Genomic DNA, 273,684 nt, shown 5'->3' on the forward strand with positions numbered 1-273,684 from the left:
TAATTTGTATGTTCAAATGCACATTCACATTAACAGATCTTTTAAAAACCACTCATGCAGAAGTACTCTCAAAGCCTTTTCAACACAGTGAAGCCACATCTGCACCATATATTTAAGGCACTATTATACTACCTTAACTGTCATGGCTTCATAGTTTGTTCAGGGTGTTGTTCGGAGACCCCTATTTCCCTCACAATCCTTCTTCACGGGGACGTGGGAATTGTAGCTCTGTGAGGGAAATAGGGGTTTCCGAATGATTCACAGCACCCTTAACAGACAACAGTCCCCAGGATTCCTTATGAGAAGCCATGGCTGTTAAAATAGTGATTTAAATGCATGGTGCAGGGGTGGCCTAAGTGTATTTTTATCGCCCACAGTTCATGTATCTTCCTTGGAGGTTGTGCTTCATTTGCAACAACAGTATTTTCCCCCTAGCTGTCAAAACACTTTGGGTGGTATTCAGCATAGTTTTACTGAGAGTAGACCTGCTGAAATTAATGTGTGGGGTCCATTCATCTCAGTGAATGCTTGCTAAGTGAAGCTTAGTTGAATACCACCTAATAATGTACCTGAGGGAAATGTGATGCACCCCTCAAATAGCACCTCCCTTGTTGTTATGCTTGCCGTGTGGGAATGTCATTGGTAATACAATGTTTCTTGCGAAATTAGTGCTCAGCAATGCAGCTTCTCCTTCCCATGCCCTGCGTACCCTATTCTGTTAACTTACTCCTTTATCATGTTTAATTATTTTCTTTAATGGAAGCTATCTGATTTCAGGCTGTGTAATTTCTCCTCTGCAATGCTTTCCCAGTAATACTGATTAAAATAGAAAAGCACAGCAAGGCTTGTCTCCCCTTTCCCATCTCACATATTAGGTGAGCCTTTTTTTATTATTTAAAGTATTTGGTACAGGCTGGATCCTGGCCTGGTTCCTGAGTCATTTCTCCATCTCTCCCCTCCATCTGCAGTTCCCCACCCTATTACCAAGGGTCTCTCACCCCTGAAGCAGATTTTCAGTATATACAAGGGGCTGAAGTGAAAGGGGGGGGGGGGGCAAACTTCATTTCATTCATGAAAAGAAAATCGGGTCTCAGACCACTTGCAGCTTTTTTCTCATATGCAAGTGTGCATTTCTAGGAAGGCTGTGGAAGGGATTGGGCAAAACAGTCGCACAACTATTGTCCTTGCATCAAAACCTCCTCGCTTGGCATCACATGTGGATGCAATATTATCGCCGGAATAAGGGACCTCCGAAATGCAGAGGGCCTTTTGTTCCCTGGTAAATGAGATACTGCATCGCAAAACATTCTCCCTCTTCTATCTGTGGCCTCCAACATTAGGGGCAGGGATGCCTGAAGAGTGATGCCTGGAATAGACTCCCCAAGTGCTGCAGATTTGTACCTCTCACATTTGCCTTTTCTATTTTAAAGCTTCTCTTGTTTTCTATTTTAAAGCTGCTTCTCTCCTGAGTGTCACAAATGCTGCGAGTACTTACACAAAGCATCAGTCTCTTAAAACTGAGAGAGAACCAGAGCCAAACATGGGATGTCCCTCTAATAAGGAACAGTTGAGGTGGATGCGAAAGTATCACCTCTCGACCCTGTGCTTGACAGGAAAGCGAATGAAGCGTGGCCAGGGATTTTTTTTAGCTTTGGCCTTTCTCAGCTCATATTTCCAGAAAGATGTTAAAAATTCAGATGTGCTCAAAAACGTTAAAAGTGAAGGTATGCGCCTGTTTCAAGTCGCCACCATATTTTATAGCCAGGCAGCGTCCATCTAATCCCTTTGTTTCTTCATTTATGTAACATTTTTTGCTCCGTTTGGGGGTGGTTACGAGTCTTAACTGATTCATAGCTCAGCTTTTGCAGAGCTTATCTTAATTAACTAGCCGAGTAGCTGAGCTCTTGAAAACAGCTGTGGTTGCACAGAGCAACTTTGCTCAGGCAGAATGCATCTCTCATTTCTAACTAGCCAATGATATTGCCTGAGAATCCCTCGGTGCACAAATGCAGCAGCACTTTAGAGAAAACATTCCAGAAGAAAATAGGGTGGGAGAAGCAGCAAGCTAAAAAGCACTGGAGTAGGCAGATCTCCTCCTTCCTTAAGAAATAGTGTCTGTGAGTGAGCCTATTGTCGGGCAATGAAACAATCAAGAGCCCACCCAACTCCCATAGAGCTTTCTGCAACCTCCCAGCCATTTTCCTGCTCCCAGGAGGCCTGAGGTGCCTAGACCTTGAGGTAAAAGCAGAGGAAACGGGAGGGCAAACACCAAATTCTTTCTCACTGCCTAAAGAGAAGATGGTGGCCTTCCTCTGCAGTGCAATTAATCCCCCTCCCACTTCCCCCTGCCTAGACCCAGAATTAATTACTTGATTATAAACCCCAAGTGGTAGTTAATAATAATCCCCTCAAAATTGGTCTTTGCTGTCATTTCCCCCCTCCCACAAACTCCTTTGCCTGCTCCTAACCAGTTAACATTTCCTCCTGCTCTGTCCTTCCCCTGTTTTCATTAAAGGTTTGAAACTAGGCAGATTTTTTTTCTCCTGAGGGGGATTAGGTGCACTGAGAGAATTAAGGGCAAACGTCTGTGGATTTTCTCTCTCTCTCTCTGTGAGCGTGCCCTTGGTGCAGCGTCTGGAGGTGCCCAGTACCGATCCTGTACTAGCAGCTTTTGGCTGGAGTCCAGCTTCTCCAAGCCAAGCTGTTGAGCAGATGATTCAAACTGAGTAGCCATTTTGGGATTGGTCAGTTAGGTCCAGCTTTCCGCCCTTCTCTCTTTTACAGGAACTCAGTATTTGAGGGCAGAGTATGTTTTCCCCATCTGATAATGGTTTTTAATGCACACACAACAACACACAAATTCAAATGCTCTTCCCCAAAAGCCTGGACAGAAAGATCTTTGCATGCCAACAAATCAGCATCAGTTCTACTGTCATTTGCATAGAGTAAGGCTTGCTACCACATAGAAGAGAGAGGGAGCATTTGGGAGGGTTGGTTCTAAAATGCTTTGCCTTCCTCTAGGTCTATGTATGCTTGGGTCTGTATAAATACTCCGCTATGGCCTCTGAACTAGTTTGGGTGGGCAGTGTTTCTGTCTGTCCTTCATTCGTTCCCCAACCGTAGAAATATAGTAAATATTTATCAGACCTGGGAGAAGTTATCTAATTAGGGAAAATGTGTTCTGCATGAAAATAAATCCAAATTCCTACCCTAAATAATCTAAACTGCACGCTGAAATTGGGCTGCAACAATTGGAGTAATCCTATTCCCATTGGGGAGCAGCAAGGTGTGCTTCTCCAACAAAGAGTAAACTATGCAGTGTCCTAACTGCCTCCTCAGCCATTGATATGGGAGGTGCTCTGTTGGTTAATCATTAGATTAACCATTAGATGAACTTTTTAAAAAAGAGCTTCCCCAACTGATTAGGCAGGTAGATTAAAAAAAACCCACCTAATTAATTTAAAGATTAGTACCCAAAAAAGTCATATGTAATGTGTGCCATCTTAGGAGAGGCATTTCCCCATCTTTCTCCCTGTGCACATATTAAGTGTTGCCTAAAAAGCAAGAAACGTGTTCTTCTTTTGCAACTGTTGTTGTTTTCACTTATGGAATTTATGCAAAGTGGATTGATTTAAAACGCATACAATTAAGGAGTTAACTTCTTCAGTCAGATGATGGCTATTAAAAATAAAATAAGAATCCTGTGCTCTGAAGAAATCAAGCAGATCTTATCACCCACCATCATGTTTTATAAAGCACCCCAAATTCTCCTGTGTGCTGTTCAATGAAAATCTTAAGAGGATGATGCGCTGCCTTTAGGTTCACACTCTGAATTTGGCCAGTACAATGTGATGGCTAAAAGGGTGGGTAGATGGACAGAAGGGGAGGGAACGAAACAAAATATATAGATGTTTGTTTATTTTTGGGGGGGGGGAAAATGATTCTTGATTGGTTCAGAGTCGTCTGAAAGCACATGATACAGCTCCACCACTGAAAGCGCATGGAAGGCCTGGCTCAGAGCTCTCTTGGGAAGTAGGTGTAAGATGCTGCGACTTATGTGGAGGTGGAGTGGGCTGCAAGTTTAATAAATAGATAGTCCTTTCCTTCTGTTTTATGGGAGACAGAGTCTCCTACCTGCCTTATATATATTCAAATGCCCACATGTTTCCAGGATTCCAAGTTCTGTGTGTTCAGTGATCACAACACATGGAACAAATCCAGCCTTGCTTTTACTATACATGCTGCCTGTAGAACAGCTGTTAGGTGTGGTTGTTTTTTTCTCATCAATGGATAGGAGCTGACCCATACAGCCATGTTAATCAACATTATCTCCTTGTATGACAGTCAACGTGGCACATAGGATAAAGTGTTGGATCTCTTTAATCTTGCCCTGCTTTCTCTTTGTCTTTGGAATTGGGAAGAGATTTTTCACAAGGCAGGCTGAGTTGTACGGCGTGGCTTGCTTATTTAAGCCATGTGGGATCTGTGCCACAAATCTTATTTATTCCCTGTGATGTGCCTTGATCTTTCATTGTTGCCTAGTTAACCTAGTGAGTCATCATACTATGATTATGGGAGCCGCTGTGATGTAATGGGTAGAATGTTTGGCTTGAACTGGAGACCTAGATTCAGATCCCTGCTCTGACAAGAATCTCCTTGAGTGGCCTTGGGCACGTTGCTGTCTTTTAAGTCTGGCCTGCCCCAGAGGGCAGTTGCAAGGATAAAATGTCCTTGGCTTTTTGGAAGAAGGGCAGGTGCAAATTAAACAAACATGTAAACTGCAATTATCCACATGATAATTGATCAGCAATAGCCACAGCAATTGGATAGAGCTTAATCATCATGTGAAATAATTGTTGATCGGTACCATAGCTGGACAATGTTATCTGGGACAAAGGTGTGCATTTGACTGTTAAGATTATACACCAAACACATTTGTTGATGCAGAAGATAAAGACTCTGCAGGACTGGTTTATCTGGATCATTTATTATCACAAAAAGCTCATTTGCCAGAAATGAGATCAACTTCCCCTGCTGCATGAAGTCAACCAGGAAGCTTTCTCATCCGAAAAGGTGTTTGCCTAAAGCCCTTTCATCTCTCTTACGTCTTCCAAACCAGTGAAGATCCATTATAAATAATGTCCTTCCCCCACTCATCAGAAAGGACTGAAAATGGCAATGTCTGGATTAATTTCTGCCCCGTGCATTCATTGTGCCATTGTCAAAAGTGCCATTTTATTTCTCCCACCCTGGTCATTTCTCCAGATATGATATCTGGGCTGGATGAGGGCCCGGAAAAGCCAGCCTGGTGAAGGCAGTTAACTAAAAATTGGGCACAATATGGAAGTTGATACCTTCAGTTGATATTACACTAGAGCAGGCTTGCACAACTTGTGACCTACCAAACATGTATACTGATTCATGTTTGTGTCTGTAGAAGAGATGTTGAGTACCTGGTAGGCTAAATGGGTCACAAGTTGTAGAGGTCTGCACTGCGGGATATAAGCATTCCAATATTATTGGTCTCTCTGGTTGCTGTACTATATATTCCTTCCACCACTTAATCTTCCATGTTTCTTCATAGTGTGCTCCTTCCTTCCTTCCTTCCTTCCTTCCTTCCTTTTTGTCAGATCAATCTAAAATGTATTACTTGGCATTTCCTAAATCGTGCTGTTGATAACCAGAGTCAAACTCTTCTGTTATTTACAATGTCTATCTTCTTAGGTGTGTCAGTAGTACATTTTTTAAAAAGTACTTTAAAAATGGCAAGCAGCTATATGGTTTATTGATACAAGAATCATGACAATAATAAAAAATCTCAAAAATTAAATATGAAGTAAAACTGAGGGAAAAGTTACATAAGCCTCAAACAGGACGGAGTCAAGCAAAGTGAAAGCCGAACTCTTGTATATGTTACAGTGTTGCCTATTGTGTTAATAATAACCTTGAAATAATTAACTGTGAGAGCATGAGACTGTTTTTTTTAAAAAATGTTTTAGATATGTGTTTGTTTTGTTTTTAAGTGTATTGGCTTCTGTTCAATGTAGTGCTAAGGTTATGGTTTCCTCAGCGCAAGGATTTTCCTTATACCACAATAATTTATTTCCATCTCCTCCACCAATGTGCTCCACAATCTGTTTTAGGGGTTCTTCCAACCTTCCAGAGCAGACTCAGAGGACTGTGGGGGGCACATGCAGTGGGAGTAGGGAAGGATATTTCCATTGGATTAGTGGGAATTCTTGTAAGGGCTTCTGCCACTGCAACTATTTAGTTGATTAAGGCCCATTATTTTGCTAATTTGTTGCTATTTGCTGCCCTTGACTCCTGGGGGGGAGGGGTCAGATAGAAATTAAATAATTAAAATATTTCTAAATATGTTAAGAAAAGCATGAGTGAGATACCTCTCAGGTTTTCTCACACTGAGATTCATACTTTTCAATTTTTGATTGACAAAACCATGACATTATCACACAACAATTAACACATTTCCAGCATGGAATAGAATTGCCAGTCTACAAGCATGCTTGGGAAAGGTGAGGTTGGTGGGTAGAAACTTTTGCTGTTACTCTCTGAATATGATAAACTAAGCTTGTTCATGGCTTTGGGGATGGAGTTAAAAACACATTTATTCAGGGATTGATCAGACCTTGTTAAGGATGCAATCGATAATCGCAGAGGTGTCCCAGGAGCTATAGGATATTGTGAATCTCCCTCCACAGGCAAAGGGGGAACTGCATTGCTAGAGGTCCTTTCTGGATGACTTCAGAAATTTCTGAGATTGTAGCTGTGATGGAAGCAGGGCTGAAAGGGTAGAGCTTGTGTGGATGTCTGCTCAACAGGATCCTTGTCTCCCTCATAGCACCAAACAGAACCAGAAACCACTGGCATGGAAACATACCCAGTTAATTCCCTTGCTTAAGAGGCAATTGAAGGGAACAAAAAAAGGACAGAAGCAGGGGCTTAGGAGATGGAGGGTACCTCTGTTGTTGATCTCCCACAACTTCCACCAGAAGGGTTGCTCTGCCTGTGGTCTTGAGCCAGTTACCCTGGCTTCAAGGGATCAGAGATGCCTTTTTAAGGGAACGGGCTAATGGTTAGAAGATTCCTTCAGTCTGATCCAGCATGGTATCCAATACCAAAAGGGAGATCTTCCAAGTGAGGAGTGCAGGCCCTCCATCTTCTCCAAACTGGCTACATTATTGTTTTCCCTAGGTTATTTTTGTGGCTAACAAGAAAATTGTTGCTAACAAGAAAATAAGTTTTTGAGGGGCTTGAGGGGATGGGAACTTCAGGATCAAGAAGTCTTGGAGTTCTCCTCATGACATTTTAGCTCTCTGGGTATGTTTTTGAAAGCTCATGTAGGGAACTAGCCAGGAAAAGATGGACGCTGCATATTTATCACACAGGATGGTCCTGAAAAGGCAGTTCGTGTGTCTTCTAGAAACTTTATTCTTTTTTTGGAGCTTGGGAGGGAGACTGCTTTCCTTGTTCTTGTAATGTCACAGTGGCTGTGTGTGGGCATCGCGATGCACCATAGTTTATGCTTTAGCGTGGACATGCAGGTGTCAGGAGCCAGAGTCAGATGTAGGTCAGTGATAAAAGAACACAATGTTGGCGATGTTAACTCTTTAACGAAGAAACCAAAACAGCACAGGCTTAGTGATCCCAGCAACTCTTCCCAGTAGGTCTTGACACCCAATGAGGCGGTTGCAAGGACTGAAGGTTCGCACCTTCCCACAGCTGCCTAAGTGCCCACCTCCCCAGGGTTTTTTCCAAGCAATTGGGGACAGTGTCTGCACGCAACAATCCTCTTCTCTTTTCATTTCTGTGTGTGTTGTGAGAGACTGGGGGGGGGGGGGCTAGCTGCAGCAGGAAGGGGAGACTCCCTGGATTCTTCAGCAGCCGGCCTCATCTCTGTCTCCTGGCCCTCCTCCTCTCCAGCCTCTGAATCAGGGCTGCTCTCTGCCTCAGGCTCTTCCTGCTCACTAAACCCTGTTGCCTTTGGACACCTCCTTCCTTCCTTCTGCTCCCTTTCCCCCCTCTGACCACTCATGGTCATCCTACCATCAGTCTCCTGGCTCTGAGCCTTCTTCCCCTGGGGGTTCCCTTGGGGGTTTCCCAGCTGGTGCCTCCCGCTACTCAGCCTCCAGCCAATCCGTGACAGCGAATGACTCTCTTTTCACTGTTTCACCCAGCAGGAGAAACAAACAACAAAGCCAGACTTCACACTCTGTTCAAAGTGGTTTATTTTGCTACAAGCGAGTCATGATGTGAAGCCAAGCTTTTGCTCTTTGCTCCCCTTTCATAGTTTGTTTGAGGGTTTCCTGGCATGGACATGAACACTAAACCTGGGCAACATTGTTTGTTGCTCCCACTTGCGCAAAGAGAGGAACAAAGCAGTAGTGCTAGTCAATGGGTTTCTGTGAAGAGTGAGAGCTAAGAGTTCTAGAAGACATTTTGACTTATGGCTCTCACTGTAGGTGTGAGATGCAAACTCCATTTGATACATTACATCAAAAGCGGTAATGCATAAGTCATTTTAAAATTATCCTGCTTCCAGGTAACTTGTAAGCCAGTTCTGGAACACACTTTTTCTGTCTCTTGATTGTCTTTCCTCTGTTTGTCCCTTTTCTTGCAGAAGATGCTAGTGAAGCAGCAGGACCGCCTGGAGGAACGCGAACAAGACATTGAGGAGCAGCTCTACAAGTTGGAGTCTGACAAGCGGCTGGTTGAAGTAACTTGGATTTCTCTCTTCTTCCCTCCCCTCCCCAGTGTTAGACGCAAGAAGGATGCTGGGCTGCAGTTACCCACCAGTCAAGGAAATACCTTGATAGAAGAACTGGGAAGGGAGAAAGTTTCAGCCAGCATAGCAATCATGGAACCCTAGGTTTTAAGACCTTATTCTGCCAGAATGACCTTATAAAGGGCATGTATGCTGTAGCTCCTAAGCAAACCCAGTAGCCAAAGTTTAAAGGACACAAGGGTGTGAAGTCTTTGGCAGAGAGAGCAAAAATGACCGACTCTGCAAGCATCTCTCCATACAGCTGTAAATCCAAGAACTTGCTTTGTTCAGGAGGGACGGACCTCTCAAGGTTTGATTCCCATCATCCTATCCCTCCTGGTGCCTTACTTAAGTAACCCTACTTTCTTCTTCTGTGATGAGGAACAAAGACCAAGAGTCCTCACTCACAGCCTCCTTCAAGTTATTATATACCCCATTCTCTTCCTGGTTGCCTGGTGTTCCCTGTGCAATGGTTTAGTTTCCCCCAAACTGGATAGCCACTCTATCCTGTTCCTATCCTGAACAACTCTGTATTCTTGTGGCTCCCTCCTAGTCTGATCAAAGCAAAGTCAGTAACCTATGCTCTTTTGTTCTTCAGAAAAAATTGAGAGCCTGGATAGGTGCCCTAGGCATAGCTACTGCATAAAGGAACACCAGTCATTTAGTTTCAGAGTGCATCCTCCCCACCCAGATAAAGCAAGTAGGTATGAAGGGAGGCTAACAAGAGGCATTTTTCTTCCCCCTTCTATACCACCAGGAGAAGGTGAACCAGCTGAAGGACGAGGTGCGCCTGCAGTATGAGAAGATGCACCAGATCCTTGAGGAGGATCTGCGCAAGACGATGGAGATCCTAGACAAGGCCCAGGCAAAATTCTGCAACGAGAATGCTGCCCAGGTGCTGCACCTCAGCGAGCGGATGCAGGAGGCCAAGAAGCTGCTCAGCTCCGTTCAGGTCATGTATGACAAGACCGAGGACATCAACTTCATGAAGGTGAAGTGGGGGGTGTTTGGGGAAGGGGAGGGTCTGGTGGAGCACTTGGCAGCAGGAATAAGGGAAGGACTTGGAACTTATGTGACAACCCCGACCCCAAAATGGCCGCTTTAAGCTGCGAATATGCCTCAGCTTGACACAGCTTCACTTTCATCCACAGAAATGGAAGCTTCTGCTTTTCCCTCCTACCTCCCATGAATTAATTAACTGTTTGGCACAACTTGGGAGTCCCACTCATTCCTTACACTGGGCTACTTACCTGCCTAAAGAGCATCATGAATGTTGTCTCTTGTGCGGCTAAATTGAGCCCGTAAGGATGACCAAGCTTCAGAGGGAAGAGCTCAACCCAGGGTAGTTTCATCTTCCGAAAGATCTCAGAGATGCGGAGTAATGTTTATTTGTCCGGGTTACTTCTTGTTTTCTACTTGTGTGTAGATACTCAAGAACATCATGCAAAATGTGTGTGCCTTGTGACATTTTAAATTGTCCTACTGAAATTGTGGAAGAACTGATTGGAAAAGGATTGGGTACCCCTTTCTTTATGTGTTCCTAAGAGCAGAGGGGTGTTGGACATATAGCAGGGAGACTCAGGTTCAATTCCCCCCCCTTGGCCTTGAGCCGTTCACCATCTCTGAGTCTAACCCACTTCACAGAGTTGTTCTGAAGAGAAAACAGGAAAACTCAGTGTCGGCTACCCTGAGCTCTTTGGAGGAAGTGGTGGCAAGTAGCACATTATCAGAAATGTGGAGCTGGCGGAGCTCTCAGGGCATAGCCCTGAATGCACATTATGCAGCATTCAGGCTGAAGCTAAGGCAGCCTGGCCAGGCAGTGCCTGGAGCCCTAAGCCTAATCTACCTCACAGGAATGTTATTTAGAATAAGGAGCATCTGGCAACCCAAAGTTAAGGATTAATCTAGGAAGGTGTGCTAGCTGCCATAAGAAACACCAAGCATTTAAGGCTGGGGGAGGGGGGTGATATATATATGGGTGGTTACTACTTTGGAGTAAAGTTCCACCAGGGAAAAGCTCAACATTTCTTAGGTTCAGGAAGATGGGATTTGCAATTTTAGGTGCTGCTTTGTATAACATGTCATACTAGGAGATTTATGTTGCACCTGGTGGGGCACCGACATGTCCCCAACAGGTTTCCCTTTCTGGATTCCTAAACTGAATCTTGTCATGTCATGCAGCAGGCTAATGAATACAAGGGGCATCTCAACTTGTGCTCTGGTGTAAGATATTGCTGAGCAACCCCCTCTCGGGTTAATCTCCCCATCACATAGACCAGATGGCCCACTCCTCATTTTAGAAAGACGATATGCCCTTGACCCCTTGAACAGTGCTGTCTGTCAAAAAGAGGCTTTCCAAGTAAATCTCAGCAGCTGATTGGCAGGGTATTTACACCCTACTGGAGTATATCCCTTTAGCTGAGCTGATCCACCAATGTTGGCCTAATTGTGCTTCAATAAATATCCAGAACCTGGAGTGGTAGCCTCTAGCAAATGGATTTTTTTCATTTATTTTTTTGCTAGGGTGCAATATAGCTATATAAAATGGCCTTTGAGCTGGAAGATAGAATTTTTTGTTGGCATTGTTCTGACAGTAGGGAGATGACATGAGGCTAGAGTGGTGGAGGGAAATGAAAGCAATAACCTCTGTAATCTTGTGCCTCAGAGTTAGTGGTTTGTTCTGGACTGTAGCTAAAGTGACAAGTTAAAGTCTAAAATCAAGATGCTGATTTAACTATGTTGTTTGTGTGGGGAGCTGAAGTTCCCATAATCATCATCATCATCATCATCATCATCTGAATTAAAGATTTACAAGGCAGTTTCTGCCTGGCACACCTGGTTGCTTCAGAGAGCATACTCACAAGACGAATGAAAACGGCCCTTCTAGTTCCACCTTTGTTATCCTGGAGGAATGGAGCCAAGCCATAAATTACTCAGAAGAATTCTTCAAAGTGGCAGCATTTATTTTGCTTTTGTTAAGGTGCTGTGCACTGCTAAGGACTGAGCTTGAAATCTGGTGGCAGATGCTTCCATTCAACAGAGGGATGCAAAGGTGTTGTTTGAGTCTCAAATAATAGACTTTTGGTATAGTAACAGCAGCTTAGCATTATGTAGTACTTCAAAGTGGATTACATATATTATCATTACAACGTTTTTACAACAGCCCTGTAAAACAGCCCAGCTTTATCTACCTTTAGTTCATTATAAGGAGCTGCATAATTCTGAGGCTAGTGACCTACAAGGCTCAGTACTGCAGCCCTGACTGACATTGGACTTCAGGGCCTTGGCTTTGTCAGCCTTAGCCTTGTTGCCTAAGATCCTTCTGCTGCAGATGCAGGGACTAAATCTGGGATCTCTACCTATGTGCTTTGCTCTGAGTTGTGGCCTCTCTCAGATAGTGCTGCTGTATCTGGGAAGTACAGTGTGTGGCTGTTTGTGAGGATGGGTGGTTGAGTAAGAGCAATGTCCTTCATATGAAATCAATGAGGGTGCGAGGGAGACAAAAGAGAAATATACAGAAATGGGAAAAGGTGCTGCTGCTGTGCCACAAGAGGTCTGCATGACTTACAGCTTCTGATTCCATTTTCTTTATTGCCTCCTAGAATACCAAGTCGGTGAAAATCTTGATGGATAGGTAAGAAATCAATTTCCTGGCAGTCTGGGTTTGGGTGAAGGAGGGTCTATGATACATGTCTATGATACAGCTAATCTAGAGGATCTTCTTTGGGGAGAGCAATAGGTAGCAAAAGGAGTGTTTTGTAGACATCTTAAGCTACTGTTCCTCCCACGGCATTGGGGAAACCTTGCGATAGAGTTCCATCAGACTGTGGTCTACTTCATTCATGTGGTCCCTGGCATGTCTAAAAAAACAGCAGGTAAAGGCTGTGGTACGTAGGTGGTCTGTGGACAAATGCCAGCTCCCTCGGCCTGAAGTGAGATGAGCACCACACCCTATAGTTGCCTTTGACTGGACTTTACCATCCTTAAAATTCATACAGCGTCTAGCATTACAATTGCTGCAACAGACAGAAAAGTCATCAAGTGGGGGAGGAGTTTGGGAACTGCTGCTTTATCGGGGAGTTACAGTCTTGCTAGAAGTAGGGATGAGGTGCTACTGCTGAATTCTAGTGTTTATATCTTGAGCTCAGCACAGTGCTAAGAAGAGAAGAAGCCTTATTTACTGTGAAAGAATTAGGATGCATGATCTGTTCAGCTTTCCTGAAAGAAAGCTGAGAGAAAAATGGATTATAATGCCTATCCACTTCCACAGGTAGAAAATACTTGGTACTAAAGGTGTTTTTTCATGAATTGGAGGGAGATGAGATGAGAACTGATTGACGAGCTGTGCAAAATCCAGTTAAAAATCAGCACAGCGTTTTCAGGGGCAATTCTAACCTGCAAGACAGGTTGTTCACACTTTGTAAGAATCTTGTTGACCAAATCCCACCTCTCAAAGAGTGTATCTTCTTGAACTGCACTCAAGTCATGCCTCTGTCTTATCTGTGGGTCCTGTGTTACTTAGCTGTAGGCAATGTGTGTGTGTGTGCAGTAGTGGCGTGCAGGGGGGGGCGCTCTTACAGCATTGGGTTCTGCTCTGTAGCTCCACTCACAATGCAAAATAAAAATAAAATAAAACTGTGTTAGTGAAACTAGGTAATTTTGATCAGTATTAATGACAGGAAAATGTTGAAAGAGAATATGGTAGTGGTGAATGGAATTAAAGCGAGTAATGTGGCGCGACACAAAGTCAAGGAAAGAACCAGCTGGCCCAACTCAGAAGGGAATTACAATCTGCTTTCCAGCAGATAGTAGAAGGAAGAAAGTCAGTACAGTACTTCAGTCTGTAATGTCGTATAATGCCCCCCCCCTTTTTTTTAAAGGACCCAGAACTGCACAGGAGGCAGCCTGCCCCCTCCCAAGATTGGCCACCTCAATTCCAAGCTCTTCCTGAATGAGATTGCCAAGAAGGAAAAACAGTTGCGGAAGCTTCTGGAAGGTGAGTGATGTCTCTCTTGACCCTTCCATCTCCTAGGCACACCTGAACCCAGGAGGGAATGCTCTAATCTGTCTTTGTATACGATACACAGCCTTGGTGTTGCTGATCAGAGTGGTGCTTTGAACTAGAAATCCAAATATCATTGAAAGGGTGAGGGTGGGAAAGGGGCGGATGTTCCATGCCAGGGTTTTCTCAGGGGCCAAGTTTATTTTTGCTGTATGTTATTGTTTGAGATCAGTCTCTTGGATTTGACCATTACTTGTCACCAGCTAGCTACCCTGAGATTAGGGCAAATGATTAAAAAACCCAGAAAATTCTGCGGTCACATGTAATTTCTTCTATATATATAAAAGTGAAGTAGGAAGTAGCAGTGCTGGAATACATGAGACTGTCTTGAGCCTCCCCGGCCCCAAGGCGAATGGCTTTCAAAGCAGAGGAGAGTGATCCTAAAAGGGTATGGGCAGTTTGTTAAGGGTAGTTCTTCTTATTCCTGCAGTGCGGTTGATCCCAGAGTAATCTTGGGGCAATTTATGATCTCTGATTAGGAAGGAAGGTTTTTCTTTGTCTTTGTCTTGTTTTTGGTACCTGTCTTTCAAATCAGGAACAGTTGGATGTTACACTTGGAAATACTTGGATGATGTGTTTTCATGACTTAGAGAAACACACGATGTCCAGGTTTGCAAGCTTTAACTCTGATATTTCAGGCTAGTTGCCTCTTCTCTTCCTCCTCCCCCAATAGACAGTGTTGCCTCTGACTTCTATTGTCCTTTGCAGCCCGCTCCACTTGGAAGTACTGTCCACTAAATCTTTGGGAACGACATACTTCCAATTAACAAATTGTATAGGGTCTGCAACCTTTTAGTCTGATTCCTAAGCATATTTGCTTGCGGCATTTTCAGGGGCTCACTCGTATGTAACATGGCATAAGTTCTCAGCCATAGCCTTCCTCTTTTGGTCTCTGTATTTCTTTCTGTGTGTCCAAATACAATCCCAGTGCCTGTCAGGAAAGCTCTTATTACACTCTGTAAGAAACCTTAAATGTACATGCTGTTTTCAGTGTGACTATGACTCAGCAAAGATAGTACTCCTGTCAACCCCCTCTTTAAAACACTTTCACTTTTGGGTTGCAGTAACAAAAACATCACAGGCAACGCATGGGAGGGGAAAACATTGCTCTATAAGTTGGCTGTAGTTTGGCTTCAGCTGGAGTGCTTTTCCATTTTTGAAAGGGATTTGGAGTGTGTGTGTGAGACCGTGGGTTAAGCACGCAAAGAAAAGATAGCGCAGCTGAGCTTGACACAAAGAAGGCTTGGGATATGGTATTAGATTTGACACCCAAAATAGTGGCTGTTGTGAAGAAGAAGGCAGCGAATGGGCTGTATGCCAGCATCGTAATGCTCAGGGGTGGGAAACCTCAGGCTCTGGGGGCTAGATGTGGCCCTCCAGACCTTTCTAATGGCACTTGGGATTCTGCCCCCACCCCCATAGCCCTCACTGCCTCCACATTTTCTTTTAGTGTTTCTGCTTAGGTAGAGTATATACTTGAAGTGCAAAAATGCCTCTTGCTGGTCTGGCGGGAGAGAGGTGTGGCTGGGCATATAAAGTGTTTTATTTGTAGAGAAAGCTCTGGCTTTTGTGTGGCTGTAATGTAGACAGTCACACCCATTTCTCTGCCCACTTTTGCCTTTGGTTCCGCCTACCCCTGGCATGCCGTGCCCCTCCCCACTGAAAGAATGCCCAAGGAGGAATGCAGCAGCAGCCCTCTGGCTATACACAGTTCCATGGAGGTAAGTCCTACTGAGTTCAAAGGGACTTACTTCTGAGTAGGTGTGTATAGGATTGCAGTGTGAGGCTAGGATAAGAAGCAGGGGGTTCAAATTGCAGCCTTCCCAATCTAGGATAAATATTGAAAGGGTTGGGGGAGAGCCCTCCTGAATTCTAAAATCAGTTTGGCAGTAAATCTATTTCCCTTCAGCAGAGATAGAGCTTCCTTCCCTGGGAATTTTGAAGAATAAGCTGAATGGAAATCTGTCAAAGGTGGTTTAAATCTAGGGATATCAGGGAATTGGAGTCGGCTCCCTGATTCTCTGAGTCTGCAAAGAGAATAGGCTATGCTGAAAATGTCTTATATTCCAAGCTGATGATCAAGAAGCCTTTGAGAAGCTACTAAATATGAGCATTGACCTGCAACTAGTTTTGCCAAAGGGTGAAAAAGTGCAGAGCAAGCACAAGGCTGGATAGCAGAACAACCAAGAATAGGGTGGAAAGATTGCTAATTGCAGGAGGTTCAAAAAAAGAGAAAAAAGAATGACTGTTGTGGAACAAGAAGTCACAATGGTTTAACGAAGCTTTCCCCAACCCAAAACACTCTAGATGTTTGGGAGTGCAGTGCCATTAGCCCTAGACAGCATAGCAGCTGTAATAAAAAATACCTTGAGGACACAAGGTTGAGGAGAGATCGCTTGATGGGTCAAAAAGGGAATGATCTTCCAGGCAGAGGGAGCAAGCAACATCTCAGAAGGTTTGAATATGAGCTTGGGAAAACAAATGGCAGGGCTCATAGAATTCTAGTTGGCTCTAGTGGTATCTTGGTGTTTGCTTGCCTGACATCACCACCAGAATACCTTAAAATCCTGGTCTGGATTTTCAGCCATATGTGGACTTGAAAAATTCAAGTCCATCCAGCTCAGCTTTGTCTTCTCCAGGTGTTGTAGTTCTCTCCACCCCCTTATCCCTTGGTTTCTTAGCCCCTGGACTTTGCTAAATTACTCCACTAATAATACAGAGCATCCCAAGTCTGGACTTGCCTAGCAAGCAGGGTGTGAGGTAATTCTTGGCTGGCAGAAGTCACTTAATGCAACCAGACGTTCACCTTGTACCTCCTGTGGCTGGAATAGGCCAGGGGGTGGGAAATTAGGGACATGGTTAAAGGGTTGTGGCTATAAAGCTTCACCTTTGAGCTCCTGGGATAGGTTCCCCCAAAGCCAGGTTCTGCATCAAAAACACCTCCAACTCAATTATGCAAATACAATAAGCAATGCATATTAGCACCATCTTCAGATTTTTGGCACTAGACCGTGGGTATGCCATTTTGTGAAACTTGTATTTTCTGTTCATTTGTTTAGTGTAAGAACTGAAGGCTGGCAGGCAGTTCTGAGTTCTAAAACAGGAAGGGCCTGGGATGTTGCCTTTTTCTGTAGTGTTTGGCACTATGCAGGTCTTCTCTGCCAGATTATAGAGGACATTATGTGGTCACAGATTTTCTGGTTCCACATGCCTCTGAAGGATCATTCTCTGACATTTAGTACTTGGTGAGTTTATCCTAAAACAAAACCCCTTAACTTACTTCCATGCCGGGTTTGTTTACATAGTGGAAGAACTAAGAGAACAGTGAGCAAAATGCCAGGAAAATCTGTAAATGATTGGTGACTCTTTCCCCCAGCTTGTGTTCTTGTGCTTTTTAGTATGTGGTTGTGAGGTCAGACCTTATACTTTGACATTCTCTGCCGAGGCCTATATTGCTGCATGGAAAACTGGGCAATTGGATCTCTGCCGGAGGAGGGGAGGGGTTTGCTTCTAGTTGGCTCATGGAACTTGGAAAAGAGGGCTGTCTTCTTGCTCAAGGTGACAGCACGTTGTCTTCTCTGTTTCCTTCAGGTCCCTTCAGCACCTCGGTGCCGTTCCTGCAGAGCATCCCTATGTACCCTTGCAGCGTCAGTAATTCAGGAGCCGAGAAGCGCAAGCACTCCACAGCTTTCCCGGAAGCCAGCTTCTTGGAGCCCTCTTCGGGACCTGTGGCCAGCCAGTATGTGAGCCAGGGGGCTTCGGCTGCTGAAGGCCAGTCTGCACAACCCATGGTGCCTTGTAGCTCCACCCAGCACATAGTAGGACTTCCCAGTGGCCCCCAACCAGTTCACTCTGGCTCGATGTTCAACCCTTCTCACTACCCCAACAGCACATCATCTCAGCAGTCTGTGCTGTCTCAGTATGGTGGGCGCAAAATCCTGGTCTGCTCGGTGGACAACTGTTACTGTTCCTCAGTATCCAATCACAGCGGGCATCAACCGTACCCACGGTCAGGCCACTTTCCATGGACAGTGTCGTCGCAGGAATATTCCCACCCCCTCCCACCTGCTCCCTCCGTACCTCAGTCGCTTCCGGGATTGGCAGTGAGAGAATGGATTGATGCATCTCAGCAACATGGACGCCAGGATTTCTATAGAGTTTATGGTCAGCCTTCCACCAAACACTATGTCACCAGTTAACCATCTGGTTTGGATAGAATCTTTACTGATTTTTGAAAGTTTTTTTGTTTTTTTTAATCTAGCTTTTGTTGTCGTCGTCATTTTTAAATCAAACCCATTTCCATTATTCCCTACCACTTGCCAGAATCTGAGAGGGGCATTGCTGTCATCTCTGTCTTTAATTTAATTTAATTTTTTTTAATCTTCCTTTGTATCAGGATGGGCGGGAGGGTGGGGGAAGCTGTGGAAAGAAAATTAACAAGGATATCAATCAAGCATCTATTTCTGGATCATGTGACATTGCTACTTTCCGGTTTGGAAAACTTTTAAAGGGACAGATGATCCTTTTCTATTTCAAAGTCTCTGGGCTCTTTTGGTTTTGCTTTTTAAAATTCTTTTTCGCCTCCCATTTTTTTAAGAGGAGAAAATTTCTATCATTGATTCATTAAGAAATGACATTTGTAGATTTTTTTTTTAAAGGCTGATTTTTTTTGTGTTAAAAGACCACGTATCGTGCATATTGGCATTTTTTTTCCTTCTTCTTTCAGAGATTTGTAAATACACAATGGCAGGAAATGAAATGCACAAAAAAAGGGAAAAGAAACTTTTAAAAAAAGAAATAAAAAAAATCTGTTTTAGTTTCCAGGAGGGAAGTGTGTGTGTCAAGATGCACACAATCCTTCCTGTGTTTCGTTGATGCAACTTCCTCTAACAAGCACTTTGTATTAAAAAAAAGTGGACTTCCTGTTATAAGGTGCAGGTATTTATTCTGTAACCAATTTTAGAACACACACAAAAAATATTCAAATAAATGTGATCACTTAGTGCACATGCTTTGTTCTGCTTTGCCTCCGCGGGCACTATTTCAACCAACGCCTCATCTGGGAACAGGAAAACGTTACTCAAACAGAAAACTGACAGCATTTAAAAATAGTTTGCACTTTGGAATAATCTCAATCAGAAATGCAAGTGCCAGGTAACTGTTGAAGAAGGCTGGTCAAATATGCTGCACAATATCCTGCACCTTCTGGAGTAAATCAGGAATATAGTTCGGATATAATCATTGAATTGAACATGAATTGGTGTAGTACTGCAGAATAAAAGGTATATGTAACTTACGGGTATTTAGAAATAAGATGCACAGCATGTGACAGATGGGTTCTTATACTCCTCACCTGCTAGGCCCTGGTTAAAAATGTGAGACTCGGTTAAATTAAGAAAGATGTAGCTCTTCATATAGGATATTTTGGCCAGTGCATTGCAGTGCAGACTACGTCACACTCTTTGGTTTCCCAAACATTTCTTCTTTCATTTAAAACACCATTTTCTAATTCATTTGGTAGCATTGTTTGCAAAAGTTAATGGCTATACTAGAGATGCAGTTTTTAAACCATTAATGAACATTAATGTATAGCTCTGTTGTACGATATGTAGGATACAGTCCCATGTACCCTGTCATCAAACACAGTGAGTCTTACCTCTGGGTGTATTTGCACTGGATTGCACTATTGGTCAATCTTTGTTTTTTTTACCTGGAGTTTAAATTCACCATCCCTTTGAACTCCAAGTACAAAACAACTCCTTTTAACCCCTGCTTTTGCTTCTGCAACATTTGTATTTTTGTCAAAGAGAAATGATTGGGGCTGAGAGAGAAGTGATTTACCCAAGGTCATAAATAGTAAGCATGGGTAAGTAAATAAGTATTGGTGGGGACTGGACCCTAAACATCAAGTGCTATAATCATCCACATCACCCTCACAAACCCAATTCCCCTTCCAAAACTGCACCCTCACTTTCGTTTCCCCCCTCTGCTTTCTCTACACGAAGGAAAGAAAATCACCCCTTTTTTCTCTCTCATGCAGGTCCATTTCCCCATCAACAGCCAGATCCTATGCATTAACGCCTGGGCCTCTGTTATCTTCCTTCCATCTGCAGTGTAAAAGAGTAGGAAAATAAAGACAATAGAAATTCAAAATATGTGCAGCCAATGAATTTGCAGTCACACCAGTGCCAGAATCAACCAGCCTGTCTGCCTGACTCAACAATGGGAGCACCATGTGGCACTCATGGTCTGTAGAAATAGGCAGAGAGAGTGAACCAATTTTATGCGCTGAGTTTCAAGCATCCTGTTTTTATTTAGGTTTTGCGCATGCACATTGACTTTTAATGGTTTGATTCACCCTAAAGAACAGGGCCAAATTACAGCATCATTTTTTGTTTGTTTTTTTGCCCTCAAGATGGCACTTAAGTATGCCACTTTTGAATCAAATTGCCTCATCATACAGTGATACATTATTATTATTATTATTATTATTATTATTATTATTATTATTACACTTATGCTGTTTGACAGTGTTAAAATCTAAGCGGGTTATAAGAAATATTAAAAGGCTATAAATAAAAACAGTTAAACAAAAATTTTAAGATAATTAAAATGAACAGTAAGACATATTAAAACGTGGCTAGATCTGCCTAAACTAATTTTTTCTATTCAGGGGATGGAAAGATGACAGTGAAGGTGCCTGACTGGTGTCACTAGGCAGGGATTTGTAGTTGTTTCTATATTCTCATCCATCTGGTATGTCTGGAAAAGTTTGAAGAGGCAATGATTAGTCTATCAATTTCCAGCTTTCTGTGGTTTAGCTTTCTTTGGTCATGATTCCTAATCCCCTGAAGTTCATCCCATTAATATCTTAAGAGACTTGTGGATAGTGGCTTTTCATCAGTAATGGAATATCCCGCTCCTGCCCCTCTCCACAGCCATTTATGTGCACATGGCTGGACTAACCATCTCAAGATCTGTTCTAGACAAGCGGTTCTATCTGATTCATTACTTTTTGTCAACTTTGATCAAATTTGGCTTTCCAAATTGCTAGGGCGGTGATGGTGCTGAGTAGTGGCTTGCAGTTACAGAGCTTCCATCCTTCACTTGATGCAGTGCAATTAGTCGGAATAAGGAATGTGACCAGTCAGGTATATAGGATGAGTTTGGGCTGTGGCCTCTTCCGTAAGTTTCTCTCTTTCTTGATCCAGCAGGAAAAAAGGCAGCCACGATTACTCCCAAGTGGCACAGCTAGAGTCCTGCTTTCTTTGGCATATGTGGGAGAGAAGGGGGATGACAGGACCAGATAATTAACACCTTCCTTATCACCTGATCCACTGGGAAATTTAAAGGTACATGGGACAAGTGAAAATCAGAGGGGCAAAACTAGATAAAACAGCAGGTTGTCTCTCTTGTTTCAAATGCAAGTCTGCACCACATACACAAAGTTTCCCTCCTCCAACACCATTTTTCCCTCAGCTGGACCTGGCTGGAGAAAAGGCCTCTGAGAGAACAGTGTTGGGAATAATTGGCAGGCAAAAGGACTTTTTGTGTAGATTTATTTCATTTTTTTAATCTAAATGCATGTACAGCAGAAATATTGCAAGATCAACACATAAGAAGTACACACATTCATTCTCTCTCTTTTTCTCTCTCTCAAATTGCAATAGGCATGGCTGGGATCTACCTTTGGGAAGGCAAAACTTGTCTCAGCTGTGGTAAACCTTTGTACCTCCAGATGTTGCTGAACTTCGCCCATCATCCCTGCTTGCTAGAAATGTAGTTCAGCAACATCTGGAGGGCCAAAAGTTCACCACACCTAGCCCCTCCAAATAAAAACATTTTCAGTGACACAATCAGAAGAGCCTGTCTATCCTGATGACAGCGGTGATTGACCCAGGGTATGGGGAATGAGGCAATCTTTCAAGTATCCTAATCCCAAGTTATTAATCATTTTAAATGCTAGCACCAAAATCCTAAATGTGGCCTTGTAGCATATTGCCAGCCTGTGCAGGTGTGTCAACAAAAGTGTTGCCTTGCTGACCTTCGGCCATGCCAATTTGCTGCAGCTTCTGGATCAGCCTTAAGGGCAGTCCCACATAGAGCTCATCACAGTAACTTGAGTCTTAAGGTTGCCATTTTAGAAGGAAGTCTGCTGCTGTTGCAGCTCCTGCTTTCAAAGTGCAATTGTATACATGGAGTTCAATGGAGCTCATTTCCAAGGAAGCGTATAGGATTGCTTCTGCTTCTGAGATGATGATGTCAGGGCCTTCACATGTTACATCACATAATGTAGTCTAGAGTAAGGTTATCAGATTTTTTTCAATGAATCCAGGGATACTTTTCAAGTTCAGTCGGAATGATAGTGGAAATGGTAGGGGACTGATTTGTAAATCCAGGGACTGTCCCCGGGAAATGGGGACATCTGGTAACCTTAGTCTACAGAGAGGTATATAAGATCCTGCTGCTGTATTGTAATGGGATAGTTGGGAGCAGATTTGTGCATCACAAGCATAGAAATTGAACACAAGGTTCTGCTTTGAGCACGTTACTGTGTATAATAATGGCAATGTATGTGTCCAAAGCACAACAATAAAAACAGCCATTTGTTTTTTAATACTGACCTTTCTAAGGAAGAAAAGTAGTGTAAGCCACTTCTAAACACTGAACAGAGGGAACAGCTTAGTCACGATGGCTATGTTCTAATTCCCTCGTCAGAGGAAATATGCCACTGAAGTGATGGGACAAGCAGGAGATTCTGTAAGCATGTATTTAAGCATGTAATGCCATTTCAAAGGGAACAGGAGTTATTCCCTTTTCCAAAACTTAATGGAAAAGGCCCAACCTCCAGTTCTCTATTAATCCAAGGGCTGGTTTGAATCTGACCCAAGCGCTAGTTTCTTTCCAGATTATGTGCTTTATTGCTGCCTCTGCTGTGGTGCAGTGGTTGGAAAACCACATAACAGTACTCTGAATTTTCCAAGCTCTTTCCCTGATCAAGAAATCAGGGAATGAATGGATCTTGGTATGATTCCAAAATCATAGGCCCCATATAGTGTTGCCAACTCCCCTTTGTCTTGGACAACTGCCAGGTTGTGACAAATTCCAAAGCAGCTTCCTTCCCTCTTCACCGCTACCTCCCTTTGAGAAAAAATGAGACTTCTCACTAAGGTGTCTGTTAAAGGCAGGCAAGAGTCTCTTGAGTGGCTATCGTAGAAGCTAGACATGACAAACCACAGGACTGTGTGTCTCTGTGTAGTTTCAGTTGTTAACAGGTAGGGCTGCCAGCTGCAGACCTAGAGCATTCTGGCACCTTTTAAGGCGTATATAATTCTGTATGGTGCCACATTTCTTCATTCACAATTCACCTTTGCACTTAAGTCTTTGCACAACTTTCTAGTGCCCATTCCGTGCTTGTAACTCATCCCGTAACTAAGGCTGTGTACACAAAATATGTTTAAAGTGGATCTGAAGTGCATTATTTCCCTCAATTCTGGCCACTGTGCCACAATTCCCTTAAACCCTTCACAAACTACAGTGTGCAGAATTCTTTGAGGGAAGTAATGTGCTTCAAATCCACTTTAAATGTATTTTGTGTACACAGCCTAAGCCCCTGTAACTCAAAACAGTTGCATTTTCTTCCCCTTCCTATTTACATCTTCGGTTGTCAAATTTTAGATATTAAGCTCTTTGGAGCAGGGACCTCTGCTCTTGTAAGGCAGCTTGTGCACTGATAGTGCTATAAACATTTGTAAACAAATAATAAACACAGAAAACAGAATTTTCCCAGGTGCAACTCTGTTAACCAGACCTGTGAATATGAAAGAAGCTGCACCTGGTACAGTTTAGCCTGCTATGCACCTGTTAAAGGTACAGGAACCTTCTCAAGGTCTAGACCCAGAAACTCAAGTTAAAAACAGTTCTGAGGAAGTTTATTCAATTGCTGGAACTGGGAAGAGTGTCTGAATCTGTTAATTGATTGCAATGTCAAATAGGAGAGGCTTTACAGAGACCCCAGCTGAAAAAGGTCTGTTTTTTAGGGATGGACTAAGTAGCCAGGAAGAGAAAAAGTGAATATGATCTTAACAGAAACATTAAAGGGTTAAGGGAGTGTGAGAGAGGAAGTAGGAAGCCCTTTCTACAGCCAGTAGCTAATGACCTCCCTAAAACTAGGATACTTTCCAGCAAGATCCTGAGGCTCCTGATTGGTGAGTGATACTGTTTTATTTCTAAGTCAGCATTCAAAACTCCCATTGTTCTAGGCGCATTTTGCAACAGGGAATTTCATTAGTGTGAGCAGTTTCTGAGTTGTGGGTGCAGTACTAAGATTTCAGATTAAAACTGCAGAGTGGAAGGAAAGGAGGACCTTTTCCTGCCTCCCCACTTCCAACTACTCTGAAGACTGGAGAAGAGACCCTCTTAAAAATATTAGGGGGGGGGGGTTGGCAGGGGAAGGACTAGACCATGTGAAAAATGAACATAATATTTTAACTGCAGTTCATTCATTTTCAGCTTTGTATTCTTGTTATTAAAAAAGCGTGCCTGGATGTTCCATTGTTGCACCCATAACCTCGGCTTAAGGTGCATTTAGCTCCTAGCTTTCATATCTCAGTTTCTAACACGGTTCTAAGCTGATAGTTTTTTACATGGCACAACGGGGGGGGGGGGTGCAGGGGCAAAGTGTTGGACATCTTTTAAGTATTCTTCTCTGTTTGACTTTCAGAAGCAGTTTGATAGCTTGTTTTAGATTTAGAGGCAGTGCAGTGCTACAACCATCTACACCAGGGTGCAAATGGTCTTATAGCTCTAATTTAGCAGTACAGTACATTACAAAAAAGGCTGAGCTAGCTGAACCTAGAGCTCTTCATGCATGAGTTGTTGTTCTCAACCAAAGCTGATACTCTTCTCTCCCAAATCCACAGCAGAGGTACTGGGCAAGTGTTACCGACGTGCTTATTTATTTAAAAGTTTTCTATCCTGCTCTTTTGCTAATGGTGTAAGCAATTACAAAACCAACAAATTAAAAACTTATACTATATTAATGCAGGGTTTCCCAAACCAGGGTCTCCAGTTGTTGTTGGACCACAACTCTCATCATCCCTAGCTGATGGGAACAGCTTGAGACCCAAGTTTGGGAGATCCTGCTCCAATGCAACAATCAATAGGAAATTCTTATAGAAACAGCAACAAAATTGTGCACTGAAAACTTGAATAATAATAACAATAATTTATTATTTCTACCCCGCTCATCTGGCTGGGTTTCCCCAGCCACTTTGGCGGCTTTCAACAGAACATTAAAAACAGAATAAAACTTTTAAAAACTTAAACAGGGCTACCCTCAGATGTCTTCTAAAAGTCAGATAGTTTATTTCCTTGACATCTGATGAGAGGGCGTTCCATAGGGCGGGCGCCACCGAGAAGGCCCTCTGCCTGATTCCCTGTAACCTCATTTTTCGCAGTGAGGGAACCGCCAGAAGGCCCTCGGCGCTGGACCTCAGTGTCTGGGCTGAACAAAATGAAAGAATGCTCTTCTGTTGGTCATCCATACAGGCCCTCATCGCAAGAGTAAGGATTCTTCATCCATTTCTTCTGTATCTGAAGTAAAGCATGTGAAGTGTGTAGGGAGTGGGGAAAAGTACAGGATTATCTGAATAAAGAAATAGGATGGGGTTTGGCTACTAGAAGGCATTTGTTTACTGTGCCTCAAGCAACTGGCTCTTCCTGGATTTGTGGTTTAGAGCACCCAGTGATTTCTTTCTCACATAAATATGTCTGAAGAATTGAAGTTGTGTAGAGTTTCCAGAGATGGTCCTGGCTGAACAAATGTCTTTTTTCAGTGAACTTGCCATGTTTGTAATTTTATGTAACCTGTTGTAATTTACCCAAAGCTTAACATACACACAGGCAAGAAACAAACGAACAACCTTAGAGGCAGCTGGTATCTCTTGCCCCTACTGAAATGGAAAAGAGGGCCTGTTGATGGGAAAGTTGATGGTGTTTGTAACTGATAGGAGCTCTTCTCATTCAGCCTTAACAGTTTTAAAGATTACGTTCCAGGGACTTGAAATTGGACCAGTCGTAGGAAATCCATATCCCAAACTTTCAGCAACAATTTCTTACTTTCGGCTAGATGAGTTTCTTTACCAGGTCCAGCTGGTATAGAGATGGAAGCAAAAGCTTTGGGGAAAGAGATTAAGTTTTGTCTTTGCTAGAGTCTACCTTTTTAAAGAGTACAACATGTGAACCGTTCTTTTCTTTCTGTCGTCATGTGAACTTAAAGAAAAAATGTCAAATTTAAAACATCCTGTTTTGAGCTGAGGAAGAAGTGAACCTGGAATCTCCTGGGGATATTGATCCATCAAGAGAGGCCTACTCTGCCTGATTTAGAAGCACTAACTTTGGCAATATATTGGCAGTGCCTAGTTTGACCAACAAGGCTCAGGCAAGATGGCGGAAGAAGGTGCCAAGGGTGGTTCTCTTCCAAGCAATGGGAAAAGGACACCCAGTGAGTGAAATGGCCAACTAGCATACCCACATTAGGAAATGAGGTTGTGTGATGCTGAAATAAAAAGTCAACATAAACTAGAAATAAAATTAAGGTATGTAAGTTGAGAACTCAGGGGAAGTGGCAGTTGAAGAGTCTGTCTTTTAACTAGTTTCAAGGCTTCAGATCAGGGGATTGGAATCTGCATTATTTAAGCCACTATAGATCTGACGAAAAGCGATGAACACAGCTCTTGTGTACACCTGACAGAAAGAAGCAACCCTATATTCAAAAAGTAATGGAAAACCCTGGCTCATGATTCCACTGTGTTATTCATCACTGTCAGAACATTCAGAAAGTATAAGGAGGGAGGAGAGTAGCCCTGTGATGACCATGGAACTATTGAGCATTAAAGCTGTGATGAATATTTGCAAGCGTTTTTGGCATGGAAAGAAGAGTTGAGGATGTTTTTTACACACACAAGCGCGCACACACACACATTCACCTTGTTTGTGTGTCTTCAATTTGACTGCAGGCCTAATAGGCAGTTTCCTTGCTCCCATTTTTTAAAATGAATGGAACAGTGATGTCATCACTGATGGTGCCACCAAACCTTAATTGACTGCTTAGAATTGCTGGATATTAAGCAACATATAAATATATGAAATAAATAAATCTGAATGAGTTGGTTCTGCTTGCTTTCAGGCTCACTGCGTGACCTTTGCTTGCTTTCAGTACTGTCATAAATAGCTAAATCTGATTGGGTAGTTGTTGGCATCAAAGACCAATTGGGGATTTAAATTATAAGGTAGGAAATGTGGGTGTGGGTGTATGTATTGATGGGGGGAAAGCATGGTGCTGAAGCAGCTGCTGACAGGGCTCAGAAGAGCTCACAGTGGAGTACCTTGGCCTGCACGTCAACAGTACAGATAAGGGGAGCCCTTGAGGGGGGATGGGGTTGCATGTGACCCCCACAGATGCACTGTGTACTCTCCCCTGAACATTGCAGCCTTAGGGAATAAAAATGCCTGCAAAATTTGAAACCCATTTCATTTCAGCTGGGACAGCTCATCTGGTAAAACATGAGATTCTTAATCTCTGGGTCATGGGTTCGACGACCACCTTGGGCAAAAGATTCCTTCCAACTCTATGATTCTGTGAGTCTATGAGCCCTATTTTCTCCTGACTATAGTGGGGAGGCAGGGGGAATGTGACTTGAGGGAGAGGGGTGTTACAATTTATTTTAAAGGGCTTTGAGAGGGTGCCATACTTGGTGGACAGTTCCCTCATAAGGCCCTTCTGAATGACTTTAGGACACCTTGCAATCTGCCTAATTCACCCTCATGACTACTCTATGGTTTGATTATTGATTTAACTATACAGTCAGGAACTCAAAATTGCAGTACTGCCTGCAGAAATTCACCCTCTTGCAGAAATTTGACTGTTTGACATGATACACACCCATTTGTTTACGTGATGTGTGCACATGCGCAAGTAATCAAAAGAATTGGTGCATACATGCTCACACGTGTACGGAAGAATTTAAATAACTTAATGAGCATGACTGCACTTTTGTTTCGTTTGTTTGAAATATTCTGCCCTACCTTTTGGTGTTGCTGATCCCAGGATGAGTTACAAAACATAACCTGATAATCTGATCATAATGCCATGAAACAGCAACATATAAGAACATATCAGGTAAGACAGCAATTATAAGATTCATACTCCATCGTACACAAAGCAGATCGTTCCGATAAAACTTATATCACATCAATGCCTGGGAAAACAGGTGCATTTTAAGTTGGCACTGAAAAGCAAAGGCAGCAGGTGCCAAGCATATCTCAGAGGAGAAGGCATTCCATAAGCCAGGCACCAATCTCGAGGAGGCCCAATTTTCTGTTGTTTCTAAGCACTGCACACCCATTGTGCATGTGTACAGTTATGTAAACTGTTAATGATTTGGCAACTTCATCTATGCAATTGTTCTCTAAACTACTGAGCTAGCAATGTAGAATGATGCAATTTGTCTACTACCTTATATATGTTGTTGAATTTGTGTTTTGTAGTATTTCCTCCATAGCTATTTCTTGCCTCATCCCTACGGTGATACTGTCAGGATCTTGCTTACAGTCTTCTTTCTTCTTTGGCAATCACTCATAGCCGAGTAAGATTGTCTTCCATAAACACAATTTTAACATTGAGTCCGTAAGTGACTGTGGAGGCCAATTCTGGATCCACATGTCCTTCCACAGTGGGGACAATGGTTTCTGGGTGGGAGTTGATCACGGTGTGGATTTGTCAAGCGTGCCTTCCTCTTAGCACGTTTTCCCTTTGCGTCCTGAATTCGAGTGTCTTCAAAGCCCATGACAGCTTTGGTAAAGGTTGTTCTCCAATTGGAGCGCTCGCAGGCAATTGTTTCTCAGTTGTTGGTGTTTATACTGCATTTTTAAAAATTTGCCTTGAGATAGTCTTTAAACCTCTTTTGTAGACCACCATTTTTAAGTTTGGAATAGAGTAGTTGCTTTGGAAGACGTTAATCAGGCATCTGCACAACATGAGTAGTCCAACAAAGCTGATGTTGAAGAATCATTGCTTCAACACTGGTGATCTTTGCTTCTTCCAGTACACTGGTATTAGTTCGCCTATCTTCCCAAATAATGTGTAAAATTTTTCAGTGACACCATTGATCTTTCGAGGAGTTGGAGATGGCGTTTGTAAGTGGTCCATGTTTCAGAAGCATACAGTAAGGTTGGTAGTACAATAGCTTTGTAAACAAGCATTTTGATTTCCCTACGAATGTCCCGGTCCTCAAATACTCTGCACTTCAATTATTAGAAAGCTGTACTGTATACAAATGTACACATTGTACGTGCATGGTTAAGTACACTGTCTGAACATGGCTAATATTTTAATGCTGAAGTCCTGTGCCTACTGCCTTGTGCTGTGAGTAAGACCCATGGAACACAGTGGGGCAAACTTCCCAGCAAACATAAGAGGATTGTGCTCCAAGTCATTAGCAAAGGCTGAGCTGGCCCTTAAGGCCACTGGCGTCTGAAAACCTGGAGCAAGCACAGAGGTCAGAGAGGAAAACAAATATGAAGTGAGAGTTCCAGGCGTACATTCCTGTGTTGAGGAGGTAAAATGACAAAAGGGGGGACTGCAGGGGGATGTTTGACAGCACCTTTATTAGTCTGTCTTAAAATATTAGTTTTCAATTGATGGGCTAGAGACTGCGCTAGATAAATTGATTCTCTTTCGCCCCTCCGGCAATCAATTCTTCCTTTTGAGTAGGGAATTGGACATGGTTTTTATTGTTGTAAGCAAGCAGCTCCTCCCTCATATGAAGAACAAGCAGGAATTGGTTTTCCCTGATCTAGCACTAGGTCCATGAGTATCAGCCATGTAGCGAAGGGAAAAGAGGGCCGTTCCTTCCTTGGGTTGGGTGTCCATGGGAAGAGGTTGCTGGAACAGATCCTGGTTTCAAGAGTATTGTAATTGAATGACATGCCCCTGGAGTAACAAAAAGGATGGAAATTGCTATATTATGTGGGAGAAAAGTCTCTGTTCTCAGTGGGAACATTTTAAGTATGTCAGGCCAGGTAGTGAGCGGCCCAGGGAATGCAGCGCCCTAGAAGGACTCCATGCAAGAAACAGTTAAGGCCCCGAAGTAGCTTGAAGCCGAGTGTGCCTCCCTAGAGAAGGGTGCGTGGGATGCTGCTTGTTTTTCTCAGGAGGTGCAGATGTGCCAAAACATACAGCTGTGCACATTGAGGATGCAGAGCTGAGAATGAGAGGCTTTGTGTTTCATCAGTATTTTCTTGCTGTCTTTGTGAGGCAGCATGCTTCCAGCTTCTTCCTTCTCCTCCCCCAGCACCAGTCCCAGCCAAAATAACACACTATCAGCGGCCAAAGACTCTCTGCAGCATGCAGTATTTCCTGCTGTTTTAGAAATGGGGGCCACAGGAGGGGCAGAATCGAAACCGATGTGTTCTCCATGCTGTTTCAGAAAAATTAAGAGAGAGTGTGTGTGTGCGCGTGCATGCGCGCAGATACAGTTACCTTAAAAAAAAACCTAGCTTAAAATCATGGGTGCTAAAACGTTGCATTTTAAATCTTCATTTGCATTTCAGAACCTACACACCTTTTTTAATTTTTGCATTCAGACACTATCCTACCATTGTGGGCTAATAATGACCTATTCTGATATGTGTAGGGTTGTTTTTTTAGAAACAATTAGGCCATAGCGCATTGTTACTGAGAAGATAAATAGTGCTGTGGCAATTTGCAAAATAAATTGTTTTATTAATCCCTCAACTTTCTGGTGAGGTAAACTTTTGTTTATAAAATAACCTTTCTAAGGCACAGTTACACTACAAATTTAGATAAATGTGAAAGGGAGGGCAAAGATAATTTTGTGAAATAAAGGTCCTGTTTTATCCTAGAATGAAAATTCCCAGGGGGTCCTTGGGAAAAGGCCAGTAACATTATAAACTGATTTCAAACTCCATTACAGTTAGAGCACAGGCCACTGCCATGGTGTTTTTCTGTCCCTTGCTTTAGGTTCATCTTTTAGAATTTGGCTCAGTTTGTTATGTTAATCTGTCTCTGTCCCCATCAACTCCCTTCCAGCTGTGATCAGCTCAGTCAAGATGGCAGGTGGGGGCTAAAGTGGATCCTGTGAATCAAGTGGATTAACATTTATCTAAGAACTAAACTGAACAGGGTAAGGCCACCTCCATACCACAGATGCTTGAGTGTGCCAAGTGAAGCCAGGAGGCAAAGTACCATCTGCCAGAGGGACCCATGAAATCATAGAATTGTAGAGTTGGAAGGGACCCAAACAGCTCTTACTGTTAGAAAGTTCTTCCTGATGTTTATTTGGAATCTTCTTTATTGTAACTTGAAGCCATTGGTTCAATTATTACTCCCCAGAGCAGGAGAAAACAGGCTTGTTCCCTCTTCCATGAGACAGCCCTTGAGATATTGGAATATAGCTATAATATCTCCTCTCAGTCTCCTTTTTTCCAAGCTAAACATACCCAGCTCCTTAAATTGCTCCTCATAAGGCTTGGTTTCCAAACCTTTGATCAACTTGGGTACCCTCCTCTGTATATGTTCCAGCTTGTCAACATGCTTCTTCAATGTGGTGCCCAGAATTGGACACAGTATTCCAGGTGTGATCTGACCAAGGCAAAATAGAGTGGTACTATTACTTCCTTTGATCTGAACACTATACTTCTGTTGATGGGACGCGGGTGGCGCTGTGGGTAAAAGCCTCAGCGCCTAGGGCTTGCCGATCGAAAGGTCAGCGGTTCGAATCCCCGCAGCGGGGTGTGCTCCCGTTGTTCGGTCCCAGCGCCTGCCAACCTAGCAGTTCGAAAGCACTCCCGGGTGCAAGCAGATAAATAGGGACCGCTTACTAGCGGGAAGGTAAATGGCGTTTCCGTGTGCGGCTCTGGCTCGCCAGAGCTGCGATGTCACGCTGGCCATGTGACCCGGAAGTGTCTCCGGACAGCGCTGGCCCCCGGCCTCTTGAGTGAGATGGGCGTACAACCCTAGAGTCTGTCAAGACTGGCCCGTACGGGCAGGGGTACCTTTACCTTTACTTATTACTTCCTTTGATCTGAACACTATACTTCTGTTGATGCAGCCTGGAATAACATTAGCTTTCGATTGTAGAAACAACAGAACAGAAGCCACCAGTACTGCTCCTACAGTTCACCTGGATGTTGGCTTTAGTCACGAGATACTTCTGATCATAATCGGATGCACTTTTTCACCAGCCATGTGTTCACACCTACATTAATCATCAGAAACTCTGCAAACTATTCTCCAGGCCATCTTGGTGAAGACTGAATTATTGTCACTTGAAAAGGAAAGCTCTCTGTCACTTACCCATATCTAGCTCATGATCCTCTTACCTCAACAGTAGCCTATTACAGCCATAGAGGTGGGGAGTAAAGCTAAAGGACTCCTGGATGGTTAAGTCCAGTCAAAAGTGACTATGGAGTTGCGGCGCTCATCTTGCTTTCAGGCCAAGGGAGCCGGCATTTGTCCACAGACAGCTTTCCAGGTCATGTGGTCAGCATGACTAATCTGCTTCTGGCACTATGGAACACTTTGACGGAAACCAGAGCGCACAGAGATGCCGTTTACCTTCCGGTACCTATTTATCTACTTGCACTGGTGTGCTTTTGAACTGCTAGCAAGGCAGGAGCTGGGACAGAGCAACAGGAACTCAGCCTGTTGTGCGGATTTGAAGCTCCAACCTTCTGATCGGCAAGCCCAAGAGGCTCAGTGGTTTAGAGCACAGCGCCACCCGCATCCAAGGTGGGGAGTGTGTTTGAGCTTCTACGTGCAGAATATATCAACTGATGCTGCAGAAGATGTTAATCAAAGGACAGAAGAGCTGGTTTTGATTTTGCTCCATGTGTGCCAGCCACCTAGACATTAAGCCCCATCCCAGTAACAGCTGCCGAACATCTGCAAGGCTCATAACAGCCCCATAAAATGTGCCCGTAAAACACCTCCCAACATGCCTGATCCTAGCTCAGATATACACAAGTGCTTATAACAGGAGCTCTTAGTTCCTCAGGGGACAATATACTTCAGCCATCTCCTACTTGACTCTAGCAGTATAACTGCCACCCAGGAAACAGAGCAGGAGAGAGGATCCCCCAATTAAATCTGATCCTATATCTGACAAAAAAAGAGAGAGAAGGACATGCTATGGCGTCCAAGAACAGGTTGGTTGTGTTGAAGAGGGATGCAAGCAGCAAAGGACTGGCAAAGGATATAGGCCAGCTTGTGTGGGGAAACTGAAGTGCCAAGCTGATGATAAAAGACAGAGTAGCCATTTCAGATTTCACTGAGGATGTGAGTCACATTCAACAAGCATCGAGGCCCACTTAACTTTTTTAGGTACCAATAGCTACTCAGCATGTAGAACCAAGTGTTCCAAAGGAATCATATTGGGAGAGCTTTGCTCAATAAGGCACCATATTAATTTTTTAAGAGAAACTGAATATATCCTGAAATACTGATGTTGGGGAGGCAGTGCAGTCACTGCAGTTAAAGCGGGTAACAACGGCAAGCAAAAGACTCTCCTTTGAAAGAGACCAGTTTGGGAGAGAAGAGAGGCACACAATGTTCATTTGATTCCTTGAAATGTGGTAAAAAGAACTGTCAATGAAGAGGAGGGAAAGCAGGCTGAGCTAAGAGGCAAATGAAGTGACCAGTTTGGGAGCAGCAGCAGCAATATCAGGAGGGACCATGTGAAAGGGCTTTGGTATTTGTGAGAGAGAGCAAAGGATACTTTGCCAGAGAGGGATTTTTGGTTAAGAACACTGGTGCTAGTAGTTGCGACGGGAACCACATCTGCACATAGGATTTTAAGCCAGATAAGCACCTTCATTTCTGACTATAATGAGGTATATAAGTGCCTGCAACAAACACTCTGAAAATGCTTTTGTTGTTGTTGTTTCAAATCAAACCTCAATGCAGTGGTACCTCAGGTTACATACGCTTTAGTTTACAGACTCCACTAACCCAGAAATAGTGCCTCGGGTTAAGAACTTTGCTTCAGGATGAGAACAGAAATTGTGCTCCGGCAGCACGGCGGCAGCAGGAGGCCCCATTAGCTAAAGTGGAGCTTCAGGTTAAGAACAGTTTCAGGTTAAGAACGGACCTCCGGAACGAATTAAGTACTTAACCTGAGGTACCACTGTATAGGTGAAATTAGGTTTTAAATCGTTCTGTGAAACTAGAGGAATCTCTTTGACTTCTGCAAATGTGACCCAAAATGCCTCCTCCTTTGGCTTTGTCCACTCTGAACAGGACTGTGATTTATCATTGTGGCCTGTGAGCAGAGATGGCATAAGAACAGGGTGTGGTCTGTCTGTTGGCCATGCTGGCAGGGGCTGCTGGGAGTTGGAATCCAACAAAGTCTGGAAGGCCACAAGTTCCCCACCCCTGCACTGAAACCCTCATCTAACCCCAACCTCTCTCCTGTCATCATCACCTCACTGGCCTCCTCCCCTCTGTTCCAATCCTCCTGCCTGCCTTTTGAATTCCCAGGTGAAAAGTATGTCAATTAGATAATCTCTGTAACTTGCTCATACGCACATCTACTTGTGAACAAATGCTGATTCTCTGCCAGCTTTTCCTTTCTCTCTGTTACTAAGGGAAGGGGCAGGGAAGCCTTATGCATTCCTCCGGGGAGTTTGTTTAGGCCAAGCCTTGGGATGTCTAAGCCTCTCCCTTGAAGAATTCCTTGTGGGCAAAAGCAGGGACCTAATGTCTTCTCCATTAGATGATAGCTCTCAAAGATTTTGACATATGCCGTAACGATTGACGTACTATGTCAGGATTAGGGAAGGCTTAAGTATTTGGAACTCTGTAACGAATAAGAAATGTTTGTACAATATTCTTGGGGAAAAGGCATTAGGCTAGAACATACATGACTGAACAAGGAGTTACTAGGTGGCAAGGTGAATATTTTCTCTCCCTCCCTTCCTCTCTCCTTCTCTCCCTCTCCTTTTTAAAAACAAGAATATGCCACACCTTTCAATAAAGTTTGTGACATAACAGCACTGAAAACAAGAATAAAGTATGCTGGGTAGGAGAGGGCAGCTCTTTGCTTGGTCAGTTGCTCCATCAGACTGTTGGCGTTTTCCAGGCTGGCCTTGGTCTGAGCACATGCAGATACAGAGGCTTCACTCCAGTGTTGACCTTCAAAACATAGCAGCTGTGTTTAATAGGATGGGCAGGAATAGCCCTTCCTCTTTAGCAAGCCTAAGGTTCACCTACACTAACCAGCAAGTTTAGGACTGATTTATCCAGGACCAAGTGTATATTGTGAGGAACATGTTTGTGTCGCCCACAACTACTAGCTTGTCCCACCTGAAGCAGCACTGTGCTTCTGTTCCAAATCTGTTACATCTATATCTCAAAACGGTACTAAGTATACAATGATGGTCTCCGAACTTCTTGATTTGGTGAAGCGTTTTTGCAAACTCCTTTATTCTGGCCTTTGTCGTGCCCATGCTCTTGTGCCATTTCTGGTCTCCTCCCCCTTATAAATCTGATACATTTATATAACATATATTCATATACACAACATCAAAGAACAGTAGGTTGCAATACCTTATGGGCTCTAATTATTAGGCAGCACAATGTAATCTGTCATCCTCCCATGCTGTTGGGTAGCGAACAGTCTCTGGCCTACAGGGCTTTCTTATGGTTGCCTCATGCAGTTATGAGTGGATGGAAAGGCACTTGCATGTGTTAAGCATGTCTGGGAAGGGTAAAGCACCAATACAAATTGGGAAGAAGTCACAGTCCACAGATTCACTTCAAGGGACTCACCTCCATGTGTTTTGTTTAGGAATGACTGTGGGAAGGAACCTCCAGACAAAGTATATTAGCAATATATTATCTGGCAGCACTCCTGCCTAAAAAATATACCAATGATAGTTGCACTGCGCAAGAGCTTCCCCAATTACTTTGCCTATAATATTGGGCCCTCTGTGCCCCAGGGTGACTTTTGAGTAAGTCTTTGTTTCTTTCCCTTCTTTTTTTTTTTTTCCTTTTTAAATATTTGTATATCGCCCTTCATCTGAAGACCCCAGGGTGGCTCACAGTAGAAAAAGTCACGGTGACATTTCTCTTGTGGAAACATCTCAGCTAAGGAAAGTGATATTCCCAGCACCTTGGAAGGATCAAGCTCCTTGCAGTTTCTCAGGTTTGGCATCTAAAAGAAGAGGTGCATAAATTAGAGAACACTGAAGTCATGCCTGAACTTTCCATTCATTGCCACTGACACAGAAAGAGACTCAGGATGCTCTTGCCTCTAAAATCAGAACAGTGCAATGCTAGATGTCCAGTACTAATGCCACTTGGGGCTGAACACAGATGCCAGCACCATGTTCACAACAGTGGATGCCATGAAATCCCTTGGCTTGGGTGTGTGCTGACTTGTAACCAATCTATAATCAACCCATGGCATAGCAGACTATAGGAAAATCAGGTTTTGCATCAGTATGCAGTCAGTGTTAGGCAGGCCCATGGGTTTGTGCACCTGTTTGACTCTGCTTCTCCCTCACTGTGTCCTTGCCATGTGCAAGAAAGAGTATATTTTATTTTTGCTAAACATTTTCTTGCTCTTCCTTCTCTGCTGATTAGGGTGTCCTAAACATAGAACAGTACACTGGTACCTTGGTTCTCAAATTTAATCCATTCCGGAAGTCCGTTCCCAAACCAAAGTGTTCCAAAACCAAGGCATGCTTTCCCATAGAAAGTAATACAAAATGGATTAATCCGTTCCAGACTTTTAAAAACAACCCTTAAAACATCAATTTAACACAAATTTTACTATCTAATGAGACCATTGATCCATTAAATGAAAGCAATAAACAATGTGCTGCAGCCACACAATCAATCAATCAGTAGCTGAACTGGGTTCCACACAGTCACAAAAACAAAACAAAAAGAGCCGCAAAAACAAAAACGCAAAATAAATAGCAAAAAAGGACAGACCTCAGTGTAACACTCAAAACGGAAGTGTGGCACTCAAAATGGAGCATGTTGAGCTTCCAAAAAATGTTCACACTTACTTCCAGGTTTGCAGTGTTTCAGTTCCAATTTGTTTGAGTAACAAGGCATTTGAGAACCAAGGTACCACTGTGCCCAATTTGAAGGGCTGTCAGACAGCAGTCCTCTATTTGAAGAGCAGATTCTGTTGAAAGGTGAAGAAGAGAAGCCTTGAAACTGCGCATCAAGAGTTAGCACCTGGTCAGGTTACCTGGTCCGTCTTCCTCGTGATGATGCAATGGATTGTAGTTCTAGTTACATTCTAGCAAGCATTTCCAAATCTGCACCAACACAGATAAGTGCAAATGTAAAGCAAATCTGAGCCTTCTTTGGTCTTTTTTTTCTTGAGTGAGGCATTACTTATTGTTTTAGGAAGTCCAAAAGTGGCCACCCTAAATTGACCAGAGCTAAGATGAAACTCCAACTGGAATTTATGGTAGTGAATCTGTGCAATTTTATTTCCATGCTGAGCACTTTGAGGCACTTTTGATGTCACTCCTTGTTCCGCAATAGCTAACTGGGGCATGTCTAGCAGCCAATGCAGAAAGACAGCAGAGAGCCTTGCTTGATTTATGTGGCCCAAAGGAGCCAACTCCTAGGCCCTCTCAAGAAAATATTCAAGGGGGCTGCCCCACCCGCAAAGTTGATGGGCATTGCCATTCAAATGGTGTGTTTACACCATGTCTTGTGATCAATTATGTGGGGTGGTGTTTCCCTGCCCCCCCCCAATATTTTATTCAAGATGACACACCTGATCTGGCCCTTCTCAGGATAGCCACCCTGACTATCATCATAATCGCCTCCTCCACCACCACATTTGTACAGTGCTCACTGGGCAAAATGTTGAATGCACTTCATCTCAGTACAGTAGAACCTCGGTTGTCAAATGTAATCCATTCCAGAAGACCATTTGACTTCTGAAACGTTTGACAACCGAGGCACATTGGGCGGTTGGCAATTTCAATGGAGAAAATGGAGAAACATGCCTCGGAAGCCATTCGACTTCCTAGGTGCGTTCAAAAACGGGAGCATTCACTTCTGGGTTTTCGGCGTTTGGGTTCCAAATCATTCAGCTTTCAAGACGCTTGAAAACCGAGGTTCCACTGTAACTTCTACAATGGCCTTGTAATATGAATCAGCATTATTGCTTCTGCATTTGCAGAAGGCTTCCCACACACAGAAAACTCCTGATTTATGAGGCGATTACGTTCAAAGGCACTGTGCCTTTAAGTGAAATTGTGTATACTTGAAAGGCCATTCCTGGCTCAGAGTGCATACTCTTAGTCCTTGCACTGCACACAGCATCTTTAATGGACCTTTTCTCTCCTCCCCACCCCCCAAATCTAGCTGCAAACATGCCAAATTGCAAAGCACTTGAACTGCATTTGCACTGAAACATTGCTGTCTAAAAGCTTGTGGTTGACTTTAAAATCACAAGATTTAAAAATACTGCAGTGACAACTTTTCATTTGCCTTCTGGTTCATTGTGAGCGGGCAGAACTGCACAATTCAGTACATCACATGAACAGATGTGACACTTTCCCCTGGGAACAGAATCGGCTTCATAGCAGGAAAAGGCAGCTGTCCTGTGGCAGCACTGGAGGCAGCGGACCATCAGCCCTGTCAAGGATGAGAGGCGGGTTAGTCAAGCCAACTTGCTTCCTTCACTAAGGCCAAGTCCTGAGGTGATACGCTTAGGTCACAAGACAGGAATCGGCTCTCCAACATTTCAACACTGACATCTAAACATGGTGCTTTTTTGACACCACACAATTTGCAAGTTTTCAACCCAGGTAAGTAACTATAGCAGAAGCCAAAGGAGGAGTACTTAGATCTTGGATACAGTTAATATTCTTTGCTTGATCTATTGGCGCTTTCCAACCTTATTGACATTTATGGACCACAAGCCAGTGACAAAAAGAAATATTAGTTTTAGGTCAGAATAATGGTCAGGGGTCCCTTTACCTTTACATACTGAAACATGGGTAGCACTGTGGGTTAAACCACAGAGCCTAGGATTTGCCAATCAGAAGGTCAGCGGTTCGAATCCCCGCAACAGGGTGAGCTCTTGTTGCTCGGTCCCTGCTCCTGCGAACCTAGCAGTTCCAAAGCACCTCAAAGTGCAAGTAGATAAATAGGTACCGCTCTGGTGGGAAGGTAAACGGCATTTCCGTGAACTGCTCTGGTTTGCCAGAAGCGGCTTAGTCATGCTGGCCACATGACCTGGAAGCTGTACGCCGGCTCCCTTGGCCAATAAAGCGAGATGAGCGTCGCAACCCCAGAGTCAATCACGACTGGACCTAATGGTCTCAGGGGTCCCTTTACCTATATACTGAAACCCCAAAGCAAAACTCAGTAATTTTCTCAGAGGAAAGCTTCTGGTTTTTGGTAAATCAAGTAAGCTCTGACATATAAGAAAATATACACAAAAGTGCATGCTGATTAACATTGCCCTACTCCCAATGGCAACAAGCTACAGAACAGGGCAAAAGCCTTGCAGTTGTATTACCAGAGCATTTACTGCCTGTGATGTAGATCCCTCTATCTCTGAGAGAAGCAAAGCAAATATGTTAGCAAATACGTTAGCATGGACGCATGCTGAATTTCCCACACAGGATGGAACCAGAGTAAATTGGTTGCACTTAGTTCCCATTGAAAACAGTGGGACTTCATGCCTAACTTGTTTTCATTCCCAGAAAGTGAAATCTGCTTTGATAAATAATTCTGAAATAGGGCCTGGAGGGCTGGAACAGAAATGGATAGAAGCCTGTCCTGTCTAAAAATAAAGCCATGCTGTTGTATTATTATTATTATTATTATTATTATTATTATTATTATTATATTTATATTTATATTTATTAACTGCATGGTTACATATAGTGAATAACAAATTAAATAGTGGGAAGGCACTCATATCTTACTATTTGCTTCACAACCTGTGGCCAGTACTTTGCTTTGAAAAGATGTCATTCTTATGGCATGATAGTTAATCATTGTTACTAAGTGCATTTTTTCATAAGAAGTTAATTATCTTTCAAAGCCCAGCCTTGCCTTACATTGGACTCTGGTCTTGCACAGATGATAAGTGTAAATTCATATTTCTGGCACACTTGAGTGGCCTGTGGATCGGTAGGGTCATTCTGCACTGTAATTTTGTAGGCCCAAACTGCATTCTAGCACTTATGTACTGCACCTGCAAGTCCCTTTCAACAGCAGGATCCACCCCCCACATAACTGAGGGGAGAAGAGACTTGCTGGGAATGGGGTATGAGATAAGTGCATTGCTGCCTTTTGAACCTTTTTTAAATAATATAAAATCTGGTAACATGGGCCTTCCAGCCCCACAGTGGGAGAAGAGCACGGCTTCAAATTAGTTGAAACTGAATGTTAACGAAGGATGCTGAGGATAAATTTGTTGGTGTTACCCCCTTTTAAAGAGGAAGGGTAAGAGCTGCTGTGCTAAAAGAACTCCATGGCTTCTAAAGGATGGTTTTAAAATGAAAACAAAACAAAAGCAGTGACCATAGAAGGATAAATATGTCTCCAGCTGAGTGGAGACTAACTTGCGGCTCTTCAGATGCTGTTCAGTTACAGCTCTCATCATCCCTCCCCATTGGTCATACTGGTCTGGGGCTGAAAGGAGTTGGAGTTCAACAACACCTAGAGGGCCACAGTTTCCTTCTGCCATTCTACCAACTCCAGTGCAAATGTTGGAGGCACAGGCTGATGGAAGCATTACACTGAGCACAAAATAGGTTTCCTATGTAACCATGACACAGGCCAGCATAGCTTAAAAGGAGTCAAATCTCTCAAGGCGCTGCACTATTTCTGCCTGGACTTGATACATTTGTTCTGCTCCTCCCCAACCCCATGAGGGAACCTAGCCACTTTTGTCCTCACAATGCAATAGATAGGTGTAATGTTGATTTAGCCATTAGCCCCCTCCCCAGCTGTTTTTAGGCAGGCTGTCATTTTGCTGTTTGTTTGTTTTTCTTAAAGTGCCACTTTACAGTTAAAGTTCATAGTTGAAAGCTCGTTCCAGAGATGGACATGAATTTGCGATTCAGAGGCCATAGCCAGATGTTAAAAGGATGCACATGAGAATAAAAAGAGGAGGTAGCATGTTCACTGGCCACGGCCCCCAATGTCCGCATCTGGACCAGCTTTACCCCCTCCCCCTCCTCATGTTGACATAAAAAGTCTGAACCTGAGTTCTTAGTGCATTTGGGTGAAAGTGCTTAGAATCTTTGCAATCAGGGCTCCTGGAAGTTGGGAGTGGGCCTCCTCCTCACTTCATTCCCAAAACATTCTTTGAATTCTTCAACAGGGCTACTGTCACCAGCCAATCAGAACTATGCACCGTTGACATCGGTTGCTAGCTAGCAGAACTCAGTTCAGCCTTGGGGGTGAATTAATTGTTTGTTTAAACAGACCCTGGTCAGTGCACTTCCAGAGTGAAGATCTGCAGCATGTTGCATAATCGGTAAATCGCTAGAAAGGATTCACAGGATACCAAAATTACAACAATGTCTCAAAGAAAAACACGCAAGGTTTGAGCTACTCAAAACTTACTTTTGGCAAGAATGGAAAGATCACTAAATCAAGATCAGAGCTTAAAAATCCAAGTTACTACAGGTAGATGATTGCCTATGGTAAAATTTTGCACATCAAACAAGATGTATTATCATCGCCTTTATCATATTCCAGCATCACACCAAGAAATAGAACCCAGGGCAGGAATATGCATGCAAGAGGGCTGAGACAGCAGCTGGTTCAGTTTTAAAAGGCTTCCTATTGAGATCCATGGGACAAAGTAAATAGGTTACATTCAGGCAGGAAGCCTTTTGCAGCCCCACCTAGATATGCTGAGGATTGAGCTTGAGAGCCACTGCCACTGAGCTACAGCCTTTCCTGTATGTCTGCCCTCCAGAAGCACCACTATTGCTACCCCCACCCCCCCACCCCCGCGCACCATTATCCCACTCACTCTGTGATGGTCTAACAAAGATGGCACATCATTCTGTGCTAACACAGCCAGTTGCAATTACCAAATACCCAGATGTATGTTAAATTTATTGTTTTTCACTGAGCTCACTTTTCCTTTTTTAGATTATTTTAAATAATCTTATACCCTTTCCTCCCATGTTTTAGAACCATGTATTTTTGTAACCTGAAAGGGGCAGGGAAGACTTAAGAGGCTGTTTCTATAACTCCAGGTCAGCTACAGGAAAAGACACAGGGTGAAAGAGCAGACCCACTGAAATTCCTGGACTTAAAAGTCCATTGATTTCAGTGGGCCTACTCGGGATGTGATTGATGTTGGCTATCCCTCAGTGTATTTATACGATGACAGCCAAACAAGCATTGCATCCTATACTTAGTAAGGTGAGGGATAGGATGGGATCTTAGGAATGGCATGAGAAGTATCTGTGCCCTTTTACCAGAACAGGGACCATAATCCTATGTGAAACTTGGGGGAAGTTATGTATGAAAACTTGTCTGTAAAACACTTAGTAACATAGAATAGTAGCAGTGGTGTAGCGTGGGTTGTCAGTACCCGGGGCAAGGCAAGTAATTTGCACCCCCTAACCCGTGGATTTGTGCCCCCTAACCCTAACCCCCAGATGTTGCGCCCGGTGCGGCCGGCCCCCCCTGCACCCCCCACGCTACGCCACTGAATAGTAGAGCTGGGATTTCTTTTGTTTGTGTTCCATAAAGGACAGATTGTGGTAAAGAAAAGAAAACTCAGCTCTTTAAAAAAATTAAAAACAGTAGCCCCTAAAATATGACTTAAATCGAATAAGCTTAGTGCCTACATCATTCTGCTTGATGAGGTCTAGTTGTGGCCCAAATAATCTCATCTTCCTGAGCAACAGTTCTACCAATTACCCCACTCCCCATCCAGACAGTTCCTTCTATGGTATCTGTAGCTGTTTTTCATGCCTCGAAGTTGGCATGAGACCAGACACCAAACCAAACGCCTTTGGTTTCCTGATTCTTCCTCTGGGGCCTCTTTTATAGCTAAATCTTTAAAAGAAACTGCAAGAGAGACAGATTTGTCCCCAGGAGGCTGCATTTTTATGACAGCAATATTGCCACTTGGAAAGCCCACAAAAGGGATATCTTCTTTCTCATGTCACAAATGATAAAAGCAGGTTAATCAGGCAGAGACCATGCCTCACAAAAAGTGTTTCCCCTAGCCAGGGTGGTCTTGCCTTGGGCTCACCTGCCAGTCAAAAGCGTGGCGTGGGGTGCTTCGCACATTTCCGCAGCATCTGATGCAGACCACCACTAGAGGCAGGAGACTGGGTGGAAGAGGCTGTTGCATAGATCCCAAAATGGAGCTGTAATGTAAACCAGCAGAAAGTTTTTTAAAAAGGAAGAAGTCTCGATAATCGCCAAAGTGAATGAAAGGATTTTGACCCTTTGGCAGTTTCTGATCTCTCTTGCCTGTCTTAAGTTTGGTTAACTATTTATAGAGTGAAAGAATGTCTCCAACTCATAAACAGCGGTTTCCATAACTACTTCCCACATCCAGCACAAGCTGCAGCAGAGCAGATTCATACAAACATCCTGCTTCATCTGGAATTGGGGTGGGTGGGGGGTCATGGTGGGTTGTTTATTAGTATTTCAGTTTTCACAATCAGCAGTTTCAGGGAGGGTGATGAAAGGCAGCTGAAAGTCTAACATGAGAATGCTGACGAAGCTGATGGGAAGGAATGATGGGTGTAAGTATGTGAGAGGCAGAAGAGATTAATGAACAAAATCTAAAAGGGCAGCTAGCCAAACTGGAGGTGACTCAAAACTGGACATGAAAGCAATTAATGTAAATGTCTTCTATTATGTAAACAGCAGCCCTGGGAATCCTGACCAGCCCTGGGACCACAGGCAGCAGGTCTGGATAAAAATACCCACCGCCAGCATTGGCATTAACAGAAGATTCTCTCTCACTGCAAAGAGCAGCTTGCTCAGGAGCAATTTTCATGGGGACCACAGTAGCACAGAATGGGTGGGATTCTAACCTAAAGTATCATCTTCTCTTGTGCATACCCAGCCAATCCCTGCATTCTGCCGGAGAGAGCATCCTACAGATAGCATCTTATCAGAAGGTCCTTCAGCATAATGCCAGAACTGGGTTTTTAGGCTAGTGAGATGTACGCTTTTGGAACAGCTTGCCATAGTATAATGGACAGGTGCTGTCTCTATTCTATTCTATTCTATTCTATTCTATTCTATCCATCTTTTAAAGGTGCTGTCTCTATTCTATTGTTCCTGTTAAAGACTTTCTTCTTTCCATAAGCCACTTAAGTGGAGATATATGTTTTGGATTTGAAATTGACTTTTATATATGTATTTTTTAATTGTATTTTATTATATGCAATTGTTTTAACAGTTTTTATAGATATGAATATATATACATATAGTTCAGCTCTAAGTGAGCCAGAATGTTGGTGTGCATCTTGCTGAAGGAGATGCATAATGTATGGGCAACATTTTCACTCTAACTGAAATCTGAAAGTGCCTCTGCTCTCCATCTGGGTTCCTGATCTAGAGAAGACCCGCATGTGCAAGCCCTGCTTCCAGAGGCAGATCATTTTATTTGGGCTGGTGCGCAGGATTCAGTTTCAGGAAAGAGAGAAACAATCAAGAGCCAAGACTCTTGTCTAGAGGAACTGTGATGGATGAGGAGAAAAACGAAGGCAGCGTCATTTGCCTTTCCACACAATTCTGCTTTCGTGCAGTACATGTGGTTATTATATTTGTGGTGTGGTATTCAGATGCCTCTTTCCAAAGGAGTGCTTCTATTGCAGATGACTTGGTTTCACCCTGTGCTCAGTTCCTGCTTTCACAACACTGCTCACCTGTTTGGAAGGGAGAGGTGGCTCAAATCCAGCCCTCCTTTTCTCCCTCCAATCTCCACCTTCCCCCCATTGTAACAAGCCGTGTTTTTTTTTCTGGGGGTACATGGGGGTAAGCAGACCCCTAAACATTTTGTGAATCTAAGTTTGGCCTCATTGAGGGGAAGTATTTCAATATGAATAGGAAAATGAGACTACCCCTAAACATTTCTTTTTTAGGAAAAAAAGCACTGGTAACAAGTACATTTGCAGCACTGAGGGATTGTTTCTGAGATTAATCACCTGGAACTATGTGCTCAGCAGCCCCACCCTTGAACTTGTATATCTGTGTTTAAGGGAGGGGGGGTCTAACAGGGACTGGATTTATGATACCTGAGGATTGCTTCATAAGCAGATAACTTGATTTCTATCTACTTGATTGCACTTGACGATTGGCTGCTTAATGCATAATGCTTAATGCATAAAGTGGCACAGCTGAAAAACATTTTGCTTGAGGTATTGTGTGATGCAATATTAAAGGTACCCCTATAGCAGTGGATTGGTAATGTTTCCTTCACAGATAGAAGTTGTCACTTCATCTCATATGTGTGTGTAGCAGCCCAAGTTTTCCACACTATATAGTTTCCCTGTACAGCTTGTTCTAACAGGTCTCTGGGAAAGCTAGTACACTGGGTGGATCATTTACTGTACTACATCACCAGATAGTACATTGTATATAATGCATATATCATATTGTTGGTGTCTGCCAATCTCGAGAGACAGTGGAGTGCACCTTCAGGGGTGAAGACAAATGGCTGTATTAGCAGCACCGATGTGACCTCCCTGGGGCACAAACCTGGGCAGTGAGTATGGAGGTCCTGGGCTGCCCAGATGACAAGACCCCCACCCCCCCGGCCTCACTGGTGTGGTCCAAAAATATGCAGAGCGATATGTTTGGCTTTAGCTTGGCTGCAGGTGTTGCTGGAAGGAGGTACAAAGCACCATCTAACCCTCTTAAGGACTCCACTTCGAATTGGTGTAGGGTTTATTCTTTAGCCTTTTCCTTTCCTGAAGATGTCCCACAAGGCAGCGGAGGTTGAGGATTAGAGTTTTCCTTCTCCTAGAATCCTAGATGGACTACCTTCCCAGGTTGACAAGCCCCATCTGCCCCTCACTTCCCTCTACAGCATGTGCAGCATGTGCCTTCTTGACCGTTGGACCTACGATTGATCTTGTCTCCTCAATCCACTGTTGCCTGTCCTCACATGCAGGGGAAGTCCTTAATTCACTGTGGGTTTAAAACCCATCAGTTGCCCTCACTTAGTTTAGCTGGCCAGTTGAAGCCGTTCCCTGGGGTGTGGCCTCTGTCACTTGCTGACAGCTTCTAGGAGCCACAGATGAAAGCTGAATGCAGGATGAGGACCAAAGGTGGACAAACTATCCCAGAAAGACCATGACGTGTCTCCCATGAGAGGTACTACCCCTCCCCTAACACCTCATACACTCCATATATCATATGCACACACACTAGTCAACAGAAAGTTGTCATCAAGGACAGGTAAGACCCGAGTGTCAACACTACAAGAAAATGTACAATTGAGCAATCTCTCAAGTAGCTAGCAGTGATGCTATTAGTACTGCAATGTAAGAGAAAGGGTAGGAAACCTCAGGCCTCTGGGCCGAATCACCCCACCTTTCTTTGGCCCTTGAGACTCTCACCAGGCCACGCTCCTTGAGTGTTTTTGGCTGGTGGGAATGTGTCTTTGAACTCGGATAATAACTCTGGCTTGTCTGGGGGGAGGTTAGAGAGCAGTGCCCAGGTGCGCTGAAACGAGCCTACTGTACAAATGTGGCCCCCAGAAGGTTCCAGAAGGAAATGTGGCCCTCAGGCTGGAAAAAAAATCCCCAACTCTCCTGTAGAGAATGGAAACACCGGTACAACTTTATTTACCTCCAAATATCTGGTCACCATGAAGAAGAAGAGAGAGGTTTAGAATCACATAGCATGTAATTGCAGGACTTGGCACATGAATGTAGACTAAATAGTTCCAGAATAATGGGTGGGCGGTGGCTACAAAAGGTCTCAGGAATAACAGTGCTGAGATAGTTCTACAACATCCTCAGAGCAGGCCTTGTTCACTGCCATTTTGTACTGTGTCTCCTTCAGACTGTTCCTTCTGGTGCTACTTACTACTGCAAGTTTAGGACAAGGGAATGTTGTGTTCCCATTAAGTGCAGGCATGTTGCCTTCCAGTTCGAAGGTCATCTTGCAGTGAATTTAAGAATGAGATTCAGCAGGCCCCATTTCTCATTTTCTTTAACTATCTAATCCCCAGTGCATGCATTGAAATTAATCGACGTGTGAAGTGTGGCTGATGGTGTCAACAACATCTGGAGGGCTACAGGTTTCACATCCCGCTGAACTGTTCATTCATTTAACACAATATTTAAGGATCACAAGCAAATTGATCAGTTTTCTTGTGGAATTTATATATTCTGGATCCTTGCTGTATTCCAGTTTCCACCTCCCTATCACTGTTCCTAATGATGGGAAAGTTTTACCATCTGAGATCTGCCGAGTTATTAAATCTGCTGTATTTAAGCACTTGTTGAGATGAGCACACAACCCTAGAGTCTGGCAAGACTGGCCCGAACGGGCAGGGGTACCTTTACCTTTACCTTTTAGACACCCCTTGCCTGCCATGCTCTGAAATCTACTCTTTTTTACTTAACTTTCTTTTATTTTTTACTATTATTATTATTATTATTATTATTATTATTATTATTATTATTAACAGCACACATAATTATAGCACAAAATAAATGAGAACATAAGAATATAACCTAATAACATAAAAAGAGCCTGCTGGATCAGGCCAATGGCCCATTCAGTCCAGCATCCTGTTCTCACAGTGGCCAACCAGATGCCCATGGGAAACCGGCAAGCAGGCCCTGAGCCCAAGAGCCCTCTCCCCTTCTGTGGCTTCCTGCACCTGGTATTCAGAAGCATAACTGCCTCCAACTGTGGAGGCCGAGCATAAGCATCACAGCTAGTAGCTGGTAATAGCTGTATCGTCCATGAATTTGTCCAATCCTCTTTCAAAGCCATTCAAGACTGGTGTTAATCATAACTGAATCATAGCTGCCAACGTTTCCCTTTTTTAAAAGGGAAATTCCCTTATTCCATATAGGATTCCTCACAAGAAAAGGGAAAAGTTGACAGCTATGAACTGAATAAACTACAAAACCATGATCTCCCCAAAAAGTCAGTATCCACCCACACGGATACACAAAATAGTTAGGTGGCTTAACCAGGGGGTTTTTTCAGCTGGAACTCACCGGAACTCAGTTCCAGCACCTCTCAGGTGGGTGTCACTAGAAGAGAACAAGGGAGGCCTTCATGATGAGTTTTGGCACCTTTTTTTCTAGAAAAATAGCACTGGGCTTAACCATTCTTGCCTCATAGTAGAATTCCTGCAGTTTTTGACAAGTACTAGCTAGATTGCTGAACCTTCTTTTGGCTTCCGCCACAGTTCACATGGAATGAGCAAAAAAATCTGTAAGCATATTCGCGCTTAATTGAAAATTTATGTATGAAGTAGACATATAATCACACAAATCCTTCCCAAAGCAATGGCTCCTACTATTCCTAATATCCCTGTTTGTTATGACTTTGGTCCATCCCACTTGCCTATGTGTAAGGAACTCTGGGACTGCTAGTTCTTGACAGAGCATGTCCTATGCGGAAGCAGAAATCTCTGTGCTGCTCAAACCACACATCCTAGTAGCACAAGCACACTCTTTCTCTTCTAGAAAAGGGCTTGGACCAGCAACCTGCTGTTCAGAATGGCCTGCTAATTCTGTTGCTGAATGGCTCCAGCAAATCTCACAAGATCTTGGCAGCAAAATAAGTTGCCATAACCTACAATTCTGCTTCAGTTTCTCCCCTCATGGTAATGGTCTTTCCTTGATCTCAGTAAAGTGTACCCCTCCCCACCCACTTGGGTCTGCACCCAATTCCACCTTTTCAGTGGTGAGGGTCTTATTAAAACCAAACAAACCTGGCAACCCAGTTACTCACAATTGCCCTTTGCCCATGTGTTCCTCAACTACTGTATAATGATTTCTCAACATGTTGGCAGAGGGGAAGGAGGACTTGGAGGGTATGATGGAAGGCTGACATTTCATGTTTTATTGATGGCGTACTTTTTCCTGATGGGTGAGGGCTAGTGGGGTTGGGGGTGGGGCCGGGGGAAGGAGAAGGCTTGGAGGAAAGCATTAATATACAGCTCAAGTAAATGGCAGGAGATGGATTAGGAGCTGGTTGAAAATGTGTCAGAATGCAAGAAGAAAAATGAACAGCTGCCTGAAGAAAAATGGGCATCTGATGAAGGACATAAGGCCTGGTGGAAGAGAGATACACAAAGCTGGTGACACTGTTTGGGAAAGCCTGATAAAGAACAGCTGGGTCTGGGCAGAGAGTAGCACTGGAAAGGGGGAATGAGGTGGGAGGAAGGATGTGAGGGGCTCAGAGACTGGTTCCTTCTTTATTTTTATTTGTCTCTGGCCCTCTCACAAATTAAAACTGCAAAATGTAATTCAATCTCTTTCTCTAATGTTCTTCTTACCTCTGAGGGTTGCCGCCTTTCTAAATTCTGGTGGGTATTACATACCAATGGCAGGAGTGAGTTTCCCAGCTATCAGGAAAATATCCTGATATCCTAATATAATTAAGCATTGATGTTCAGCTCCCTGGCTGCACACTCTGGTTGGGTGGGGAAGAAAAAACACTTATCAGTTGGCTACCATGGGTGAACACTTTCTGTGTTCATTTATTATTTTAACTGATTAATTTGTGTGTGTGTGTCTTTTTTATTTTAAGCTTTTAAGTCACACTGTGACTCTTTTGCTGTAAAAAGCAGTGAATAAATGAGCAAAAATAATGAAATAACAACAATAATTTAATACAAATAAATCTTAAGGGTTGCCTCAATCACCTCTGTGAACTTCTTAAAAGTGTAATTGGTGCTTGGCATCTGTGGTAATCATTCTTAGAGGCACTAAGTATTAGAACAGTTAATAATAATAATAATAATAATAATAATAATAATAATCAGTTTAAAATAATAAAAGGTTTAATAATAATCAGGCTATTATCCCAGATCCAAGCCCTTTCTTTGAATCATGTAAAATCCCTTTCAGTCCTCATATTACACATCATATACTTACACATGTTTCTTTCCTTAATCCCTTTGTCCCCATTCAGCAATACACATGTGTAGAAGTGGGCTGCCTTTGAATGCTATTGTTCAGTTCCAGGGCCGGCCCTACCAGTAAGCAGAATGAGGCAGCCGCCTCTCCTGTTCCTGAGAATGAGATGTGGCAGTGGCACAGTGATGGCCACATTGTGCCATGTGGTGTGTCCTACACTCTTAAAGCCAGGCTGCTGGCCTCAGGTGTGGTCAATGCAGGCTGGTCCAATAGGGCAGATGGGGCAATGTGGCACCATCCTCAATCTTCATTCCTCCAAGCCCTCCTGCCTCCTTAACCAAAGGGGTGGCCCTTGCGGATTGCTTTCTCCTCCTTAGTCTCAGTTTTGCCCATGTATTAGGGAGGCAGACAGGGACAAAATCAGAATTACTTGTTTGTGTCTGTCCTTGGCTCTGGCTACTCCTACTGTTGGCCTTCTTGCTTTTTGCCTCACCGATCCCAGCATGCACCAAACACCATTGGGTGGGTGGAGGAGTCTATCTGGTTGCCAGGGTCAATGTAAGATTCAACTGCCAGTCCAGTCAGGTTCTATACATGGGACAGTTATGGCAGAATGCAGGGTGCCATCTTGTCCTTCATTTCAGACAACAAAATGTATTGGGCCGTCCCTATTGTTTGCTGTAACAGAACCGATCAGCTATCTGAAGGTGAAAGAAGGCTGAATTCTCCCCACCCATTTAATAGGGTGGGAATAAAGAATGTATCCCAGATTTAGTTTTCCTCCCTAAACAGGAGCTTGATGCAGTCAAAGCAGATACTGCCCCCAGCCACATGTTTGCCACTGCATGTACAGTGCCCAACCCAATACCAAAAACTTCTCGTCCTTCATTCCCACTACTGTATGCTGAGATTCAGTGCTGGGAACTGCGAATCTTTTTCCACTGGCCACCTTCTGTATCTGCATTACCTTCATTGGATCAGAGCGTTTCTCTGTCTTCTTCCTTCTGCTCATTCTAAGCACACATCATGCTTTCCCAACAGCTGCAGCCTGGGCAATGCTTGTCCTCCTAAAATGTGAAACGAGTTGAGTTCCACAAAAGTTCCCAGATTCCAGCAGGCTGTATTGGTTCATCTCTCCTTAAAGCTCTCGGGATATGTATATATTACAGGGAAATGTTCATGGTTTGTTGGGAAATTAAGCACAGAGCTTTAATTACAAGAAGTATATTTAGATGCCATCAACTCAGATACTTGCAAGCTTATAAATATGGAACACCGTTTCAGGGAGCTTTTCAAGATACCTCATCAGCTCTTGGAAAAAATACACAGGAATATTAATTAGCACCTATCTGGCAATGAATGTTCTTTGCTTCATTTGCTTTTCTTAGAACACAGTTTCTGATGGTGTTATCCTAGGATACGCTAGACTGAGACTGCAAGACTTCTATGCCTCTGTTGGAAACTAGGAAGGCAGCACAAACGCATGACACTGAACATGCTTTCAGAAACACGTCCTGTTGATTTCGATCGAACTTACTCCCTGGTAAGTGTGCATGGAACAGCACAAACCTATGCATGGAAGTTTCACTGTGTTTAATTACGCTTCCAATGTAAGTGTGCATATGATTACAGTCTCAGAGTCAAACAAGATTTGACATTAAATGCATGAACATAATTAACATGGGGTTTTGGGGGGGCCTTTTGTTGCAGGGGTGGGGGTCCCAGTGCTGCAAATGAGACCATCCCTTGAAATTTTAGTCACAAATTGGGAGGGGTCATTTTGTCATAGGAAACTGCCTTACACTGAGTTGGCCCATTGACCCATGTATTGTCTACACTGACTGGCTGCAGTTCTGCAGGGTTTCAGGTAGGGAACATTCCTAGCCCTAACTGGTGATACTGGGAATTGAACCTCAAAGCACATGGTCTCCACTGAGCTATGGCCTTTCCCTGTAAGGACTGTGGCAGGCAGAGAAAGAGTTAAACTTCCCCTCTACACCCGCCCACAGGGTCTGGAGTCTTCCCAGGCCTCCCTGCAGCTGCTATGTATATCAAAGCGCACCTTAATGACATTCATGCAATTAACATCATGGCTAGTTTGACTCTTCTTGTTGTCAACTAGGAGATTATCTAGTCTAAGCAGGGCTTCCAGACACTGAACTGGAATTTAGAAACAATAGTAAATTCAACAAACCAGTTTGCCTCACCTATTGCTTAAAAGCATAAAGACACGTTAAACAGAATCAGTCAGAATAATAGAATCATAGCATTGTAGAGTTGGAAGGGATCACAAGGGTCGTCTGATCCAAGCCCAGTGTGGGACTCGAACCCGCAACCCTGAGATTAAGAGACTCATGTTCTACAGATTGAGCTATACAGAAGTGGATTCCAGAGGAGTATTTATCCTGATTTGTTTGCATAAAGTTTGTGGGGTGGTTATAGGCTATCAGCTGCTTACAGAACATTCGTTTTGATTTGTTTGCAGTGAGGTTATACGCAGTAGCAGACAACAGGGTGGGGCTGTGCCACTCACCTGACCTCCCTCTGGCTGAATTGCTGCACATACTGGCACAGGGAGGGGCGAGGCTGTGGCCAACTCAGCATGGTGCAAGCACACTGGTGGAACAAACTTGATGCTCCTGAAAGCATGTTTGCATCTTACCTCACCCCTCCCCTCCCCATCCCAGGATACAATAGCAACCCAGCCGGAAGGAGGTCAGGTGAGTGGTATAGCCCCACCATGCCATTACACTGGGTCAAGCAATTGGTATCCAGTGCAATTTCTTTTGCCAGCCCTTTGATACACAAATGTACCAAATCCACCTTAGCTGTTCAACCTGAATTTGTCTTCGAACTGTGATAATGCCTCTTGCTTGCGTGGAGGATGAAGAGATAAGTGTGTGTTGGTTGAAACCTCTGACTTGTGCATGACTGGAATGTAGCCCACAGCACAACGGTAGGAGTCACAGCTCTTGCCCTCCCCCCACTTTTGCCTCTGGCCCTGCCCAGCTAGCCAAGGGCAGCACTGTAGGTCAGTGATAAAGCATCTGCTTTGTATGCAGAAGGTTTTGTGTTCAATCTCTCGCCTTTCTAGGGCTGAATCTACACAGATATAAAAAACCACACTGTGAAAATGCTTTTTAAAAAGTTGTAATATATATATGGAATTTGCCATTACCTCATCAGCCCCATCTAGTGTCACATTTGTATAATGCACATAAAGCACACTTAAGACATTATATTTGCAGCTGTACATCTGAGTCCTAAGTAGATCCCCCAAGTAGATCCCCCTGTCTGAAATCCTGGAGAATCGCTGCCAGTCTGTGTAGACAAGACCAGTGAAGACTGATCTACTAGGGCAAATGGGGCATTGCCTCACCACCTTGATTATTTCAAGCCTACCAGCCTTCATAATTACAATGAGGATGCCCTTGTTATCTGCTTCCTTCTCCTTAGTCTCAGCGTTGGCCTAGTAGAAATCAGCTGGGGAGAGGAGCAGGGGGAAAGAAGAATTCCACCAGTCATTGGCTTTGCTTCCACCTAGTGTTGGCCTCCCTGCTGTCAATTCCATCAGCCCCAATGGGCACCAGCCAGTACTGGACCAGACTGAGCTAGATTGAGCAATGGACACAGCATAAGGCAGCAAAAGGTTTCCCGCCCTTGTACTTGCCCTCCTATGCTTGAGGAAGAACTACATGCATAGGACCTGGCGGTCCTGCTGGACTACTTAACATGACCATCTGTTGGAGGGACTAGGGAGCCTGGGTTTAAAAATGAAAGAACAGAAAGCAGGAGGCAATCCTACACAGGAGCAGTTGCTTTTCCACTGCTGCTGGTCTTTTAGGTCTCACATGGCACTAGGGGTGGGGAATAACCCACCTCTGCACATTCTGAACTGCTGTGGGAAGACAAAGTGAAATGCTGGGGTGTTAATGAGTCATCACAACAGGTGGTTCCTGTGGCTGCCTTGCTGCTCACTCCAAGTTTGCTGGTGAGCACTTGAGAAGGTATCAAGTGCTCTTTTGGTCTGCACCCCTCAGCCTAGCTTCCCGGACCCCCCAATTGGTTGACATTTATTTATTTCTATACCACCCTTCATCAAAAGATCTCAGGGCAGTTCACAAGCTAGAAATGCAAGACAAAAGCACAAATGAGTAGTTAAAACAGAGACAGCAAAACAATAACCACCCCTCCCACAAACACATTTGAAAGGTTATAGAATATTAATCAGCCCAAGGCCTGGTTGAAAAGGGACATTTTTGCCTAGCACCTAATATATATATAAGGAAGGCGCCAGGCGAGCCTCCTTGGGGAGAGCATTCCACAAGTGAGGAGCCACTGCAGAAAAGGCCCATTCTCATGTTGACACCTTCTGGATGTCATGTGGAGGAGACATGAAGATGGGCCTCAGATGATGAATGCAGAGTCCAGGGCGGTTTATATGGGGAGAGGTGGTCCTTGAGCTATTGCGTTCCTGAGCCACTTAAGGGCCACTCCTGATGTGTACAATTAGAGATCCAGCTTTAAGCTTAGGTCATGGAATAATTCCAGTAATATTTTCCCATCCTATGTAGGGAGTGGCACTCTGATCCTCCCCTGAAGTCCTCCCCCAAGCTCAATCCCTTTTGGCTCATGTCAAGTGGCGGTTTCCTACCAGCACAAAAGTAGCAGTACTATATAACATTTTGCTTTACCAGAGCAATTGGATTTAGTTGTGGCCCTGTCCCAGCCCAGAATGTGCAAGTCAAGTGTAGGATTGCTCTGCTGGTGAATTCGTGGTGTTGGTGAGATTTGAACCAGAGACTGACTGGCTCTGGTATGCTACACCAACTCTTAGACTTAGAACAAAAAAAAAAAGAGTATCTCCAGAGAGTATGCAAGTGTTGATGTGGCTGCCTCTGGAGCAAGCCAGAGCAGTTTCTAACAGTGTTCCATACTCCACAACAATGCTATCTAACATCTGTAAACCACATGTAAGATCATGACACGAACTGGAATGGCCAAGGCCCAGAGAAACCATCTTTGGCTGTAATGTGCTGCTGCTTACCATGTGCAGAGACCAGAATCCTTCAGTGCGCACTGCAGGCAGGTCTGTGTTATGTCTCGCATGCCTGAGAAAGGCTGGACTACCTGAATCCAAAATCTACTGCGTGCTAGAGCACTGGCTTTATTTGAACAGCAGCAACGGCACGGAGAATGTCCCTAACACTCATCATTCAGTTAGAAACTTTGGAAGTGTTTTGGCGAAAGCGAGAAACCAAAGGGAACACAGCTCAAAGATCCTGGGTGTGTGGAGTCAAGGCATTCATATCCAGATTGTTTGTTCTTCCTCCCCATGGTTCCTCCTCCTTATCCTCTACTCTTGGTTATGGACCCGTTCTTAGCTACTGAGAACATTGTGCCTCTCCTACTTTTCTTGATCTCTTGTCAGCCTAAACATTTTCACAGTAATTTATTCAGAATTCAGCAGATGAAAAAAAAAAAGTGTGCCAGTGCCTTGTGTAACTAACTATTCAGCCAGTGAGGCTGATTTTTCCTGGTTCCCATTCACATCGCATCCTGCTCTCCTTTTCCTCGCTGATGCGCATGTGGCTCTAGTTTGGCACAGTGACTGGCTGGCTCTCTGCAATGAACATGTGTGGAACTTCCTTCCTAAGGTCTGGGTGGAGATGATTATTAAAGGGACAGCCTCGCCTTTTGAGATAACTGACAAAGCCAGTGGATCTCTGCCGAACAAAGGCCTGTTTGTTCCATGTCAGGCACGCATGCACACACACATATATCCACAAGGCAAGTTTGGATAAGTCCAATTTGGGTGCAAATGTGAAGCAAAGGCAAGCTGGAGGAAGTTGGTTTGAGAGTCTTCAAGGAATTTAACGAGGTGGGGAGGGAGGGAGATTTTGAGTGTGAAGAGAGATTTCTTAAAACCCATCAGAGTCCTCTTATGACAATTTAACCCACAGCTCCCCCCCCCCCCCAAACAACACTATTCAGCTGGAGGCTGGCTGAACAGTTTCTCTCTCTGCCATTCCCCCTCCCCTGCTCTCCGGCTGCATCCTTTGCTACATCCGGGCCAGGAGGTGAACTTCCTGGTTGCCCTAGAAACAGAGATGAAGGCCAGATTCAGACAAAGCCAACCAAAAAGTGCCTCTTTGTTGGTGGCTGAGCAAGCTCCGCCATCCAAGTAATTCCCTCCCGCCTTTTGGCGGATTAGCTGTGTGTGTGTGTGTGTGTGTGTGTGTGTGTGTGTGAAGAGTCAGATGGAATCTTCATGAAAGAGGCTGACAGTTGGTAGCAAGCAGTTGCAGGGGATGCCTCAGGGAAATGTAGCTAGGTAATCATGCTATTAGCTGTGTTAGGTTATGATGAAGAAGCAACAACACACTATACATTGCTTTTAAAAAAGTTAAAAATGCAAGATTTTAATGTTTTGTTCCCCACCCCCTTTTTATTTTTCCTCTCTTTTTAAAGGATTTCACCGATTTCAATCACAATGTTTGGGATCATTAAGGCATAATCATAGGGGGAAAGTGGGGAAGGAGAAGGGTACTTTTATGAAAGCATTTCATCAGCTGTGAGCTGTTTCTCTGCATCCCTTCCTTGTCTCTATTTTGCTGTGACTTGCGCTCCTGCATGCACCCATGCGCGTTGCCTGGTGCTGGTAAAATGGCAGCAGAAATCAGCAGCACCTGTATTTGCCAGTGATGCGCCATTGTCTCCTATCCGTATGTATTGTCATTGCATGCAAATGTACATGCAATGTACAGAATCTAATAACTTTGTGTGTGCATTGGTTTCTTCTCAGTTCTTTTGCCCAGAAGTTCATGGCCAGGGATAGAAACTCTTAGCAGCTGATCCACCAGCTAATGCTGATGGTGTCCTATGATTTGTTGACGATTCAGTAGGATTGTTTGTTCTCCTCCATTGTGGCCACGGCAAGAGAGCAGGGGAGCTGTCTGTAGCCCTGCATTGTTTTCAATGGGCATAATTCATTTAACCTCCTGTTTGGCATTATTCTGGAACTTGATTTCAAACCGACTGGAACAAGCATAGGATATCAACTAAGCTCTGTTCTTCCCCTGCCATGCCCCAAACACCGTTCTTTTTTTCTGTTCTGACTGGTGGTGTGGTGCCAGCAGAGTGCATATGCTAGTGTAATGAAACAGTGACACAACGGTATTTCAATGCCAGCGAAAACCCACTATGCCAAGGTAGCTTTCTGATCTACTGAGGAAAAAGGATTTTAGTTGAGATGCTCTTCTCATATAGACCTAAGGATAGTGCTTAGTGCTTGTGATTTACAGTGCCCCATATGGGCAGAAGTGACATCACTTTGAATCAAATAATTCCGTTCCTAGGAAAGGAATAGGGATTTCTAACAGCTCTGAGTTGTTTTTTTGCTGTCTTAGCTGATCAAGGTTCCTGAGTGAGATCTTCAAAATAAATACTGCAAGCAGAGTGAGATATTCAAAACAGATGCTCCAAGCAAGGCTTTTTGTAACTTTTACGTCTTTAGACTGTGTCCTACAGCAGTGAAAACCTAAAGTAGTTGACTAGTGGGGTGTAAGATGTGTTAGCAGAGGGGTGGTACCTCTGGTGGGAACATGTTGTGTTCCTTCTGGGGTATTTTGTCCAACTTTGGTTCTCCTTTGGAGACAGACGAATGCCAACAACAAAGCTGATTTGTTAAATTATTGTTTTTTAATGCTTGTCCCCACTCACATATAAATCAAACTTTTATGTAACAATTTCTTTGTTTACCTCTGGGATGGGACGCGGGTGGCGCTGTGGTCTAAACCACTGAGGCTCTTGGGCTTGCCGATCAGAAGGTCAACGGTTGGGTCAAATCCGTGCAACAGGGTGAGCTCCTGTTGCACTGTTCCAGCTCCTGCCAGTCTAGCAGTTCGAAAGCACGCCAGTGCAAGTAGATAAATAGGTACCACTGTGGTGGGGAGGTAAACAGCGTTTCTGTGCACTCTGGCTTCTGTCATGGTGTCCTGTTGTGCCAGAAGCGGTTTAGTCATGCTGGCCAGAAGACCCAGAAAGCTGTCTGTGGACAAACGCTGGCTCCCTTGGCCTGAAAAGCGAGATTAGCGCCGCACCCCATAGTCGCCTTTGACTGGACTTAACCATCCAGGGGTCCTTTACCTCTGGGGTGGTTGTAGCTCAGTGGCAGAGTATCTGCTTTGCATACAGAAGGGTCCTGGCTTTAATCTCTGGCATAGCTTTCTTTCTTTTCTTTCTGTCTCCAAACCTTTATTAGGCATTACAGATATAGACCATCTAAAAACATCCATATACAAAATTTTAAAAATATATACAAAGAAGCAGCCATATAAGATATATAGTAACAGAAATTTTCACTGGAATGTCTTCTGCTAAACCATGCCATTCACCACTCTAAGAGATACTATTGACAGAACCTCAGCCACCCTTACAGTTACCTCTGGGTTAATATCAGACAAGTGGAATCTGATATTTTCATTGTGCCATGATGTTAAACTACCCAAAATGGGGGATAACACGCATTTACGTAGCTGGTTGTACAGTGGACAGTAGAAAGGAATATGTTCTACAGTGTACAGCACATTCAAATAACATCCACAATGTCTATCATTTCTAGGGATGTTTAAATATCTGCCCTTAACAAAAGCTGAGGGGAAAACATTCAGTCGGGCTAACATAAATGTCCTGTGTTGGGCTGGAATTATTAACTTTGAGATATAAGTGATACTGTTATCAGTTGTATTTAAACCATAGAACTTGGGGGAGCAGATTTAATTTATAGTTGACTCAATGTTTTGTTTTTCAATATCCCTTAATCTAATTTGGATATTGCGATAAATATATTGCTCACTAGAATTATACAATAATCCCAAGCCAATACCAATAGATCTAATTTTGCTGTGTATGAGTTGGAGCCATCTGGATTTATAGGAGTCCTTAAGTAAATCGGAAAACAGACTTGAAGGTTGGGAACGAAAATAGCAACGCTGCCAGTGTTTTATAATGCTAGTCCACGCCCAGTTTTCCAACATGTGTATACCTAATTTTGACATAGCTCAGTTGGTAGAGCATGAGACTCCTTAATCTCAGGGTTGGGGGTTCAAGGCCCATGTTGGGCAAAAGATTCCTGCATTGCAGGGGGTGGACTAGATGACCCTTGTGGTCCCTTCTAGGCCTACAATTCCATGATTCTTTGATTCTGGCTGCACGTAGGGAAGACAAACACCCCTGTCAGAAACTAAAGAGCCCCAGCTCCTTCCAGACAACACAGTAGTGTGGGGATAATTAGGGAGACAGGAGAGGATATATTATTTAATCATATCCTTCCTAACTTGCACTAGCAAGTTCCATATTCTAGCAGAGTTCCAAACACCCCCCCCCTTTTTCAATTACGCAGCGATCAGCTTGTTGCTGACTCATCTGAGTCTTACCATTAAAGATTCCTTCCTGGTAAAATCCCTTCTAATCCCTCTTAAAAAGAATAAACACAAGAATCTGATTAATGTTAATATAAAAGTAGTTTACTCACAGATTCATTCAGGTTCACAGACATACCCCTGAAGGCAGGCTTAGGTTACATAACAACTAGAACTATTCCATAAAGTTAGTCCCAAGTGACTGCAACTCTGCAGTTACTTCTCCAAACACACAACAACATACAAAATAGAAAACACACACTTATAAGAACATGGAGGCCCTGTGCTCCTCCATGCTAGTACAACAGACCCTCTTCAAGTCATATGTTGTGGAAGTCTGTCCGAGCTCAGGAGGAAACAGGAAGTCTTCTCCTGAGTGGTACAAAACATCCCCTAACATGTCCACTGTAGGAATGTTGTACTTGACTGCAGTTTTACATCCCACAAGTAGACAATGCTGACTAGATTGACCAATGGTCCAACTAGCTACAAAGCAATTTTTCTATTCAGTAGCTTTTACACCCACTGGGCTTCAAATACTTTTGTGTTGATATGTCAGAAGAGATGAAGAGCTAAAAGCCACTGAAAGGTGAAGCAAGATGTAATTCTGTATAGGCAATTAACATGTTTTTGTATTGTAAAAGTGGGGGGAAGAAGAACCCAAGCAGTTTCTGAGCCATGCAAGTGGGGAGGAGATATTTCACTCCCTCTTTTTCTCCCTGCCAAGATCCCAGTAGAAACCTCTCAGAAGCTGCTATTTGCATTTCAAGGGAAGCACTAATTTTGGGACCTGTGTAGGAGGTGGAAAGTATGTGCAGGGGTGGGGGTGGAGAAACCATGCATCTTTAAAGAGATAGCTGTCTATTTCTTTATTTATTACGTACGTACTTTTTGCCTACAGTCTATAACAGCCTTTCCCCTGCCCAGAGGTACCAGATTTGGGTGAGCTAGTCTAAAAGACCTTGAAAGCAGCTTGCATATTGAAAACACTCCAGACACAGTAAAGAGAATGATTGAACACTAGCAGCATAAAACACAATGAGAAATCAAGGTCTAAAAATCAGGAGATCTAAAATGCCTGATGCCGAAAGGACATGGGTCCCTCTGGAAGTCCTACCGGCAGGATGTATGTTTGATTCCCCTTCTGGCTCTTTCAAAATGGGCCTTAACACCTTCACTTTTCTAATTTGTTTTTAATGGAATATTGCCATGTATAATTATAACTGCTGCTGTTTTATGTTTTAAATTGTGAACCACCTTGAGAGGGCCTTTGGCCCTGAAAGGTAGTATAAATCCTCCCCAAATAATGCAGAACTGGGGTGCCACAACAGAGGAAAAGGAGAAGGATATCTTTATACTCCACCCATCTGGCTGGGTTTCCCCAGCCACTCTGGGTGGCTCCCAATAGAATATTAAAAACACAATAAATACATCAAACATTAGAATCATAGAATCATAGAGTTGGAATAGACCACAAGGGCCATCGAGTCCAACCCCCTGCCAACCAGGAAACACCATCAGAGCACTCCTGACATATGGTTGTCAAGCCTCTGCTTAAAGACCTCCAAAGAAGGAGACTCCACCACACTCCTTGGCAGCAAATTCCACTGTCGAACAGCTCTTACTGTCAGGAAGTTCTTCCTAATGTTTAGGTGGAATCTTCTTTCTTGTAGTTTGGATCCATTGCTCTGTGTCCGCTTCTCTGGAGCAGCAGAAAACAACCTTTCTCCTTCCTCTATGTGACATCCTTTTGTATATTTGAACATGGCTATCATATCACCCCTTAACCTCCTCTTCTCCAGGCTAAACATGCCCAGCTCCCTTAGCCGTTCTTCATAAGGCATCGTTTCCAGGCCTTTGACCATTTTGGTTGCCCTCCTCTGGACACGTTCCAGTTTGTCAGTGTCCTTCTTGAACTGTGGTGCCCAGAACTGGACACAATACTCCAAGGTGAGGTCCGACCAGAGCAGAATACTTCCCTAAACAGGGATGTCTTCAGATGCCTTCTAAAAGTCAGGTAGTTGTTTATTTCCTTGGCATCTGATGGAAGGGCGTTCCACAGGGTGGGCGCTACTACGGAGAAGACCCTCTGCCTGGTTCCCTGTAACTTCACTTCTCACAGTGAGGGAACCTCCAGAAGGCCCTCAGAGCTGGATCTCAGTGTCTGGACTGAATGATGGGCATGGAGATGCTCCTTCAGGTATACTGGACCGAGGCCGTTTAGGGCTTTTAAGGTCAGCACCAACACTTCGAATTGTGCTTGGAAACGTACTGGGAGCCAATGTAGGTCTTTCAGGACTGGTGTTGTATGGTCTCGGTGGCCACTCCCAGTCACCAGTCTAGCTGCAGCATTCTGGATTAGTTGTAGTTTCCGGGTCACCTTCAAAGGTAGCCCCACGTAGAGCACATTGCAGTAGTCCAAGCAGGAGATAACCAGAGGTTTGACTTGGTCATCACGCACCTCACTTCAGAAGTGGTGGGGGACTTGGAGAAAGGCCTGCAAATAATATCTTAATACTTGGGCAGGGGAGAAGGCAGTCCTTCATGGACGCAGATCCTCAGTTGTTTAGGTAAGTGCCAACACTTTGAACTGTTCTCAGAAATGGAGTTGCAGCTGGGGCAATTGTTTCAGAACTAGGAAGATTTGACTAGTCCCAGACAGTAATCTGACTGTTAGATTTTATGCTGTCAGAAATTTCTAAGCATGTTTCAAAGGCAGCTCTAATAAAATGGCATTAGGGTAACCTAAGCAAGATATTTCCAGAACATGGATAACTATGGCTGTGTACTTACAGTATTTGTGTTTCAAATACAAACTGTTGAATGTGTGCTATTTCACTGACAATGTTTACAAATTTCAAAGTATACACTGTGGACCAGGGCAGCGATAGCTGATTTGATAGTTATTTCTTTCAAATATGCATACTGTCCAGATGTGTGGCTCACAAGCACAGTGCCTATTAGTAGCCCATAAAATACAAGGTTTTGTAACCTTCCACCCATTTTGTATGGATGGTGCCCCTTATCACCTTTGAAACTGCACTCTTAGGATAATGGGTGAAATGTGTGTTTACTGATTTTCTGCCATTGGCCTTGGCCAAGTTACTTGTTCTCAGCCTTAGCTCCCCATTTCATAGAATTGTAGAATGGTACCGTTGGAAGCAACCACGAGGTATCGCAATATAACAATACAATAACATTACACATAGATATCAAATATGTCTTTGAGAGGGAATGTGCTGAAAACCTGAGACTGCCGTTTAGATTCTCTGATAGTTCTAAGGCCCAGTCTTCAATGGAAGCTTTGCATACTGTTTGGGAAGGGCTTAGGTTAGTTCTCTCTGTGGACTCACAAGTTTCTGAGACTGTGAATAAGTGCCTGGATGCTATTGACTTTCTGTCATTGTTCTGGATATGTATGAGTACAGTCAGAGAAGCAATTTAATTGATACTATTATATTTATTTGCAATGTGTTTTTTTGAAATAGCTATGGTAGAGGAAACCTGAGGCCAGGGCAGGCAGATGTGTTCAGTTAGGGCTGGAGCAGATGCATGGAGCCCGTGACTGGAGTACCACTAGCACATGAGCCACATGATCTATACTCCAGGCACAGGCAAACCCCGGCCCTCCAGATGTTTAGGACTACAATTCCCTGGCCACTGATCCTGTTAGCTAGGGATGATGGGTATTGCAGTCCCAAACATCTGGAGGGCCACAGTTTGCCTATGCCTGATCTATACCAAGTGATAATGATTATTATATTTCCGCTATGTAACATTAAAACCCCAGCTATGCAGAACCCATCCATTATAAAATAAATATGATTAAAAAAGAAACAGAGTGGGCTATTGTTGTTTTTTTAAATACACTCATGCACCAAGTAAGCTAACTTTAAATGAAACGCGGTTATTTTAATTACAGACAAAATCCATACTATGATAACATCTGGCACCCAGGGCTAAAGAGCCTCCATTAAGTCCATGCCTCCTGAACTAATTTCTATCGGAAGATCAAAGGTACCTCTTGGCTGGGTTTTCTGCAGCAAGATTATTTTGTTTTAAAGTTATGGCAACTGACAGTCCTTAAGCATAATGGGAATCAAGTGCTGTGAGGGGCCCAGATGTGATGCATCTGCTGGGTAGCCTAGAAGACCAGCTCTGTGAATGACTGCGTGTGTGCACACAGCACCTCCAAGGTACAAAGAGGAAGCCCTTCCCATTCTGGCCACATTCACACAATACATGTAAATCACTATGATACCACTTTAAACAATCATGACTTACCCTACAGAATCATGAAAGCCGTAGCTTGTTAAGAGTACTGAGAGTGGTTCGGAGCCCCCTGTTCCCACCACAGACCTACAGTTCTCAAAATTCCTATGAAAAGGGACTGATTGTCTAACCACTCTGGAAACAGTAGCTCTGGGAGGAGAATTGTCTCCCCTGGAAGTATGACTTGCCTCTTTTTTGCTCCCCTATGGATAATGCTAGCAGGTGCCTGCATATGAAATATAGCATCTGAGAAAATAGGGATGGACAAGTCTATTCATTTTGGTTTTTCTCAGTTTTGAATTTTTTTTTGCATGGTTTTTGTTTTTGTTTCCCCACCTCAAGCTTACCCTCTTTCTCTGAAATCTGACTACTGTAGTAGGTCTCCATTTATCCCTGCTACTACAGTGGTACCTCGGGTTACATACGCTTCAGGTTACATACGTTTCAGCTTACAGACTCCGCTAACCCCAAAATAGTACCTCGGTTTAAGAACTTTGCTTCAGGATGAGAACAGAAATCGTGCGGCGGCGCAGCAGCAGCAGCAGCAGAGGCCCCATTAGCTAAAGTGGTGCCTCAGGTTAAGAACAGTTTCAGGTTAAGAATAGACCTCTAGAACAAATTAAGTACTTAACCCGAGGTACCACTGTATTTTGTTTGCTTTAATAACCTCATCCCAAATCTTTGTTGATTCTCCGTTTGTGTGTGTGTGTGTGTGTGTGTGTGTGCTTGGGCAGCATTGTGTGTGAAGCAGTCCTCACAGCTATATAAATGGTGCACGAGTCCACATGCATCCAAACGCAGAGGCTGCTTGCCTTGCAGCCTTGTGCAGTATGGACATGCAAGGCCTGGGCTGAGCTTTCCCAGATGCCTCTTCATTTAGGAATGTAGCCCCTGCAAATGACAGGAGGGGCCTGTTCCAGCTCCCCAAGGGAAAGGGACTTGTTACACAGATACCGAGGATGCCGCATGACTCGTTCAGCAGATACTGACGATGTGGCAATATTGGAGCCATTCTGTCCAGAAAAGATAAAAGACCAGAGTTTTGCCTGATGAGACACCAGCCAGCACATGATTCCCTCTTGATCTAGATTTGTTAAAGGGCAGCGCTCTGCTGACAGGCAGCTTGAAACCCCCTTGAGCCTCTGAATCTTTCCATCTCGTTTGCTCCCGCAAGGCCTTCCTCTCGCTTTTGTTTGACAGCTGGGGAAATTGTTTACCCCCATTTTAAAAAATGAAAGCTGAGATTCCAACTAATTGTGGAAAGAGAGAGCTCTGGCCATCCCCCTGGAATGTGGTTAATCTTCAGCTGCCCCCATGCGCTCCCAAACTGTGTAATTTAGACCTTAATGGTGAATGTACCATTTTTTAAAATTATGGGGGAGTTTGCTTTGCGTGTCTGTGTGGGGTGAAATGCAGGGGCGTGCCAAACATTCATTTCTTTGTCTTTTGGTTCCAACTTGGGTTCCTGCGTTGCATCTGTGAAGCCAGCTCAGTGTTTGTCCCCCTCGGCAGCATCCTGATTCCTGAGTTCCATGACGGCGACTGCAGTCCGCCTGAACAAACATTCCCTTCAGTGAGTTTTCAATGCTCTCTCGAGGTAGACAAATTGGGTGGGACCCCCTTGTTTCCAGGACAGGAGAGAAGATTTAACCCTAGAAATCCACAGCCTGCAGGTTTTGCTATTGAGGTTTATGTGTTAAACACATAATGGCATGGTTGTGTTTCTCCCCTGCTTTCAAACATTTGTTTGGATTTCATGGGAAATGCGTGCTCTCCATGAACCTAAATACAGGCATGCGCCCTGCCCTAAAGGTGCTGGTAGGGAACCAGACTTCCTGCAGAAAAGATTCGAGCCTCTTTGCTTGCCACTGAAAACTCTGCTAATGGAAGCAGATGGATGTCATCTCCTCCTTTGTTTGTTTGCACCTTGTGCTTATGCTTGCAGTATAAAAAAGGTAAAGGTACCCCTGCCCGTACTGGCCAGTCTTGACAGACTCTAGGGTTGTGCGCCCATCTCACTCAAGAGGCCGGGGGCCAGCGCTGTCCGGAGACACTTCCGGGTCACGTGGCCAGTGTGACAAAGCCGCATCTGGCGAGCCAGTGCAGCACACGGAAACGCCGTTTACCTTCCCGCCAGTAAGCGGTCCCTATTTATCTACTTGCACCCGGGTGTGCTTTCGAACTGCTAGGTTGGCAGGCGCTGGGACCGAGCAACGGGAGCGCACCCCGCCACGGGGGTTCGAACCACCGACCTTTCGATCGGCAAGCGCTAGGCGCTGAGGCTTTTACCCACAGCGCCACCCGCGTCCTAATGCCTGCAGTATATTGTGAGCCTTTGGGAAACGACAATATCCTGGGCTGATTCTTACATTACCAGAGAAGTGAGGGGGAGCTCCTCCCCTGTGGCTACAGCCTCTTGCTTTGCACACATTGAAATGTGGGTGGTGGACCATGGGGGAAGTTGCCATGCCAGTTCTAAAATCATAGAGTTGGGTGGGGCCTTTTATGTCACCTGGTCCAGGGATAGGGAACCTGTGGGACTTCAACTCCCATCAGCCCCAGCCTGTGTGGCCAGTGGTCAGGGACAATGGGAGTTGTGGTCCACCAACATCTGGAAGGCAAGTGGTTCCCCACCTCTGGCTCTCCATTCTAAATAATTGTTGCGGTGTCTCCTGAGGGTCCGTGGCCAGTGTGACTGAACCGGTTGCTCTCCTCTAAATCCGCCTCTGCGCTGTCGAATGGCTCTTACCCTCAGAAAGTTCTTCCTAATATTTAGTCGGAATCTCCTTTCTTCTCATCGTTTGACACTATTGGTTTGGGTCCTTGCCTCTGGAGCAACAGAAAACAAGCTTCCATGTGGCAGCCCTTTAGATAGTTGAAGGTGTCTGTCACATCACATACTTCGAATAACTTTTTTGTTACATCACTTGAAAAACTGCTGATACTTGTTCTGGGACCGCTTAATGGTGCACCCTAACTCAAATTGGGAAGGATGCCCCATAATACATTGAAAGCGGGGGTGGGGTGGGGTGCATAATAAGGGCACCCACCTCACACTTCTTTTAAAAAACATTATATTTCACAGCTGCACAATAAATAAGGTTTCTTCGTCTCACAACTCATTTGCCATGTATGGAGCTTATTGGTTGGACTGCTTACTGGAGCTCCATTTTAAAACAAATGCAAGCCTTCTTCCACCCCCACGGTAGAACTGATGGTATCAGATGGGGGCCCTCTGGTGGTTGCTTTGGTACCTGCAAACTCCCTTGGCTAAAGCCACAGACTGGGTTCGCATTTCGGTGGCATTGCTTATCCTCCAATCGCACCATTTGAGCTGATGTATTACTTATGTTTAGAACACTGTAGTGCATTTCTTACTGCCAGGTTTTTCGATACATCCAATCTGTGCTCAGCATTTGGAAAATTGATGCAAAGTAGAAGAAAAAAATCCTGCTCTGGTTGGACAGAACTTATGAAAACTGCATTTATTTATTCTTTCATTCATTCAAAGCACTTTTTAAGCCTGCTTTCCAGCCAAAAAGACTCTTAGAGCAACTTACCCTAAGATCCACAAAGCAAGGTAGTGACTGCCCACAGGCTTACAATCTGAAACACAGCACAAAAGGAAAATGGGATAGAGAAGGAGGAAGGGGGGGGCTAACTCAAACGCTGCTAGTTAAAGTTTTAAGAACAACCAGCCGGCATGGAAACAGACAGGAGAAGCCAAAAGGAGCTGGTCTCTCAGCAGAGCCAATGGAGTGGCTTGCTTCTCTCTCTCCCCCCCCCCCCCGTCCCGTCCCGCCCCGCCCCGCCCCCCAAATCCTAAATATACAATCCAAGCTGATGGTTGGGGCTTTGACTCTACAAAGCTTTCTCTTCAAGTGCTGACCATCAGCTGAAAGCCAGGGCTTCAAATTACCTTGCAATCCTCTTTCTTCAGCCCAAGTGTAGTGCAAATGGGTTTGACTTGGCCAAGATCTGATTCTCCCCACCACCCTGCACCCAGGTTGAAGCTTTGGAGACCTACTTGCCTTTGAGATTTACCATCAAGGGAGATTATAAACACACATCTCCAGGTCTTAAATTTATAGGAAAAGAGATAGCAGAGATTAAAAACCTATATGGAAACACCTCAGTCTGATCTGAAATTTATTTGACCCAATCCCTGGTGTGTGGGGACTTCTGATAGGTACTTAGCACTTAGAAAGAAATGGAGTCTGCACCTACTTTGTATCCCTTTCATCTTTGCTTTCTTAATGTGTTCTTGGGTTAAGCCCTGGCATTAAAAATTGGAGCTGGGGCTGAGCAAACTTTAGCACCCATTAAGCTCTATTGCTGCCTGCTCAATCTCCCTGGTAATAATTAAGATCCATATGAATGCACATAGAGATGTCAGATCTGTTTCAAAATTAATGGGTTGCTTCACATTGCGGTGATGCTCTCAGTGACATGAGAGAAGGGATGTGCTGCAGAGCTGTGATGTTGTTAAACAGGAGACAAGGTGCTTATATAAGGGACAACCTTTTAAAAACAAGGGTGTAGAAGGGCTTACTTTCCGCCAGGGCTTAATCGCAGAAGGTCATGTGAGCTGAGCTCAGGAAATCGCCTTCCTTGTTAGTCATGCCTCAGTCCCTTCAGACATTCATTTAAAATACAAAAAAAAAAGGTTACAAAGATTGCTCTTTGGAAAAGAAAGCAAAAGTTAGTCATCGGGAGAGGCAGTCTGTGTTTTCCATGGGTCTCGCCATCCAGGTGTTTACAGTGCCAAGCCTAAAGGCTCAGGCATGGAGTATATGGAGCAAGAGTAAACACAAGATGGGCACAATGTCCTCCTAGAATATTATATGGCTGGGATGGGAAACCTATGACCTTCCAGATGTTGCTGGACATCTTCCAGCATCCCTATCCATTCACAGTGCAGGCTGAGACTAATGGGACAAATAACATCTGGATTCCTCAACCGTGTTCAGTGGTAGAGCACCTGTTTTGCATTCAGAAAGTCCCAGCTTCAGTCGCTGACATCTCCAGGTAGGGCTAGGAAAGACCCCTGTCTGAAATATTGGAGAGCCACTGCCAGTGACTGTAGAAAATGGATGGTCAACCTGGTCCTTCCAGATGTTCTGGACTCCCATCAAGCTCAGCCACCAAGGGATAGGCATGAGCGGCGTTGCAGCCCAGAGCATCTGGATGGTACCAGGATGGCTCCTACTGGTGTAGAGAGTATGAAGATAGATCAGTGTTTCCCAAACTTGGGTCTCCAGCTGTTTTTGAACTACAACTCCCATCATCCCTAGCTAGCAAGACCAGTGGCCATGGATAATTGTAGTCCAAAAACAAATGGAGACCCAAAGTTTGGGAAATAATGAAGATGGACCAATGGTCTGGCTGACTCAGTATAGGGTGTATACCCAAGAGTACCCATAGTCAGCTCCCCCACACCTAGGATTATGGAGAAAGTTTTGGGGTCAGCATGTGTCGCTTTAGAGCAGTGAACCACTGGTAGGAGATTATTTTGCAAAGCTCTCCATCTACCTTCACTTACCACTTCCTCTACTCATGCACATTCCATCATCTCAGCCCATTTTCTGCCCTGTCAGCAAAGCCACCAAGCTCAAGGAGCTGCCATTGTTCAATCAAGGTGATTCAGCCTAAATCAAAAGCACCAACTGGGTGAACTCATCATTGCACAAACAACTTGCTCCTCCAAACTAGGTCAAGTAACCCTCCAAAGAGAGAGGGGAGCACATGCCTGAGCCACGCTGGCAGCGGAAGAATTGCAGCAGCTGCATTCTCCATATATATATATATATATATATATATATATATATATATATATATGGGTATAATATAGATGCATGCATATGTATAGCCATTTGCAGCTGTCAGGCCTTCTGCTGATTAGGGCCAACTGTTTGGGAGCCAGAGGGAATAGTAGAGATGAACACAGGAGAGTTTGTTGGCATATTCAGAGACAAAAGTGCCACCAGCAACTGCAGCCCTCTCCCCTCCTTCCACCCGCAGCAGCTGTGGTGCTGTTGATTGCTCTTGATTCAGCAGCTTCTGCCTGCCTCCAAGTCATTCCAGCTGACGACCTCATCCTTGGCGTTGTCCTTGTCACTGCCACACACACACCCTCTGCTACAAGATGGTCTTTCTTCTAGTGTTGTCTTTCCCTGTTGAGATGTCATCAAGGCTGTCTTCACAGAAGCTTGTGAGCAACTCAAGCTATTTCTTTAAGGCTAATCTGAGTTGATACACCTTACTTGTATGTTGTTCACAACGTTTCGAGAACAGGGATACCTAAATCTGTGTTTTCATCAAGTGGGGTTGTGATCAATAAAATAATGTTGGGCTTCTTCTTGGTTCTGTTTAGTATAGGGCAACTATCCAATGACATTCTACTCAGAATAGAGCCGTGGATATTGATTGACCGAAGTTAAGCATTTTCATTAATTTTATACTCTGTGTTTGACTAATGCTGGTGTGGACAAAGATGACCTGGGCCCCTACTCATTAAATAAGGCAAAACTGGCAAATTAACTGGAACTGTATAAACTCACTTGGTAAATGAGAGTGCAATCCTAAGAATATTGATTTAGAAAGTCATGTTGTATTTAAAGGGGCTTATTTCCAAGCAATTAGGATTTCAGCCTTAATCAACAAAACCAGCCATTAGTAAGGGCAAATTTTAATGGTTTGGACTAAGTGTCAATGAAGGGCACACATATTTCTTTTAACAGAATAGTGGCTTTTGGTTTTGCGAGTTATCTCACATTTTCTTCAGTACTGCAAAATATAGCTATATTGAACTTGCAGTACAAGAGGATTAAAGTTTAATGAATTGGCTGAAAAGTGATAAATAATTATTTAATCTGTGGACAGTCCAGCTTTTTCCAACCAAATGTTGCAGGAATGAGGGTCTGATTCTTGTGCTCATGCTTGCCCACTTCTGTAGCAATCTATCTGAGCTGCAAATAGTCAAGTTTGTGCTTTGCGGTACCAGAGCTGACTGATCAGCACCTGAGAATCATATCCATGCTGGGGAGAACACCTGGGACTTTGACCTTCATTGTGTGCCTGTTCCCAACAGCCTAGCTGCTTTCATAACGGGGAGTTCTGAGCATCATGCCAGGCCTTGTCCAACAAATGAAATTGCAACTCGGAACGGACGCCAATAAAATGGATGATAAAAAACCGTTAGCCCCCACCATTCCCCTTCACACAGGCATCAAGGGCAATTAGCATCACAAATGAGCCACTTGGCTGACTGTGCCAGGAAAGTTGTGTTCTGCTTGTGGTGGAGACAAGAGACTCGTGGACATACCCTTGGAAATGGCCTGGTGCCATTACAGTGTCCTTCAAAGCCTGCACTAGTTTGTGCAGCTTATGATACAAAACTTGAACATGGTGACCTTGAAGAAAGACTCTGCAGTGTCACTGGTGGCTGTGATGTGATGTGTGAGAAGAGTTGGATGTAAACAAGGGCATAGCTTCTCTGGAGATGTCAGAAATTAGCGGTGATGATGATATGAGGAATGGTTGAGGGAGCTGGATATGTTTAGGTTGGAAAAGAGGAGACTGAGAGGAGATATGATAACCATCTCCAACTATCTGAAGGGTTGTCACATGGAAGATGGAGCAAGCTAGTTTTCACCTGCTCTGGAGGGTAGGACCTGAATCATTGGATTCAATTTGCAATAAAAGAGATTCTGACTAAACATCAGGAAGAATGTTCTGACAGTAAGAGCTGTTTGACAGCAGAACAGGCTCTACCGGAAGGTGGTGGACTCTCCTTCACTGGAGGTTTTTAAGCAGAAGTTGGATTGCTATAGATGGCCATCTGTCATAGATGGTTTAGCTGAGATTCCTGCATTTCAGGGGGCTGGACTAGATGATCCCTGGGATCCCTTCTAACTTTGCAGTTCTATAATTCTATGATATTCAAGTCTGATCTTCCCACCACACTCCTGCGGCAGGACTGATCATGAGAGGATTATTGTCTCTCTCATAAGACATCTAAATTTAGCAGAAACTAATTTTCTCCCAAAAATTCTCCTCTAAAATTCTTCCTTGAAAATTTGAGTTGAATATTCTGTAAATAGTATTTAAGAATCCGCAATTTATATTCTAAAGTAATATTTTAAACATCTTTTCACATCTTAGTTTAAGTCTGCCAAAACCAAAATAATCAAGGAGATGCCTACAAGTCTAAAGCATTAGATTTGTTTTTGTTGTTAAAAATTTCACAGTCAAAATGTGAATATGAATTTTGCTTTGAGATTTCTCCTTCAAAAATGTGTATGGCAAAATTGGAAACATTAGTGATTTCAGTTATTTGTAAATAATTTATTTCAGCTCCATATCCATCTTTGAATTCAAGTTTGTGTTTCTTTCCTGATGACTAGTTTTACTCCTCCCTTCTGAGACCCTGTAGCCGCAGGCAATTTCTGGCTTCTGTTCAGCCAATCTACGTCTCACCACGTGATAAAATTATTTGGGGAAGCCCTCACATGAGAATATCATTGAGTGTGTGCGCGTTTGTTGGTTGCTGAAGAGAATTGTGTTCCAATGGACTATGGCACTTGTCTGGGCATGGTTCAAGGCCTAAACCTGTTTGGTGCATTTGGGAAAACATCACTGTCTGAGGTCCTTCATCATGTGCCCCTCCACAAAATTCCAGGAAGGTGGCAACATGATAATGGGCCTTTTCTGCAGTTACTCCTCATTTGTGGAGTGCTGTCCCCAGTAGAGCCCATTTGGTGCCTTCATTACATATCTTTAGGCACCAGACAAAAATGTTTCTCTATAGCTTGGCTGATTGAACATTCTATTTGCTTATAGGAGCAGGGTTATTGATTTGTTTTCATTCTTGTTTTATTAAGCATTTTGTGTTCTCATTTTGTATTTTTATGTTCCGAACCGCCCTGTGATCTTTGGATGAAGAGTGGTATTCAAATTTAATAAATAATAACAACATAAATCATCATCATCATCATCATCATCATCTCTCATCTGTTTAACATTAATCATAATGTCCTACTTCACCACAATGTTGTGAGGACAAGAAGACTGAGATTGCAAAGCGCTTCAGACGGATGACAACTGGACACTAAATAAGAAATGATGCAGCTACGGGAGGAAACAGTTGACATATGTTTGCCACAGGAGCGAGAAACCTGATTGTTAGAAATTGTATTAAATGAAAGTTATTTGGTTGGATTTGGAAAAGGAGAGAGAGAAATTGCAAAGCACTTTAAGGCTCCATAGGCACATGATAAGCAGGTTGTCATTTCTTTTGCAGCTGTAGGAGTAGATCTACTGAACTCACTCAATTTCTCTAGCATAAGGGTTGGTGTGTCTTTGGCATGAGGAGCAAGTTTTTCCTTGCATTTCCTAGTGCCCAATATGTTTCAGAACAGGAATTCTAAAGGTCCTCACATCTCACCATGCAACTGTCCCGAGTACAGCTTTCAGCTTACAGAGAAAACCCCAGTGCAATCAAGACTGTGGAGAAAGATGTCCCAGGAAGATGTGAACTAGCAACTTACAGGGTCCTGTTGCTAGTTCCTTGTCTGAGATGTGTAATCTGACCACGAATGCGCTTTGCCAAAACTATTCTATCATTTTATTATTGGAGGGGGAAACTACATAGGGAGGGATATGTTCTTTGTGTGTAGGAGGGTGATTCAGGTTTGATCTCTGGTGTCTCCAGGATGAAGTATCAAACAGCAGGTGATGGGAAAGGCTTTTTCGTGCCTTTGATCCCAGAGAGCTGCTGTCGTACTGTGATACACCCACACCATACATCTAAAGCACCATACACTTTTTAAAAAAAGTTTCTATTGAAAGATGTTCATGGATTACAAAGGTACCTATAGCACCTCTGTTTTCAGTTCATAAAGTCCTATCTACAGGTCAGTTACATTTGGCGTGAGACGTTGCTATCATAGGCATTGTGAAGTTGGAGAGGGGAGAAAGATGTGGGGAAAGAGAAGTGGGGGAAAGGGGGGGTAATGATTTTTCCTTCTTCTGCATAGTTATGTTAGTGTCATGTGGATAGGTTCTTCATCTATTTGTTTATTAGTTTTCTTTGGCAGTGAGAGAGATTGGGGAGCCCAGGGTGAGATTGATTGCATTGCCGTGACTACAGTGAGTTTTATTTGTGTGTGTGACATGGCAGGGTGTGTGTGTTGTGGGCTCAAATTAGCCATAGCAAATCATAGGCTGTCGGTGTGTGTGTGTTGTCTTGTTGTCTTGTTGGGCTGTGTATGCAACAAAGGGGAGCCACACCGAGGTGAAGGCATTCTCTTTTGTTTCTTCCCCAAAGTACCATACAGTGGTACCTCGGGTTACATACGCTTCAGGTTACAGACTCCGCTAACCCAGAAATAGTACCTCGCGTTCAGAACTTTGCTTCAGCTAAAGTGGTGCTTCAGGTTAAGAACAGTTTCAGCTTAAGAACGGACCTCTGGAACAAATTAAGTATGTAACCAGAGGTACCACTGTACATTTAAAGGATTCCTTGAAAGAATCCTAGGACCTGTAATTGTTTAAAGATGCTGGGAATTGTAGCTCTGTGAGGGGTAGATTACAGTTCCCAAGATTCTTTGGGGGAAGTCACATGCTTTAAATGTGTATTAAATGTATGGCGTGGGTGTGCCTTTTGTGGTCTCAAAAATGGTTTGGTTAATCAGCCAGTAATTTAATGCCAAGAGAGAAGGCACAGTCCATCCTCCACGAAGAAAGAACAGGAACAAACCTTTTAAATACTTTCCCAAATCTGTGGTAGAAAAAACATTTTTTTGAGGGGAGGGGGTTGTTTCTAAAGTGAGCTGGTTGCATGGTGAGTTTTAATCTGATGCCTAAGTAATGACCACTTGAAGCCAGGAATTTGAGGTGAGGTATTGGGTAGGGCGGACATGTTAAACAGCTAAGAAAATGTTGGCAGAGGCTCAGCCAACAGGTTTTGCTTTTATGCTTAGGAAAGGTTCATATTACTGTATTTGGGATTGGAGAGAAATTCCCCCCAGATCAGATTGGTGGGGGCCTCTTTTCTTCTCCTCCTCCTATGGCATTTGGGACTGCTCCCTTCTTGAGGAATCTTATTTTATTAAACTTGCCCTGCAAGTAATTCCTGCACCTAGCTGGGGCCTGCTCTCCGCCTTCGTATTGTGTGGGCTAATTTATTGAAAATATTGCATGTGGGGGATCCTGGCCTCTTTCAGATTATTCGGCATCCACCCTCATTTGTTTAGACAAGGTTTGCAGGGAGATTATAGAACACCATTTATTAAGCATCATTCAGATTTGATCGGGGAGGGGTTATATGACATCACATTTACCTCACACTTTCCAGTGCATCTTCCCATCACGTTCCTTTCTGCCAAAAGGCCAATTTAATTTTTGAAGGTGGGTTTGTTGCACAAGAGACCAAATCCCATTTTAATTGCGCAGCAACCTGCATTTCCCAGTATGCAATCGAATTGCACACACAAATCTGTGACAGTCCAGAAGTGGCCCCAATTTTCAGTGGCAGGAGGCTCAGCTAGAATATCTTCATGACACTTCTAATTAGAAATTGCTGTCTTCGTCACCATTGTCTTTATTTGAGTAACGCATCAAGGCAAGAAAAAATCAAGATGCACCCCAGCACTTAATTATTTGAAATCCTAAGAGGAGAAGAAACCAGTGCTTGTATTTGGCCTACAGTCTGTCAACTGAAGTTCATGCCTATAACTTTTAATTCGAATTCTGTTCTCTCCCTTGTCCCTTTTCCTCTGTTACTGTGCTGCAAAAGCAAAGTGCTGCTTGCTACAACAGGCTGGAGAGGAGAATGGACAAAGGGACCACTGGAGCAGGTGGGGAAAGAGCCACTGCCTCCTTTCTCATTACTTTCCAGACCTTTTCTTTTTATTTTTTTAAAAAAAGATAGGAATGGCTTCTGGGGTGCACAGCTGACAGCTCAAGCTGGTACTGTTCCATAGCTTTGCTTAAAAAGCATTTAAACTAATATTATCCTGCCTGTAGCAATTTTTGCTTCAAAACAGATCAAAGGAACACCAGCCCTTCCTTCCTTCTGCTCCCCACACCACCACTTATAAAAGTATTCAGTATTTCCCCCTCACTTGCTTTCTGGCTAATCCCCCTCCATCTTGCAGCACTTTAAGTTATCACTCAGCTGTCTTCTGCTTCACAGATGGTGGGTGTGACTTTTTGAAATTTACAGTTGGGAGTATAAAACAAAACAGCTGCTGTGGGGCTAGACAGCTTTAGCCCTGTTTGCCCAGCTGCGGAGATGCTCACTCTGCTGGGCATAACTTAAATTCCCCATAGCCTGCACCTGTTTGGAGGCAGCCATATCAGAGGGCAAGAGGAGGGAGAAACATACCCACGTTCGGTGCTTCCCTGTCCTTCAACACTCCTGCTGCATCTTGAAAGGAGTTGTGAAGAGATGGCAGTTGTTGACCGCTACTGTTATTGAGCTATCTTCCAGCATGCTCAGAGGTTTGGTCCAGTATGCAATTGTCTCCCCATAAAATGCTCATCTGCTGATCCAATCAACACCAGTGCACACACCATGCCATATCCTTGCCAAGGCACTAACATTCACTGGATTCCAATCAATGGTCGATTTTGCTCAATGGTAACCCAGTGGCTTTTTTTGTCCATGAGAACTAAGCTGGTTGCCACCAGAGATAAAGGTTGCCAGCACTGTTCCTGAGCTGCCGTGCCTTTTAACATGTGCACAACACACAAAACAGTCAATTGGCAAAACTTTCTCCAGCTCTGCATCTACTAGAAGAGTTCAGCAGGCAAACTTTTGTGATTCACATAGCTATTAAACTGGCACAATAACTTTGGCAGGGTTTATTATTATTATTATTGGCATTGGAAATGACAACAATTTTGGCTTGGGAAAAAGTGAGCATTTTGAACTAGACAATGCGTCCATTTAGCAACCTCAGGGCTGGAAAGGACAGATGCTAAGGTGATACTGTGATGAGGCTCTGGGTCGTGTTGACTGAGCGTAGCTACATTTTCTCTTGGCCATTATTGTGCAAAATGGTCATTCCATTGTTCAACAGCAAAAAGGGAATGCAGTGAGATGAGGAAGTACGGTATGTATGCAGGTTCAAGAAGTGCAAAGTGGCCTTTGGCTTATTAACATTCGATGGCCTCTTAAGTGTGTTTGTGGGAGGGGGTTATTGGTTTGTTTTTGTTTTATCATGTATTCAGTGTTTCCATTTTGTGTTTTTATGGTTGTGAACCACCCTGTGATCTTTGGATGAAGGGCGATTTACAAATTTAATAACAAACAATCAAACAAACAAAACATGAGCACATCATTTACGGGTCAGACCCCGTGTGTTACTCTTTATACTTTGTAAGCCTAAGATAAAATAATACTGAGAAGCACTTTGCATTTTAAAAATTGTAGAGAGATAATCTCCACCTAGTACAAACATGTACACCAGCGCTCATGGTTGAAAGGGATGCCAGTTTGCAACTTTGAGAACATGTAACTTTAAATTCCTTAATGAACAAGAGAAGCGGCAGCCGTGGCTTCTTGGCCCTCCCCCCCCCCCCCCGTCATATTGTCCATTACCACCAGCTGCTTGCTACACAGTGTACCTGGAGCCCTAGGAGACCATTGCAGCAGGTAGGGCAGTGGAGCACCCAACAGCATACGGTGCGCGGGGGGAGATGCTTTTTCTCCTGTTGCTTCATAGACATTATCTGTGTGTTCTCTGGTTTGCACCTTGGGAACTCTATACTAAACTGTAGCATATATGGTATATCTACAACAATTTGATTTCCTGATAGTGCTGGAAACCACTTAACGGCTTCATATTCTCTCACTCCCCCCTCCCACCCCCAAAGTCCAGTCAATGAGTGATTTTACTACAAGCCAAATCAAGTCTTAGATGCAATTGTTTCCACTCTGGAAGGCAGAGGGTGGAGGAATCATTACTCAGCGGCATTCACTTGGTTGGTTCAATAACTTAGCCGTCAAGGAGGCTTGGCCATTGCAAGAGAATGTCCCTGGCTATGTGGCTTGCAGTAAGCAGCTATGTGGGAAACGAGACTGCAGCAATGACTATCTAGCAGCTAGGAGGTGGATTTGAAAGGATGGAAACTGACAGTAATGCAGTCTTATGTTGTATTGAAGGGCTTAGTCAAGGGTACAAGAATTTTTCAGTCCAAACAATAGAGATGCATCAGCAACCACAGCAATAAAACATGCCTTCGGTTCTTCCTCAATCCTGAGTTTGAACATACAGGGCCAGACCAAATCCTTGTCATTTTAAGAGCACCCAATTTATCATGTAAATGTAAAAGCTTCTGGGTGTAATTCTCCCTACCTGACACACAAACAAGGTCACACAGCAAACCCCTCGTAAATTACACAGCATTCTACGGGAAAAAGCAACAGGAAAAGAAAATGCAGAAACCTGGAAGCAAACAATAAATAACACCGAGACAAGTTAAACTACTCCCAGGGCGTTTGTTTGCCAAAAGGTCATTTTCCATATCCAATCCATTAGGAAAATTAGAAGTGAAAGAATGTGCTAGTTTGACTTAAAAACATTGAAGAAATACCACCCCGCTCCCCCCCAAAATTAAGTAGAGCCATCTAATATTTTCCCCAGTGATTTGACATCATGCCAGATGTTGAATGTGTGAAGGAGATGGTCCTGATATATTTTTATAGCTCGGTTTACTGTTCTTCACTTCTTGCCCTGCATGTTTTCCTGTAAAATAATGCAAATTCTTGTACCTCCCTGATAAAAGCCCATGCTAAATAGGGTTTATAGGAATTTGTGAAACTTGTGTGTGTTTTCCCCTGAGTGGTTATAATAAAAAACATTTTAAACAACCGAGAAAAATAGGAGGAAAGCTTAGTGATAGTTAACATTTATGTTACATTTTGAAGTGCTTCACATACTTTACCTCAGTCAATACTATTGTCCCCCACACTGAGAAAGCAGCACTGAGGCACCTGGTGGAAACCAAGCCATTTATGGCTGAAGTGAGATTTGAAGAAGACATCCTTAGCTGCAGTTTGCCAACTCTGCAACTTGTGATGTACCTGTGCTCCAGTCTAATTACGGAGAGCCTGGATGTACAAGAAAGCTGTCGTGTGTATCACATGCTGGAAAAAGCACTACAAGTGTACATTGAACACACATCCAAATATGCATGTAAGCATGAAGATCATCTGTTCACAGTGCAACGTGTCATATGCGGGGCTGTCTCTGAAGGTGGTTCGGAAGCTCCTGCTGGTGCACAATTCAGAGGCCAGGTTGCTCACTGGGACAAGACAGTTGGAGCATATAACACTGATCCTGGCCTGACAGCACCGGCTGCCAATTAGCTTTCAGGCCCAATTCCAAAGTGCTGGTTTTGATCTATAAAGCCTTAAACGGCTCAGGACTGCAAGACCTCAAGGACTGCCTCTCTCCATATAAACTGTCCTGGACTCTGCAATCATCATCGGAGGCCCATCTTCACGTGCCTCCTCCACTTGAGGTCCAGAGGGTGGCAACAAGAGAACAGGCCTTTTCTGTAGTGGCTCCCCATTTGTGCAATGCTCTCCCTAGGGAGGTTTGCTTGGTGCCTTCATTATATATTTTTAGGCATCAGGCGAAAACGTTCCTCTTCAACCAGGCCTTTGACCAATTAATATTCTACAGCCTTTTAAATGTGCCTGTGGGAAGGGAGCGTTATTGCTTTGTTGCAATTATTTACTTGGGTTTTTATCTTGTATTTTATTCTGTGAACTGCCCTGAGATATTATGATAAAGGGCAGTATATAAATGTAATAAATAATAATGATAAATTCAGTGGGGGGGGGGGAGAATATAGACCTTCAAATGTGCATCACTATCCACATTGTGGCACAAGTAAAGGTAAAGGTACCCCTGCCCATACGGGCCAGTCTTGACAGACTCTAGGGTTGTGCGCCCATCTCACTCAAGAGGCCGGGGGCCAGCGCTGTCCGGAGACACTTCCGGGTCACGTGGCCAGCGTGACATCGCTGCTCTGGCGAGCCAGAGCCGCACACGGAAACGCCATTTACCTTCCCGCCAGTAAGCGGTCCCTATTTATCTACTTGCACCCAGGGGTGCTTTCGAACTGCTAGGTTGGCAGGCGCTGGGACCGAGCAACGGGAGCGCACCCCGCCGCGGGGATTCGAACTGCCGAGCTTTTGATCGGCAAGCCCTAGGCGCTGAGGCTTTTACCCACAGCGCCACCCGCGTCCCTCACAAGTAGTCATTCACAAAACACCATTTTTAAATGGTGGATCATAACAGAAGAGATACAAATTTCCTATAGCATAACGTTGTTGTTTAGTCGTTTAGTCGTGTCATGACCCCATGGACCAGAGCACGCCTGGCACTCCTCTCTTCCACTGCCTCCCGCAGTTTGGTCAAACTCATGTTAGTAGCTTTGAGAACACTGTCGAACCATCTCGTCCTCTGTCGTCCCCTTCTCCTTGTGCCCTCCATCTTTCCCAACATCAGGGTCTTTTCGAGGGAGTCTTCTCTTCTTAGGAGGTGGCCAAAGTATTGGAGCCTCAGCTTCAGGACTGTCCTTCCATATAATAGGATAGCATATATGTCACCAGTGGCCCAATCTGAAACCCAGCCATGGTTTTAAAAATTCATGTCTTCTTGCATGTAGTTCTTGTACAGCAAACCATAGCTCAGTGGTAGAGCACTGGCTTTGTATGCAAAAAGTCCCAGATTCAATCCCTGGTATCACCAGGTAGAACTGGGAATGCATCTTGCCTCAAACCACAGAGTTGCTGCCAGTCAGCATAGACAACACTGAGCTAGGTTTGCCTCTGTATAAGGCCTCTTTCTGTGTTCCCTGGCCTCCCACGTACAACGCTATATCAGATTGTCAAAAGATGAGGTTCTAAGAAATCAACACAGTGACAAGTGAAAGGGGGGCACAATCGCCTCCTGGAGATTGGGCCCCCCAGTAGCACACACTAAACATTTATTCTGAAAAACAAGTATATCTGATTTAGTGGGATTTACTTCTCACCTACACTTTGCATTATATGATACCTGATACCTGAAGAACAGGAGAAACCAATTTGGTACTCTCCATATGTTCTTGGACTACAACTCCCATCAGCCCCAGCTATCATGGCCAATGGTTAGGGATCATGGGAGTTATAGTACAATAAAATCTAGAGAGCACTGCATTGTCTATCCCTGCTACAGGTAAAAATCTTGTGACTCTCAGTACCTAGGGATCCATGGGAAGCAATTTCCAGAGATCACATATATTCAATCGGAGAGCCATTAGGTTATAAAATCATAAGCATACAGAAACAACAAACAGTGTTAAATGTTCAAATGAACTGTACAGAGACAGAACATCACAGCATCCTGGAGGAATTATATGTACAGCAGTTACAAACAGACTATTCAAATGGAGTTCCTTAAAAGAAAATCAAGACTTCATTCTGAAATAAAACAAAATCGTAAAGGCATCATTTCTACTAAATTTTATTCAAGTTTGCGAAACATCTAAACATATACACCAAGGCTTAGCATCACCAACTTATCATCACACACACCCTTTTCATGAACGTCAAAAAGAGAGAATAAAACTAAGAACTAAAAAAAAAATCAAAAAAATCAGATATACCCTATTGAGAGAACAGAAAAGGTGTAATGGATAACATTTGCAGCTATGGCTTTTTATAGCAACTGAACATCATCTGGTATGTAAGAAAGAGAGCAAACCCTGCTATATTTAATCAAAGAAACAAGTAATTAAACCACATCTGAAACATGCCTTCTTCATTCTAGTATGTTACATGAACAATACTACTCTGGTCTCTCAAGGCTATACTTCATCCATTCTGGCTTACCTGTAAATGTAGCACAGTATTCAGATAGGAAACATGTACCATATATATAGCGAAACAACTTGTAAAGAGTCAGTGTGGCTGTTGTACTTAAATGAAAGAAAAACCCTTTCACACACTACATTCAGTGCAGAACTAACAGATATTGTGAAAGCCAATAGCAGAGCTGGAATAAAATTATTTTTAAAAAAGGATTAGATAAAACCATGAAGATTGGTTTTAAGAACTGTGAACTAAACAGTTAGAAGTTGCAAATTTGCCTGCTCAGGGCAGTCTTTTCTATTTGTTAGAAATAACAGAGGGAGATTGTTCTGTAAGTGTCCTATGTTTTGCAACTTATTTGCGAAGCATCCATCTGGCAGAGGTCATTTTCAGAACCAGGATATTGGCCTCTGGGGGTCCCTGGGTCAGCCCTGTCTTCTAGTTCTTAGAAGATCTAGTTAGGTCAAAATGATTCAAACTTGATGCAGGTATGATAGCTGCTTGTTGAAGTCGATGGACCATCGTAGTTCCTTTTGGCTCAGTGAGCTGCACCAGTACCAGTGAGATCCCATTTTCCACAAAAAAATATGCTCAGCAAGAGATGAGAAAGAAACAGAAACAGGACAGCCCTTGGGCAATCTGCATTCACTGTCTGAGATAACAGAAAGCTGTATTTTGTGCTCAAAGATAGAAGCAGAGAAGGCAGCATGGTCAGTTTGCTTCACAGTTTGTCAACTGGGTAGGAAGTATTGGGGGCGCTTTGTTAGCTTGCTGCACACTGAAGGAAATGTACTTCTTCCTGAACTGAACAGGCTGAGTTAGGTTTGTTGAATTTTAAGGGAGACGCTTCCAGACATTATGGCATGAGCAGACAGGCCTCTCTCTAACATTTGGACTGAATAGTTGCAGACATATTTCTTTTAAAATTGGGCTACAAGTGCAAAAAAAATAATAAAAATCTGCTGCCACTTTTGCACACTGGACCTCTAGAGAGTGAAAGCCTTTTCTAAAACGCAAATCTGTATTTGCAACATGTCACCAGCTTCCCCATAGAAAGCAAGGAATAGGAAGTATCTACTCTTAGTGATGTTTTAGCAGTTGGTGCAAATATGTATTTTAGCTGTCACGCTTGGGGGTTCTCAATGGACTGATTTGGATTGTTGTCTGTACCTTATTTTATTCTTGCTCATTGTTGTAATGTTTGCTTATGGATTTATTACCCTTACAAATCCGTTGAAGTAGGTGGGATATAGACTTAATTTATCTAATCTAGAATTTATGTCTGTTGCAACCACAAATTAAGAGCAAGACAGAATCCAAGTTGAGGTGGACTAGAAATTATTGCCATTACGCTCTTCAGATTAATAAGGAATAAGCAAAAAAAAAAAAAAAAAAAGACAATATAGTGACAGTGGATAATATGGTCAAGAAATGTCTGAAAGCAGCTATTGTGCTCTGGCTCTCCACAATGTATACACATTGCCCAAGGTTTAGCAAGCAAGTTTACTCCCTCCCACTAGGAATGAGAAAGGGCATTATAGTTGCCATGGCATTTTCTGCCCTATACTCTGGTTATAATCTGCATGCTGCGTGCTAAATTCATTGCATGCAAGACTGCCCTCGCCAAATTACTTTGAACTTGGACAAATCTAGCAGATGACCCAGAGGCGAGAAGCAGCCTCCTATGTCATTTCCTGGTGTTGTAGCGATATGCTGAGATTTCGCAATCGTACTATATGACTATTCCCTTAAAGGAGAGAGTGCATCCTTCGTGCATTTTCCTAACGAATATTCTGTATTTAAGAAGTTATAGATTCTGGGCTTTTCTTCTAAGGCTGATAGAGGAATGCTTCTCTTGCCAGAGATTTATCTATACCTTTTGCTCTAAACTGCAACTTAAATTGGTTGGGTATTTCCTGAAGTGAGGGACATCTCTTTTTGAACACATCCAGACTGTTACTTCCTGCACAGATAGTTCTGAAATGTAGTTCTAAACTAACAGTGCAGGAAGCAGTGCAGACTCACAAAAAAGCAATCCCAGACTATACACCCACAACAACTCATTTGGATATGACATTGAACCTGTTAATCTCAGTCTATTACTGTCTGGACTACTTGGGAGAAGCACATTTGCTACATGGCTTATAGGAGGCAGGTGCAGCCTACCAAAAGCTCTTCTCAAAACACGCCCCCCTAAATTAACCAGTTCGCTGCAGTTAAGACTTAAAGAGCACTAAACTGACTACCACTATATGCTGTTAAACTCCACCCTCATGGAGGGATTTTTACAGTGCAACGAGACTGAATGTCAAAGAGCTCTTGGTCTGTTTACACCAACCAAAAAGGCAACACTGCACTGCAGTCTGACACTGTTTTATTTGATAATGACAGCATCTCTAGCACTCTGATGCTTCTAACATTCAGACTGTTAAGAACTTGAGTTACAACGCAGGTCTCTGTGAAAGGAAGGGCAGACACCTGGTTATCTCGCTATAATAAAGGCTCTTCATGAGGCCATAGGAGTGTCTTGCCAGCATTCTACAAAGTAATGTATTGTTTTAAAACTGAAGCACAGATGCTAATAATACATCAGCTCATTTGCTGATGAGAAAAGCTTTGAGTGGCACCAGGTGAGCATCCTGAGTGACTTCAGAACTGAAGCAGGCTCCCGTACACATTGCTATGATCATCCTACACTCTGCGGAACCCATTGGAAGTCTTTATGGCAGACGTCAATCTGCTCCTGTTTTCAGTTCTTATTCTTTAGTCAGATGAATGTGGAGACTCTCAATACTATTTATGCCAAAAGGGGTAGGGGTGGGGGGAAGAAATGCATATGTGGAGGGAAATGATACTAGAGAGAAGGTAAAGTTCGAATTTGGGCAGTAGGCTTAGCTGCTGTTCCCATTTCTAACAGCTATAGCTGCACACAGATGGAAAAATATTTGGTCAGATGCTAGCAGCCAGCTAGCGTGTTTGGCTCCTGCAGCCCCTCCAATTCCGTGCAACGCAGTTCATTTACTTCTTCTTTGCAATGACATTTCTGCAGACCCAGTTCATGCCATCCTTCAAAAACAAGACAACAAAGAAATGGAACATTAGATGAGAGGAAAGGGTCAGCTTTTGCCCAGCTCATATTAAACTCTCATTCTGCAAACACACATTCAAGTTTCGCTTTTCCCTATCCTATATAATAGCGTATGTGAAATGCTCTGTCTTGTTAGTGCGACCATGGTTAGGAAACCTGATCTACAAATGGCCCTTCTTACGTCCCTTGTCTTGTTGGTAAAGTTATGGGACTATGAATTACTGCCTTTTTATCAGGCTTTTCTGTCAACATGACCCTCTTTGGCTTTAATTGTAACATGGATCCACCCACTTACAACTGTGTGGTTGTTATTATCCTGCTTTATTTTGAAGAGGATGTACTGTAAATCTAAATTCAAAGGAATATCAAGGTTCCTTTGCTAACTCAGCAGTATACAATCTTAGGATGTAACCACACAGAAACCTTTGTCACGTTCAATTTAACTTTTGCACCATACATGTGTGCTTCCTAGTCCTGGGACTGCAGCTCTGAGATTTTCATCATCTCCTCCCATTTATGAAATGCTAAATTTACTCAGCTGCATGCATACACACCCTGATAAATATTCTGCAGTTGCCAAAAAAGGAAGAAAAGATAGAGAGATACCCGCAGATGAGATCACAAAATAGCTTCCAATAAATAATTTTTAATAGATGAAATTAACAAGGTTGGGGAAACCCAGCCAGATGGGCAGGGTATAAATAATAAAATTATTATTAATTATTATTATTATGGCAGTGTAGGTGGCAAAATGCACAGCTGCAAAAGGTATAAAGTATTAGCAAAAGGAACTGAACTTAGAAATGCACTAATAACAAAGGAGGCAGGGATGTAGAACCACCAAGAGCATATAGCAACTCAGAAAGCTGGCCCATCTATTAGTGGTCCTCCCAAGTCTCAGGCTGAGGTCCTTCTAGCTTTGCTGACATCCTTTTCATTAGAGAGCTTGGAGATTGACCAGTCTAGTCCAATCACAAATCTCTCCAATGACTTACAAGATTTTGAATAAAGGAGAAAGCCTAGGAAATGACATACAAAGAATGCTGGTTTTCATGCACCTTTACCCAAGTCCCCAGCCCTCTCTGATTTTATCTTAATAGCCCACAGTTTTGTGTCAGCAAGAATGAATGGTCAGAGCTGAGCATGTTGCTGTGTATACTGTAATGTCTTCAGCATAACTGGAAGGCCTGCAGATTTCAGCTTCCTTTTAAAAAAATTTATAAAAGCACGTGTGGATTAATTTGTTAAAGGACATGCATGCACAGCAAGTACAGTTGACTCATGTTCATTGTAGAAAATACCCCAGAAAAAAAGGTTTGGGTGGGGTTCCCAAAAGTAATGGTAGAACATTTCAGAACTCAACAAGTTGCCTGCTCCTCCCTACAGCTGCTTGTTTGCCCTTACAGCACCAAGGACACATGCTCCCTTGCTACCCAAGACCTTGTGAAGAAATTCTAAATGCTGAAAGAGCCTTACATACATCAGTCAAAATGCTGGAAGTAAATGTTTTGTAAAACTAAGGGAGTTCTACAACAATTAGGAAACTTACATGCCAACTTCCTTTATTGCACCTTTTAGAAATCTGGTTGCATAGAGCAGTTTTTGTAAAAATAACAGAGCTTTCTGCAACAGTTTTTGCTGCTCCTGTTGCCTCTAAAGCAGTAATCGTGTTTGCACACATCATGGAATTCAAGGCAAGCAGCACTCCTCATTCATTTTGAATGTAGGTTTATATGCTGAAGCAGAAGAGCTGAGACAGCTTAAAGTCATAAATATCTGCTGACACTCCTTTGATATTCAGCACAACAATCCCATAAACGATACATCCCTGCAAAACAACCACCAGGCACCCCATCTCCCGGGTAGAAGCAGACCAGAACCTACCCATACAGAGGGACTCTAACACTGCCCAATGCCACAAAGGAGCTCCGCCAAAGGGAAACTCAGCTACCTGAACACTGCACAGCAGAGACTCATAAAGCTGAGTTTATGATGGGATTTACTGTGGCTGTGAGCCTGACTGTATAACAAGGGCAAAAGAATGACAAGGCACTATGCAGGAGGAAAGGTGAACTCCAAATGGCTTTTCAATTCATATCTGGGTCACTTTACTTTGAAGGCAGGAACTCATCCAAAAATCACTTTCATAGCAAGAGCTGGTTCAAAGAGAATTCTGACTGTCCCTAATTGGTTTGTGGGGAATGAGTGTGTGAAATTAACACAGAGACTACAAGGGGGAAAGGATCAATTTCCCTGGATCAAAGAGGATAAAACACACACATTTTTTTTAATCTGCAGGTAAACCGTTTCCCATACTCCACACAAATAATTGTCAGTATCAAGTTCAATGATGGGAAATAAATGTTCTCATCAGATAGCTAAAATGCAGAGATCAGCTTAATGGGATCAAATTCTGGTAAAGAATTGGTGGCTATTTGCCAGCAGGGAAAGAAACAGGAAGCTAGTAATTAGAGAAGCAGAAATTTGAAAATAAAATCAGTAAAGCTGTTGTTACATCTGCATTACAATTTTATTTTATTTAACAGTAAGACGAGCTTAGCTAGATAAGACTGAAAAACCCTTCTAGAGCAACATCTTATTTCCAACAACGGAGAACCAGATGCGTTCAGAAAGCCCACAAACAGGGCACGAAAGGCAACTACACTTCCCTTGTTGTATGTCCCCAGCACCAGATATTCACAAGTGTACTGCCTCTGCATGTGATGGTTCCATTTAACTCCCTATCCTCCCTGAATTTGTCCAGTCCCTTTTGAAGACATCTAAACCAATGGCTGTCACCACCCCTTATAATGTATTATGTGGAATAGTATTTCCTTTTGTTTCTTCTTTTTTTGCATAATTTTTAATTGCAACTTTTCACCATACAATATAATGAAAAACAAACTAATCTAAGTAAGACTAAAGAAGAAAACAAAGAAGAGAGGCCCTTTCCTTGTCTCACACAGAAGAGGGTGGACCCCTCCCTGAAAGCTTCCCTTTCTTCTCCCACCTTGGGAGTTCTTCCCTTCCCTGCCTCTCACACAGGGTCTTTCACCAGTCATCCATCACCTTCCTGTGTATACCTTCAGAGTAGAGGACATCGACAAACAAAATAAAACATAAGCAAAAGCAAAGTAGATGAAGGAAGAAAAAGAAAAAAGACAGGAAGGAAAAGAAAAGAAAAAGAAAAAGAGAGGGGAGAGGATAGAAATAAAACGACTTCAGATTCTCCGCCTGTCAATTATATCTATAAAGATTATTCAAAATATCCAAAGTGTTCACTCCAGGATGGTATCCAGCTGTATTCTAGGAAAATATCCAGCTGTTTCTCGATCTGCTAGGCAATGTTTTTCCAATCTTCAGCCACACATAACTTAAGTTTATTCCTTTTCCTTTTCACACAAAAAGTCTAAAAGGGGCTCTCCAATTGTTACTATCACTAAATGTTAATAATAATTTTCCTCCAGTATGGTATGACAACTTTATCTCCATAAAATTCCAACTTCCATTATTAGAATAATAATCCATAGTTATTTACTTGTAGTATATTCATTGATTCATTCCCACTTCCATATATTCTAATCTTGTTTCCTGTTGGCTGTGATTTTCCATCCTAATTTAATAAAAGAAAAATAAGGGGGGGGGCGCTCCTTCTATTTCCATTTCTTCCATTCTTTTTACAAGTGCATCGCCAGAAGTTTGGTAGATCTTTCCTTTAAATTCACTCCAAATTGTACACAGAATACTTTCTCTGTCAGCCCTATCTCTGCCATCTCAAGGTTTCTTAATGTCTTGGTCAATGGTTTTGTTCCACTTCTCCAGCATCACACCTCCATCGTTTGTCCATTCTACACCTCCAGGCACTTATGTGGCGGTCCTCTCCATTTCATCATTTACTGCCTCCAACTTTACCATCCCACTCTCATGTCCCCCCCCCCCCCGCCCCAGGGTCTGTCTGATCTTTCTCTGTTCCATTTTCATTCAACATTTTATGCATCTCAGCTCTGAGCTCTTTTAATTCCTCACCCAATAATTGACTCATGACACTAAAAGTCAGTGGCATGTTCAACAGTACTTTTACCTAGTCTCTGCCTTGAAAACTTGTGTCTCTCTCTTTACCAAAGCACATTCCTTTCCCACGGTTAAGGGATTAAGTTTCATTTTTGCAGTCAACACTCCACAAAAGGTACAGAGAGTTAAAGGTAATATAAATGGAAATTTTTAACAACCACAGTTCTCTTATCTCTTTATAATCTTTCTTAGTTGCAAACAGTTAAAATATGCTTTTTGTTTTATTTTCAGCCTGTTAATTAATGCCTCTTCTTATGCCAGCAGTCAGTTCACATTCCACGTGAAAGTTTAATTGGCAGATAGATCACCCCAGTAGTAATTCATCATAGTCTCAGAGGTAATTAAAAGAAGGGAGGTTTAATTGACCTAATGCCCTGAGGCATAGGGCTACTATGTGGTGTCTGGGCATGGGGGTGGTTCCTCACTCCAAGTTCCTCACTGCATCTGAAAACCTCCTGATCTCTGGAGGGAAGAGCAGCTTTCTTCAGAGCATTAGAGGTTAATGCCTTTGATCCCCCTATTTTCAAAGAGAGAATATGATAACCAAGATTTACATCTTGGCTATCATTAATCACCATGTAATTATCTCTGTTGATGGCGTGTTGGTAGTAGACGACTAGTCAGCCATCTTTTCTCCCGGAAGTCTCACAAATGCCCCTTTTGTTTCTTCTCAATCTACCACCAATCAATGTCATTTAGGTAGCCCTAAGTGGTAGTGTTACGAGACAGAGTGTCCACACTTTCCACAACATACATACTTTGTGAACCTGTATTATGTCCTTCCAGCGATACTGTTTTTTAAAAAACCTAAAAAACCCCAAATGTTTTAACCTTCCTAACGGAAGAAGCTCCCACTGCTTGGTCATTTGAGTTGCTTTTTTCATACCCTTTCCTTCTTTACCTTACTCTTTTTGAGATGACTTGGTCATAATTGTATACAGTATACCAAATGTGACCACACTACGTAATATATAGTTATTATGGTAGCAGTTTATTTTTATTCTCTTTTTAAAAAATCAATCTGAAATTTGAGATTGTCATTGCTGATGTACACCAAGTTGATGTTCTCATAGAACTATTCATAAAGATGCCAAGAACAATGCTGGATAATCACAGCCAGTATATGTATGATTAGGGTGTTCGTTTTTTTGTTCTTGTTCTTTCTCTCTCTCTCTCTCTGAGTGTGTGTGTGTGTGTGTTTTGCTCCATTGTAACTATATAAATAGATAATTTCAAATAATGTTTATACCATAGCATTTATATTTTTGTGCCTATACTCTATATACCACAATGCCAGCATAAGTGTATTTTATACATGGCTAAACACAACATCACAAGTGCAGTTACAAACTGACAGAAAAAATGAAACCAGAAGTAAGGGAATAGGATTGGCAATGTTTTAAGGACAGCCCCTATTTCAATCATCTGATTAACCTTATTTAACTTACATAGCAAGAGGCAGTTGTCTCCCAATAATGATAGTGCATAAAGATCAAATGACTCCAGGTGTCAGTGTGTGTGTTTCTCATTGGCTGGAATCTGCCATTACCAACTAGGCTAGATGAGTTAAAAATAGTTAGAAAATCCAGCCATCTCCTTTTGTGCCTCTTTGTATGATCACAGTCCTGTCTTGGACACCTGATGGCATGGACATCTCTACTGGCCTTTCTCTGCCTCTGTTAATATTTAAAACCCACTAATTTCTTAGCTGCTTGCACATTCCTTTGTCTCCTGGAATCAAGCAATCAAGCAATCTCCCATGATCATAGACTCTTCAAGGCCTTTATACAATATTTGCAAATGTGTCAACACAAGTGAACAGACTTCCCAATAACTTCTTAAAAACAACGATGAGTGAATTGCAACGTAGTACGCACAGAGTAGTGGGGAAAGGAAGGACAATGGCTAGGGGATAAAAAGAGGTGAAAAGGTATTTCCCTCCCCCAACTATCATTGGCTGTAATAAAAGGTCACTGCAGTAAGAGTAGTACTAAAAAGGAAATACAGAGTATTCTTTTTTACAGTAAAGCCTCCAAACCAGGATATCTGCACCAGTAATCGGCTGGTGATGTGGAAGACTTCTTTTTAGAAAACGACCTGACGCCGTTCAAGGTTTACAAATTTTGTAAGATTATAATACAAAAATATAAACCTATACATTACGGTGAAGTCATTGCTCCCATTGCGATTTAGTTTGATTTAGTACATGAATGAAAACAACGAAATGAATGTTGAAATGAAAACACATTGGTAGTATAATTAATAAATAATAAAATATATTGTGGCGTCCTTTTCTAAAAAAGAAAAAGGGCAGTCTTTTACAGCAACTCTATTCCCCTCTTATTTCTGTTTAAATAAAACTCCAGAGCCAAATATAGTCAAATTCTATCCTAATTATGAAGGACTTAGATTTAAAAGGTATTGGCATTTATTCAGCTGAGTACTGTCAGCTCCAGTTGCTTGTGGCCCTTATTGCTTGGAGGAAAACTACAGTAGCTTCACTCTGAAGACTGACTTCTGTTCTGGGCTTTCCCATCATGTGCCTGCAAACACATTTCCTAGAGAATGGTGTCTGGTATTTTCACAAGTGCTCACAGTGTGTGGGGGTGTCTGTGTGCTAAATGCACATGTGGATGCGGAGGTGGAGAAGCATAAATGCCATAAGTCTCTTTTGTGGCAATTCACATGTCAGCTTATAAACCTGAGTTGTGTACTGGCAAACAGAAGCGCTGAGCTGACTGATCCCTTATTCTGTAGTATGAGGGATATTTCTAGCCAGCCTGCTCCTGTCTCTCTTTAGCTTGTTAAATGAGAAGAACAAAAGGCCTGGTACAAATCTGGGTATGGTAAAAAATTATCTTCTCTGAACAATGGCAGGAAGCCTGACTGGTGCATTGAAGGAGAGTGAGAGTCAATTATAAACAATGGGGCTGCTCTACATTACTGCTCATGGAAATAAACCGGGGGCACTCTTTACATTCAAAGCCTCTTGATCAGAACCTTTCACTGGTATCAAATAGATACAGGGCAAGCTCGCAGCGGATTCCTTTCTTAATTAACATTTTTATTTAAAGAAACCCATTTCAAATAATAGTTAAATTCTCTAAATGTATATAATTTATTAACCATAATGTAATCTCATTAACCTTGAAATCCCCAGCCTTAACTACTGAGTTCTGCAGACTATAGCTTAATCTACGAAACTAATTAAAATGACCTTCAAACCATTTCTCCTTCGTTTGCTGTCATTATTTATTCTTTTTTTGATACTCTGCCCTGGGGCTGTCACAAACCGTTCCCTATTAACTCATTCTCTGTACGTTTCTGTTCCACAGAAAGTCCTATTTTCTTTTCAAATCCACTGTTGCCAACATGCACTCTTGTTATTCATGTGACAGCCTCCTGGGTACCTTCCCTCCTCCCAGCTGGCATATTTACTTTCTCTTTATAGCCTTCTAAATAAATATCTGATAACACTTCCATGTTCTGTCACCAGCCTCTAGGGTGGTTCTTTAATGATGTGAACTAGGACTGAAACACTACATCTCCTTTTTCCTGAAGAGCTGAAGCAACAATTCTTCTATATTTACCTCAGCTTCAATGCACAAATTAACTATTCTTTAAACTTCACATTTAGAGCACACTGGAATCTCTTGATTGCCAGGTCACTGGGCAAAGATGTGCCAATGATTACTGGCGAAAGCCGTGTCAGAACATTCAACTCACTGCTAATAGTGGCAATACTTGAAAAGTATACGGAGGCATCAAGAAAGCCTTTGGACTAATAGGAAAACTGCACCACTAAAAATCTTATCTGGAGAGATTATCACAGACCGCAGCAAGCAGATGCAGCAATGGGCAGAACGCTACAAAAACTGTACTGGCAAGAAAACATGGTTGCTAGCACAGAAGTTGACAGCATCCAGACTCTGTCTGTCTTGGAAGAGCTGGATGTCCCTCCCCTTGACAAGCTGAAGAACACCATCAACTCTCAGGCATGTGGTAAAGCCCCAGGACAGGACGTGATGCACTTCCATAGCCTTCTCTTGCAGTGTTGGGAAACAGGATCTGCGCCACAAGACATGCACTGCTCCAGCACTATGACCCTCGACAAGAACAAAGTTGACTGCCATGATTGTAACAACTACCAAGGAATCTTCCTGATGAGTACTGGAAGGAAAGCCTTTGCCCAGATCTCAACAGATTAAAGTCACTCACTACAGGGTCTATCCCAAGTCACAATGCAGCTTTAGAGCTCAGAAGACAAGACTCAACATGATTTTTTCATTGCATAAGCTGCTGAGAGCAGAGGTGTCCCTTTTGTGTCACCTTCATAGACCTGTCAAAGGCCTTTGACCACATCAGCCACATCAGTGAATGGAGGAGGAATGACCACTGGAAGGAGCACATAAAGAAGAAATGCCATGGTACACCTGTATCAGTACAACAAGATGCCTCCATCTGACCCAACTGCAACAAAACACGTCTCTCCCGTATCATTCTTTACAGCCACGGCAGGCGCTTTAACTATCCAGTGGTTTGACTTAACATCCGAAGGAGCACTTTTCCATTGTCTCCCTAGACAGATGGATGCCAACCAACAGTTGTAACTCAGCTTCCTTTGTATAAGTTGTTTCCTAAACCAATGAAAGCTCAAAGAGAGGCCCCAGATATCTGAGTGGACAGATGTGTGCCAATCCAGCAAGGGATATTTTGTGTGCAGAAATAAAGTTCCACATGCATGACAGATGCTCACTGGTCTCCCCATCCACACTGTGGTGCTCATCCAGGCCTCAATGATCTGTTGCGATCTGTGTATAGATCTGTATGCAGTTGTGCATCCTCATCCTTACTAAGCCACCAGAGTTTATAGTTAATTGCCTATGAATCAACCTGGATGGGGGCCATAGTGTTTAAGTGTCGTATCTGCAGCATAGGCAATGTTTCATTCTACCATCTGTGGGCAGTTTGTATGACTGGCTCACTGTCGGTGTCCAGTTTTCAAAGGAATGAAAAGCTGTCACATTCAAAAACAGAGACCAATTAAAATAGCTTATAGGATACTGCTCTCCATTGCTACCACCACAAGACACACAAAGCTAGCAAAATCCAATTTACTAATCTAATATGAGATCAGAGTGGCCACTTTCTTATTCTGTATCTAGTGATGTATGTGCATGTGTGTATGTAATTTATATTGAGCAGCTAATGCTCAACTATTTTTGTTTCAATATTTTCTTTACACACTGCATTGAGAGCTTTGCACACTGCAAATTTATCAATTTATATACTGCTTAGATACAATTGTCTCCAAGTGATGTAGATGAACTACAATGCAAAGGAAAGGTAAAATTCAGTTAAAACTCTAAAATCAGACTACAACCAAAATGCCCGTTGGAACAAAAAAAAAGTCTTCAGTGCCAGACGTTCCACAGTGAGGGGGCCTGTCTAACCTCAACTGGAAGAATGTTCCATTGGGCCCATGATACATTTAATATTAATATAATGCAAGGTATTTTGCCAAACAATTTTTTTTTATAGAAGAGTTTCCCAAAATGAACTGTTTGTCTCCTCCCTTAAAGTGTGTGTGAGTGTGTGAGTGTGTGTGTGAGAGAGAGAGGGAGGGAGGGAGGGAGGGAGGGAGGGAGAATGAGAGACAGAATGCTGCCTGGTGGGAAGTCGTCACTGGAAATAGAAAATTCACTGAAAGTCAGCCTGACTATAGGTGGTAGTCAACTACTGTACGTTTTACTCAGAGAAGTCCCATTGAAGTACAGTAAATGAAAATGGCCAAGTTAAGACTATTAATTTTGATGTATTCTGAATAAAACTTAGTTGAATACCACCCTACAGTATATGTATATAGATCAGGCAAGCAATGTTGAAACAGCATCATGAGTCCCTAATGATGTAATGGAGACTCTAAGTTTAAGGAGGAGGGAGAATCTCATGAGAGAGCCTGAGTCTGTGTTAGAAGTCTTTACCTCCCTCCACACACCAAGCTACACATTTTTTGCTTTGTTTTGTTGAGTTTCCAGTTTTGCAAAAAATACATCATACATTATGATCCAGAATAGAGGGGGAGGGGGTTGTGCATTTCTCATTCAGACCAGTGGAAAGGCTATTCTGCCAGAATAAACATTGCCTCCTCACCGACACACCCTCTCCTGTGAGGGCCGAACAAGACTGAATCTGCCAGACTCTGTCACGGATCGTGTGCAAGTTCAGACCCTCTACAATCTCTGCAGCAGGGGCTGCCGTCAGCAAATCTTGTTTGTTCGCAAAGATGAGCACAGGAACACCACTTAGCTTCTCTTCATCTAAGAGTTCCGCTAGCTCCTGTAAGAATCATAAAGATGCAGCCAGTATTTTTAAAAAGCCTTTGGCAATGGGAGGCTGACTGTTGTATCTAAGTAGTTGTACATGTTTTAGTAACATATAGGGCACATAGTAAATGCTAATGTTTCAACAAAGCACAGATGTTATAGTAAAACAAGTAACTGGTACATACAATTTCTGAGACAAAGATTTAAAAGCAAATCCCTCTGTCTATGGAATGGGAGAAGTTTTAGCTCAGTCCAATATTACCAGTTGTTTTCAAGGCACTGTCAATCCCAGCCCTCTAGAGATCAGCACTGATGATGCAGCAAAAATACATGCTGGCACAGTTATAACTTGACTTGCTAGTAGTATGGAGCGGCCCTTGAAAACAGGTGGTTTTATCCTACATATGCTTCAAATTCTGCAGGAATGCTAACAGCAAGCTTTGAACTTTGTTCCAGTTTAATCAACTGTAATTCATGCATGAGACATCACTGATAAAATCTCTATCCAGAAACAAGCTCATCTTCATAAAAGGCAGCTGTTCTGGCTACTAAAAGGGATGCAAAGTGCTCATAGAGACATCATTTGTTGATAATATCAATGAATGCGTTAGGGATTAGATAGTTAAAGAAAATGGGAAATGGAGCCTGCTAAATCTCATTCTAAACTTGTTGTAAGATGGTCTTAGAACTGTAAGGAAACAGGCCTAAAATAATGGGCAGGTGCCCGGGAATGTTAAACCCTTCAGTCCTAAACTTGCAGTGAAAGGTACCAGAAGGAACAATACTGGCAGAGGTAGCACAGAATTCATAGATGGGTGGTTAGCAAGTCCTTTACAGATGTTGTTGAATATTATCAATGCACGATTTTTTCTGATGCACTTTGTAGTCCACCACCACTAGTACATTATTATAGAAGCACATCAATGCTGTGTGTTCTGTAATTGAGCACTATGTCCCTGCATGCTATACAAATCTCTGTAGTCTTAATTATGGTAGCCAGATAGCTGGAAATAGATAGAGCTGTACCAGTCTTAACTATCCCTGCAGAACAATCCTATTTCTTTGGGTTTTACTTGAGGAAAACAGAAAAGAACTTAAAAACTCAGAAGAGTAGCCTAAACGTTCATTAATTCATTTGGCAGCAAACAATAATTTAAACTTAACAAGGCTTAGCTTGCTTTTAAAATGGCAAACTGTACACCAGTCCCTTTTCAAATGTCTGACAGTGTTCTATGTACTTACATACATTATAGAAAAAGGCGTAAAGCGATTTCCTGAAGTTGTGCATTACTTACCTGACCCGTTTCTTCAAATCTCTTTCTATCTGCACTATCAATGACATAAATCTAAAAAAAAAAAAAGGCAAAATAGTTAAGAATGCAACATTAGCCAAGAAATAATCAATGTGAAAAAACAAGTCTTCCCACTAGCCCATTTCCAATCACACTGACTTGGCATTACTTCCTTTTTAAGGAACCTGCAGTCAGGAAAACTTTTATTCACCTATATATCATGTCTGAAAATTCCTATTATTCTGATAGTGGATGGTTGTACCTTGGCAAGATTTGGCACAGATATTTATTTTGGTGTGTGTGAATACAAACATCCATTTACCTAGTGATAAGGCACTAAAATGTGTCTATAATTACACCAGTGGGGTGGGGGTGGGTGGGACTTACTGCACTTCCACACCTCAGCAGAAGGGGAAGCAGGGGGTCTTGAAAAATTGTTCATCACATAGCTCTTTATATCCCATCAGCATCTTCTTACTCCCCATAATGTCTTCTTCCTTTTTGTGGGTTGGATGGAAAATTTTCTTACCCCTGGCTATTGTTAGCCATTTACAACTTACAGCCAGCAAGAAGAGATTCCAGAAAATCAATGCATTCAGCCCAAATTTTAGCTTATATTATCCAACTGAAAATAAGATAGACAGTGGCCACATTTGGATGGTCATATCTTAACAAGCTGAAAGAAGAACAAGCCATTTCGAAACAGGCTGTCATTTACCTTCTCCCTTCATGTGAGTTGCAATTAAAGCAGGAAGTCTGTAATTCAAATAAAAATAAAAAATAGTCCTTCTAGACCAATGAAATTTGTTCTGGTATAAGCTTTCATGTGCATGTACACTTCTTCAGACGAAAGCTTATACCAGAACACACTTAGTTGGTCTATAAGGTGCTACTGGACAATTTTTAATTTTTTAATTTTTATTTCGACTGTGTCAGACCAACACGGCTACCTACCTGAATCTTTAAGTCAAGGGTAGGCGATGTGGTACCCTCCAGACATTGTGGGGCTACAGCTCCCATCTGTCTCAGCCAGCTAAATGTCAGGAATGATGGAAGCTGCAGTCCAACAACATCTGGAAGACACCATCTTGGCTCCCCTTTTCTAATGAATTGTGTCTTCTTATTTTGTCCAGACTGAGAAATTATGGTTACCAGCTTTGTAACAAGCCAGGAATGTAGACCACATATTGAAGTTGGTTTAGAATTCTGGGTTTTTCCAAAGATAGTAACCATAATTTCCAGGTTTGGGGAAAAATGGGAAACTATGGGAAATTGTGTCAAAATGGTAGGGAGGAAAGGGGCCATGACCTTAGGCAAAAGGCTCACTCACATCTCAGTTTTATTAAGCTAAGATATGCTCATCAAAACTGGGTCACTGTAATACTTGGGCATATGGCCTGGCAATCAACAACTTTGATTCTTAGGATAGTTAGTAGTTACAGAACCAGCCATGGGGCAAAATGGTATATTACCCCAAAGAAGACAATGTTTATAGTAATGGGGCACTTTTGTTGTGAGGGTGAAACACTGGTTTAGTGCTCAGACAAGAAGGCTGCACTTACAGAAGCATCCACCAGATCCCTACAGCATCTGGCTGTTCCCCAAGGACCTCTTATCTAAGCGTAACTTGTGAAAAGCATCTCATTCACAACTCGAGACTGCAGACCTTATGGCAATGCCAGTGAACAGCACTGCACCAACCAAGGTAGATACACGTCAAGTGCCTACTTCCCATAACTAGAAGGCTCAATGCCAAATAGCTGCAGGTGTGTGTCTGAATATGCAATCATTCAAATATACACACCTTTATTTGACTGTGCATAGCTTCCAAATAGCACAGGTGTGGGTAGCTGGAGTATCTCCCATTCAAGAACACCTGCATGTTTATGAATGTGCAATCACTTCATGTGTTAAAAATATTCTTGGAGGGGCCTCTCACTTGTGTAATACTCTTCAGTTTAGAGCAGAGACAGGCATCTTAGTTAGCAAGCTGTCTTGTTTCCAAGGCACACAGGGCTAGTTTGGGTTCTGTGTTCCAGCATTTCCTTCAAAACAGTTTTGTAAATGATAGATCAGAAAGGGGGAATGCCCCTGCTCATGGATTTAGGCTTGTTTTTTTTTAAAAAAAGAAAGAATGCCCATAGGCAATCAAAGTGAATCAGATATAAAGGAAATCTGGGCAAATGATGGCATAAATTATAAAATGGATCGAAGTGATAAAATTTATTTTACATTAATTTTGCCTACTCTTGTGTTTGCAAACGTCAAGGTTTTCTTGTTGAGATTCCTAGACTGGAGATGATGGGGGTTCCTAAGTATCCATTTGGTCTTAGTTTAAACATACACTACTTCTTCCTTTCTTCGGCAGTGGGGCTTTATGGGGATTGTTATATGTATTTTTAGAAACTGAAAAATAAAGAAGTTAAAAAAGCACCTTCCATCTTTGTCTCTATACAAGAACTGCATAGATATATGAGTTGAATAGTTGATTAACTGTTTGAAATCTTCATGACTTAGCTAAACCTGCCAAGACACAGGATTGACAGACATTCGGTAGCATATGCTACCTCCCCTCAGTAGAAGAGGAGGCAGGGGGACTGGTAAAATGATCTTAATCACTAAGCAGCTAAGTTCCCCTTCCCACAATCGTTTATCCTAGCTATAACAGATACTCTGCTTTTTGAATGGATGTGCCTGCAGTACTGCACTGGGAACATGTTCAGTTAATTGCTGCTATCAAAGAAAGGTGCAGAGTCCTGAAGCCTGCAGTTAACTTCCATAGAACCTCCCCGGTAATGTCAGTGATACACTTCTTTACCAGACTGGAGTATGTTTTTAAGATCTACTTTGGAAGTTCTCCTCAAGATTCCCTTGCTGGAAGATGTTAAGACAGGTGCCAACAAGAGAGTGCACCTTTTCAGTGATGCTGCCCTGCAGGAGCAGCCAATCCAATGCTCCCACTGCCACACCCTACACTGGCCCAAGCTTCCCACACCTTGCCCCTCCGCTCTCAATAAGCACCAGCGACCTGCTGTGTTGGGAAGCCAAGAGGGCAATGGTACCCCACCCACGTTGCTCCACCACTTGTTTCTAGTGCCCTGCCTGTTAATCCCCTTCCCCAGGCAGGTTTGTGAGGCACCAACACTGGTGTCCTTTGGGTGTCCAAATCTTTTATTTTCTCCAGGGCGTTTAACTGAGCAACCTATATACTTCCTGCTTTTCTTAGATTTATTTCATTTTTTTAAAAAAATATTTTTTATTAACCGACCAATCAAATCAAATCACATAAATTCCAAATTACAAAGCCGAATTTTAAATTTTTGTTGAGGGGACCCATATTTCAAGTTCCGAAGGGGGATTCTGATCATCTTCTTGCTACTGCGTTAATATCCAAATCAGTCCAAATAAAGTTCATCATTCTATCCAGTCTTATCTTGCTGTTTCCACATCTCATCTTGTTCGCATATTTTTTCTTTTTTTATTTATGATCTCTTCTGATAATCTCCTTAAGCAGATAAACACCAATTATATCCTGTGTGGATTTTTCCGTTCGTCCAATCCTCATATCGAGATGGTTTCCATATATCATCACTTTCATAAATAACATCGCTCTTTCCATCATTAATCTCAGGACCTGTCGTTCTTAAGTCCCACTGAGGAGTCTCACCCACAATATAAAAACAGCTCTTTTCCTCCTCCCAGACTCAAGTCCTCCGACAGAGCTTACCAACATGGCGACGGTATTTTTAACTGCGTCATTCCAAAACTCTTAAACTTTCCACGCTCTTCTTAAAACATGCTTTGGTTAGAAAATTCATCTCCACACAGTCGTAAATCCACAGCTTAAGTCATTAAAACAGCATTTCTGACTTGTGGGGGGGGGGGAATTCTTGTTTAATCACATAGAGGAAAGAAAGGAAAGTTTTTTTCCCTTCCCTCATCCATTCCCTTTGCCATACCGCGTCTTGGCATATCTTCTCATGATTGATTCTTGTTTCTCTGACTCGTCTTGTTTATCAGAGAACTCTTCAGTTAGCAGTCTTTACTCCCCCTCCTTCCTTGAAATATGTGCATTCGCTTCTTCCTAATTGTTCCTTTTGAAGTTCTTGCAGCTAGCGGCGCAGATCAGAGACAGCGTCCAGGAGCACCGAGATCCACAGGAGGGCATTCTGCCTAGTGCCCCCATCCCCACAAATTCGGGGGTGGTATAGGGCACAGCAGGCAAGGGCAGCCCCCCCATAACCTTGGGGGGTTAGGGAGGCTATTTACTCCCATCACAGCCTCCTAATTACCTCCTGTGGGTCGGAGAGATGTTATTGTCAGCCATCTTCCGATGCGCCCCTAGTGGCCCCTCCAATTTATTTCATTTTTGCTGTCACAACTGCCCTTCGGCTTTTTATCTGCACATTTTTATTGTTTTAACTGGACATTTTGTTTTTGCAAGATGCTTTTGATATAATTATATAGAAAATAAATATATAAATAAATATATAGGATTTTTTAGGCTCTGCATGTGTGAAAGACTGCTCACACTACAAAGTGCCTTCTGTCCTCTTCTCCCCACTGAAGTAGGCAGCCTCTGATCAACTCTTGATGATTCCCCTCTCCCCACTACTGCCGCCCTCCATACTATATAACAGGCCTTTCCACGGGGTGCTAGGCTTACACAAAGTCTGGATACAGCCCATAGATATTGGTTCGTGGCTGTCTGCAGGAGAAACCCAAGTATTCAGTCTGCCCTTTGCAGTTCTGACTTTTGTCCATCACCAGTCCTTTCTGCATCCAACAGTGCACTACTGCCTCACTGATGAAGCCATGATAGCAATATGGCAAGCTGTCAGCCAAGCAGACCTTGCCAAAGAGCAAAATGTCATCAAGGGACTTGTCTTCCTTGATCCTCTGGTTAGCAGGCCTTCTAAATGCTTCTTCAACTGTGCTTCAAAAAGCCAACTGAATGAGCTGGTATAGGATAGCACCTCAGGGAACAGGCTATGTGTTCTCAGTTCAAATTTCACCCAATGGAAAGGCTGTGATTGCTACTATCCCACATTCCAATTGGGCAGGGGGAATACACCAGCAATAAGCCCCAATGTGAGCAGGATTACTGCCAGTAGAATCTTTATGTTGATAGAACACTGCTACTATGTGGAACAAACCTGGGGCAGGGCGGCACAATGCCACTCATCTGCTTCTGTGGCTGTTTAGACAGGGAACTATACTGCTCCCTTTTCTGCATCTGAATCACCCTAGTAAGACTGTATTCTCTGGAGTGTTTTGATGAGTTCCTGTGCAGAAGCACTGTACTCATAATAAGTTTTACCTATTATGAAGGGAGCATGGGTTCTTCTCCACTGGGGTATGGAGCTGGCATAGTGTTATAACTGACACTCTTTTTTTCTGTGTGTGGCTCTTGAAAAAAATTGCTTGTTTGTAGAACCTTATCAGTAGAGAGTCATTAATGAATTTCCAGGGATACTATGGGCTATCTGTATATGTTGGTGTTCTGCTGTTTGTTTCTCCACCTACTGTTCTAGCATTGCCTCTGCTGCTGAGAGCAGCATTGCAACTATGTCACATTGGTGACAGATCTGGCATAGCAGGATAGTTGGATTGTCCAGTTAGGCAGCAGTAATCTCTTAGCATCAGTTCACCACTTGCAACATGGAAATAATACTGATTTATCTGACATGACTGTTGTCATAAATATTACTAAGATAATGAATGTGAAGACTTTTGAACATTCAGAAAGGAAATGGCATAGAATCATAGAATCATAGAATCATAGAGTTGGAAGAGACCACAAGGGTCATCGAGTCCAACCCCCTGCCAAGCAGGAAACACCATCAGAGCACTCCTGACATATGGTTGTCAAGCCTCTGCTTAAAGACCTCCAAAGAAGGAGACTCCACCACACTCCTTGGCAGCAAATTCCACTGTCGAACAGCTCTTACTGTCAGGAAGTTCTTCCTAATGTTTAGGTGGAATCTTCTTTCTTGTAGTTTGGATCCATTGCTCCGTGTCCGCTTCTCTGGAGCAGCAGAAAACAACCTTTCTCCCTCCTCTATGTGACAACCTTTTATATATTTGAACATGGCTATCATATCACCCCTTAACCTCCTCTTCTCCAGGCTAAACATGCCCAGCTCCCTTAGCCGATCCTCATAAGGCATCGTTTCCAGGCCTTTGACCATTTTGGTTGCCCTCCTCTGTACACGTTCTAGTTTGTCAGTGTCCTTCTTGAACTGTGGTGCCCAGAACTGGACACAGTACTCCAGGTGAGGTCTGACCAGAGCAGAATACAGTGGCACTATAACTTCCCTTGATCTAGATGCTATACTCCTATTGATGCAGCCCAGAATTGCATTGGCTTTTTTAGCTGCCGCGTCACACTGTTGGCTCATGTTAAGTTTGTGGTCAACCAAGACTCCTAGATCCTTTTCACATGTACTGCTCTCAAGCCAGGTGTCACCCATCTTGTATTTGTGCCTCTCATTTTTTTTGCCCAAGTGCAATACTTTACATTTCTCCCTGTTAAAATTCATCTTGTTTGTTTTGGCCCAGTTCTCTAATCTGTCAAGGTCGTTTTGAAGTGTGATCCTGTCTTCTGGGGTGTTAGCCACCCCTCCCAGTTTGGTGTCATCTGCAAATTTGATCAGGATGCCCTTGAGTCCATCATCCAAGTCGTTGATAAAGATGTTGAATAAGACCGGGCCCAAGACAGAACCCTGTGGCACCCCACTAGTCACTCTTCTCCAGGATGAAGAGGAACCATTGATGAGCACCCTTTGGGTCCGGTCAGTCAGCCAGTTACAAATCCACTGAGTGGTAGCATAGTCAAGACCGCATTTTACCAGCTTCTTTACAAGAATATCATGGGGCACCTTGTCAAATGCCTTGCTGAAATCAAGGTAGACTACATCCACTGCGTTCCCTTCATCTACCAGGCTTGTAATTCTGTCAAAAAATGAGATCAGGTTAGTCTGACATGACTTATTTTTCAGAAATCCATGCTGACTATTGGTGATCACAGCATTCCTTTCTAGGTGCTCACAGATTGTTTGCTTAATGATCTGCTCCAGAATCTTCCCTGGTATTGATGTTAGACTGACTGGGCGGTAATTATTTGGGTCCTCTCTTTTCCCCTTTTTGAAAATAGGGACAACATTTGCCCTCCTCCAGTCTGCCGGGACTTCGCCTGTTCTCCAGGAATTCTCAAAGATGACTGCCAGTGGTTCTGAGATCACATCTGCCAGTTCTTTTAATACTCTTGGATGCAGTTCATCTGGCCCTGGAGACTTGAATACATCTAAACTAGCCAAGTATTCTTGTACTATCTCCTTAGTTATTCTGGGCTGTGTTTCCTCTGCTGAATCATTTCCTCCAAATTCTTCAGGTCGGGCATTGTTTTCTTTATCGGAGAAGACTGAGGCAAAGAAGGCATTGAGGAGTTCAGCCCTTTCTGTGTCCCCTGTTTGCATTTCACCATCTTCTCCTCTGAGTGACCCCACTGTTTCTTTGTTCTTCCTTTTGCTACGAACATACCCATAGAAGCCTTTTTTGTTGCTTTTAACCTCTCTAGCAAGCCTGAGTTCATTCTGTGCTTTAGCTTTTCTGACTTTGTGTCTACACGTGCTGGCTATTTGTTTGAATTCCTCTTTGGTGGTTTCCCCCCTTTTCCATTTTTTGTACACATCCTTTTTTAATCTTAACTCAGTTAAAAGTTCTTTAGATAGCCACCCTGGCTTCTTTAGGCACCTTCCATGTTTCCGTCTCATTGGTATTGCCTGAAGTTGTGCTTTTACTATCTCCCTCTTAACAAACTCCCAGCCATCATGAACTCCCTTTCCTTTTAGTATTACTGTCCATGGGATCTCACCCAGCACTTCCCTAAGTTTTATGAAGTCGGCTTTCTTAAAGTCAAGAAATTGAGTCCTAGTATGCTCGGCTGCTCCTTTCCGTTGTATAGTAAACTTCAGAAGAGCATGATCACTTGCGCCTAATGATCCTTCCACTTCTACCCCATTAACCAGGTCATCGACATTGGTTAGGACCAGATCTAAAATGGCTGTTCCTCTTGTTGCTTCTCCCACTTTCTGGACAATGAAGTTGTCTGCAAGGCCAGTGAGGAATCTGTTTGACCTTATGCTCTTGGCTGAGTTTGACATCCAACAAATATCTGGGTAATTGAAGTCCCCCATTACTACTATCTCCCTTCCTTTTGCATGCTTGGCCATCTGTTCCAGGAAGGCATCATCTATGTCCTCCGTTTGGCTTGGGGATCTATAGTAAACTCCCACAATGAGGTCACTATTATTCTTCTCTCCCTTAATTTTGACCCAAATGCTCTCACTTTGGCTTTGAGGTTCTAAATCTTGGATCTCTTCACAGGTATACACATCCCTGACATATAACGCCACTCCTCCTCCTTTCTTGTCTGGTCTGTTTCTCTGAAATAGATTGTATCCCTCCATTTTTACATTCCAATCGTGGGACTTATCCCACCAGGTTTCAGTGATGCCTATTATGTCATATTTAGTTTGCTGTACCAAGAGCTCAAGCTCATCTTGTTTATTTCCCATGCTTTGTGCATTAGTGTACAGACATTGAAGTCCATTAGTCATTCCCCCGTGTCTCTTATTTAAGGATTTTTTCCTCCCACCACTAGGTCTGCTTGCTGTTTGCTCCATTTGGTCTATGACATTTGGATGATCATCTTCATCAATTAATAGACTCCTACCTTCAGGAGCACTGTCTCCCTCCCCCACATTAGTCAGTTTAAAGCCCTCCTGATGAGGTTTCTTAGTTTTTTGGCAAAAACATTCCTCCCAACCGTTGTGAGGTGCAGCCCATCGCTTGCCAGAAGTCCATCCTCAAGAAACTGCAGTCCGTGATCTAAGAATCCAAACCGTTCCTGTTTACACCATTTGCGAAGCCAGCTGTTTACTTCCACTATTTTCCTCTCTCTCCCTGGGCCACGTCGTTCAACTGGGAGGACAGATGAGATGACGATTTGTGCATTTAATTGCTTCAATTTCCTGCCCAGAGCCTCGTAGTCTCTTTTGATCTTCTGGAGGCTATTGCTTGCAGTGTCATTGGTTCCCACATGAACCAAGAGGAAGGGGTATTTGTCAGTGGGTTTTATGATTCCTTGCAGTCGTTCAGTTACATCTTGGATCTTAGCCCCGGGGAGACAGCACACTTCCCGAGACATCTTGTCAGGCCCACAGATCACTGCTTCTGTTCCCCTCAGTAGGGAATCCCCTATCACCACTACACGCCTTCTCTTAGGTTTGGTCTTGGTTCTTCCGTGAGCGGTCCGTTCCAAGGTCGCCTGCACATTCCCTGAGGACTGACTTTGCTGCTCATCTTCATATACGTGATCGACTGTAATGAGGGAGAGATCCTCAAATAGAGTCTGCTCTTCGTCTTCCATGCTAGGGGAGAGGACCTCAAAGCGATTGTGTATTTCTAGACAATCAGAGCGAACCCTGGGCCTCCTACTTCTTTGAGTCACGTTTCTCCACATATCGGGCTCCTGTGTTGGTGAACTAGCCTCCTTCTCAGGGGAGTCCCCTGTCTCCTCCTTGGTGGAGACGGTGTGCTCTGTTGCTTCCAAGAAGAGCTCCAGCTCTCTAATTCTTTGGAGCGTAGCTACACGTTCCTCCAGTTGCTGGACTTTGTCTTTTAGGAGGGCAATCAACATGCAATTGCTGCACGTAAAGCTGCCTGCCACCTTTGGCAAGATGGCAAACATTGCGCAGGAACCGCAGGCGACTGCAGCTGTTCCCTCCCCCTCCATCTTGAGAATGTGTCGTTGGGCTTGAGACTAGCTCCCCTAAATCTAAAAGATGGTTCAAACTGCTCAACAGAAACCCTGCCCCCTCTGACCTTTGACCAGGGAAAGCAGCTAATCAGCCACAAGAATCACACACACAAGAAACCCCTTTTGGCTCCTTCTTCAGCCGCTGCCCTGCAAACACTGATAAGCTCCTCCCACAGCTAATCACCTGCCTCAACAGAAACCCTGCCCCCTCTGACCTTTGACCAGGGAAAGCAGCTAATCAGCCACAAGAATCACACACACAAGAAACCCCTTTTGGCTCCTTCTTCAGCCGCTGCCCTGCAAACACTGATAAGCTCCTCCCACAGCTAATCACCTGTCTCAACAGAAACCCTGCCCCCTCTGACCTTTGACCAGGGAAAGCAGCTAATCAGCCACAAGAATCACACACACAAGAAACCCCTTTTGGCTCCTTCTTCAGCCGCTGCCCTGCAAACACTGATAAGCTCCTCCCACAGCTAATCACCTGCCTCAACAGAAACCCTGCCCCCTCTGACCTTTGACCAGGGAAAGCAGCTAATCAGCCACAAGAATCACACACACAAGAAACCCCTTTTGGCTCCTTCTTCAGCCGCTGCCCTGCAAACACTGATAAGCTCCTCCCACAGCTAATCACCTGCCTCAACAGAAACCCTGCCCCCTCTGACCTTTGACCAGGGAAAGCAGCTAATCAGCCACAAGAATCACACACACAAGAAACCCCTTTTGGCTCCTTCTTCAGCCGCTGCCCTGCAAACACTGATAAGCTCCTCCCACAGCTAATCACCTGCCTCAACAGAAACCCTGCCCCCTCTGACCTTTGACCAGGGAAAGCAGCTAATCAGCCACAAGAATCACACACACAAGAAACCCCTTTTGGCTCCTTCTTCAGCCGCTGCCCTGCAAACACTGATAAGCTCCTCCCACAGCTAATCACCTGCCTCAACAGAAACCCTGCCCCCTCTGACCTTTGACCAGGGAAAGCAGCTAATCAGCCACAAGAATCACACACACAAGAAACCCCTTTTGGCTCCTTCTTCAGCCGCTGCCCTGCAAACACTGATAAGCTCCTCCCACAGCTAATCACCTGCCTCAACAGAAACCCTGCCCCCTCTGACCTTTGACCAGGGAAAGCAGCTAATCAGCCACAAGAATCACACACACAAGAAACCCCTTTTGGCTCCTTCTTCAGCCGCTGCCCTGCAAACACTGATAAGCTCCTCCCACAGCTAATCACCTGCCTCAACAGAAACCCTGCCCCCTCTGACCTTTGACCAGGGAAAGCAGCTAATCAGCCACAAGAATCACACACACAAGAAACCCCTTTTGGCTCCTTCTTCAGCCGCTGCCCTGCAAACACTGATAAGCTCCTCCCACAGCTAATCACCTGTCTCAACAGAAACCCTGCCCCCTCTGACCTTTGACCAGGGAAAGCAGCTAATCAGCCACAAGAATCACACACACAAGAAACCCCTTTTGGCTCCTTCTTCAGCCGCTGCCCTGCAAACACTGATAAGCTCCTCCCACAGCTAATCACCTGCCTCAACAGAAACCCTGCCCCCTCTGACCTTTGACCAGGGAAAGCAGCTAATCAGCCACAAGAATCACACACACAAGAAACCCCTTTTGGCTCCTTCTTCAGCCGCTGCCCTGCAAACACTGATAAGCTCCTCCCACAGCTAATCACCTGCCTCAACAGAAACCCTGCCCCCTCTGACCTTTGACCAGGGAAAGCAGCTAATCAGCCACAAGAATCACACACACAAGAAACCCCTTTTGGCTCCTTCTTCAGCCGCTGCCCTGCAAACACTGATAAGCTCCTCCCACAGCTAATCACCTGTCTCAACAGAAACCCTGCCCCCTCTGACCTTTGACCAGGGAAAGCAGCTAATCAGCCACAAGAATCACACACACAAGAAACCCCTTTTGGCTCCTTCTTCAGCCGCTGCCCTGCAAACACTGATAAGCTCCTCCCACAGCTAATCACCTGTCTCAACAGAAACCCTGCCCCCTCTGACCTTTGACCAGGGAAAGCAGCTAATCAGCCACAAGAATCACACACACAAGAAACCCCTTTTGGCTCCTTCTTCAGCCGCTGCCCTGCAAACACTGATAAGCTCCTCCCACAGCTAATCACCTGCCTCAACAGAAACCCTGCCCCCTCTGACCTTTGACCAGGGAAAGCAGCTAATCAGCCACAAGAATCACACACACAAGAAACCCCTTTTGGCTCCTTCTTCAGCCGCTGCCCTGCAAACACTGCAAGCATCTGGGAGTCATATAAGTGTCCTTCAAAAGATGCCATGGAAGGAAGAGCTCCATAAAATGTTGTTTTAATTGTGCAATGTGGTTGTACTTTGGTGGCACCCTTACTGTGTGTTTTGTAGAGTACTAAAGAAGAAGAAAAGCGCTTGAGAATTGCACCTAGTAATTTGGTTCATATTTTTCAGCCTGGAACACAGAGTTACTTCAAAGGGAAGGAAAAACCAAATGGAACTGTCACATAGCACACTGTTGAGAGACCAGTTAAAAATAAATGTTTCTGCAGATTTCATAATTCACGTGCACACACTGGCTCTGCAAGAATGTTCAGACTGGCTGACTGCTGCAAAACAAATGACTTTGATTGCAGTATTTCTTAGCTGTTAAAGTCACTATGATATTTAATGTAGCATTCAGCAGTGGCCAATGCTTACCAGGATATCGGTGTTCTCAAAATAATTCCTCCAGTATGGCCTGATCTTCCTCTGTCCACCAATGTCCCATACATTCAGCTTGAAACCTTGTGCTTGCACGCTTTTGATGTTAAAACCCTGTGACAAGCAGAGATAAAGTATAACTGGTGTTAACGTGATGCCTGGCTTCAGATTCACAGGCACACATCAGTCACAGTTTATATATCACAACTCTGGAAACCCTAACAAAATAAACCCCGTGCTGCTATTCAGATGGATTGGCTGTGGGCAAGGTGAAGGCTATAGCAGCCTTCCATGGATCAGGGTCTGTTTCTGTCAAAGCTATAAAGATGTATGTTGCAGCTCATAACAAGAAAGGAAGGTGCAGTTGGAGGTGAGAGAACAATGCAGATAAGAAGAAATCACATAGCCTTGCAAGGAGTAAGCCTCAGCTACTGAAAGCTGAGGCCAATGTGCAGGCTAACGAGAAGCAGAAGTCTGTATGTGAGTTGATACGAGAAAACTAGAAGCAACAGCTGCACTTTTGAAGGGCCCATTTCATCAATTAAAGCTCCAACTGAAAGGGGAGTGCAACCGGAAAAACAGGATGTGGTGCAGGCTGGCAATGAGCTGCCACACAATACAGGGGATTGGCTTTAAGCTTGGAATCTGAGGGTGGGCTTTTTCTCTAAGGCGTGGGAGCATCTCATAGGCAATGTGCTCCATCTTGAGGACTGGGGGAAGCAGATCCAACCTTGTACAATCTCTAGCACCATCCACTGGCCAACATTGGGATGGTGTCAGTTGAGCAACTAATGAAAGATCCTTTAGCCCTTAAAAAAAGCTCTGGAGAGTTGGTGCATGTAGAGAGGACAGAGGGACACTGTGTGTGTTGCAGTTTTGAAGTATACATGTGAAGTATCTGCACCATGTATGCGCTGAACTGCAACACTGAAGGGCGTAACAACATGCAGCTTGGTTTAATCTTCTAATTCTCTAGTGTGTGTTCATAGTCTGAGAAGTTTTAAAGCAAGAAATGCATGCACTCTACAACTGTTACCATTCCATTGGGCACATGCACACCCCTTCAATCTGCACTATATTAACATGTGAGGAAAAGAGTCATAGTTCACTTAGAAAGCACATGCTCTGTATGCTAAAGGTCCCAGGTTGAATCCCTGTGATCTCTAGGTAAGGCTGGGAAAGGGTCCTGCCTGAAACCCCTAGAGAGCCGCTGCCAGTAAGCCTGGACTACAATGTGTGAAATGGAGCAATGGTCTGATTCAGTATATGTGGGGCTACCTTTGAAGGTGACCCGGAAACTACAACTAATCCAGAATGCAGCAGCTAGGCTGGTGCATGGGAGTGGCCGCTGAGACCATATAACACTGGTCCTGAAAGACCTACACTGGCTCCCAGTACGTTTCCGAGCTTCAAAGTGTTGGTGCTGACCTTTAAAGCCCTAAACGGCCTCGGCCCAGTATACCTGAACGAGCATCTTCCACCTCCATCGTTCTGCCAGGACACTGAGGTCCAGCTCTGAGGGCCCTCTGGTGGTTCCCTCACTGTGAGATGTGAGGTTACAGGGAACCAGGCAGAGGGCCTTCTTGGTGGTGGCACCCGCCCTGCGGAACGCCCTCCCATCAGATGTCAAGGAAATAAACAACTATTTGACTTTTAGAAGACACGTGAAGGCAGCCCTTTTTAGGGAAGTTTTTAATGTTTGATGTTTTATCACTTTATTATTATTATTATTAATAATATTCTGTTGGGAGCCGCCCAGCCAGATGGCAGGGTAAAAATAATAAATTAGTATTATTAGTAGTAGTATAATGCAGCTTTCTATGGCCTTAGGAAGTGGCTGCATGAGGTAAAAGCTATATGAGTCCTAGAACTGTGGGTATACTACTATTGGAATAAAGGAAAATGGGGGGGGGGGGGAGTACATAGGTGTTGTGGCATCTGTAGCAGCTTTATTTTTTATTTTTATAAAAAGAGATTATATTTTACTTTTGGTTGCAAGACAGATTCTGTTTGTAGCCACCCTTCCTTCTCCATTCTCCAAACTTCAAGATTTAGCAGAGCACCAAAAGCCTCATTCCTTACCTGTGTGGGAGTAATGTGGGTGATGTCTTCAGATGCTAGTTGTTTCAAAAGTGTGGTCTTGCCTGCATTATCCAATCCCAGGAGGAGGATTCTTACCTCCTGGTCTGGTGCACTCTTCAATTTGCGCAGAATTGACAGCAAACCCTGTTAGTGAGAAAGGGCAGGAGATGTTACTTGCTAGATGTTATTTTTATCATCGTTGCCAAAAATCAATGAGAAACAGAAAGAAAGGAGATCCTGAATAGCCTTCTAACACATGAACAAAATGTACAAGTTGCTGCCTGTAGGTTGATGATCTGTGATACATGAGACAAAAAGAAAGGGGATTTGAAAGAGGGATTTTCCACTTAATGAGTGAGATTAAAAGGAAGCAGGAGAGTAAACACAGAACTATTTGGTAATTAACATAGCACTAAAATAATTATTTTAAAAAAGAACATCAAGAAAGAAATGCAAAAGAGAATATAGAAGTTTTAATAATTTCCTAAAGTAGGATAATGAGGAGGTCAAGTGACTAGAGAAAGGAAAAGAGTTCCTTACATTTGGGAGAGTGGAAACATCAAAATAAGAAAGAGCACAGGGAGATGCAAGTTTAATAATATTTTTTTTTATGAATGAAGGGGCTGCAGAGGAGACTAGAGTAAAGGGAGAAAGCAAGAAAAGCAGATTACAAGTGGCAAGGCCACGAGTGGCTATTAGCACTGAAAGCTAGCAAACAAACAAAACAAAAAAAAGAGGAAAGGGAAAAGGAAAAGGAAAATAAAGAGATGATAGCATGATCAGAACAATGAAAGAAGAATACAAGCAGCAGAAGGGAGAATAAGATAAAGATGTTGAAAAATAAGAAAGAAAAATAATCAAAGTGGGTGGATCTATGCAATAACTTTGCAACAGAAGTAACGTATAAATAAAAATATAGGTCAGAATCTCACAACACACCAGCACTATGAAAAGAAGCAGCTGCAAAATATATGTTTTTAAATAAACCACAATAAAATTATGTTGCAGAATCCAGAATGAGATTGCAGCTAGATAGTACGTAACAAGTAAGAAGTGGAAAATATTTCCAGAAGGGTATCAGTGTTAGTTTGTTGCAACAACTATCATGTGGCACACTTTAAGACTAACAAGTTAGTGATGGCATAAACTCTCATAGACCAGAGTTCATCTCATCAGGTACCTAAGAACGAAAGATAGCACTGAGGCAGAAAAATAAATGTGAATGCTATGAGCATAAATAGGGCAATTCAAACCAAATAAGTGAATTAAATGTCCAAGTGGGAGGCTGTACAAGGAAAAAAGTAACAAGTCCTAAAACCATGTTGCATGGGACAACAGACAATGGAAACAGAAATATATATGTCTGTAACATGATTAAAGCACAAATGAAGAAAAATTAAGAGAACAGAGAAAATAGGCTTAAGCTGAGAGACAAGAAATTGTCAAGCAAAACATGACAACAACCCATGCAAGATAGAATGAGAGTCTGAAATGAGGATTTTACTAGAATCAGGGTGGATTTTAAGAGACATATTATACAGAAAGAAATCTTAACTAGAACAGTAATACAAGCTGAGAAAGAAGAATGCCCAAGCTCTTAACTTCATTTTCCATGCATGGACCTAACCCTTATTTTGGTGTGTCCATGAACCTATAGCAACAAATGATAGCACTTGCTCAGAGGGGGGTCCTAAGATTTATCACCTCCTTCTCATTCTTCCCATTTGAAGGCCATTTTGCCCCCTCATGCAGCTCCCACTAGTGTTAAGAACTGCCATTAATATTAGATCGTATCATAAATCATTCATATCAGGGTGTTAGGTCTCAAGATTTAGGGCAGTAAAGAATTTCAGTCAAGCTGCTGAATTAGTTTTATTACTTTTGCCACCAGCCAATCCTCATGTATACAAAATCACATAATCCAAATCCTCCCTCTACATTCCGACTAGCCATGCCATGAATTCTTACCTACTAATGATTCTGATTATCCACAGCGCCTTGTATTTATTCTCTGAACCATTTCAGGCAAATGATACATTCACATGTCAGCGTTTTCATGATGTATCTATTGCAAACCTCTCAATTGCCTGCATTGTGTAGCTAAGAAAGTTCAGCAGATTTCAAGTGATAGATCCTTGAGCTGAGAGTAGCTTTCAGGGTTTGGGAACAGAAGATCCCTGTGAGTTTATTTGCATTGCATTGCAAAAATGCTAGAAATAATTGTGTGCATTGGTGGTGCCAGCACTCAAACACCTGTACTACTTTAAAAGAAGTGTCAGCTGGAAGGGCATGTTGGGCACTGATATGTAAATGTATCTGGGCTGCTTTCTTACATCTCTATAAGATGCAGATCAGCCAGATTGGCCACTGGGTGACAAAACTATTATTAAAGCCAAAAGATCTACTTTCTAGTCCTAGCTTTGCTAGCAACCTGTCACAGGTCACCTGTGACATCTGCTGTTATTGCTTGTATTTTCCCTGTGCTTGTTTCTCCTCCAGTTCATATGACTGACTGATACATTCTTAAAGCCAACAGCATATCTTGGTAAATTATAAGAAGTGCTCTTGGTCACATCACAGCCAACTATCAGCTCTAAACTCTGGTTTTAGTTCTTTGTTTTAGGTACATAATATATTTTTCTAATAAATAAATAAATTAATTAATAATAATAATAATAATAATAATAATAATAATAATAATTTATTTATACCCCGCCCACTCTGGGCGGCTTCCAAAAGAATATTAAAATACTGTGATACATCAAACATTAAAGGCTTCCCTGAAGGGCTGCGTTCAGATGTCTTCTAAAAGTCTGGTAGTTGTTGTTCTCTTTGACATCTGGTGGGAGGGCGTTCCACAGGGAGGGCGCCACTACCGAGAAGGCCCTCTGCCTGGTTCCCTGTAACTTGGCTTCTCGCAGTGAGGGAACCGCCAGAAGGCCCTCGGTGCTGGTCCGGGTAGAACGATGGGGGTGGAGACGCTCCTTCAGGTATACTGGACTGAGGCCATTCTTGAGCTTTGTCTCATTGCTAATCCCCTCCATAGCATTTAGAAAAAGTTATTCTGCGGCTCACCATGACTCATTTAAAAACCCTAGCATATGTTCCTTTGGTCCAGGTGGAGAGCAGGATACACGTGTAAGCGAGGGTACACAGTAGCAACTCAATTATTTTAATTTATCAGTTGTGGAAAGATGTTCTTTTCTATCAAGGATGCATGTATTAATAATAAGTTCCATGGGGTCATTGTTGGTTTTAATTTTAAATAATTAAATATTTTGAGTGTGAGCAAAAACCAAACATATCTTACATTCCAAACATACAATAACTGAACATCTTGATTGGCATTTTGTCAGGAAAAACTATGCTGAAGCAAAAGGATTTTTTTAGGCTGAAAACACACCACTGGTGTAAGTTATTTTGTTCTGAGCACACACTTGATAAGCAACAGTTATTTCACAAAGGCCATAAAGGGAACCACTAACATATACTTATTAATCTTGGACATGATCCAGCCATACATTTTTTTATATTGAGACACTGAGATCTGGCAGAGACAGAGGTGTTGCATTTATACAGGCCATCCAACCATGGAATTCCCTTCCTCTCCAAATAATATTTGCAGCAACCATTATGAGTTTTTACCAGTAGTTAAGAACTCATATTTTTTGCCCAGGACTTCGGTTAATTTCCCCCCCTCCTCCGCATTTGTATTTTTATTTGTATTAGGTGCTCTTAATTTTAACTGTGCAGCATGATTTAAATTTGTTCATAATGCTTTAATTGTTGTTGGAAATCACTCTGGTAGGCATATTGCCTGAAAATTAGTCTATAAACATAATTAACAACAACAACAATTTGAAGACATGCATTTATGAACATGCATTTAGTTATCCTGTTGAAATCAGTAGAACTTGTATCATTTTTAAAGCTGCAAAATACCTCATAGTAAATATTTATTTCAAAACAACCCTATTATGACTAATACACAAACTAGGGTAGAGAGCAATTAAGCTGCCCAAGATCAGCAAGCAAGTTAAATAAGGCCTTGAACTCAGGTTGTCATGATCTGAGTATGTCATGAGCCAAGTCTATCCACTACTAGAGCACTCTGTCCCTTGAGCTCCACAAAATACTCTCCATATCCAAATATAAAGCATAAAGAGGGAGTACCAGATTGTCTGTTTATTTGAACAGTTACACATGCTAGTACAATGTTAAAGCATAGCATTAAATAGCTATAGTTCTCCTTCTTTAAAACTTGCTATTCTTTTAACTCTACACCAGGGGTAGGCAACCTAAGGCCCGGGGGTCTTTCTTAATCCAGCCCACGGACAGTCTGGGAATCAGCATGTTTTTACATGAGTAGAATGTGTGCTTTTATTTAAAAGGCATCTCTGGGTTATTTGTGGGGCATAGGAATTCGTTCATCCCCCCCCCCAAAAAAATATAGTCCAGCCCCCCACATGGTCTGAGGGACGGTGGACCAGCCCATGGCTAAAAAAGGTTACTGATCCCTGCTCTACATTGTATCAGTTTTCTGGTTGTAATCCGTGTCACATAACTGTTGACATCAATAATGTATTTATAGAACAAATGCAGAATATTTCAAATATGTACTTGGGGGAAAGCATCATGGAAAAAATACACATTTAAAAAATGCCTGTTATTTTCTACCGAAGTGACCCATATAAGACATACCATAGAGAGAATTGCCACACATGCTATTGGCTAGTAGTAGGGAGGCTTGCCAATCACTAAAGAACAGAGAGCGGAATCCCATTAGAGGAGAGAAGTAAATACCTGCTGTTTATCTGGATTAGCCATAAAGCTTTGATAATGAATTTAGAGTGCAAGTACAAAGAAATCTGCCTTTGGTAACCAGCAAATGTTTACTTAGTTGATGTGGTATTTCTCTAAAGATCAAGTCAAGTACAGCTGTCCTGTAAGATAGTCACTGAGGTTGTTTCCCCAATAGTAGATTTCATTGAATTCTATCTTCTCTTTGTCCCAGAACTATCAGCCTTAGCAGCAATTGTGGTAAGGCAAGGTAGAAGTGTGTTGCACAGTAACTATATGGCTGAGTCCTGTCTTGGAATGTGGGATTAGGAAGGGAGGAAATCTACATGACATCAATCTAACACAGCTAAGGCTGAACTGTAATGTGTGCAAGCCTTTCAGTCTGCCCCACCCTAAAATGCTATTTGTCTTTGCACCAACAGCAGAGGGGCAATAGTGTGGCCTTTTAAAAGGCAGCTGGCAGGGGACTTCTTGGGGAAAATACCCCTTCCTGCCAGCAGAGGAGATCCTCAAAATCCTATGCTCCCTGGTATGTCCTCCTGGAAACCATAGAACTATATCCTTTGATGACTTTAAAAGATTAGACAAATTTATGGAAGATAGGTCTATAATCATTAATACTTAATGGTCCATTGTGTAATTAGGTTACAAAGTTCTGGGTGGAAGAGTGTGTGGAGTGAATTTGTCATGGCCTTAATAAACTAGCTGATGCCATGAAATGTATTTCATTATCTTACTCCTGCATCTCAGGCTGAGCTGCATACAGTATTAGTACTAGCTGTATTAGTAGCATAACTTTATACGAACAAGCTGTGAGGGCTAACAATTATCATACAGCTACAGTATTTTTCAAAATACTGATGAAGTGCAGATGTTTCCCCATATTTCTGAAAAATACTACAGAAATTATGAATAATGATTTTGAATATTCATCCTCAGGCAAATCTATGGTACAACTTCAAATTATCATCATAATCACTACTATCCACCCCTCCACCCATAGGTCCCAGGGTAGGCTACAACAATTTAAATAGTTTGTATTTCTTAACATCAAAATTTTAATCACAAAACCAGTGTGGAATCTAAAAATATACAATCCAAGAGTGTGGGATAATCAGTCTCATATAACCAACATGCTTAAGTCTAATTAATGCATGAAGGGGTTGATACCATAGAGTAAGCTACCCTGTCAGGCTTAGCTATGTCATTTCCCTTCACCTTGGGAGGAAAGAGGTAAACAAACACCCACCCACCCCACTTAGTGTACCCAAGAAGCTCAGCATGTGAAGGTTTGAGTTGGTTGCTCCAGCAAAATTGCATGGCTCTCACCAGCCACTCCTCAGTTCCTATACCAATACAGTGGTACCTCCGGTTAAGAACTTAATTCGTTCCGGAGGTCCATTCTTAACCTGAAACTGTTCTTAACCTGAGGTACCACTTTAGCTAATGGGGCCTCCCGCTGCTGCCACCATGTGATTTCTGTTCTCATCCTGAAGCAAAGTTCTTAACCCGAGGTACTATTTCTGGGTTAGCGGAGTCTGTAACCTGAAGCGTCTTTTTCTGAATGCACATGAATCTGACCTTTGGAGAGTGTGTAGATAAACCATTTTTAATTTTCCAAGTGTGTGGTATTCTTCTTTGCTGGGGGAAGTGCCAAACTTTGTAACTCACTTAGAAGGGGCTATTTTAAAGGTCTAACAGCCTGTATTTCCACATTTTATAGGGAAGGAGGTGGTGTTGGAACACTTTGTACACTTCTAAGTCACCTCAAAAAGAATACTGTAACGCTGGAAAAGGTTCAGAAAAAGACAACAACAAAAATCAAGGGGCTGGAGCAAAACTCCTTTTCATCTTACAATGTTTAGGACTTTTTTCATTTACAAAAAAAAGGGGAGTAAGGGGGATATGATACAGGTTTATAAGATTGTACATAGATTGTGCAAAATCTGCTAAGCAGTAGTTCCTGAACTCCCTTCATAATTCTAGAATCAAAGATCATCAAGTGAAGATGTGTGGTAGGAAACTAAGAAAAGACAAAAGGAAGTACTTCTTCACACCATAGTTAAAACTTTGGAATTTGCTTCCAAGCTGGTTGGCTTAATGAATGAATATAAATTCATGGCGAGTAAAGTTATCATTGCTTGTTATTCACAATGGCAATTTACTACCTGAAAAATCAGAGGCAATGTGCTTTTAGATACTAGCTGTAGGGGAAAGATAATAGGAAAGTGCAATATCATTCATGTTCCACTTGTAGGTTCCCTATGGGCATTTGGTTGGCCATTGTGGGAACAGAATGCTGAACTAGAAGAGTTTTTGCTCTGATCCAGTTTGACTCCTCTTATCGTATCAGATAATGCTTGCTGCAGATCAAGTAAGCTAGTAAGGAGATGAACACATAGAAGATCTGTAACACCAGAATTAAAAAACAAACAAACTGCAATGTGTTCTTGTGTATATTTAAAGCCCTGTAACAAGGTGCATTTGACTTCTATTTCACATCTTTCTTTGAAAACCCCGGGATTCCTCATGACCCAATTCCACTTCGAAAATGAGTTATTTCAATAACCCAACCCACTCTCTTAGCCCCCTAAGATCCCCCACTGAGAACCCCGCAAATCCCATCTCAACCTGTCTTGCTTACAGCTGCCACGTGTCATTATAAAACAACAACGAAGATATCGCCCCTTTCAGTCTCGCATAAGATTGTACTGTATCTCATAGAATACGGGGGGTGGGGTGGGTAACCGTGTTGCAATTCTTTACAGGCTATTCTCGCAGCTTCCCAGAGCACATCCAGTAACTCGCAGTTTTGAAATATTAAACAGATGAAGGGGTCCTTCTTTCTGATATAAAATAAATAAATTAAAATAAATTAAAAATAGAAATCCGGCGATCTCAGCCGCTCCGTCCCCCTCGTCACCTGAGCGGTTCCTTCAGCTCCAGGTACACGACTCCCGCCCCTCCCTTCAGCCAGGCCCATTCATCGTCTCCTCATCCATCCCTTTAGAGCAGCATCCCCCTCCCTCAACACGGAGCGCTCCGCCGCCACAGGACGGATCCTGCCCCGCACCCAGCACAGGGCGGAGGGCCGGTTCTGCGCTCCCGCTTCCCACAACGCCCTCCCGGGGCCCCCTCGGCCTTCTCCCCCTCCTAATCTCTCACTCACCATCCTCTACGCGGCTCCCGGTTACCATGGGCAACTGCGTCATGCGCGCGCGCGCACTGCATTCCTCCCACGTAGAACGTCCGTCCCGAGTTCGACGCACAAGCTCCGCCCACTACCCTGTTCTCTCCCCTCCCTAACCCTCCAAAGAACCCAGCCTCCTTCTTCGTCAGATACATGCGGCCTGCGTCGACGCAGGCACCGACGCGACTAAGCCAGCCTTTCATTGGCTGCGGAGAGCCACGCGTCCTCGGCGGGGCGGGGTTAGAAGCGGTGCCCATGTGCACGAGAAAGGAAGGCGGCGGCATTGCTGATTGGTGCTTGGCGAGCTGAAGGTAGGAGTGAGCGGTAGTCGGGAAGTGCCACGAGGAGTTAGGAGTTAAGAGTAAGAGAAAACCATAGAGGCGGCCTGGCTTGCTTTCCCGCGGAATGCAGGACACGCCGGGGAGGGAAGGACAACATGTAATAATAACAACAATAATAATAATAAATAATGTAGCAGAAGGGGAGAAGTTTGGCAAGACGCGAGGCATGTGTGGTGCTGCGCTCTTAGGGTATTAGTGACACTGTTTCTGCATTGTTAGAAGGAAAACCTGTTATATATATATGTGTTTGTGTGTGCATGCATATGCATATATATGCAGCTGTGAGAATGTCGCTCATTTTTGCGGGGTGTGAAATGGAAGAGTTCAGTAGTGAAGGTAGGCATTGGCGTGCCAACTTCAGTGGCATGAGAGAAGAGCGGATTGGACCGAGGATGGAGATGTTTGGGGCTGCGTACTCACCATATAGTTAAAGCAGACGCACACACCCTCGCTGAACTACAGTTCCCAGCAGCCTTCACAAACTGCAGCTCCCATAAGACGTGTGTGCTTTAAGTGTACGGTGTGTGTACAAACAGTGATCCACAAGTGGTGCATAATGGGAATAGGTATCCCCTGTTGTTTGTGCTCTCATCTGGTAATTAGAGATAAACAGAGTTGTAGTTAATAGGCTTGTTCTACACTTGATACACAGTGTTTCCGCAGAGCAGGGGTAGTAGAGTGAGAAGTCACTGCCAAGTTATGTTTTAAGGTGGTGAATAACAGCTGGCTGCTCCTGATGAGATTGTTGTAATTTTTTTTTAACCATCTGTGGCCCTGTTGATTATGTAGAAATTTAGCAGTTCTGCGTGATGTATCAACTGGGTTGCCTCTTCATGCACCTTATGTATTTACAGTAACTTTTTGTACAGCACTTTGTCAGTTTCTCTGCCCTTTACCTGTCACACTTTCCATCGTCAGGGTAGTTGCTCTCAAAAGGATTGTGTGTGTGGTACTTGAGCAATGATTGGTTGATTGGAGGGATATTGCCTGGGTAGTGTGCATAAGGAGGAGTTAAGAGTGCCACTGTTTGTGGGTTTGTGGTGGAGGTGGAGATTATCAGAGGAGTAGGGGACACAAAATATTTACTATCTGTACAGTTCTTCCGGCCCCCCCGGCCCCCGTCTTTCAGTATTGAACTATCATGATAGCTGACCCTTCCAACTGCTGGTGTTTGTGAATGTTAAGCAAGGCTCACATGGCACCTGAAGTAATGAGTATGTATACTCAGTTATGATTGGTTCATTGGCTACAGCCATTCTTTGACTAGGATAATCTTGCTACAGTAATCCATGCTCTGTTAACCTCCTAATTGGACTGTACATTACAAGGGGTTGCCATTGGGCAGAGTCCAGAGTCTGCAGCTAGTGCAGAATGTGGCTGCCATTTGCTATCTGGAGAAGCAAGTTGGGATCCTATTGTACCAGTCCTGAAAACAGTGGACTGGCTATCAGTGAGTTACTGGGCCCAATTCAAAGTGCTGGTACACATGTATAAACCCCTGAATGGTTTAGAACCCAAGTATTTAAATTAACACTTTCCATAGTATTAGCCAAACTGAATTTTGAGATCTGCAGGGGAGACCCTGCTTATGGTACCCTTGATGAGTATTGTCCAGGAAATCGCTGTACAAACAGGACCTTCTCAGTGGTGGTACTCCAATTACAGGACTCAACCCGATCTCTCACTTTGTCTTCATTCAAATGGCAATTAACAGTGTTCAGCTGCCCAGGAAACACAATGGTTTGCAGTCCAACTTCTATGAAGGAACAGAAGGCTATCATTTTGACTGGGTTTTGATGTCACACAGGGGATGGCTAAGGAATGGCAAAATGTCTGTGATGTAGGGAAACAACCCCCTACCCCAGAGCTTTCCAAACTGTGTGTCGCTACACGTTAATGTGTTGGCTGCAGTGAGTAGGTTTGTCGTGCGAACACTCCCCATGCCTCTTCTAGGACTGGAAAGGGGTTAGTTGAACCCCCAGTTTGCTAGCAAAACTGAATTACTGTGTCACGAAATGATGTACAGTGGTGCCCCGCAAGACGAATGCCTCGCAAGACCTGCTAATAGCCTTTTAGCAGCTAATCCGCTAATCCCTTAAGCCTTTAATAGCCGCTAATAGCTGCTAAACCGCTAATAGCGCTAATCCGCTAATGGGGTTGCTTCGCAAGACGAAAAAACCGCTAGACGAAGAGACTCACAGAACGGATTCTTTTCGTCTTGCGAGGCACCACTGTATGTCTAAAAAGTGTGAAACCAACATGAAAACTTTGGAAAGCTCTGCCCTACCTATAAAGTACACTTGGGGAGAGGGACCTGAAGATGATGTGGCAAGGGGAATGGCAGAACTGGAAAGGGCTTAACCAGGGGGGTTATTTTGAACGTGACTTAAGATTTGGACAGGGACTATATGCTACAAAGGGAAGGAGAGGGACCTACTAAGGAGGTTCAAAGAACAGGGACAAAGTAAGCAGTGTCTGAAAAGCAGGAATCTGAGGAGACATGTTGGAGACATGAAGTTGAGAGAAATATGAGCTAAGTGAAAAGTAGGGTTTATTTGCTTCAGCTGTGAAAACTGTTTATTATTATCTCTTTGTGTGTTTTTTAATCCAGTTCCTGCTCTATAAACGATTGCCCATGATTGCCGAGTATTCCTAGAAGTCCAGCCCAAGAATATACTGTCTACCATTTCAGCCTTGCTTACATCTTCATTGACTACCTCAAAGAATTCTAAAAGGTGGGTGATGCAAAACCTTCCAGTGAGGAAAACCAGACTGATAATTTCTCTGCAAAGTGTGGGACTATCTAGCATGTGACTGGTGTGTGCAGTTGTCTTCTTATAGGTGGGGAGAAGCTGGCACCTGGAGAAAGCTATAGTTTGCTGAGGTAGTACTCACAGATAAATACTGGAGTTGGTGATCCAGGATACCATTTTCTAATCCTCTCCTTTAGACAAAATTAGGGTTCAGAATCTGAAACAACCAGAGTTTTGCCTGCAGTAGAAGGCCTTCTGTACCTTTTCTAGTGCTTCTCTCCCTTAATAGTGTGTCTCTTTCAATTTCTGGTAACTAAAAGATAATCAGCACTTGTGTGTTTTTCCTTTTGATGTCTAGCCTCATTCCCCCCCCCCCCAGCTCTCCCACTTACAGTCCCAGCATAAATCCATTTAACTATACCGATATCCTCCTGTTTATTCCAGCCACCAGTTAGATGAGAATTCTCTACTTGACAGAGATTGCTGCCCATTAACAGAAAGAGTTGAATATTTATCCAGAGGTCAAGGGCGGTTTGTGCCTATACACACTTAATTCTGTTTTGTCTTAGTCATGCCTTTGGAGATCTAATTATTCTGTAGCCACAAGGGTAAGCTATACTCTTGCTGAGCATGGTATCTTGACTTAAACTGCCAGTAAAATATTCTACACATCTTGACTGTTAATGAAATGTTATAAATCTTGGCTATCTTTTATTCTTCTCCACACTACCTATCACCCTGTTGTCAGATGTGACCTCTCAGAAAGGTTGATATTTTTCCTGTACAAGATATTTTAAATCTTGCCTGTCTTGTTAAATCTCCATTCATTTTTTGCAGTAATTCTTTTTTACTATGTTCATTTAATTTTTCAATACATATACAGTGGTACCTTGGGTTAATAACTTAATTCGTTCTGGAGGTCTTTTCTTAACCTGAGATATCACTTTAGCTAATGGGGCCTCCGGCTGCCGCTGCGCCACTGCCACACAATTTCTGTTCTCATCCTGAAGCAAAGTTCTTAACCCAAGGTACTATTTCTGGGTTAGCGGAGTCTGTAACCTGAAGTGTATGTAACCCGAGGTACCACTGTAGTTGGTAATGCCTTATACCTCATAAAGACACTGGCCAGGGGCTGTTTGCATAAGAAATTTCTCTTGGTTATGGTTAGTCCTAACCTTTCAGTGGTACTAGGGAGGGCTGCTGTTTAATATTTTAACAGAGTATGCATAGAATTTCTTTGGAATGTATAGCAATTACCTTAGCAAAGATTATGCTGTAGATTCCATACATGCTGAGTGTACGATATGTGAACAACAAGGTAATAAAGTCCTCCCTCCCCTCTGTGTATTTCTGTGGCTGAAAAGTCACAGCGTGATCCAGTTCATGCCAAAGTTCATAGCATGAACAAATAAATAACTTGCTCTTTGGAGAGTGGGATTTTCCCAGAATTTCCCAGCCTCTTTTCTTAGTTGCATTCCTTTGAATCTAATAGTTTCATTTTTCGGGCACACCTTGAGACTCTGTATAACACACACACACGTGTATATATCACCAATTTATAGGTTTCTAATTTATAAAACTTGTGGAGACCACCAAGTTTTACACCAAAAACTGGTATCAGTCACCACAATTCCACGTTGCCATCATAGCCATCACTTATGTGCCAGGCATGTGCCACTCATTGCGCACATCTTTATCCTTCCTGGACCTCTGTGTGTTTGTGGCAAAATAGCGATAGCTGGATAAACTCCAGTTGCCTGACATGCACCATTTAAGCGCTGTGCCCCCTCAATCTCTTCTAGGGGTTCTCTCAGTCATCCGGAGCAGATTTGAGGAGTTCACAGGAGAGTTCTTTAATGCAAGTGGATATGGTTGTGCTGATGGGATGCATTATTGCCCTTCCTATGGCAATAGCACCTGTTTATTTAAAAAGAAAGTGTGCAGCAGTTGCATTTCCTACCAGTGTCTTGCAGTGGTGGCGGGGCTTCCTCTATTTCACATAGGAGAATGGGCAAGACAGCTAAACCATCAGGGCAAGAGTTAACACAGATGCATCCTTTCTCAAAACTTGGTAGCTTTTATTTTTTTTTTTTAAATAATATTTTATTGAGTTTTACAACAGAAACTTGAAACAACATTAAACAAACAACCTCGGAAGAACAGCATAAAGAAAAAGAAAAGGAAAAAACAGAAAAGATAAATACTACAACACACAAACACAAAACAGCAAAATACAACATAGAAAATAAAACATATTTAAAACAATTTTTGTCTCCTTGAATTCTTTACATTAACTTATTTCTCCGACTTCCCCAGGCCTTCCTTCTCTGTATTCCAAATCATATATTCTGTCTGCAAATTCTTATCCTCTATCGTACTTTGATTTTCTAATACTCTTAAAGACTAATAGATAATTGCATTTCCTTAGTCTGACAATATATTAAATCTTTCTCTGATCACTTTTTCCCAAATACCCATTCATCCTCAATCCGATGTCATCAAATGTTCGTTATCTTATAATGTTTCTGTAAATAATCCTTGAATTTCCTCCAATCTTCCTTCACCGTCTCTTCTCCCTGGTCTCTGATTCTGCCGGTCATTTCTGCCAATTCCATATAGTCAATAACTTTCATCTGCCATTCTTCCAGTGTGGGTAGCTGTTGAGTCTTCCAATACTGTGCGATGAGTATCCTTGCTGCTGCTGTAGCATACATGAAAAATGTCCTATCCTTCTTATGCACCTGTTGGCTAACCATACCCAGGAGAAAGGCCTCTGGTTTCTTCAAGAATGTGTATTTAAAAACTTTTTTCAACTCGTTATAAATCATCTCCCAGAATGCCTTTATCCTTGGGCATGTCCACCAAAGGTGAAAGAATGTACCTTCAACCTCTTGACATTTCCAACACTTATTGTCAGGTAAGTGGTAGATTTTTGCAAGCTTGACTGGTGTCATGTACCACCTGTATATCATTTTCATAATATTCTCTCTTAAGGCATTAGATGCTGTAAATTTCATACCAGTGGTCCATAACTTTTCCCAGTCAGCAAACATTATGTTATGACCCAAATCTTGGGCCCACTTAACCATCACTGATTTCACTTCCTCATCTTGTGTATTCCATTTCAACAGCAAGTTATACATTCTTGACAGAATCTTAGTTTTGGGTTCTAACAATTCTGTTTCCAATTTTGATTTTTCCACCTGGAAACCAATTTTTCTATCCATTTTGAAAGCCTCCATTATTTGATGATAATGAAGCCAATCTCGAACTTTACTTTTTAATTTATCGTAACTCTGTAATTTCACTCGATCACCATCTTGCTCTAAAATCTCCCAATATTTTGGCCAATTGGCCTCCATATTGAGTTTTTTTAGTGCTTTTGCTTCCATTGGGGACAACCACCTTGGAGTCTTATTTTCAAGCAAGTCTTTATACCTCATCCAAACTTTAAACAATGCATTTCTGACAATGTGAATTTTAAACATTTTATGCACTTTAACCTTGTCATACCATAAGTATGCATGCCAACCAAAAGCGTTATTAAATCCTTCTAAGTCCAACATGTCAGTGTTTTCAAGAAGTAGCCATTCTTTTAGCCAGCAAAAAGCTGCTGCTTCATAATAAAGTTTCAAATCTGGCAGGGCAAAGCCCCCTCTTTCCTTAACATCAGTTAATATTTTAAATTTTATCCTTGGCTTTTTGCCCTGCCAGACAAATCTAGATATATCCTTTTGCCACTTCCTGAAATAGTCAGTTTTGTCTATAATTTGCAACGTCTGAAATAGAAACAACATTCTTGGCAGTACATTCATCTTTATCACGGCAATACGACCCATTAACGAGAGTTTCAAATTAGACCATATTTCTAGATCTTTCTTTATCTCCGACCAACATTTATCATAGTTATCTTTATATAAGTTCCCATTTTTAGCAGACATGATAATTCCCAAATATTTCACTTTTTTCACTACTGTCAATCCTATCTCATTCTGAAACCTTTCTTTCTCAATTTCTGTTAAGTTCTTTGTCAAAACCTTGGTTTTAACTTTGTTTAATTTAAACCCTGCCAATCGACCAAACTCTTGAATCAATTCTAAGACTCTTTTTACACTGGATTCTGGCTCCTGCAGTGTCAAAACTAAATCGTCTGCAAATGCTCTTAATTTATATTGTTTAGATCCGACCTGTATCCCTCTGATCAGTTGGTCCTTTCTAATCATATTCAGCAGCACCTCCAGGACTGATATAAAAAGTAAAGGGGAGATTGGGCACCCTTGTCTTGTACCTTTCTCTATTCTGAACTCCTCAGTTATTACATTATTTACAATTAATTTCGCTTTTTGTTCAGAATAGATTGCACTTATACCATTCTCAAATTCTTGGCCTACCCCCATACCTTGGAGATTCTTCTTCAAAAAGCTCCAAGAAATATTGTCGAAGGCCTTCTCCGCATCCACAAATATCAAAACTGCTTTTGTATTTATTTTTTCCTCCAAAAATTCCAATATATCAATTATATTCCTCACATTGTCAGATAGATGTCTTCCTGGGAGAAAACCTGCTTGATCTTTATGAATCTCCTTTATTAATACTTTCTTAAATCTTCTAGCCAAAATGTCTGCAAAAATTTTGTAATCCACATTCAGTAGCGATATTGGGCGGTAGTTTTTAAGTTGATGTTTTTCAGTCTCTGTCTTCGGTATAAGCGTGACAAAAGCTTCCTTCCACGTTTCTGGTGCTTTTTTCCCCTGAAGTATTTCATTACAGACATCTTTCAACGGCTGAATTAACCAGTCCTTCAATACTTTGTAGTATTTAGCAGTCAGTCCGTCCGGTCCTGGGGACTTGCCTAGTTGCATAAAAACTTGGTAGCTTTTAAAAGGGCAGTCGCCATCTCCAGGTGAACACACATGCCAACCATAATCCTTGGTTTTATTTGGGTAAACCATGGAGCTCATGCACTGACCTGTGGATTCCTTTTCTACTCTGCAGTAAAATGGCAGCCAGTGTCACCACATTTAACATTGACATCCCTCGCTGGGACCAGAACACTTTTATGGGGCGTGTGAAGCACTTTTTCAACATCACGGACCCAAGGACGCTGCTGGTGTCGGAACATGAACTGGATTCAGCAAAGGCATTGGTGGAGAGCTGCAGGTAGCCTGGGCAACTAACAATGGTTTAAAAAAAATCCAAAACACATTTGAAACTCTTGTATGATCCAAGCATAGATCATATTCAGGTTTATTCACAAAATTGGTGGGTAAGGCACAGTGTCCTTGTTACTCTAGAGTCTATTGCAGAAAACGTGAATACCTGAATACATTTTCAAACCTCGATCTGATGAGAGAGGCAACACTTTAACAGAATTTCTCTATCCTGGACCTGGTGTTGAAAAAAATACCATAAAGGACATGTAGGGATTTAGACACTGTTGTTTGGTCCCAGCTCCTGCCCACCTAGCAGTTCGAAAGCACGTCAAAGTGCAAGTAGATTAAAAGGTACTGCTCTGGCGTTTCGTGCGCTGCTCTGGTTCGCAAGAAGCAGCTTAGTCATGCTGGCCACATGACCCGGAAGCTGTCTGTGGACAAACGCCGGCTCCCTCGGCCAGTAAAGTGAGATGAGCGCCACAACCCCAGAGTCGTCTGCGACTGGACCTGACGCCAGGGGTACCTTTACCTTTTTAAGAATGTGTGTGTGTGCCTGTGCGTCTGTGCGCTCTGTGTGAGTGTTTCTCCCAGATTCCCAGTGCTTAACTTTGTAGCAGAGGGAGGGTGCTGCTCGAGGAATTTGGAGGCTCGAGGTATTAGAAAAATGGTGCTGGAACAGTTACTTCTTTCTCATGCCTGCAGGGCAGGCATTGTGCCTCCAGGAACCAACCAAGAGCAGCTGTTCTATGCCAAGAAGCTTTATGACTCCGCTTTCCACCCTGACTCTGGTGAGAAGATGAATTTGATAGGGAGGATGTCGTTTCAAGTCCCCGGGGGGATGGCCATCACAGGCTGCATGCTGCAGTTTTACAGGTATGAAGGGAGGAGTGTTGTTTCAGGAAGTTGCTTTTGTGAGACATGGAATACTGGGTGTTTATTCCTTTCAAGCGCTGGTGATCTCAACTGAATTTTGAAATCTGTTCCTTATTGTGCCTGCACTACTTTCTCCCATTTTTATTCCTGTTCTAGATCGGTCTTCAGGAGTGGCTGTCAGGTGCTACATTAACAGTGAAGTGTTTTTCAGGCAATTAATCCTTAGCACTGTGCACCTGCTGTTTTCTTGCAGAAATTAGTAGCAGACACTAATTGTAACTAAGGCTGCAATCCTAATCCCACTTGCGTGTGAGCAGGAGCCATTGAATTAAATAAGATTTACTTCTGAGTAGACACAGGTAGGATTAAACTGTAAAGGAGACTTTCGAGAGGATTTGCACACAGGCAGAGTCTATGCATGGGCTGCGCAGACAGACAGTGCACTCACAAAGTCATATCTGTGTGCAGCCAGTGCTTTTAAAACACTAAGCCCCAAACCATGGCTTAGCTCAGCCGAACAACCAGGAGCCTGCATGTTTGCTTGTTCACTGTAAGTCCTGCTTTAGCTTGGCATTGCATGCAGCTAAAGGCCAAGTCTGATAAAGGTGAACATCTTGGGCCAGAAAAATGATAACAGTGGTGTCACTTCTGGTTATTTAAATGGATGCACAATCCTATTCTGGCTTCTGGATCTTTTTTCTCTCACTCCCTTCCCTACAGGACAGTTCCAGCTGTAGTTTTCTGGCAGTGGGTGAATCAGTCTTTCAATGCCATTGTGAACTACACCAACCGGAATGCTGCCAGCCCCATCTCCCTCAAGTGAGTACCTATTCAGGGTTACCTGATGGCATGAGGCAGGATTCACCTAACCAACCCCATCAACAGAAGACCTTCCACACAGCGGTGCTTCCCCCCCCCTCCCCGTGAAACCCCTGGAATTGGCTCTGGGAAATGGACAGGAGAATCTCCAGAATAGCATGCAAGGAAGGAGGGGGATGATTCCATCTGGAGAGCAGGTGGAACAACTGGAAGTGAGCAACACTGAATTTCACTCAGTCTTTTAGCATGTCAGGCTTGTTGTCTGGCTTAAGCTAGGATTTGCTCTATCAGCTGGAATAGTTTGACTACATTGGCAGGAAGCGCCCTCTGGGGAAATCGGATGATGCAAACAAATTGCTATGCATCCATTTGTCATAGTAACCCTATCAAGTTGATAGGGTGCTTGGCACTTCTGAAACAGGCTCCGGTGAACAGAGCATGGTGGTACTTTTGGAGTGGCAGAATCAAAGACCCCATTTCTTATTGCCCCTATGTGTGATATTCATAGCTTATTCACTTGGATGGCTTAACTTCAGACTGTATGATGGTAGAAGAGGCTGGTATGGTATGGTATGGGGAAGAGGCTGTTGTTAGGCAACTTGATGCTCTGTCTACAACAATAGACTTCATGGTGGTTCTGTTTCCCCTCCCATTGGATCGCAGAGCTAGAGTTGGAAAGATTCTTGGATGTCTTGTGTCTATTGGAGAGCCAACAGTGTAGGGATGGCAGGTAGTGAATAAGCCTGCCACAGTAAGACCACACTGGTCGTGTGGAGGAGTCCCTCTGTTGCACAATTCATGAACTGAAATGGACTGTCTATGGACCTAACCTGTTTACCCTTTGGATGATTCCAGGCAAATTGGAGTTGCTTATTTCACTGCTACCAGCACTGCCTTGGCAACTGCCGTAGGACTCAACCTTTACACCAAGGTACCGTAGGAAAATGCTTAGTTCTTCTAACCACAAAGGGGCAGCAAGACTGCAGGCGGGGAGGGAATCTTCCTCCAGTTTCTTTGGAGCTGTGGAAGTGTGATTGTCTGCTTCTTATGCATCAGCCTTGGGAACTGTACAATGGGATAATGGGAAGACACACCATTCTGGACGCAGCTTATTTTGGCTGTGAGATGTGTCGCATTCCTTCCTTCCTTCCGTCCTTCCTTCCTTCCTTGGCTTCAGCTGTTGCACAGTGTTATTGTAAGCAGATGTGTATTCATTATAAGAATTTGGGGGAAGTGGAATAACTCTTGGTATTAGGCATACAGGGCCTATGGTATCCACAGCATAGGCACTGTGTCCTTCCCGAAAACACAGAGAGTTCTGAAGATCTGGTCCTCCTCCTAATTGCACTCCTGTCTCCTTGCAGAGAGCGCCATCCCTTGTGGCACGCTGGGTCCCCTTTGCAGCGGTAGCCGCTGCCAACTGCGTCAACATCCCCTTGATGAGGCAGCAGTAAGTCTCTAGGTAGAGCTCAAGTGGCCTTTTAAGGCGGGAGGGGTGAAGGGGTGAGCTGTAATGTCATGATGCTGTGCTCTGCTTGCCATCCACAGCCCAGGCCTTTGCTTCAAAGAAGGAATTCTGCTTTACCCAGCGGTAAAGGCATTTGCCTGGGAATAAGGACACCTGAGTTCTCCCCGCTCCTCCAGTCTCTAATAATAACTCACTTGCTCACTCATACAGCTGCTTTCCAAAGTCACTGCTGCTAGCAGAAGAGGCAGCAGGGGAAACAAACCAGAAAGGAAGCTCCATTTCCTTCCCAAAGTGTATTTACTTCTCTGGAGCTGATTGGGCCTCCATTTCAACTACTAGTCTTAAAATCCTGGGCTTTAGGTATCTAAACACAGACACATTGAGTGCTGAGTCAAAAACATGATGGGTGGGACCATTTTTGTTGATGAAAACGCAAACTGATTTCATATAGTGTGCCATGGAGTATGTCCTAAGATGTGGGTGATAAGTCCTTGTTCTTCTTTCAACATCCTACTATTTTTCACCATTTGCACTACATTTTTGTGTGTGTGTGTGTGTGTGTGTGTGGTGTGTGTGTGTGTTTTTAACCTTCAGACACAAGTTTAAACTCATTGAAGAGCTATAAGCTTTTGCATGATAGGTGTGAACAGTAGTCTTACACGGTTGCTCTTCCACTGTTGAAATGGTTTCCTGTCTCCCTGGACAGTAAACTTGCATCATTCCACTTACTTCCTGTACATTTTGCTAATATTATATAACTTCTCTTATCCTCAGCTGTACTTACATATGTTATGACTCTACAAACCAGTTTCTTTGCAGCAGCATCCCAAGGTCCCTTGCTCCCTGCTCTGCTTTTTTTGTTTGTGTGGAAATTAATTCGATTCATGAATTCTCTATATAGGTGCAGTTTCACAAATTCAGCATTTAGTAAAAAACAACAGCAAGCCCAAAACATGAGCCACAGTCCCTGGAGGAAGAAGCATGCACATATATAGAACATGTGCAGAGGTTAGGTACCCAGACACAAATGCAACATAAGTGCTGTCTAGATGCATCCTTAAAGCAAAATGCAGAAAAATGACAGCTAATTATGTGGATTTGGCTGGTTGGTTCTAACCTATTCTATGGAAAATCCAGTACTACTGCCATTTTGACCTCTCTGCTCACATTTTCCCAGCCCACAATCCTGTATACTACAATATTCTGTTTTCTTTGTTCACTTAGAAAATAAACAGTTGGAATGTCAATTAGTATTATTTACCAGTTGTTAAAATGAGAGCACAAACCAGAGTCGGATACAATTTTAATATATTGCCTAAGGACTAAGTCAGCAGGGTAATTGAGGCATCAGTGATTCAGAGACAAATGGGAAAAATCAGTTCTACTAGGCTGAATTCTCATTGCTCTTTATTTTGGATTTGATGAGGTAATCATTATACTCTGGTTACGCAAAATATAAATCAAATTTCCCCCATGATTGCCTTTTTACTTTTATGTACAACCAGTGATGGTTAAAGGGAAATAGCTTGGCTTGCAATGAACTTAATTGCCATGTGAATGATAGTTCAGCAGCCACCCTTAGTGACATGGGCAAAAACAGTAACTTAATTAGACACATGAAATACACAGCACAGGGCATGCAGAACCAATCTGCCCAGAATAAAAAAATGCAATGATGGACATTAAAACAAGTGGTAGGCCCCAGGTAGAATGCATACAGAAGTCACACCTTAAGATTACAGAAATATGTTAAAATTCTGCTCCTCTTACTGCTGGTTACGCAGTTGGGGGGGGGGGTTAATGGCTGTGTAGTGTGCTACAAAGAGAGGTAATCTATTCCTGGTCACAGCCACAACCACCAGGCATCCATTTCAAACACAGCTCCTTCTTGGCTCTCTGTGTCACCAGAATACTCTGAAACCCCAGCTCCATTCTGCCTCTGTCTGCAAAAATGAAATGGGCTCACAGTAATGCTTGAGATGTCACCTTCTTATTATACGATATACGATATCTTTATTGTCATTGTCCCTTGCGGAACAATGAAATTGAAAACTACATAAAACTACATAAAAACTACATAAAACTACTACAAAACTACATGAAACATTCAAAACCCCCTAAAAACTCTAAAACCCCATTTTAAAATACACTATACTACAGAGATCCCTTATGCTGCGTTTAGAACCAGAATTGCATTAGCGTAGAAACTGTTTTTCAGGCGGCTAGTCCTGGCCTTTATAAACCTATACCTTCTTCCAGAAGGCAGAAGCTGAAAGAGATCATTTCCGGGGTGCGTACTATCATGTGCTATCTCTGCCGCTTTCTTATGGCACCTGGCAGCATAGATTTGATCTAAGGTGGGAAGAGTTCATCCAATAATTCTCTCTGCAGTCTTTACAACCCTGGATAGCATTGTTTTTTCCCTGGCCGTGCAGCTCCCAAACCACACGCACAGACCATAAGTTAGTACGCTCTCCACAGTGCAATGGTAGAATGCCATCAACAGGTCCTTTGAGAGATTGTTTTTCCGGAGGATTCTCAGAAAATATAACCTCTGCTGTGCTCTCTTCACCAGGTCTTTGCTGTTCTCTCCCCAGGTTAGGTCGTCTCTCAATTCCATTCCCAGAAATCAAAACACTGAGACCTGTTCCACGCACTTCCCCTCAATTTACATTTCCTAAAGTCCACAATGATCTCTTTTGTTTTCTTTAAGTTAAGCAGTAAGTAGTTTTTCCTGCACCACTCCCCCAACTGCTCAACTTCCTTCCTATAGGCCGTCTCCCCCTCTCCAGCCGTAATTAAACCAACCACCGTTGTATCATCTGCAAACTTAATGATCTTATTACTGGGGTATTTGGGGGCACAGTCAGCTGTATAGAGCGTGTATAAAAGCGGGCTCAACACGCACCCCTGCGGCGTCCCCGTATTCGTGATGAGATCCGCAGAGATGTGGGAACCCAACCTGACCCTTTGGGAACGGTTTGATAGAAAGTCTAATATCCACCTGCACAAACATGGTGGAAGTCCCAGGTCTAATAATTTGGGCACCAATCTATGCGGAAGAATAGTATTAAATGCAGAACTAAAGTCTACAAATAACAGTCTCGCGTAGTTCCCTTGCTTCTCCAAATGAGTCAGGACAGCATGTAAAGCCATTGCCACAGCATCCTCTATGGATCTCTTTGCCTTGTACGCAAACTGGTAAGGGTCAAGTCCCACTGGCAGACAAGATAAGATGCGCTTCCTCACCAGTTTTTCAAAACATTTCATTATAATGGGTGTTAGCACCACAGGGCGAAAATCATTCAGACTGTCTATCTTTGATGTTTTTGGCAGGGGTATAATGGTAGCGGATTTCAGACAGGGTGGAACAGTGGCTTGGGCCAGAGACTGGTTAAAAATCTTCGTAAAGATTCCTGCCAGTTGGTCCGAACAATCTCTTAGCACCCTGCCAGCCACCCCATCCGGGCCCATAGCCTTCCTCATGTTTACCTCCTTTAATATTCACCTCACTTTTCCCTCTTCCACCCTGGCAGCATTTCCTGTAGGTAGTGACGCCAATAGCTCTGGCATCCCTGTTGGAGTCACTGTTGGTGTCACCTCAAATCGGGCAAAGAAGGTATTCAACTCTCCCACCAAGGAAGCAGTACTCTCTACCACTGATAAATTCCTTGATTTATAACCAGTCAGATGTTGGACTCCCTGCCACATTTGTCTAGTATCATGATTTCTCAGATTGTCCTCAATTTTTCCTCTGTACTCCGCTTTTGCTTTCCTGATACCCCTCTTCAAGTTCGCTCTTTCTATGCCATACAATACCCGGTCCCCGGTTCTAAAAGCAGAATTTCTGGCCTTCAACAATCTCGTAACCTCTCCTGTCATCCAGGGCTTCCTATTCGGATACAACTTAACATACTTTTCCCTGGTGACATTTGCTGTGCAGAATCTAATATAATCCAGGACCGTTGATGTATAGGTTTCTAGATCTTGATGGTCGAAGATATTCCAGTCGGTCTCCTGGAAACAGTCCTGCAGTTGCTGAGAGGCTCCCTCAGGCCACACCGTAACCATCCGTGTTTGTATCTGGCCTTGTTTCCTGAGGGGTGTGTATACTGGTGTCAGAAGCAGGGACACATGATCTGAACCACCGAGGTGCGCCAAGGTCTTGACCTCATATGCCCGTCTAATGTTCGTATACACCTTGTCAAGAGTATTTTCTCCCCTTGTTGCACACTCAATGTGCTGATGGTATTTTGGGAGTACTGCCCTCACATCTGTGTGATTGAAGTCCCTCGCAATAATGTGCACAGCCTCCGGGTATCTGCTCAATTTAGCATTGATGTTTTCATGCATACTGCTCATGGCCCTGCATGCCTTTGCAGTTGGTGCTATGTACACCGCTGTTAACACCACTGTTGTAAATTCCCGGGGAAGATAGAAAGGTCTGCATTTAATTGTCAAAAATTCCACATCCGGAGAACAGTAGGTATCCAACTTGACAGAGTCCGTACACCAGTTTTGATTTTCAAAAATACACGCACCCCCACCTTGTTTCTTGCCAGAATCCTGTGTCCTGTCCCACCGGTATTGAGCCAGAAACTAGTTGCAGGATGTTTTCCGTGGCTTTTGTTGACAGATTTCCCCCTTAAATCAAGGGAAAATGTTGCAGTGATAGGCAACTTTTTTAAAAAAGGAACTATGAACATAGTGGATAAGCACTTTGTCCAGGCGTTTAATTTGCTGGAGGGGGTGCTAGTTGCAGTAGTACAAATGCTTCCTTTAGTTTTCCAGATGTGTTCCGTCTTCCATATAAATATTCGGATGAATATTTGGAATAAATCGATTTATTATGGAAATCCCATGACTCTTTGGAGATATGTATGCAGGGTTTTTTTCTTAACCGGGGCCACTAGGCGGCAGCAGTGCACCATCAAGATGGTTTCAGATGCTTCGTTGTCTTGTGATATACACCATCTCAGCAATAGGATGCTAATCATACTGATGAAACACAGTAGCCTGCAAGGGATTTAAGAGTTTTTAGAGGATATTACCATGAGACCCTGCAATGTTCTGTGAGCAGATTTTTCCTAATTCGTTAGTGAAAAACGGAGCCTTGGGTTTCCAAAATGAGAAAGCATATCAACACAAAACAAGCCATGTGATTGGGAGGAAGATGAGGTGAGGGTTCAGCTCAGCAGGATCAAGTAACTCCACAAACACACATTAAGTGCCACAGTTGTTTGTGAGTAGTTTTGGGGAGTGGAATATGCTGAGAGTGGGGGGGTGGGGGCGTCAAATGTGGGTAGGCCTCTATCCCTTTTCACACCCTCCTTTCTCTTTGCCCAGCAGGGTAGGGAAGTTGCAGGACCTACCTTGCCTTTTACAGTGGTACCTCGAGTTACAAACGCCTCAGGTTACAAACGCTTCAGGTTACAAACTCCGTTAACCTGGAAGAGTTACTTTGAGTTGAGAACTTTGCCCCAGGATGAGAACGGAAATCGTGTGCCGGCGGTGCAGCGACAGCCAGAGGCCCCATTAGTGAAAGCAGTTAAGAACAGTTTCAAGTTAAGAACGGACGTCCGGAACAAATCAAGTTCGTAACTAGAGGTACCACTGTATATAGAACCCCAAAGTCCACGAACTTCAGTGAGCTACAAATGGAGGCTTGGGGGACGTGTGTACACTCAGAACTAATGAAGCAGAGTGCCTCTGGGTACGTGTGCAGCTCAAGAATTTGTTTTTGGTACCTGAGCTAAGCTCATACTACTTTCATACACAAACATGCCCGTTACAGCTTTCTGCCTCAAGTTTTGTTTATTTCAGCAACTTAATTTAGAAGGGGTGAGTGGATTTCTTGCTGTTTGGAGCTGGGACTCATTTGCTGATCTGCTGCAAATTGCCCGTAGCTGTGCCAGTCGATTCTGACTGTCCTATAACCAACTCTAATGCCTCCCCACCAGGACGGAGGAAGGGGGGTGCGGTGCTGGGTGCCTTCGCTGAGGGAGCTGACATTTGGCACGACTCCCAAGCCTACCCCCAGCCGTCGGGGGAAAGGAGGAGTTGTACCACTTTGCCAGTGGCATTCCTCCCTTCCCCCTTCGTTTTGACAGCTGGGGGAGGCTTGGGAGTCACAGGCGGGCGGCACGCAGAATGTCTGCCATCGGCAGCTCGCTCCGCCCCCAGCTACAGGGCACACATGCCGCTCCGTGCACCCAAGTGGCTATCCCACACCTGGGAGGGCACCCGCCCTGGACAGTGCAGTCATATGCTCCGCAGCTACTCCCCACCACCGCCCTTATGTCATTTTAAGATAATGGTGGCTTAGGGCTTTCTTGGGATTGGGAATCTGGGTTCTTTTGCTGTTCTAGGCATCCCCTCATGTTTCTTTTATTTATTTTATGTATTTATTAAATGGGTATACCACCCTTCAACCGAGGATCACAGGCTGGTTTACAATATAAAAACAGGAGAATATGTAAAATAATGGCAGACAAAATAATACCCCCCTATGTTTAAATTAGCCAAATTAATTGGCTTAATTATCCAATGGCCTGGGAGAAGAGGAATGTTTTTGCCTGGTGCCTAACAATATATAATTATGTCATCATTTCATGACATAGCCAGAGAGCCTCAGACAATGTCTGAGTTAGACAGAGTCTGTGTCTATTGTTTGCACATACATAAAAAAGTGAAATGTGATGTCCTGAGGATCCACATGTAGCAGAGTCTTGCTATAATTTTTATCTCCTGTGCTCTCTTTGAGCTGCTCTTCAAGGCTCTCTCTTTCGGTGGTTTGCTGTGAGGATCGCGAGAATGAAGGCTGAATGTCCTGACCAAAGCAGGGGTGTTTGTTGTGCAGAGGGAAGGAAGAAGCATGCTTCAGATGCTGAGCGTGGTGGTCTCAAAAGTGTGGGTGTTCTAAAGTTCAGCATGGTCGGTCGCAATGTCTGAGATGGTGTGTTTGTGTTCGCATTTAGGGAACTCATAAATGGGATCACAGTGACTGATGAGAACGACAACCCTCTGGGCAAGTCCAAGGTGAGTACTATCATCTCAGGAGTTTGGAGATGTAGAGTCATCATTGCTGTGTTTGGAGGAACAAAGCATTTGGAGTTTGTCTTGCCTGTGTGGCTGACAGTCAAAGGAATTGAGAGAGCTGGATATGCAGGCACTTCAGGTGCTAGAAGATGCTGCCCTTTTTGTGTACTTGTGATCTCCCCATCCTAGGGAGGATTTGGGAGTCGGGCACAATATCAGCATTTGGGGGAGAGAGAGAAAAAGGGCAACAGGGAGTTGTGAAAAGATGAAAGCTACTGTTATGTCCTAAAGCTGGGCTTCTGGAACCTCTGGCCCCAGGCCTATTTAGGCCTGCCAGACCTCTGCATTTTGCCTCCAACGCCTCTGCACCCAAGTCATGCCTACCTGTTCTACACCTGTTGTCATATATGGCATCAGATGTGGGGCAGCAAATGACCTGACCCAGCCAAAATTATCTGTCTGCAAAGCACTCTGCAAGACCCAACCGCTGGCTGATGGCTGGGTCTTGCCGTGCCCCTTTCAAAGTGCTCCACAAGATAGCACTTTTGCAAGGGGCTTTGCCTACATGTCAATCATGGCCAGCAAGAGGTGGAAGAGAGAACAGTCTGACCTGCCAGCCGGATCCAGATCCCCACCTCTGACCTTGAGTAGGCAGGGGGAACCTGCAGCTCTCTGGATGTTGCTGAATTCCCAACCTGCATCAGCTCCAACCAGCATGGCTATTTATCAGGTATAATGGGAACTGTAGTCCAGCAACATCTGGAGGGCTACAGATTCTCCATCCTTGCCTTAAAGATTTATTTGTGCGCATGTCCAATAAACTTTCATAGGCCATAACCTTTCATCAGGTGATATTCTTGGGGAAGTGATGGCTGCTTCAGATAAGTGGCTTTTGGCATCCCAAGAGAACCAAACCTATCTATCTTGTGGAGTTGGGGTGGTGGTCACTGGCTTGCACTACGGCCTGCTTATGATTTTAAGGGTTCTTGCTTTAAGCTTCTAATCTGCCTTTCGACCCTGAGAGCTGGAGCCGTACTCAAAAATCGCTTTAGCAGGGAACAAGATATGTTTCAGCTTGCATTGGCACACACCGTGCATTCTTCATGACACAGATGTCTAAAGAAAGAACCCAGAATGCAGATGCTATGCAGATTCTTTGTAGGTAGCATTGGACGCTTTGCTATTCCCAGTTCTGCTACAAATAAAGCCCAAGCGGCATATTTTTGTATCTCTTGCTCTGCCGAAACACGAAGCTTGTTGACCTTCAGATAATGCTTTCTAAAAGAAACATCCTTAGAGAACAGGCCCCTACTTGCAGGCTGAAATCTGGCACAGAGAAAACAATGGAGACAAGGGTAAATAGGGGGAGGACGTGCAGTGATTTCAGTTAGTTACAGCATTCGGACAGCATTCTTCAGCTGGAACTCTGGGGAGATAATGTAAGCCCAGGCAAGAGATGACCAGGGCATAGTTCAGTTTTGGCTGAGATGCCAGAGAGGAAGGGCTGTGTTTCTGCAGTGTTGTAAATCAGGGGTGGGTAATACCCCTTTGCCTAGGACCACATTCCCCCGGGAAGATCAGTGGGGGTGTGGGTGTCACGTGCAGTTAGGGGGCAAATGTAGTCCTCCTCTCCTTCCCTCTCTTTCTGTCAACCCCTTTTTCTCTTCTTGTGCAGCGAGCTGCTGGAGCAGGGTCAGATCACTTGCTTCCATTGCTTCATCCGTATGAGCTTCTTCCTTCTCTCTCCCACCAAGGGCTGCAGTTTCCCAACCTCTCTTGTAAAAGGGAGAAGTGACATGAGCCGGCTATGGACTCAATATGAGGAACAAGAGAGAGAGACATGCCTATCGTTATATCCCAGTTTAACAGAACAGACAGTGCTGCTGTTGGTGTGGATCCAAAGAGAGAACAGATTGGAATGAAAGATCAGAAGTTTGGTGTTGCACATGTTGAGCTTGAGATGACAGTGATGGATCCCTAAAGAAACATAAGTGACTTGGGCAGCAGTGTGGGATTTGATGAGGTCACCCAAAGGCCGTGTGTCAAGAAGAGCAGAGGGCCAAGAGCAGAGTCCTGTAGGGCACCAACAGAGAGAGGGAAAGCAGAAGATGGGCTCGCCACTGTAGCAGGAGTAGGGAACCTGTGGATGTTGCTGGCCTATATCTTCCGTCATCCCTGACCATTGGTCATGCTGGCTGGGGCAGATAGGAGCTACAGTCCAACAACATCTGGAGGGCCACAGGTTCCGCCCTCCTGTCCCATGGGAACATCAAGGTGCACTGGAGCAATTGTAGCTGATCCTCTTGCTGTTGGAGCCATGTTTAATGTATCCCTATTTTCTGTCAAAGGGTTGTGCTCTCTCTTCATTTCCCATCCTTAACTATGCTCTCTCAAAATTTAATAGCCATGAAAGTGCCCATCTGAGTGTTGGAGACAGACTTAAACCAAGAAGTCTCCAGCCCAGGCATTTCCCCTCTTTGCCTGATGCCAGCCATTCTGAGATGATTGGTCTTCTGTGTGTGTCAACATTTGAAGAACAACATGACTCTTTCTTTCAGAGAGCTGCGATCAAAGGGATAACTCAGGTGGTGGTTTCCCGCGTCGCCATGGCTGCTCCTGGCATGAGTAAGGCAAAGCCTTTGAACTATAGCTTGGCAAGTAGATTATGGGATGGGCACCAAAGATGACACATGGATTATTAATGTAAGGTAGCTTCAGCTGAGGAGGAGGAGGAGGATAGGCATGAAGTTTTACCTCCAGTAATGATCTCCCTTAAGAAGCAGACCAAACTATGGTCTGCAAGCTCCCCTCAGGAAGATTGTAGAACACTTGAGAATACCTGTACCTTGGCCCTATACTCGACTTCCCTCATGGTCCACCCCAGCTGATTTGTTCTGATCCGGCTGATTGGGGCCATATTTACTGAACAGACTGGCAAGCCCTAGAGCCTGTACTGTATTTTGTTTTACTTTCATAACACTGCATTGGTGTAGTGTACTAATTTCCCCCTATAATTTTACCAGTTCAGGGGCCAATGATTTTCATAATTTGGTACTTGTTTTGATAATGATTTGGTGGGGGGGGGGGGTGTATTTAAGTGAACTGCCGCAATTTACAATTGGTCCTCGAGGGTGGGTAGTGGCAAAATTAAGAACCACTGCTCTAGTGAGTAATATTGTGGGCTTTTGAAATTGTATTTCATCTGGCTCTTACTTTGGTGTTCAGAAAGCAAACTGCTCTAATGCGGAAGAGACTCATTATGCTAAGACCCCCCCCCCACCCCCCAATGAAGTTTCTATAATAAGGCCTGTCTACCTTGGGAAATCTGAGTAATTCCCTTCCCCATTCCCCTCATTTGTATCTTACAAAGCTGCAAGAGAATACTTTCTGAGCCTGTGGCTGTCTGTGTGCTGTTTGCTTATTGCACTGCAGGGCTAGGCTGAGGAAGAGCTTTTAAAACTAGTTGTACATGGAAATTTATTCATCATACTTTAATAGATGGCTAAGAAGTCGCCACTGGAGGAACCTTGCCATCTTTTATCTGTTTGGGCATTCTGATGTGGCTAAGTCCTTCTGGACTCCCAGCATAGAAGCACTTCAAACCAGAAGAGGTTTGTTGCAGAGTGCTTGAAATATCTTCAGTGCCATAAGCATTTGGACATGTATTGATTATAAACCATTTAAAGTGCTGTTAATAGGAGCACCTGCAAATGTGGTGATGAGCTGCTCAGTGAAGAAGCTATTGCCCACTGTTTGTTTGTTTTGGGGTTTTTGCATCTTGCATGCCATTAGTTCCCTTGAGCCAGGATACATGGGCATTATCAGGAAAGAAGAGTCCTCCTGGGTGGACTCTAGGGAGAGATATTTTGTGTCTGTGTGGCTTATTAAAGTCAGGCTGCTCCGCTGCTGAAGTTTACATAGCATGCATACATGGAGTGGCGGAGAAACAGGGGAGGGAAGGCTCTTTAATATCCCACATCTCTTCTTAGAATAAACTGATGCTCTCTTTTTCTCCAGTTTTGTTGCCCATCATAATGGAGAGACTAGAAAAATATCCTTTCATGAAGGTAAGTAGCTCTAGAAGTATACCTTAACACCATTTTCTGCCTTCTGTATGGAAAATGAGTACCATTTTCCCAATTTAAAAGGGGGATAGGACGGATCCGCAAAACTATTGGCTGATTGGCTTGCTGGCCATCTTCTCAAAGCTATATGCACAGTATCACCTGCAAAAATTATCAGACTGGTTGCAAAATAACGTTATTCATGAATAACAAGCAGGATTCAGAGGAAGACACAGCGCCATTGATGAATGTTTTACTCTGAACCATATTGTAAGGAAATAAACTAAGAACATTAAGAATAATCTTTATGTAACCTTTATTGATCTTTCTGCTGCATTCAACTCTATTAATTGAAACAGACTGTGGAAGAAATTTCAGATTGCTAACCCTGACTGCAGGCTTCTGCTATTGATCCAAGAACTATACAGCAATACAGCAATGAGGATCAGAGATGGTTTAAATGACTGGTGCTTTTAAAATGTCTTGAGTGAAGCAAGTTGCATTCTGGCTTCCACTCTTTTAAATTTTTATAGTAATGATCTGTTGCCATATATAGCCAACGCAAACTCCCTCTCTCCAGTAATTAGAAATAGAAAGCTCTCAATATTGATGTATGCAGATGGTTTAGTTCTCCTCTCTCTTTCTCGATTGGGCCTCAAAAATCTCTTGGAGGTGTTCAGCACATACTATAAACAGGAAAGCCTATCTATAAATTCCTCTAAGACCAAGATTATGATTTTTGGCAAACACAGTCGTAGGTATAAATGGTGCTTAGATCAGCAAACTGTAGAACAAACTTGCTCATTTATATACCAGGGTATAGTCTTTAGTGAAACCCTCTCTTGGATGTGGCATATGGAAGCAATGAAAGTCTTGGAAGGGCCAAGAGAAAATGGATCTAGTTGTAGCAGCACAGAAATAGGTTGAATAGCAGAAAAAGCTTGTTCACCATGAGATCTACCAGTCAGTGGAACAAGTTTCCACTGTAATGTGGTGGAGTTGCCAACCCACTTTTACAGTGAAGTGGAGTAACCTGTGTCAGATTGATTGATGCTAGAGAACCTTTAATCAGTTCAGGATGCTAGATTGGGTCTATGGTTATCGCATTCAACCTAAACAATGTCTGATTTCCCACAAGCCTCTATCCTATAGCTTGTCTGTTTGAATTTTACATGGTTTTATCTCTTGGAACAGCTCTGTAAATTTAGCACTAGGGCAGACTGGCTGCCAAAACACTGAAGCAAAACCTAGCCACTTTCTGACTTCCATAGTATGTGTTCAGCATTGTCAGATCCCAACAGAAAAGAGGGCATGGATGGGGAACATGTGGCTCTCTAGATGTTTGATGTACTATTGTCCCCATCATCTGTGACCATTGGGCATGCTTGCTGGGGCTGATAGGAGTTGGCACCCAACTTCAGCTGGAAGGCCATGGGTTCCCACCGTTGTACTAACGTATGAAAGTTTGGTTTCTTACTTTCTTATCTGTTGCTTTCTTGGCAGAAAATCCAGGTTCTCCATGCTCCATTGCAAACGATACTTGCTGGAGGGTTGTAAGTATTATGTGTGTCATATTGCCTTCATGAGTACTAACCTAAGGCACAGACGGAAAAACTAAATGTGGTGGGTAATGGGTATGGTATAAAACAGCTCTTTAGATACCCACAAGAGACTTTACAGGTTACTTCTGTAGCACAACAGCTGTTGAGTGACCAGGTGATTTCAGATGAGGAAAAGCAGTGGGGAGTAGCCAAGATGCAATAGTAGCGTTTCTGTGTGAAAAATTCTTCCATGTGTATAGCCTCTCTCTTAGCAGTTTTGAAGGTGGAATGGCAATGCTGGGTTTGCTGTCTAGAAAAAATTGAACCTTATTTCTAACAGTCTGCCTTTGCCTTGTAGCCTTGTGTTCATGGTCCCGGTTGCCTGTGCACTCTTCCCACAACGAAGGTACAAGTCTTAGTCCTCTCTCTTTTCTTACATTCTCTTTGTTGACTTCTCTATACAATTCTGGTATCTTCCTGGCTTGGGAGGGCAGCATTGCCACATGTCTTCAACCACATGTGCCTTCAGCTGATTGATATTTGCTCATCATTTTGTGAGCAGGCATAGTATAATTTAATAATTACCTCATCTTTCCCACACAGGAATGATTCATGTTGGTGTGTAGCCAAAATTGCAATTCACTCCTGTGCCATGTTTACTCTAATATGAAATCCCACAAGTTCAATAGGACTGGCTTCCTAATTGGTGACACTGAATTTACTTGAGAAAGAAGCCAGCAGAAGGATTCTGGACTAACTAAAGAGGTTCTCTGGCCTCTTAGCTTGGAGTGGGGGGGGGGCACTATGTGTGTGGCTCTTTAATTCAGTGTGGTCCCTCTGCACATCCATACACAAGCAAAACTGTGGACTCTGTACATAACTATTTACTATATTTACTATTTACGATAACATTTACTATGGCTCTGGTTCCCATACATTTTCTAAAGAAACGCACCAACAACATTTTGTCTTTGGGACTTATGTGTCAGTTCCACTCAGGATGGGTTTTGCAGACAAGCCTTGCGATGCACACACATAATTCTACCATGTGACCTAGTTTGCAAGAGAGCGTATTAAGTGATTCACTTAATACTGATTTCAATATCTGCCTCCATTTTTCTGTTCTCACTCTTCGGGAGAACAAAGCCAAAGGCAGTTTTGCTGCCAGCTTGAAATCCATGTTGCCTAGACTATCCTCAGTGCTCTAGAAACGTGACACAAAGAGCCTGGCAGCAAGTGCAGCTGCAGACTGGCTCTCCTAGGCAAGCCTCTGCTTCATCAAACTGTTCAGTTAAAATTTACAGCTAGCACCAGGAAAGCCGATTGTGAATGGTTTCTTTACCCATAACAGGTGAGTAGCCAGTCCTTGTCCCACCTGCTAGACTACTCTCTTCATTCCTTTAGGGGAGACCTGGCAAGATTAAGTGACTTGCCCAGAATTACAGAAAAGTAGTGCATGGCAGGGTACAAAATCTCACTTGACTTTTTTTGCACCTAATTGGCTCCCATTCCCATGTCACTATATACTAGGCAGCCTTGAGGACCAAGTCTTTTCTTCTTTTCCTTTCCAGCTCTATTGCCCTTTCACATTTGGAGCCTGATCTCAGGCAATCGATTGTGGCCAGACATGGAGACAGTGTGCCTTATGTCTATTTTAACAAGGGATTGTGAATGAAGCCTCTATCTCGGGAGCTGCCTGGACCTGCACTCGTGCTCTGCCTTTGAGCTTCCGAGAAGTGTCTTGTTAGCCATTGTGAGAAATGGGGTGCTGGGCTAGTTGGACCTTTGGCCTGATCCAGTCTGGCTGTTATAAAGCTCTTAGCTGTACAGCACTCCTCACAGGGATAGGTATTGTAACCTCACTATGGATTTTTCCTCCACCTTCCCAGCCATATAGTTCCTGCTCCGTTCTGATACGTTATCTGTGTTCTATGCAACTTTGGGATTTCCAGCTGGGTGCCTCATTTTGTCTTTCCAAGGCAATCTCTGTTAAGCTTATCTTTGTCAAAATCTGTCTTGGTTCCTAAAGGGTACAAAACCTCCAAATAGATGTGAAATGGGGAAGTTACTGTGGGCTTCACACTGGATGACTCAAAATCAAAATATAGGTCTGTATCACCATGGTGTTGATTTGCTCATGTGCCTTCAGATGGACCAATTTCCTCTGCTTAATCATTAAGATAAATCATGTAAAGGTAGGTGACTTGGGGTCAGTGTAGGAAATTATCGTTTAAGCACACCCTGCAAAAGGTGGTCAACTTGTGACCTCCATGTGTTGTTAGATTCCAGCTCCCATCAGCTGTAGCCAGCATGACCAGCTGTCAGGGATGATGGGAGTCATAGTCCACCAGCATCTGGAAGGCTATAGGCCCAAACTCAAGTCAATCAAGAGAATGGGACTAGAATAATGTTTCTGCCACCACTGCTTTTCAAGAACCACATTTCTATGCATGCACAGATGGGCTACTGGGGAGAGAGGTGAATGTGAAACCTGTTTTCTTTTTTCATTTGGAAAGATGAGCCTATATGTTCTGCCTCCCCAGTATTCCTTTCCAGAGAAAAATAATATTCCACCAGCTCATGCAGTAGCAACCTAGTTCTCCCTGAGTACTTTCTAGGGGTGGTGAATTATTTTCAGCCCAAGCACTTAGAATCATAGAATTGTAGAGTTGGAAGAGGGACCCTGAGGATCAATGCTGGAATATGCAGCTGTCCCACATGGGGATTTAATCCTACAACCTTGGTGTTATCAGGACCAACCTCTAACCAACTGAGCTGTCCACATTCCCTTCTGGTCAACCTGCTGGGGCCCACAGGCCAGTGGTGGATGGAGCCAGAGACGAAAGTGGGCAGAGCAACAAATGTAAAGCACACCTTTTCACTATAGGCTAGGGTCTACACACACACAAACCTCCCCCCTCCAACCAGGCATGCAAGAGGCAGTGTAAGAGTTCAAGAACACATTCCAGGCAGGCAAAAACACTCAAGGAAGGTGGGGAGCAGGGCAGGGGATGGCATGTGACCTGGGAAGATTCTCAAAGACCAGATAGAGATCCAGAGGGCTGCATTTGGCTCTTAGGCTTCAGGTTGTCCATCCCTTTGTCTGGCCTGTACCACTTTAGAGTGTAGGTGAGTGTTCACATAACTGAATGCTTCTCTGTACAAAAAACACAGATACACCCACATACAGCACAGAAGAATAACACGAGTAGTGTAAGGCTAGGAAGGTCCCCAGAAGAACATTCATTATGTGTGTTCCCCCACCTGCGCTCTGAAGTCATTTCCAAACACAGGTTTGCCACTTTATTGAAAAGTGCAAGTTGCCCAGGTTGCTTAGGCTAGTATTAAGACTGACTCTAAATAGTTGACATTTCCCATGCTGATTCTTTGGCAGCACCCGGGGTTAACAGAAAAGCAGCTGTGGGGCCAACGTGCAGACACATGCTGTCCGTGCAGCTGACTAAGGATGCAAATAGCGCATATTTTCTACCTCTCCCAAACCAGGGTGTTGCACTGTTCTGGAGACAACACACATCTGATGCTCCCACTCACTCAGGTGTAAGTTGAGCAGGTCCTTTACTGAAATCTTCTGTCAGCCACATACTCACTAGGTGGCTTTAGGTGAGCCTTAGTCCTGCATCTCAGCCTTAGACCCCATCTCCAACCCATAGGTGATAATAGTAACCAATCTTGAAGTTAACTGTTGTAATGATTATTGAGATAACGTGTGTGAAGTATTCTGAACACTTGAAATGTGCTCTTTTTAAATAGTAAATACTTTCATTATGCAAATCAAGTTATTGCATGCAGAAATTAGAATGCTTGATGGACGGGAAGACTCTCATGCAAGGTATTCATTTAAGGTACATGTGCCAAATTATAATGAGAGTCTGTCCCTTGTTGGTAGATATTTTAAGCAGCAATTTATTTTAAGGATCTGATTTGCCTTGCATTGAAAATGACTGTTTGAATCCAGGAGCTTACTGATTTTTATATGTGTTTAATTATTTTTATGTTAAATGTTGCCCAATTGTGTATGTATATTTGTTTATGCTGGTGCTAGCCAAAGTCTGCCATATTGGATGGCAAAGTATTGGAATATTTTTTGCTTTTTGCCATTCTTGGAATTGTTCAGGATGAACTGACATTCAGTGTTGCTTATTGGGTCAAGAAAAGCTCACGCCATTAAACCTGCCAGGGAAAGGCTTTGTTACATGTACGGGAAAGACAACAGAATAAAACTTAGAAATTGTCCCTGGCTCTTCTCTTGTAAACATTTGGAGCCATGAGTCCTTTCTGCTTGTGGTATTTATTCAGCTGTGTGGCTTAGGCTTCTGTAGACCCTACAAACCCATTCAGCCCACTGTGAGTCCCTCAGATGTCTTGGACTACAATTCCCATCCTCCATAGGATTGGCAAAAGCCTGATCTAAGCATTGGTGATAAGAACAAATATTCTTAAACTGCTGTTGCTTTCCTTGATACACACAGCCCAGGCATTCCATGATTTGAACTGGTGACATTCACAGAATCTTCAATGCAATATTCTGAGTCATGCTTAATACTCTACTGCACTGGGATTTTAAAATGTTGGGGAACCCTGTGTAGATCCATAGCTGGGGCTTTCTGTAAAGCATGAGAAATCTTCCACTTTCCCAAGTAGTGAAATCTGCTGAGTGACAACATGGAAATCCCCATTGATTTTACTAGGGCTATTATTAGAGTCATTATCTTGGGCTGCTTGTGATATTGGAATGGAATAGATTGAACTGGTTGTGTAAAACAGGTGAGTGGGTTGTGGCAGGCAATTCCAGAAGGATGGTGAGGTGATGAGTGTTTCTGCCTCTACTCCAGAACTTTTCCCAGCTGCATCTCCTGCAATCTTATTTTATTTTTACTTTACTTAAAGGTAAAGATAAAGGTACCCCTGACCATTAGGTCCAGTCGCGAACAACTCTGGGGTTGTGCACTCATCTTTGGCCAAGGGAGCCGGCGTTTGTCTGCAGACAGCTTCCAGGTCATGTAGCTGGCATGACCAGAGCAGCTCACGGAAACGCCGTTTACCTTCTCGCCGGAGCAGTACCTATTTATCTACTTGCACTTTTGACGTGCTTTCGAACTGCTAGGTGGGCAGGAGCAGGGACCGAACAATGGGAGCTCACCCTGTCGCAGGGATTTGAACCGCCAACCTTCTGATCGGCAAGCCCTAGGCTCTGTGGTTTAGACCACAGTGCCACCTGCGTCCCTTTTACTTTACTTAGTTTCCTTATTTTCAGCTACACCTCATGCGACCTTATTTTCCAGATGCTTTATGGACTTACTGTTGCTCCAGCTTTGTGCAGATATCTGTTAGATATCCCTGTTGCTGTTTGAGGGAGGCCTGGGATGATAGACTGGTGACTCCCCAACCGTTTGTCATCTGTTCTAAACTCCAAGGTCAGCCAATCTCAGACCAAGTTCAAACTGATTTCCTTACCCAAACAAAAGTACTCCCCATCTATCTGACCCTCTACTGAGCTATACAGTTGGCTCAAAGGTTAATTATAAGAGGGTCTGCAATCTGCAGCCTGGAGACCTCAGAAAAGGACAAACAAGATGGCTGCAACACTTCAGTGTACTAGATGGTAAAGGCCATATATACCACTTGACAGCAGAGGTCATCATTTGCAGCATTGCAATTGTTTTCTGAGGAGCTGCTTGTATTTCTGCTCTACCTGCCAAATATGCTGTAGATCAGCAATTTTTAGAAGACAGAGCTGTACCTCAAGTCTCAATATTTACCTTGCATTGGCTTGACCGTTGGTCCACTCTGGCTGAATGTTGCAAGAGCTGATGTTCCCTAACTCTGGTAAACAACCTCCACCTCTCTCCAGCCTGATGGCTGAATTGCTTATCTGCTTCTCACTTCTCTTCCTGTCCCCTTTTTGTAATGAGTTGGTTCGCCCTCTCAGGTTTCCTGGATAGGTTTCAAATTCCACCTGACCTCACTGCCTCAAGTTTGCAATGTAGCTCAAGAGTTAAGTTTACTCCTGCTGCCCATCTTTCAAATGGGTTATCCTCTATTTGAGTGCTCCCTTAAACATTTTTTGAGGCAGGCATAAAAAAGACATACCCCAAATGACTTTCCTTACAAGAATAAGTACCACTGCATGCCCACATGGTATTGCACAGAAACCCTCATCGTATTCTATCCCTGATCCTTTTCAGATAAGTGGAAGTAGATCAATTTAAATCCATACTAAGCAAAACACAAATAGAAGCCAACGGAAACTTCCCTCCTGGGGCAAACAGAATATTTTTCAATGGGATGGTAACAGGGAGGAAGTAAAATGCTCCTCCATGTACACTGTGACTTTGATCTTGCTCAGAGGCCCTCACTGTGGCTATCTCATAATATTTGAAACACATATTGGTTGCTTACATGCAATCAGCATCGTGTACAGCTTGGTCTTGTGGTACAGGGTCTAAAACACATAGCATTGTTACCTGGGAGGGAACGGCATCTAAGGGGCTTCTAAGCAGCTTGCAGAGTCCCATTGATTGAATGATAAAGGAAATAATTTAGACTCCTTTTGCCTCAGAATTTTCAGAGCAGACAAAGTTGGGTATGGGAAGCAGCCCCATTGTCCCCTCCTCCTGGAAAGTGCTTCAGGTCCTTTTGTTTTAAGGCTCTGTATGTGTGCACTGTACCTTTTAAAGCACATCCAAAACACATCATTTCCCCCTCAGAAGTCTAGTTTACCCCCCAGAGTTAAAATTCCCAGGAATCCTTAGCAAAATAGTGCCAAATGTGCTTTAAATGCACTTTAAAGGTATAGGTTGCCTACCCACAGGGGTAGGCAACCTAAGGCCCGTGGGCCGGATGTGGCCCAATCACCTTCTCAATCTTGCCCATGGACGGGCTGGGAATCAGCATGTTTTTACATGAGTAGAATGTGTCCTTTTATTTAAAATGCATCTCTGGGTCATTTGTGGGGCCTGCCTGGTGTTTTTACATGAGTAGAATGTGTGCTTTTATTTAAAATGCATCTCTGGGTTATTTGTGGAGCATAGAATTTCATTCATATTTTTTTTCAAATTACCGGTATAGTCCGGCCCACCACATGGTCTGAGGGACAGTGAACTTTCCACTCACTAGACTGGGGCAAGGTGAGGAATTGTAGCCTTAGTTTTGCTTCTGGAGTACATTTTAGATTCACAAACCAAGCAGGTTCCATTTCACTTGGGCTGTGGGGGGGGGGGGGCAGGGAGATCAGTTGACAGACAAAGCATTTCCTTTATTTTCTGGCTTCCTGCAAGTCAAACACAAGAGGTTTTTTGTTTCTTAAATAGTGCTGATTCCCGTAGGAAAAACACCCAGGCCAAACCAAACCAAGTCTGGCATTGTGCATACAAGCCGTATCTGTACTCGTATCCAAAAGAGCTGCACAGCCTATCATTAACAAGATAGTACTTGAAACATACACAGTGTGTGCCAATTGTATTTCAAGCTGATGTGCCAATCTCTGGGCTACATGACGCTGATCAGATAGCTTGTTTACAGAAACTTGGCAAATACTAGTTTCATTGTCAGTAGTTGTAGATGACAGGAACGTTTCCTCAAGAACTGGAAGCTAAAGCAGGACAATTTCAATTATGCATCAACTGCAGGAATAAATGTGTAACTACTGAGTCATGTTGAGGAGGTGTCTCTATCCTTTGCAATCCTCTCAATCCCAATGCCCTTCTAAAAAATAAGAGAGTGGAATTACTAGTCTTGCATAGCCATATAGATGTATGTCCCTATAAATGTGTTTTAAATCAAAGCAAGTTGGGATGGTGACATCATTCCACCAAGATGGTGGCTTAGACCATAATTCCCTGCTCCCCACAGATGAATCAGTTAATTTGACAGATCCTAGAATTTGATTTATGGGACGCGGGTGGCACTGTGGGTTAAACCACAGTGCCTAGGACTTGCTGATCAGAAGGTCAGTGGTTCGAATCCCCGCGATGGGGTGAGCGCCTGTTGCTCGGTCCCTGCTCCTGCCAACCTAGCAGTTCAAAAGCACGTCAGAGTGCAAGTACAGTGGTACCTCGGGTTACATACGCTTCCGGTTACATATGCTTCAGGTTACACACTCCGCTAACCCAGAAATAGTGCTTCAGGTTAAGAACTTTGCTTCAGGATAAGAACAGAAATCGGGCTCCGGCGGCGCGGCAGCAGCAGGAGGCCCCATTAGCTAAAGTGGTGCTTCAGGTTAAGAACAGTTTCAGGTTAAGAATGGACCTCCGGAACGAATTAACTACTTAACCTGAGGTCCCACTGTAGATAAATAGGTACTGCTCCGGCGGGAAGGTAAACGGCGTTTCCGTGGGCTGCTCTGGTTCGCCAGAAGCGGCTTAGTCATGCTGGCCACATGACCCGGAAGCTGTACGCCGGCTCCCTCGGCCAATAAAGTGAGATGAGCACTGCAACCCCAGAGTTGGTCACGACTGGACCTAATGGTCAGGGGTCCCCTTTACCTTTATCTAGAATTTGATTTGCTTCAGTTTCAGGCATGCCTGACCTAAGATGCATCAAGGATTTCAGATCATATAAAAATGGGATCTGAGATCACATTTTGAAGCATGGGACGCTGCCTCAGTAATAGGCCCTTGAAGTAATAATGTGGGTTTTTCAATGGTCTTGAAAGGAACATTTATGTTGGATTTACGGCTGATATACTGGTTAAATTCAGGACCGATATAGTGGAAGACTGGTCAGAAGCATCAAAACTGGAATAAATTTAAAGGAAATGACATATTAAAAGATTGCAAAGTGAAGACGCTACGCTTGAAGCAAAAGTTGTTATTTGGGCCCTGTCAAAGGAGAAGCAAGAAGTCAGGTGGCAAACTGGTGGACCTCGAGGTCCGTAATCTCCACAATATTCTTAGGATGACATTGGGTCCTGGGAAGAAGGTTACTGTGGAGACCATAAAAAGCTTAATAGCATGGCTTAATGAACTGTTTCCTGGTTTACATTTATTACTGCAAGATATAGAGCAAGTCTGTAGAATACTTAACCCCAAGCTAAGAGGAGGAAAGATGCCCGGGGATCTGATAGTTGGTTTTTATACAACATGTGATGAAGAAATAAGTCTTTAAAAAACAGCAGCCAGAAGCTTGGAACCACTGGAAGGCACACAAGTCTTTATCAGGATTGGATCCAAAACGTGCTACAATGCAGAAAAAGCTTTAAACCCTATATTGAGCAACAGAAAAGCAGGACTGGGACACCACTGGAAATTCCCCTTTAAACTTATAGTCAGCTTTGATTACCTAGTCTCTCTACGCACAAAGAAGCAAACAAACGAATGCTGTTTCTGGGCCTGAAACCAAATAGTGAAGACAATGAGTGAACGGGATGATTCCAGTTCTTTGGAAAATACCAAAGAAACCTTGATTCTGCTCAGACAAGCCTTCACCTAATAGCCCTGCAATGGGGGTCAAATTCTAGGATCAGTCAAATTAACTAATTCATCTGTGGGGAGCAGGGAATTATGGTCTAGAGGTAAATTTCCCTTCCCAGATGAGTAAGCTTGCATATGCTCATTATTGAAAACCTGGTGATTTTAAACACAGTGCAACTTGTAAAAGCATGATTTAAAAAAAGAAAATCACTTATACTAAGAATGAAATGGAAAACCATATACAGTGGTGCCTCGCAAGACGAAAAGAATCCGTTCCATGAGTCTCTTCGTCTAGCTTTTTTCGTCTTGCGAAGCAAGCCGATTAGCGCTATTAGCGGCTTAGCGGCTATTAAAGGCTTAAGGGATTAGCTGCTAAAAGCCTATTAGCAGCTTAGTGCCTTAGAAAAAGTGGTGGGGAGCGAAAAAAACACCCCAGGAATCGCAAGACATTTTCGTCTTGCGAAGCAAGCCCATAGAGAAATTCGTCCTGCGAAGCACCTCCAAAACGGAAAACCCTTTCGTCTAGCGGGTTTTCCGTCTTGCGAGGCATTCGTCTTGCGGGACACCACTGTACAGTGGTACCTTGGGTTACATACACTTCAGGTTACATACGCTTCAGGTTACATACTCCGCTAACCCAGAAATAGTGCTTCAGGTTAAGAACTTTGCTTCAGGATGAGAACAGAAATCGTACTCCGGTGGCGCGGCGACAGCAGGAGGCCCCATTAGCTAAAGTGGTGCTTCAGGTTAAGAACAGTTTCAGGTTAAGAACAGACCTTCGGAACGAATTAAGTACTTAACCCGAGGTACCACTGTAGAGGTGTGAACTCACTGTAGAGGTGTGTGCCCAACCAGGTAGGCTTATCCGAACTTCATCTGTACATCAGAGGAGAAAGATGCCAATTCTCTATCATGTTCAGAGCTACAAATTACCACATTACCTATGGAGAGATGTATAATTATATATGTGCAATTTCATCCTCCTACGATAACCGGAAGTGGGTCAGATAATCTTTAACGAGCGACCCTCGTACACTGAATATTGTAAACTTGGGTGTTTTAGAAAAAGAAATGAGAATGGGCTTCCAACTTGTAAAGTTGTTTATTAACCTATTTATAGAGTGGAAGTCTTGCTTAAGAATCAACAGTTTGGATTTGGGAATGTTTTCAATAAATGGGTGCAAAACAAAGGTGTCTCCTGTCCCCAATATTATTTGCCCTAGTGATGGAGCCATTAGCAAACGCCTGCCTATCTTTAAAGGGTATTAAAGTAGCTGACCAGATTTACTTGAACTTTTTTTTACTAATTATATTGCTTTAATGGTTCCAAATCCCAAGGCGCAATACCAGCTTTAATGGAGATTACACAAGAAGACAAAAGGGGGGCAGGATTGCAAGCCTATTACCGTATATAAAGGCGAGGCGCACATCTTTTGCTCCACCCGCTTTTGTCTCTGGCCCCAAGCACCATTGGAGTGCAAGCCCTGGAAGGTTGCCTATGTGGGAATGTGGCCCTCGGGCTGAAAAGGGTTCTCCACGCCTGGTGTCCTGGCTGCCTGCTCCTGTTTTACAGGCACTGCACAGCTGTGATTGTACAACCACATGCAAAGCAGATAATTGACTGAAATCAGTCCAAGATACCAGAGTAATAACTAGCTCAAAGGTTAGTTACACTGCAACAATCAATGGTTACTAACATGAATATGAATATGCTTTAATAACATGAATATACTTCAGTATCATTTTAGGGATTAACTGAAAGAAATCTGAAGTGCCTGTTGCTATTATTGCATGCTATTTCAATAGCAACCAATTATGTGCAACTCTGTAGTGAGGCATTTAACTCTTCCCACTCCTCCAATAATATTCCCAGTCTAGGTCAGCACCATGAATTAAAACACATGAATTTCCCCAGTGAATCCTGGGAACTGTAGTTAAGAATGCTGGGGAATAGCTCTGTGAGGGGAAAGCTATAGTTCCCAGGATTCTTTGGGGGGAAATAATGTGCTTTATATATGTGTTAGATGTGCTTTGAATGTATGCTGTGAATCTGACCTAAACCACCTGCCCAGCCCCACCTGTTAGCCCTAGACACACAGAGAGAAACACTTTTGACACTGAACCATCAATTTCCCGTTCTGGAATTTGTCGTAGGAACAAGCCATGTTGTTTTAACCATGTCCAGTACTTGTTGCATTACAAGTAACATGGACTCTCTGTGATGTAGAAGCATGTGCCAATTTTTGTGGAGGAACACAGAGTTCCATTCTGTTTCCCATCTCTCTTTGTTTGAACAGCAGAATTCAGACACTGATAGTGTCGTCACTACCTGCCTAGTTGGTAATAAGCAAACTAAACTTGGCTCTAAAATTTCCTGTAGAACAATTGATTTCAAATCATTTCTATACTGATTTGTAGCATAGGATCCCTGCGAGTCTGCTGCAGAATTATTGCAAGATGAGCACATTCTCAGTCTCAAAATCTCTTTGGGCTCTTGCTGTATCCCTAAACATAAATGCAGAGTAAAGCCTAGCACACTTTCTGGCTGTCCATAATCTTATGAATTGGAGGGACTTAAAAATTTAAAATATTATTGTCTGCTTTTTATATTTGAAATAGTATTGAAAGTGGCTTAGAGATATGCAATAAAAACAGAATAAAAAGGAGCACAGAAAACCAATTAATAAGTAAGATCTTTAAATGGTGGGTGGGATTGCCAACATCATTTCCCTGCAACCTCAGGAAAATTTTGAATTTTCTATTTTTTTTGCCATGCGTATAAATCTGTGCACAAGTTAAATGTGTGTAAGTTGCAGGCTTACTGTACTATATACAGGAGCAAACAAGAAGGATAACAGAAGCTGACCACTTAAATTCAGGAGTAACTAGCTTTCTAAAAACTTGGTGCCTATTTTTATATTGTTACACTCACCGCACTGAGCATAACTGAGAAGGTTCAGTAACACAGTGCTTTTGGTTTCATTTGGGAAAAGGACCCTAGAAGTTTACTGCTGTTCTGTAATTGTGCTTATTTACAAATATATAATTCGAGCATAGGTGGAGGCACAACGTAAACCACTCCAAACAGAGAGCCAAAGTCCACTGTGCCCATATCAGGTGACCAGGGAGACAGACAGCCCCCTGAAATGCTGTTAGCTGGAACTCAAAATGTCAGCCCTCTGGGCCTGTATGTCTTCCTCAAACGGCAGTCTCTCTTCACACACAGGATACTTTGATCACATTATCCCTACTTAGGTTTGGGTATTTCAGGTATTTCCTAGCCACTTGAAAGGCTTGCCATTGGTAGCAGTCAGCCAATCACTGACAGTGGTCTTTTGGATCATATCAGGGAGGCCAAGATGGAGGGGATCTTGTCATCTGGGCAGCCCAGGACCTCCATACACACTGCCCAGGTTTGCACCCTGGAAAGGTCACTTTGGTACTTTGGATAAACAAATGCAGCAAAAATAACATTTGAGGCAGCAGTTATGAGTTATAAACTCAACCTGATTGGCATAAGGTATGAGCACAACAGGTTGCCTTCATCAGTGGGAAAGTTCACTGTGTCTCACTGATCACCTACCGCCTGCCTTAGGTCAATAAAAATGCTGACCTGCCACTGTCCACCTGCTTCATTGGGTGCTTGGAGCTCCGAATATCACTCAACAGGCAGAGCGAACTACTGCACCAGCCAAAGATTAAAAGTTAACAACCCTGCCATGGGGGAATCCCTTGCAGACAACCATAGTGCCTGGAGACAGACTGTGTATCCGCAGCAGTGATCAGAGAAGGAATGATAGCTGCAAGAAGCGCAAAGAGAAGAAATGTCATGGTGCATCTGCAGTGGCACAACCGGATGCCGTATCTGATTCAGTTGCAATGAAACATGTCTCTCCGTATTGGTCTCTACAGCCACAGCAGGTGCTGTAACTCTCCAACAGTTTGACTTCACCCACAAAGGTGCACTCCTCCATTGTCTCCCAAGACATGCCAACAAGAAGTCTCCCAAAACTACTACTAGTTTCCTTCTCCTTTTTGACCCCCAATCCCACAATAGAATATGCCGTCAAGCCACCTATAAACATCAACAGTCTGTTCCTATATGGATTTCTGCGTGTTAACTGCCTATGAATTGGACTGTACTGTATGGATAAACCCATTTATATTTCTAAACTGTAAAATGGGGCATCTTCCACTGATGAATTTTCTTCTGTATTAGTTTCATTTCAGTTCTGGTATACTTGTGTTTTCTTTGCATTAAAGTGTTTCATTTTTGTAAAACTTCTTAATCCAACCCAGCACAATTTAGAATTTTATTTAGATCCAGGGATAGCAAAAGATTTCTCTTTCATTGAAAGATGGAAATAATAAAAGTTTCCTTTGTCTACAGTCAGTCTTACACAAAGTAAAGTGCACTTAAATGCTATTCAGTTACATGCTCAATAGAGCTTGAGCATGTAATTGAATTTGGGACTGCAACCTTTGTGAATTACATAGCAACAAAACAAAAAACAAGGCATTTTTAACTTCTATTTCTCACATATTTCAAGGCGTATGTTCTTGTTTTCCACATATGTGTTTAATCCTCCTTCTACATCCTCTCCCCTTCCCAGAAACGCAGCTTTCCAGATCCTTTGAAGTGTTATTTTGTTAAGATCAGTATTACTGCAGATGACGTCTCTTGTTTTCATACAAAACCTGGCTGGCAAGTGCATATTTGTATCTTTGACTCACTACATTTCATTGCAGTTGGGATGGGTGAGGGGGAAAGAAACCCAACAATATACATTTGGATGTATTTAGTTTGTGATATCTGGAGTGTTAAGGGTAACCAAAGCTGCCAAATACTATTTCGGGTGGGAGTGAGGAATAAAGAAATTGCAAAATGAAATCATAAGTGCCGTGATAAAGGGGAGGACGTGGGTGGCACTGTGGGTTAAACCACAGAGCCTAGGACTTGCCGATCAGAATGTCAGCGGTTCAAATCCCCGCGACGGGGTGAGCTCCCGTTGCTCGGTCCCTGCTCCTGCCAACCTAGCAGTTCGAAAGCACATCAAAATGCAAGTGGATAAATAGGTACCGCTCCGGCGGGAAGGTAAACGGCGTTTCCAGAAGCTGTACGCCGGCTCCCTCGGCCAGTAAAGCGAGATGAGCGCCCGCAACCCCAGAGCCAGTCACGACTGGACCTAATGGTCAGGGGTCCCTTTACCTTTATCTGAAGGGGAGGTAGAATTGGATAGCCCCAAACAGCTCATCTGGTAGAACTTTAGGTAACTGTAAAATGCAAAAACTGGTCTAATAACATCTGTTAGTGTAGTAATATTATAACAACAAATTTCAGATGCTCACCCCACCCCACCTCCAGTATCTGAAGTCAAGAATGCTACCTGAAGTAGAACAAAATGATAGACTAAATGGGCTTTTGGCTTCATACAGCAGAGCTCTTCTTAATGATGTTTTCATGTGGATACACAATTCAAGGTGAATCTTAGGATATGAAGATTCCAATTTCATAAAAGCTGTACAAATCAGTTACAAATGAGATGGGGGTTGACGGTTAACAACAATAAAAAAAATAATTTTTAAAAAGACTGCTGGAATAAACAGGTATTGAATAACTGACTGAAACCAACAGAGAGGGAGGGGGTTGTATACATGGCCTGGGAAGAGGTCTCCATAATGCACGTTACCATTTACAGTGGTACCTTGGGTTAAGAACTTAATTTGTTCTAGAGGTCTGTTCTTAACCTGAAACTGTTCATAACCTGAAGCACCACTTTAGCTAATGGGGCCTCCTGCTGCCACCGCTGCAATTTCTGTTCTTATTCTGAAGCAAAGTTCTTAACCTGAAGTAATATTTCTGGGTTAGCAGAGTCTGTAACCTGGAGCATATGTAATCTGAAGCATATGTAACCCGAGGTACCACTATAATGGGGAGGACACAAGATCATTTGAAGTAAGTGAAGTAATACATATTACATCTAAAGAGCCTCCCTCTCCTCATGTGAGACCATTGTCTAATGCCTAAAATTACCTAAATGAACCACTGTTTGGGGGAGAAAATGAAGGATTAGATCTGTTATGAATCTCTGGGACAGCTAGAATCAGAACTTTATTAGCAAAGCCAACAGGCCACAGCTATGCAAGAATTAAAAATAAAATAAACTGAGAATAAAAGGAGGATAAGAACAAACAGAAGGAGGTCCGTCAGATGAACAAGTCTTTCACTCAGATGGTGGCCCTCAATTTCATAGCTCTCTCGATGTACCTCGCGACCTTCTCTGTTGTCTGACTATCCGTATCAGATAAGAGAAAAAACAGTATAATGTCCTGTGAGCGGCCAGGGTTGGGGAGAATGAGTGGAGTAATAATCTCATTCCTTAGGTCTTTGTAAAGGGGGCAGGATAGGAGGACGTGGGACACTGTTTCCGTGTTACCATCTCTACATGGGCAGAGTCGTTTTTCAAATGGAGTCTTTTGGTAACGACCTTCGAGTACGGCAGAGGGAAGAACATCCCATCTAGCCAATGTAAAGGCACGTCTGTATTTTGGGATGGTTAATTTAAACAAATATGAAGCTGGAGAGTCAAAATGGGAAGGGTGATAGTAGGTATACCATGGGCACAGTTTCTTTAAGATAGTCAGGTTGTTTTGCCGTTCAATGTCTTTCAGGCGCTGGCCTATTAGACTCTTTGCTTTAATGAGGCCCATTGATAATAGGGATTGCGAATGCAGACCGCATGTAAGGAGTTTTAGATGCACAGTTTTGAACCACATGCTTTTATGAGGGTCTTGCATTACTAGAGGCAGTAGACCAGATGGATTTAAATTAAGACGAAGCCAATAGTTGAGTGTTCTTTGCCAGGTCTGAGTTTCTACAGATGGAAGGCAGGCCTCGAGTCGTAAAGCAGCGTTTGGAACACAGGAGGGGACGCCGAGTATCTGCCTTAGGAATTTAGACTGAACAGTTTCAAGACTGGAGCAGTGGTTCCCCGTCCAGATTTGTGCCCCATACAGTAACTGCGCCAGAGGTTTTGCTTGGAAGACTTCAAAGGCTGCTGGGGTGTATCTGCCCCCCTTCGTGTAGAAAAAGCGCGACAGCATCTTAATACTTTGAGCTGCTTTTTCTTTGGCATATTTTTGATGGGCATCCCAGGACCCGGTCGACTGGAAAACGATACCCAGATATTTGAAGGCTTTAACCTGTTCAATTATCTGGTCATCCATCCTCCAGCTGTACTGTCTGCATTTCCTTGCAAAAACCATGGTTTTGGTTTTCTGATAATTTATTGCCAGTTGCTCTCTCCTACAGTATGCTGAAAATTCACCTATGAGCCTATTTAAGCCTATTCTTGTTCGAGATAGGAGTATCGCATCATCAGCATACAAAAGCACGGATATTGATTTGTCAGCCAGTTTGGGGGCATGGAAGTCCGGAGATGACAAACAGTTGACCATATCATTGATGTAAAAGTTGAATAGAACTGGGGCCAGGATGCAACCTTGCTTGACCCCCTTGCTGACAGGAACTGGTCCTATAAGGTGGCCGTTTAACGAGGTTCTTACATGCAGCACCGTGTCTTTATATAAACAGCTGATCAGAAATAATAGTCTTTTGTCTATACTTGATGTGCTCAATTTGTCCCAGAGTCTTGCACGTGGAATTGAATCGAAGGCAGCCTTTAGATCAATAAAGGCTGCGTATAGCACCCCACGGGATTTTTTGGCATATTTGTCAATTAAATAGGCTAGGGTGAAGCAATGGTCTATAGTGGATCTGCCCTGCCTGAAACCCGCTTGCTCTTCCGCTAGAATAGCTTCGGTTTCCAGCCAGCTAGTTAGCTTAATATGAAGATGTTTGGCATATAGTTTGCTGGGTATAGGCAGAAGGCTGATTGGTCTATAGCTCGCCGGGTCTGGCATGGGTCCTTTTTTGTAGATTGGAATAACTATTGCCTCTGTCCAACCATCTGGAAGTAGACCCGTTGAGTCAATCCAAGAAAATAAAGAGGCCAGCAGGGGGGCCCACCAGCCCATATTGGACTTCAGAAGTTCGGCAGGGATGTAATCATTCCCTGGAGCCTTATTGTTCTTTAATTGTGCGATTAAGTTCTCAACTTCCTTTACAGTTACTGGTGGCCAATGAGGTAGGTCCTCCAATTGGATGCATAGTTTGTAATGTTGGACTTCCTGGTCATAGAACAAAGATTGAAAATGGCGCAACCACTCCATTGGTTCCACTGTGCAGATGGAATTAGTGCGCTCCTGGTCCAGTAGACCAGATATGGTTCGCCAAAAGCAAGTAGTATCTTTCTCGTGCGATGCCTTAACCAAACTTTGCCATGCGGCTCGTTCAGCTTCCAACTTCTTTCTCCTTAATAATTGTTTGTAGGACCGTCTCAGATAAATATAAGCATTAAGTAGAATGGCAGTCCCTGATTTCCTATATCTCTGGTAGGCTGATCTCGTTTGTCTCCTTGTTTGCCTGCACTCCAAGTCAAACCAGCTAGCTCCGTTCTTTGCCCTCTTTGTAGCGGAGCTATGTATCGCTGTTGTTAAATTGGATTTCAGTCTTTCCATAAGTAATTTAAAGCGTTCCATAATCGCATCTACTGAATTGCCTGTCACAATAGCGGATCGAATAAGCTTTAACTCCGCTGACTGAAGGAGGAGGGTTAGATTTTCATTCAATATTGGGGACCATTTGAGTCTTTTGGGAGCAAGTATACCCAAATTTACAGAGGGTATATATTGTGGCTCGGCAATGGAATAGTCAAAAGGCCGACCTGCAAGCTCTAGGATTAGAGGTAGGTGGTCACTCAGAGTATTGTGGCCTACTTGGAACTTCCTTACAAAGCTGTGGGCAAATCTTGAAATTAGAATATAATCTATAACGCTTCCCCCTGCCTTGGAAAAATGGGTATATTCCCCGGGACGATCCCCCTCTATGTTGCCGTTTAATATCAGCAGTTCCCTCCGTCTGGCAGCCTGCACTAGGCAGAGACCTGAAAAATTACTTCTGCTATCTTTGGACAGTCGTGTCGCACCAATATCCGTCTGTTCTTCAGGGTCCATAAATAGGTTGAAGTGAGTGTATAGACTGATGTCATCTGTTCCTATACGAGCGTTAAAATCTCCACACACAATAGTCAGGGCAGACGGGTAAGTAGATTCAAGAGGTTCTAAAAACGCCTCTAGTTCAGCCCATGTAGCCTTGACAACGGGTTTTTTTTGGCCTGGGGGAATATAGACATTGACCAGCAAAAGGGTGGTTCTCTTGAGGCTAAGTAGGGCGGCTGTTGCTAAAGAATTGCAGCTGGGTAGGGCTGTTAGAGAATGCGCCAGCTCCGTAGAAATAAAGCAAGCTAGGCCGCCACTAGATCTGCCGCCCTTTAGAGATGGAGAGGCAGGCAGGTAGTGGCAGTTATACCCATTGAGAAATATGGGGTCGTTCTGCCATGTCTCCTGAAAGAAGATGATGTCAAATTGCTTAAGGTAGCACATAAATTGTTGGTTATTTTTCTTGGCGTGCCAACCCGCAATGTTCCAAGACAGCACTTTTAGGCCCCGGGCCCTTCGGGGAGCTGGATCTATGTCACCACCACGTCCAGCAGTTCTTTGGTGTCTAAAAAAACACACCCATTGGCTCTTTTCGAGGATGACTGCTTGGAGAGAGTGTATTGATCCTCTCTTCTTGGTGAATTGGGGCTAGATTTTGGAGTTGGGGGGGAAGCTAATTCATTCGGAGACAGTTTAAGGTAGCTGTGCCAGGAGCTTTGAGATTTCACACATTGATTAGGTTTTACTTTATTGTACATCACAGGGGGCTCAGATTGTAATTCCACGTCTACACATTTGAAGGTGCCTCCCACTGTCTTCTTATCCACTAGACATTTGGGAGATATGGGCTGCACATAAGGGTCCTTCGTTGTCTCACCTTGGTCATCCTTTTTTACTAGTCTGCTTCTAAGTAAATCAAGTCTTTTCAAGATCTCAGTTTGAGCTGGAGAATGCAGTGACCAGAAACGCTTTATCAGCGAGAGTTCTTCCTCCCAAGCGGAGTCCTCACTGTCACACGTGAGAGGCCAGGCGCCAGTTGGATGTGGGGCTTCCTTTTTTTCATTTGGTACTGTTTGATGGAGATGATCCTGCTGGAACTTATGCTTTCTATTTTGATGGTTTTGATGGTTGGTTTTTTCCCTTTTGTGAACTTCCATTCCTATGCCCTTGGGCCCCATCAGAGAGGTTAGAGGAGCTCTGTTTTCAAATGTTCTTAATAGGACTATTCTTTCTTTTTTGAATAGGTTTTTAGCTCTAAACATAAAACTGGCCAGATTGTGGTCTAAAAAAGTAATCAATGCTCGTACCGAGCAATCATCTTGATGTAAATACTCTATAGCGGCTATGTCAGTTGCTTTTACTACCCCCGGTAAAATGCCACTTATAATGGACAAGAAATGGTTTATACGGTCCGACCCTACATAAAATCTGGGCGGTTTGGGGTAATTAGCAAAGACGAGCTTTTGAGGGGTTAGGACTAAACTCCATTCTCTTTTGGGACACAACATCTGTCGAACTTGAGGGGAGTGGTTCCCCTTAATAGTTTGGGTCGCCAGCGCACCTCTGTCTGCAGATTCTGTGCTGGCCATAAGAGGACTCTGAGGCGGTATAACTGTAGATGGATTAGGTCCTTTGTCCCAGCTCGGAGTTAATTCTTCAAGACTTGGTTTAGATTCTTTTATGGATGTATTTACTTTACGTGTCTCATTGGTGGCACTTGAGTTAGATTTGTTTGTTCCACTTGTGGAGAGGGATGGGAGAAGGTTAAAGAGCTTCTGCCAATATTTTTTACAAGTACGGTGAGTTGTCTTAGGCCGCCTTAGGTTTTTCATATTTTTGCTTCTCTTCGTCTTACGCTCAGCTTTTTTCCTCCGGGGTTTGGTGGACAATGGTGGATCCGGGCTGGCTAGGGGATTTGTAATCTGGTCTGAAGCGCTCACATGTTGTTTGAAATTATCCACTAGAGTCAGGAGGAGCCCGTTTGTTATTGCTAAAAATTTTTTGACGTTAAGGAGATCCGTAGAGATCTGGCGTATCTGCTCCCGAAGATAATCACCTCGCGTTTCTGTTCCATTGTCATTGGCTTTCAACCAATAGGTTGAAAGGTTACTTCCAAGTTCCCGCGATGGCAAATGCGGATTAGCATCAGGTGTGTTGGCTGTATTAGCCTTTGTAGCATTCTCTGCTATGGCAAGTTCTTGGGCCAGATTTGTTGGATAGTTTGTCCTCTTGTTGTTTGTTTGCAAGTCCTTTAGCTGTGTTGACCAATCCAGCACTGTGGGTGGCAAAGGCATAGCTACATCTAGAATACTCTCCTTCTGAGTTCTCCTACCCGAGTCTTCTTGGGGAAAGTAGCTGATAATTTTACTTTGTCTCTCTCGGCGCTCCATCGGGCTCTGTGGTGAGTTAGGCAAAATTCCTTGGTCCTTGTATTTTTTCCTAGTGAGGACCATAGTGGATATATGAGTATATATGGGTATATGGTAGAGGGTGCTTACTTGTCGGCGATTTATCTTTTGTTCTAAGCTGGAGTAAGTAATAGCAGAGATGCCGGTTTGTGGAAGTTACCTCCTAAACCTCTCCAACCTCACCAACTTGCTAATTTCTCCAGCAATTTACATCGGGGCTTGTGAGGTGTCAGTCATTTAAGATGTTAGAAAATATTGCTGGTCCTAGGCTTTCATACTATAACTCCTTTCTTTCTCCCTCATTCAGCAGCCTCACGACGTAACCAGTAAAGTAGCTAGGCAGTATAACAAAGAGAAAAGTCCCCTTGGAATGATTATCGAGTTAAACTTGCCTTATGTTTCTTGGGGTTGTAGCTGCTTCGGTTCCTTCCTTTTTTTTTTTTTTTTTAGATAAAAAGCTCGGCGTCCTTCCAGAGGAGTAGCTGGCCTCCCCGTCTGTTAATTACCGTCTTGAGTTTTTTCCTTTCCAGTAACGGGGGATCCCTTCACGGCAGGGGAGTCAGGCCAGACCTCTTCCCTTCCCCACTCACTCGTTTCAGGAGATTACTCGGCTCCACAGCACCAGATGCACAGCGGGGGGTGCGGCAAGGCAGCAAAGCTGAAGCTCGAATCAGGTGATAAAACAATAAAGCAATAAAAGCCCAGAGGGGTTTGAAAACTACTTAAAACTACTTGGAACTTAATCTAAAACAATAAAACAATAAAAGCCCAGAGGGGGTTTTTTTTAAAAAAGACTACTTAAAACTACTTAAAACTTAATCTAGAAACAGACGAAGTTAACTAGGCTACTACCTCCGTCGCCATCTTGCACACCTCTGGGACAGCTAGTTCATACGTACTGTACCTTTGTCTCAGTACAAGCAGCAAGAGATGCATTTTCACCTCAGTGTATGTGAGCAACTGCCATACTAAAATAAAAAACAAAAAACTGAGCATATGAATGGTACAGCATAGCACTGAAGGCTAACGTAGATGTAATTATGTATGAAACAGCCCACTTAAGCGGTTGAATGAATTGGATCATATTTTTTGGTGCCTCCTAGAGTTCTGAGCTTATTTGAAACTAGTGCATTCAGATGATCCAGATTCAGCTGACTAGGTTAGTTTTCTTTCATTCAAACCATTCAGAATGGCCACTACATTTTGGATGGTGAGCCACTGGCAGAGCTGTCCCTCAGCTTCCTGGCATGGTGATCAGTTGCCCGTGCTTTCATGAAAGGAACGCTATTATCAGCTGGATGGCTCATGCTCTCAGCTTGACCCGCCTTTCCCTCTCCTTTATGCACCTCCGCAGTCACTGAAGCCGCCACAAGGCAGATGCCTCTCTTGCCAAAAACCAAGGTTGCTTCAGAGGCAGGTGCATTCAGACACAGGGCGCATAAAGACAGGCTGCAGATTCTCTCCAACCAAGAAATGCTGTGATTGTCACCGGTAATGGAAGGAACAGAAGATGCTTGGGTGAGTGTTTGGGTCATGGAGATACAGGAAGTGAATTGAATGCAGTCGGCTGTGGGAGCTGTGCAGCGTGTGCTGAGAAGCAGGACAAGGATTCATGTTCGGCGTGTGAATGAGCATCTTACTCTAGTCTAGAGCAGCTGCCTTTTTAATCTTGCCTATCCTTTACTAACAATGCCAATATGTCTGATGGTGCTGGACCTATCAAAAGATCCCGCCGCGGTGGCGGAAGGCCGAACCCCCCCCGCCCCAAAAGACCCTGCGCGCTCATCTCTTCCTGAGCTTTCAATCTGCTGTCCCTTTAAATGTCTTTGATACTTGGCGGATTCTCTCGCTTTGCCCAACAGTTTCCGCCACACTTAACATGGCCGCCTCGCGGCTCCTTTCATTGGCCGACGCCCAAGAGGGCGGAACCTACGCCTCATGTCTTCTGCTTCTGCGGCGGTCTTTTAAAGAGCAGCGATGGCGGCCAATGAAAGAAAAGAAGGCCCTCCTCCTGCCCAATGGGGAGCATGCCGTAGGTGGGGCAAGCCTCCCGGGGTACACCAGTTCACGGGTCAGACTTCACAGTCGCCGGGTGAAGAGAGCTGGGGAGCGGGGGGTGGGGTGGGGGGATGGAGAGGAGGCTCCTCGGTGCAATGGCTCTGCTCCTCTTCCAGGCCTTGCCCGAGGGGCTCCCGGCCAGCGTGGAGCCCGCGCAGGTAGGAAGGGGCGGGGAGGAGGGGCCAAAGGGTGGGGAGGGAGGACTCCGGGGTTCGGGCCTCTGAGGTGAGGCGAGTGAAGGGCAGGGCGGGGAAGCCCAAAGGGGGTTGCGGAAGGAGCAGCAGAGAGGCCTCTGCCCCCGCTGCGGGGAGGGCTTGAGGGTAGGTACGGGGTCGGCTGCTCAGAAAGGCCCGCGGGGCGAAGGGCTTGAGGGAGATGAAGGGGCACCCGTGTTGGAAAGGCTGGTGGGGTAATTTGTTGTGGCAAAGGGTGTAATCCTTGGGATGTTGTGCTTCTCGCGGTAGAAAATGTCTGGCACATTAAGCCTTCCTGGGGAAAACGAAATGTGCATGTTAAGTTGTCATTCCTGATTTCATACATTTGCTTCCCTGAGTGTACAAGTGCAACTAGGGTTCACCCTCTGGCACTCTGTGGGCTGTTTATATAATGTGGTGTTTTGCACTTCGGTTCACATACCTGTACAGTGGTACCTCGGGTTAAGAACTTAATTCATTCTGGAGGACTGTTCTTAACCTGAAACACCACTTTAGCTAATGGGGCCTCCCGCTGCCGCGGCACGATTTCTGTTCTCATGCTGAAGCAAAGTTCTTAACCCGAGGTACTATTTCTATGGGTTAGCAGAGTCTGTAACCTGAAGTGTATGTAACCTGAAGCGTATGTAACCCGAGTTACCACGGTATATACAACACACACACACACCCTCTCTTGTGAAGGATGTACAGGCATAGATAGCATAGCTTGTCGCTATGGGGTGCAAGGCTCAGTCCCTATTCAGCTGATCCTACTGTTTATTTTGAAGGACTAACCTGCAGGTAATAGACAGGTGTCCTTAAGGTGGTGTGTATTCTGTGTGATTGAGTATAAAGTATGGCATGAAAAGTGGTCTTGAGTAAGAAAAATGCCATGTGTGAAGCAGTCCTAGTTCCAGAATGCTAACTGTTTACGTGTGTGGCAGCCAAATATATAGTGGCATCTTTTAAAACAGCAATCAAACTTGCCCTAGATAAGAGTTTCCATCAGATGTAACAAGTATCTAAGCCAAACAGGATAGTTTCTTCCTGGAAGAATGAATGGATGCAACTCAAACTTTGTAAATGGAAACCTACAGAAACTAGTGGGCGAACATTGTGTTCTTCCTAGGCATTTTATCTCTGACCTTAAGGTCGCTAAACTTAAAGTCTAGGACACAGAATTAGAGGCTACATAATGAGTGTCCAAATTTTTAATGAGTGCTCTCTCGTGGTCTAAATAAATGATTATTGCACAAAGGGTAATTTCTCTCAAATTTTAGTGTTTCTCCTATATTCTGCTAAATACAGTTTGTGTTGTTCCCCTGCTTTAGGAATTTGTTTTTTTTGCATGTTACTTGTTGAAGTAGTTTCTTTTGCCCTTTTGCTGTTTTGTTTTCATATGTAATCTTTTGTTTTCGTATGTAATAAACTGGTTTTGAAGATACCACAGAGTGCTCTTTTTTGCAAACATATCTCTGGGAAAGAGTGGAACTTTTTTGGAAAAGGAGGAGGAGAAGGGCTTGGCATTATTAGTGAAAGTTCAAAAATTTGGAACAGGGTGGTGGTTTTGTGGAAGAGGCATTTATTTTGTATCTGGATTTTTGAAGGCAATTCTCTTATGGGGGAGCTGAATTGTAATCTTTGCCATATCAAAGAGGTAAGGGGATTGATGGTCATAGGAGCAAGGCCTGTTCAGCTTCATTTGCTTTTGTTAATTCCATCAGCCATATGTTGTATATGTGTTTTCTTTTTGTGCTGACTTCCTGTATTTGAATTAACATACTGGGTTTAAATTTGCTTAAACGTGCTTTTACCATTCTATCTTTTCAGTTTCAGTGAACAAATAGTTTATGCCATAAACTTTTGGGGCATTACAAACCTTACAGATTTTGCTAATGCATGTGGAAGGTATATATGTATGTCCTGATCAAGGAAAGTAATAGTCTCGTTCTAGTCTGCCTTGGTCAGAACACACCTGAAGTGCTGTGTCCAGTTCTGGGCACCACAATTTAAGAAAGATATAGATAAGCTGCAATGTGTGCATAGTAGGGCAGCCAAGACGATAAAGGGTCTGGAAACCAAGCCTTAGGAATGGTTGAGGAAGTTGGCTATGTTCAGTCTGGTAAAGAGGAGACTGAGAGGATATGTGATAGCCATCTTCAAATGTCTAAAGGGCTATCATATGGAAGATGGAGCAGACTTGTTTTCTTCTCCTCTGGTGGGTTGAATTCAAACCAATGAATTCAATTTATAATAAAGGAGTTTCTGACTAAACATCAGGAAGAAATTTCTGGCAGTAAGAGCTGTTTGACAGTGGAACAGATTCCCATGAGAGGTGGTGGACTCTCCTTCCTCCTTTTAAGCAGAGGCTGGATGGCCATCTGTCATGTATTGCCAGGGGTTGGACTAGATGACTTCTGGGGTCCCTTCCGATACTACAATTCTATGATTCTGTGATATATCTTTAAGGCAACTGTGAGAAACATTTGGGCAAACAGATAGTTGAGTTGGTAGAGCACGAGACTCTTAAATCTCAGGGTTGTGGGTTCAAGCTCCATGTTGGGCAAAAAGATTCCTGCATTGCGGTGGTTGGACTCAATGACCCTTGTGGTCTCTTCCAACTCTACAATTCTATGATTCTACAGCTTTCATCACTCCTGGCTATTGGTGTTGCTTGCTGGGGCTGATGGGATTTGTAGTTCATCAACATCAAGAGGGCCAAAGGTTCCCCACACCTGCTCTAAAGTATTTGAGATGGAGTGAATAATAGAGGTAGGTGCCACCCACTAGCAAATGATCCTTCCATGGCAGTTGATTTTTTCAATGCATCCTTGCCCAATTCCTAATTACTGTCTATTTGTGGTCAAATGGTGACTGATGAACCACATTGCTAGTGAGTCAAGGAAGAGGATCTTAGATAAAATTGAGTGGAGATAGAGTTTATTTATTATTTATTTATAAAAATATTTATAAACCACAAAATCCTATAGAAGGCATCTAAGCATTGTCCAACTAATATTAAATCACAGTCAATATAAGAAAAATACATATAAAAACAGAAACGTTGTAAATAACGGGCCAATCTCTTAAAATCCATCAACTGAAGAGACCTGTTGATACAAGAAGGTCTTGAACAGATGCCTAAAAATAAGAAGTGGTGCTTGGTGGACTTTTATTGAGAGAGGGTATTCCAGGGTTAAAACTGTCCCCTTATTGTAGAGTTTTCCATTTTAATCATAACAGAAATCACTTGTTCTCCATTCTCTTCCACATGCTTAGACTGAAGTGAACAGGGATCTCATATACTCTTGTGTGTGTGTTATATTGCTATATTCTGGAAGCAATGAAGGGCCACAAGGTATTCCTGGAGAGATTGTCCTAGATGCTATATGAGGGATACAGAGAGGAGGGCTGTTAGGGCAGCTTCTAGGAAGGATGATTGCAGATTTTTCCCTCTTATTATTCTTGACCAGTTAGATATTTGAGGTTCTTTGTTTTAGGAGCTTAACACCTTTGCTGCTCATCATACCATTACAATACTGTACTTGAGCACAGACATCTGCCATGTTGTTTTATAATTTACAAAGCATTGCTAAGTACTGTATAAAAATTAAAAGTAACACAGGCCTTTGCATAAGCTGGCATTCTACAATCACATTTGTAGAGTCTTACCAACATGTAGGTTCTTGTTTTGAATTGCTGTTTTAGTTTGTTGGAACTTAGGTTAGAGGGGAATGTTTAGAGCCTTGAGTCTTTTGGATGAAATACATACAGTAGACTTTAGGTAACAGGCTGAAAACTGCCTGTCCTGAACAATCTCTCTTGGATGTTTGTTATGATGCCGTAAAACATTTGCAAAGGTTTAAAGCTTAGGGGGAAGAGAGAAAGCCCACTGCCAAACACTATAACTTTTGTGAGAGAAGTGACTTGAAAAACATTCTCACAGGACTTAGTGTGGAGTCTGTCCTGTTGCTAACAATTTGGGAACAAATATAGGATGCTCAAGTCAGTATTGTTGGAGGGTGTAGGACGCTAGAGAGCCCAATAAGGTGGGGGTGCAGCAGGTAGAGCTTCCATTCAGGCATGTGATGAAGGATGAATGAATGAATGGGAGAGAAACATAGGAGTTCTGTGTAGCCGGTAGGAAACTTTTAACAGCTTGAGGCTAGTTTACTTAAAGGATATCCTTACACCATATATGCCCACTCAGCCACTTCAATCCATGGAACCTGTACTTTTGTAAGTGCCACATTATGTTTGTTCTACACTTGTAAATAATTGATCTTTTAGTGTGGCAGCTCCTGCACTCTGGAATTCCCTGTCCATTGACATTAGGCAGACACCTTCACTGTATTCTTTTCAGCATGTGCTAAAAACTCTCCTGTTTAGGGAAGTCTAGCCAGACAGGTGAAGTTAACCTGTATTTAAGTCTGTAATTTTAGCTTATAATGTATAATTTTAACTGCTGATTTTACTCATTTTCAGATTCTTTAAACTTGTTCTTACCTTTGAGTTTTATTATTAATAATAATAATTTTTTTTCGTTAGTCATTTGTTACCCAAGGTCTCTAACTGACTTACAACACTGTTAAAACACAAATAAATATATCATGAAACAGAACAAAAACAACAAAACGTATATTTTATATTTTTTGTAAATTGCTTGGAGGTTTCATATACAATTAAGCAGTATATAAATTTTATTAGATAGATAAATAAAAGGTGTGGACAAAGAAGCAAAGGCCCTGGGGAGGCATAGAGATTGTTCTTGTTTGTGCATGTAGCTAAATTTCACATGCTGGAACTGAAATTTCATTTGTAATAATAATAGTTATTATAATTTCGATGTTTTTGTACCCAACCCTTATTCCAATCTGGAGCAGAAGGTGCCTTTATGTAGTAAATCATTAAAACAAGCATCTAAATTAAACATAACTGTAAAATCATTACATTGTACAGTACTAAAAAGTGGTGTGTGCACTGTACCCCAATGTAAAACAGATCTCAGATAAAAAACCTGGGTAAAGATAATTTTCAAATGGTCCTTAAACATGTCAACCGCAGGGTTTCAAGCCTCATAGAATATACTGTTGAAAGACACTACTTCACATAAATCCTAAAGAGCCAGAATCTAGTTCAACTTTTGGTGCTTTCTGATCTTGGTTTTGCCATTGTAATGGAAACTGCAGTTGTCCATTTGATGTGGAGATGTATGGCGGTCAGACTCTTTAGATTATCTGGAAGTGCAAATCTGCAAGCACAAAGAGCAACATGTGTTAGGTTTGATTCAAATTTATTTGCCTTTTTCTCCATGTGCCTTTTTATGGAGGTCGGTGCAGTTTTAAGTAGATGACCTTAGTATTTCAATAAATAAGACCTTAGTAAGACAATAAATAAGTGTTGCGAGTAGCGTAAGCTGGATTCAGAAGAAATGCTTCAGCTTTGGATTATATTTGAACAATGCAGAGGAAACTACTGATTTCATACAGTTCTAAAGAGGTAGAAAGAAGTTAATCTGTTTTAATAATTATCTGAGTATGAATTTGTAAACAGAAAAAAATATTTGGGATATGTTGGTAAAGTATTGACAAAAAAAATTGTAATAGGTAGTGTAAATGGGAAAAGGAATGCATGGAGATTGGGATTTTATAGTGGGTAACACCTCAAAACTATGTTCCATGCTGGATATGGCGATGGAGGAAAATATGCTCTTTAATGTGTTTCTTGGAGAAAAGAGGAGCATGTAGAACACAACTTTCCATAACCTCAATAAGACTGGATTGCAGTGTGGCAGCAATTCATAGTACTGACTGAGTGCTACTTCTTCAGGAATGGCTTGGGAGGACAACTGATGTTCTAATATGGAAACTTGAGCCTTAGCCTAGTAGCAACTGCTTTTGTTGTAGTGTGCATGTGCTGACCAGCGGCAGTTGCCACGAACTCTTGGTGTATGTGCCAGATGTATGTGAGACTTTGGCCCCTTTCTGCAGCTTTCTAAGAGCAATTTGGCCTGGAGGAGCAGAGCTCATCAAACATGTTCAATGCATAGTAAGGTCTCATGGTGAGTAAGACAAAATTAGAAACAGTGGTACCTCGGGTTACATACACTTCAGGTTACAGACTCTGCTAACCCAGAAATATTACCTCAGGTTAAGAACTTTGCTTCAGGATGAGAACAGAAATCATGCTCCGGCCGCACAGCGGCAGCAGGAGGCCCCATTAACTAAAGTGGTGCTTCAGATTAAGAACAGTTTCAGGTTAAGAACAGACCTCCGGAACGAATTAAGTACTTAACCCGAGGTACCACTGTACTTCAAAATCTTTCAAATTAAGTCATAGAGGCTCATTTAAGTTTGTGACTATAGCATCTTCTTCTGTCTGGTTTTGCATTCTTGCATGTAGGGTTGATGAAAGCTCTGGGGGACTAATTTCAAAACTTACTTGGAGTTCTGTATGTGGTAATTCCATGACATTTTGGCTGAGTCCATCCTTACCTGTTTCCTTGTAGTATGATTTTGCAAAAACAAAATGCCTTTATGTTTTTCTCTCATGGTTGTAAAATAAAGCATTAGTGTTAACTGGATATTCCCCTTTCTCTTGATCTCTCTCCAAACATCTTGTGTTGGAGATAATTCACCTATAACTAATGCGGTTTTCGGATAAGCCGTTATCAGTAACTTAAGAATTCCACATTTTAACTTTTATGTAAGCCTGCATTCCAGCCAAGAAAATCCTCCCTTCCTTTGACTAGCAGCAATAGTTCCCAGTTCTTTTGATCATGCCTCATCTTGTGAGCCAAAGTAGGGTCAAAACAAGTCAATCTTGAAGCACCAGGAACCAGTAGGTGACATTCTTACCTCAAACTGAATGCTGACTGTAGTAGTTTTGTCTGATGTTGGGGGATCATATGCCGGTTTCTTTCCCAGCTATTTATTAGAGGTTGCTTTCTGAGAAGCAATGAGGCTAGCCGCCATTTACTGAGGAAATTATATAGTGGAACCTCGTGTTACGTACTGTCCTCCTTGCGAACGCTTCAGGTTACGAGATCCGCTAACCCGGAAGTAGATGCTCCCAGTTGAGAACTTTGCCCCGGGATGCGAGTGGAAGTCATGCGCTGGCGGGAGGCACCATTAGCGAAAGTGCGCCTCATGTTAAGAACGGTTTCAGCTTAAGAATGGACTCTGGAACGAATTAAGTATGTAACTGGAGGTACCACTGTACCCTACCCTTCAGTGTTGCTGTTCTCCGTGCAGCTAACAAATCCTATGAGAATGAAAAGCAACAGCCCAGATTCAGTCCATCTGGTGTGTAAGTGGAAGTCAGTGCAAGGGCTCCCTTTAGTACAAGAGGGCTCTCCTCCTCCCATGTGCCCCCCTCCATCTCCCAAATCTGGTTCAGGAAAACCCCCAGAACAGCATGCAGAGAGAGGGAATCATTCCACCTGGCAGGCAGAAATTTTTGCACTGATGGGAAACTGTCAGGGAACTGCCATCAGTGTCCGAGGGAGAGAGCAAGCTCCGAAGGGATCCCAGAGAGCGTCCCGGGAGTGGGAGAGGCAGCCCGTCTTCTGGGGAAGAGAATCAACGTAGCTCCAGTGGAGAAGGGGGGCAGATGGGGGAATCGGCGAGGCGGTCCCATGATTCCTTGCCGGGGACCAGCGGGGAGAGGAAGGGTCCTCCGCTGCCTACGCCCTCCTTGCACAGAAGGCTTCCGCGCAGGGAGAGTAGGCGGAGACTGGGCGTCAAAGAACTTCTTTGCTGGAAGAAGTTTAAGAAACGCCCACTGACAGATTCTGCCAGCGATTGAGACAGTCACGGGCAAGTGGCTGCCCGGACAGGAAGGGTTCACTCAGGCAACCCAGCCAGACGTTGGGACAAGCTTACGCACGAGCAACCCCTAGAACCATTACAGAAACGATCAGAAGAATCTGATGTTGATTTCCTCCCAATAAAATCAGTAGATTGACAAGACAACATCACAGCAGGGCCTTTTAAATGTGGTTGTGGGATCAGAGGGTTATTGTTTTGTTTGCGTTATAACTATTTATTTTGTTTTTCTATATTGTATTTTTATCTAGTTAACTGCCCTGAGATCTTTAGATGAAGGATGGTATATAAATTTAATAAATAAAATGAATATAAGATACGGAAAAGTCTTTGCCTGGTGCCAAAGAGGCTTGAGTGGATTCTAGGCACACCATCTTTATTCCTATTGTGGCACTAATCCTAGTCCAGCATTAGTATCTCGAAAACTGAACAAGTTGTTTAATGGGCGAAAAGGGAAGATAAGGAAGGCATGGGGAAAGGCCTGTTTGCTTCCTCTTAGAAAGTTTCCTCTAGTGACTAGTCACTCCCAAACAAATCAATGTGGTGTTGAAATTATCTATATTGTATTGCAAGTAGCTTTATGCCAAAGGAAATTTTTCACTTTTAATTTCTTTTTTTAAAAGCTGTATAAGTGCAGGTGTATTTACTGTCATTTAAGGAAAGTCTGGTGTGTGTGTGTGTGTTTTAATAGCGTCATAGCTGCTCTAGCAGTTGGATTGTGCTATTTCTCATGAGCACTGTCCAATATATGTCTGTGACAATCACACTCAAATGTAAAGACAATTGCAGCTGGTCATCCTTCTGGGACCTAGTTTCAACTTTTTCAAGGGTGTGCTGTGAAAGCCTGCAAAACCAGTTCGACCCAATCCCAAACTTGGATGCTCAAATGAGTTTATGTGCTGCAGACAATGGTTCATGTATACAGTAGTATCAACTGACATAAAAAATAATAATGCTGAGATGGTAATCATGCTGCTGTGTCTTATATTGCAGCTTGTTCCCATAATGTATATGGGTCCTGGAGTAATAGATATCACCACGTTGTGTATCTCTTTCATCATATGTATTTGCAGAATTATATTTATTGGAAAATGCTCGATTTATTTTTATATAGTCTCCCATTCTGGAGTAATGGGGTAAAGGTACCCCTGCCCGTACGGGCCAGTCTTGACAGACTCTAGGGTTGTGCGCCCATCTCACTCAAGAGGCCGGGGGCCAGTGCTGTCCGGAGACACTTCCGGGTCACGTGGCCAGCGTGACATCGCTGCTCTGGCGAGCCAAAGCCGCACACGGAACGCCGTTTACCTTCCTGCTAATAAGCGGTCCCTATTTATCTACTTGCCCCCGGGGGTGCTTTCGAACTGCTAGGTTGGCAGGCGCTGGGACCGAACAACGGGAGCGCACCCCGCCGCAGGGATTCAAACTGCCGACCTTTCGATCGGCAAGCCCTAGGCGCTGAGGCTTTTACCCACAGTGCCACCCGCGTCCCTAGTAATGGGGTATCTCTCATGATTTTATAGCAGCATTACAAAAGACTTGATTCATGTGAACAGTGGATTTGAAATCATCCATAATGTTTACTACTACAGGTCTGTATTAATATTCTGCTGTTCTGGAGTGTGACTAAAGTGTTTTTATGTTTAGTCCATAGTGTCTCAGTGCTTTATTCTCTTTGATCACAGATTGAGATTAAATTCTAGTACTACTGGTTGTTGTTGCTGTAGGGCTGCTGAGATCAGGACTTCTGTAATTCTGTGCCTCACAGTCTCAAACTCTGGACAGACTTGCTTCATTTGGATTATTCATTCTGCTTGTACAATTTCGGGCTTGTTCAGAATTTACAGTTTGGTCTGGGTTTAGGGGAAAGATTTGGATTTGGTATCTTGTAGAAGGGAAGTTGGTATGTTGTAGAAGGTCAGGGATCTGTGGGAAAGAATTTGAGGACATATTGAAGGGTGGGATGTAAAACAAAGTAATTTGCAAGATTCTGTACATACAACCTTATGAATTGTAGAAACAGAGTTTTCTAGACTCCCTGGCTGAGGGAATTTCAGCTTGGAATAAGGCTGTTCAAGCTCTAGTGTTAAGAAATCTGTTCTGTTTCATTTTACCAATATGCAAGATAAATGAGTGTTTTTCAGTTTTTCATATTGCAACAGCTGTTTCAGTTTGATTTCCCCAAGACACAAGCTTAACTGTGGGTTGAAGCAAGGCCCAGATGTACAAAGTACAGAGTACAGGTCTACTTGCCTTGTACTTTGCCTTGCTTAAACAGTCTTGATCTGGATGAAATAGAGGTCACTTGAAGGCACACTGAATTGTGAAAAGTTTGCTTCTGAGTACTTCTAGACTGAGAAACAGTAAAACCTAAAGTTGGTGCAGGATTTCTTTGCTAAAGACTCCTGTCGTCTTCACAAAACTAAAGTTCTCAGGATTCTTTGGCTAGCAGTCATGGCAATTTAAACAGATTTGAAGGTACAGTAGATTGATTTTGTGGTGTAGACACCCCTTAGCAGATATGCTCTATATACTTCAGTGTAGCGAGCTGAATTTTATAGAGAGAGAACTTTTACATGTCTGGATGGGTCCCAGGGACACAGTGCTCTACTGTAAACAAAAATAAGCATCCCACAGTGCTTTTAAGATCTAATTTGTATGGTCAGGGATTGGACAGCATGTGGTATGTCTTGCATAAAGTAGTAATAAAATCAAGAGTGAAAAATCCTTTTCCTCACAGCAGCTCATGTGTAACTTGATCCTGAAGGCCCATCAGACAGATGAATTTCTTAGCTCATCAGGTTCTACAATTATAAAAGAGAGAGAGACTTTAAACCAACAGGTTAAATTAGGCCATGGAAAATGAGAGCAAGTTTACTTAAACTGATAGTGTTATATTTGTATTTATGTTGGACTGACACAACCTCATCAAGCTGTTTTTATCTTCATTCTGGACATTTTTAAGGCCCAGGACAAATTGCTATAGCTAAACAGGTTGGGACAGGGGAGGGGGGAAGCATTTTGACTATTTGCTGTTCATTTTGACTAAGGTTGCCATATCTCCAGAATTTTCCAGACATATCTGGAACACTGCAGCCGCAAGCAGTACGGCTAAATGTATGGGGAATTTCAGGTGTATGGCAGCCCATGTTGGCAGTGTCAACAACTTCTCTGTCCGGATTTTCACTTTTTGAAGTATGGCAACCCTAGTTTTTCTGCTTTCTATTAAGAATAACTCCCCCCCCCCCAAACAGCCCTGGGAAACCTATGGCTCTCTGGGTCTTGGACTGCTAACTCCCATCTGCCCTAGCCAGCATGGCCAGTGGTCAGGGATGATGGAAGTTGTAGTCCACAAACACTTGGAGGGCTGCAGGATCTCCAGTGGTGTCTTAATAGAAAGCTGATTTGACTACCTTAACCTCTCATTTTTAATAACCAGCTACCAAAGAGGTGACCAAAATGAATAGGGTGTTAATAGAAGACATGGTGAAACTGACACTGCATTCTTAAAGGTACAGTAGTAAAAAGAAAGTCTCGGAAGAAAGGCAGCAAAACACATGCAGAGATAACTGTCTCTGCATTCCTTGATGGCCTCTCCTATTTACATTGTGCAGGGTAGGAAAAGAGCAAGGAGAGGATGTCATGCAGCCCCATGCTTTTTCCTAAGGTAAAGGAAATACAAACTGTGCATGTGCATTGCAAGTTGCTTAACATTTTGTTAACAGATTGAGTAATCCTTGCAGCTCACAGTTGGGAATGACATGTCCTTTGTACTAGCTGTGATTATTAAAGTGCCGAACAATCCCTACTCTTATTCCACTACATGCCCTCACTTGTGAAGTATCTAATCTTTATGCTGCTTGATAGCATCCTGGGATACCTATAACAAATGATCTCTGATTTAATTATATCTGCCAAATACCTGTATTTTTCTGCCTATAAGACGCTCCCGTGTATAAGATGCCCCCTATTTTGGGGGGACTCAGATTTAAGAAAATGGGGAGAGATGGCCCCATGTATAAGACGCCCCCTAATTTTTGACATTATTTTTTAGGAGGAAAAACCTAGTTTTATACATGGAAAAATACGGTATATAGAATCATATTTGCCTCTCTGTTGCAGTCTGAACCCGCTCCTATTATTTACCAGAAGAAAGTGGCAGAGGGTACTTCTGGCCATGTTTCTCACTCCTGGCTAGTTATGCGGGGAATCTGTAATGAAATTGTAAACATGGACACAGAGTTCTCTTATATGGGAGGATCAAATGACATCTGCCCCCTCATGGAGATTCTGACTGTTTTCTGTCTGCCTGGTCATCCCTCCCTCTTGGCAGATCTGATGTTGTGAAATGAAAGGGCGGGTCTAAATTTTTCAGGTAACAAGTATGTTTACTTCCATCCTGCTGAGCTATGAGATGCGCATGGTTTGGTTTCACTTCTTGAAGGTACTACTTGTTGGCTGAATCTTAGATACCAAAAAACTGAGTTGTTCACAGCTGTGATTAGTCAGAACACTTGGAGAGTTATATTGCATATTGATGTGGAACGTATGTTGTGTAAATATTACTGCTCTTTTGGTCATTGAAAAGAACCTGGACGCTTCTGAATGTGATCAACTTCTGTCTGTGAAATTGGCATGTAGTTCTCAAAGCATCTCTCATCTTGTAAGGAATAATGTTTGATTGCTTCTTCTCACTCCCTCTTCCTGACCAGTAGTAAAAAATACTTGAACTTAGTAGTGACTATATGTGGTTTTAATGTGATGAAGATGAACTGCTGTAGTTTATGCTATCTAACCAATTAGATATTTTCAGAAATCTATATTCAAAGAAGTCACTTGCCAATGTTCTGTCAGTCATGAACAGGAAATGGAATTTGAGATGAGCTATGAAGAATGGAGCAAGCTTGGTGTTTATTGACTGGTATTGTTGGGAAGAAAGAGCCAGTTTAGCCACTGTGACAATTGTTGTTGTCTGGGTGTACTTCTCTTCTTTCTCTTAGAGCAGTGAATGTACAGTGGTACCTCAGGTTACGTACGCTTCAGGTTACATACCTGGTACACACACACTCCGCTAACCCAGAAATAGTGCTTCAGGTTAAGAACAGAAATCGTGCTCTGGCGGCGCGGCAGCAGCAGGAGGCCCCATTAGCTAAAGTGGTGCTTCAGGTTAAGAACAGTTTCAGGTTAAGAACAGACCTCTGGAACGAATTAAATACTTAACCTGAGGTACCACTGTATGCCTTTCACTCTTATGGAGAGAAGTAAGTTGCAGTGCTTTGGGATGGGGTTGTGGTGAAAGCAAAATATAGCCTCCATCACTTACATTACATGGTACAAAACCTTCTGATGGGTACACTTATAATGCTTGTGCACAATGTGAAAGTGCACTGGGCTGCTACCTTGGGATATTTGTTTATATAACTCTTCCTGAAAACTCTTGGTGTTTCTTTGAGCATGCTGATGACTCTTTTTTGTGGGTGTGGTGCCATTTTACTTACTTAAGGATCCATATTAGGATAATTGAGTTTACTATGGAATTCCTGCAAAATACTCTGCCGGTAGAAATTCAGAAGGCACCTTCTGTTTTAACCTTTAAACAGCTGCTGAAAACCTTTCTATCTGGCTTATGCATGAAATTAAGAATACATCTTTCCCTAATTATTACTTGATCTCTGATGTTATAATTTTATATGGTTTCATGTATGACTGTTATAAACCACTCCTTTTAAAAAGCGAATAGTATATTTTATGAATATTTTTTATAAAATAAATACAGAGGAAATGATGGGGAGAACCATAGGAGCCCCCTCCCAAAATATTTGAGGGGGCTGGGGGGCCCAAAGTTGATGGGCATTGCCATTCAAATAGAGTGTTCACTGCATCATGTGATTAATTATGCAGGACAGGGCTTACCTAACCCCCCCCCCCCAATATTTTATTAAAGTTGGCACTTCTGGGGAGAACTGAGGGGTGCTTGAATACTAGATGCCAGTTTGTACTGCAAATGTCGAATTGCTAAGTTGAAAATGTGATATGTATGTGTCTTAAGAATGAAGATTTATAAGGAAGAGAATTAGTGGAATAATAGTGAAAGGAATGAATGATAGCTTTGACATTTTTGCTAGTTTGGAGTCATAGTTGTAGTATGATGTCTGTGAAAGATGGCAAGTAAAATTGTTTAAAGTGTACACATATTAGTTAATATGGTTTTAATTGTTAAAATATGTTTTGCTGTCTATGTACACAGTGATCAATATGAGGGTGAATGAGTTTTTCCTGGTGAAAGCAGCTGTTGGCTTCTTGCCTTGGATTTTGTAAAAACAAAGTAGGCAAGATTGCCTGTATATATGCATGGCCCTGATCTTCAGAAGGGCATTTTACTGGTGGTGATAATGTTGGCATTTTATGCATTTATTTAAAAGCTTAATGATTGCACAGCAGTGGATCAAAGGGTGTTACTGTTCTCTCTTGGGACAGCTGGCTGATAAAAAGTAGTGGTCTGGACTATATCAGACTATCACTTCTTCACACTCTCAGATGCAAAATATTGGAAACCATCCATGACTTGCTACTTTTTAATTTCCTCACAGCTGAGGAATACACTTGCTGATACCACTCTTGCAAAATCTTTGCCATGCATCTTGGACATGTAATTAGCTGAATATGAATACCCAGGACATTGTCCCTGTTCACAGCTAATATGCCTTCTGTTGCACTCTGTTCAGGTGAGGGACTTTGGAACTTCAGTGATTTAATAGCTATCTAGTAAGTTACCTATAGTTAAGCAAATAGAAGTTATTTTTGTAAATTTGAACCTGGTAGTGCATTGACATTGGGACACGGGTGGTGCTGTGGTCCAAACCACTAAGCTTCTTGGGCTTGCCAATCAGAAGGTTAGCGGTTCAAATCCCTGCGACGGGGTGAGCTCCTGTTGCTCGGTCCCAGCTCCTGCCAACCTAGCAGTTCAAAAGCACGCCCAAAAGTGCAAGTAGATAAATAGGTACCGCTCCAGTGGGAAGGGAAATGGCATTTCCGTGCGCTGTTCTGGTTTCAGTGTTCCATTGCACCAGAAGTGGCTTAGTCATGCTGGCCACATGACCCGGAAAAACTGTCTGTGGACAAACGCCGGCTCCCTTGGCCTGTAAAGCAAGATGAGCATCGCAACTCCAGAGTCATCTGCGACTGGACTTAACTGTCAGGGGTCCTTTACCTTTACCTTTTTTAGAACATTGACAGGCTGACTGACCACTAAATAAGCAGATAGGTACAACTTTATAATGGTTTGTATAGAATAAGAGAACATTACAGAAAGGTTTGTTCAGTTCCTATTGGCTTTGATCTCAAGGCTTGGGTCTTGTGTACTTTGAAGATCATGTTTCCTCCTTGCTGTGTTCGCCTTCCTGTCTGGGCCATGTATTTCTAGTTTAAGCAGCAATGGAATATAGGGAATTGTGTGGTATACGGGGAATTGTGTTCAGTGGCTGTCCCAAAGCTACAAAACTCTCTTCTAAAGATTGTCCAAACTTGAACCATAACATTTTCTGAAACAACATTAAAGCATTATTTGAGCAGTTTTTTAAAAAATTCAAGTGCACTAAAGAAATATGTTCAATGAATGATACACACATTTAGCGGCAGATAAGTATGTCCACAGTGCTTTGTACTGAACACCCATAATTTTGTGAATTCATAGTGTAGGGTCGCCATATTCCAAAGAGCAAAAACCTGGACACACACACACACACACACCTCATTGGTGCACCCCCTTCATTGCACATCTCCATATCTTGCCCCTTCCCTTAGGGTCGGCAGAGGCGGGGGGAGGGACTGCATGAGCTGGCGCATGAGAGAAAAAGAGAGAGCAACATCAGAGGGCACTGGGGAGGGATGTGGCTGGTGTGAGCCGACCCCCGCTGCTGGCAGCAAAGGAAAGCTACTCTCTGAGCTGCTTCTGCTGCTTCCAGGGCACAGAAAACCACCCCGACATTTTTTCATATTCTAAAAACAAACAAACCCAGACAGAGATTTTTTTTTTTTTTTTTTTAAATAATTTTTTATTGGTTTACAACAAAATAAACAAATAAAATATAGTTCACATTTCATGTTACATCTTAGTTCTTAGTTTTGACTTCCCTCAGCTTTTCCGCAAATCTTTCGTAGCCATATTTAAATTTTCGCATTTCCTTTTTTACCCATTGCCATTAGATATATTTTTCTTTCACCTTTCTTTGAACAATGTCTCCCAAATATTCACAGTGCTCTTTTAAAGCCTTCTAGCGTTATTTGTCCATCACTTAGGCTCTCCAGATATTTAACAAATTTCCCCCAGTTTTCTGTAAACTTTTGGTCTCTTAGGTACCTAATCTTTCCAGTCATCTTATCCAGTTCAGCATAGTCTAACAACTTAGACCTCCATTCTTCAAGTGTCGGTATCTCTTGTTGTTTCCACTTCTGCGCCAGTAACATTCTTGCTGCAGTCACCGCATATTGAAAAAATTTACTGTCCTTTCTCTTAATTTCATTTCCTAAAATACCGAGCAGAAAGATCTCTGGTTTCTTTGTAAAAGTATACTTCAAAATCTTCTTCAATTCGTTATATATCAGTTCCCAGAATTCTTTCACTCTCTTGCAATCCCACCACATATGATAGAAAGAACCCACATTTTCTTTGCATTTCCAACACTTATTACAAGTCTTATACATTTTTGCCAGTTTTACAGGTGTAATATACCACCTGTAGAACATTTTCATCACATTCTCTTTCAGTGACATGCATGCAGTAAATTTTAAATTTTCTTTCCATAATTTTTCCCACTCTACCAATTGTATGTTATAACCAAAATCCCTGGCCCAATTAATCATAACCGACTTTACCTCTTCATCTTTTAAATTCCATTCTAACAACAGATTATACATTTTTGACAGGATTTTAACCTCCTTATTGATTATTTCGGACTGAAATGTCGAATCTTTATCTGTGTAACCCCATTCTCTTACATCTTTCCTGAACATTTCATTCACCTGATAGTAATGCAACCAATCATAAACATCTTTTTTAACTTGTTCATATGGTTTCATCTTCCATTTTCCTCCTTCTTTCATTAACAATTGGTTATATGTCGCCCAATCACTTCTCATATTGGTTCTTTTGACACTCATAACCTCTAATGGTGATAACCAGTGTGGTACTTTAGGTTCTAATAGGTTTTTATACCTATCCCAGACTTCTATTAATGGGCCTCGGAAGATGTGGTCTCCAAAACCTTTATGTACTTTTTTCTTATCCTTCCACAAATACGCGTGCCAACCAAATCTATTATCATAACCTTCTAGATCTAACAGTTCCTTATTTTCTAGTTTTATCCATTCTTTCAACCAGCAAAGACATGATGCCTCGTAGTATAGTTTCAGATCCGGAAGGGCAAAGCCTCCTCTTTGTCTTGTATCTGTTAGAAGTTTATATTGTATTCTCGGCTTTTTGCCCTGCCATATATACCTTGAAATCATTCTTTGCCATTCTTTAAATAAGCTAATCCCCTTAATTATGGGGATAGTCTGGAACAAAAATAACATTCTTGGCAACACGTTCACCCAGACAGAGATTTTTAACCCTCCAAATCCGGACATATGGCAATCCTATCATGGTAGACACTAGAACTCCGCTTTTTGCCTTTCATATTTATCTTCAGGGATCAAAAATGTTTCCTACATGCAGTACACAGGTGAGGAAGGTCAGGCCTGGGAGTCAAATACTGTATGGTCCTTCCTTCAGACATGCCTATTCAGCCCCTAGGACTCTCCTAGGCCACAAACCCTATTCTGAACCCTTCTTGAGCACTGTGGGCTGACCGAAATGGAACTGAGACAATGCTTGTTGTTTGCCTGAAAGGAGGATGGAGATGCAGGTGGGGAGGTGTTTGTGAAGGTAGAATCCACTAGAATATGGCTAGAATATAGCCGCCTGTGCAAAGGAAGAGTCACATACATTGTTCTGCCCAGTTTTGCCAATGGCCCCACCACCTGAGAGGATTGCCAGTTAGAAAATGCTGCCCTAAGGCTGAAAAAGTTCACAACCTGCATTAAGAACTTGAGAAAAATATTACTGTCCCAATCACCTGTTATTGGGTACATTAAAAAAAAACAACTTTATTATGTGATCCCAGCCAGTTGAAGATCACATAGTGAATGGGATAACTTCATAAAACAAATTGCCTGTAGTATCCTTGGAGGTAAATAAATCATTATTGCTCTCACTCTAGTGTCAGTCAAACCTGAATGGTTGGTTGGCAGAGACGTGCATTTAGATATGCTTGAATGTGAATTCTTACGTATGCACATCACAATGTGCGTCTATGTGTGAATACTTCCTTTCCTTTCACAGGCCTCTAGAATAGGAAGTAATACAGTACCTCACTCTCACATGCTTAAAAAAACCTCTCTCAAAAGTAGAGGGCAGTTTTTGAGTGCTGCAAAAAACATTTACTAAATTTGCCCCCCCCCCCTTCAATTCAGCTCTTGCTTACAAGAGAAACATAAGAGGAATTGGAGAACAGCCTTTACAGCTTTGAAGACACTGGAACTCAGAACACAAGGGAGAAACATGCTAAGAGGAAGGCACGCTTGGCAAATCCACACCATGATCAACTCCTGCCCAGAAACCAATGTCCCCACTGTGGAAGGACGTGTGGATCCAGAATTGGCCTCCACAGTCACTTACAGACTCATTGTTAAAGCCGTGTTTATTTATGGAAGACAATCTTACTCGACTATGAGTGATCGCCAAAGAAGAAGAAGAAGACATAAGAGGACAATGGCCAATCTTATTTTTTTTGCTGAAGTGTGTTCCACTCATTTCTCTTTCACAAAAAAATCCTGTTTCTATATTTTCTCTTGATCTTGGCAGCTTTTTTTCTAATAGTAACAAGAGGGTGATTTTTCATTGGAACCTGGGGAGGGAAGAGCTAAATCTCACCCTCCTGTGCACTTTTGTCCTAGGCCCCACATGCCTAGTATTAAATTTAAAAATTGGTCACTTAACTTAACACAATGGCAGTGTTTCCTTTTGGTTCTGGCCATGCTATGCCAGCACCTATTGGAACCAATCTGACCCAGAGCCCCATCTTTTATTTAAAAGGGAAGAGCTATTCTCTACGCTTAGTGTATCTGAGAGAAAATGTGATGTGAGAGAAAATGTGCTGCTCATATTCGGCCCAGTTGTTCAGTTGCTCCCATTGTGAAAGCTAGTAATGGAAGTCCCAGCGATGACTAGCATGTCAAGGAAGTAGTGATATCATGTATGTATTATGTACTCAGAAAGAAAAAGCAAATAGGCTAGAATCACAAGATGGAGCTTTCTGATTCCTATAGAATGGGGTGGCTAGCTTGTTGACTGGACCTGATGGGAGTTGGAGTCCAGCAGAAATGGCGGGACACAAGCTAGCCACTCCTGGTTATAGAAGCTACTTTCCTCCACTGCAGAAGCTAGAGCAGCCCATAGAAGACAACAGAATATTAGTATACTTGTAACTTCACAGCCATGTACCTCTTCCCTTGCCCACTTTCCAAAAAAATGTAGTAATGAAGATGGGAATTCCTGTTCTTTCTAATTCAGTTCTTATTTCATGTGAAAACATGTATTTTCTTCCTTTTTAAACTTCGTAAAAATTGGCAGCTCTGGCAGAGAGCAGTTTACTACAACACTGCAATGAAGCCCAAATCCTCTGTTAACCCTTCTGCAAACCTGCAGTAGTGCCAGTTTGCATTTGCACCTTAAACTCTTCCAATCAGAACATCCTTCAGGTTGCAGCAAAGTTAATCTTCCTAAATTTTCCCCTTGCATCCAACCCAACTCAGATTTAACACTAAGTTGCAAACAAAACTCTCGTGCTTTCTGGTTATGCATGCTAACATATTATGCTTAAAGTTTTTAAAAACTACCTTCGTTTTGGAGTGGTTTTGTGTGTGTGTGTGTGTGTGTGTTTGTGTGCTCATACCAGCATTATGTTCTCAATTCCAATATGCATCTACTCTTTCAAGAACAAGTCAGAGGAACAAGCAGTGAATCTCCTGTCACTGATCCCTAGCGGCTTATTGGAGGCACAAACAGCTGCCAACAAAGAGGTGACAGTGGCTGGGCATGGAAATATACAACTTGGAACACAGCAAATGATATTAGTCTGTGTTTGCTTCCTTGCTCCAACCACTCCGATCATCATTCTTCTATGTTCAGCATTTTTTCTGCTTTTCCTTCAGACAGGAAAAAGAAGAAAAAAAGTGTGGGGGGGGGGAATATGATCTGAGAGAAATGAGAGAAAATGTGCTTGTGGTATTCTGCCCAAAGGCAAGCTGGCAGTGTTCACTTTGACCTTTGCCTTTTATTGTAAGCAAGCTCCAGCCTTTATCTCGTTCTCTCTTATGTACATTGTCCTGATCCTGCATTCCCTCACCATGGGTACATTTCAAACACTATGGGAATTTTCATAGTGAAGATGCAAGGGAGAATAAAAATCATGCCCCATTGTGCGATAACTGTTTCTCCCTCTCCCCATTTTTTGTTGTTGCTGTGAGTGTCATTAGAAAGGCTCTGAACAGATAAGGCTGAGGCAACTGGGTTTCTCATTGGAGTTCAAAAAAGGATCACTTTGGCAAACAAAAAAACCCCACCAGCACCACAAAGCAACAGTGAAGTGCCACTGGGACCAGAGCTGCTGCCAGATGGGTAGAAAGGGTCGGGTGGTGTTTCTTTGGGGTGGGCGCAAAGCCGTTAGGGGTTCTAGACTCTTAGCTGCCATTTTAAAAAAAAGCTTTAAAAGTTCTTACGTGCTGTAGATCAAACCATATAAGCCAAAATGTGAACACACACACACACACACCCCGTTTCTGTGAAATGAGGAAACCTGGTTCGTAGACGCCACCTTAAAGGGTTTTAGCCAATGAGTGAAGTTAGAGCTGCAATTGGCAAGTAACCATTTTGGAAGAGCTAGGAATTATTAAAGCTATGCTTTCCTGTTTCTATCTCCTTACTGCCCAGACATGGCCTACAATGGTGTGTGCGCTCATCATGTGAGTTGAGTGAGTTTGTGGCTTTCAGCAGCAACATATCTACCTGGCCTCCCACTGTTCTCTCTCTGTGCACATTCTTGCTCTCTGCTGGGATTCTAATGAGGCCATGAATTGCACACAAGTTCCTAATATAAAGGAATGTAGCCTGTTCCATGGCTAACCATAAAGGATGACTGTAGCTCAACAAGAAAAGGCAGGGATGATACTTGCATACTGCATTTTGTATACAGTGGTGCCCCGCAAGACGAATGCCTCGCAAGACGGAAAACCCGCTAGACGAAAGGGTTTTCCGTTTTTCAATGCGCTTCGCAGGACAAATTTCTCTATGGGCTTGCTTCGCAAGATGAAAATGTCTTGCGATTCTTGCGATTTTTTTCTGCTCCCCACCCCCTTTTTCTAAGGCACTAAGCTGCTAATAGCCTTTTAGCAGCTAATCCGCTAATCCCTTAAGCCTTTAATAGCCGCTAATAGCGCTAATCCGCTAATCAGGTTGCTTCGCAAGATGAAAAAAACCGCTAGACGAAGAGACTCGCGGAACGGATTCTTTTCGTCTTGCGAGGCACCATTGTATTTGTCTTGTCCTAGTACTTTGAGCAAAACATCTATTGCTGACAGTCCAGTTATGTAGCATTATGCCTTCTGCCTCTTGTCTCCTTCATACAGAAATACTTAACAAAATTTGTTTTAAGTTTACAGTCGGTGCTAGATTCTTCCATACCTGAGCTTTTCATGCACCTCCTTTGCACCTGCCAAGATTCCCTCCCCTTTCCAATTAAAACAAAGTTAACTGAGGTTGTTTCGCAGGGTGTTGTTGTTGGTTTTGAGGGGATGTTTGATTGGAAGGGGGTGTTGCCTTTACTTTTTGTTTTGTGGTGTATGTACCGTAGGTCTTTCCCCTGTTTTTGATGCGGGTTTTGAGCATCGTTGTGTTTCTCCTGTGAAATGGGTGCATTTGTGGCGCCCATGGCAGTTTCTAAGATTTTTAAATCTGCCTGCAAGCCTAAAAAGGTTGGGAACCCCAGATCATACAAAGCTAGATGGAGCAATGATTTTACCCAGTAAAAAATACCTTTCTACCTTCATATGTCTTTGTATGTGAAGTGGTAAAAGAAGGAAAGCTTTGTTACTGTTGCCTCTGTACTCAGCAGGCAGGCATAGAGATACTGGGTTTTTTTTTTGGGGGGGGGAAGATGCAGAGAAATAAAAGAGAAGGAAGAGGAAGGGTGAGAAATTGGGGGGCACAGAGTGGAGGAAGAGATTTGTAAGAGAAGGAGGGAGCCTGTGGCCCTTAAACCATCTGCACTGGAATGTGCTTTGGAATAAGTTTTCTTCCCCTTTTCAGTATTGACTAAGCTGTGTAACTGCATTTCCAGTAACTTTCAGGAGACCACTTTTTTTTTTTAATGGTGGATGAACTTACTGCAGTTCTTACGCAACATTTTTTGCAATGTTGTAGAACTATTGATTTTTAAAGAGATCTGCAATAGACAAACAAACAAACAGAAAGAAGGGGAAACTTCCCAGTCTGGTAAATATGTATGCAATGTGTCCCGACATGGGGGAGTGGTGAGGCTTCTAGGCTGACATGTGACAGGCGAGAACAGCTGCTGATTTAAGAGAAGCACAAAAAAGATTGCTGAACTTTTAAAGCAGAGGTATAGCAAAAGTTAAATTTAGATCACTTTCTTTCATATCATCTCTATTACTTTGGAACTTGCTGTACCGCTGTACTCCATTGCTTACAAGAAGACAAACAGTTTTTGAGAAACTAGCTACCACTGGCATGAAAACTGAGAAGAGCTCTAAGGCCTAGGTGGAGAATCTCCTTTTGAACAATCTGTTTATGCTTCTGGACAGCAACTTTCGGATTCCCTTTACCTCTCCTTTGTATGAGGAAGGTATTTAGGACATTCCAAATTACCTTTCAAAAAAGAGTAGGAGAAGATACACAAATGCTGAGATGTTTATTACTGTATTGAATGAGCATTTCAAAGGAGCAGCCTATAAAACTGAGTGGAGCCTGGTCAGCAGCTGTGAGAATCCAGTGGAGGTGCCTGTTGTCAGAGAGAGAGAATGTGTGTCCCGAGATAGCCAAGGTTTGGGCAATGTGGAGATTTGAGAGTCATAACCAGCACTTTGCATTAGGCTTGGAAACAAACTGGCAGTCAATGCAGATGTTTCAAAACTGTTCCCAACAACTCATAAACAAATACAGTGGTACCTCGGGTTAAGTACTTAATTCGTTCCGGAGGTCCGTTCTTAACCAGAAACTGTTCTTAACTTGATTTAGCTAATGGGGCTTCCTGCTGCTGCCGCACCACCAGAGCAGGATTTCTGTTCTCATCCTGAAGCAAAGTTCCCGAGGTATTATTTCTGGGTTAGCGGAGTCTGTAACCTGAAGCGTATGTAACTTGAAGCATATGTAACCCGAGGTACCACTGGAGAGGCATTCTGTACCAGACAAATTATTAAAGTTGGACCCACACAGAACACTGAGGTCACTGGGACATGAATGACAGTTTCTAAAATGGAAGGTTTCTAAAATGGAAGATACATCTGGGATGCATTTTTCTAAACATGAATGCAATAACCAACCTTACCATCAATTTTACACACACACACACACACACACACACTACGGACACTAAGACAATCTTACTCAGCTACGAGTGATCACCAAAGAATGAATACACACAAACACATTTCCCCCTTTAAAATGGCAGGATACCCTACTATATTCCAAATGGCGTTTAAAAATTGCTGTTTCCGAAGAAGTTTGCCAGTGCGGTGCAGGAGCTAAAGTTTTGCTCAAATTGCAGGAGCTAAAGTTTTGCTCAAATTGTCCAGAAAACCAGAGTTAATTCAGACTGGAAGAGGGTGAAAATTTGGCTTGAATTTGGTATTGAATTTATGTGAACATTTGTAAATGAACACCTGAATACTTACCTCTAATAGGCAGGTGTGACTCCAGGTGTATCCACAGCAGTGGGCAGAGGAGGAATGATTGCTGGGAGGAGTGCAGAGAGAAGAAACATCATAGCACACCTGTATCACCACAACCAGACGCCTTTAGTTGCCCAGCTGCAACAAGGCATGTCTCTCCCATATTGGTCTCTACAACCACGGCAGGCTCTGTAACCTTCCAACAGTTTGACTTCACCCCCAAAGGCTCACTCTTCCATTGTCTTCCAAGACAGACAGAGGCCAACAACAACATCAATTAGCTTTCATGGACTTAGTGAATGGTTTTGAAAGAAAGGCCTGTTGTTTGTTCAACTAATACTTTTCTAATATAATTAAATATAACTAAAAGTTTATCTTACAATTTTTTTAGTGCATTTAACAACCATAGTAGTCCGTAAATACCAGGTTTCCGGTGTAAGTGCTTTCTGTTTGCTAACTACTGTGCATTTTCTTCTATGCAGTAGGCCTCTTTGAGTTGTTAATCAGCAGCTGTCTGAAGCTCCCCCCCCCCTTGCAGTGCTGCTACTGATGTCACTTCCCCCTTGGCAAACGCCTACGGAGGCTCTGCTGCTTTTGAGATTGGTCACAGGGAGGGGAGAGAGAGAGAGAGAGGCTGAGTGAGTGCATTCTATGTCCTGGGACCCTGTTTACTTAACATTCCCAGCCAAGGAAGCCCTGGTTTAAACAGGATTGCGGATGCAGCCTGTCCATTACAGATGAGGAAATTATTATTCTGGGATTCTAGAAATTCCTTTGTTTAAGCCCCTAGCGTGGATTATGAGAATGCAGAATGCCTTTCCTTTTGGGCCTGCGGCAGGTAACTTGTTTCTGGTTTGTTTGTTTGTTTGTTTGACTAGCTAGGGTGGAGAATGTGAGATTTTGCTGGCTTACAAAAGAAGAAAGAAAATCAGCTCTGCTTGCCTTGTGAAGTGAGCCACTCAAGTAAAATCCAGTGCGATCTTTTGTCTTCTTCTGTTGTGTTTATGCCAGGGGAAAAACAAATCTATTTTACTTAACATTGAATAATGCTGCAGATAAAGGGAAGAAACTTTATTATTATCTGAAGCAAAAAATTTGTCCGTGTCCCCCCCACTTCACTCTATTTTATGGCTTTCACTTTTGGTTTTTAAGGACTTTTGTGCTTTAAGGACTTTTAGGGGTTTAAAGCTGACTTGGGTTTTGTGTTTGTGCTTTGGCTGAGTTCTGGTTTAGAGTAAACAAGAAACAGTCAACAGCTTCTAATCAGAAACTGTCAGAGCTAACAGTGCACATGCTTTTTAAACCTGTTTCTGAATTTGTGGTGTCTGTGCTGGAGTTTTAAAGTGCTCATAATTTTATTACTACTAACCAACATACATAGCCTGGAATGAGTAAAAGCAGCAAGTCACCCAGCTGCTCCCTGGTGGGCAGCAGCCGGCTTCTACCAAATTTGAATCATCTTAGTCCAGGAGCTATTTGTTCCAGGAACAACATCTGATTGCTTGTACACCTCACCTAGCTTATGTTCTTAGGCAAGTAAGTGTAGCAAATGAAGTTTGGAGGTATTGCAGGTATGTGAGCATTAAAGTTTTTTCTTTTTCTTTTCTTTTTTTGATGGTGAGTGTTGTTAGTTTTACTTTCCAAAAAGCACTTTAAAAAGTGAAAAACCGCTGTTTTGTTTGTAGCTACCTAGTTTATTTTTTAAAACCCAAATCTTTTTTATTTGGGCTTACATAATGCTATTCAAGAATTGAGACAAGAACTACCTCTAGCGCAATGACCTTTTGCCACTGACTGCTCTGCTTACTTGAAGCGGGCAGAATAAATTTAGGTTATATGTAAAGTTCTAAATAGAACTTAAGATTCGGTTATGGTTATAGTTCTATTGGAGAAGAGGAAAGCTGTGGGCTGCCAATTTAAGGGCATCAGTTTGGGGAGTATGCATGTTAAGCCTCCCAAGAAATGTTGAAATTGAACCAATTGACCTTGTTGGAATTACGTCAGCAACAGATAGCTACGTGTCTTTAGAAATCTTTCAAATCCATGTATATTTCCATGAAGGAAATTTGGGCACCTTCTGGGGTTTCTTTACTGATGTAGGAAGCCTCAAAGGAGGCATTCCAGTTTCTGAAACCAGTTTGCTTACCTTTTCTTTGTTTCATTTGATTTTCCTCTTTGTCCTTAGCTGCTTAGTTGCTTACTGTTTGCTCCTGTCTGTGGTTCACAGGGCCAGTCTGAGCACCAAAAGCAGTTGCCTTATTCCTTTCTGTCTACTTGAACTTATAGCATATAGCTGTTTGGAAACTGCTATGTAAATGTAATAAGCTCCCTGTGCTGTGTTAGCTACATATCTGCCAGTTTAGTGCATGTTAGAAAATAAACTGATTTCTAATTTTTCTGAAGCTATTTTAGAGTTGTAAACAATAGGACATTATTTCATTATGACTAGATCAAATAGCTAAAGCATAGGCCCATAAATAGTTCACAAGATACACCTTAGGCTGCTTATTATCTTTAAAACAGCTATACTTTTTTCTTTCCTGATATTTGTCTAGGACAAAATCTTCTAAAAATCACTAACAGAAGTAGATGCTTGTGGAATTTAACTAAACAAAATAATGCTATTGAAGAAAATAAGTTTGCAGTCGTTATAAGAAAGCTCAGGGGAGACTTTTGGAAGTTCACCCCTTGCTCAAGACACTCACCATCCCTTGCAAGGTCCTCATGTTGGTCAGAGGTAAGAATCAGGATTGCAACCAAGTATAGAAAAAGCAAAGTAGCTAGTAAGCCTGATCTTTATCGGGTCTGTTGAAACAGAGGTTCCCACTTCCAAAACAAGAAGCGGAAAAAGAACCCCAAACAGAAGTGAGTTACAATTTTTTTAATGCTTGTACAGCGACCACCCAACCCAATCACAGAAAGCCCACCCAACAAAACTGCAACACAAAAATGGATGTACATGTAAATCAGATCATGCTAAGAGTTCATGTTCAGCATATTTACCAGTCTGTCAATCAAGATGCCTCACAATACCTGATAATTGCCCTTCCTGGCCTATCTGAGACATCTTTTTGAAATGGTGAATGCCTTGATGCCAGAATCCATTGTCACAGACCTCTCCCTATTTGTACACAGGAATCTGTGATCCCTCTTTAAACTGGAAGAGGAGTGCAGATGTTGAGCAGTACAGTTATGCATTAAATATGTTTTGTTAGTGCTGAAGTTGTAGCTTTTGCAGCTTTAGTGTAATGGCATTCAGGCTATACTGTATGGCCATCAACATTAGCTTTAAAGTGCTCATGCTGTGAAATAGTTTGTTGGTTTGTTACGTTATGTATTTATGTGTTTTTATAATGTGAACTGCCCTGTGATCTTTGGATAAAGGGCAGTATATAAATCAAACAAACAGTCTTTTTATTGACAATGCTCTGTGCAGAGCATTTCTTTCTAGCCCCTCCCTTTCTTCACTTGTGTACCACTTCAGATCTTAGTATCTGTTTGCCCATTATGTCCAAATCTGAGGAACTCTGGTTAAATATAAATTGATCAGCTAAAATCTAATGATTTATGACGCCTCAATCATCCAAATTAGGCCACTGAGGTTTTTTTACTATTGGACAACTAAGCAGTTATTTTTAAAGTTGCAATTGAAACTCAGTGTTCGAAGCTGGGATAAAAAAGCTAGGAGCCAAATGGCTTCTGGGACCTGGGTTGTGGGCACCAAAATAGAATGTCTAGTCATCACTGGAAGGGGGGGTCAGCAACACTTTATTATTTTGATAAGCATGAATTAATACGCAATTCACATAAGTGACACATTGTTAATATCACATTTTTAATACATGTTTAATTTGGTATTTACAATAAAAATATTGGTATCATACTTCGGTTTTCAAAACACTCTTTATTGTTAAACTCCTTAACTTATTGTCTATCCTTAGCATATACTCCGAGGCTTCAGAGCACATACAGTGGAACCTCGTGTTACGTACCGTTCTCCTTACGAACACTTCGGGTTACAAGCTCTGCTAACCTGGAAGTAGGTCTCCTGGTTGCAAACTTTGCCCCAGGATGCGAGCAGAAGTTGCACGCCAGCGCCACAGCAGTGGGAGGCGCCATTAGTGAAAGCGTGCCTCAGGCTAAGAATGGTTTTGGGTTAAGAACGGACCTTTGGAACAAATTAAGTTCGTAACCGGAGGTATCACTGTACATTTCAGTAATCCTTGAGTGTCAGCCAAGCGCAAAAAATGGCACCCAGAGGTGCTCGCAAGTGGAGAATCTTTAGGCGCAAAATGTGCCTGGTGCCCTGCTAATTTCGAACCCTGGTTCTGCTTCAATGTTTAACATGTCCATTTCAGGTGAGATACCACAGTTGTGAAGGTAGTTTTTCCGGGGTGAGGCCCATCCATTGCAATCTGCATCTGCTGACCCCTGCAATTTTTCTAAATGGAAGAAATGTGATTGCATAATTTCTGGTGTTGGGGAACTGTGTTCATGCTTTGCCTTCATCCTTGAGAAGGGCTGTAGCTCAGTGTTAGAGCAAGTGGTTTGCATGTAGAAGGTTCCCGGTCCAATCCTCAGCATATACAGGTAGGGCTGGGAGAGAGCCCTGTCTCCAGCCTTGGAAAATGGCTGCTAGTGAGTGTAGACAATAATAAGCTAGGTGGACCAATGGTCTGACATGGTATAGGTAGCTTCCTATGTTCCATCTTCTTAGAAGGTTGGAGTTGAGCATCCCCACACCCCCCCCCCCCAAAAAAAAAAAAACTTTACCAAGATTGAACATCAATTAACTTGGCTGTGTAGAACATTCTGCAGTCTCTGGACAAGGATCTACAAATGTAGTGGTCACATAGCAGTGGTGAGTCTATCTCTGGGCAAGGTTAGTGGAAAGTGAGTGATGCTCCTGGGCTTGCTGGGTTTTGGAAGCATTTTGAAGCACTTAGGCTTCTCAGTGCTTTCTGTGGTAATTTCTTCTCTATTTTGTTTCTAAATTAAAATCTTTAATTAAAAAGAGAGGGAGAGACAGAACTGTAACAGTGCATAGTACAAAGAAGAGATTCAGCACAGTCAAGACTCAGAGCACAAAGAAGTCAAGGCCATGATTTTGACCTATATGCAATAAGCTCTTTCCATAGAGATCTGTCAGGAGATAATAATCATATAGAAGAGTCACTACTGTTGGCATATGAAATAAAGTGACACCACACAGATTAAATTCACATGGTTATGCCTATTCATTTAGAGCAGGGGTGGGGAATCTGTTGGACTGTTGGAGCGCTGACTTTTGGCCATGCTGAGTGGGGCTGACGGGTTAAGAGTCCAAGAATATCCCGGGGGGGGGGTGTGTGTCACAGATTCACTAACCTTGGTTTATAAGGATAGCTTTTGGGGTTGTGGGAGGAGCTAGAAGATTTGCAGACACACTGAATTTATCAATTTTGGCCTATAGTTGAAAGCAGTTGAGACGAAGGAGCGGGAAATAGGGGATTGGGGGAGAAAGGAAATGGGCCTGCTCAAGCCCCATACTATATCCTAGAGTGGGGAAAGGGGCTGTGTGATTTTTTTAAAAGATGCTTATTTTGAGAGTTCCTATTCTGCGTTAGCTGGAGCCCTAAACAGAAGGACTGTTCAGGAATTGGGATGCGCTACAACATGTTGCAAGTCCATTTTTTCTGCTTTAGATGTAAGGGGCTTCCTTCAACAGAAAATGGCACTCCAGGTTTTCCTCCTTTCTTTCCAGCCACCTCTCATGCCGTTCTTGGGGTTTGTTGACGGTGGGAGTTTTTGGCAACAAACCTAACGGTGCATTTCTATACTAGTTAGTAAATTAAGGGGTTAGGGACCACATAGCTGTAAAAGTACAACTAGGTCCCGCCCCCTCACCTTCAGGGATGGAGGAAGTATTGTCTGTTTCCTGTTTCTCTTTCTCCCTCTCTTCTGTTCAAACTAAGTAAGCTGAGCATACATCTGAGGCTAGGACTCTAACCACGTATTTGAGACTTAAATTTCTGTATTTTGCAATCAAGAATACCATCTGCTGTAGCATTGAGTGATGCATGAGTGACACCTGTGTTTCTTGGTCTTTTATTGTATTGCATATGAATAAAGGCAATGCTAGTGTAGATAGAATTGCATGTGGTCATCCATTTAGGTCTATTTTATGTTGTTTCGTTGCTCAATAAAGTTGCACTGCATGACTAAGGAGCAAGACCCAGGATCCTTGCAGAGTCTTGCTGGAGCGCAACTCTGTTGCTGCCTGGAACCTGAAAGCTGAGCCCCAGCATTTTCTGTAACAGATCCTATAAACACTTTTGGATTGTGTGCTGCTTCATTGGCACCCCTAAAAATATTGCCTCCCCAAGCAACTGCTTGGGTTGCTTGTCCAGTCAGGTGTTCTTCCACATAGTACTGTTTAAGCAGTAGCTGAATATAGCCATAAGCCCCCATGAAAAACAAGAGGCCCTTACGCAGAAAGATGTAGCATAGCATCAAACATTTATTATTATTTCAGATTGGTATTGAAGCACATCTGAAAGGTTTGGTACTGTTAAATCACTAAGATAAACTGTATACTTCTAGTTAAATATTAACTGTAGTAAAATTTATTTCACACTGGCTCATTGTGAATATGAAAAACCAGCTCAAGCTCTACCAGTTCTGCAAAGTGGTCTGAAGTGGATTAAGCTTCAGACCTTTCTGCTGTAAGGGATATTTTCCCAGCTGCACATCATGTCTACAGCTTTGTTGTGAATCAGGTAATCTTTCAACAGCTTTTTATGAAGTATCATAGCATAAAAGTGCTCCAGACACAGGTCTGCCTACACAGAGATACAAGTGCTTCTGTACATCTTAAGTGTAGTTTTACCTCATTTTTCCACACTTTTAAAGCCATTGTAAATTTTGCATGCAAATTGCCACATCTGTTTTTTTAAATGTGCAGGTTTTGATAATATTCTATATTCACTAACTGCATCTTTATTTCTTAATTGAAGGTTATAAAACCATAATGTTCACTTGGGGGCTGTTCAGATCTAACACCCTTATTTTTCTCCTCTAGACCTAAAATAACACATGATCTGTAAAACTAACTTTTAGTTGGTTCAAAAAAGCCCAAAGAAATGATACCGAACAGGTTCCATTTTCTAGAAAATCATGCATATATGGACAAGGTCATTGTTGGTACATTTTTGAGCATATACCTAACATGTTTTAATGTCCCAAGTCCATACATTTTTGTGATCTCCCTCTTTGTAAGTGGAGCAGAAAGTCTGCTCATAGAGCAGGCATAGGCAAACTCGGCCCTCCAGATGTTTTGGGACTACAACTCCCATCATCCCTAGCTAACAGGACTAGTGGTCAGGGATGATGGGAGTTGTAGTCCCAAAACATCTGGAGGGCTGAGTTTGCCTATGCTTGCCATAGAGGACTTCTTGTTGCAGCTATATAAATCTTTCTGTCTTTCCGTCCATCATCAGCACTCTGGTCATAAAGTCATAAAGTAGGAGTTTGGGGGCAGATCAGGGTAGGCCTTTGATCTGTTAGGACCCAAAGGTTTCCCATTCACCTGACGTGCCCCCAGAACAGGAAAAGTACACTAGCCCTTGAGCTGGCATATTGATTTTCCTTTCCATTTGTTTGTTTATTATTTCAGTTTCTATCCAACCCTTCATCAATGGATGATTCAAGGTTGGGTAATCAAAAAGCCCAAATCAAAAGCACTAAAATAATTTAAACAAGTAAAATTTAACAACCGTATACTAAATAAACTAAACAATATAATAAAATGGCAGCATAGCAAAATCAAATTGTACTTCATACGTTAAATCAGCACAAAAAAACCCCTGAAGAATGGGGAGGAAAAGGGAGGCCTCCCCCGCCTTGTTTTCTCTGCCTTGGGTTCTTCCTTCCCCCCTGCCTTCTGATTCACCTGTCCAAATGTAAAATGCAAATGCAACAAATACACGCATTGTACAGGCACACTTGTCAGGAAGCTGTAACTGGCTGTGGCTCCATATTGTACTTGCCCCTGCATCATGCATGAATTGGTTTATTTTAGTGTGAGGGAGCTGCATTTTAGAAATTAAAGGAACCTGTAGTACGTTGCCGTTCTTTGAAGGCTCTTGGGTCTTTATCTACCGTCCCATGACCAGTCCCCTGTTCCACAGGCTAGTTTTGGAAAGTGCTTTGTCATATACTCCTGGTAGATGCTCCAAAGGATGTCTGGACAGTACAGAATGTGACTACTTTGTTCATTGTTCTGGAAACCTTTTTAATTTTTGGATCTTTAAGAGTAAAATGGAATGCAGCTGTAGATAGCATTTCAGGGACCACAGGCAGCAGCCTTGATACTTAATTTCAGCTGGAGCCTTAGCTCGAACGTCTGCTAAAGGCTACATGATTTCTTTGAACCCTGTTGTGGGTGAAATAGAGGAGTGCCCCTTCTGCTGTGAAAGGATGCAGGAGATGTTTCCTCTTTTAGAAACTATCTTAGCACTTTATGGACACTTTGAAAATGAAGTCAGATGTCTGCTTTTGAGGGAGGGTGCTAACTCTTAACTGGGGTAGTGGGTGTTGGTGGGAATGTTAATGCTGATGCCCATGTCTCTAGATCCAAAAATAGAATGAGTCTCCTTTAGGAATAACACAGCATGTATCTTTGTTTACTTGGGCCAAAGCCAGGATGGTGGTTTTCAGGGGGGAATAACAGTGGGATGGGTATGCTTAAACCTTTCAGAGGAAATATTAAAATAATAATGATGATTTCTAATAATTTTTTAAGTACTCACTTTATACTATAGCTAACTTGGCTTGCCTTTCATGTTGGGCACTCTGATGCCAAATGTTGTAATTTGGGCTGCTCCACAGCTCTGCAACCACTTGCCTGTATTGTATGTGCATTTAAACCAGGGAATCTGTGACATTGTTTGACTACACATCCCATCACCCGTTACCCTGCTGGCTAGGGCACATGGAAGCTAGATATGTGTTCCTGATGACTAATGACATATATTGCCTTTCTGGAAGACTAGGGAATCTTCCCAGGCATGAATCTTTCCAAACTTGATCACGCGACTGCACTTTTTCTCTTACACCATAAAGCTTCATGCATATTGATCCTACTATAAAAATAAACCAGCATCACCTTGGTTTTGCTGTTTGTTTTATACCATAACTTAGATTTGCATGGCTTTTCATAGTGCAATGGTTCAGCTGTGCATTTTTTTCCCCCAGGACATAAAACAAAAACTCCAGAAATTACTTCAACACCCATTATATCTCTGTTATATCTCTGCCCTACATTACACTCTGGCAAGAGGGGTCATTGCCATTGGGTGGTAGTTGTTTTCCATCTCTTAACTGTCTACAGAGATGGCCTTCAGGGAGGATTATGTGATGATGAAAAAGTATGACTGACTTGGCTTCTGTCCTAGACTGCAGGAGTATTCCAGGAAGATATTTTGTTGGAATGTTTATTTTATTTTAAAAGTTCTGCAAATTAGGCAAGAATTACTTCAGAGTAGGGTTATATGGTAGTAAATGTTATTTTGATCTAATTGAGCCCAGATTGCCCTCTCTTCAATTATTACATTTTCTGATTCTATAAGTGCAAGACTTGAAGCTGTTAACAACAGTGGAATTGCAGTGTATTTGAAACACACACCATGAGTGGGTCATAAAATTTTATGCCTCAATATACCAAAGTGAAAATATCTATGGGTCCCTTCATCTCAGTGCATTAGGCATAAATTCATGTACCTAATCACAAGCGGGGGGGGGGGGATTGTTACATTAAAAATGAAAACCTTATATGATTTTAATGTAAAATATTCCTACTTGCAGGAGGGTGGAAATCTGAACACTTGATTGCATTGTCTGACCTAAGTATCATTTTCTAAATTCTGATAATTTGGGCCACAGTTATAGCTATAGATGCCCAGGCATGGCATGAGGATCAGCACTGAAGTGCAGAACAGATGCCTGCATTATGCAAACTGCAAGTGGGAAATTATTTATCAAGGTGTGGAAAAGATAGGTTCAGTTATTTAGAGCAACTTAGCAGCCGACAAGGCAAGAGAAAGGTGAAATGAGAACTAATCTAGACGTGCAGCAATAAGATGGTAAAGTTTAGAGGAGAATGGTGCTAGTTCAGATTGAAGAAGGGGGATACCATTTTTAATGTTCCCTCCAATTGTTCCCATACCCTACTGTAACTGAAATAACTGCAACACGTTATCCCCACCCCCTTTACCTCTGCCTCCTCTACATCTGTTGTTTCCCTTGTGTCTCTCCTTTTAGAATGCAGAACCCTGGTTAAATACCATCCTGCATAGATGACACTATATAAATAGCAGCTTAAGAAACTCCATGACAGAAGAAAACTAGCGTAGCAGGGAGAAGTGTTCTAGTCCCGTTCTCTATATGCTGTCCTAACTTTCGACTTAAAGAGCTGGGGGGTGGGGTTATTGCAGAGGGGTGTTCAGAATCCACCCCACCCCCCCATAGACTGAAGAGGTACAATCCATTCTACCATATCATCTGTACTTCTTCCTTCTGCATGTAGGAACCTAGCCTGGAAGGTTGATGATGGATGGTAGGGTGTGGGAGCACCATGGAACTGACTGATATCCAGGAAAGTAGAGATGCCTAAACAGCTGCAGGCAATCTGTGACCTTGAGCAGCTGCCCTGGGCTCATGCATGTCTTGCAAGCAACCGGAGGCTTAGTCCAAGTTTAATGTATTTGGGCCTTCCTCACTAACCTATTCCTCTCTTACATTCTAGGACAAAGAGCCCTGCATAGGAATCAACAATCAAAGCTACATCTGTGAAACAGGCCACTGCTGTGGACAGTCTCAGTGCTGCAATTACTATTATGAACTCTGGTGTAAGTTTCTTGTTTTTATAAACAGAAGTGAAATTCTTTTCATAATCTGAGTCAAGGGCATTTCAGTTTCATCCACTTTTGGCTTTATCCAGAGACAAGGTGTTAGAGCGGGTGATAGGTGTCCTTTCCCAGACTGAAACTGAAAATGATTATGTTGACTCACTTCAGCCAGACTGCCCTTGCCATGACCTTTGCTAGAGACGCACAGGGGGAGTGTGTGTGTGTCCTTGCTAATTATCCGGTCAACCAGTGTACCTTTCTGCACCACCTGTCAGGTTTAGGGGTGTGTGATTTCCCACCCCAGGGGGATGACCTTGTCTGGTGCCTCAAGTTTCTATTCTGTCTCACATGTTATTTAATATCTGCATGAAATGACTGGGAGAGGTTGTGCAAGGTTTAGCTGATGTCAACAGGATGCCCACTTTCTTCTTGGATTCGGGTGAGGCAGCAGAGTTCTTGAACAGGTGTCTGGAGCCAGTAATGGGTGAAGGCCAGCAAAATGAAGCTCAAGTCAGAGATGTTCATGGCTGGTGGGCCTATCAAGCTGGAGTAGATGTATAACCTTTTCTGGATGAAGTTGTGCTCCATCAACACATGGGGTTCATTGTTTAGGTGTATTCCTTGAGCCAGCATTGCTGCTTGATAATCAGGTGATGACCATGGCAAGAATTCTCTCTTTCCAACGATGTGACATATGCCAGCTATTTACAGTTCTGCAAGATTGACACTTAGCCATCATTCATTCTTTGGGAACCCCTATTTTAAATTATTTACAATGAGGATTTGCCTTTGACTGGGGCTGATGGGAGTTGTAATCCAAAGCTTGGGGGGGCACCAGGTTGGGAAAGGCTGGGGGAAGCACCCAGCTTAATCAGCTGAAAGGAAGTGTGTTTTGTCTTCCTGAAAATGTAATGTTTTAGCACATTGAGCACAGGATTAAGCACCAAAGTGGATTTTAGAAGGTGAACATTTCCTGTCGCCATTCTGGGTACCCTAACACTGAAAGCTCCCTGCCTTTTCATAGGTCTTGCTGTTCATTTTAACTTTATTTACCACCTTAACTTGTGGGAAGGAGTCATGGGTTGAAACAGAGAATCTCTCTTCACCTGACATGCTTCATGAAACATGATCCCATGTTTTAGCTGTTGGGAGTGGTTACAGTCAACAGAGTTTTCCCCTTTTGAAGAGCAAAGCTGATGGGAAACCGAATCAGTGGTGTTTGTTATGGGGTGGAAGGAAGAGTAAAATACATGATATGTCAAGCAGGTGGATTGGGTTTAAAGCTAGATGGTGCTAGCTAGATCCAAGTTCAATTTTGTTTTAAGATGAAGCGGGCATTGAAATATCTTGTTGCCAAAATCTATTGCTAAAACTCTTGAACACTTTGTATTGAGAACTAAAAATTAATAAAATAAACCATTTTTCATTCTATGAGCAGGGCACATGGGGGGCAGTGGGTCTCTTATGCTTGCACTGGCTTCCACTAAGTAGCAGGGCTCATTAGTTGGCTCCAGCCCAGTCTTTGCATCTGATTTTCTTGCCTTGTGTCTTTTTCTGAACTTGATGTCTTGGTATGGCGTAGGTTTTCCGTTTGATACTGCTGTTGAATAGTTTAGTCTGAAACGGAAAATACTGGGGTGCGGTGGGAATCTATTCCTTGTTCATGTTTGAGCGAAATTCCATGTGACTTCCCTTCCTAACTAAATTTGTAGCAGTTACAAAAAGATGCACATCTGGTAAAACTATGTTGTTCAGTACCATGCAGGAAAAGTCATCCAAGTGGGAAGGTGGTTCTGTTTTGCCTTCTGCTGTTTTGCAATTTGTGATAATCTGCTGTAGAAATATTCATTCTGTCAAATCTGGGGCATGTTAATCAGTTTGGCCCACTCTTGCCCTAGACCCTGCATCCTTCCTAACTCACTGGGCTACCTGCCTCACTGATTTCCCTCTCCACTGTGTTCATACACAGAAATTCTTCCCCTGCTAACCGTCATTGATTGACTGGTTATTTGTTTATCAATTTACACCCTGCCCTTCCTCACAAAGGAGCACAATGGCAAGTGGTAAAACAACAAAACATCACAAAAACAATTCCAATACAGATGTAGACTGGGGGAAATCTCAACTTTAAAAGGCTTGTGGAAAGAGGAAGGTCTTCAGGTGGTGCTGAAAACACATCAGAGATGGCACTTGTCTAATATTAAAGCAGTTTGAGCATTTAACTTGAGGAGAAAAGGTTGTGCCTGCTTTGGGGTGTATTTATCTAAAAGAAAACAAAAATCTGTGCTTCTCTTGTCCTGCTTACAGGTTACTTCCTCCTTTTGGAGGTAAGTGGGAAAGGGAAGGCAGTTTCCAGTTCACTTAAGCAAGTAGCTTTTTGGACTTTTTATAACCTTGCTTGGAAGTTCCAACAGAAACTAGCCAGAGAAGAAACTAGCCAGCTTAAATGTTTCTTTGTTTTATAATTTATTTTTCTCTTGCTCTGACCTTCACACGTTCTCTTGATATTTATTCAGCTTATTTATGTAATAAGTCTGTCCACAGGGATTAAAGGTTGCATTCTAGCTTCATAAAACAGGCTGCCCAGATTTCTTGGTTTTATGCTTTCTTGGAAAAGGCTGTATGCCCAGATCAGCAAGGGAAATCCAGAATTCTGGCTGGGTCAGACACATAACTTCCTCATAGCGGATGTTTTTTCCCCTTTCTCTTTCCCTTTTTTCTTTTTCTTTTTGAGTGTCCAGTATACCTAGAAGACTCCTGATGGTGGCCGTTGTTTAAAAATAGTCCCTGCTAATTGACAAGTCACTGTCCTTGTTTAAACATAATGCTAAACCAGCTCAGGTAGAACTCACACCACTGTTCCTACCCAGCATGGCTACAAGGAAGAATTCAAAGATTTTGCTTCTGTTTTAGATTAAACACATCTTGTTGTGATATCTGAATCTGAACCAACTATAGTTAATCTTAACAATGGTATATTGAAACAAGCTAACTTAGAGCAGTAGTTTAGGAACCTGGCTTGTTTAAATAAACTATAGCTGACATTAACCACTTTTTGGGGGGAGAGAGATGTTTTAATGTAATATAAAATTTAACAGAATCCAAAAAAAGAAAAAATACAGTTAATGTCCTTTGTATGCATTCACAAAACAAAGATTCAGAAATTGTCTGTGGACAAATGCCAGCTCTCTCGGCCTGAAGCAAGATGAGCACAGAATTCTGTGGAAAATCATGATTTAATGCATCACATTAACCCTTGTTGAATCTAGATAAAGTTTCAAGCAGGAATTCAAGGAGTCCAGTATTTTCCCTAGCTGTGAGGTTTAGGTGTTTACTGCTGAGGATTCTGTGTTCAAGCCAGCAGTGTTATTAGAGAAAAAAGGAACAGTATTGAAATGCTGCTGTTGGTTTCCCCAACCATTGCACAACATAAATACCAGTGTTGACCAGCCTTTGCCAGGCTGCTACCCTTCAGGTGTTTTGGTGTACAACTCTTGTCAATGTCAGTCAGCACAGCTTGCAAAATATCTGGAGGGCATGAGCTTAGCAGAAGATGGTATTGACTCTCCCAGGAAAACTGTTTAATAAAGTGTCCACCTTTCTCATACAGTCTCCAATGTGGGCTTCTGTTCGAGAAACTGAGGTACATCAGAGCTGAAGCATTGGCTTGCTCTTTGAGAGGAAACTATATACAGCCCTTCCTCCACCAAGAACACTGATAATATTTAGTGTTTATTAAGTGTTTCAGAGTATTCAAAGCTCTTCATGATAGATAATCTTAGCTATCTTTGCGACAACATTGCAAGAGGTAGGCCAGCATTATTTCCCCCATGTTTTAAAGTGGGCTGGGAGTGGTTTGCATAAGGCAGGGGTGGGGTACTTAGGCCTGTTGGGCATCCCCATTTGGCCCATGAGACTTCTGAAAACTGACAGTCAGCTGATTGTCAAGGGCTTCTGTGGATCTATCAAAGCTCTCCCTAAGATAGTGCTTCAGAAGGGGCTTCTGCAAGAGCCTTGTAAGCAACGAAGCTACCTGATGTCATGGTCATTTCTGGTGACTGACAGGTGGCATACTCCACCCACCTGTCAAACTTGGCCTGTGAAGGGTCGAGGAGATAATACTCCTGTCCACCAGTCAAATCCAGTTCTCCACCCATGCCCTAAGGCCATAATTAGCTGCGTACATTTCTACCTCAGTTGCTTAGCTTAAGAAGGCTGCCTGCACTTCAGCAGCTAATTGCCGAGGGGAGATTTGAACCAGGACCTTTCGCAGCTCAGTTCCAAGCACAGGCTCTTAGTAGCTGCCCCACACTTCCTCTACACTAATTCTCCAAAATGTCCCATTTCACCTTCTTTGGGGCCAGATAGCCTGAAGCTAAGACCATCACCTAGCATGCTTCTAAGGCAGGCAGAGAAATGATTTGCTACATGTTTTGGCTTAGCTGCAATGAGGTTTCCTGCCAATAAAGCAGTGGCATCTACCCAAGTTTACTGTGAACTCTAGGGCAGACTATTCTGTTCCTGCTCTTGAACGCTAAAGGGGAAAACATGTTTTCCCGTTTTGCAAGAGCAAAAGGCACTTTCCTTTGTGAGATCTTTGCTTGGATTCCTGCCACTGGGGAAACATAGAAATATATCCTTCTGGTTGTTGTATCCCCAAGGATCTATAGGACAGTTACACATGCAGTTTTGAGCATCATAGACCTTCCCCTGGTCTCCTCAAGAAAGGAGGTATTGTATTACAGTAAAGGCTGAAAAATTCTCATTGACAGTATTGGGAGAAATCACAAAAACTAGGTGGGGATTTGAGACATGGCTTGAGGTTCTGCCTGCCTCCAAATTGCTGCTCCATTGCTCTCCTCCTCACACAGCCTCCCTCCATGTTCCCACCTTGCCCTCCTTCTAGCCTTTCTAAAAAAATTAATGAATTCTGAACTCACTGGAATCCTTCATCTTGGAAGCAGAGCAAGCTGTGCAAAATAAATGTAATACAAAGAAGTGCTAAATTTCTATTATCTAAGCATACCAGATGAATTATTTTTCCATAATTTGGCTGTTGTTGTTTTGTTGAGATCAGATACATAGCCCTGGCTTACTGGTTCCTAAAGCTGACAATATTTTCTGTGTTTGCCAAGGAAGTAAACTCCAACCCAAGGCAGCACTTTATTTGTACTTGCAGTCCAAAAGAGTGGAAACCATTTTAGTATCTTCCAGGACCAAGTTATATGGTTGTTGCTAAGGCCTAATGCTACTCCGTGTCCAGAGATGACTAGAGCAATGGCAGCTTTCTGTTTCTCCCATAAGTTCAGGCGTCCTTTAACACTAGTCCGTCCGTCCACACCCCCCCCCCCAAATCTATGGGCTTTGCACTGTTGCCTTAACATGGAATTGAGAAGGAAAGTAGTGAAAGAAAGTGCTATCAACTGGTATAGGGGTTTTATGCAACTCTTGCTGATTTGGGCTTGCCACTGGCACTAACCCTGCTAGATTATCTAGTTGAGATTCCTGCATTTCAGGAGGGTGGACTAGATGGTCCACTTGGATCCCTTCCAACTCTACAATTCTATGATGTTTGAACTAGCAGGTTTCAGTACAGAGATTAGCACAACCTCCATGTGGGTAGCAGGTGGGAACGTTTACCAAAAAAACAACCCAGCATCCCACTGTTTGGAAACACCCTAAGATTGGAAATTGCTGGGCAGGGATGATACAAGTTGTAGTCCAGCTACCTCTGTTGTATATTGTCTTCAGGGATTTTGATGCTTTTTAATTTGCAAGGTTTCTTGGCAACACAGGTCCTTGAGGTGTTTTCCTCTTGATAAGCTAAGCATTTTCTCATTGCCTCACTGCCAGCTGACTGCTGTATACTCCAGAGACCCTACTGTTAGCGCTGTGCAATATCTGCATCCAACCATTCTCAGAAACTTGGAGATACCTTTTTTTTTTTTTAGATTTAGCAATTCAACAAATAGGAAATCTTGCTGACTGGACAATAGTCATCAGGTGTTTTTTAGTTTAGAAACAACCATGTTAGGATACTGTATTAATCTTTATTAGAGACATTTATACACCAACTGTTAACTAAGGGCAGACTAGAAATGTGACCGTTTTGTTATACAGTCAGTTCAGAATGCTGCACATTTCTTAAGATCTGGGATTCCATGGTAGCCATGATTATAGCATTGAAGAAATGAACTTATGCTGCCAATTCTCGAAGTAGACCAGTATAAAGTAAGCAGCACATAAGCGTCACACATGATTACAGCATGGCAAACAGGCAGTGTTCTTAGGGTGGTGTTAGGAAAAGTTATTGCACACTTTAATGACAATGTATTTTAATGATGTTGTGTAATTGGTATTTATATATTGTAAAGTACTTAGAAGCCCGTTTGGCACTGTTGTATGTTAATTAATAAAAGTAAATTCAATTGTTAAACAATACACAACATATTCAGGTATTTAGTGTAGGGCTGTGGTCTGGGAGTTTCCAAATTTCTCCTGCATCATACTAGCAAAGTTTTTTTTACAACATTGCCTCAGATTCCTCTCTTCTGTATTGTGAATGAAACCAATGTTTGAAAGTGCATGCGCACAAAGGTGGAACAATATAACATGTGGAAAGAGTTGAGAGGCTTGTTTCAGTTTGTGCAAATGATCAATTTTAGTTTCTCAAGTTAATGAAGCATGTCTGATTAGATAAATAAACTTTGAGTTATGCTGTTTTTTCAATAGATATCTTATTTAGGTAGGTAGACCAGGATATAAATTTTAAAAGGGTGAGTAAATTTGACTATCTTCAGTTCCTGTGACCCTTGCAATGAAGTGAAACAGTACCTATTTTAAAGTGTAACATCAGTATGTCTTTAAAAAAAGAGAGTAGCTAGTTACTGCTTCTCAGTTCCAATATAGCAGGGATGTAGTCTTCAAACATTGTGGGACTACAACTCCCATCATCCCTCTCCACTGGCCGTGTTGGCTGGAGCGGATGTAAGTTGGAGTCTAACAACATCTGGAATCTTGCAAGTTTCCCATCCCTGCAACATATAGGCACGTTTATTTTCTGAATGTTTTTATAAAAAATATTTATTTTGTTTCTGCATGGTGCTGTTTATAAGTTGATATAGTAAAACTTGAAAATGGAATCCATCAGCATTGTAGCAAAGAAAAGGAACTTTCTTCCCAACGAAAATATACTTCGGCTGCAATTCTATGCACATTTACATGGGATTACAGTGTCCCACTGAACACAGTGAGAATTTCATCCAAATAAATATGCACAGCATTTTGCTACATGGCATCTTAAGTACAGCAGCTTGCAGTACTTCTAATAAAACGAAAGCATGTATAAATTTCATAAATATACCCAACAGTACCTCTTGGGTGCTATGTAATATGTTTAGGTTTGGTAAAAGAGTATTGCATATATTTCAATTTCCATAAAATATAAATGTTTGCTTTTTGTATTATATTGTTTAGAAGATTGGTGGTTCTTCTTCATGCCTCCAAAATGTTTGGACACTTTACATCTCTGGGCGGGGCTATTCATTTTGTAAGTCAGCCATCCACCAGGTATCTTTTGGACTGCAATCCACCTGCCCCCAGCTGCCATGGCTGTACTGGCAGGAGCTAATGAAAATTGTCAGTCCAAAACACCTGGAGGGCAGTTGGTTCAGAAAGGCTGCTTCAAAGGAAGGTGCTTCTGACCTTTAAAACAGATTTCAGTCCTGCATTGGTAAAAGCTGAGAATGCTTCCAATATACGAGGGAAGAATATACGAGTTGGAGCAGATGGGAAGAAATGGTCAGGGGTCTTAGAGAGACAAGCATGCAGCCACTATTCTGAGATTTGTGCCACCCTTTAAATACTTTTTATATCTTGCTATCAAAGCAGATGTTAAAATTAAGCAGTCTTCATGTGTTACATTTTCCAACATGGAGCTCAGGGCCATATTCAACAATGTAGTTCCACTAGTGGGAGCCAGCAGAAGGGTTCCTGCTAGCTCAATAGGGCTTCCCCATATCCCCTTACCCCCCCCCCAAACAACACACAGCGGGAGGAGAGAGAAGGTCATTTTGTTGTGCAAGCAGAAATGCTTGCACTGACAAAACACTTGTTTTAGCAGAACGTTGAATTATTCAGTCTCCAAGTTGGAAAAAGAAATGAGTTGCAAATAAGCATAGGCTGAGGGTATCCCTATCTTGATCCACTTAGATTGTGGACTCCGCTATACAGCTGCAAATAAAATGTTTTAGATTTGTTGTAAAGTGCAATATACAAATGTGACACTATATGGCAACAGTGAGCTATGCCAAATTCAATGTATTTTTCAAAACTTTTTTTAAAAAGCATTTTCACAGTGTTTTTTAATATGTGTGTAGATTCCACCATGGTCAAAAAGACACATTGGTTACATTATCCCAGTAAACAAATAAAACAGTTCTTTTTTAATGGACTTGTACACTCTGTTAAGCCAGAAAAAAAAACCAGTAGCTTTTTAAATGATTTTTATTAATTTTCCAATAAAAACAAATTTATAACATTATTAAACATCAAAAACTCATCCACATCTTTTTTCTTTTAGACTTCCATCAACATGTCTGATAATTTTCCGTAATTATCACAAATCTTCACATTTCTTAATTTATATTGCACTATATATATCTTATCTTACCATGTTGTTTAAACAATATTTCTACCAAATCTTCTTACAGAGCTTCTTGAAAAGTTACAAACGTTATATCATTATCACAAATATTTTTAATATATTCTGTAAATTTACTCTAGTCCTCAGTGAATCTTTGGTCTCGTCGGTTGCGAATCCTCCCTGTCAATCTGTCCAGTTCCGCGCAATCCATTAATTTCGATCTCCATTCTTCAATCGTAGGCGTTTCTTCTTGTTTCCATTTCTGGGCCAAAAGAGTTCTGGCTGCTGTTACTGCATACAGAAATACTTTCTGATCATTCCTTTTTATTTCACCACCTAATATTCGTAATAGAAATGCTTCTGGTTTTTTAACAAATGTATATTTCAGTATTTTCTTTATCTCATTATATATCATTTCCCAGAAGCACTTCATTTTTTTACATTCCCACCACATATGATGAAATTCAGTAGCTTTTGGCAGGCTAAATCTGGGATATGAAAGCAGCTCCTGTACCTGTAAAATGTGTTATATGCACACGTTGATACATGTATTTTCAACTGTATATATTATACAGGTGCAGACACAAAGCAGCTAGGTCAACAGTGTCCTGATGAGTATAAACTCAGGGGCAAATGTGTGTTTGATCCTGTGTACTATCTGAAGTAGTCCTGCAAACTAAATGAAAGGAGAGAGAGAGACAGAAGCCTTTGGTACTGAAAAAACATGTAGAATTTTAATAAAATGGCAGAATGCTTTACATGTTTCCTTGGCAAAAAAAAAAATCATTTTAATTAGGAATGTAAGGTCTACTTACCTTTTTATTATTAAAGTCCCACATATTTTTTTCAGTATGACTTCGAAGCTTGACTTCCCCCCTCTCTTGTATTTGATGATGCTTCCTACCCCCATATTCCCACTCTTCATGCAAAGTTCGATGCCAGCCTGAGAATCTGTAAGAAAACAGGGGTGGTGTTCTTCATCAGAACTAAACAGGTGTCCCTTAATTTATGCATGTTCAATTCACACGTGGCTGCGCATACACGCAGCCCTGGAAACCGGGGGGGGGGGGGAGACCTGAAGAGCCTCCAGCTTGCGAGGAGACCCTCCCTGGAGCCCAAAGGGGATGTCCTCTTTGGGCTCTGGGGAGGGTCTCCTCACCAGCCAGAGTTGTAGCTATTGCTGCTGCGCTTTCCCGCATATCAGCTGTTAGCCAGAAAACCCCACTGTGGCTCTAGCTTGCAAGGAGATTTGCCCTAGAGCTCGAAGAGGACATCCTCTTTGGTCTCTGGGGAAGGTCTGCTCATGACCTGGAGGTGCAGCGGGGTGCTCCCCATTTGTGCACATTTCACCTATGTCCAGGGGGCCAGAATTTAAACCCTGCATAAATGGGGATTCGTCTGTCTACTTAAGCATACGGTTGTAGTTTTCCTGTTGAGAGTGTGGTAATTGAGTGCAAAGCAACTGCGCAACACAGAACTCACACCTGCTTTGCACTGAAAACTGACAGTTTGTTGCCTTTTAATGTTACCATTGTTTTACTTGCATAGTAGAGTGATCATCACTGTATCTTGTGGGAGTGAGTTCTGTAAATTAAGTATACATTGTGTGAAGAAGTGAATCTGTCAGTCAATTTTATTGGATGACCCAAGTTCTGGAGAAAAACATATACCTGCACACTTTTTCCACACCATGTATCCCTTTAAAAACCTCCTATGCCCCCCACTTCCTAAACTAGAACTATTTTTTTTCCCAAAGAGAAGACATGAAAACACTCAAGGATGGTGTGAACTACAGCCAGTGAGGGACGTGGCCTATGAAGGGTCCCAAGGGCCACATTTGACCTGTGGGCCTGAGCTTCCTAACTTCTAAAGCATATATCGGAGATTAGGGTGAGATCTCCTGAGTCTGTGTCTCTGAAAAGTGCCTCTCATATCCTGTTACGGTGACCTGTGCCAAGATTGGCAGTAGGTGCACACTTGTTTCAAAAGGGCACCTCAGTGCCTTCAGAGTTTTGAAACCTCTTTCTCTTGAAGAAGAAACACTCTTAGTAAAATTCCTCTTCTCTCCCCCCCTTTTTTATTCTTGATTTTTCCATAGGGTTCTGGCTAGTATGGACGATCATCATCATACTGAGTTGCTGCTGTGTCTGCCATCATCGGCGCGCCAAACACAGACTTCAGGCACAACAACGGCAGCATGAGATTAACCTGATTGCCTATCGTGAAGCTCATAACTACTCCACCCTGCCATTTTATTTCCGTATGTACTGCATGCAAGGAGCAAGCTGCCTTTCAAAGAGCAAAGAGCAAGATGTTGGCATATTGGGTGGGGGTCATGGACGCAACAGAGATTCACAGCAAAGATGTTGGGGATGGGTGCAGAGATGTCTGCTGGTGGCTGGAGAGGACCATGTAGTATACTGCAGTATGTTGGGAGACTTCACACGGTCCTTCTTGTCACCTTGGCTACACAAGCTTGAAGCGCAATCACAGATAACTCTGTGACAAGTGTGGGCATAATCTAAATCTTGTGGATAAATTTCTGGGTCACAGAGAGAGAGAGAGAGAGAGAGAGAGAGAGAGAGAGAGATTTGAATTCGTTTCCCTCTGAACATTGTAGAGCAGCGCTTTACTCGAACTTGTTTTCCAGCTCTAGTGGTTGGTTAGACTGTCATAAAAGGAGGAAGTGGATTGACAGATTTCTTCACGTTTTAATCTATGCAGTGGCAGCAGCAGTGACAAGGCTGAGATTTTTTTAAAAAAGCTTCCCACACCTTTTCCTCTGCAGCTGACACAACATGAGTGTCTCTAAGACAGAATAGCTAATATGGTGGTGTGGCAGAGGGGCATCACACCCAAGGTCTCTTGTCAAGAATAAATGTAATGATGAGTGATGCTACTTCATTTTGCCCATGTCAATTTTAATTAATACTTTATTACTTTAAAACAAAAACAATACAAAAACATTAGCCACCCAGTAGAAGGCAATGGAAGAAGAAGAAGAGTTTGGATTTGATATCCCGCTTTATCACTACCCGAAGGAGTCTCAAAGTGGCTAACATTCTCCTTTCCCTTCCTCCCCCACAATAAACACACTGTGAGGTGAGTGGGGCTGAGAGACTTCAGAGAAGTGTGAACCATCTCTCTCTCTCTCTCTCTCTCTCTCTCTCTCTCTCTCTCTCCTTTTGCACAAAATCAGGGGGAAGACAATTTAAATCAGCTCCCAGTTGACTCTGGGATGTAACATTCCTTAATTTCATAGGTCTCTCTGAATGCTACACACTGCTTTGCCTTAGTTTCTTCCAGCTGTAACATATGGAAAATTGACTGCTTCCTTAGCCAAATCAGGATGGATTTTTTTATTATTATTAACATAATTTGTTGAAGTTAAGTCCAAAGTGTTGTTAAATTACTTTTAATTGTGTTTTCTGACAACATTTATAAAGTTGGAACTATTTAGGTAATCTAGAGGTTAACTTGTCCTCCCTGCCTCCACATTTAGGTTTTTTGCCAAATTATTTACTACCTCCCTATGAGGAAGTGGTGAACCGACCTCCGACCCCTCCCCCACCATATAGTGCCTTACATCAGCAATGCGTTCCACCTGGCGGCAGCAGTGCAGCACCAGATACAAGAAACCTACAGCCAGCCCAGACAGGCTCTCTGTCAGGAGCAGGAAGCAATAATGGAAACACGGACAGCACTGCCTCCTCCAGCACCGGGAACCCCGAATCGTCCACCCTGCTAGCTGAGCGATCAACCACCAAAGCAACAAGCGGCGAGCGAAGGAACTCCAGCAGTGGGGCAGAGTTGGAAGAGACGGCCAACCACGCGCCCTGTTCCGACAAGGAGTCAGAGTGCAAGGAGGAACTGCTTAAGGATTACAACTCGGAAAGCTTAGACCACAACAACGCCTTCTCCGATGCTAAAGACAAGACGCCGGGCAGACACCGAAGGTTCACCGGTGACTCGGGCATTGAAATCTGCATCTGCAACCAGGGCCACCACGATGGCGATCTCAAGGAGTTGGATGGGTTCATTGATGATGGGCCCATGGACTTCTGCGATAGCTGCAGTGGCCACCCTCCCCATGGAGATGAGGAAGAAGGGCTTTTCAATGCCCCGGATCAAGAGCAGCATCAAGAGCACAGCCACCACCACCTCCCCCGGCAGCCTGTTTGTGTGCTCCTGAACACCATAAACGAACAGGACTCGCCAAACTCTCATGCCAATACCTCCCCCAGCTAAAATAAGCAAAGCGAGAAGGGATATTCTACAAAAGGATAAACATGACTTCAGCCAAAAACAAGTTGGTTCAGCTTTTTCTTCAGATGTAACTTTGGGAATAACCCCTAAATAATAGGTATGGAGGAAGGGGCAGAAGCTTCTGGGCCTTCCCTGCCTCCTGCCCCCCCCCCTTAATTGCCTCCATCTGGTTAGGGTTTAGGATTAAGAGTGAGATCATTTTTATACATATAACAAACGAGAGAAAAACTTTTCCTATTGCTGATTTTGGTGACGGTTTACTTGGTTGGTTGTTTTCTTAGAGGTTTTCAATACCTGCTTTATTTTATTATCAGAAAGACTTAACTTGACCCTGTGAGAACAAGGAGTGCTCACGTATCTCTTCCCCCTCCCTCCTCTTTCCCAGGCGTCTTCCCAGAAGCCAGTGGCATTTGATGGCTCTGGCGGTTTGCCTAGTCGGTGCCATTGAGGGGTTAAAATGAAACCCCAGAGAGATGTGGGTGGGCTTTGGGGTTTTTCCCCCCTGAATTGATACAGTGCTGTACTCTCTGGTGCATTGTTGGTTAGAGCAACCTGTAGGAATTTCCCCCCCTCTTGAAGCTGGTGACTATAAAGGACCAGTTTCTTCCAGAAAAAAGCAAACTGCTAGCCTGAAACATAGCAGTTTATGCAAAAAACGGGTTGTGGATGGTGACTTTAATTTTATTTTTATTTGGGGGAAAAAGAAAGGCAAATGGTATTCCTTTAGTTGATGACTATGAGTTGAGACTCCTGGCAGAGGACCTGCCTTTTTCCAGTACTGTGGTCTCCAAATCTCATTCAATAGGTGTGCTACAATGCAACAGAACAGGGACTTTGCAACTTTAGGCCAGCACGCTAGTTAAAATGACAAAACCAAACAAAACCAAACACACACAACAGGGCTGTCTTTTTGGCCAGCGTGCCTTCAGGTTTCAGCGATGCTTGTTGAACAAATGGAGGCGAGAACTCCATCCACTGCAAAAGGATAACTTGCAGCTTCAATGTGGAAGACCTGTGCAGTATTTTTCTTTTTTCTTTCTTTTTTAGTCCACAAGTTTAGCATGATCCTAATGGTGACCACTTAAAAGGATAGAGTGTCTGTGTTTCTCTCTTTTGATAGCGGCAACAGGCTACTGTATAACGTCTGTGAGTGTGTATGTGTGTCTGACTGCAGTACATGCATGTGTGTTTCCTACTGGTGATACGAAACTTGCTGCTGTAAGACTGCAAAAACAAAACAGAAAAGACTGTTGCTTTGCTTTAAACAAACAGTGGAGCTTTTGTTAGTAACAACCCCAAGGGGGAAGGAAAAGAAACAAACTGAAGCAGCTGAAACTAACATTCCCTGGAGCGTTCCTGTGGAAGAGTGCAAGCCTTGGTTTCTATATTAGGTGTGATAGAGATTTGTTTTCCCATTTCTTTAATTACGGTTGTCTGGGTCATTTATGTCATAAAATAGACTTTCAGATTTGATTGCTTGAAACCAAAATCAGTTTGAAATACGATGTAAGCCCAAATATAATGCCTTTTTTTCTGATAATCCATGGACTGTGTCTCATTTTGTTTGGGGAAAGATAGAGCAGTTGCGATATATCATAATGAAAGAAGAGGGTTGGGGCTTTATTTTTTTGCACTTCAAAGTGAACTTAACTCATGTCCAGAATTATACGATTAACACGGGGTTGGTGAGAGCACATCTTTATGTTTCACTGTATAGAAGGGAGGTGTTGGTGCATCTACATTTCCATGTGAAAATGCAAATAGGAAGGCAGCCTTGCTCCTCTCCACTGACTTCCTTCAAATATCGCCTATACCACAGGTAGGGAATCTGTGCCCCTTCAGATGTTACTGGACTATAAGTCACATCATCCTTGCTCATTGGCCATTCTGGTTGGAGCTGATGGGACTTGGAGTTCAACAACATCTGGAAGGCTACAGGTTCCCCAGCCCATGACCTGCCAAGGCAAGCTGACATGCTCCCTGCAGAAGATATTAGGGTGCGCTTAAAGGGCAGCAACAATCCTGTAAAGACTCCAAGTCACCCAGTGATCTTCATGACTGAGGAGGGATCTGAACCCAAGTGAAGTTCAGATCATTCTATCCATGACATCACACATTTAGATTTTCTGCTACCCAAATATCCTGAGCCATCTCTGTCTACATAAAAACAGCAAATTATTTGAGCAGAGCACTATCCTAGTAGCTCAGGGGAAAGGTGAATATATTACTGTGCATGTTTACTGCAGACAACAGCCTACAGCAGACTAAAGCCTGATAACCACTAAAATCATCACAGTAAGGGGGACGACAGCTCCTAGGAACTTAAAGTGAAATCAAACCCCTTTGTCCCGAGTCCTCAGCTCTCCTGAGTTTCAACCCCTCTCGCAAAACCAACTTCGTGGAATTAAGCTCACTTTCAGATGTGGGAAAACCTCACTCTGTATCTGCAGTCCAGTTGGCACCTTTCTGCATGCCAGATGGAGACAATGAGGCTTTAATTTGATTCTGTTCTTCAGTTGATATTTGGGTTGCTTTTGATGTTTTCAAAGCACATGCAGGAGCTGGGTGGAACGTTGAGCACTTGCAAATTGTGGTTGGGGTTTTGAGACACATGTTCCCTTGCTGCTGGGTCAAGACACTCCTCAATAGACTTAAAAGCTTAGGAACCCCACACATTTCCTTATGCTTACATCTGCAGCACAAGGATGGTTTCAGATTTTAGAGAGCTAGTACATGTGTTCCAAAGCAGATTCAATATGTGCTCAAAGCTTTCCATGGGGCACAAACAGAGAAATGTCAAAGTTCCATGTTAAAACAGAAAAATGAAACTTCCTGAAACTCTCTTCATTGTGTGTTCAAATCCTGCACTATCAAACTGCTGCAAACACCAGATTCTTTGCCGAGGAAACCCACTTTCTGCACTCAAATTACATGGTGGAAATTTTTTTTTAAAGTATGTTTATAGTTCCATCAAGTTGCTGTGTTGTTCCATGTGTCAGAGCTATGACCAGGTTCCAATCCAGACCGGGGTTTGTTTTATCTAGCTGAGGTTTCCTGAGACTCAGGGGTGGGCTTAGGGTTGAGTTCTCATTTTACCAAGCAAGGATAACAAGCCACTCTCCCTGTATTTTTGCCAGGTTACTGTAGGCGTTACACTGTACGTCAATCATTGGAGCTGATGTTGCACACCCCTATATCCTTTCTGCTCCTGAAGAAGATAAAAGGGACAACAGGAAGCTGTGCAAAAGTTCCTTCTCCAGATCATTTAGAAAATGCTACTTCCCTGTTTAAGATATATTCCGATCATGGTTAAAGGAAGAAAAAGATCCTTAAAATCCCAGCTTTCACACAGAAGTTTTGAAACGTAGGGATCCTATGTCTTATTACTGGCTGACTTATTTTCCATTGCATAAAAAGCCACATGCAGCACACATCAGTTCTTGGTTTACAAGCCTGACTTTGGCTGATTGCCAAACTACATGCTGAGCATTTTGGCAATAGTTTTATCAGCATTTTGGTTGTAGCATGTGTTATGGAGAGCAAGTCAGACAATACCTTTATTCAGGCCAGCAAATGAAATGTTGGAAGCGATCCTGAATTGGATCAAGGCTGCAGCATCTCCCCCCCCCCCCACAGCAGCTAGCCATGTGCCTCTCTAGGGGTCGGCAAGGTTTACCTTGCCTGGGCCGGTTCACTTCAGCGGAGATCACTCCATGGGCCGGATCGCATGCAGGCCTGTAATTTCTGGCATCTACGTTTGCGCAGACGTGGTTTTCGGTGTCTACGCGAGCGCAGGCGTGATTTCCAGCGCTGCGGAAGCAAGTCCCCATGCTGCACTATGCCGGTTTAGCGCAGCACACGGGGACTTGCCGAATGGGCAGCTCACTTCAGGGCCGGTTAAACAACTCCCATGGGCCACTTGTAGCCCATGGGCCTTAGGTTGCCGGTCCCTGCTCTAGGCAGCCATCAAGCTGGCCTTTTAATGCCAGTGCCTTCCATTGTTGCTCCCTAGCTGGTGGTGTTCGGTAACTTATGATTGTTTATTTTGGATGGGAGGATCTCTCTGTTTCTCCTTTTTTCCAATCTTAAATTCAGCTCTCTACATCTTGCAGCAATTTGTGATTTTTTAAAATAAATTTAAAAATCCCAATGAAAATTCACCAGCATTTTAGTGCAAATTTCTTGTACGCATTTGTGCAAACAAGTTTCCCCAATATAATGCACAAGCTGTTCCTCTGTAGGGGGCAATATTGACTTGGAATAATTAACATCTGTGCCAATCTACAGTTTTATAGATCCATAGGAAATTAAGAAATCCAAGATTACGGGGGTTGGATTAGATAACCCTCTGGTCCCTTCCAACTCTACAATTGTATGATTCTATGAATATGTATTTTCTGCACATACTCAGAGAGGTAAGTATGCTGTAGCAGCTTCCTCAGAGCCAGACTGTCAGCAAGACATTTGGAATATGAGAGGGAGAGTATTTCTTTCTGGATTTGTTTGTGATTGAAGAGCAGCTGTGCTCTGAGGGTGCATGCTTTCCCAGTTCATCTGGCAACATGCCCAGGTTGGAGGGCCCACAGGTATTTTGGTATTAATTCGCCATGCTTTATTGCTTTTGTTCTGTGTCTGCAGCAAGAAAGTAACAATCTCCTGCTTACCATTGCTTCATATGTCTCTAGGGTTATTGTGTAACTTGGTATAATTACCCAGGGAGCCAGAAGCACACGAGGACTCAGCATGGGAAGCAACGGGAGAAGTTTATTCCCATCTGAAGGAACAGTAATAAACAGATTCCAGTGAAATCGACAGACATTGCTCATTGACTTGGGTAGGTTCTCTCAGTGTTAGCAAGTTCAATTATTGCTGAAGGGGAAGCACACATTCCTGCAAATATTAAGTACTTGCTTGTGATGTAAATACATCATACAGTAGTGCCTCGGGTTAAGTAATTCGTTCCGGAGGTCTGTTCTTAACCTGAAACTGTTCTTAACCTGAAGCACCACTTTAGCTAATGGGTGCTGCCGCCGTACCACTGGAGCACAATTTCTGTTCTCATCCTGAAGCAAAGTTCTTAACCTGAAGCACTATTTCTGGGTTAGCGGAGTCTGTAACTTGAAGCGTATGTAACCTGAAGCAAATGTAACCTGAGGTACCACTGTATCTTGTAATGATACCACCTAGCCATGGTTCTGGGCTGTCGTGAGTTTATCATCTATTAGAGTCAGCCTACGCTTTCTCTTTCTCGTTCCCTATCAGGTCCTCTGTAGGTGTGACACTGCTTCTGGAAACCATTTCAGATGTTGAATTCTCACTTCTGGCACATATTCAGGGCACTCCCCTGAAGCTGAGTGCTAAAAGGAATGGTGTTGATTTTAAATACAGTAACCCCAGGGCTGTCCATGACATTTTGCTCTCATACTGTCATGAAGAATTGTGCTTAATAAGATGTCTGTAAAGCCCTTAGCAGTAAGAATCAGTAACTCCACTTCTGGAAATTTCTGGTCTTAATTGTTCACCCTTTGGCATGAGGCACAAGGAATCCATTAACATAGTTCTAGTGAAAGGTATTGAGACTGTGAAAGTCAACCAATGTCAAAATGTGCAGACTGGAGAGTATGACATAAGGAAAAGCATATGAAGGGAGTAAACGGACTCTGTCTCTTAATATAAGCAATAAGAGGACACTTAAAAATACAAGAAGCCAATTAAGATCATACAAACAAATTGCATTGCCCCATGCAGCAAGTGGCTGTGGAGACCAAGAGTTTGAGAAGATTCACAGAAGGAATGTGTTGGCATTGGCTAATGTTGTCAGAACCACCTGTTGTAAAGCGAAGTGATCTCTAATTATTTCAGGATGAGACCTTCCGGGGAAGATTATCCAGCATCTGTTCAGTGTATCTTTGCACCTGTCTCAATAGCAATGACCACTTTCAAACTGGGCTATAGAATTTTGATGGATCTGTGGAGATGACAAATTTCTATGCTTTTGTAATATTTCTAAATATATACTGATATAGAAAGTCTTCCCTGGAAAGTGTGTGGGGAGGGGGAGTATTTTGATATTGAAAATAGTTCTCAGTAGCACAACATTGGATAATACCCACCATATTCTTTGTAAGAGCTCCTATATGCTAAAATACTGCAATAGTATTTTTTCCCCAGGTTGCTTTGTGTGTTCAGGGATTTTCCACTTTTCCCGCTAAGTGTCATCCCAAGATAACACAGAGAAAGCTGGATTGCTTAATCGTGTTTGACATCAGTGACAGTGTAAATGGTACAGCATATATTTCTGCACAAGGTGAACATGTTTCTCTATAACTGGGCATTTGGCTGATTGAACATTCTGCTGCCTTTTAAATAAGTTTGTGGGAGGGAAATTATTGTTTCATTTTTGTTCTTGTATTTTATGTTCTCATTTTGTGTTTTTATGTTGCAAAATGCCCTGTGATCTTCGGATGAAGGGCAGTATACAAATTTAAAAAATAATAATAATCTGTTTAGGGTGAAGCCTGGACAATGGCAACAGGAATATACAAAGTGGCAGTACAACCAGGGGCAGAAAGGCAGGGCATATCTCCTTTCACTCCATCCTATGTATTATTATTGACAAAGGAAAGTGTAAGGATACGTTTTCTCTAAGGGATAAGAATACTTTAGCACCTATGGACCTGCAAACAAATAGCTTACTACTACTGGTTTCCCCAAGTGGTTCCAGGATACTGCAGGGCTGTCTAATCATGATAAATCTCTTATTTTATCATATCCAGTCTCTACATGTTATAATTATTTTTGAAGCAATGCATTCTACCTTTTCCACCCAGCCAAGTAATTAAAAAAAATAAATCTTCTGTAACCTAGTATGGAAAGTGGAGAGACTTGATACTGTCATCCGGTTTTATTTCTCCTATTGTGCCCTGGTGAAGTTTTAATCTATATATATGTGCCTGCACCTATTGCAGGCAGCTAAATATGAGCTTCAGCAAGCTGGGGCTATGGGACAGAGCCCTCAAGCTAAAATATGGGAATTTAAGCTGTAAGGCAGCTGGTGGAGATATAAATACTGATAGAAGTGATTTCAGAGGGAGTGTTTACCAGCGAATGGGAAATCCAAGGTCATTAAATCATAGGCCAAAGTGGCATCCCAGGTCTTGATATTAAATCTGGAAGGATACTTTATTTCATGTCTATCTGGATAGCGAAGGAAGAAGGCAGAATTTAGGTCGAGCAAAAGCATGCAGGCGTCAGTGGGTGACATTTTGTTAACACAAACAAAAGCTTAAAAGCAAACTGAGTTTGGCCACCTGGAAGATCATATTGAGGCTACTGAGCATTTTCCTCTTAGCTTAATCAGCAAGAGCCACTGACCATGTTGCTTTATGTCAAAAATATTCTATGCCAGAAACTGGTGACTATATCAAGAGAAGAGCAGGCTGGGAAAGAGTGAAAGAATTTGCCAAAATCTGGTTTGTTTGAGCCTGTAAGGGCATTTGCAAACTGGCATAATTAACGTGTGCATATCTCTCTGTCTCTCTGTCTGTCTATGTCACACACACACACACACACACACACACACACATTCTCCCTCTCTCTCTCTCTCTCTCTCTCTCTCTGTGTGTGTGTGTGTGTCTAAGTGTAACCTTATTTTTGCTACAACAGCATGCTTCTTTCCAGTCTAATTTCAGTGGGAGAAGGGGAGGGAAGAAGGCCCCTGTGGGTGTATGTGTGAGTGCCTTGGTGATTTTATAGAATGGCGAGAGTGGCATGAATCTGTTTGGGAAAACTCGATGGCAGTTTTGTTCCTTACATAAAAGACACCCACTCATCCACTTCCAGTGTTATTGGACATGATCCCGGTTATGAAACTCATGACTGGTGCTCACTAAAAACTTGCTCACTGAAAAGAAGTATAAGGACTAACAAGGACACCTTTTCAGAATGGTGGGTTTCTTTTCTTTGTAGGCCCAAAAACCTCGTACACTAGACTGTGCTGTTAGGAGACCTTGATCAATAGATCTCACACCTTACCAAGGCAAATAGCTATTAACTGTGGTACACTCTGAGCTCTTCCTTGCAGTCCTTCCAAGACACACACACACACACACACACACACACACAGAGAGAGAGAGAGAGAGAGAGAGAGAGAGACCTGAACCAGGAACTTCCCTCACAAAGATTGCATGGTTTGAGATTGATTTTTATTTTGCAACAGCCAATGCTTAGAGCGATCTCCATCTTGTGGCAATTGTAGAGAATTTATTCTCTTTCTACTCCTTATTTCACTGTGTTGAGCTTTTCTTAAGCGCTCTCTCTTGCTTAACTATTTTCCTTACTATGTACACTTAAAAAAGAAAAGAAAATTTAGAGCTTGGGGTTGTTGTTTTTAAGTCAATCCACCATGAGCATGGTGCTCATTTATATACCATGCATGGTGCACCTTGATAGACTAGCAATTTGAACCAGAGAAGTTAGCCATCGCATTAACAGGTCCTCAGTCTGGTGGACTCCTTCTATATAGCACTACAAGGCTGCATCCACATCACACATTTAAACTCTTTGCTTCGTAAGAGTTTTTTTTTAACCCCAGGTATCTGCAAATACTATTTGGAAATTTAAGAACTTTGTTAGCGGGAGGAACCTAGCAAGCCAATAATGCACAATGTTGAAGTAGAAAATGTGTTAAAATGCAAGAAGCTTACCATCCTGACTTAGGCATTTCAAGGGAAATTGTGATTTTCTATATTGAAGATACTTTCCAAGAAGAGGGCAGTTTATTATTAAAATGCATCTTTAGTCAAGAAGAACACACTAGTTGTTGGAAAAATAAATCCACACTAGAAACCAGAAAGGTTTTTTTTACTAATGGCCCAAGCTATCTGAACACAATGAATATGCTCAGTTATCCTTCACATCAAGTCTGGGATGATCTTCTAAAATAAGTATGTTAGACCTGAAATAGGAAACATGTGGCCCTCCAAATGTTGTTTGATTGCAGATCCCATCATCCATAACCATTGGCCAAGCTGGTTGGGTTTGATGGGGAGTCCATTAACACCTGGAGGTTCACAGGTTTCTCATCCTGCCTTAGATAGCTATAATGGCTTCCATCTCATAATTATAGGAGTGCTCACTTTAAAAAGTAACACAATGCCAGCATTCTTACAAATGAATGTTTTGAATGACTATTGATTTTAAGCAGCAAAAAGGGGGATATAAAAATGGGTGTGAGCTCAGCCTCCCGATGCTGTGTAGCAGATCATCTTAACTGGCTGAAGGTACTGAAATAAGCCCAGAACAACTTTTTTTTTGTCCTCAACACATTGTAGCCTTGATCTCCTCAGGCAAGCCTTGTTTCCCAAGCAGCCCTGATCTGTTCTGGTCCAGGATAAAGGATAATAAAGATCCTACTGAATTATAGCACATCCCTAATCCTATAATGGAACTTCCTTCTGGTAAACAGAGTTAGGATTGGAGCTTTTGATGTTCCTAGAATTCTTGACAGTGATTCTGGCAGGTGCAGATAGTCTGTATGTTGGTTTGGCAAGGTTCTGTGTTTATTTTCTGTCAAATGCCTAACAAAAAAAATACTGTACCAGTTTCTGAGAACCTGCTGCATGGTACAAATTTTCATCTTTCACACCATTTGAAGATTCTCTGAAGGAACATTTCTCAAACTGCAAGGTAAAGCTACACAAATTGACTGGATAGCTCAGTCAGTGAAACATGAGAAGCTTAATCTCAGGGTCGTGGGTTTGAGCCCCACACTGGGTGAAAGATTCCTGCATTGCAGGGGGTTGGACTAGATGGTCCTCGTGGTCCCTTCCAATTCTACAATTATATTCTATTGACTTACTGCCTTGCACAAGTAATTTCCAGCTTTTGTAACATAAGGACTAGTTTCTCTTATTTCTCTTTTACAGCAAATAAGGAGGCAGTGTGATGTAGTGGTTAGTGTTGGACTAAGACCTGGGAGACCAGGGTTCATACCCCCCATTCGACCATGAAGCTCATGAGGTGACCTTGGGCCAGTCACAGTCTACTTGTTTTCAGAGATGAGGGTTCTGCCATCATTACCCTTCTGTTTCCCAGCAGGCTTTGGTGCAAACTGACACCTGCACAACAGGCCAAAAAAAAAAAACCCATTTGAATGTCTGCTACCTCCTCTCCCCTTTCTATTTTAAGACTTTGACCAGATAGAGAAAACATGTCTTCAGCATCACCCATAAGCTACTTTTTCCTCTCCTCACTGCTGTTTACCATCTAGCCTGATTTAGAGTTCTTAAGAACTCAAAAGCTTGCACATTATTTTGTGACACATGGTATTTTGGAATTTCTCGTTTTTGGAATCTTTTAATACTGCAACTGCAGCTAGAGTGACTTGTATCATAATCCCCGGGAACTGTTGTAAATATGTGTGAGCTGGTGCCATCTAGCGAGCTTCACAGTATATGCAAACTGTTATCTCTTCTGCAGCTAACATGCAGAAGAGTTGCTGTAACAGCCAGACTGGTGTTCATTCACCCTGACCAAGTTGACTAATTGCGGTAGACTATGGATGCTCATTCTGTTGAAATGTGCTTCCTGTTGAAAGATGAACAACACCTTTGTTTGGATGCTCATCTGAATGTGGGTATTGTCCACCTCCCCTGTTCTGCTTTCAGTGGGATGTGCATGCAGTTGTGGGTCTTCATTTACATTCTGCTTCAACCAGTCCTGCAACTGCATACATGTATAGCTGGCCTGGGAGAAGGGAATGCTGATAGGCAACTAAACCAGGATGGCAAAATAGGAAGTTGACTGGGTAAGGGTTGTGTTCCTTTCTCTCCTGCCTCTTCACATTGAAGGCAGTGTGAGGGTTTTGTCTGCCTCCAGTAATGTTAACTGTGTAGCCAAATTTGATCAGTTTTGGAACTCCTGCCCATCAGAGAGAAATTTGTTCTCCTGGTTGGCGTCTTTTCAACATCAGTTAAAGCCTTCATCTGGCCTTTGGGGACTGAAGAGATGGTAGGCTGGTTCCTATTCAGTATGACTTCTGTTATTGGTGCTATTTTGTATACTGTGAGTTCAAATAATATAAAACAGTCTCTAGCTTCTCTGCACACTTGCATTGTTTATCTTTTGCTTTTATGACCAGGACAAATGTACATGCTCTCTGCTTCAATGAAATGTGACATCAGTTGCTGAGGGATATGTTTTAATTCAGCCAGAATCCATAATACATACCATAAAACCATGGTAAATGTGAAGCAAATATGGTAAAATATGCACACAAGTTCATCCATGCATACAAGGAATATGGAGAACGGGGTCTGTAAGTCTAGTGGCAAATATACTAATAGAGGAATCAACCAACCAAGAAAGCAATTGTGATTGTAGTTCTATAAACCTTTCAGTAATTTTGTAGAATTAGACAACATCAACATGGAGTATGTCACGTTGAATATGGTGATCTTTGCTTCGAAGCAATCTGAGCATAGGAGTATAGTAAATATTCCCTTCTGAAATAGCTGAAGCTTCCTAATTTACTAGTTGGTATATTTTAATCATTTATTAGCTAAGTTACACTGCCATCCTATTGGAAGAAATTTCCAGTGTGGTTTGTTCCCAGGTAAATAGTGTAGGATTGTTGCTTTTAGCGAGAAAGCTTAGCATTTTTAAAAAGCAAAATTGGTTTGTGTTAATAAATCTAGGAAAACTTTCTTGAATCATATTTATTGAATCATTATCACCCCCCTCAATTTAGAGTCCCTGCTGCAAATGGTATGCAAACTAACCATGTTTAATCAGAAGCTTAATGGGGTTCACACCCTGTCAACCTTTGGCTGAATAAACAGTCCCCAAATCAGATTTATATATTCCAAAATAAGTAATAAAAATAAAACCCTTTTGGTATTTTTGGGGAGAATATTCATTTTTATTGCCGAGATTCTCCCCATTAATAATGATTGCATTCCGCTTCATATATCTAAGTCTTTTTTAATTTCTTTCCAAGTCCTCACATAATTATCTTTATAGATGTTATGATTATTTACCTATAGCCACACTCCTAAGTACTTCGCTTTTTTCTCTTATTTTCCAGCTGGTAATTTCCCCTAATTTCTTCTAATGCTATTCCTATTGCAAATGATCCCAATACTTAACAATACATGATGTCTGAAAAATTGGTGAAAAGATCTGTCTAAGTTTATCTGGAGGGGGAAGAAACCTAGGATAAAACAAACGATCCTTATCGACATAAAAGACAGAGGAGGTTTTACACTCCCTGACTTAGAATTGTATTTTGAAGCTGCCTGCCTGTGTTGAATTAAAGACTGAGTATTGCTAGAAAATGCACAGTTGCTAGACATGCTGTGAACAGACTCCAGCTGAGGTATGAGGCCATTGCTCTTCTCACCCACTGTAAAGCCAGCTGATTAGACCTCCCTAACTATACCCTGGCTTTAAATGGGAGCTATTTTTCTTCCTTGAAGTAACCCCCTTATAATTTGATGTTATATCCACAGCTTCTGCCTGCGCTCCCCCCAGATAAGAACCAACCAGCTTCGCTTTTTTTCTGACACACTTCCCAAAGCTATTTTAATCCCATCATTGGACAGCTAATGTTCTCCCCTCTCTACAGAAAGTACTAGGACATAAAATGGGTTGCATTCTAGGTTGTGGATTTTTTGCTGCTGTCCATAGGTACTGGCAAGCAACAGAGACATCACAGTATTCCCATCTGCCTCTGGTGCTCATAGTTAAGTTACATAAGACCCATGACAATGGTTTTGCAGCGCTCTGTCCTTGTTTTATGCATGCTCTTCTCAAACCAGGGCTTTCCCTAATTTGTTGTGCTAGTGCTTTGGCTGGTGTCCGTTGATTTCCTAACTAATCATGACCAGATCTTTCAGCACAAGCATTTGAGGATCCTGTGCTAACATCAATGGAGGCACCAAAAAATAAGAATGGGAGGACATAGAAGGGACAAAGTTCATATCTAAATGGGTGAGCTGTGTTCCACAGGTTAAGATCACTGAAATAAAATTAACAGTATAGGTTAATGACAGGAGTCCAGCAATGGGAGACAAATGGGGTGACCTCTTTGTTTAGAGACACTTCAGGGTTGTCACTGTTCTGCCATGCAAAACACTGCATTCTCAGTTATTCCATTGGAGTCTGAGGGAGAGATGGAAGAAGATGCAACTTTCGATGTCAAAAAAGTTTCTTATGAACTGTGGTGTCTTTTCTGCCTTTGTCCAATATGCCTAATATATTCTACTATGTAGATAGTGGCTCGTGTCCTTGACCAAGCAGTTTGCTTCCCCTTCTTGACACACTTATCCAGCAAACCTTTTACTGAACCAGCTGACGTAATTTTTGGTCTCTTTCCATTTAGGGAGGCTGTCTGAGAGCCAAATAACGTCACTCCTCTCTTACTTTGGCCTTCCAAGCTTCCCGCAGTGTGGCCTTCACTTTGAAATTTGGTACTTGAAGCACAACTCCAAATTTCCCCTCTGGTTCGGGCAGTGTGTGGCCTTGAGGGACGCTGAGTGTGAATCTCTGCAAGGTCCACGCTATAAAGAGGAACAGCTCCATCTTGGCCAGGACTTCTCCCAAGCAAACCCGGATACCAGCTCCAAAGGGAAGATAACTGGGCGAGGGAGAGGCGATTCTCTTCCCATCCTTATCCAGGAAACGTCCTGTGTGGGAGGAAGAACACACATAAACATATCCCCAGAAAACATACATAAAACATAAACTGATACCATACAAGAACTTGGCTGGAATATCTCTATAGACCAGATGAAGGGAAACTTTGACCCTCCAGATGTTGCTGAGTTATTACTCCCATCATCCCTGGTCCTTGGCCATGCTTGCTGAGGCTGATGGGAGTTGTAGTTCCTATGCTACCATGTTCATGGTTCTTGTATTCTTTAATGAGCCGCTTAACAAGTTGGGTCCAGGACACCACGTACCTGATCCCTTATATCCCTGCTCAGGCACTAAGGTCTTTTGGGGGAGTCACTATTAGTGGTTCCTCATGGCTCAGATGCATGGCTGGTACAATCAGTACTGTGGGCCCAGTTTTGTGGCACTCCTGTCTTCCTGTTGCACTTTTGGCACCTACCGAAGACTTTTTTAATTATTCCAGCAGGCTTTCTGAATGAATTCTGATTTTATTGTTTTAACTCATTTTTAGTCTTATTATAATGCTCCTCCAGTATTGCTGTGATCAAGCAGTATACACAGTGTTGAAATAAATATTTGGAGGGCCGAAGGCTCTTCACATCTGCTACAGACCCTTCCCAAATGTGCTCATGGACAGTAATTCTATAACACAGGACCAGGGAGTCCCCCACACCTACCAGCCCCCTGTCCCCCCTGAAATAGTACTTCTGTCTTGTCAGGGTTCAACCTCAATCTGTTAGCTGGCATCTATCCTCCAACTGCCTCCAGACACTCACACAGGACATTCACCACCTTCACTGGTTCTGATTTAAAAGAGAGCTGGGTGTCATCTGCATACTGATGAACACCCAGCCCAAACCCCCTGATGATCTCTCCAGCGGCTTCATATAGATGTTAAAAAGCATGGGGGAGAGAATAGAGTCCTGAAGTACCCCACAAGTGAGACCCCAGAGGTTTGAACACTCATCCCCCAACACCACTTTCTGGGCACAGCCCAGGAGGAAGGAGCGGAACCACTGTATGACAGTGCCCCCAGCTCCAGAAGGATGTCATGGTTGATGGTATCAAAGGCCACTGAAAGATCCAGCAGAACTAGGAAACAGCTTTCATCTTTGTCCCTAGCCCGCCAGAGATGTGACCAAGTCAGTTTCAGGTACTGGGTTGGAAAAAGAATAGAAAAAGTGTGTTGAAAATCCACCCTGCCCAGACAAAAAGGGAATTTAAGCAGCACACACACACACACACACACACACACACATGCCAGGAGGCAAGTGTGGCAGACTCACCTGGATTAAATTCCCCTGGCTTGTCCCACTCTTTCTCATCATGGTGAATGGACCACAGGTTAATCACAACGTGAGCTCCCTTAGGAATGTCATATTTCCCAATGCTGCAGAAAGACAAAGGCCATCAGTGGCTTCCTCTTAAAAAGGTAAAGGACTCCTGACAGTTAAGTCCAGTCGCGAACGACTGGGGTTGTGGCACTCATCTCGCATTACTGGCCGAGGGAGCCGACATTTGTCCGCAGACAGTTTTTCTGGGTCATGTGGCCAGCACGACTAAGCAGCTTCTGGTGAAACCAGAGCAGCACACAGAAACACCCATTTACCTTCCTGCTGGAGCGGTACCTATTTATCTACTTGCACCTTGACGTGCTTTCGAACTGCTAGGTGGGCAGGAGTGGGGACTGAGCAATGGGAGCTCACCCCGTCGCGGGGATTTGAACCGCCGACCTTCCGATCAGCAAGCCCTAGGCTCAGTGGTTTAGACCACAGCGCTACCCGCTTCCTCTTACTGATGCACTTATGTCTCCTTCCGCACCTCAGCTTTGCAGCAGATCTCACTTTTGGAAATGGACTTTACCTTGTATCTGCCAGTGCCTCGTGTGGGATAAGGAGTGGAGCTACAGGCCGGATGCGCAGAGTTTCACTAATGGTAGCGTCCAAATAAGGCAAGTGCTGCCGGTCATCAAGCTGAGGATATCTGTTAAAGCCAAGTTTCTGATCCAGTTCCTCTTGGATCTTTTGCTGCACCTGGGAAGTGTGGAAGAGTTAGACAAATCAGCCAATGAGAGCAGCAGGTTAGGAAGTCTCTCTTTCCCCCTAATTTCTTTAACTGTCGGCCTCACCATTTTTCTTACAGTTGGGCGACTCAACAGTGGAAAGAAAAGCTACTGCCTCTTCATGTACTTTTGAAATAGGGCTTCTTGTATTAATTCCTTTGCTCATGCAGTAGGTGTTTGAAACTACACCGCTAGTGGATAACAGCTTTTCACTTCCCATTGGCCACGACCTCCTGTGCTAACAGAGGGGTGCGTGAAGCTATGGTATTGCTTGTTTGGGGAGGGCTGGAACATAAGGGAGCCATTTTTAATTACTGTATGCAGTGCATCAGTGTGTGGATTGGGTGATTGCCCCTCTCCATGCCTCTAAAAATGGTGCAGTCCCATGAAGAAAGGTCACTTCCAGATAGGAATGAGCAAATCTTTCAATTTCAATTTCTCTCAGTTTCTCATTTTAAATTCAGTTTCACATCCTTTTGTTAATTTTTTTAAAGTCCTCGTGAAAATTCATCAGCATTTTAGCACAAATTCATCCCAATGTGTACATTTTTGTATACAATTTTGCTCAAATATACATTTTTTGCAAAGCAATTCCTCCCCCCAAATATAATGCACTTTTCTGTGTTATTTTAACTAATGCATGCATTTATATGTATACTTTACCCTAGTATATGCACTTTTGGTACCCATTACTTGGCAGGAGAACTGCATTGCATAATTCAGCATTGCAATAATTTTGAAGGGTGGCTTTCTTTTGGTTCACATATTGTTTCCGAAAGTGTGAATCAGATAGGTTCACCTTTAAATGAGAACGGCATCAAAATTCTCCCCCATCCCTATTTCCATATGACCTATTTATTGAGCATTCATCCTGACTTGTTTGCATTAGCTGATATTGACTGTTTCATAGAATCATAGAATTGTAGGGTTGGAAGGTACCACGACGGTCATTTAGCCCAATTCCCTGCAATGCAGGAATCGACATGGGGCTTGAACCTGCATAGGATTGCACTTTATGCTACTCTTCTCTGTCTTGTTCGCATAACACACTGTCAAGAATCCCCAGGAATTTGGGCAGGACTAGAGGAGCTGTACCTCTGGGTAGTGCAGGAGATAGAGCACAATCCACTTCAACACAGTTGTGGTCGTCTCCACACCAGCTCCAAAGATGTCAGCCACTGTCATGAGGAGGTGGTCGTCCGTCAGCTCCTGCCCAGGCAACAGATGACTGTTGTTGTTTTCCATGTTGAGTTTCGCTCTCAGGAGTACGTTTAATAAACAATTGGCAGAATCGTCATCGCTGAACATTTCCTGGGTAGAAGATGAAAGCAACTGTGGGCTAAGATCGAGCGACAATTTAAGGTCTAGGCCATCATCTACCTACCCCCAACCCCCAAACAACTGCTGTCATAAGTCTTTAAAAATGCCAGCTGCCAGCCACTGCCACTGTCAGACCTCCCCCAAAACACGTAAGAGGGAAATAAAATATAAAATACAAATCTTGCTTTAAAATTCTGAAGCTGTGACTAATACGCCCACTAATTTGAAATAAATTCTGTTGAGATCAATATAACATTTTGGAACATGGGCAAAAGTATCATGAAATGGGCGAGTCAGTATAGATTAGGTTTTTTTATATATCTAATGGCTGCAGTCCTGTCCTGCAAAGCTTATTTGCTTGGAAGTAATTAACACTGTTATGGTTCAGCAGCCAGCAATTTTTTAGGGAACACGAGGGGTGTTTTATTTGTTTATTGTAAATTGAGCCTTACACTTACTCTGTCTATTGAGAAGTATGTCCCACTGAGCTCAATAGCACTTACTCTCTGGTATTGCAGCCTGATCATTCTTATTATTCTTATTTTTATTATTTATATACCGCCCTATACTTGGGTGTCTCTTGGGCCAGCCCTGATCTCTGCCCATACATTAAATGAATGAATGAATCTTAGTCACTGTGAAAAGTGACTTTGACTTTTATGGAGGTGAGAAGCTGAGAGTAGCATTTTTTAGTTTCACAAGAAGAATAAACTTGTGAGGTAGATTAGTGCCCAAGGCTACCCTGAACATTAATCAAAGCTGAGCAAGGATTTGAAACTGGCTTTCCCGCAGCTAACCCCAAAAGTATAACCACTGTCTTGACAGGAAGAACACAGTAATGCCCGGCCACACAATCCCATTGTTGATGCCACTAACAGCACCTGATATTCCAGATCTGTTATAGTGAGGGTAATATGGTTTGCCCATGAATCTGATTATTTTTGTTGTGAACCATTCTGGGAATGATTGCGGTTCACAAATGATATATAAAATATTGTATTTCTTCTTAAATTACTGGGCTTCAAAGGACAGCAAAGCATGTAGGATCTTTCTGTTCTATGTGCTCTGTCCAATTTAACATTTCTTACTGTGCCAACATCCCCCCATCTTCCTGGTTTAGGACACCTGGTGACTGAGAGCTCCAGAACTGAGGCTTCTTCCCACTTGTGTACCTATTGTTAAAAAGGTGGGAGAAGGTAAGACGTAGAGTCTTGAAGCAGGATCCTTCTTTATGCACACATCTTTCTCTCCTTCCCTTTTCTCTCATCATCCAAAATTGTGTTCTAATTGTGATTCATATTGGAGTACCATTTTCATCTTTGCTATGATGCTCATTGCTTTTATCCACAGATCCTTCCATCTCCATGAAACAGCTTTCTCTCTTTTGCTGGGTTTGCTACTCTATGCATCTCTTTACCCTGGCTTTTGAGACTTGAGGTGCATATTTTTAGGACCCACCTTACTTCTGTGTGTGTAAGTTATTTTTAAGTATTTTTAATATTGTGTTTTAATTGTTGTAACCCACCCTGGGACCTTAGGGTGAAGAACAGGTAATTAATAACAATAATATCAAGTGTATTCTACTTACTTCATGTTTTGCTAACTTCTGCTGTAGGAGCTGATCTCTTGCTTCCACACACTTCCTCAGCAGTACCAAGTCTTTATTGGGAAAGAACTGGAGAAAGAAACAACCATAATGACAATTCTTTTCCTGTCTGCAGAAAATAATCCCTTCTCCAGAACTCCTGTGTTAATCCCTGCCACTAAGGGTTATGTAGCAGACAGATCTGTTCCATGTAATGTAGACTGTGATCTGACTAGATGCTTCTGGCATCCTGCACATGCCTCAAAATCCCTGTAAAGTGGTACCTTGGGTTACATATGCTTCAGGTTACAGACTCTGCTAACCCAAAAATATTACCTCGGGTTAAGAACTTTGCTTCAGGATAAGAACAGAAATTGTGCAGTGGTGGCGCAGCGACAGCAGGAGGCCCCGTTAGCTAAAGTGGTGCTTCAGGTTAAGAACAGTTTCAGGTTAAGAACAGACCTCCAGAACGAACTAAGTACTTAACCCGAGGTACCACTGTATAACTTAGTATGATTTCTCTTCCAGTAAAACCTCATGGGTCTCTATTCTGACTTTCTATACGCTGCAAAGATTGACATGATGTGCATGCACATGGAAGTACAGAATATCTGCATCAAATATATCCTATTGAAACAAGTAACTATGGATTTTGCCCAGTCAAAGAACACATTCTGTTCAATGAACACAAAATGATTTTCCCCCTCCCTCACATATAATTCTAAGTTAGCTGATCTATATGCTATTGCCCACTCAAATAACTGTCTGTCTGTCTGTCTGTCTATCTATCTATCTATCTATCTATCTATCTATCTATCTATCCTAAAAGAGTACCTAACCCTCTCTCCTCAACCTCTCTTAATGAAGAATGGCAAATCAGGTGAAAATGTGTTATTTAGTTGCTAGCCCTTCCCACCAGCTCTCACCTGAAGCCAAGGGAAGATATCCAACATGCTCTCCTTGGCTACAGTATCCACAATGCCTTGGCTATATTGGAGCATGGACTCAAACTCAGGGTCTCCACGCTGGTAGGATGAGTTAAAGCAGATGGTGCACACCACATTAGTAACAGCACGTGCCAGTTCAGGTGCCATGTCCAGGGGCAAATTCTGTTTAGCACTCAGAAGTTCACACAAAGTAGCTGCTTCTTGACAGACTAAAAGAAGAGATGCATGAAGGGATGTTAAAACCTTTAGGAGCTAGAAGAAGGTGGTTATGAATAAAGATGAAAGGATGAAACTGAGGGACATTGGCAACCCAGATTTGGAGACGGGGCAACTTTGAAATAGACAGGGTAATCCATCAGATAAGAATGCTGGTTCCACATTGGGAGACAAGGGTTCAAAGCCATTTCCTCCACAAACTTGCTAATGGCTTTGTCAGGAGGTCATTATCTTTCTGAAGTGACTATACTACTTCCCATATTAAGAATCCTTGCTGCCTGGGTAGCTATTCTATTGTTCCTGACATGCGCAGTATAATTTGAGATCTTGTCTATTCTTGTTTTACTTTTTCTTTTAGCAGAAAGAGACTGATAAAGAGTATTTCTTTGGCCACATTGCAAGTAAGTTCTGACCACCACCACTAAGTGACAGTAAAGGACAAAACAAGACGATGCCCTGTACTAAGAATTTTGTACAGTCTCCTTCCTGCTCCCCTTTCCTCCCATATGATACTTCCAATCTGATGCAGGCTGAGAAAATTAATTCCTATACGTATAGAAGACAATCAGAATCATAGCTGCTCCTCCCTGCAAAGAGTTTTCTTCTTAATTGACCCCAAAGATTGGCTGCAATATATTAGGGGGTCATAGGGGCATGCCTAGAAGGGATATGATCCAGTACATTATATCTAATTTTCTTTGTCCCAGTGATCATGTGTTTCCTATAGTTATTCAACTGGGACATCCTGCTTTATATATTTATTTTTTGTTGCTCTTTGAGATTATTTGTATTCTGTTAGACCTTTTCACTTTATATAATACAGGTGTGGGGGGGGTGTTTTGTTTTTTGTTTTAAAAAACCATTACACTACAAATCCATGATTCACCTGAACCCCAGTAGTCTGTGTGATGAGAAGAATATATAATACTGTACAAAGAAAATATTTGTAAGGAAATCGGATTGCTACTCCTAAAGTTGCAGGTGCCTAATACATGCCTGAAATTATTCAAAGTGTAGTTCTAGAAAGATAATGCTCCTTCCCCAAAAGAGCACAGTTGCTCCAGCATAAACCAGCATGTGGCTATAAGATGGAATTCTACCTTTGAAAGGTTTAGGCAGCCAAACACAACTGCACCCAAACTCTACCAATGGTTGGAAACAGACTTAACATTCAGAGCAAGCATAGATACGCTTAGAACTGGGAATGGGTGCACACTTCCTCTAGTTCTTTTCCCCCTGCACCTTCACTCCTGAATGGACACACATAATTTAATTTGGTTGCCACCCCTCTGCGCCCCCCCCCCCATGTTTCAGGTGGACTTTCACACTGCTTTATCTGCTTTAAAAATTGTTTGAAACTCTTTTTAAAAAACATTTTTGCACATAACTATCATTTTTCTATTTCAATATCTGTTCTGAGAAGGCAAGTAAGGAGGTGGTTTCAAGAGTGATGCAAGCACCAGCTGATCAGGGAGTGATGGCATAAATCCAGTTTCGGCTGCAACCTGGAAAAACAGATTCCTCCCTAAACTCAACCTGAGGTTTGTGGTGTGTGCCTAAATTCTGGTGATGTATATGTTTGCACTCTGGCTGGAGGAGAATGAACACTGCTCTGAAAACAAATGCTTAAAGTGTTATTCAGCCAAAGAGGAGCAAATTACCCTAATGTTTTGGCCACAAGAGTCATCACTAGGATCTTCACTCCTCAGCTCCTGTGGGATTCCCACAAGCTCCCTTCTTGGAATTCTCTTACAGCAATCCCAACATTTCCTTTGTTTACTTACTGATTTTCTCCAGGGCCAGAGAACCCTTTCCAAACATGGAGAGTGCAGAATGTGCCAGCTTGCGCTGAACTTTCCAGACCGGGCTGTAATTGGCAAATGCAATGTCTTTTCCGTTTCGAGTCAGCAAGTCTGTTGTCACCTTGAATCAATGAAGAAGAAAACTTAACAGCATTGTAGTTTTATTTTACTTGGAAGGAGGAAAAACACAACTATTTTCATCAGATTCATTCTTCTGCATTTGATTATAATTTACTTTTTAAAGCCACTTCAGACCGAAAAGTTATTCACAATATCACTGATACATGTTTGTTATTCCCTAATTATTATGGCTTAAAATGGGCAAATATATGCAAACCAGTTTTGTATGTTATAAGCCTATTTCCCCCCAGAATTGTTCTCTTTTTACAGAAGAGAGGATGTTCCTTCATCCTGGAATTAAAACAGATTTCGGCTGCAGTCCTACACTCGGCTGTAAGTAAGCTCTAGTGAATGTAATGGAACTTACTTCTGAATACAGTGGTACCTCGGTTTACGAACTTAATCCATTCCAGAAGTCCGTTCTTAAACCAAAACCATTCTTAAACCGAGGCGCACTTTCCCTAATGAGGCCTCCCGCCACCAGTGCCCTTCCACCATTTGGCTTCCGTTCGTAGACCGAGGTAGAGTTCACAAACCGGGACACTACTTCCAGTTTTGTGGAGTTCTTATATTGAATAGTTTGTAAACAGGGCTGTTCTTAAACCAAGGTACCACTGTAGACATAATACTGTAACATTAGTGCCTTTTCATCTGTATATTAGGGAACCTGCATTCACGCTGAAGAGGTATGAGGGTGTAATTTAAGAAGTGCAGCAATTCGTTTATTTATTAAAATTATTTTATTTTTTTTAGCAAAACAGAAGGTGCAGCAATTTATCTGGGTCATAAAATTGGGAAATTCTTTGAAAGGTTATTAAATGTTGCATATTACTCAGAGGCCAAGACCAATAATTCCTAAAGCACCTCTGGAACCATTCCAGCGCTGCAGATCTTACAATCAGCCTTGTTTTATGACATAGTCAAGTAGTTTTGCTGTTGGATTTTGCATATATATATATATATACATCCCTCTTCAAAGTCAACATCCTAGGAGAAGAACCTAAATGATTCCCAGACATCAGAAAGGTAGGAAAACAAAATATATGAACATGCCACTTTCTCTAAGGCCACAAATTATATTTGATTAAAGAAAGGTGGAAGTACTACCTAGAACTCAGCAAACATACTAAAGGAACCACATAGCTCACGATCCACATCTATGCATTTTAAACTGAATGAATATTTACTGTGTAATGTCTATAATGCATATAGATCATAAGCACTTAGACATGCCAAGGCTAATGTTTCAATGAAAAATAAGTACAATCTAAAAGTAAGATGCATGAAAGCATTTGCTTCTTCACTTCTTCTCCTTGAAAGTTAAGAAAAGTATAGGACAGAAAAGGGTTATAATCAACCAGAAACTGCCTATCAGAATTTGCCTCTTCCTGGCCATGCTGCTGCTCTCCAGATAGTTTTTCTCTCTCTTTGTATTGGGTTACAAAGACAAGTTCATAGGAGTGGCAAGGAAACAGCTCAGTGGTGAAACACATGCTTTTTATGCAGAAGGTGCCAGTTTTTATGCAGAAGGTGCCAGTTTCAGTCCTTGACAGCTGCATTAGAAGGATCTTAGGTACTGGGACCCGGGTGACGCTGTGGGTAAAAGCCTCAGCGCCTAGGGCTTGCCGACCGAAAGGTCGGCGGTTCGAATCCCCGTGGCGGGGTGCGCTCCCGTCGTTTGGTCCCAGCGCCTGCCAACCTAGCAGTTCGAAAGTACCCTTGGGTGCAAGTAGATAAATAGGGACCGCTTACTGGCGGGAAGGTAAACGGTGTTTCCGTGTGCTGCGCTGGCTCGCCAGATGCAGCTTCGTCACGCTGGCCACGTGACCCGGAAGTGTCTCCAGACAGCGCTGGCCCTCGGCCTCTTAAGTGAGATGGGCGCACAACCCTAGAGTCTGTCAAGACTGGCCCATACGGGCAGGGGTACCTTTACCTTTACCTTAGGTACTGGCAAGAAATCTGCCAAAGCCCTTGAGTGCTGCTGCAAATCAGAGTAGAGAATACTGTACTACAGGTATCAATAATCTTATTCAATAAACCAGTTCCAGAAATTTATAACCTGCAGTTAACTCAGCAACCCAAGTAGTAACTCTACCTTAAGAACAAAATGGGTGATGCTTTCGTTCAAGGAGCACAGAAGCCCACTTGTATCATGCTCTGAAGAGCAAATGCATGTTCATAGAATTATAACAGTTTTCGCTGAGGGCAAAATGCAATGTGATAGAGCAAGCCATGACTGCTCACCTCATTTCCCATGCACAATCACTCATGTAAATTTCAGGTATATTTCTTCTAGCCTAGCTCAATCCTAGTACCCTCTTCTGGGCTGGAGATAATGTTTCTGGGATGACTGAACACAGAGGAGAGGTTAGAGGATTCAATGCTCATCACCTGTATGTCCCTTTTCATGTTAAAACCACCCTGTTTTCTGCTGCAGACATCAGGTCATAACTTAACAATATACAGTGGTACCTCTGGTTACGAACTTAAAAGAACATACAGTGGACACTCGGGTTGCGAACATGATCCGTGCAGGATGCACATTCACAACCCGCAGCGTTCGCAACCTGCAGCGGTGCATCTGCACATGCGCGGGTTGCGATTCTGCGCATGCACAAAGTGCAATTTAGCGCTTTTGCGCATGCACAACGGTCAAAACCCAGAAGTTACCCATTCCAGTACTTCCGGGTTTCGGCGGTCCGTAACCCAAAAAAGTGCAACCTGAAGCGTCTGTAACCCGAGGTATGACTGTACTCTGTTGTTTCATCACCTCTTCCACTCTACCCACCAGATTTCATGGCTTAGAAATAAGGAAGACACTTGTAGCTTGCTTACCTTTTGAGGTCTGCCACCAAAGATCTTCCCTTTCTTAAGCAGCACCTCTTTGGCATGGGTATAGTCGTGGACCACTACTACATAACTGGAGCCCATGTACAAGGAGTAGAGGCTGCCATACTTCTGCTGCAATCTGTGGAAAAAGAGATGGTACTGGGTATGTCCAATAAAATAAAAGAGGCTTCCGATGACTGGCAGGGATGGCAGGCATCTGGGGTAGTTTGCCTTGGACTCCAGTTTCCCTTTTGCCATCCTCCAGAAGGATAGGAGAGCCAGCCCCAAGAGTAAGGCAGCCAGTAGAACAGTCATTGCCCCAGGTGGTTTGCTGCTTGGTCAGCAATCAAAGAAGACAAAGGGAAGCAATGTCCCTGCAACAGCCAAGTTACAGCTCTTATAACGGTTTGTAGTCACATGCTTTTACCTTGGGGGTGTGCCAGGCCTTGCTGGACAACCCATGGGAGATAGCAGTAATCTGAAGCGCGAAGGCTAGCCTTGCCTCCTGCCAAAAAAAGAGAAAAGCAGTAACAAAGTGCAAAACTCTGTAGCAGATCTGAGCCAAATATACAATCAAAGATATGCAGTGGGAAATGCATAAGTAAGGGTTATTTGGTTTAATTAAAATGTATAATCTGCTTTCCCATTCTAAAAGCAGTCCTCAATATCCCCATAATACATTCCAATATGGGGTAGCCATATCCCCCCCCAATTTGTTCATGAAAGACACAAATCTAAGCTGTCAAACTCAATTCTCTACGGAAGTTCTAAACTGGGGTGTCTAAGGTTTCTTAATGCAAAGCAGAATTTATTAATTATCCCTCTATTGGCTGATACGTTTATGCTCACAGCTTACTTTAAAAACAACATAAAGGGCATTAAAAGGTAGCAGATCTAAAAATGCAGCATAAAAATAATTCAATAGGACCAGTTCAAAAAAGGACACAGACTGGGAAAATAAAATTACCTGGTGTGGTGAAGGTATCAGAGTGGGACAGTATTCCAAGGCTGTGTGCCACCACTGAAAAGGCCCTTTCATTATGACAGGCTAGACACGGCAATTACTAAAGCCAGAATCCAAATGTTTCACTAGTGCAAGGAGTTTTAGCTGTGTGATAGAATTTCCATACACTCTCATTTCTGCTTGTGGCTTCTGGGGATTTTAGGGGGTGGGTCATGGAAAGAAGAAAAGGTGGGAAGGTTCCACCGTGCAGATACAGTGGTACCTTGGGTTAAGAACTTAATTCTTTCTGGAGGTCCGTTCTTAACCTGAAACTGTTCTTAACCTGAAGCACCACTTTAGCTAATGGGGCCTCCCACTGCTGCCGTACCGCCGCAGCTCGATTTCTGTTCTCATCGTGAAGCAAAGTTCTTAACCCGAGGTACTATTTCTGGGTTAGCAGAGTCTGTAACCTGAAGCATCTGTAACCTGAAGCGTCTGTAACCTGAGATGCCACTGTAATGTTAGTTGCTGAAATTGCACTTCCAAGCTTGTGTCACAGGAGAGCTCAGTGAATTGTTTTGGCAACTCATATCTTGTGGCACCTTAAAGACATTTTAAATAACGGTATAAGTATAAGCTTTCAGGCACTTTACTTCATTGGATCATCCAATGAAGTGGACACTGGTCCATGAAAGCTTATGCCATAATAAATTTGTGAGTCTTTAAGATGGCACAAAATATATTCCCCTTGAGACCAGCTTTCTATGACATCCCCATCTCCAGGTGTCAGGGTCCATTTTGACAGTTGTGAACACTGCCATCCCTTGGGGGTCACTATTTCTTGATACTTCTCAAGGTGACAGCTGAGGGACGCTGCCTTCTCAAGTAATGACAAGATCAAAGCTGAATGTTCTGAGACCCCAGATAAGTTATGCAGCTGGATACTGCTATGGCTAAGGCTGGTACTGTCATTTCCCCATATCCATTCTGCCTAATTTCCATTGCAGCCTTGGAACAGTCTCAGCTGAATTTGCTTAGGCAGATAAATACAGTGGTACCTTGGGTTACATACGCTTCAGGTTACATACGCTTCAGGTTACAGACTCCGCTAACCCAGAAATAGTGCTTCAGGTTAAGAACTTTGCTTCAGGATGAGAACAGAAATTGTGCAGCGGTGGCGCGGCAGCAGCAGGAGGCCCAATTAGCTGAAGTGGTGCTTCAGGTTAAGAACAGTTTCAGGTTAAGAACGGACCTCTGGAACGAATTAAGTACTTAACCCGAGGTACCACTGTATGTAGCATTTTCATGTGTATTGTTTACTGTAGATATCTATTTCTCCCATTTAGGCTTCTTAAGTTGGCCAAAATAGCAATTGGAAGCTTGCATTGAAATTGAGGATGCAGAGGTGATCCCAGTAACAGTTGGTGAGGTGGGGCAGCGTTGCTCACCAGGCTTCCCAACCCTGAGTGTCACTCCCACTTACCAGGAGAGGGAAGGATGCAGCGGCAGGGAGCTTGGTGCAGTGTGAGCATAGTGGCAGGTACATCAGATTGGTTCTGCCACTGCTCTTGCACTAAGCTCCTCACTTTCTCCCCTTCTTGCTGTCGGTAATGGGCAGGGATGTTTGATGTTGGGAAGACAGGTGAGCAGTGCTGCTTCTCCTGCAAGGAGAAAACTAGCCCAGCAGGGAGATTACTGGCACAGAACATTTCTCCAGGATGTGTTCATTTTCTCCTTACAGGGAGTTTTTATATGCAGGCAACGACAAAAGTGTTGTTTCCTACCATGAAGTGCTGGCTGCAGCCCATTCTTTCACCTCCGTGTTCTACCACCTCCTTTCACTACAGGTTTAGGCAACAACTATTAATATTTTCATACGGTGTCATGTCTGCACTTGGCATTTTACAAAGAATGAGCAGAAAGATCCCTGACCAAAGGAGCTTAAAACAGTAGTTCTTGAAGGGTGTGGTATACCACACTGGTGTGATTGTGAGTGCCTCTCTAGTGTTTCTGCTTTGTCGCTTTTAATTTGATTAAACATTTGTATTTTATTGGCTGGGATTGTGATTCTGTTTTTTGTTCTCATTTATATCTGAGTATCTTGGTTGAGGAGGGGTGTGTGCGCGCGCGCGCGCGCAAATAAATCACTTTGTGTGAAGAAGCGGTGATCCTGAGAAATAAATAATAATAGGGAAGGGCATGTCCCCATTACTTCTTAATGTCTGACTGTGTGGGTCTGACAGACTGAGAACACAACATCCGTAAGATCGTGGTCTGGACCCTCTGGGAGAGCGGTTTCGCCGTCTTGCCTTTTCACTTGTTTTGCCCTTTCTCGCTCGCCGTCGTTGCATCCTTCACGTGGGAGACGGGCTTGTTCGGGCGGGTGACATTACCAAGATGGCGGCACCCTCAGCTGCGAGCGCCGTGGACGTTCAGACTCGATTCGGCCACTCGGTGAAGGGACTGTTGACCGAGAAGGTGACCAGCTGCGGCACGGATGTCATCGCCCTCACCAAACAGGTGCTGAAGGGTTCTCGGAGCGCCGAGGTGAGAGAGACTTCGAGGCCCAGAAAGCACTGCGCTGCGGCAAAACTTTAGACCGGCAGCTGGGGAGCGCAATGCATGGTGGGATTTGTATTCTCTGTGGGATGCCGGCTGTTTTGGAACTGCTCCAGCTTCCTATCGCTGTAAGGGGTGTAGTGCCCTAGGCATGGGGGGAGGGGGGGTTGGACAGCAGCTGAGTAGTGCTTTCCTTGTTCTCCATTGTACTCCTTATTCTGGTTTTGAAAATGGGTATCGAAACGGGGGTTTAAAATCAAAAGTTCTCAGCACACTTGCTGTTTCCACCTCCTTTTAAAAAGCCGCAGTAGTTCTCTCCCACTAGCTGCAATCATAAAATACTGTGCTCCTCACTGTTCGGGCTGACAAATGATTGGCAATATGAATCTTGGTCTGCCTTTCTGCAGAGAAGCCTGCAGGATTGGGCCAGCATCATCTTCTCATAGTATCTTGCCAGATGCCTGCGGGAAGTTCCCCAAGCTAGACATGAGAACAACAGCCTTCTGCCCACCTGTGATTCCCAGCAACTGACAGTCTCCAAGTTGAGAAAGGGGTGGGGGTAGGGATTTGATACAAGTTGCTTGCATTTATTAAAGAACATAAGTGATGATGCTTTTGAAAAGGACAAAAAGCCCTGTTGTTTTTGCCTGGGAGGGAGGATTTTGACTTTTTAACAGTCAAAATTTGTAAAATTTATTCCCTATTTTGAGGTATTACATTCAAGTGACTGAACACATCTGCAAGATATGTCGGCCTTAAAAGCAACAAGTTGTCAAATAAAGAAGCATATGGGGCGGGTGGGTTTGGAAGTACTTTTTATTTATTTTTTCGCTCCCGTACAAAAAACCTTAAAAATTCTTCCGCTCATGAGAATGAGGTATAATAGAAGTTAGCCGCTCCCTGCAAGGCCCCTTCCACTTGGCCTAGTGGACGAGGCCCAGAATCACCAGCCCTACTGAAGAGGCTCCTCATGAGGCCAGAGGAACATTGCCTGGCTGTTGTTTTATTGATTTAATATGCTGTAAACTGCTTTGATATTTTTATTAAAAATATAAAGCTAAATAAATAAATAAATAAATACCCTTCCAGAGAACTCCTGGCAGAATGCAAGGAGGCAGGTGCAGCACTCAGAGCAAATCTGTTGCCCCTCTCAAAGTGCCACTTGAGGCAACAGCCTCAGAGAGGCTCATGGGGGGGGGGCTGCATGGCATTAACTATTTTCTGGGACTCCCTGGGTTAAAACTCTGGGAGATGATTTTTAGCAAGGTAAAGAGAATATTTAAGGAGGCTCTACCCAAAAGACCAGAAGCTTTTCTTTTAGGGATAACTGGGACAGATGTACCAAAAACACCCAGAAGAATTTATTCTTGTCTGTGAGCAAGAATACTATATGCACAAAAAAATGGTGAGATGAGGCAGTACCTACTAAAGAGGATTGGCAGTTGAAAATGATGGAATATGCTGAATTAGCAAATTTAACTAGTAAAATTACAGAGCAAGATGAGACTTTTTTCAAGGAGGATTGAAAAATGTTTGTAGATTAATTTTTTTATTGTAAACATGTTAAAACGCAAGCAGGATTTGAGTAAGAACAGCAGAAAATGTATACTGAGAATACGGTGGAGGACAGAAGGCACAGAATAATTATAATATGCAGCAGTACTAGGAAATTTGAGGAAACCATGGAAGGGTAGAGGGGAAGTCAGACACTAACGGAATGCTAATTGGAAAATGCTGTACAATTTGTTTTCTTTTCTTTTGGAAAACATATAAATAAGAATTAGTCAGTTTATTGTGTTTTAGCAGACAGCCATTATACACATGAAAATGATAACAAAAATATTAATAATAGAGATTTACATTTCTGCTCCTTAACCTTTAAAGGATAAATCCTTTCCTATAACCCCTTTAAGTTTAATAGCATGGATTTGTAGAGCCTTAGCAAGAAATTCAGATATTCTAAAAGGATATATACTTCTCTACAAGAGACAGCAAAAAACAAGTCTTTGCTGGGGGTGACCTTCCCTTCTATGTTCTTAGCAATGGGTAAATAGTTGTTTCTAAAGGGCATTCAAGGAGCGCATGAGTTCTGTCTTCTATTGGCACAGAGTTGCAACCACAAACTTCTTAGGAATTCCTTTGTGCCAGCCTATCTAGTCCTCTAGTAGAAGGACATTTAAACTTGCCAGTGTAAAGGCTACCCTCATTTTAATGTTTGGTAGGTCTACCAGATATCTTAGAAGGGATAAGTTCAATGGAATAAAGGAAGCATACAAATTATTCGATTGTCAAGTCTTGATTTCAGCTGCTCATGATTGCATCTCAATGTCCCCAAGCCTTTGGAGCAGAGGTCAGCAAACTTTTTCAGCGGGGGCCCTGTTCACTGTCCTTCAGACCTCGTCAGGGGCCAGACTATGTTTTGAAGAAGAAAAAATGAACAAATTCCTATGCCCCACAAATAACCCAGAGATTCTTTTAAAATAAAATCACACATTCTACTCATGTAAAAACATGTTGATTCCTGGACCGTCAGCGGGCCGGATTTAGAAGGTGATTGGGCCAGATCTAGCCCCCGGGCCTTAGTTTGCTTACCCGTGCTTTGGAGTATTAATTCTTTAGCTTACTTGAAACCTTGTGTCAAAATAAAAGAGAATTCCAAACTCATGGCAGCCCACTGCATGTTTCCATGAGTCCCAAATAATACTTTTTTTAACCCTCTGTTTGTTAAGCCTGCAATAATTCTTACATTTAGAGTGCTTAAATGCTATTGGAATAGTAAGCTATGAGCAGAATTGCCACCTTTGAGGACCAGTGGAATGCTACATCACTGGCACCTAAGAACAGGAAACTTGTGTATCTTACTGTGGCTTCCATGTCTTTCAGTTCTTAGGACAAGCTGCCAGAAACATGGTGATGCAAGAGGATGCCATTCTGCACTCAGAAGATGTAAGAAATACTTGAGCTACAAAAGTGGGGACTTTGTCAGATAACTAGGTTCTTCTCTGTGAACTGCAAGACATGGGGAAAAGAGGAGGTAACTCATAAAGTGCAGGGTTAGGAATTGAAAGTTGTTTGTTTCTCCACCATTCGTAACATGATCTGGACTTCACCTCAGAAGCACTATAGGCTACCTGCCTTTATCATTTTCAAATACAGTGGTGCCTCACAAGACGAAAAGAATCCGTTCCGGGAGTCTTTTTGTCTTGCGGTTTTTTCGTCTTGCGAAGCAAGCCCATTGACGGAGTAGCGCTATTAGCGCTATTGGCTAAAAAAGGGCTAAAAACGGCTTTTTAAGGGGGGGGGGATTAGCGGTTTTGCTTTTAGCAGCTTAGCGATTCAGAATAAGGGGTTTTGGAGCAAAAAAAATAATCATTTTTTTCCGTCAATTTTCGTCTTGCTAAGCAAGCCCATAGGGAAATTCGTCTTGCGAAGCGCCTCTGCAGACGGAAAACCCTTTCGTCTTGCGGGTTTTCCGTCTTGCGAGGCATTCGTCTTGCGGGGCACCACTGTAGTCTACATTAGTGTTTATGTGTTTATCAGAATAGCCTTGACATTAGTATTAATGGTTAGATTTTAAGAGAATTAAACAGTCATTGGCTTATTGTTATCTATACCAAGAACGTTACCAGCTTTGAGCTAGACAATAAATAAATAAATTATTCATCTCTAGTTGTTCATCTCTGAAATATGGGACTGTGGACATTGCTACATACGGTTGGCTTATATATCTGTGCATCGCCGCCCCAATAATTCCAGTCTTGTGCCTTCATGATTTATGTTGGAGTTTGAGGAAGTAAGTGTATGTGTGGGGGGGAGGGGGGCTCGTTTAATTTCACTGGATACAGGTGGTGTAGTGACAATAAACGTTTATTATTTATTATTTATTTTATTAATTCTTGAGCAGTATTGGCAGTCTACAGACTTCTAGGTGAGTCAGTCTGTGTGGCAAGGGAGCTTGCTCAGCTTCTGTGGCTAAGAGGGGAACTCTGCTTCCTATGAAACTCAACCAAAACTAGAAAATGTGATTACATTTTCCCATAATTTATACAGTTGCTGGTGATGAACTTTAGGCCATGGCTGGTGGCAGCTGGTGTGGTTGGTTACAGATGGTATGTGAGCTGTATGTTGTCCAGCCCAAGCCTGGTAGATTTTTATTTTTTATTTTAATCAAGCTTGCCAATTAGGAATCTTGCTTGTTGCTCTCAGGATTGGAATTCCAAAATTACTGAATTGAATCTGAAATCCAGTATTAAATAAAATTAAAAGGGAAGCTCCCAAATGAGTTCTAGGAAGGTGTGTCATGATCAGAACTGAAAAATTTGGGTGAATGTAGAAGTGGCTAGCTGGAAAAATAAAATTGTTAAATAAAGTTAATTTCAAAAGCTTTCAGATCATTCAGAACAACAGATACTCAAGGCTAGGAGAGTGTAACGTAAAATGCCATGAGTAATGATTGAGAATCATAGTGAGGGGAAATCTACCGTATTTAATATTTTCTCCTTTGCAGAGTTTAAGGAAAATGGCCATTATAACTACTCATCTGCAGTACCAGTAAGTATATGCATTGTGTACTCTTTATTTGATTGACCAGGACTATTAAAATCTCATCCCCTCTAATGTTTCCAGTGTCCAGGCTGTGATGTAACCAAAACTTCACTTACCAAACACAAAAGTGACATTTCAGCAAGCTTGGGGGAACTCCATGATTTGCAGAAGTAGAAAAACATTTCTTTGGGGGGGGACCCTAAGGAGGAAATCTTCCCAAACATGCTTATTGTCCAATGAATGCTGTCTGACTGTTGGGGATTGTAGAATGGAACAAAAAATGCTGGAATCTTGAACAGCTACACTACTGCATTATTTTGTTACTCTTGTCCTCTACTACCAGCATTCCAATATAGCTTCTGTTATTAACTACTAAGATAAAATAGCTAAATTGACTCTTAGGTTGTTTTACCTTACACATCTCTGAGACGCATCTAATGGCCATCATAAAAGGAATCTTTAGAAGTAGGATTTATCTTTTTGCAGCTTTACTTCACAAGCTTCTTTGCAACACTGGTAACAATTTCAGGATGTCAGTTCAGTTCTATATATCATGGAAGTGAAGTCAATCTGATACTCGTTCTTTTATTTAGCTTCCTGAAATGAGGCCGCCTTTCATCAGTTCAGAATTCAGTTCAACCTGTTTGTGTTCTTAAGCACCTTGCAGCCAGTTTCCTTATAATTTATTTTATATTGACATCTTTTTTTTTCTAGGCAAGAAGCTATTCAGAAAAAGTAAGTTTGCTCTGCTTTATTTGAGTGGCTTTTACACTCCCCCTTGTTGCTACTTTTGCCTTTTGTTCTGTTCATGTTATTTTGAATGTAAACCAAATAGGTTAGGACTATATCACCTCTGTACAAAACTGTACAAAGGTGGCACACTGCTGGTGCCAAATAAATGTTAAATAATAGTGATATTGCTTGATTTTTAAAGTGTAACATAGTAAAAACAGGTAAAATGTGTGATGAAATAAATACATACATAAATAATAACCCAGAGCCTTTAATTTATGAACTGCTTCTTATGAACATAGCTGTCAACTTACAGATTTGAAAATAAGGGGCCAGCAGCCTTGAAAATAAGGGACCAGCAGCCAAAATAAGGGACCTGCAACCTTACCTGTTCCAGACACTCCAGTCTTCCTGTCCTCCTGCAGTCTGGTCAAACTCATGCTGGTAGCACCGAGAACACTGTCCAACCAACTTTGTAACCAGAGGTTCAACTGACTAGAATCTGAATCACATGCACCACAAGGCCTATGCAGCCTCAACTTAAGATGGCTCCCCGGCGGGCTTTGCACTGCAAAGTTTGCAGCAGCACGTGCAACAAAATGGCGTCCAGCATTCAAAAAACCCCTCAGCTTGCATTAACTAGCCACACACAAAGCATGCAAGCTCCACCCCCCAGTCATTCTTAGACTTCTTATTGGGTGAGCAACACAGCCAAGCAACACAGTTGGAGCCTCGCTCCTCCCTGGCCGGCAAGGCGGGAGGGAGAGGAGCTGCTTCCTTTGAAATTTAAGGGACATTTAAGGGACATCCATCAATAAGGGACAGCAGCGGGACATGGCCCTGGAATAAGGGACTGTCCCTTCAAATAAGGGACACTTGACAGCTATGCTTATGAAGCATCTTGATGCAGTTTACAATATAATAAAAGCATATATAAAACTGTTTGATATATAAAAATGGTTTTAAAAAGGTGAGTGGACCAAGAAGGCCATACTCTTTACTGTTTTGGCTTTTTCCACCATGGTTTCTGTTTCCTGCTCTACGGACCTCCATTTGTGAGAGTAAGGCTTACTACTGGTGAGCAGTCCCTGTTTAACACATTGGGACTTATTTCCAAGTAAACACCCACAGGATTGCACTTCAAAGGTTCTTCTCCTAGGTGACATCCTGATTGCTCAAGCTAGATTCATTCTGCCAATGAGCCTCATGCTTATGGCTTTCGTTTAAATTGTCCCCATTTACACCCCACTTCTTCCTCACCCTCATTTCTCAGTCAAAAAGATGTGCAGTCCAATCCTAGACATGTTTAGTTGGAAGTAAGTCAGGACTCCCTCCAAGATAAGTATCTAGAATGTTGGATCTTTAGCTACTTGGTTGTAGATGCAATTGAATTGAGTCCTGGGTGTAAAGTGGTTTTGTTAGGTGAAAACAAACATTATTTCTATTTTTTTAAGCTGCTGCAAGAACCTTTTGGGTCAGTCAGTGGGGTATTAAATGTTAACCTTTAAAATGGAAGCATCTGTTCCCTTCTTGTTGACGTAGGGTGTCCTCTTCTTTCAATCTCTAAAGGATATTTTGGGTGGGGCGATTAGTGGACTAAATCAGCAGATACCTCCCCATTTTATCCTGACAACCCTGGTCCATCTTTACATTGCAGAAGCAGCCCAGACTGGCCCATTTACAGTCAATATTTAATATATCCTAATATCCTTGAGTGTCTATTGAAGTCTTCCTTCTCATCTTCAGTGTTGAACAGTCTTCAAATTTGCGCGACCAACTGACTCACCTTCTGAAATGAAGAGAGACTGTTGCACGGTGTTAAAGAGCTGATAGAAACCACTGAGAAAATACATGTCTGAGGACTTATGGAGACCCTTCCTCTATTCCTTCTTCACCAAATGCACTATGGGACTGATCTCATCCCCAAATAATCTGCCAGTTTGTAATGATGCAAAGTGTACATTGCACAGTGTACAAGATTCTGACCTGCAAATGGAGGAAACTCTTAGATTTTTTCCATCGCCAATGTTGCAGTTATAAAAAGCTGGCTATTTTAATGTATCTAATTGCAGACTGCAATCCCACGTGTGCATATTTTTAATGGATTAATTTTTCCAAGGATTTACACTTCTGGAGATCACAAATGAAATATATCTTGTTTTGTTTTAGAGTGCTTTAAAGGATGAAACTCTTCTCTGTTCAGAGCTCAGTCAGATTAATTAGTAGGCTGAATTTTTTCATGTTTCAGGGCTGAGGAATACAATCTCATGGTAGTTGGATGAGCACTAGAAAGCTGTTTGAAAAAGCTGCATGCAGGTGGTTCCCTGTGTATGGTTATTGTGTGTAGGTTCAACCATCACTTTATACTGGCATTTCGCATCCCTGAGTATGAAAATCTATCTAGTTTTACTACCTAAGTAATTAAACAAAGAATTAGAGGACTGGATTTTTTTCTCTTCCAACTTGGTCTTTGTTTAGTGGGAGCTGAGTGTGCAGAGATGAAATTTGACAGCTTGTTTAGATTTTCTTTAAAATTTGCAAATCAATCAATCTATATACATCAATATGTATAGCTGCCAATGGTTTCTAATTTAAGCTGCAATCCTGTGCACATTTATCTGGGAATAGTCCCCACTGAACACATGGAACTTAACTTTTGTATTAATATGCATGGGATTATACTTTAAATTTATTTTCCTTTATTTCTTAATGTAGTTTTAGCTACATGAGTCTGAGCTGTTCTGAAACTACTTGAGTGTGTATATTTCCTTTGCAGAAAGTGTTTGAAAGGGGTCCCCTCAGTCTGTACATCTGCTGTCAGTTTTGGCCTTGGGCTACATTCCTAAGCACTCACTGCTATTACGGCTCTTGATTAAGCAGCCTTGGTTTCATTATGTAATATCCTACTGAACCAGTAATCTATTCAGATATACAGCTGCAGATGTACATGCAATATCTTATTTATACAGTGTTGTGGCTTGAACCAGTTTAAAGCCCATTGGAAACAGAACTGATCTAAAATATGTTTTTAAAATATATTTGCATTTCCTTTTTGTTTGTATTTTGTTCAGAGAACGGGACTCATGCTTCATTGACAAATTGCAAAAAACTGAAGGAGCGAAGTATTTTGTATACAAAATCAGGCAATATATGTTACGATTGCTGTACCTCTTGCTCTTTTTGAACAAGAACCAGTTAAATACATATCTAGTACCAGTTAAATACATATCTGTGGATAAGAGTGATGCAGTCACTGTATGAGTGCTGTTACTTATTTAGCCAAAATGATGTCACCCACTCACAAGAAGGAAATATCAGCAGGCTTGGGTTTGCAAAATACAACAATTCTTTATATGAAAAACCCTAATGGGGGAATCCTTCCCAAACAACCCAGTGAGGACTGAGCATGCTCAGTGGCTATGGAATGCTGGGATGGACAATGGAAAATGGTGTGAGAAGAGATTGAGTGGCTGGCTGCCATGAAAAGTGAACAGGAACACTCCACATTACAACAATTCATTGCAAGTCCCATTTACACTGTTCCAATGCTGACCATTCCATTCTTACACAAAAATGAAAATGTTAAAGGGGGGGGGAGAGAGAACTGTTTCAGAATTACTGTGATTGTTGTAAGATATATGTATGTATTTAGAAAAATATTTATATACTGCTAAATCATAAAAAATCAAAGCAGTTGACATGTAAACATTTAAAATCAAGCCACCAGCTAACTATTGCATCTGGTAAGTATAATCAGTTTGGGAAGGAACCAAGTTCCTGCATATCAATGGATGGTTTAAAATATAGTCAAATCTCGGTTGTTGAATATCTCGGCTGCCAAACGTTTCAGGAGCCAGACGCCAACAACCTGGAAGTGACTGCTTCTGTTTTCGAATGTGCCTTAGAAGCCAAACGCATTTCTCATTTTTCCCCAATTAGATTTGCCCAGCCGCCCTTTGATCCTCGGTTTTTGAATGTTTCGGAAGTCAAACGGACTTCCGGAATGGATTACGTTTGAAAACCGTAATACTCTTTCTTTATTTACTCTGCAAGAGAGCATGTGCAGGAATATTTTTTCCAATGGCTCTCTTGACCGCTCTAGTTATCTCCCGCTTGGACTACTGCAATGCGCTCTACGTGGGGCTACCTTTGAAGGTGACTCGGAAACTACAACTAATCCAGAATGCGGCAGCAAGACTGGTGGCTGGGGGCGGCCACCGAGACCACATAACACCGGTCTTGAAAGACCTACATTGGCTCCCAGTACGTTTCCGAGCACAATTCAAAGTGCTGGTGTTGACCTTTAAAGCCCTAAACGGCCTCGGCCCAGTATACCTGAAGGAGCGTCTCCACCCCCATCGTTCTGCCCGGACGCTGAGGTCCAGCGCCGAGGGCCTTCTGGCGAGAAGCAAAGCTACAGGGAACCAGACAGAGGGCCTTCTGGGTAGTGGCACCCGCCCTGTGGAACGCCCTCCCATCAGATGGCAAAGCGATAAACAACTACCTGACATTCAGAAGACATCTTAAGGCAGCCCTGTTCAGGGAAGTTTTTAATGTGTGATATTTTAGTGTATTTTGGGTTTCTATGGAAGCCGCCCAGAGTGGCTGAGGAAACCCAGCCAGATGGGCGGGGTACAAATAATAAATTATTATTATTATTATTATTATTAGTGTGTGGTTTGTAGGCAAGGATGAAAATCAGTGGGTCGAGGGTCTGTACAGTTGGCCTTAAACAGAAGACCAACAAGGAAGTTAGGCTATGTAAGTTAGGTTATGTAAGCTGAGCATTAGAAACTGCCCTACTCCCAAATTTAATGTGAATTGTCTTGTATTTCCAGAGGAGTAGCCATGGTAGTTCGATGCAGCAAAGGCAACAAAAAGCCTCGCGATGCCTTGCTATTTGCAACTCAGAGTAACACTTAATGATGTGATGAAGTGGAATGAGGCTCTCAAAAGCTTATCCTGTAATAATTTTTTTAGTCTGTAACTTTGATACAGTATTTGATATAGGCAAACTATTGGCCCTCATAATCTAAGCCAGCTTCCTTTTTCAAGACTGGTAGCCATGATGACTACAATGCAACAGCTACAGAAGCAGCATGCCCATGAATACCAGCTGCTGTGAGGAAGGCACCTTCCAGGAGTGGCAACAGCTCTAAGGTGTCAGGCGGGGGAAGATGCTGGGGATTGAATTTGGCACCTTCTGCATACAAGGCAGATGTTCTGCTTGGAAGCTTCTCAGGGACATCTCCTTAGCTGCTGTGGGAAACAGGACGCTGGACCAGACGGACTCTGGGTCTGATCCAGGGCCAGATTTAGGTATGATGAGGCCCTAAGATACTGAAGGTAATGGGGCCCTTTTTATGTCCAGCTGTCCTTTGTCAACAACAAATTGTTGCTGTTTTTGTGTGTGTGTTGAATATATGCTATAGGGTTATTTATGGACCTAATAGGTATCTAAGGGCGCTGTGGGTAAAACCTCAGTGCCTGGGGCTTGCCAATCGTATGGTCGGTGGTTCGAATCCCCGCGGCGGGGTGAGCTCCCGTCTTTCGGTCCCAGCTCCTGCCCACCTAGCAGTTCGAAAGCACCCCTAAGTGCAAGTAGATAAATAGGGACCGCTTTATAGCAGGAAGGTAAACGGTGTTTCTGTGTGCTGCGCTGGTGCTGGCTCGCCAGAGCAGTGATGTCACGCTGGCCACGTGACCCGGAAGTGTCTCCGGACAGCTCTGGCCCCCGGCCTCTTAAGTGAGATGGGCGTACAACCCTAGAGTCGGACACGACTGGCCCGTATGGGCAGTGGTACCTTTACCTTTTAATAGGTATCTAAAGCCATTTGCACATAACAAATAGGAGCCTACACAACACAAAACACTGTTGTTGTATGTAGGTTTTATTTTATTTATTATCTTATATATTGGAAATGTACATCCAGGGTTTTTTTCTCCTTTAAATTTTTTCGGGGCTCCCAAGAGAGTGGGGGCCTAAGCTATAGCTTGTTTAGTTTATACGTAAATCCTGCACTGGGGGGGGGTCCTAAATTTCCCAGATTCGTGAGTGGCGCGAAAACAGAACGGGGCCACAGGCTGCGAAGCAGAGCCTTCCAAGCCTCTAATTCCAGCGAGGGCTTCTCCCGCGGTCTCTTTTTCTCTTAGGAAGCCACGAGACGCCCCTCTGTACGGAGGAATAGACGCGAGGCGTCGCCTCTTGGCCCTGCGGCTTCTGTAGAAACAAGCCACATCTACTTCCTGTAACCCAATCCAATCGCTCCTCCTCCAATCGTGGCCAAAGGAGCTCTGGCTGATCCTTGTTGCTCCGGGGCTTCGCTGTGGGATCCAGAGCTAGAGGCGTCGCTCTAAGTAAGCTTTGCTGCTGCTTTCTTCTCACGGGGCAGCCTGGGGGCTCATGAGTCCGTCTTTGGGGTTGAGTTCCCCCTTGGAGAAGGGCTACATTTGGCTCTGGTAATCCGCTGCAAAGCGGCGTGTTACGTCTGCAGCTCCCCCAATAACCCGGGTGAAGTGTGTTTACACGGTGTGCTAACCTTTTCCTTTTCTTAACAGTGGCTGCGGAGCGGATATATACAGAGGTCCAGGTGAGATAGTTTGATGCTGAGATCTTGACGTATCCTTCCTTCACCGGGATCCCAATGATCTGTTCCACATTAATGCACATTATATACACTTAATCTTGGCCTTATGATTTAACACTTATATACACTTAAGTCTTGCCCACTCAGAACGAAGCCTTTCCGTGTCTAATTTTCCTCATTCCTCACCCCTGATCCATGGCTGCTTATCTCAGCGTTGTCGTCATATATTGTCATTTATCCAGCCTGGCGACTGTGTCCAGTATTACTCAATCAGCCAATCACCTTTTTTCCAACCCCTCATGAAAACAGTGTTTAAAACAGTACAAATTACTATTGAAATGGATTTTGGGTCAAATTTCCTAGATTTTAACACTTGATTAAATAAGCCCATTCCAAATTATCAAAGGCTTAAAGAGTGTCTAAAGACAGAACAGCCCAATGTACTTTAGATTATTTGGAAATAATAAATCAAATTTAACGATTTTCTACTAAAAACAGTCTTCATGAATAGAAATGTTTGTAGAGTCTGCTTAGATTATATCAAGGGGGAGGCTGTTCATATATCCTGGAGCCATCGCAGAAGAGGCCTTATCTTTTGTGCCAGTTGACATATGGGGGGGGGGGCTCTTGGTATGGTGTTGATGAGGGTCCACCCCAAATAGTACATTACACCACTCTGACTGTGGTGGACATTCTTCCTCTGTTGCCACAACTGTTTTGATGCAGGCAGCATTCCCTGCCATCCACCAGGCCCTGGTCCTACTTCAGTGGCAGATGGGCAAAAGTCCTTTTAAATGGAAGCTAAAATTGGCTCCCATCCAAGGTGGCTACCTACCCTCTTTGTCGTTGTTTAGTCGTCATAGTCGTGTCCAACTCTCCATGAATCAGAGCATGCCTTGGAAATTTCTTCTCAAAACTTCTCCTTAATGTCCATGGAGTTTTCATGGCAAAAATACTGGAGTGGGTTGCCAGTTCCTTCTCCAGGTGGATCACATTTAGTCTAAACTCTCGGCTATGACTGTCCGTCTTGGGTGGCCCTGCATGGCATAGCTCATAGCTTCTTGGAGTTATTCAAGCCCCTTTGCCACGGCAAGGCAGTGATTCATGAAGGTGACCTACCCTCTTAAATTACCCCAAATGCCATGCCCTGATACATAGATCTGTCAAATCAATAGACTTGGTGCCACCCACCATGGGAAAGCACCTAGGATCCCAGCAGGGAAAGTAGTGGCCTGGCTGGGTTGGGCCAGACTGCTGGGGGACCCTGCCAAGCCCATTGGGCCTTCAGCCAGTGCCTGTCTTGGCCAACTGCTGGTGCCAGACATACCTGCCTTCCATCACATGTGTTTCAACCATTCTTTATAAGCTACAAACGTGTTGTATATACCGGTAATTTCTGTTTCCTTTTTTAGGATTACTATGGCAAAGAGTTGAAGAAAAAAGAAGACCTAAAAACCAATGCCTGTTGTACTGTAGCAAGGCCTTTGCCCACATTCGCCAGAGAGGCACTACAATGTGTGCATGAGGAGGTTTCGGCAAAGTACAGTATTGTTTTATTGAGTGAACTTTGATCTCATGAGTTACTGCCTATTGCATTATGGAAAGTGGGGAGGAGATCTAATTTCCCCCTCATCCTTATTTAACCTTTTCCCTCTAAGCCATATCAAGTATAAAATCAAACCAAAAGATTAGGGCAGCTCATTTAACTGGCAGATTAAGCAAGTAAATCTTTTAGTTGATTAATTAGTGAGGGTGAATTTTGATCAGTTAGTGTAAAAGGTAGGCTGAATCTAAACAAAATAATAAAAAAATGAGAATAATATGTGTGATTAGGGAAGAACTTGTAGATCTTGAGGTGCAATCACATACATGGTTGCTCAGAAGTAAATTCTGCTATATTCAGTGCAATTTACTCCCTAGTAAGTGTGTTTAGGGTTGCAGCCTGTACTTATTTATGTAGGAGTAAGCCTCATTGAACTTGATAGTGCTTGTTTCTGAGCAGACCTGCCTGGGATTGTGCTGTTAAATTGCAAGGGTCATAGGCCAACTATTGTTTTTCTATGTCCTTCATTGTATTTGTTTTAATTTGTCTGAATATGTAATATTGTGGTGACTAACCCATGCAGTGATTTAAAAACCAAACTATTCAGCAGTGGCAGACGTGTTAAAAAACAACAGGTGCCAACACAACAGTTGTATTTATCCAATGAAGTGCTACTTGGTGAGGATTGGCTCATCTCGCTGCTGATCTGAACCACCCATTTGTCTCCATCAGAATGTGTTTCACTTTCGCATTGCTTTATCCTTTGTTCCTTTAGGTACTATGGTTGTGGCCTGGTGATCCCAGAATGCCTAGAAGACTGCCGGATTTTGGATTTGGGCTGTGGGAGTGGAAGAGACTGTTATATGCTCAGTAAGATGGTTGGGGAGAATGGACATGTGACCGGGGTAGACATGACTGAATCCCAGGTAAGAGGTTGTTCTTTGTGTGCTGATTCGAGACTGTCATGTTTACCTTCAGATTGCTAAATGGAGGGCGTAACTGTTGAGACTCCTTGGCATGCAGCTTTCTTCATGACCTACCTTTTTCACACAAGCTCCCATTCTGGCATCTCACCCATGTGCAGCCTCCTTGTTTGCAGTCCTTAACCTAGGTGGTCACCAGCCTTTTTGCACTCCTGGACACCTTTGCAAACTAGAAAAACTCTCTTAGGCACCACACACACACTACACTTAAGCAAGACAAATACAACCTCTCAAACCTAATTTCAGTGGGGTGGGGAGACCCTTTGGGTGCTAGGGAGGTCTCTGTGGGCACCCAGGAAGGATGCTAGGAGATACTTGTACTACTATATGCAATTTGGAACATGTACAGCAAGTCCAACTGGAAGGAAATCATGCGTAGACTGATATCACATCTGGGGATGGCAGGAGGATGAAGAGCAAGCTGGTATTCTGGCATAAGGAGAGTAGATGGGATGGGTTTAATGGCAGAAAATATAAGCAAAGGTATATTAAAGCTTCTCTGTGTGTGGTTAGCACTGCTTTATCATGCACCATATACTTCTGTACTGAATTTCTATCTTTTACATCCTTGCTTTCCTTCCATCAGGTGGAAGTGGCGAAGAAGCATATCGATTATCATATGAACAAATTTGGCTACCGGAAGCCCAATGTAAACTTTATCCAGGGCTACATGGAGAAACTGGGTGAAGCAGGCTTGAAGGACGAAAGCTATAACCTTGTAATGTAGGTCCTTTTTCTAGCCCCTTCCTCTGCAAGCAGATAGGCTGGAAACTGGGGGTTATATTTGAGTTTCTGGATTTAGCACTGCATGCCATATTCCACACCGTGCTGCGATTGAGGCTTTGTGGATATCAGTAGCACCTACGCGAAGTGTGTTTGTTCCGTATGTTGCCATCATTTCAGATGTAGTCTGGAAATATTTCTGTTCACTGAGGCATTTAGAACTTGAAGGGAGGGAGTGTGTGCACCTGGAAATGGCTGTTTATATACACAAACTTGGTTTTAGTTGTTTTAACAGTTTTGCAACATTTTTAATAATGACGTGTCATTTATGATGATTCACAGTTGCTCTGGGTTCCTTCAGGTGGAAGGGCAGGAGAACAAATAAATAAATAAGTTGGCTTTATCTCTTGTTTAGCTCCAACTGCGTGGTCAATCTGTCCCCTGATAAAAGAGCTGTCCTGCATGAAGCTTATCGAGTGTTAAAGGTAAACACTGGGCTGGTTGCATAAGGCATGTTAAGGCAAACTAAGGCCAACAGGGAGGACTCTGAGTGAAAAGGAGAATTTTCTTCTGCACGTAGCTCTGCCCAGGTGTACACTAAAGAATAGGGGGAAAGTGTAATTGGAGTTGAGTGTTCAAACTCCTGGAATAGGAGAACCTTTGCAGATCAGCATCTGGAAAGAAATGCCTGGAAAATCAAAGACTTTAGAGGAAAAAGATTTGTCAGGTCTGCATTTGGGTTGTTTCTCCTCAATGTTCTTGAGTTTCCAGCCACTGCTGGGCCCTGTTTATACAAACAAAGGGAGGAGGAGGATTGAATTTACCTAGTAGGAATGGGTTGCCCCCCCCAGATTAGTTTACGTGGTTGAATTGCTTTCCCTTTGAAGACACAACACATCCATAGCAAGCAACCAAACTGGCAGCAAAGAGTGGCTCTCTTTTGCCTATCAGACCATGGAAACAGTAATTATTTGTTTCCTTGTTGTTACCTGCTCTTTCAGGCAGGCGGGGAGATGTATTTCAGTGATGTCTATGCCAACCGTGACCTGCCACAGGAAACCAGGAACCATAAAGTCTTGTGGGGTGAGTGAATTCTTCTCTTCTTCCCACACCCAGTTGAAAAACAGTAGCCAGCATTGCATCTTCCTGTCAGATATACCATTTTAAGATTGCTTCAAATATGTAACCCATTTTTCCCCCATAGGCCAATGTCTTTCAATACCACACGGGCCTTAGGAGTAGCAGAAATGATCAGAGCTCATTAACACATTCCAGCTGGGCAGAAGCACTCCATGAGGGTGCAAAGCATGGCTGCGGGTGGGATACAGTCTCATGAGAATCCCAAGGGCCTGATAGAGAAGGATGCAGGGCCATGTTCAGTTCCCAAACCTGAAGTTCTCCAGCCCAGCTCTAACTTACGGGATCTTCTGGGTGCCCCCAGCATAGAACCAATGATCAGTTTTATGGAAGAGATCCTTAGAGAAGCCTGCTGCCACATGTAAGGTTCTGTGGATTGGGGCAGCAATCCTACGCTGACACTAGAGAAGGGGTGGGAACCTTCAATGTGGGGGCCAATCTTGGCCTGTGAGATTATTTCCCCCCAAACAGCTCACCAGCTGATGGCCCTTGTGGTGTCAGCTGATGGCTGGGTGGATAGGGTTAAATCCTGCATTAATTAGCTGCATGCTATCTGGAAATGATCACTTTTGTCATCCTACCATCTGTAGGTGAGTGCCTAGGGGGAGCCCTGTGGTGGAAGGATCTGTACAAAATTGCTGAGGAAGTTGGATTCTTGCCACCTCGGTTGGTTGCTGCCTCTCGAATAACCCTTGCTAACAAGGAGCTGGAAAATGCCGTGGGTAAGAGTACTATTTTTCACCCTTAGTCAGCCTCCTCGGTCGACTTTCAGGGTCATTTCAGTCTAGATTGCCCCTCCTCCTTGCCCCCTTTCCCCCCCTTCAAATAAAAGCTGTTGGGAGATCGGATTGTGGCTCTCCCGCTATGCATGTCGTCTGGCCCTAAGTCAAGGTTAATTAATTTCAGATGCTTGAGACTTAGGGGCACATCTTTAGAGGAGGGAGGAATCCAGTTGCATAAAACACAGCTAGTGTTGTAGTTGATGAGAGACCCTGAAAATTACCTACCTGGCTTTCCCTGCCCATGTGTCTGGTAGCCCACATCTGAGGTGGGAATTGTACTGTGACATTGCTCAGGAGCGACACAAGCCCCTCCACTTTGATTATAGGTGGCTTCCAGTTTGTTTCTGCTACTTTTCGCCTCTTCAAGATCCCCAAGGATGGGTCAGCTCAGCGGTGTGAAGCGATTTACAAAGGAGGAATCCCTGGGCATGAGAAGGAACTAGAGCTTGACATTAACTACAGGTTCAAGGTACAAGCCTGATGAGGCATTGGGGTTGAAGTGAAAGAGGGCTGTAGCCAACAGAAGGTAAATATAAGAAGCCCTTGCCTATACATACCCATCTGGCCTGTTTATTGTTTATTAATTGTGATGTGACTTGCATTCACCCTCTTCCCCTCCTTTCTCAGCAAGGAGAAGTGGTGGATGTGGATGAGGAGACAGCAGCTATTCTACAGAACTCAAGATTTTCTAGGAAATTCCTGATCCATCCAGTGGGGCAGAAGGTCTCATCCCCAGAAGGCTATATTCCTGGGAAGCAAAAGGTTGGTTAGACCCTATAGCAATACTAATAGAGCATTATTTTATCCTAAGTCATTTGTGGTTTTAAACACTAGCATGAGCACCTTAAATTAAGCACAGAAACGAACTGGCGACCAATGCAACTATTTTAAAGCACGGGTTGTATGAGCTCTAAGTGGAACCCTGAATAGTAATCTGGTGGGTGCATTTTGGGTCAATTGAAGTTTCTGAGTTGTCTTCAAGGGCAGCACATTGCAATAATCCAATCTGGATTAATGCCTACTGACCCTTATGCCAGACTAGTGATTTTTACTTTACAATGAAATTATAAAAGGAAATATCTATTCTTAGGATTGTGATAAAACTACCAGACTCCTCATAAGCATGAGCTGCAGTTTATTTACATCTCTGCAGATTTCCAGAGTCTTTTTTCCCATGGAAGTGCGGACTGTCAGTGGGAGTTGCAGTTCGGCAGAAATGAGATGGACTAAAAGAGAGGTTTTCACACTTCAGTAACATCTACTGTTCTCAGACCTGCCCTTTCCCCCCAAGGTCTGCTGCAGACTTCTTCAAATCTTGCTCCTGTAGATAAGCAAACTGTGATAGTACTAGGAAAAATGTGTTTGTCAAGCTTAATTCATTTTGGGGCTTAATCCAAGGTGCTTACACTAGCGTGGTGCAAAGAGAAAAATAAGTGAGGGCTCTCGTATGCCATTTCTGAGCTTCAAAAGCTCCATGTGACAATCGACACAAAATCCTGTCCCTCCGTTTGAGTTAGAGATTGAGGGTCAGTTTGGCAACCAGAGGTTTTAGCTGGCTAGCAGTGCCAGACAAAACTTGTAAATTCCTCTGCGGTAGTATTTGAACTTTTTTTCAGTGAGGGCCAGATTTGATGAAGTGAAGGGCCGTGGGGGCCGACCAAAGTTGTTGAGTTTTTTTAGGATTTTACCCCAGGAAATAAAGTGGGGCCAGATTAAACTGAACGGTGGGCCAGATTAAGCCCCCAAAACAGACTTTGGACATGCCTACTCTATGGTCACATCCACACCATACATTTAAAGCACATGGCTTCCCCCAAATAATCTTGGGAACTTCAGTTTGTTAAGGGTGCTGGGAATAGTAACTCTGTAAGGGAACTACAGTTCCTGGTATTCTTTGGGGGAAAGCCATGACTGTTAAAGTGGTATAAATATGCTTTAGATGTGTAGTGTGGATACGACCTGTGTGCATGTAAATTATGTTGAAATGTGCTTCGTCCAGATTGAATGGCTATGTTGATCCTCCCAGAATTAGATTTGGGGTCTCTGGCATCAACTACAAATTGCTAAGTATCTCAGTAGGTGATTCCATTCCAGCAGAGTCTGTGAAGCCATCCCAGCCTTGAAATTAATGCATAGACCGTTCAGAAAAGATGACATGAACAAGCCCTGCATTAATCTGGAGTCACACCTGTGTAATTTGCACAGTGCATGTACACTGAGACTTAAAATGATTGCCTGCAGAAAGGGAGCCCTTTTGAGCAGTGCGGCACGTTGCAGCGGCAGATGAAAGGACGACTAGTGCTTTGGATTCCCCAGGGGCTTCTCTGTACATCCAGCATGCTTAACTGAATCTTGAGCCTTACCCCGTGGCCCTGACCCTATTTTGGAGCTGGTCCATCTATAAGAAGCCTATTCCCTCCTCCCAATTCATCTGATGAAGGCAAACAGCTGTGTGTCCTAGAAAGGATAACCTTTTGCTTAGTGGCGTATGGAAGAGGGAGGATGAGGGCATGAGAGGCATTTCTTAGATAAGCAGCAAAGCCCAAGGGGAGGTTTGCAGCCAGGTGCTTTAGGCTTAACTCCACTCCCAACAGAAACAACTAAGTTTGGTTTCTGTAATAAAGATTCCGTGTCATCACTGCAATGTAACCCAAGCTTATATATCACACCATAGAATTTCTAAGCCAGGATTGGATTAACCAGCAAGTCTAAAGCCAGTGCTTGGTTACTTTTCCCCAATATCCTGCCTCTCGCTGTAAGCACTGGAAAATGTATGCTTTTTTCAATCCAAGGATTAAAATCCTGTTTTGGAAGAAAAAATGCAAGGATAGACTCTGCTATGCTTAGGACAGGTTGCTCTCATGTGTGGATGAAAGGATTTCAGGTCAACAAAATGCCAAGGTCAGGGGCAGCCTAAGCAAGATATTTTGCTGCTTGAGGCAGAGCTGTAAATGGTGCCCCCCTTCCTCACACATCAAGGTACATGTTACCCAAGGCTGGCCACATTATTTGGGCACCTGGGGCAGAAGATCCCACAAGGGCTTCTCCTTCTCCCTGGTTGTGAAAATACAACAATAATATATTAAATAATTGTCAATTTCCTGCCGTCACATGATACTCAGAATTAGCTGCTTTTGCCTGCAGACACACCATCCCTAATGCTAGGGCTGGTCTTGTTGCCTGTGTGTGACCTACATTGAAATCCCAAGGCTGCATGTGTTTGTGGATGACATTTTAAACTTGCTTGTTCATTTTTTAAAAATCAGGTTGTAGTTTATGGTATTTGTGTGTGTGCGCACCCACCCACACATACTTCGTTGTTAATTATTTATTGCTTTTATATCTTACTTTTCTCTCTAAGGAGCTCAGGGTGGTCCTCCCCCTTTTAATCCCCACAACCACCCTGTGAGGTAGGTTAGGCTAAGTGACACTGACTGGCCCAGAGTCCCTCAATGAGCTTAATGGTCAAGTGGGGATTTGCATCCTGCTCTGCCACGTTCTAATCCAGGGGTCCTCAAACATTTTCAGCAGGGGGCCGGTTCACTGTCCCTCAGACCTTGTGGGGGGCTGGACTATATTTTTTTTGGGGGGGGAATGAACCGCCAGGGGGGGTGGGAGAGGAAGAAGAAAGAGCCAGAACTGGGAGCCCCCGCAGCCACAGTCCCCGCTGTGGAAGGAGGGCCCAAGCGCTGCTGCCGCCTCGCGGGCCACGACTTCCCGCTGGCCCCCTCACTGCTCCCTCCCCCTTTCTCAGGCCTTGCCAATGCCACAGGCCTCAGCCTGGGCAGGGACAGCAGCCACTGCAGAACCTGCCCCCTCCCGGTCTGCTGGCCCAGGTTGAAGAGGAAGGTGCCCAGGCAGAGAGAAAGAGGCCTTTGGCCCAGCGCCTCCGAAGCAGGTGGGCAGCAGGCAGCGAAGGGAGAAGGGTCGCCGCTGGGGGCGGGGGGAGGTGCACCATCCAGGTGCAGAGACCCCGCCTCCTCCCCTGCCTTCCCTCAACCGGGAAGCAGCGAGTCACCTGGATCCTGTACCCCAGGCTGGGCTCTTTGGTGTGGGGCAAATGCTGTGACCAGAGCAGCAGCAGCCCCAGGCAGGAGCCGAACAGCAGCACCGCATGCAAGAGGAAGCCAGCTTCAGCTGCATTCTCAGTGCCAGCCCCACGAGCTCGCCGAAGCCGCGGCTGACAAAGCCACCGACCCCCTCACTGCTCCCCCCTGCATCACTCTGTGCTCAGCTCCCCATTGCTGTAGGAGCCATGGGCAGCTGTGTGTTGGCGGTGGCTCAACGAGTGAAAGGCCGCGTCAGAGTTTACCTCAGTGCGGTGCAGGGACTGATTGATCAGTTCCCGTGCCGTGCTGAGGTAAACTCCAACATGGCTTTTCATTCATTGAGCTGCGTGTCAGCGGCAGTTCTACAAATGAAAGGCTGCGACGGAGTTTACCTCAGTGCGGTGCAGGGACTGACTACTCAGTCCCCATGCCGCTGAAAAACTGTGTCGCAGATGCTTGCCTCAGACACTTGGCGGGGGTTTTCAAATGGCCGTGTGGGCCGGATTCGCGACCCTTTCAGGCCAGATCCAGCCCCTGGACCGTAGTTTGCCGACCCCTGTTCTAATGCAACACTAAGGGAGGCAGCACAGCAGTGCCCAGGAGGAGAGTCACTCCAAGGCATCTATCCGTGTTTAGTGATAGGACGGTTAATTCCTCTTGAATGAGATAATGACTTCCATGTAAAAAAACCAGAAATTGCAGGTTTTTATCGGGCACAGATGGTGCAAGGACAAAGCATATGGTGTAATTATCCTCTTCAAAGAGAGCTCCTCTAAGAATGAACTGGTGCAGACATACTTCCAAACTAAGTGGCCAGTCAAAGCAATAGCCTGTTGTCGAAATCCTTTGAACTCATTCATTCATTATCTCTGTGCTATATTTCCTTTTCTTTTGCGTATCTATAGCATATAGCCTTGTGGCTTTATCTGTACCTACTCTAAATACCACAAACAATGAGGAAAGACCTTGAGGCCTTCCTTTTGGTTTTACGTCTTTTGGGAATGAAATTCGGAACTGGTTTAGCCCTTGAAAGACACCATGTGCACAAGTTCAAAAGTATTTTGTTGCACTTCTTGGTGAACTGCTTGCAGGAATCTCTCTTGTATGCAGTTTGAATCAGTGGAACTGAATTTTTAGAAGCACTGAGTTGGATCCAGGCCACGTTATTTGTGGTTTGCTCTCTTCAAAATCAATGGGACAAGTTAGTGATCCAGACTTCTTATTGAAACTGATAAGACTTAAGGATGACTGACTTAGTCTGGATTATAACCCCTTTCTTTTTACTGTGATAATCTTGCATATTAACCTTACGAAAAACTATGAAAATACTAGAGAAATGCTTAAAAACTTCTTTACTGGGTAGCAAAATTCTTCCTTGATATATAATAACAAGAAAAACTTAATATAAAATGTTTGCAAATGCAGAAATTAGGTAAGTGTAATGTATGCAGTAATATGAAGATGTTAAAAATCTTATGAAATCTTAAAGAAGACAATCCTCTTCTTATCTTGCCGGTGGATGGAAGCTAAAAATTGTCATTGCACATTTTTTTTTTATTGCCCAGTTATTGGCTGCACCATTTGACAGAAAACATTTGTCTTTTACTGTAAAAGCGAGCACTTGGAATTAAATTGTAGAAGATTCTGTGCTGTAAAAAGCAGGATAAGGGCTGAAGATCACTTTTGATGTGAAGATCATTTATTTTCACCACAGATGCCATATCTGACGAAGCCCTGGGTTAAAGTAGAATACCCTCGCTCTCTCGTGGAAATTGCTTTGGTGTAAGGCCTTGGTTTGGGATGGTGTTTATTATCCAAATTGCAATCATACCATCCTGTTGTGACAATTACAAAATCGCCACCTTCTGTATATTCATTACTTTCTCTGGTGCCACATGGTAATTTTACTTGCCGGTCAGTGGTAGTTTTGATACTATTAACTATTAAGTTTGCAAATATGCTAATAGTAGAAGGTAAAAAGAAACAGTGAAAACATGCCCTTTCTAGCTTAGGTAACACAGATCCTCATCACCTTTTTCACTTTGACCCTGTTTTGTTTTTGCTTGTTTTTTTTTTTTTTTAAAGCAGGAGAAACTCAGGGATCCATTTAAGTTAGTGGAGCAGATGGAACCAAATGTCCCTGCACAAAATCCCCCAGGATGCTGTGGAGCCAAAGCATGTTGCTGAACCTTTCAGTGTAAAATCAAGAGTCTGAAAAGCTACAGTGGAATAAATCCAAAAATGAAAAGCAAGAAGAGAGATTGCAGTTTCTGAGCAGTAGTAAGAGTAAAGGAATAAATTATGGGATTTAGATTCTCTGCTGTGTTGGTGTATATTGTCTGAAGAGTGAAAATATCTTGTCTTAAAGCATTGGTGGGAAACCAGATGTGGCTGGACTATAATGGTTATCATTCCTGACCATTTATTTAAGGAATTAATACACTGTGTTTTGTTTTTTTAAGAAATCCACCGCAAAGTGGATTACAGTATTTTAGAACACAAATAAATTCCGTAAAACTGTTAAAAATCCATAGTTAGCAACAATAAACAATAATAACATTAAAATCACCAGCATAAAACAATAACCATAAACTACCCTCATTCATACTTCCTCAGATCAAAAGCTATTGAGAAAAAAATAGGTTGTTAAGGCCATCTTTAAAAAAAATGTGAGAGATGGGGTTTGCCTATTCTCAAGAGAAATTGCCTTCTAGAATTGAATTCCAGAATTGTGGAGCCACCACTGAGAAGGCCCTATTATGCAACCTGGCAGTCTAATTGCTTTTACTGGTGGGTATGCTGGCTGGGGCTGATGGAAGTGTAGTCCAACAACATGTGGTGGTCCACAGTTTCACTATCCTTGCCTTAAAGAACTGCCAAAGATCCAGCAGGAAGACAGTAGTGGCTTATCACATGTGAGAGGTAGCAATACTGTTGCTTGGGACACTGAATCAAATCCTCTGTAAGTGAAGGGTACTGTTCTGTATCTCCGACTCTTCCCTTGTACTCACAATACTCTTGAAGGGCGTCATTGGGAAGTGGACATCCATAAACCTGATCTTTTAGAAGGGGTTATATATATTAAGTAATCTCCCTGTGCTCTGTTACAGCCAGCTTTGTCTTCTTTCTAAACTGTAGGGAGCTGCTGAGCTGACAAAACAGGAGCTACAGATAGCGATAGATCGTTCTAGGCTTCAACATTAGGACTTTGAACCAACATATTTCTAAACCCGATCTGTATGAACTGAGATAACTGTGGCAGGGTTTGATTAAACAAGCAGCAGGAGGAAAGGCATTCAAAAAGGTATGTAGTATGAACACTAGGGGGAGCTGTAAGGCTTTTGAATGTTGAACTGGATTTAGAATTCCAAGATGAACAGGGACTGTACTTTGCAAATTCCTATAACCAGTTGTTTACCCTTTTATGGGGGGGGGGGGGGAGAGACAACAATGAATGTTGCAGTTTAGCACTAAATTATGGAACCAAAAGTGTTGGCAGATAGTTTTGGGGGCCACTGACAGGTCTTGTTCAAGATGGTGTCAAACACACATATTGCCTGCAGGGCAATCTAGACCAGTTGCTCTAGGATTAGGGCCAGCAAACGTTTTCAGCAGGGGGCTGGTTCACTGTCCCTCAGACCTTGTGGGGGGCCGGACTGTATTCTGGGGGGGAAATGAACAAATTCCTATGCCCCACAAATAACCCAGAGATGCAATTATTATTATTATTATTATTATTATTATTATTATTATTATTTATCATTTGTACCCCGCCCATCTGGCTGGGTTTCCCCAGCCACATGGGGAAAGCACACATTTTACTCATGGAAAAAACACTGATTCCTGGACCGTCCGCAGGCCAGATTTAGAAGTCGATTGGGCCGGATCCGGCCCCCAGGCCTTAGTTTGCCTACCCATGCATTTAGGGAGACCCCCTCTTGGAGATGCCCCCCTTTTCTTCCACAAAATACCAACTGGATATATAGGGCAGAGCAGACACTAGTGGGGGGCCCAGCAACTTCCAGACTAATCAAGTGATGATGCTGACATCAGGTTGCTGCCTGGAAACATCCGTCTTGGTTTTCATTTTGGTTCCTCTTCTTTGGGAATATCCAATGCGAAAAGCAGCAGTTGCCTTTTGTCCTTGTGTAAATATTATTGTTTCCCAGTTCAGTGAAAACATATATGCAGTTTGATTGGTAATGCACGTGTCTTGGCTAGGATTTTAGTAGTCTCTTAAACAAGCTTGAGATGCCATTTTTATAATCTGAGAATGTTTAGCCTAAGGATGTTTGATAATTCTGTTTTAATTTCTAGCCAGAGCGTATGTCAAGGTCTGTTTGTGGATCACTGAGAAACCAAGTGGCAGATAGAAGAACAAGTTCACATATATCAGATGATTTTGTTTAAGCATTCGTTAGTGGCGGCGGCTGGTAAGTATTTGAGTTGGTGAGATGGTGACCAGGGCAACTAATGGGAGGCAGAGGCAGGCAGTCCCTGGAGGCAGAGTCATAGAAATGTAAGAAGAGCCTGCTGGATCAGGCCAATGGCCCATCTAGTCTCCATCATCCTGTTCTTACCGTGGCCAAGCAGATGCCTGCGGGAAACCCACGAGCAGGACCAGAGCACAAGAAAAGTCTCCCCTCCTGTGACTTCTGAGCAACTACGTAGTTTTCAGAAGTATTGCTGCCTTGGTACGTGTAGACAGAGCATAGCCATCAGGGCTAGAAGCCATTGATAGCCTTATCCTCCATGAATCTGGCCAATCCTCTTTGAAAGTTAACCATGTTGGCAACCATCACTGCCTCCTGTTGGAGTGAGTTCCATAGTCTGTGTGCTGTGTGAAGTACAGTGGTGCCTCGCAAGACGAAAAGAATCCGTTCCGTGAGTCTCTTCGTCTAGCGGTTTTTTCGTCTTGCGAAGCAAGCCCATTAGCGGATTAGCGCTATTAGCGGTTTAGCGGCTATTAAAGGCTTAAGGGATTAGCGGATTAGCTGCTAAAAGGCTATTAGCAGCTTAGTGCCTTAGAAAAAGGGGGTGAGGAGCGAAAAAAACACACCCAGGAATCGCAAGACATTTTCGTCTTGCGAAGCAAGCCCATAGCAAATTCGTTTTGCGAAGCACCTCCAAAACGGAAAACCCTTTCGTCTAGCGGGTTTTCCGTCTTGCGAGGCATTCGTCTTGCGGGGCACCACTGTACTTTGTTTTATCTGTCCTGAAACATTCGGCTACAGACAACTAATTCTGGTTTTCTCCCCATCCTCCTTTAAAAATATACAGTGAACACTTACGCAGTTCTCAGACACAAGCATCAGATGTTAGCATTTCTTTTTTACTGTTATTAATTTATTAATCACCTGCGCAAATGTCTCATGGCAATACATAACAACAAAAAACAGTTAAACCACACAAATGAGCAGGTGTATGTGTGTTTGATTTATTTTTTAAAAAAAAACCTAAAGACACATCAGAACAAAAATGTCTTTAGTTGTTTCCAGAAAGTGCAGACAGTAGATGCCTACTATATTTTGACAGGAACGCTGTTCCACAGAACAAGGGCAATTCTGTGCTCCTGAAAGCCGGTTCTGAGCTATTGTGGAGTGGACTTCTGAGAACTTTGGAACTTGCAAGACAAGCTCTACCATAGGCAGCAGAGACCCACAGGATGAATAAGGGGTAAGGCAGTGTCTCAAGTTACCTAGTTCTGAGCTGGATAGGGCCTTTTATGCTAGCACCAACACCTTGAGCCTTGTCTGATAGCAGATTGGCAAACGGTGCAAATCCTCAGAGCAAGGTGTTATATGCCAGCAGTAGTTTGACCCCACGAGCAGCCCAGCCACTGTATTCTGCACCAGCTGCAGTCTCCAGACCAACCTCAAGGGTCCAGTCGTGACCAACTCTGGGGTTGCGGCGCTCGTCTTGCTTTATTGGCCGAGGGAGCCGGCGTACAGCTCCCGGGTCATGTGGCCAGCATGACTAAGAGCAGTACACGGAAACACTGTTTACCTTCCCGCCGGGGCGGTACCTATTTATCTACTTGCACTGTGTGCTTCCGAACTGCTAGGTTGGCAGGAGCTGGGACCGAACAATGGGAGCTCACCCCATCGTGGGGTTTCGAATCACCAACCTTCTGATCGGTAAGCCCTAGGCTCTGTGGTTTAACCCACAGCGCCACCCGCATCCCTCAACCTCAAGGGTAGCCACACATATAATGCAGTAATCCAACTGTGAAGTTACCAGTATATGGACATCTGTGACCAAGGAGAAAAGTTGGACACCTAGAAATGTTACGTTTTTCCAAGTCTGCATCAAACGCCTAGATTTACCTGTGATTTTTCAGTTCTGCATATAACAAGACAGACAGAAAAGACTCCTGGGAGTCTCTGAATGGTAGAAAAATTATGGATGTGAGGCTATAGGACACAGAACTGTTGAGTTTTAGCATTGGATTTTAGGGTGCAGCAAAAACAATGGTAGGGCTCTGCTGCATTTGCCCTAGGGACCAGCCCTCCCCTGTTTAGGGGTTTGGCTAAAAAGAAACTCAATACGGGAGCCCTGTTTGGTGCCAGAAATGATTACAGATGAAGAATGCAGTTGTCTAAATAGACCTCTTCAGCCATCTCCACCCCCTTTGCTATTATTCATAAATACTTTTTGAAAACATTCCTGCTGGGATATTTTCTCTAATTAATTTTGGTATCAAAGATGATCTTTAGAGTAAGAATGAAAGTGCTGATGGCTGTGAAAACTGTCTTCATTAAAAAGACATGAAATCTTAGCCGCAGCTTTTCAAAGCCCCTGTGGAGGCTACCAGAGAGTTTCATCAGTATGACTCCCCTTTCAAGCGTGCATTTGTTAAAAGGCCATTGTTAAATGCCAGGACATTTTGCTTTGCTTTCCTATTCTATTAGCACTTGGCATGTCAGCAAGGGCCAAAAAGTTTAAAAACTTCCTGCATCTTTCCTGGCATCGAAGCTTAGCGCTGATTCTATAAACATGGCCTTAGATTTCTTGACGGCTACTGGCTGGTTCACGCATACAGCCTTATCCCTAATCACTGTATTACCATTGCTTGCATGTGTGGATCCAGCACCTCAAGTTGAAGTTTTGCATTATCTGATATAACTTCAAATGTGGTGCATTTCAATTAAGTCACCTTGCAGTCATGCATGTGTGACTCAGGCTCTGTTCTCACCATACATTTAAAGACACCCTCCACAAGAATCCTGGGAACTGTAGTTTACCCACAGAGCTACAGTTCTGGCACCCTTAACAAACTACAGTTCTCAGAATTCGTGGAGGGGCAGGTAGAGATGTGCTTTAAATGTGCCTTTAAATTTGTATGTAGCATTAGTCTTTGCTTTTGGAAGAATAAACAGATTAAGGGTTAATATTAAACCGTAGAGAACCGTGAAGTTGTTTTCTTTAATGTGTTTCACAACTGTTTTCACCACCTAGCTGTTTACATCAACAAGGCTTCATTAGTGTCAGATTCGTTTCTGTGCACATCAAGGGGTGCTAACGGGGCAGGGATATCTTTACGCCTTGGCTAGAGACAAAATGGAGGTGGGTGGCACTGTGGGTTAAACCACTGAGCCTAGGGCTTGTTGATCAGAAGGTTGGCGGTTCAAATCCCCGCAACGGGGTGAGCTCCCGATGCTCGGTCCCTGCTCCTGCCAACCTAGCAGTTCGAAAGCACATCAAAGTGCAAGTAGATAAATAGGTACTGTTCTGTCAGGAAGGTAAACGGCGTTTCCATGCGCTGCTCTGGTTCACCAGAAGCGGCTTAGTCATGCTGGCCACATGACCCAGAAGCTATACACCAGCTGCCTTGGCCAATAAAGCGAGATGAGCGCCACAACCCGAGAGTCGGTCACGACTGGACCTAATGGTCAGGGATCCCTTTACCGTTACCTTAGAGACAAAATTAGAACAGTTTAAGGACTCATGAAGCTGGTTTGAGGAACAATGCATCAGACAGTAGTATTTTATGACAAAGTGCAGGGTATATATGCATATTTTGGATAGCATAGTGTGAACCAGGATTGAAAACCCAGCACTGGAAATGCCTGGAATGCATGGTAAACGCAGCCTAAGCCTGATTCCCTCATATATTGGGCTGATATACATTGATTGAGACCTGTAAGCTCATTGCTACTGTGGAAACTGGCAGCTTAGTTAACACTTGTGATATCTTTGCTTTGAAATGAGTTGCATGTTTTTCACAATTGGCCTGAGAGCAGCAAAAGATGGAGAGATTGCAGGAGGGGGAAGGAAGCAACCAAACAGGTTAGCAACAACAGATTACAAACTGCTGGGTAAGAAATATTGTGGTATCTCCAAACATCTGAACAGGTTCGCAATACTTTGCTCTTTGGCCCCTCAATGACATCGAAGCAGTTGTTCCTGCTGCTTTGGTAGTAAAGACAACAAGCTGCATTCTAAAAAAAAAAAAAAAAAAAACTTACATAGCCCTTGAACTCATAACTTGTAGCCTGTGAATGATTTATTCTTAAACTGAGAATTACAAATCGAGTAACAGCATCTAACAATTCCAGAAATCAGTAATGCTGCTTAAATTTATGTGACAGATTTGAATTATATGTTTGCAACAGCACTTTGATATTATGGATTGGAATTAGCAGGGATCAAATGGGGAATTTGCTCACACCAACCTCCCCACAACCCCGGGGGGCGGGGCTCTCAGAATAATGTGGATTGTGCATTGTTGGAGGCAGGGAATATCTGACACACATGTTGGTATTTGAGGGGCTAGAAAGGCGCTTTATTGGAAGGTCTTTTGCATGGGTACCACATGACTGGATAGAGGATATGAGTACTGTACAAGATGGTTTGGAGAAGCCAGGGACAGATTGCTCCATTATGCCTTGCTTGTGAGCTTTCATGCAGCAAGTGGCTGTTCACTGTTGTTTCGTGGACCTTTAACCTGATCCAGCAAGGGAAATCCTGGCATTCTTATGTTGCTTCACTGACGTCCGAAAAACCCAGATGTGAAGCATGTTTGAACAGCCCACTCTGGAAGGCTATTCTTCTCCCTTTAAGAATGGTAGATTAATAAAGATGCATTATAACACTAAAAATTTAAAATTGATATTTAACTATGAATTATGAAGAATTATATTCACTCTGAAACTATGTTTATAGAAAATCCATCCATATTTCAGCTAACCCTAGAATTAGGTGTTTTCTTGACCAGAGAATCTTGGCCATCTTTTAAATTGGGTGGCAAACCTGTGGCCCTGCAGATGTTGCTGGACTACAGTTCCCAGAATGCCTGTCCATTTGTCATACTGGCTAGGGCTGATAGGAATTGGAGTACAACAACATATGGAAGGCCACTGGCTGCTCTTCCTTACTCCCCACCACCCCTGTTTAAAGCCTTTTTCAGATTTAGCACCTAAATCTGTAGCTTCCTCCAATTTGTACATTAATTAAGCCAAATGCTACCTTTAGAAATCAAATGATGGCTTTCATGGCCTCTTACTGGGAGATAAAACAGCAAGTATTATTTATGGTAATTCTTTGCATATTGCTTTTAAGATGCTGTTTTGATCTGGTTAGAACCCTGGGGCTGCCATATGCTAAGAAGTTGCTGTTAAGTGAATTGACCTTATCAATATTAAATGTCCAATTCCCCAGCAAGCAAGAAAAATAAATAAATGTCAAATCAGGAGCAGGGGGCCATATATACAGCAGGAAGCCATTGAGACTGAAGCCTGTCAGGTTAATTTTTAATTGCTTTATTGTAGGGCCTCATAAAAACTCGGATAAGAAAGCAACAAAGGTGCTCCATATTTTTAGTACTGTTCTGTTCTTAAAAAGCACCAAGCAGTAAACCAGTCTGATTGCATTTTGAAACCAAGGGCTTGTTTGCACAATTGTGTATCAAGAGAGCAGCTTAACCCTCTTCAGTCTTGGAAGGAACGAACAAATGAACAACTGTTGGGATAGCAAAAGATTCTGCAGGAGTTGGATAGATGGCCCTTGTGGTCCCTTCCAACTCTACAATTCTATAATTCGAAGGAAGGAAGGAAGGAAGGAAGGAAGGAAGGAATTAAATGGAGTGGAACTAGACGGAATAAGATAAGAAGAAGAAGAAGAAGAAGAAGAAGAAGAAGAAGAAGAAGAAGAAGAAGAAGAAGAGTTTGGATTTGATATCCTGCTTTATCACTACCCTAAGGTGTCCCAAAGCGGCTAACATTCTCCTTTCCCTTCCTCCCCTACAACAAACACTCCGTGAGGTGAGTGGGGCTGAGAGACTTCAGAGAAGTGTGACTAGCACCCAGCAGCTACATGTGGAGGAGCAGAGACGCGAACCCGGTTCACCAGATTACGAGTCTACCGCTCTTAACCACTACACCACACTGGCTAAACTCATACATGACAGATGGATAGAGCTGATGAGCATAGTGAAACTGATTGAGGTGTTTATCACTCAGATCTGATTCATGAGAGCATTGTTTTAAATTGGGTTGATGTTCCAAACATTTCCCCTTCCTCATACCGCCTATAGTGGAAAGGAGAGTCTGAGGAGTGATGCCAGACCACCTGCTTTAAGAAATTATCACCACGGTATCTCCCCAGTTACAGCTCCTGCCCCCCACTATTCAAGTGTAAGCCTCCAATCCCTGTGCTGTCTAATTTTGTGACTACAAATGCTGCAAAAATGTCCAGTGCCCCTCCCACATCCAAAGAAAACAAAAACTGAAAGGGAAATTCTCACTGCTCAGAGGAGGGGGGTGTGTACAACTAAGGCATTCAATGCTAGAGGCACTAGGCAAAAGATTATGGGACAGCCAACT

General features: G+C 42.9%; 7 protein-coding genes and 3 long non-coding RNA genes across 25 annotated transcripts in view; 7 read left to right on the forward strand and 3 right to left on the reverse strand.

Moving 5' to 3' along the window:
- TRIM8 (tripartite motif containing 8) overlaps positions 1 to 19,997 on the forward strand; it is a 65,560-nt gene extending 45,563 nt beyond the window's left edge. For 2 of the 3 annotated variants that reach the window (XM_083441559.1, XM_083441558.1), the window contains exons 3-8: positions 8,639 to 8,734; positions 9,540 to 9,773; positions 12,385 to 12,416; positions 13,663 to 13,778; positions 17,436 to 18,008; positions 19,885 to 19,997. In XM_083441559.1, the coding sequence (XP_083297685.1) occupies positions 8,639 to 8,734; positions 9,540 to 9,773; positions 12,385 to 12,416; positions 13,663 to 13,778; positions 17,436 to 18,008; positions 19,885 to 19,922 (1,089 nt within the window). In that variant the 3' untranslated portion in view covers positions 19,923 to 19,997. Of the gene's footprint in view, positions 1 to 8,638; positions 8,735 to 9,539; positions 9,774 to 12,384; positions 12,417 to 13,662; positions 13,779 to 17,435; positions 18,852 to 19,884 lie in introns of those variants that run through there. The other variant, XM_083441560.1, reaches the window with a different exon arrangement.
- A 5,200-nt stretch (positions 19,998 to 25,197) lies between these two features.
- SFXN2 (sideroflexin 2) lies at positions 25,198 to 147,203 on the forward strand. Of its 5 annotated transcripts, none has more exons than XM_083441599.1 (13): positions 25,198 to 25,409; positions 121,854 to 121,977; positions 126,991 to 127,155; positions 127,851 to 128,021; positions 128,742 to 128,840; positions 129,696 to 129,771; positions 130,205 to 130,290; positions 137,286 to 137,346; positions 139,905 to 139,971; positions 141,364 to 141,413; positions 142,914 to 142,963; positions 143,310 to 143,357; positions 144,523 to 147,203. In XM_083441599.1, the coding sequence occupies exons 3-13, from the start codon at positions 126,995 to 126,997 to the stop codon at positions 144,620 to 144,622; spliced, it is 969 nt and encodes a 322-aa protein (XP_083297725.1). In that variant the 5' UTR covers positions 25,198 to 25,409; positions 121,854 to 121,977; positions 126,991 to 126,994; the 3' UTR covers positions 144,623 to 147,203. The 5 variants fall into 5 exon arrangements, with proteins under 5 accessions (XP_083297725.1, XP_083297723.1, XP_083297727.1 ...); XM_083441597.1 differs by lacking the exon at positions 25,198 to 25,409 and adding an exon at positions 119,115 to 119,212; XM_083441601.1 differs by lacking the exon at positions 25,198 to 25,409 and adding an exon at positions 119,115 to 119,212 and having other exon boundaries at positions 127,871 to 128,021.
- On the reverse strand, positions 81,171 to 119,018 carry ARL3 (ARF like GTPase 3). Of its 2 annotated transcripts, none has more exons than XM_083441608.1 (6): positions 118,881 to 119,018; positions 110,912 to 111,055; positions 108,827 to 108,943; positions 96,314 to 96,364; positions 94,846 to 95,031; positions 81,171 to 84,599 (listed from the first exon to the last, which is right to left on the reverse strand). In XM_083441608.1, the coding sequence occupies exons 1-6, from the start codon at positions 118,881 to 118,883 to the stop codon at positions 84,552 to 84,554; spliced, it is 549 nt and encodes a 182-aa protein (XP_083297734.1). In that variant the 5' UTR covers positions 118,884 to 119,018; the 3' UTR covers positions 81,171 to 84,551. The 2 variants fall into 2 exon arrangements, with proteins under 2 accessions (XP_083297734.1, XP_083297733.1); XM_083441607.1 differs by having other exon boundaries at positions 118,635 to 118,885.
- Positions 147,204 to 165,112: 17,909 nt separating the features above from the next.
- Positions 165,113 to 215,263, forward strand: WBP1L (WW domain binding protein 1 like). Of its 5 annotated transcripts, none has more exons than XM_083441582.1 (4): positions 165,113 to 165,368; positions 200,711 to 200,813; positions 211,556 to 211,717; positions 212,960 to 215,263. In XM_083441582.1, exons 1-4 carry the CDS (start codon positions 165,345 to 165,347, stop codon positions 213,703 to 213,705), a joined length of 1,035 nt encoding a protein of 344 aa, XP_083297708.1. In that variant the 5' UTR covers positions 165,113 to 165,344; the 3' UTR covers positions 213,706 to 215,263. The 5 variants fall into 5 exon arrangements, with proteins under 5 accessions (XP_083297708.1, XP_083297705.1, XP_083297704.1 ...); XM_083441579.1 differs by lacking the exon at positions 165,113 to 165,368 and adding an exon at positions 165,782 to 166,066; XM_083441578.1 differs by lacking the exon at positions 165,113 to 165,368 and adding an exon at positions 165,793 to 165,905.
- LOC310678185 lies at positions 208,170 to 210,240 on the forward strand. Its single transcript, XR_014511679.1, has 3 exons — positions 208,170 to 209,299; positions 209,926 to 209,995; positions 210,122 to 210,240. It is a non-coding gene; the product is annotated as an uncharacterized lncRNA (long non-coding RNA).
- A 2,428-nt stretch (positions 215,264 to 217,691) lies between the features above and the next one.
- Positions 217,692 to 235,450, forward strand: LOC310678182. Of its 4 annotated transcripts, XR_014511674.1 has the most exons (6): positions 217,692 to 218,557; positions 219,895 to 220,030; positions 231,900 to 231,975; positions 232,130 to 232,252; positions 233,889 to 233,928; positions 235,325 to 235,450. It is a non-coding gene; the product is annotated as an uncharacterized lncRNA (long non-coding RNA). The 4 variants fall into 4 exon arrangements; XR_014511673.1 differs by having other exon boundaries at positions 231,900 to 232,252; XR_014511675.1 differs by lacking the exon at positions 219,895 to 220,030 and having other exon boundaries at positions 231,900 to 232,252.
- Positions 221,418 to 226,071, reverse strand: LOC310678189. The gene is made up of 2 exons (XR_014511683.1): positions 221,711 to 226,071; positions 221,418 to 221,622 (listed from the first exon to the last, which is right to left on the reverse strand). It is a non-coding gene; the product is annotated as an uncharacterized lncRNA (long non-coding RNA).
- Positions 226,703 to 240,794, reverse strand: CYP17A1 (cytochrome P450 family 17 subfamily A member 1). Of its 2 annotated transcripts, XM_083441562.1 has the most exons (9): positions 238,588 to 240,793; positions 238,285 to 238,396; positions 235,312 to 235,450; positions 233,291 to 233,520; positions 232,368 to 232,454; positions 230,555 to 230,770; positions 229,261 to 229,430; positions 228,684 to 228,787; positions 226,703 to 227,408 (listed from the first exon to the last, which is right to left on the reverse strand). In XM_083441562.1, the coding sequence occupies exons 2-9, from the start codon at positions 238,378 to 238,380 to the stop codon at positions 227,131 to 227,133; spliced, it is 1,320 nt and encodes a 439-aa protein (XP_083297688.1). In that variant the 5' UTR covers positions 238,381 to 238,396; positions 238,588 to 240,793; the 3' UTR covers positions 226,703 to 227,130. The 2 variants fall into 2 exon arrangements, with proteins under 2 accessions (XP_083297688.1, XP_083297687.1); XM_083441561.1 differs by having other exon boundaries at positions 238,285 to 240,794.
- A 139-nt stretch (positions 240,795 to 240,933) lies between these two features.
- BORCS7 (BLOC-1 related complex subunit 7) lies at positions 240,934 to 250,283 on the forward strand. Its single transcript, XM_083441610.1, has 5 exons — positions 240,934 to 241,768; positions 244,664 to 244,726; positions 246,288 to 246,331; positions 247,040 to 247,060; positions 248,804 to 250,283. Exons 1-5 carry the CDS (start codon positions 241,619 to 241,621, stop codon positions 248,853 to 248,855), a joined length of 330 nt encoding a protein of 109 aa, XP_083297736.1. The 5' UTR covers positions 240,934 to 241,618; the 3' UTR covers positions 248,856 to 250,283.
- A 3,045-nt stretch (positions 250,284 to 253,328) lies between these two features.
- Positions 253,329 to 268,537, forward strand: AS3MT (arsenite methyltransferase). The gene is given in 14 exon segments (XM_083441622.1): positions 253,329 to 253,414; positions 253,616 to 253,647; positions 255,057 to 255,184; positions 255,963 to 256,113; positions 256,757 to 256,893; positions 257,309 to 257,378; positions 257,895 to 257,976; positions 258,621 to 258,752; positions 259,139 to 259,281; positions 259,440 to 259,574; positions 266,000 to 266,047; positions 266,049 to 266,165; positions 267,179 to 267,294; positions 268,397 to 268,537. Coding segments are annotated over 12 exon segments (1,125 nt in total). The 5' UTR covers positions 253,329 to 253,413; the 3' UTR covers positions 266,115 to 266,165; positions 267,179 to 267,294; positions 268,397 to 268,537.
- Positions 268,538 to 273,684: the final 5,147 nt, after the last annotated feature.

This window comes from Podarcis tiliguerta (genome assembly GCF_965153285.1).
Source record: "Podarcis tiliguerta genome assembly, chromosome: 5".
NCBI lineage: Eukaryota > Metazoa > Chordata > Lepidosauria > Squamata > Lacertidae > Podarcis > Podarcis tiliguerta.

Bases quoted from the DNA above. Each gene is read 5' to 3' on its own strand.
- WBP1L (XM_083441579.1), top strand. From the start codon at position 165,980: ATGGAGAGGAGGCTCCTCGGTGCAATGGCTCTGCTCCTCTTCCAGGCC. The intron at 166,067-200,710 runs GTAGGAAGGGGC...CTTACATTCTAG, and splicing joins CCAGCGTGGAGCCCGCGCAG to GACAAAGAGCCCTGCATAGG. The intron at 200,814-211,555 runs GTAAGTTTCTTG...ATTTTTCCATAG, and splicing joins TTACTATTATGAACTCTGGT to GGTTCTGGCTAGTATGGACG.
- BORCS7 (XM_083441610.1), top strand. From the start codon at position 241,619: ATGGCGGCACCCTCAGCTGCGAGCGCCGTGGACGTTCAGACTCGATTC. The intron at 241,769-244,663 runs GTGAGAGAGACT...CATGTCTTTCAG, and splicing joins AGGGTTCTCGGAGCGCCGAG to TTCTTAGGACAAGCTGCCAG. The intron at 246,332-247,039 runs GTAAGTATATGC...TTTTTTTTCTAG, and splicing joins ACTACTCATCTGCAGTACCA to GCAAGAAGCTATTCAGAAAA.
- CYP17A1 (XM_083441561.1), bottom strand. From the start codon at position 238,593: ATGACTGTTCTACTGGCTGCCTTACTCTTGGGGCTGGCTCTCCTATCC. The intron at 229,431-230,554 runs GTACAGCTCCTC...CACACTTCCCAG, and splicing joins ATCTCCTGCACTACCCAGAG to GTGCAGCAAAAGATCCAAGA. The intron at 228,788-229,260 runs GTAAAGTCCATT...GTCTTTCTGCAG, and splicing joins GAGGCACTGGCAGATACAAG to CATTGGGAAATATGACATTC.
- ARL3 (XM_083441607.1), bottom strand. From the start codon at position 118,694: ATGGGCCTGGCTGAAGGGAGGGGCGGGAGTCGTGTACCTGGAGCTGAA. The intron at 108,944-110,911 runs GTAAGGAATGAG...TGCTTGTCACAG, and splicing joins CCCACATTACTCCCACACAG to GGTTTTAACATCAAAAGCGT. The intron at 96,365-108,826 runs GTAAGCATTGGC...TTTTTTTTTTAG, and splicing joins TTGAGAACACCGATATCCTG to ATTTATGTCATTGATAGTGC.
- SFXN2 (XM_083441599.1), top strand. From the start codon at position 126,995: ATGGCAGCCAGTGTCACCACATTTAACATTGACATCCCTCGCTGGGAC. The intron at 129,772-130,204 runs GTACCGTAGGAA...GTCTCCTTGCAG, and splicing joins GACTCAACCTTTACACCAAG to AGAGCGCCATCCCTTGTGGC. The intron at 130,291-137,285 runs GTAAGTCTCTAG...GTTCGCATTTAG, and splicing joins ATCCCCTTGATGAGGCAGCA to GGAACTCATAAATGGGATCA.